Raw genomic sequence first — 205,430 nt, 5'->3', positions numbered from 1 at the left:
TGAGGAAATGGAGCCTCTCCTTCCTCCCCTCCCCTTTTCCCCCTTTTCCCTGAGACCTTTCGAAGACACTCACACCCCCCACAACTGGCGGGGAAGGGTCTGGGCTGAGCGAGGCCACGGTGAGTCGAGTCTGTCTCCGAGAGGCCCCTACTCATCAGCAGTGCTCTCAGCTCTGCGCCCTCACCTAAGGCCCCCTGTAGCACCCGGGACCGTCCAGGGGCGGCGGACTGAGACTACGGTGCCAGCCAGGAGGCCCGGGCAGGGGGCCCAGTGGGGACAAGTGCCAGGGCCCAGCGGCCCAGGAGAGGCTCCGAGCATTGCAGACTTTGAGCGCAGGAGTCCCGGGTTCCGTGCCCGGCCACAGGGTTCCCCAGCACGGCCTGGACTGGCTCCAAAGCACCTCAAAAATTAATACAGGCTGCTCTCATCCAAGGGGAATCGATTCCCCATCCGGGGAGGGTCAGAGAGGGTCCCCAGGAGAGCAGGGTGGGCCCCAAACTGACAGTCACCGACAGCCCTCTCCCCAGCCTGGGGAAACAGGCTCCCCTGGGGTTTGCTGCTGGGGCTCCCTCAGGGCTGAGCCAGGGGGCCGGGCCTGAGTGTTTGATAGGGCAGGGGTGTGGCCATACAGCTGAAGAGGGGAGGAGGGAGGGAGGGAGGGAGGGAGGGAGGGAGGGAGGGAGGGACACCACCAGAGTGACCTTTGTGGGTCCTCCCGTTGAGTGAAGCTGCTGTACCCTGGTACACAGGTTCTCGTGTGGATGGAAGATCAGCCCCTGCACCATCCCCAGGTCAGACTGTTTCATCAGACACCGTCAGGCTGTCCTCTGAGCCCACACATCGCGGTGGCTCCAAGCCAAGCTCCTGCTTTTCCCTGGGTCCTCTCTGGCAGCTGTCACCTGCTCCATTTCTGCTCCATTTCTTCCCCTCCCCTCCCCTCCCCCCCCTCCCCTCCCCTCCCCTCCCCTCCCCTCCCCTCCTCTCCTCTCCCCTCCTCTCCTCTCCCCTCCTCTCCTCTCCCCTCCCCTCCCCTCCCTTCCCCTCCCCTCCCCTCCCCTCCCCTCCCCTCCCCTCCTCTCCTCTCCTCTCCTCTCCTCTCCTCTCCTCTCCTACCCTCTCCTACCCTCTCTTCTCCTCCCCTCCCCTCCCCTTCCCTCCCCTCCTCCCCCAGTCCCTAATAACAAACGGGCTTGAGCCCCAAATCTCTTCTTCTCAGTCACCCTCTGGGGTGGACGTGGCCATTCTGACCAACTCAGCCCCGTAACTGCGCCCATTCTGAATTGACCGACTGAAGGGAACCCTTCGCTGCTGGTCAGGCAGCACTGCTGTGAGCTGGCCGACCAATACTGCATCTGTTTAGGCTTCCAAGTGAGAGGCTGGAGAAATAGTATCGAAGGGCCTTGCATGCCGCTGACCCAGGTTCGATTCCCGGCATCCCATAGGGTCTCCCCAGCACCGCCAGGAATAATTCCTGATGGAGAAACAGGAGTTAGCCCTGAGCACAGCTGGGTGTGGCCCCCAAGTCTAAATAAGTAAAAATTCCAAACTAAAACTGCTTAATATACCTAAGAACTTTGCGGCTTCTTTCAACTGATTCATTTCCAAAGCTGCTGATGGTTCTTTTTCCCCCATGGCGATTCTAGGGCTCTAACCCAGGGCCTCACACACAAGGCAAGTGCTCTCCTGCTGACCAGGCCCAGCCCAGAGGCTGGGCTCAGTGCCAGGGGGCGTCTCCGGCCACCTCCATGCAGGGAATGTCACAGCCCCGTCATCACTGCGGTCCCCACCATCCCATCACCACCTCTAAACCATCACTACCGCCCGTCTGGCTACCTCGCTCCTCCCACCTCTCCAACTCTCTGTGGGGGTGGGGGCTCACATGTCTTTAACGAGATCGAAGGCTCCCCCAGGAACTCAGGCAGGGGGGCCAGAACGCTCTCCGGCAGGGCGAACCCTGCACCCACCCCCAGCCCCAGATGCTGGGATGTCCCCACTCAACAGAAGCCCACATTAGACACCTGGGGTATACAGGATTGAGGTGCTGTGTATAAGGGGATCAGTCCACAGGGGGCAGGAGGGCACCGGCCCTGGCCGTCGTCAATATTGGCCTCCCCTGAACTGGGGACCAGGACAGGGCTGGATGGCCAAGTATCAAGAGCGGCAGGAGGGGCTGTGGGCACCGGGGTCCTGATGGGGGCCGGCCTGGTGGCAGGAGGGGGCACCCTTCCTGTCTGTGCCCTCAGAGCGGGCAGGCGGCTAGATGCAGAGACCCAGCCAGTGCATTGCTGGAAGCAGGCAGGGGGCGGCTGGGGCTGCTGTGGGAGGAGGCAGCGGTGACTCACATCTTTGCAGGCTGCGTCTGAAGGCGCTGAGGCGCAAAGGTCACACAGGGGCAGAGCCAGCCCATGGCCAACAGGTCCAGCTCACATTAAAGAGGCTGGGGCTGTCAGAGCGGCCAGAGCCGACAGAGCCCGGAGCAGTGGGTGTGGCAGCCGTGACCCCGCAGCCGTGGCCGCTCTCATGGGCAGGGCTGGAGACCCACGCGTGGCCACACTCCCCCTGTGAGTGCAGGTCAGCTCCGGAGAAAGCCACAGTGCTGAGTGGAGTGTGTGAGGGTCTGAGGCCTGTGACCTCCAAGGAGAATCTGGAAGGTCAAGAACCAGCTACCTGCAGCCCCCTCCATGTCACCATCTCTGGTACCACCATCACTCTGAGACCGGAGACATGAGGTCATGGGGCAATCGGTGCCTACTAAGATTCACTGCTGTCCTGGGACGCAGCTAGGAGGCAGATCACTGGCCTTGCACGTGCTAGGCCCTGGGTTCAACACACTCCCCACCAGCCCCCGTTCCGAAGGGAATGACCTGGCAATGAGTGATGGCTGTGTGGACGCTTATCCCACCAGTGGGGCTCTGGAGCTTACAACTGAGTGACGTGTGGACGAGTCACCAGCCTGGACTGGAAAAAATGACCAATCCGAACCAGGCAAGGCAAACCTGATTTTTCAGTGACATTTAAGATTGCTTCTGAGAACATTAAAAACTCTGGACGTTATACAGAGCCAGGAAACCGTAGTAAATGATATCTTCTCAGCTCACTGGTTCTGACAGCTCGGGCAGGAAGTGTTCCAGCTCTTTTTAAAAAAGTATAATAAAAAGCATAATAAATACCCCTGGGGTCGAGGCGACAGGACAGCAAGGGAGGGTGCTGGCCTTGCATGCAGCCGATCCAGGTTTGATCCCCGGCATCCCACAGGGTCCCCTGAGCACCTCCAGGAGTAATTTCTGGAGGAGAGCCAGGAGTTAGCCCTGAGCACAGCTGGGTGTGCCCCCAAATCTAAATAAATAAAAATTCCCAAAGTAAGCCAGGAGTTAGCCCTGAGCGTCACTGGGTGTGGTCCAAAATAAATGAACAATATCTGACATATAAAAACTATTCACTCCATGATATACATACTACCCAATTTTGCTTCTTTGTTTACTTGGCTGCTGAGTATCACACCCGGGTCTCATACACATGAAGCCACTGCTCTACATCCCGCCTCTCTATCAATGTCTAGAAAGGAAAAAAAAAAACCACAAGGCACTTAAATATCTATGTTTCTACCTTTTTACCCTAACACATTCTATCCAGTAAATCTCTACTGGCTTTTTAATAAAAACTAGCTTCCCAGCATCCACTTCTGGTTTACTCAACCCAACAGCTCAGAGAAGTGATACACGGAAACGCTGAATTTTTCCCTCCCCCACCCCCTTTTCAGCATGAAGGAAGAGGTGGTGTTCTCCTCCTTCCCAGGGCAATCCAGCCTTCAGTGTGTCCAGAACTGGAACACAAATAAAATCCTCCGGTGGAAACTATCCCTGCATTTCTCTCTGGATTAGCCAGGATGCGCAAGAAGAGACGGCAGGAAGTGTGTGAGCAGAGGCGCACAGGCCGTGCACTGCAAGCCAGCGGGGTGTTGGCTGGGCCCAGGGCAGCGCCGGTGGGGCTGGTCTGAAGCCGAGCAAAGCAGGAGAGTGGATCGTGCAGTTTCAGAACAACTCAGCTCACAGAGTCGGAGCTGGCCGTGTCCTTCTTGCCCAGAGGGCACTTCCTCTGAGCAAGAACCTGATTTATACGTTCCTGCTTTTAAATGATTTTGATATGTCAAACCACTAATTTGGGGGAAAAAATGTTGCTCCCCAAAGCCTGCGATGGCCTGTTCTTAACTTGGCACTCTTCTCTCTTTTCCTAGACGTCCAAAAGATTTTCCCCTCTCTTTCAACTCTAGAAGCTTCTGTCCATCTTTATGGCAGTTCTTGCCTTCTTTCCAGATATATACTCTTGTTTCTCTTACTTCAGGGAGATTTTGGAATCACTGCTCCTGATGTATTTTTGGTTTTCTTCTCGAAGAGCACTTATGTGTATATTCAGTATCCATTACTCTCTCCCTTAAATCCTTATCAGGGCGTTTCTTTTTGTAGTTTTCTTTTCTCCCCTTGTATCTGTTTGTCTGCTCTGACCATCACTTTGTCTTCCTTCCAGAGTGAATTCTCGGTTCATCCTGCCTGCCTTCCCGGGTTTTCTCACCTCACTTCCGAGTTTTTCTAATTGATTGATGTCTGTCATTTACTTAATGTCTTCCCTGAATCAGATCCAAAGCCACGGAGGCCTGCCTGATGCACATGTCGGTCTGCAGCTTCTTTCTTCTCCAAGCCGAGCACTTCATCATTCTTTGTTCTTAGACCTTCCTATCAGACCAGCCCTGGTGCTCTTCTGCTGCCTTTTTCCCCCACAGGAGCTCAATCTTTCTGAATTTTTGGAACTAGGAGAGGACCAGGTCCCAAATTTCACAGATTGCCCACTCTGTGTGTGTGTGTGTGTGTAGGTAGGTAGGTAGGTAGATGGGGATGAGATAGAGATATAAAAATGCAGACAAATTTTAGAGAAAATAGAGAAACACAAAGATAAAGAGAGAGGGGGAGAGAGGTGAGAGAGGGGGAAAGAGAGAAGAGAGAGGAGGAGAAAGAGAGGGAGAGAGGAGAGGAAGAGAAGGAGACAGGGTGGATATGGGGGGAAGGGAGAGAGTAGAGAGGGGGATGGAGGGGGAAGGGAGAGAGAAAGGGGGCGCTCTCTGGGGCTGCTCCCCCTTTCTTCCCCCGCCTCATCCTGTCCAGCTCTGAGCCCCTCGTGTTTTCCCAAGTGCAGGGACCTGCCTGAGTCTATTCTTTCTGGGGGTGCTTTGGGGTCATATCCGGGGACCCAAGCAGGGTGGGCCACTGGCTTTGCTCCTATCGTCTCTCTGGTCCTGCTTTGGTCAGTCTCAAGAACTCCAGGCCCGGGTGCTACACGGGCCCCCTCCCCCCAGTTGCTGTAATTTGCTCTGGCTCTGGGGATCTGAGCCCACCTCTGAGGCCTCCGGTGAGTCCTGGTCTCCTGAGCTCAGGCACTGACTTTTCACACCCTCACAGCCACACGTCACGTCGGGGACTTACACCATGACACATGTCATGGATGGAGGAGAGCAGGCTCCCTGAGCCCTTGTCTACAAATGTAAATATCCCTGTTAACCCAGTGTGTGCTTGCCCATTTTAAAAACACCACAACATAAATCACCGCGTACAGATGTCCGTGCTTCCTTCCTTCCTGGTCCGGCGCTAATGCTTCTGGTTATTGATTTTCTCTCGGATCCTCTCCACCGGCAGATGCTTGATCTGTGATGAATCCCTTATGGTTCCTGATTCCTGTCCTTCCCCCATTGTCTGCGGACCCTTCCCATCCTGCTGAACTCCCTGCCTCTGGCTATGGAGCACCCCACCTTTCTGCTGGGGTTTGCTCCCCAAGGATGACCTCTTCCTGTCTCTGCACTCCCTCCTTTTCTCGCTCGGTTATGGTGCCTGCCCGCATCTGGCTCTGCGCGGGGCTGCAGCCCTGCATGTGGCACCAGGAGCCCCCTTGAGGGCAGCAAAGCCTGCTGGAACCTTGCCCTGGCCGAGGGCAGATCAGGCCCTGGCTGGCAAGGCAGCCCTGAGCCAGTCACCCCGCGTCCACATTGCTGACGTTCACTATACAGTCACGTGGATGAAACATAGATGTGAATTAAACATACGTGTGGCTGAAACTTGCCTGTCCAGGGCCAGGGAGCTAGGACAGAGTCTAAGGACTTGTCTTGCCCACAGCCGACCCAGGCTTGATCTCAGGTGCCACAGAGGGTTCTCCCAAGTCCCGTCAGTGGTCAGCCTGGAGCTCAGAGCCAGGAGTCAGCCCTCAGCACCACCAAACCAATAAAACAGCAAAACTTGCCTCTCTGGGCCAGAATAACTGTGGCGGGGGAGGGAAGGGGATGTAGGGAAAGGGAAAAGCCCAGATTGTGGCAGCCACTTACCCAGCCCTGCGCTGCAGAAGCCGCTGAAGACCCCACAGTTTTGAAGATGCTTGGTCCGTGGCCCCACCAGCCAGCTCCTTTGGGGGTGGGCAGAATCTGGTCCCCTCAGTGACCGCGTCTCTCCCTGAACTGCACACAGCAGCGCTGCCGAGCAGGGACCAGAATGTGCCGGGAACTGCAGCGATAGGGCTTCCTCCCTCACCCAAGGGGCCCGGTGTCCTTCTGGAAGGTCAGGGAGCGAGACCCAACAGAGCACAGCTCCCACACGGCCTCTTTCCCTCAGCATGGTGGGCCCGAGGCTCCGCTTTCTTTCATTTTCCCCACAAGCGACAGTGCTCAGGGGTCATTGCCCGTGTTGCCTGCAGGGACCCTAGGCGCTGTCAGGGATCAACAGGGAGCCTCCAGCACGCAGAGCAGCAGCTGAGCCCCGCTGAGCTCTCTGCCCAGCCCGCCTTCTCTTTAGTGAGTGAGAGTGGGATCGTTGTGGTTGTGGTGATCTGGGATCTCGTGCCTGCCTGACACCACTGTTCTTTGAGGGGTGCTCTGGGCGCAGTGCTCGCACATCTGGCTGCAGTGGGGCTAGAAGTTCCCTGAAGCAATGGGCTGCAGACAGCAGAGTTGCTGTGATCATGCCTGGTGAATGTGGGGGCACTGAGGCCAAGACAGGTGCTGAGTCACTGAGCTCCCGAGCTCCCCCCAGGGGCCCCTTAATTCTTTCAGGCCTGGGTGCAGTGCTAGGACCAACCCCTGGGCCTCCACGTTTGATGCATGTGCCACATGCCCAGCCTGAGTTATTCCCGAAGTTGTTGCTATTCACTGCTGTCCATTCCCACTGCTGGACACACTGAACGACATAGGCCCATCTGTTACCGGTGACGTATGAATTGCTTTCAGTCTGAGCCACTACAAACAACGCCATCATCTGCCTTTTGGACATGCATTTGGTGGGGTTCAGCCGTCCAAATGCATGACCTCTTCAAATTAATTGCAAATGTTAAATGATGTACACATTCAATCAGTATTTCTCTGTATTCCTTGCTAACGGCAGTGCAAACACACTCTGTACCACAGCTTTCCTTGATGAGTGTGTGTGTGTGTGTGTGACATATGTGTTGGAAGACAGATCATAGGCCTTGTACCTATGAATGAAGCCCATGCTTTCCTCCTGAGTCACAGCCACACCCTGTTCCACACAGAATTTTATTTCTAAATAGAAATGACATTTAGATCAACTGAAAAACATGGCTGTAGATGCAGTTTTGTTTATGCTTATATGTACGGAATTCTGTGTGTGGAACAAAAATGAACCCCTGTGATTCCAAATGGCCATAAGAATCTACCTGAGGTAGGCGATTAAATGTCCAGAGGAAAAGAATGCTCTATGAGAAAGCACTTTGAATCATGAAATACACATGTGTGCGCGCGCACACACACACACACACACACACACACACCCTTTCAATCATCTGGCCTAATTCGTCACTGAGATTATTCTTTTGAAACCTGATTCTGAATAATAAGGAGCTGTGAGATATGGGCCGTGTGATATGGGCTGCATCGTAGTTTCCTAGGACAGTTAATGAACTATAAAGATATGCACACGTTTACAAGCACGCAAGGCTGTGAGACACAGTCGTAAAGCCATAAAGGACTGATGGCTAATCCAGGTCGCCACCAGCAGACAGAAAAGGTGTTGCCCAATCAGGGGCCCCTTGTCCACCTGGATACAGTGTGAGCGGTGGTCACACTCCTCACCCTTCACCATGTCTGTCTGGGGAAAGGGGCACAGGCTGGAGGTCAAGATCTGCCCTGGCACCAGGGATCCCTTGGGGAAGCTTGGAAGCCTCACCTGGTGTGACCCCCCACGACCCCACCCCGACCAACCCCGCCTCAGATCAGACACCATTTCCCTCCTAACGCAAACACTCGGGCGTGACTGCAACGCCGCCAGCCACTGCTCTGCCTGCGTGTCTCCAGGAGACCCAGAGCACAGAGGAAGGAACAGTGGCCGGGCCTGAGCGCCACCTGCGCCACCTTTCCTACCCGCCCTGTCTTTTCCCGCTGTCTTCTGGTTCAGGCTTTCAGGCGTGAGGGGCCGGGAAAAGAGAGCGCTCAAAAGGGCTGGGGTGAGGTTTGCGCGGGGGAGCCCAGAGCACTGGTCCCAGAGCACTGAGCTGGGAGCAGCCCCAGGCACCTCTGGGTAGGGCTACCCCAAGCGAAAACACGGCACACGATCTAGTCGGTGCAAATTCCCCCAGGCAGACCCCCTTTTGCGGACCCCTCTGCGCGCCGTCTCCAGAGCGCGGACACCTTCCCGACACCCCCCTCCGCCGCGGGCAGCCCCTCGGGGCAGGAGAAAGCCGCCTTCTCAGAGAAGCCCACCGGGCAGCACCCGGGCTCCTCCGGGCACCCCCACGCGGGTCGGGCCTCGCCCCTGGGTGCAGTGGCGCTGCCTGAACGCCCGACCGCAGAGCCTCAGTTCCCCCGGATCCCGGGCCGGGCCGTGAAGCTTCGGGGTCCCCGCGGTGCCCACACCCGCGCGCGCACTGCGGGCACTGGGCACCGCCCCTCGCCGCGTCTGGCACGGACCGCAGGGAGGCCGCACTCCACCCTCACGGGCCGTCTTCCCAGCAGCCCCCGCGGCCCCTGTCCCAGTGGCCCCCGTGACCGCCTTTCCCAGGGGCCCCTGCGACCACCTATCCCAGCAGGCTCAGCGGCTGCTTGTACCAGCCGCCCCCGTGACCTCCTTTCCCAGCGGCCCCTGCACTAACTTTCCCAGAAGCCTCTGCAGCCGTCTTTCCCAGTGGTCCTGGCTGTGGCTTTTTCCAACGGCCGCCTTTCCCAGCAGCCCTTGCAGCTGGCTTTCCAGCGGCCGCCTTTCCCAGCAGCCCTTGCAGCTGGCTTTCCAGCGGCCGCCTTTCCCAGCAGCCCTTGCAGCTGGCTTTCCAGTGACCGCCTTTCCCAGCAGCCCTTACAGCCGGGTGTCGCAGCACTTCCGGCGGCTCCCCTGAAGTTCTCACACGGGGTGAGCCACGTGCTTCCGGGTGTGTCCTGGAGGCTCGCGGGGCTGGGATGAGTCCCCAAATGTGCACGATCTACAAGTTAACCGGCCTCAGCTGCTTTCTCGGTCAGTTCTGGTGGCCCCCTGCCCGCGGGGCTCCCCAGGGGACCCCAGGTCGGGGGTGGGCGTGTGCTCTCTCGGCTCGAGCCCGCGCCCTGCCGCCTTCCGCCAGGCTCTCGTTCTGCATCAGTGAGAATGGCGCACAATGGGGACCTCTAGGTCGCCTGCCTCCCCGCCACCAGCTCTGGCTTTGGGGCTCCGGTTCCGCCTGCGGACTCTCCATCAGTAGGGTCTGCTACGCCCACAGCTGTGACACCTGTGTCGCTGTAGCAAAATGCTGCCGCGCTGGAGGTCTGCAGATGAGAGGCTGAGGTGGGAGCTCCCCGGAGCGGGGCCTCAGGCAGTTCCCCTACAATCTGTGGTCATCACGTGACCTGATGACACCAGAAACTGCTGGAGCACAAGACAACCTTGGTTTTGGCTTAGCTTAACTATCTGTGCCTTTCTTCTGTGCATTTCTTGTCTGTGCATTCGTATTGGAACAGTACGAGCGTTTCCTGGTCAGGATGTTGCCAACACCACAGGCCGGCCAGAATTAGATGACTTAATATCTGAAGCCCCCCTTTCCTTTTGTTCAAGCCCCTGTCTCAGAAGCATAGTAGAATGCTGGAGACGCCTCATTGGGTTTTTTCTAAACAAGGTTGAGGATAAAAAGAGTTGTTCTTGGAAATCAAGGCAACAGACGAAATGAAAGTAAAAACAAAGGTGTTGCAGAAATCACAGCATAGTGAGACAAAAACATTTCCAGAAAGAAGAGTTGGCTAAGATTCCCCGCAGGGACACAATATTTTGTGGGAGAGCGATGGCGGACTTTGCCGCCACGTTGCTCCCCCCTGCAGTAAAAGATTACCTAGATCCACCCCCCTTTTTTACAGGAACTAACGACAACATTGGGAATAGATGGGTAAACTATGAGGGGAAACGACGGTTGTTTTCAGAGCTCCCATTTATGGCTAGATTAGCTAGATGAAGAAAACTCTGGTGTTTATTTAAACCTTTTGCAATATATTATAACAAATTTCTGACGGGAGAAAGGGCTTTAAACACTTAATGCTAAACTGACACGGATGTGATCATTGGCGCGAAACAGACATTTCAAAGAACCTTAGCCTTACCCTAGCCTTACAGGAAAATCACAAGAGGTCACAGAAGCGATATGCGGAATTAGCTCATACTGTATTGTACTTCGTTAATAATTTTTCTGCTGAATTATAATCATCAAAGTAGTGTTCTAATGGTGTATTGTAATCATCAAAGCAGTGGTCTAATGGTGTAACCTGATGTTGTAATCCCCTGCTTATTGCTATTTCCTTGGAGAAACAATATATAAGCACAGCTTTGCAGAATAAAGTTGCAGCAGTTCACCAGCTTATAGTGTGGCTGTCTGTCATTTCCCCGCCGATTCCTGACTTCTCCTGATTCCTTCGACCCTGGTTCCCCGTGGTCGGTGGTCTCCACTGGGTGGCCCGCGGCAGGGTCAGTAGGTGAGACCGTATGTCACAGCTGCGGTGACCCCCTGTGGCCCTTCGGCACAGCCACACGCCCACTGGGCCGCCAGCTCTGAACCGCCGGCCCGCACGGGGCACGGCCCGCACGGGGCACGGCCTTCCAGCCCCTGGCTCTCCGACTGCTGATACCGGAACACCCTCCAGGGACCCAAGCGGGCCATTCCGCGAGAGGAAGTCGGGATGGGGGGTAAAACGTGTCATTGGGGACCCGTTGGAGACCTCCGCTGCCCACCTTCTCCCTCCCTCCAGTCTGACTCAGGGGGCTGGAGGGACTCAGAGGGCGCCAAGGGCTGAGCTCAGGCTCGCAGGAAGGAATAGCCCCCAGCATCTGGCTGGGAGCAGGCTCTTCGCATTACGGGGGTGGCCCCCCAACAGCCCCCTTCTCCCGGGTCTCGATAAAGAAAATAAGAGCCGCGGTGAAGACCGGCTGTTGAATCTGTGGCGCGCGGAGAACACGGGAGTCCTTCACGAACCTGCCGTTCACCCGAGCACCAGAAGAGGGAGCCACTGTCCTGCAAAACCAGTGGCCGCCCAGATGCTCACTCGAGACGCACAGCCCACGGACGCCCCCTGGAGCCAGACCCGGCGCCTTCCCTGCAGACGTGGCCCCTAGCCTTCCACTCGGCGCGGCGCGGCGGGTCGCCTTCATCTCCCCACACTCCACCCTTGCGGCTCCCCCACGAAGCCTTTCTTGGGCCATGGGAGACACCGGCACCGCGGGAGCTTGATCCACTTGAGAAAAACAAGGAAAGAAAAAGCCTCTCTTGGGCTAAGATCATAGGACGACCCATTCGTTTTCCCGATCTGAATATGGGCTTTCGTGCCCGGTGTGCCCCCCAGCCCCCCCCCCCACACACACACACTTCTTGGTAAAGAAGAAAATAGGAAGGGCCAGGGTGAAGACCGACTGTTTGGATCTATGGGTAAGTGAAAAACAGGGGAGCCCTTCAAGAACCTGCTGTCCACGCAAGCACCCCTCCGAGGGGCTCCCGGAGGGGTTCATTCCCCTTGCAGGAAGCATTAGCCTCTCCCATGCTGAACTCTGACTTGTTCATGATGTGTGCGGAATAGGGGCGCATCTCAGCATGTAGGCAGCAGCGCTGGGCACATGGGTGTGGGCGCACACTAGCCCGTGGACACAGGTGATGCAGGTGCACGTGTGTGAAGCGTCGTTTGCAGACCCAGCGTGACTAATGCTTTTCAGTCTGAGTGACAGGAACTGTTGACAGTGAAGACATTTCTGGAGCCTGACAACGGTATCAGCATGGAGCTCTAATACAAAAGGTGGGGTGGAGCCAAGACCCTGGTCCCAGGGGCATGTGGATCAGGAGGTGCTTGCAAAGACTTCCGTGACTGGACATTGAAGGAGAGTGCAGATGGCAGGACACTGGCACCCCACCAGGAACGGGAAGGTGGCACCAGCCCCTAGCCTGGGCAGAGGGCATCGCTAACAGGAGAAAGAGCAAGGACTGTCCGCACACGGGAACTCCTGACACTGGGGCCACATGGTTCCCCCAGCACACCAGGTGACCCTCAAGGGTCCCCAGGAGTGTCCCCAAACCACATATAAAAGGACACAGTTGGACGTGTTGAAACCAGTTAGCTGGGCTGCTTGGCCCTCTGTGCTGGTGACAGGGGGTCTGTGCCATTGCAGCAGTGAATCTGGGGGTTCCTCGAACTGACCTTTCCGCCAGACCCTGCGGAGAGTGTGCATAGGGCGCCTGTCACAGCCCATGGGGGCAGCCCTGGGTCATTCCCAGCCCCAATAAGCAAATGGGGGCTGGAAATCTGGGGCTTGGGGTTGTCCCCAAGGAGCTGGTGGCCTCATCCGGGAATGGGGATCCTTTCTCGGAGCATCACACACAGGCACCTCTGGGGACTGTCACTGGCCACCTGCTGGCTTCTTCCTGGAGCGGGGGCATTGTGGCCCCCTGTGGCCTGGCACCAGGGCCCAAGACCCCTGGGACTGAAGAGGGGGCTGGAGAGCTTCCCTGCCCTCTGTGGAGCTGAGACCTGCTCCTGGACCGCAGTAAGTACAGGGAGAGTGAGGGGGCCCCTCAAGAAGTGCCCCCAGGGCTGTTCCCAGATGAGGCTTCTCCCGCCTCTGCAACAGGAATTCTGATTTTGTTTGATTTTTGGGCCACACCGGGCAATTTTCAGGGGCTACTTCTGGCTCTGCTCTCAGGTCACTCCTGGCGGGCTTGGGAGACCACAGGGGGTACAGGGGGTTGAACTGGGTAAGCGCCCTTCCTGCTGTACTAGTGCTCTGGCCCTAACAGGAATATTTCCTTACAGGGGCCCCACACCCACACCTGGTCATCCACCAACAATGTGGGGGTGGGGTGGGGGGTTAGGTCCCCGCCTGGTCTCGTCACAGTTCCGGTGACAAGAGTGTCCTGGCAGAAGAAAAGGAACATTCCAGAGATACCAGTTGTTCAAACAGTCACCATGTAAACAGGAAGAACACCGCCCAGGTGTAGCCTGGCAGTGCCCATGTGGCCCTGGACAGCAAAGACACCCCAACCTCCCGCAGTGCAGAAAAGTGTATGCAGTACGTCCCGACTGTTCTGTGTTTGACACAGAATGCCTCTGCCTGGCAGCGGGAGTGTGTAGACCCAGGCCCGGGCATGGTCAGTCCCAAAGGCTCCTCACTGTGCATGTAGGACGCCCCCAAACCCATGGGGAACTCTGGAGTTTGGCTCCCTGTGGGCAGTTGGCCCTTCCCCCCATGGGCTCCCCACCTCAGCCCTGGGTGCCCCTGCCCACAGCCACTAATCACCCCACTGTTTCGATGGGTCCAAGGGGCACCTGGAAGAGGGCTGCTATCGCTGTGGCCACCTGACCTTGGACTGTGGGATGTTGGGACACCCGGAACTGAGGGCAGCTGTCGCCGTGGCCACCTGACCTTGGACTGTGGGTTGCTGGGGCTGCTGTCACCTGCCAAAATGGGGGCTGGGCTTGGGAAGGCCTGGAGCTTGCCTGGGGTGGAGGCTGCAGTGGGGGCGAGGCTGAGGACCAGTCTGGGAGGGCTCCAGCCTGAGTTCTGGGAGGCCTGAAAATGGGGAGCAGGAAGGGGAGGGGCACAAGGCTACCTTGTGGCACTCCCACAAGGCTAAAGTCCAGAGCACAGAGGAGCCCCACTCCTCTGAGACAGTATCACGGCCCAGAGGGACGCAGTGCTGATACATTCCCTCAGTCCCCCTCACCACCCTGTGCCCAGGATGAGGCAAGGCCCCCCTAAAGGGCCACTGCTGGGGAGCGGGTGATGATTGTGGGGTCTCATGCGTGCAAGGTGTGTGCTCCCCCATCTGAGCTCCAGGCACGGCAGAATGGGCTCTGAGCATCAGTCCTGCTCTTTGCAGTCTGAGAACTGGGGAGGAGCTGCCTGTGGGAGCCGGGGTCAGCTCCCTGGCACCGCCAGCTCCAAGCGCTTACGTGCCCGGCCCACTGGCCAAGTCTGGCAAGGAGGGGTGCACCCCTCACCTCCACCCTAAGCCTAAGTAATTACCTGAACGTTTATATTCACAAACCAGGGCCTGCCTTGGGACTAGGGGAACCCTCAGTGTTGGGATTTGTACTGGGTTGGTCACATGCAAGGAAGTGCCCACATTCCCCCTAGGCATGGCAGGGCCCCATGAGAGCACCTAACTGACGTGAATCACCTGACAATTTGCACCCACAGCCTACCAAGAGTTCAGCCAGCCAGATTTGAGTAGCACTGTGCAGCACTGCCGTGGTCTCCTTCCCAGACTTTGGCAAAAATGTGCAGTGTGGCCATTAGGTGAAGCTTAAAATCATGCCAGTACTTCTGAAAAACAGGGTAACGATGATGTGGTGGAATATGGTCGTACTCCTGCCACCCGCAGGGAGGTGGCTGGCCAAGGAATGGGAAGATGTGCCACTCCGCAGCCCAGGCTGGAGCCCCTGGATGCTGAGGGACACAGCCTGGCATCTGGCACGCATTACCGCCACACTTAGTGCATCAGCCATTGCCATGGAACCCTTGTGGAACCTAGAAACCAGCCCAGAAGAGTCCCCTCTGTGGGGGCTGACAGGGCAGCCGCAATCTGGGATACGTTTCTGTAAGGACAAGCGCTGAACAGTGCCGGAGCTGTTTTGCTGACAAGTGTTGGCATGGGCTAAGAGAAGGCAGCCAGACATAGGTCCTGGGTGGCCGTGTTCACCTCTGGGTCCCAAAGGAGCAGCTCGATGGGCAGTTCGATGAGGTGGCGAATAAGCAGAATGTGGATTCTGGGCACATGATGCAACTGCTCTCACACATTCTAAGTTGGCGCCCAAATATGGACCACTACAGTGGGTCCTTAAAACTCAGAGACACAAGGGGTTGGAGCAATAGTGCAGCAGGTAGGGCGTTTGCCTTGTATGTGGCCAACCTGGGTTCGATTTCCAGCATCCCAGAGTCCCCTGAGCACCCCAGGAGTAATTCCTGAGTGCAGAGCCAGGATTAACCCAAAAAGCAAACAAAAAACTCAAAAACACGAGCACACAGACTGCAGACCACAGGGCCATCCTGATGAAGTCAATAAAACCTAATTTTTCCCTCTCTGTGGAGGGACAGGAGCACCCCTCGTGCTCCCACAGAACCAGTCGGCAATATTTAGGTAAGAAATTCCCATCTATGATGCAGCAGCGGGGAGGACCTTCTCGAGGGCTCAGGCGCAGCCCATGATAGCAGTGTTGCAGAACTGCGGGCACACGGGGTGGTGGGCAAACAGACCAAACCAGCGCATTATTTTAAAAAGTTTTATTCCGCAGATTTAGAAATTTGAGGTTTTTTCTTTTTAATAACTGCAAAAGAAATTCAGTCACACCTAATGATTAACAGAATGTAGTGCTGTATTATCTCAACAGAAACCGTGCAGATGCGCCATAATAAACTGTCTATTAGTAAAAAAATACACTTTAGGGCGCAGCATTGTATCACAAATTACAGTAGGGAGACTTTGCAAGAGTTTCATCAAACTAGAGAATTCTGAGTAACTGTATCTTTTAAACGCAGCGCTTAAAAATGTAACAACTCTGTGCACTCTTTTTCTTTAAAAAATGACCTTGTGTGTGGCATAGAAATGCTGCTTTATTGCTGCAGAGGTCAAAGTTCAAGGCTCGAGAGGTACAGGAGAGATACAAAGGTAGCCTTAGAAACTTGTTTTTGTTTCTGTATAAAAAAGGTCAAGTTTATAAAAGTTAATTTACAAACCAAGAACTAGAGTGATATGCACGCATATGTACAAGCATCCTGAAAACAGCAAAACTTCTCAAGGCAGAGCCAAAAACAGCAACCACGCCCTCACCCAACCCAAAACTGAAAGGAAAAAGTCCCCAAATCATACCATGATTTTCTTGTGGGTGACTAGACATGTCTGAAACCACCGAACCCACAATTCACTCAGTCTTATCCATGATACAGTATGTGGATGGGCACAGAAGCCATCCCAACTTGGCATCCGCTGGGAGAACGTCAAGAATCAAAGGAGGGTAAGGCATTCCTGCTGGTTAGTAGGGCTGTGGTGAGGGTTAATGTTCAGATCCAAACCGTCCGGAGGCCGTGGAGCTAATCTCACGTTCTTTGGTGTCCTTCCAAAGAAAAACGTGTTTCTGTACACAGTAATTATCTTCTTGGGCCCTGGGGCCTACCCCCTCTGCCCCCCACTCCCCCCCCCCAAAAGCTCTAAATCCCCCTCACTGTACATGTTAATCCCCTAAACTGGTAATATCTATATAGGTGGATCGATAGATCAATCCATCTAGATAGATATATTTCCCGGTGTATTTTAAAAATGTGTGCATATTACCTCATGCATAATCAAATAAACCGTGAGAGCCAGGCCGGGGCCATAAGGAAGTCTGAAACTGCTGACTTTGGAAAGAATAGAACTCAATGTACCCCACTGGTTGGCTGGGATCATAACGGAAATCAAGAAGTGAAGTGAGTGAAGCAGTGCCCATAAAAAAGTACAAAATCATTACAAAGCCCAACGCCGCGGAAGCTGCAGCCCAGACTGAGGTCCCTGGGGCCCTGGCGCGTGCGGGCAGGTGTGCTGCAGGGGCAGGCGCTGGGCAGGGTCACTCCCAAACCCGCCTCAGGTCGAACACAATGCTTGGTGGAGACCAGGTGCAGCATCAGTCCTGAAACAAGTCCATACTTGATAGATGGTTCCAGTGAGATTCAGTAAAAGTCTAACCCAGGTTCACATTATTTAATCAAGTTCCTATATTTAAGAATTAAAAGTGGTCAATCAGGACAGAAACACAATTTGCTCCAACGAGATAGTTCGGATCTCCGGGAAGACACTTGTTTTGCCAGGTTTTCGGGTCACCTAAGAGAGGAGGAGAAGGAGTTCTGTCATCTCGGTATGGTGCACCTGCGCAGAACACAGTGCTCTGGGAGAGCAGCCTCACCCGCCACAGACTGCTCCCCAGCTCCCTGTGCTCTCAGGCCCCTTCAGCCTGCTCCTGGGACCATCTTTCCCCTTCTACTGTGAGCTGCAGGCACTTCACCAACAGACAAAGCCCGAGCACACTGCAGACTGGGCCCATGGCCTCTTCTGCTCAGAGCACACGCCTCCGAGGCTGGGCATGGGACCTGGCAAACCCCGACTTCATGTGTGCACACATGCAGAGCAGTCCTGGGAACCCCGGCTGGGAAAGCCCCAGGCTCTCTGGGCAGGTGCTGAGGGCACGTCCCAGCAGTGCCAGGAGAGACCAGGCGGCCAACTGCTCTCACCCAGGAGAAGGGTACTCAGGACACTGGTTACGGTGAGGCTGCAGGGCTGCACAGGATGGACAGACAGACCTGCTTGACAGGCCATGTCCCCATCAGCCGAGCAGTGTCAGAGCTGGTGGGCTCCCCGAAGGGGAGGAGTCAGGGCAGCTGGCCAGGACTCGAACCTTTCTCTCTGCCTCTGTGGGAGGGAGTCAGCATTGACCAAGATGTGTGCTGGGCATAGCGGACACCCAGGCTGTTGGACAGGTGCCCAGGAGGGCAGTTATCCAGTCTGTTCCATGTCATAATAGGGCACCACTTCAGAAACCACCCTATTCCATGTGCCAACACAAAAGGTTAATAAGTAAATGCTTATTGGGGTCTCTCTGAGGACAGAGCTCTCACCCGCTTAGTGCTCATCTGTGTCCAGAAACAGTGGCTGGGAGCCCACACAGAGTTGACACAGGCAGAGCTGGCCTGTGCACTGTGCTGCCCACCTGCTGCCAGGGGGCTTCTGGGTCAGGGTCAAGGATGCTGCCAACACAGGTGGCTCCAGTGGCCCATGACTCAGAAACCCGGGAAGTGAGAGAAGTGAAAATGGCACCAAGCTGTGGCATGACAAGGGCCAGAGCAAAGTGACCTGCAATGCCCGCGGCGGCAGTGATGAGCTCTGGGCTGTGAACTCGCGGCCAGGTGGGCCCGGAGGTGGGGGTGGGGTGGGGAGGGCAGAGCAGCCTGGTCCTGTTAGCTAGTGGCGGCATGTCTGCACACAGGGCACAGGGCCTGTCCACTAGTCACACATTTCTGATAGGACATAATTTTACCAAAGAAATTATCGACCTGTGGTGGCAGCGCTGCCATTCCCGAGGCGGAAACTCCTCGACCTTGCCATATTCACACTCACTTTCCACAGCACTGCGACAGGCCACAGGGAAGGCACAGAGAGCTGTGACTGAATATGGGGAAGCTCCGGGAGGGAGCCCAGGGGTCACCACCGCCAGCCCCCAAAGCCCCCAAAGGCCAGAGAGAAGACAGCATACCCGACGAGGAGTCGGATGATTTTAGAGCAAAAGACCAACCGTCAGGAGTCATGGACGCACAGTGTGGCAGGCGCAGCTCCACAGGCTTCAGGAATTTGAGGCCGTGAGGCCCACACATCACCAGGGGGCTCAGAAGGGTCTCACCTGCAGGAGGGAGCGAGGGGAGTGAGGTCAGAGGGTGGGCGCCACCCCATGCCTGGTGGGGCTACTTCTCTGAGGCAACATTGACCAAGAACTGGGCAGAATCCACTCTTGCCATTTGAAATGCCAGAGAGGAGCCACATTCGAGAGGAAAAAGCACCCAGTCAAGTGCTGGTACTTTATGAAGCTGACTTCTGACAGCAGGATGGCAAGACGTGCTGCATCTTTGAAATGGGCCCTCTATACTCTGGCACCTCTATTCCCCCAGCTCCATGTGAAGTGCTCAGCGTCCACACATAAGATACATCTGAGAGTAAGACTCTGAACTGCTATCTCCACCCTGCATCTCCCATGCTGTACTGGTAAGAGCTGGTCTGTGGGACTTATGAGGGGCCAGCCCATGCTTAGATTTCGATAGAACCTAAGCAAACAATCTGAAGGAGTGAACTGAAATGCCACTACAGCAAGTCCCAGTCACCCCAACACACATGCCAGGAAGAATTAGAAAGTGGCAGCTTTCCTGGGTGAACCCAGAGGCTCACACACAGCCTAGAAGGAAGGAGGGCCATGACCTGCGGGGCCTGAGGTGGAGAGACGCACGGAAGGGTGAGGGCTCCAATGCAGACTGGGTCAACCCCACCTTTCTCCTTGTCCAGTGGCGGAAGGAGACTGTTGTCCCGGCAGACCTTGAAGTAGATCTCCTGCTCCACGCCCTCGGGGACGGCTCCCTGTGGGATGATGATGCTCACGCCTGTCTCGATGGAGCTCAGCACCCCGCCATTGCTGTTGAAGACGCCCCGGGCTGTGGCCACCACCGTGTGCCCATCCTCATCCTCATCTTCTTCCACAGCAGAAGGACTAGGGTTGAGGAACAGCCAGTGAGGCCTGCAGGACTGTGCTGCCTCTTTCCCGAAGAGCTGCCTCAGGCCAGCAGGAGGTGCTAGTTGAACCCAGGTGGCCCTTCAGCAGCAATACCCGCTGGACGGTGCTGTGGGCTCCCCCACTGGCCACAGCAGACTGGCTGGAGCACTGGATCCCTCTGCCACCCCCACCCCCGGGACATGTACTGCCCACTGTACCCCTCTGGGAACTTGCAAGGCCCTCCCTCATGAGTGTGGACAGGGGCTCTCCAACCTTGCTATCTGGTGCTCTGACAGTGAAGAGCACCAGCATGGCCCCAAATGGTCCTCCCTGCAGAGATCAGAGATCACGGGTGGCAGGGCTGGCTGACAGCCCCGCACAGCACATTGACACCACACACGGTTGCTGCTCATATGACAAGCATGCAGCCCCAACTGGGGCCACCGCTCTGCAAAGACTCTGGGCACGGCAGCATCCGAAGCACACTGCTCGCGTAGTCTGATGGAAAATGCTCCTAAACCCCATCAGTGACCTGGCACAGACCTGGGAACAGCCGCCCATCTCACCTCACAGGAACCGCTTTGGGCACGGCACTGATGTTGTTGAACTGGTATTTGGGCTTCTCAGCATGGAGGGAGAAGGTCTCGACGCCGCTGTCAAACTCGGGCTGCTGTGCAGAGCTAGGGGCCTTGCTCAGAGCCTGGGCCGAGGTGGGTGCCTTGGAGGACAGGTCAGGTTTGTGGGCAGTATCAGCAGGCAAGAGGTTATGGTTGAATTTTGGGCTTTCAAACTTGCGCTCAAAGGGCCGCGCAGAGCTGGTGTAGGGCTTGGCGGTGAAGCGGTTGTATGCGGGTGTCTTCTGCGCAGGTTCCGCCCCATTCACAGGCGCCTTGTCCGAGAAGCTCTTCTGGGAATAGAAGGGGGGCGGAGCAGCATCGTCCCGGGTTGGGGCTCGGAAGATGGCTGGCTTGTTCTGCAGTGGAGGTGGGTCTGGCTTGGACACTAAGGAATTCTGAAAATCCAACGAGACCGAACTACCTGCAAAGCAAACACGAGCATTGGCATCCCTGGTGGGAGGGAAGGCGGCCAGCTATGGCCCTCCCTTGTGCAGGGAGGGAATGTGCACACAAGCTCCCTGTGCGTGTGCTGTGTGTGGACCGAGGGAAGATCACTCCCCAAGTCGCTAGCCTGCCCATCTCCTATGGGTGTGTGTGTTGGGGACGCAGGGAGAAGGGGTGTGCAACAAGGAGCTGTGTACTCGCTCTCGTGAAACCAGCACAGCACCGACCCCCAACAGAGAACAGGATGCTACAAGAACAACACAACACTGAAGAGCATCATGCTGAAACAAGCAGAACTGGCACATGACAGCACTCTCCACAGACCTCCCCAAAGGACTGTGAAGAGAAGAGACACTGAGCCACAATCCCGGGTGTGGGGGCAAACCCTGCAAAGCCACAGCCAGCTGACGCTGGGAAGTGCCAGACTCCCTCCAAGGGGAAGGAGCAGGGCACAGGGAACGGACCACAGGCTCCCTGCACTGTAGGCCATGAGCCCATGAATCTGCTGGGTACATCTGTGGGAAGGAAGAGCTGGCCTGGAGGAGGCAGGAACTAAGATGCACAGGAGAGTGGGCACACTGGGCACAGTGCCAGGGAAACCACCTTGTTCCGGAAAAGGCAGTAAGAAATGAGGTGCTGGCTGCACGGGGGTCGGGGTGAGTAGTGGGGGTTGGGAAAGTTGGAAACAGTGCTGGCCTGGGCTGGCAGGGCAGGTGCCAGGAGGGGCCCTGCTACCCAGGGGAGGCTGGAACGCTTGGAGGCACTCAAGAGCGGCAAGAAGAAAGAATGCTTCTCACCAAAGGGGGTTCCAGAGAAGGCAGGGAGTAGAGCCTGCCTGCCTGGAGAGCTGGGGGGACTCACTCTGGAGGAACTGGCCTGGCATGCAGGGCACGGCTTTTCCTGGTCGCTTGCCTGCCTTGAGGGCCCAGACAATCACTCAGACCCACAGACACAGACATCCTGATAAAGAATAGCCCTACCAGAAATAGAGTACGGTATAGAGACTTCTCGGCCCTAGTGGGCACAGGGACAGGTGCTAGGGTCCCTAGCTGTCCCTACTCCCAGCCTTCTTAGATGAAAGCTCATTTAGCTAAGAAGCAACCAGAAAGCACCATGCAGGTGTCCCTCTAGCATGGCACCTGCTGGACACCCAGACCAGACTCTGGGTCAGGCTCAGAAGCGCCTACCTTCACTGTGGGCACCCTTGGCATGCGTGTGGAAGGTGAGGGCAGAGCTGGGCACGGGTGCAGCAGGCTGTGTGTACTGCGAGGGCAAGGGAGGTGGCGGGGGTGTGGGCTGGAGGGGCTGCGGGGGTTCGGGACGTTTCTCGCCGAATGATCGTTCCACGGCCTCTGCCTCGGGAGACTTGCCCCTGTGGAGAAATGAGACAAGGCCACAATCTGAGAAACGCAGGCACAGTGGGAACAAGTTCTCAGTGCCACTGATATCCAACAAAACCAGAGAAAGTAGAAATCTTCATGACTCACTCTCAGGAGCACAGAAAGCTACTCTACCCGAACGGTCACACCAACCCAATCATAGTCAACACCAGAGATGGGAAGATAGCACAGAGAGTTCTAGAATATGAGTCCCACACCCAAGAGATGGGGGCCGAAAGGCAGATGAGGTTTTGGGTATACTTGTAATACTTTGGAAAATATTAATGGGTTCAATCTGCTCTAGGTTCACATCGAATTCTGTGATGGAGGTTCAAAAGCCTTGGTCCCGGCCAATTCAGACTCACACCAAATGATACCGTAGACCAAGACTTGGCCAGATTGTTTAGAAAAGGCCTGAGTGTGTCCAGCACTGGGCCTAGCGCCACGGCACACAGGCCGTGATGGAGGCGCAGTGGCACCCACGAACAGCATCTTTTCTTTGATATGTGCCCTCCATCGACCAGATCTGGTGCTGGCTAAGAAGCTGCTTGGCTTTTACATATGAGGGCTCACTTAAGTCCATCAACTGTTTCAAATGGTGGGTAGCGACACTGAACTGCTTTATAATTGACCCAAATCACTACAACTGCCACAAAGCCTTGGCAGAGAGAAGCCAGCTTTATGCGCACAGCTGGGAGGGCAGCCGGAAAGTGGCTCTGCCCACTCTTGGCTGGCACAAGAGCTCTGTGTCTGTGCCTTGGGGCACGGAGCCTGGCCATGTGAAGAGGATGTGTTAGCCTGCAAGTGCACACAAAGCCAAGGACACAATGGGGGACCCCTGTGGCCACAGCCTCACATGAATGCCCATCTTACCACGTGGTGCTCCTTTGCAGGCAGCCATAGCTAGTGTAAGAGCCAAGAAATCTAGGGGGTGGCAAAGCAAGCGCAACAGAAAAATGAAAACAGTCAATCTGATGAAGCAAATTCGTAGCCAAGGGAAGTCAGATGTCATTAAAATAATGCAACCACCACATACATGCTTGGCCATAAACCCTGTAGCTCTCATGCAGCCTGGAGAATTCCCAGTGCCCGCAGTGGAGGGCCCTGATGCCCTCTAGCCACTGAGGGGCAGCAAGCCTGAGGTACCCCTTCCCTCTGCCTCTTGTGCTGAGTTAAGACAGGAGCCAAATTAAATAGCAGTGATGAAGAAGAATCAATTGGTGGGATGTTCTCTGGAAAGCAGCAGGTGGGCAGCGCTTGACAGCACACCCCCTACCCCTGGCTGTCCCTGAGGGATGGGTGTGGCCTGCCCCTGGAGCTCAGTTCTGGGGTGGGCAGAGCGTGGCCGCAGCAGTCTTGGCCAGGTCCTGGCTAAGCCATGCCCTCTGTCAGGTCATAAGCACATTGAAACTAGCAAACATCAATCTTAAACTTCCTAGTTCCCAACTTTGTGGTCACAGGTCTCTAAGCTTCAGGTGCATTCACCGAGAAGACAGAGTCTGCAGTAATGCTTTTATGCTTCTGGTGGACAGAATATATCTGCCACCAAACTGCCAGATACCCCACTTTGGTGATGTGCATCTCATGCCACCACCCTCTGACCCCCTTGGCTGCCAGTGGGCAGGTGTGCCCTCACTGCTCCTTCCCCTCAAGAGGGAGTTCCCCTGGCCCCTCCCCTTCCTCCCCACTCCACTCTGCTTTCCATGGCCCCTCAAGATCACTGAGTTTCAGCAACAGGTATGATTTCACCCATAGTTGCATGTAGCCCACTGTGAACAGAGGGCACATGCCAGTCACTGCCATCATGGTCCCCAGATCTTGGGTGTTGTACGTAGCCCTGAATAAACAAAGTCATGCAGATCTTTGCCAACGAATATCTGCCTTGCAGACAGATACCAAGCAATCAACTTTTGGGTCAGATGGAAGTTCCACTTAATTCATGAGGTGCATCCATGCTATTGTCTGTAAGAAACTGGCCCAGAGGACATTGCCCAGCAGCAAGCAGGGGCTCCTGGTTCCCCACAGCCTGCCAGCTCTATTGTTTCTGGCCTCTGTGCAGGCCATTCCTGTCAGTATGACATGGGTCTCTTGGTCATCTGGGCTTGTGTCTCCCTCACCATCAGTGATGCTGAGGATGCTGTGGGCCTGCTGCTAGCCCTGTCTTCTCATAGCAGTATGTGTTTTGTCTCACTCCCCGCCCCCGTCCCCCCGCCTTCTGAGGGGGCTGTTTTCCACTGCGAAGAGCTGGCAGCACATTCTGGGTCTGGGTACTGGCCTTGCCAGAAGAATGCTTTCTCTCACCCTATGGGGGGGCTTCTTTTCAGACCGAGTTTGGGGCAACACAACCAGTCCCAGTGGATTACTTCCGCCTGTTTTGTCAGTGGAAGTGAATTGCTGAAAATGCCTCAGTTCACACTAAGTTGCCGACAAGCTGGCAGTCCCCGAGGCTGACTCTGAGCCCTGAGGTTCTCTCTCCGCGTGAGCTGATTGAGAGGCAGTCCATCTGTTGAGGACAACTTTCTCACTGCCCTGGAGCTGCCTCATGGCCAGCCTGGACCCTTCCAAGAACCATGGAAAACACCTGCCTCGCTGGAGGTGAGCACCTGGGCTGATGTCCACTGCCCCGCTACCCCACTGGGGGGGAACTACAGGACCAAGTGGCTTCCTGGTCCAGTTCCCCAGTGTCAAGGAGCTTTGTTCTGAGACGGGTGTCAAGTGAACTTCTGCTGGAGATGAATAGGGCATGGGGCTCTGCCACCCAACCTCCCTGTTTCTCTGTGACACCTTCACTCTATCTTATCCCTACTCCACAGCAGAGGGGGTTCAGAAGTGGGTTTGCATCCCTTCCAGAACTCCCAACAGAGGGGTCGGATGCCCATTTCCCCAGGGCCCCCCTAAGCCTGGCATGGAGTTACCTGCCAGAACATCCATGGTTACTTCCCAAAAACCCACTGCAGGCTGGGCTTGGTGACCCCAGAAGCATCATCACACCAGACACGGTGTGTGGACCTGTCATGACACACGGCCAGCTTCCACTGAGCTCCATTCTGGCCTGACTCCAAAGGAAGATTCTCCAGCTGTGTCTGCTCCAAGGACATGGAGGCTTTTCCTGAGCATCAGCATCTGACAGCTGGGCCCTTCCTGCCAGACACAGGCGAGTCTGCCAAAAGCCAGTGTCCACTTTTCCCCCAGTGGCATCACTGCGCTGATGGGGAGGCTCAGGGAGCCAGCAGAAGTGGAAGCCCTGGGGCACATGTGAGTCTGGACCCTCCAACAGAAGCAGAGAGATGGCAGAGCTGCATAGAACAGGGTCTGGAGCCAGGAACTGGGGGGCGGAGTCCAATAAGTCCTGCTTTTCTCAGGTGTGGAGACCAGAGAGCTTGTGACAAGCTTTCTTACCTGACTTCCCTCCAACAGTACTGCTGCATGCTCCCCTTAAATGACAAAGCACACCAAAGAGGGGACAGTGGGAGACCCCAAACCTGACCGCTAGGGCTGCAGTGCCTGCTCCTGGCTCACAACCCTTAGCCCCAGACCTGCCACCTGAACAACCTGCTTCCCAACTGTTGCCACAGAAGCACAACGTCTAAGAGAGAGAGATCAATGGGCAAGGAAGACGGGAGGTCAGCTGGCAGCTCTCTGATACCATGGGCTTCTCTACAGACCCCCAGCCACATTGCATTTCCCCTGGTGAGCCCCATTTCAAGCTGCAAAACCTCCCATGTGCTGACCAGCCTGGGTGCTGGGGCTTACTTGGTTGAGTGTGCAGAGAAGCTGGGCTGAGCCTGCGGGTGAGCGGGCTTGGCTGGCTCCGGTGCCTGGCCAGCAGGAACAAGGGCAGGTTTGCTGTCGAAACTCCGGCGGTCAAAGTAGGAGAGCTGCTTCCGGTAATACTCCTCATCCTCCTCAGGATCGTAGTGGTTTGACCGGACAATATCTTCAGGGGGCTTCGCCTGAGGCTTCTGTGGCTCTGGAATCCTGCTGGACCACGAATGAGAACAGAAGCCAAGTCCGGAGATGGTATTGCAAAACGAGCATGTGAATCTTTTATCCTAACCTCTCACTGCATGTGGCCTGGGGTCGCAGACAATCTAACCAAGTCGCCCCCCGGACAGATGCATATGCACATTACAAACTCTCCCGGTGGATATTCTGAGGCAGCTCCTTGTGGCCTGGGAGCACTTCTCCTCACCTAACAGTCTATCAGCTCTGACCAGAAGCCTCCAGGTCAGGGCAGACAATCCAGAAAAGGGAATGTGACCAAGACAAATAACAATGTCAGAAATGGCCACACAGATCTTCAGGACTTTAAAAAGGTTTCTAAGCACTTTCTAATCGAGGATCAACAGATGCTCATAAAGGAAGGAGCTCCAGACAGGCCCAAGCTCCAGAAGCACAGGATGCAGAGGAAACCACTAAACAACTGATACATTCTAATCCACTTTACAGTGCACAAGTGACATTTTAGAAACTTTCAAGAGCAGTGGCTGACTTTAGTTCTGAGCTTACTTTATGCAGACGCACCTTTTGCTAAGGCAGACACCAGCGTTTCCATTCTCATGGAAAACAGCGGAGAGTCAAGGTGAGAGGCAAGGTGGGAGAGCTGGTTCAGGGGGATGGAAGGCCGGCTCTGCAGTGTCAGAGGCCCAGGGTTCACCCTTGCACCCTGAGGCCCCTGAGCACTGGGTCAAGAGTGCAGTTTGTGTGCCCCTCCCCGCTCAGGGAGGTATATGTAGAAGTGGCTCCACCTGACTGGAGGCACGATGGTCAGCTTGGAACAAGGCACAGTCCTGCTCATCCCAGAGGCCCAGTGCTCACCATCACGGCCAGAGTGGCCCTGTGCCCATTCCCCCATGACCTCAGTGTGGCCAATCTGCGTCCACACCCTGAGAAAGACACCCTGAGAAAGACCCTGAGAAAGTGTGCATAACCATACTTGTCACTTCTCATGGGGGTGTGAACACCACCTGGGGATAACCGCGGGCAGGTTTCCTGGCAGGGCTGAACTAGAGCAGGCAGATGACTGAGGAGGGCAATGGTGCCCATTGTGCTCCAGCAAACCCCAACATCAGGTGGCGCACCCACCTGTAGAGGGTCTTGTCATGGTCACTCAGCTGGTTCTGCAAAGCGGCTTTTGGAGCTGTGGCAGGAGCTGCAGAAGGTCTGGATGCCATTTCTGCAGGCTGCAGGGAGAAGGACAGACGTATCCCCAAAGCAGTGCGTGAGTGAGCGACTGCACCCACTAAAGGGGACCCTCCCACACTTCATCTTCCGTCCTCATGGCTTTACCTTCAGACCAGCAAGGTGGTTCTCATCCTTCCTGTGTTCCAACGAGGCGGACCTTTTTTTCTCAAACATCCTCACCCGCGTGAGCACCGACTGTGGCCTCATGGCTGGGTCTTCCTCGTCATCGGCTGCAGCAGGGGGTGGCGGTGGCAGGGGCTTGGTGTTGCTGGGCAGTGCAGCCGGGGCAGGCTCATAGTGGCTGGCTTTTGCGGGCAGCCCTTGGGCAGGGACCTGCTCGTAACTCCGTGGGTACTGCTCCAAGGATGGCTTTGGCTCTGGGACCTTGGGGCCCACAGCTGCATAGGTCTGGGTTTCAGGACGGTACCTGCTGGGCAGCTCATACCCAGCGGGCGGCAGCTCCTCATGGCGGAGGGTGGAGGTTCTGGGTGGCTGCTCGAAGCGTGCTCGACTGTCAAAAGACAGGGGGGTCGGCTCCTCAAAGTGGGGAAAGTACCCCCGTTCTAAGGGTTCATCAGGGTGAGGTCTGGGGTCGAGGTCCCGCGGGTGCTGAGCATCAAAAGGCGGTCGAGGCTGGTGGGGCTGCCTGTCATCGAAATAGGGCCACTGCTCCTCATAGCGCAGACGATGCTCATAGCCACGAGGACCCGGGTCTGCATAACCGGAGGAGTCATATCTGGATACAGGTGGCTCCAGCTCCCTGATGGCCTGCTTCTCTCCGTATGGGGTTTGGGGTTCATAGCTGAGGCCCAGCTCTCTGTCAGGCCTCTGGCCAGGGTGACCCACGGCTGGTTGTTTCATCACATGATTCTGTCTCAGCAGTTCATCAGAATAGGGGTCTTTCCTGTATACCTGCATGGGACAGACATGTGTGAGAACACCGGCGTGCTCCCCATTCTAGCTGACTGGCCAATACCACCAAGATCTGATTGTCTGAAAAGGGACGGCCCCCACAATTGTTCCCCAGATAGGAAGATCAGTGGGGTAAGCTAATTGGTATGAAAGAGCCAAGTTTCTATTGCAAGTTTCAGCATGTGCTGAATGAAAAGTGAGTTGAAAATCAGGGTAGAAGAAAATCAATGGACTGAGTTACTGATTCTACTTGATCTGGCCACTAACAATAAAAATCATGAAGTAAATTTATGGACACCATCATTCACAAAATAACGATTTAATGGTGAGCCTCGATTAAATATCAAAGGGGAGAGTGAGGTTTCCGAGAATACTGAAAACCAAAAAATCAAATGAAGCACAAGTCCCAATCAAAAGGCAGGCTGGTCTCGATCATTGCTGAGCCGCAGAAGCCATGCAAACTGCAAATGGAGACACTCAGTACTGAGTGGAAGCGCCGGATTGTAAAAGCCCACAGGAGAGAAGCAAAGGGAACACCAAAGGGCGAAGCAAAATGATCATCTGCTGGGAGGCCCGGCGAGCAGCGCGCGGCGCGGCCGTGCGGGTACCTGGGCCGGGTCTGCATGCGGCGACACTGGTGGCTCCGGGTCTCTGAGTGCTCCGGGAGCTGCCTCAGCACTGGGCCCTCGGAAAGAAGCAGCTTGTGGGGAGTGAGTGGCGGCAGGAGCCGGGGCTGGCTCCTCCGGGTGGACCCGAGGGAGAGGCACGTTATGAGCAACGGCAGAGGAGGCCGGTGTTGGGTTTGTTTCAGGCGAGAGGCGGGGGGCTGGAGATGAGGGCTCTGCTCTCTGTGAAGTGTTTGAGACATGTGAAATGGAGCGCTTCTGTCTACCTGAACTTCCCACCTCCATTCAACGCTTGGGACATTCTGAAGGGTGCTGACTAGCACGACCATGACCTCATGGCCTGTTACCAAAAACAAGAACCCGCCCACAAATAAAAAGCATCCTGGGGAGTGAGAGGAACCCTCACACTTCAGGATGGAGTCTGGGATGCTAGACTAAAACTCCAAGATACTCCATGCCTGCCGGCCCGCCCCCCGCTGCGCAGCGCTGGTGCGGCCGCTTACCTGTTGCGAGGCTGCTTTAAATCCGGGGCAGTCTAGTCTATGGCTGGGCTGCGGCAGCGCCTGCGGAGCGTAAGGAGGGTAGGGTTGGCTTTCAGGCTGCATTCCAGAGGGGTCCTCTCTGACAGGCTCCGAGGAGCGGGTGATGGCAGACTCCGGGGGAGTCCCCACCTCGTCATTAAGGGTCTCGTCTAGTTCTTGATCAGTGTAGGCCCCGCCTTCTGTGTCTGTGTCTTCATAGTCAGACGTGTGTCTACTGTCCGTGCTATACATTGAGTACTCGCTACCCGGGGCTGACAGGTAGGACAGCCGATCGTCATGCAAATCAAGGTCATCGCTTGTGGCACCGTCCGCCTGGGTCAAATAAAAGTAAATCAGAATTTTATTCAGTAGTTCTTGGAAGAGATGGCCTTTATTTCCCGAGGGAGACCGGAAAGGCTCATTTTCTTGGAAGGAATCGCCCCGTGTTCTCTGAGCTTCCGGTGAGGAAAGATCCGGGAGGTTCTGAGCCCCCACGCAGACACCTGTAGCGCCTGACACGGCAGGGCTGGATGAAGGAGACGACACCAGCAGCAGCACAAGGCCGGAGTCCGGGGGCCCAACCCCACAGGACAAGGACTGTTGTGACACCTCACCAGTCACTCATGTGTCAGCCTGGACAAGGCAAAGAGGAGGCCTGCCACCAACCCCAGCTGACAGCGACAAGACACACCAACAGAATGACGCGCACGAGACTGAAAATGAGCGCCCAGTTCAGACAGGCTGAGCGTGGAGAGGACTGGGAATATACACGGAGGCAACAGCACTTAGAAAACTTCTGACTCGGGCCCTAATGTTCATGTGAACAGTGTCTGAGCACTGGCTGCCTCCTCAATGAAGACTTGCCGTGATTTCTCACAGATGCATGAGCCAAAGGATGGAACAGGAGAAACGCAGCTGAGCTGATCTGGTACCAGAAGAGCTGAGTGCCCCTGGGAAGTCTGCCCTGTTTATCTTTTGGGCAGATGGCAAAGAAAACCAGAAGGGTCTGAGGAAAGGGAAACAGAGTGAATGACCGAGACACTCATTTGAAGAGCACTGGATTCAACTGAAGATCCTGCTGAGATACCAGCCAAAGGGATCTCAGGACTGGAAGACCTGAACTGCAGAATTCAGTTGCTGGAAGGATGGCCCACACTGCCGACTCCACATAGCTCCCTGCCCTGAGCGCAGATGCAGAGATGCCCCAGGGCTCTCTGTTTACCTGCTGGGCCAGAGACAACTAGACCTGCAGGGTGAGGTCCAGGCCTGAAAGGGGAATGGCACACCGAAATCCCTGCGGCTTCTAAACTCCACAAAGGCTCTGCAAGACAGAGACGGCTTTTCCTCTCCACAGTGATCCTGAGCTTGTGAGGGTCCGTCAGAGAACTAACGACATCCTCAGAAGAATGACTTGAATTCAATCACCGGCCTTACTTTAACAGTGGCACATGATGCAGATGAAAGAGCCACGGGCTGCTCGGCCCTGGGAAGTGACAAATCTACATGAAAAGAAGCCTCTGGTATGTCTCATTTGGGTCAGCAGGAACATACAAAGACTGTATCATATCTTGCAAAAAGAAACTCTTCCGAGAAATTAGATGCAAGCAGTTGTTCAGGCAAGTCAACGTGAAATGAAATTGCTTTAGTGTTTAGAGCCTGTCTATTCTGATAGACTGTACTCGAGTAGAAGGAGGGAACAAACCCAGTTTGATTTAAATGGCAACACCCTTCTCTGACTTACAAAATGCAGCCATCAGTCTAGCCTAAGAATCTGATTTTTCCTCCCAGAAAGTGTCGGGGATGTTAGGTCTTATTCCAAAATTGAAGCAAAGATGGGATAGCGTTAAGACAAAGGAGCGAATAAAGATCTGGAGAGCAAAAGCCCTCAGGAAGAGGCAGACACGTACATGGTGTGCACTTACAGAGTCCCACTCGGCCCCGGGACTGTCAACCTGACAGAGCTGTGGCAGGGCTGTGTGGCTGGGTCAGTGCCAAGAGAAATGTATTTGTGTAAAATGCCCATGAGTGACACTTGGTGATAGTGTACTGCTCAAGGTGCTGGGGTGCTTTTCTCCCTCGGTTCCCTCGTGTGCTGGCTGCCAGGGCAGCGCCTCAGGGCGCCTGTGCCCAGCTTCTGAGACCCATGGTTCTGGGCCTTCCTGAGGAGCTATAGGTGCTGCTGGAGCTCTGTGGGCCAAGGTTGTGTGGTTGAGGGCAAAGGTGGGGAGGCACAGACGTCTCAGCATGCAGCATGCACTTCAGAGCACCTGCAGCATAGCCAGGCAGAGCGAGGCAGGAGCCATGCAGAGGCCAACACAAAAATCAAGCCAACAAGGAAACGAGAAACAAAACAAAAACCAGATATTCTCCAACTCCCCTGGCAAGCGGACACGTTACAGACACCAGAATGAGAGCTGCCCCCGCCCCACTTCCAGAATGACTTCCCTGCCAGTAGACCGCCCTCCTATCCAGAAGACAAACAGCAGTAAGGCCCAATTTAAAGGCAGCTGTTTGATGGGGGTCAAAGCAAAAGTCAAAGCCAAAAGGGATGTATTGCTATGTCCAAAATTCTAGGCCGCGGAGTGAAACAACTGAGGATCTGGCAAAATGCTGGAATAAAGGACTCAAGTTCTTACTTTCTGACAGTGAGAGAAACCAGGCAGCTCCTCTAGGGGGTCAGATAGCCTGGCTTACTCCACATTTCTCCTGACATTCAACTGCCTCCTCACCCCAATCCCGGGAGGAGTTTCCGAAGCCCAGGCTCCGTATCCTCCTGAGTCAGAAGGCAGTGCTAGCTTGCCCTCTGCAGCCTGATTTGAAATTATCTGCAAGAGGGGCACAGAGTACAGTGGGAAGGGAGGGTGTTTGCTTTGCACACAGCTGACCATGGTTTGATCCCCAAAACCACAAAGGGTACCCACGCAAGAACTGCTGGGGGTGATTCCTGAGCACAGAGCCAGGAGTAAGCCCTGAGCACCACCAGGTGTGGCCCCCAACTCAAAAACAGTAAGGGAAAAGAGTATCTACAGAAATAGTTCTGAAGTGGTCATTAGAGTTAGGAAGGTCTCAGAATCTCTGGGTATCTGAAATATTTTCATTCTGTACAAACAATAAGCACCCAAGAGTAACTCCTCCCAAATTACTCTGCTGATCCGATTAGAGCCTGCTTGTGACTCAGAGGTATCTCTGCTGCTGGCAGAATTCACAGACTGGGAACACAAAGACCAGGGCCGTTCTTACCTTCCCCTCGGAAACCCATACCAACTGGTTTTGCTGCTGCTGAATTGCCTCTTTCAGTGCACCGTACCAACCATCATTCATGGAATTCAAGTTAATGGTAGCTGCAAATGAATACACAAAATTGTCTTATGGCTTGAACACTGTAAAAGCCTGAATTCATCTACCCTGCTAGAACTTATCAAGTTAGAATAATGCATGAGCCCTTGACCTGTCAATCTCCAAGCTGCACTGTACTTAGTCTGACAGGTACGGGAACAGTAGCGTAAGATTAGATCACCTAAACACTTCAGCAAATGAGAAGCCACTCACTCACTTGTAAAAAGATGGTGGTTGTTCTTGCGAAGTTTATGAGACCGCTCATATAACTTCCTGGCACTTTTCCGAGATTCTGGACACAGCCGCATTCTCATTGTTTTGACGCCTTGCTTTGAGTCAGGGTTAAGGAAGACTACAATTGGGTACCACTGGGCATAATTCAGACGGTCCACTGCATTTGGGGTGACATCTAATAAAGCATGTTTGTCCTGTAAGCACAAAGGAAAAGCAAGGGGAAAAGACACAGTTAGAGAAAAGCCATGGCCCACGGTGTGCTATGGGCAGAAACCTCACTTTTCTTCCCCCCTCCCTCCCTTCTGGGGACATGATGAGTCTCCTACTTGGCCATGGTACTTGCACACTTGGTTGGATGTGAGCTAGGGAGCTACACACTTGGTACTGGAGATCTGTACCGCTAAGATGCATATGGTGTGATGCCAGGGATAAAATCTGTGTCCTCATACTTGCAAGACAGACACTTGACCCCAGCCACACCCCAAGCCCAGTAAGACTCTCGGGGGTAAGACAGTGTGGTGGGAAGCTCAAGGGTGATGTTTGTACCACTACAGTGGCACTCAAGTCACTCCTGGCCGCTGTTCAGGAGGATCACATGGTGTGGGGGACCGAACCAAGGTCAGTGTGTACAAGGGAAGTATCTTAACCCCTGCACAATCTCTCCAGCCAGACACTACTCCCCACCACCCCCGCCACTTTTAACTGTGTTCCAAAGTATTTCAAAGCACACTAAAAAAATTTTCATAACCAGAAGTTAATTCAAGTGACTTCTAGCCTAATTAAAACAAAACAAACTTTTTGTTTTCTTTACTTTTGGGTCATACCTGGCAATGCTCAGGGTTTCTTCCTGGCTATGCATTAAAAGATCACAGCTAGGGGACTGGAGCGATAGCACAGCGGGGAGGAGCACAGTGGGGAGGGCGTTTGCCTTGCATGCGGCCGACCCGGGTTCTATTCCCAGCATCCCATATGGTCCCCTGAGCACTGCCAGGGGTAATTCCTGAGTGCAGAGCCAGGAGTAACCCCGGTGCATCGCCGGGTATGACCCCCCCCCCCAAAAAAAAAAGATCACAGCTGATGAGCTTGGGGAGCAAGTGCCAGGGATACAACTGGGTCAGCCACATACAGGACAAGTGCCCTCCCCACTGCTCCAGTCCACAAAACAAAACTCTGGAACCAGTTCATTCTGAAGAGAGCCTCAATGCTTCAACGCAGCTTTTGGCCACCAAGACACTAAGCAAACGACACCTCACAGAGGGGCACTCCCACTGCCAATATGCCCCAAGAAGCTCAGCCTAAAAGACTCCCACACAGTGAGTTTCTCTGTGACAACAAATGATCACCTCCTGGCACATGATGCTATTCCCTTGGAAGTGATTTATTTTTTTAAAGGAGGTTCTCAAGAATGCCATTAGAAATCATTCTTGAAAGTGATTTTAAGGCCTTTAAGGGCTGAATTCTTTTAGTATCTCCCATGAATTTTAGCAAAATTACTACCCTCGATGTTCTAATCAACTAACACCCACCCTGCATGTGGACCACCATCAGGACAGCTTACTGTGGAACAGGTCAATTCAGAATAACTTACTTGGTCTATGATCTGCTTTATGGTATGCAGGCGGATGATGCCAGAGCTGCGCTGGTCAGTCCCGGCGTCTCGTGGTTCACTTTCTGCTCATGGAATCCAAACAAAAATAAAAGATCACATTCCCTCTGGTTAGATTGGAGTTTTCCAGCCACTGGCACTGTGAGTGGAGCTGTGATACAGCACTGCCCAGGCCCCTAGTAGCCGCCTCCCTTGTGCCTCTGTGACAAGCAGAAATGTCCTGTGCAGTTTCCTCAGAGAAGCAGAATCTCCCTGGCTGAGAATCTTTGGGTTCACACAATGCTTCCCAATGAGACTCACTTCAACTATAAAACATGAAGGCCCCTCACACCTCAAAAATCACGTCAAACTTTGAGGCACTGTGCATTGCTAACAGCACACCGGGATGTAAAAGAGAATCGGAGTAGGACCACAATAAAATGATGACCGCCACTTGGCCAAGAAAAACCGTCAAAATGGCAACTCTCCTAACTGAAAATGCATCCAACTCTTTGCAAGAAGGCACAGCCCTGCTTGGGACTCTGGTCACAAGAGCTGAAAAGGAAAGAAGGCGCCCTGGGACCAAGAGAGACAAGGCAGAGAAGTGTGACATGGGCTTGGACTCAGGAGAGCACAACTGGGGGCTGTGGGGGACACTGGACAAGTCTCCATCTGCCCCTCCCTCAGTGCAGACTGGATTCCAAGAGCATGAGCAAGTGGCAGTGACCCCAATCAACCCCAGCAACTCCTCCTGAGGATTGCTGGGTGGCAGTCAGCTATTCTGAAACTCAAGTGTGTTATGGGGGAGGGGGCCCAAGACTGACGCCCTCCAACCCAGCATGGACGGGTGTAGCCCTGGTGGCTGAGGGCTGTCCACTGCTGACCTACACTGGGATGGACTTTGCTGGAGCCAACTAAGCTTAGCTGCCCAGAGTGGCCCCTAAATAAAATAGAACTACCCCCACGCCCCCCACCCAAAAAAAAAACCCTATGTTTGGCTATGAATGGGAGCAACACAAACATTTCCAGGCAACTCTGTGAACAGTGGCCACAACAATCCCTTCTGAGAAAGCTGATGGCTGAGTGGGGAAGGGGGTGACACTGCCTGCGTTGCCCAAGCTGCACAGTGAACCGTACAATCTCGTGTGTGTGCAAAACTTCCAAGCATCAGAGATACAACCTCACTCAACTCTCCCAGCAACCCAGTAACATTACAGGAACCGGCCATGCTCAGGTGTTTGGTCCTGCCCTGGCCCCAGGGCCATCACTTGGGTATTCCTGGGGGCCCAGGGGCATGAGCTCTAGCAAAGGCACAGTTGCAGTGAGGGCCAGAGTCATCCCTAGATCAGAGAGCTCCACTCCAGGAGGCTGTTATGGGGAGCAAGGCAGAGGACAAGCCGCAGATCAGATCCAGACTGGTTCCCATGTCCTTCGAGGAGCCTGCGTGGACTCCGGCCCAGGGCTCCAGACTAGCCCTTCTCACCCTCACCAAAGCTAAACAGCAGAACAAGGGGGCTGTGGGGAGACACTGGACAAGCCTCCATCTGCCCCTCCCTCAGTGCAAGCTGGATTCCAAGAGCATGAGCAAGTGGCAGTGACCCCAATCAACCCCAGCAACTCCTCCTGAGGAATGCTGGGCCACCCCATGGTCTCTCACAATGAGATCAGGGGTGAATGTTCACTCACGACGTAAGCCAGCAGGCCACATGTCCATCCTTCATAGCTCAGAGTCCCCATCTCACATGCTAACCCCTCCTTCTCAGGAATAACATCGTTCTGCACAGCCCCTCCCTTGCACCAGCGCCTCTGCTCTGCTCCTTCCAGCACCCTCCAGGGAGAGCCATTCCCTGCCTTGGGAAAAGCACCTGAAACACCCTCCTGTCAGCCTTGGTGTGAGCTGATGTTGCTTACTTGCAATCTGGTAAATGTCTGGTTCTTCTCTTGCCAGCTTTTCTCTGGCGACATCTGCTATCGGTCCAAAAATTGTTACAGGCCTCAAAAATCCAGCTGGAGAGAAATACAAATGGAAAGGAGCAATATTTACACCTTCTCCTGGTTCAACAAACTGATGCTAACACAGAGAGTATAAAATGCTCTGAGGGCAGGTGGATGGTGCAGGGGTTTGGGTGCTTGTGGCCAACCCCAGATAACTACACACATACACTGCCTACCTTCCCGAAGGACGACTCTCTCATACGCGGGGAACTTGGTCTGCACTGGCTGAGCCGACAAGTCCTCTCTGCTCTTCCGGAGGTTCCTCTTGGAACTGCGGAGCCCCCGGAACCGCCAGAAGTCGGCACGGTCACCTCCAGCTGTTTTGGGAAGCGTGTACTGCACACTGGCCAGCTGCTCGGCTCTGGAAAGAAATAGCTCCAGGTAACAGACGGTGGAAATACCAGAGACACCCCCTGCCACCCAGTGAGGGTTCAATAGTCAGGGTTCACATAAAGGACCTGCAGAACAAAGGTGCAATGGTTAGCACAGCAGAGACCAATTCCCAGGGGCACCAACTAACAGGGCACAGGAACTCCTCTCTCATCAGCCCTCAGTGAGAAGTAGTACCCCCAACATTCCTACCTGTTTTTGTTAGGGATGATGCCTCGCTCCACTTCCTTATGGTTTTTACCAATCCGAATAGCAAGCCAAGAGCCCAGTTTCCCATTGTACAAGGTATCCACGACACGAAACACCTCTCCTTTGTTAAAGCTAAGTCCGTAGGGAGATTCCTTCTCATATTCAAAATGGGTTCGAATATAGAAAGAATCCCCAACATCTGATTCAACGATGCGACGATAAACTAAAAGGAACCAAAATAAAAAATAGGGATAGGAAATTAACCTCAGAAGAACACACCATACACCAGATACCAGATCAACAGTACCAGAAACAACAGCACCAATTCCTGCCCATGTGCCATAATGTATGGACAGCACTGTTGTCCCGAGAATGGGAGCTCTGAGTAGACCCACAAAAGCCACAATGTGCTTTTTGTTTCAATTATTGGACATGGCCAATATCCGTAGAGAGGTCTGACTGCCAACAAAGATAGGCAGGATGCCAGCACACCCCACCCTTCAGCAGAGGTGATGGGTCCTTGACTACCGATATGGCTTGGGGAAGAGACTGTTCTAAAGAAAGCCAGTGTCCGCCCTGTCAGAGAGAATGAATTCTCTCAGGTCTGGGCGAGCACAGAGCAGGGAGAACTATCAGGGCAAAACCCATATACATCTGAGAGGGTGAGTGTTACTGACCTGGTGGCAAGTCAACAAACAGTATCCCTCTTGCCTCTCTGCCCAGAGCAAGGCTAATGATCACAGCAGAAAACTGTGCACCTGGATGATGGCAAGATAAACTCCCTCTCGGACGAGTACACTAGGCTGTCAACTCAACTTTGAATCATTTTTAAAACATAGAACTGGAAATTCCTACAGAAGCCCTGGTGTCTCGATTCAAAGACGGCGCCTCTCACCGTCCTTCTTCTTTTGGGCCAGGATGGTCACTTCTTCTCCTTTCGGGAGGTCCAGCAGGAAAAGAACAGCTTCCTCTCGGATGATGTTCGTGAAGTCCACGTTGTTTACCTGTCAAATCATTTCACAACATATTCTTAAAACACAGTCTACAATGATCAAAACTTCTCAGAGTTTACTTAGTTTGAAAATTTCAAACAATGGGGACTTTTTAATTTTACTCTGGAGACCAAGACATACATGAACACAAAATTAATAGAACCAAAATCAAGAAGTGAACTAAGGTGGGAAGTCTATTCAGAATGACAAAATAAGTAGAACCAAGTCAAAGAAGTGAACTAGGGTGGGATATCTATTCAGAATCCATAGATCCTGATGCTCAAGATCAGCCCCTGAAAAATCTAGCCAGTTTCAATCAGATGACAAAAATCGAACTACAAATATTCTTTCTATAAAATCTCTTGCTTTAAAACTTGGAATCAGGGGCAAAGTGATAGCACAATGGGTAGAGCATTAGCTTTGCACATTCCACTCCGAGCATCCTATATGGTCTCCTGAGAAACACCAGGAATGATTCCTGAGTTCAGAGCCAGGAGTAACCCCTGAGCACTGCCAGATGTGATTTTTAAGCAAATTATTTTAAATTAAAAAAATAAAACTCAAAAATCACCCACTTTGTGAGTGTACAATAGTCAAACTGGTGACTAGTCTCTGAAGCCGAAACCCAAAGGAATGAGGAGTCTGGAGCAAGAGACACTTGGATAATACAGGGTAACGTTACCAAGGCAATAATTCACTCCTAGCTGAAGTCCCTAAGGACCAAAGTGAAACTTCCCAAAATGTGACCAGTGAGTGTGAAGGTCACAGACAAGATGTTCCTCTATTCACCTTTTGAAATTTTGTTTCCATTAAAGAGGTCACTATGTACTATTTTTATGGTACAAAACCAAAATAAAACTTTTTTTTTGAACCCAGGTTATATGCATACAAAATACTTGCTCTATCACTGAGCTACATATATCCTTGGTCCAACACAAACAATTAAGAAAAAATTTTTAAATGATGCATGCCTGAAGTGCTTCCAGCAAGAAATTGAGGGGTGTGGGAGCATGATTTGAATACTTTAGCATGGTACATGAGCTTGGAAACATAGTGAATAAAATCACCATGATGAAGCCCCAGGACAAGGTCGAATGGGGACCAAAGTGTAGACCTGTTAAAGCCTGGCAGGAAGAGCAGAAACGGCCAGGGCAGCAGGCACAGACTGAGGGGTTCTGTAAAGTTTGGAGAGTCAAGACTAATTACAAAGCTGCCACGGGCATCCAAGTCACAAGGGAGCACTGTACTGCTACTGCTTCCTGAATGCCTGAGTGCAGGAGGGGTCAGGAGAGAACAGAAAGGCTGAGCAGTGGAGCTGTCCACATTGTGCCCCTATGGCACTGTGGAGTGGCCTGAAAAGGAAGACTTGGCCAGTCAGATTCCTTCGGACAACAGGGCAGATGAGGCAAATGTTGGCTCTGGAGGTTCCAATGCAAAAGCAGAGAAGGGGACATAGGTAACCAGCTTGACAGCAGAAGGGACGGAGAAGGGGACATGGAGGAGCTTCAGCTGACAGGAGAGTCCACGAAGAGGAACCAAGAAAGATACCAGCAAATAGGCAAGCGTGGAGACTGAACAGGAAGCAATCGGAGCCATGTGGGAGGCAATGGCAGAAAGACAGGGACTGAGAACCCCGTAGGCTTCCTCTTCTGACTCAACTAGGGCCAAGTATACCTGTATGCAGATTTGGTACTTTCAGAGGGAAAGAGTTGCATGGAGCCGTGGAACCAAGCAGCAATGCAGAGAGTGGCCCCAGTGGGGAGAATGGGGGTATGGGGGGATGTGCTCCTGCCTCACAACTGTCCCTCTCCCTTCAAGAGTGGCCCCAGCTGGGGCAGTGCACACCACACACTGCCCCCTATACAGGCTATCACAGGAGGACTCCAAGGGCCACTGCAGAGTCTCCCAGAGGAAAATGAGCAGACCCGGGCAGCTATGCCCACAGCAGTCAGGCCAGTATGAATGTTTGGCTCAGCTAGGTATCTGGCAGGTTCCAGAAACCCAGTAAAGAAAAGGGAGCAAAGCTTCGCACCATGGAAAAGACAGCAGACGGAGAGCGGGGCAAAGGCAGGAACAGGCAGTAGCAAATCCAGCACAAGCAGGTCCCACAGGAGTCTGGGAGAGAGTCTGTGTCCAATTCTAATGGGAGGGTGCTGTGTCCAAAGCTTCCAGAGACCTACGAACCTCACACCCACTCACGCTGATGGACTCACATACCCTGAGAATCTGGTCACCCTCTTCTAGACCCTCTTTGGCCGCAGGGCTATCTTCCAGAACGCCAGCCACAAATATTCCGACATCATTTCCACCAGCCAGCCGCAAACCCACACTGTCTCCTTTTCTGAATTTTACCAATTTCATGCTGGGCCTGTAAAAACAAATAATTTCATTTGAAACAGTTAGGAGACATTTGGAAAGTGATAGTGAACTGCTATAACAAAAACCATACTCAGAGAGAAATAAAAGACCCCTCATCCAGAAACTCTTCCTTTCCCCCCTATGCCACCAATTTAGTGAGCAAATAGGTATTAGAATTCTAAATCAGATTAAACAGTCCTTTATTTTCTGATTAATAAAAATATATAGGTAGCTTATGAAAAAATAGGATTTTCCCAAATCTCCTTCTTCTGGTGCATTCCCAAAGGCTCATCAAATTTTTCCATTTTCCCATCTCAATTCATATTAAATTGGTTTTTCTAAATAACTGAGTAGCTTTATAAAAATAGAAATCACAGCATAAATTGGTCAATTTCCCTAATAACAGCATCAAAATCAGGCACAGTTCAGTGCTCCTACCTTCCAGCAGCAGATCCAGAGCCACTCGGCTCCCTGGTCTGGCTACCCTCTCTATTCTAAACAGAAATCTCATCCTTCAGTCTTTCTAAACTTGCCCCATGTTCAACCTCTGCCCTTTTTGTTTGGGGCTGGGAGGGGTCATACTGGGCATGCTCAGGGCTCACTCCTGGCAGGGCTCCGGGGACTGACTGTGGTGCTGGGGATGGAATCAGAGTTGGCCATGAGCAAGAATACCTAAGCCCTGTATTCTCTCAAGCCCACTCAGTGCCCCTGAAACAAACACTGAACAAACCCTGGGAACAAAGCTCTGCTGGAGAAGATCCGAGACATGAATAACCCTGGAGGTTCCTACGACTACCACACTCCTCCACACCACTGCACCAGATCTTCTTCCTCCTGACCCAGTCCTGACCCAGTAAGGAACACAGAGGACCTCAGCGGGAGCCACCCAAGAAGGAGCTACAGAGAGAGGAGGAGAGTTCTACAGAGGGAGCAAAGACTGGGGGCGAGCCTCCAAGGCAAGCAGCTGGTGGGTGCCCATCTGCAGGAGTGCCACCCCCTGCATTGCAGCCCAGAGATGCCACTTGTGGCCCAGGCTAGAAGCATTCTTGGTCCAGCCCACACACAAGCCCTCAGCCCCATGGCAGAGTGTCCCCACCTTCCTGGCAAGAACTGGAGCCTTCTCCAGACTCCTCCCACAGTGCTCTCAAACACACCTCCAGGATATCCTTGAGGGGCCCAGGACAGGCCTCTGCTCACCTGACCAGAGGGTCTCAGATCAGCTAGTGGCTTGGAGGACGACAGATGAAAAGTGCAATCTGGCCTTGTAACCAACAAGAAAGCCTGATCTCAGGGAGCGTCATGAGCCACAGGTGGTGTTTTCAACTCTGCCCCATCTGCACAGCCTAAGTCAGTGCTAGAGATGGGCTACTCACACCCCATTAAGAAGACCAAAGCCTAGGACTCGTGTGTGTGTGTGTGTGTGAGAGAGAGAGAGAGAGAGAGAGAGAGAGAGAGAGAGAGAGAGAGAGAGAGAACAGTTGGGGCATGTGTAAACTGTGACTGCCACCTGGTCAGTCAGGTGTGTGTGTGTGTGTGTGTGTGTGTGTGTGTGTGTGTGTGAGAGAGAGAGAGAGAGAGAGAGAGAGAGATCCTGACCAACAGTTTGAGTGACCCAAAGACAATACTGAGAAACGTTAACTACAGGTTTTTTTAATGAAGGCATTAGAAAGTTTGAAAGGTTTTGATGTTGAAGTAGAAAACCATTCTGCTATTTTGTCACTCCTGACCTGAAACTAGGTAGAAGACAATGGTAAGATGTGAACATCACGGAAGTTTCCCTTTTGTTCTCTAGTCTCTGATCCTATCATATAAATTAAAAACAAACAATAAGCCAACTTCCCAGACCCTGAATACAATAGTAAGCAGCATACAATCTGTTATTTAAAGGATACAATGTTGTGCCCCTCTCCCCAAATCCTTTTTCCCTTCTGATTTTGGGCCACATACTCTGGTTCTGTGGTCAGAGATCACTCCTGGTGGGGGCGCAGACAAAATCCAAGTTGGCTATGTGCAAGGCAAGAAAGCATCTACTATGCTTTCTTTCCATCCTGAAAATCTACTTGAAGCAATGCTTACCGCAGAATCCCATCCTCGTGTGCTGAATCAGGTAGGACCCCGTCAGAAGGGCTAACAGGCAAGTCCACATCAGGCTGCCCAACTTGAGCATATACAGGCTTTGGTTCTAAGGGGAGGAAAACAAAAGTTATGCAAATAAGATTCTTTTAACTTTATTTTAAAAGAGGAGCAGGACAGAAAATTAAGCAATCAGTAAAATAACTAAACAATAAAACGTTTGTAAAATATGAACGATTCATCATCAACAACATTTACAGAACTCTGAGGAGTTCAGCCATCCGTCCATGAGTCACACTAACAAGCGCACCTGCTACACGGTGGCTGAGTATCGCTCCAGCGTCCACCCCAGGGTCTGAAATATCTCTTCTCTAGCCAAAAGTAATAGAGGAAGGCTGCAGGGACGAAGGCATTCCTCGGTTCAGATTTAGACCTCCTTCCCTGGGGCCACTTTCACAGGGATATCCACATTGCCACTCAGCAAGCAGAACAGAGAAGACTGGACAGAAGTAAAGGGGGTGTGTAGCAAACACAATATCCAGACTCTCCAAGCAACCAAAGCTCTTACAGAGAGTCAAGTCTTATTCCAGGTGTCACTCGACAAGTACAGGCACATACATAAAAATATTCCAAGAAGCAAAATAACTGAAATAAGGAAAGCACTGAAGCCAATCTGCTGTGCAGTGAGCAGGGCTAACAATACCTGGCTAAGGATGCAAGGCTAGCCAGAAACCCGTTTAACCAGGAACTTCTATGACCCACCAGGAGCCTTCTGCTCCTGCCAAGGGCCCCAGAGGAAAGCTAGATGTTGGCCAAAGGCAGCGAGCATGCAGTGCTACTGTACCCATGATGGTCACTCGGGTCCTCCCGGAGTCCGCTGACCATACCTGGAAGAGTGGGCGCTGGTTTTTCACTTCTTTCGACTCTGACTTCTTCTACTGCTTTAGGGGTCTGATCATCTGCATGCTTTACAGGCGTGGAGATGGCACCAGGTTTAGAAATCCTCTCGTCCTCTCTGCTCCGGTGACTAGATATTAAAAAATAAAATTATTAGAAAAAAAGAATTGCAAAATCTGCTAGAAGAATAGCCAAGTCAACTTAACTGTAAGAACTTGCTCCAAGTTTAAAATATTCTACAGGGGCTGGAGCGATAGCACAGCGGGTAGGGCTTTTGCCTTGCACGTGGCCGACCCGGGTTCTAATCCCAGCATCCCATATGGTCCCCTGAGCACCGCCAGGGGTAATTCCTGAGTGAAGAGCCAGGAGTAACCCCTGTGCATCGCCGGGTGTGACCCAAAAACCAAAAAATAATAATAATAATAAAAAAATAATAAAATATTCTACAGGGGCTGAAACGATAGCACAGCCGGTAGGGCATTTGCCTTGCAAGCAGCCGACTCGGGTTCGATTCCCAGCATCCCATATGGTCCCCCAGCACCGCCAGGAGAAATTCCTGAGTGTAGAGCCAGGAGTAACCCCTGTGCATCGCTGGGTGTGACCCGAAAAGCAAAAAATATATATATATATATATTCTACAAAATTCATAGTTAAAAGTAGAGTGGAGGGGAAGGAGAGGCAGTACAGCGGTCAAGGCGCTTGTCCTGCATGCTGCCAACCTGTATGCCAATCCTTGGCACCACAAAAGGTCCCCCAAGGCCTGCCAGGAGTAACCCTGGTAGCCAAGGCAGAAATAAGGCCTGAGCACAGCCAAATGTGACCCCAAATCTCAAATATATAAGTAAATAAAAGTTGAGTGGTAATTTCCACAGGAAATGACAAACAGGTCAAGGTAACAGAACAGAAGATGGGCAAGGACATATCTGATGGATCAGAGCTGCGCTACTGGGGACACAGAGGTTTAAAAAAAAGTGTGGGCCAGAGAGAGAATAGCAGGATAAGTACTTGCTGTGCAAACAGCAGACCCAAGGTTCAATTTCTGCATCATATATGGTCTCCTGAGCCCCACCAGGAGTGATCTCTGAGCACAAAGCCAAGAGCACTTCCCTGGTCTGGGTACTGTTGGTCATGACCCAAAAAGGCCCCCATAATTTTTTTGTAGCCTCAAAGATAGAGGCTTTGTAAAGTGAGACCTGTGCACAAAAGCCAAATTGTATCAACAAAAGCAAATACATACAAAAGTTCAAAACATACAAATAACTTGTAACACTAAGAGCTGAGCAGTAGCAATTTCATGGAATTTAAACTGACATCTATGTAACCAATATTAATGATCAACAACAATGTAAGATTAATCTGATAACTACAAATGAGTTTAAAAGACACAGGTCAAGAGAAAAAGAATGGCCAGAAGAGGTTATTCACCAAAAGATGTACTAAGAGTAACCCAGAAAACACATTCAACCTCAATAGTAATTAGCAAACTGCAAATTCAAAGATTAGAAAGCATCTTATCACCTAGACAAAAATTCTAGAACCTATCTGTAGTATTATTTTTCTATTAGTATTTCCAATTGCAACAAAACAACAGAAATTAAATGCCCACCAAGTTTCCCCAGAAAACAAGAATGAACAGATAAAGAGAGCCAAGGAAGGAGCTTGGTGGCAATGAATGTGCCCCACACCTGAGGCCTGATGAACCAAGGTTTTATAAAGCTACAGAGATAGATACATATATATATATATATATATATATGATTTTTGTTATCTATTCACACTTAGATAGGTGTGAATATATTATTCACAGTAACCGTAGGTCTCATTCCCCTGACCCTGAAAGAGCCTCCAATTGTTGGGAAAGACGAGTAAAGGAGGCTGCTAAAATCTCAGGGCTGAGTGTAATAGAGACGTTACTGGTGCCCGCTGAGTAAATCAACGAACAATGGGATCACAGTGATACAGTGATTCACACTTAGATACTGTACCTATTTTTAAGGGGCAAAAATACACCTCAAAAAAATACATTTAAATCTACCATCCCTAAAGGCAGTATAGGAGTTTTACACGGACTGAACCTAACCACTAAAAACCAAAATGATTTATTCTTCAATCATTTGGATCATAGAAACTACTGCAAGCGCTCTACGGTAATTAAGAGATTCTTTTGCTATGGAAAATTCCAAGCATACATAGTAATACAAAGAATGGTGTCATAAAATGCCAGCTACATAAATATTATAATGTATCAAAATATTATTATATAATGACCACAAAAGCAGAATTACTTCAAAAAGCAAGGCTGGTTCGACATTAGGAATCATTCATTGTAATAAATTCAAAAATTAATTAAATTCAAATGGTCAAACACACACAAAAAATCATTCCAACAAAAAAACCACACATAACGCAAAGACACAGGCAATACAATTAATTTATGAGACTAGTTAATAAACTAAGGGAAGACACCACATTAAACAGTGAAATGCTGAATGGACAGATGCTACAATCAGTAACAACACAGATACCTGCCAACAGGACTGTTATTTGCTGTGATTTTGAAGACTCAGATAATACAATCACAATAACAAGGCCTGTAATGTTGGGGAAAGTTTTCAATAAGTGCAAAAAATACAAAATTACTTAACATTTTAATTACTGTAAAAAAATTCCACAGGTTTTCCTCAATATCTACAGCAACGAGATGGTAGTGAAAAAAAAAATCCAGGAGATGTCAATTATAGATATTAAGTACCTGCATTTAAACAAAGTCATTTTTAGAAAAAAATTATAAAAGCCAAAATATTTTCTAGTTCAAACCAGAATAAACTATGTTTAACTCATGAAAAATGTCAACCTTTTTAGCCACTCTTGTGTAATGAAATCTTACATATAAAATGACATATAAAAGTATGAATAAAAAGTTAAGCTTTATTTCCAAATAAATGTAGGTGCCTTAGACAGTACAAAAGGGCAGTACAAAACAGTAAACTGCCCCAACCTTCTTTGTATTAGAAGTGCTAATGATAGACTAGAAGGCTGCTAAGCTCACTACTATACCTAGAGTGATACCACAGCAGGTAGGGCGTTTGTCTTGTACGCAGACGACCCGGATTTGACTCCCCCGTCCCTCTCGGAGAGCCTGGCAAGCTACCGAGAGTATCCCACCCGCACGGCAGAGCCTGGCAAGTTACCTGTGTCGTATTCAATATGCCAAAAACAGTAACAACTCTCACAATGGAGACGTTACTGGTGCCCACTCGAACAAATCAACAAACAACGAGACGACAGTGCTACAGTGCAATGGTAGATGGAAAATAAGAACACTTCAAAGAGAATAAAATTCAAGAACTGCCCCAGTCCTGTATTTCTGTAACAGTTCCTTTTCCTGTTGCTTTGCAACATGCAGTCTTTAAACCAATTTACTTAAAATAAAGGAGGCCAGGGAGAGGCCTGGAATGAGAGAACCCCGGGTTCAATCCCCAGCAAAGTCTGTCCCCAGAACAGTGGGAGAAACAGTCCCTGAGTACTGGAACCCCACACCCATACCGAACAAACAACAACAACAAAAAACAGAGATGAGGATTCCCATTTAGTTTCTGGTAACTTAAGGAAAACCTCATCCATTTCAAGTGTGGCTGATGATAATATTAACTACCATCTCAATAATAGAATCAACGATAATATTCAAATGTCTTCACCAATGGTACCCAACAGACCATCATTTCCTGTACAGCAGGCTCTAAGTGTACCTCTTACAAAACTGCTATCATTTTAATCTTTGGCTAATTGTCACATTACGTTATTAATCACCTTTCACCCCATATAATGTATTTACTGTGACAAAACTCCAGACAGACGGAACATATATCTTCCATCAAATTTGTCACACTATTCAGAAAAATCAACACTTTTTAAAAACAGTGCATTTCCATTATCTACCAAAAGATGGAGGCATTACTCAACAACATGACACTCGGGCAATGCTGCGTAAGGATCCTTAGGAAACAAGTCACTCTGGTGAAAGTCAAAAGTGCCCAAAGCCTGTTCAAAAAGATGTAATCAACAAATATATTTTATTTCACCCGAGATGTCCAAAACATTATAAAACCAGTATGTCATCAATGCTTTTAGACACTGTCTCATGAGCCATCAAAGTCCAATTATTTCCCACTCACACGGCTCCCCACGTGGCTCATGGCAAACATAATGATGAAGAGATACCAATCTTGAGTCTGACCACAGAATGATGGACCTTTTCAAGCAAGAGAACGCTCTCTTGTGAGTGTGAGCACTGAAAGCCAATTGCAAGAACACTGAGTTTAGAAGACTCTGGATCCGAGCAATTGCTGTGACTCAGACATGCCACGGCTGTTAACAAGAAAAGCACATTGTCCTCGAAAGCCCTAATGGCTCTCAAAAAAATACTGAAACTTCATTTCAACAAAACCAAGCTCTTGAGCCACTATGAGGAAAGGTGACTTTCTAGGACAACAACTGACTGATGCTCATCTGCCTACATGGCTCTTCCCAGTCTCCAGAACCTCACAAGTGCAACAAGGGCATTTCTGTCTCTCATCTGAAGAGCAACTGATACATTTTTTGTTTCTGACTTTTCACTTGTGCCCAACCATGCACAGTCACATTCCCCTGCTCTCCGGAATAGTGGCAACAACAGGGACAGGTCTTGGCCCAAGGTGGGGACAGAATGCTGCAAGAGAGCTTGCCTTTGTACAGAGGCAGCCTTCTTAGGTCTGCGCCCATCAATGGCAACAGCCAAAAGGTGGATAACCAGATTATACACTCAGTGAAACCAACAAGAAGGAATAGACTACACGTATTTGACGAACACCTTCAGGTGTAGGCCTGGGGAATGGCAGGGTGGCTAGAACAGGACCTGCATTGCAGGTGTGAGACCAAATTCGGCCCTAAGTGCCAGTCTCGGGGCAGGCAGATGCATGGGAAGCACCCAGCAAGCACCACACTCAAGTGTGTGCAACCACAGGCCACTGCAGCCAGGGAGGCGAGACCTACATAGCTTAGGCAGAAGGAAACCAACAGGGACTGATCATACCTAGTGACTTAAAAACCAGCTTCCCCAAACATAAAAGAGGCATTTCAGAGATCTTCCTCACAGGCAAGGAAAGAAACGAAGGTACACTCAAGGCTGACTCATCAGAATCCTGCAATAGCTGCTAATCCTCTAAACTCCGTATGAAACATCCTGATATTTACACAGCACTGCTTCCTTGATAGCAATTAAAATAATTAATGATCTCTCCCTGAATGGCACACAAAGAATTCTAAGAATGAAAAAGGCGGGCAGATTCCATGGCAGGCCTGAGCTGCTCAGCTGCACGCAGAGAAGGCAGCAAGAGTAATTACCTTACACCTACTCTGCTGTATCTGCAGCAATCTGTCTGCTCTGAACAGAGCAAACTCTATTCCCAGCAGTAAGTGTACACATTTCGCAAAAACTTGAGGCTCATGCTGACAAGTGGCTTTGCAGCAATGAGCTAGCTAAGGCTTATTAGACTCACCATCTGTACTAAGCACCCCAACTCTCAGATGCTCATGAACCTGATCTGTCTGAACTAGAAGGAAAATAAATCTGTCATTTAAAAAGTTTGATTGCTAAGTATCTGTGGTTTAGTCAACAATTCACCTTTTTTAAAAAAGAAATTGCCTATTTTTGTAGGACTCAATGATTTTTAGCAAGAACGACTGAGGAAAGACCAAGAAACTTGTGGCTTGACTCTCATTGAGGGGCCGGAATCACCTGCCTTTCACTGGTAGTCTGAAAGTCATTAAGCAGGCTCCAAGCACAGCCTAGAGTGGAATAGCCCCCAGGGCCAGAGCGGCATCCTTATGAGATAGGAGGCAACACTGCAAAGGAAGCACCTACTTCGTTCATCTCACAAAGGCCACATGGGCTCCTTGCTGCCACTGAGTCTGAGACAAAGGATCTGGTAGGCATATCCCACACTTATGGTAGCAGCTAGGAGGACAGTCTTATAAAATCTCATGCTTCATAATTTATGTTGTATATGAATGGGGGGAGTAAAGAGCTTTTACCCTTTGACATGCTGAGTCCAGCTGCTCTTGCTACAGAGCCCAGCCACGTGAGCACCTGTCAGCAGGCACTGAGCACTGGCTGCTCCCGTCGGGGACGGGAACTCGAGAAATGAATAAACTCCTGTCTGCCTGCAGCCCAGCCCCTCAGAGGGCAGCTCAAAAACAAAACCCCAGGCAGAATTCTAATCTGGTAGCCAGAAACTCCCCATGGGCGGCAGCACAGTGGGCTTGCACTGAGGAAACCAGAGCTCAGGGCAGGGTGCTCAACTCTGAAACAGTTGGCTACAGAGCTCCATACACATAATATCCGCAAGTTTTCAATAAGCAATTCCTAAAAGAACATTTCTTATTTTCCCTAAGCAAACAGAGCAGATCACTAGGTCGCCTCCACCTTGCCACACTCTCTCCCCCCACTCTGCGGGTGGCCTCCTGTCCTCTGCCACAGTGCCTGCATCGCCCTCTCCAGATCAGCCCATGTTGTGTGTCCTACTCTGTATTGCTTGTCCTCTAATTGTAGGAGGGAAGCAAAGAGAACTTGTCTCGGCTGGTCCCTTCTTCACATCAAGCATGGGCCATGAAGGGAAAGGACCCTGTCACATTTCACAATGGCTGTCTGCTGGGCTCCCTTGATGCCTCGAGGGTCATTTTAAGCAGACAGGGGCACACACGGAGGGCTTCAGTAACTAAAGGATGAGCCAGAGGCATGAATGATGAAGGCACAGTTGCCCCCATGAGAAGACCCCCCAGTGCTGACCCATCCCCAGGCCCCGCCAGAGTCACAGCCTCCTTGGACTGCAGAGAGAAGGTAACAGCAGAGCACGACCTCACAAGTGACACGCGCAGACCGTGTCCAGACACACACAGCCTATCCAGCACCACTGAGCGGGCGGTGCTGAGATCATTATCACAGAGCCAAAGGCAAAGATCAGGAAACACGAGCTCATGGCTCACATTCACCTGCAACGAAGGTGGCTCCCCCATTCTCACACAGTTAAGCGCTGGAAACATCCTCACAATTTGTTCAGCCTCTGGGCCCCGGCACCCGCTCGTTCCAGAGAAAGAACTAGTTTCCAAGCCCAGCTCTCTGGAAAAGGGTGGAAAGTTACTCACAGCTCCCCAAAAGCAAGGCAGGCGACAGCCAACACATGAGGCGCACCAAGGGGCCACATCCTTCCATGAAGCCAAGACTTCTCTAGGGGCTTTCTGCAGAAACCTCTTTACACCCATGCAGATGGGCTGCCTGGGCCCCAAGAAAATGGCTGGAAAGGCTGGGGGGCTGATCCCCAACATGATGCCAGCTTGGCTTGGCACAGGGTTTAGGCCAGAAACTTCTCCCACTCTAAAATCCCAGGTCACTTCATGTCACATACTATACATGAGCATATCTACAGCAACATGCCAACTTCAGGACTGTGACTATTTCTCACAGGAAAAACAACAAACAGATGCCATTTTCTGGAATATTCAGAAGGAACATGGTTTTTAGAAATGTGTGTCAACTAAAAATTTAGCTTTCCCCCCAGTAATTATAGCTTATTCTTTAAAAACTGAAGACTTCGGTTAGTTTGGGAATGAGTGACTGGAGACCTATGAAATAAATCTCAGCAGTTCCAGGCTCGCCTAGCTCCCCCAGTGCTAGTGACTCACTGTAGCTCAGGCAATAGCTGCAGCCCCAGTCTCCTGTTTAAGTGGGGCAGATGAGAGAAGGTGCGACACATCATTCCTATAGGACAAGCTGAGAAACTGGTCTGTCTTACCAACTGAGAATTCTGAGGTAAGCACAGGAGCAGCCCCTGCCTGCATGCCTATCAGCTCCAACCAGGCTGGGGGAGCCGCAGTGTGCACAGTGAGAGCAAAGAGAGCACAGCAGAGCAGACAAGGGTAGGAAAAGAAAGGGGAGGGGAAGGGAGGAGAAGGAAAGGAGAGCACAGGAGCAGAGCAGGAGGAGAGGAGAGCAGGAGGAGAGGAGGAAGAGGAAGAGAGGAGGGGAGGGATGAAGAGGGGAGGGATGGAGTAGGAAGGAGAGGATAGGAGAGGAGGGGGGGAAGGGAGGGAAGGGGTAGGGAAGGGAAGGGAAGGGAAGGAAGAGAGGAGAGCGGAGGAGAGCAGAGCAAAGGAGAAGAGCAGAGCAGCAGAGCAGAACAGGAACCCAGCAGACCAGGCCACTGTTCAACCACTGGATGAATCCAGAGTCATGGCTCTCGCAATGTTGCTCCCTGAGGAGAGCAGCACACACAGGAGCAAGCAGGTCATGACGACAAGGGAGGTCTTCCTTTTCCTCTGGTCTCTACACCAGGGAGGGCAAGCTCAGTCAGATGGGTGAGTGTGCCTACCCTGGCTGCCAATCTCATGCTGGCCACAGAGTCCTACCCTCCCTACCTTAGGAACGACTATATGCGAGCAGATGGGAAAGCGTGCTTGGAAACCTGAGTTCATGACTCTAACAGCACTAAAGATCACAATGATGACAGCAGTTAACATTTGTGCCAGGTACTACAGAAATGGAAGATTCTCACAACTGTGAGTGTGAAATGCTGACCTTTCAGAGCAGACAGGAAACCAAAGCCCACTATCAAGGACTTGCAGGGTGGGCTCCAAACCCAAAAAAGTGTCAAGAAATCACTATTTTGAATGGCCCTAAGAGAGTGAAGCTGTTGGTGGGGGCTATGATGTAGCAGAGGAGACAAGAGCACACTCTTTGAGGGCAGGAAGAAGCTCATTCTGATCCCGATCCCTGAAGGCCAGGCCTCACTCAGGATGCTGTGACTAGCAGGGAAGTGCATATTGACAAAACTCTTGGAAAGGAATTGAAAGTGGTATTTCACTATGCCATCTCTTTCTATGCTTAAAGAAACAAAGCTATTTTTAAAAACATCTTTTAACTGTAGCACTGTCGTCCCGTTGTTTCATCGGTTTGCTTGAGCGGGCACTAGTAACGTCTCCATTGTGAGACTTGTTACTGTTTTTGGTATATAGAATACGCCATGGGTAGCTTGCCAGGCTCTCCGAGAGGGATGGAGGAATCGAACCTCTGTTGGTCGAGTGCAAGGCAAATGGCCTACCTGCTGTGCTACCGCTCCAGTTCCATTTGTAAAGTATATATATATATTAAAAAAAAAAAAAAAACAGGAAAAGAAAAAAAAAAGAATAGATGGAGGTTTATTTTTAAATATATAAACTTTTCCAAGATGCAGAGTACTCTCCAATCTAATATAACAGTACTTTAAAAGAAAAATGAAACCTTTAATCAACTGTTATTTTGTATCTTACCTGCATGCAGGTTAACAAATTTTCAGAAATTAAATTCACCACGCAAAAAATTGGAAATAAACTCGAGACGTTGGCTTTACTTTGCAAAAGTCTCCACTTAACTGGCATTTCCCCAAGGGGGCTGGAGTGATAGCACAGCAGGTAGGGCGTTTGCCTTGCACGCGGCCAACCCGGGTTCAAATCCCAGAATCCCATATGGTCCCCTGAGCACCGCCAGGAGTAATTCCTAAGTGCAGAGCCAGGAGTAACCCCTGTGCATGGCCAGGTGTGACCCAAAAAGAAAAAAAAAAAAGAATACCTGAGAATCCAAGAGAAGCAAAATGAAGGGCCACACCCTCTGATGCTTGGGGGACCTGTGGTGTTGGGGATCAAGCCTAGGTTGGCCTTCCCTGAACTATCTCTCAGATTGGATAGTTTCATCTTTTTTCCACTTTTAAAGTTACAGACATTGAGAGAAATCTAAATAGAAAAGGCATGGGTAATTCTAAGATTTAGAATCTGTTTACAATGAAAAGCCAAACTTCTGATAATTACTTTTTGAAAAGAAAATCGCATTCTAATCATGTGCAGCCAGCACAATCTTGGTGAGAGGACCGTGCTGGACTGAGGCTGTCCCCTCTTGCTCTGGATGGTGCCAGGGAGTTTTCCCACATCAATGATTTAATCCTGCCAGTGAAAAATAACCACTAGTGGTAAGGAAGTTAGTTTGGCATGTGACTTTTCCTTTTAAAAAACATTCATTAGACCCTTACAAAATGTCAATCAGAGGGAACGTGACTGGTCAGTTGGGAACTGAGCAAGAATCTGTTTCCCAAGTATCCAGACTGTCACTGCATCCCTAAGGTTTGCTGGTAGTCTCCTCACTTCCCTGGACAAATGTGCTGAGCCCAGTCTTTCCATACTGCATCTTGAAGCCAACTCAGGGGCTCGATGGTTTTAGCTAACACCTCCACTCTGATAAGTCCCCAAACAGCATCTCTGTACCTAAACTGCTCAGCCATTGACTTAAACTTTCAAGCTACTCAAAATAGAGCTTTCAACTTTCAGCCATTGACTTAAACTTTCAAGCTACTCAAAAGAGATGGACAAATATCAGGGCCCAGTGAGGGCTGGGCCAGCACTGCCAGCAGTGCTTTCTGAGGAACGCTGCTTTGCATTCGTGTCCTTACCCATGCTTCTGGAGAGAAGAGTCATCATTCCCTTCACATTCTTGAATGTGTTGATAACCCTAAAGACAGTACGAACTTGGGGAAGTGACATACTCCCAGCATTCCAGGTCCTTTGGCACAAATGTTTTTGTTTTGTCCATTAGGCCACATCCAGCGGTGCTCACACAATGCGCTGGATGGACCACAGGGCTCCCAGATGCCAACCCTGAGTCAACTCTGCAACACTACAGTGTGGCTTTATAGGGAGGACAAGACCGAGCTGCTCTGGCTGGTGAAAGACCCCAATGGGCTGGAGCCAAGGCTCAATGGGAAGTGGGCACAGTTTGTGGGCAGAGGGCTCAGGTCCATTCCAGCAATGCATGGCCTCTGGGCACTGCCGGGGGGGGGGGGGGGGGGGAGGGCGGTAGTGGCACACACAGGACACAGAGAACTGGAGTAACTCCGAGCACTGCCAGAGGCGGACCTGAGAAAATTCTACTATGCTAACTTCCCAAGCAGCAGAGCCCAAAGCCTGCTGGCACTTCCCACGCAGTGGACCAGTAAAGCAGAGTGGCAGTACATGAAATGCTGCTGGAGCACAGCCATCCACTTGTTTCTGCCCATGGTTCCTTCCGAGCCATAAGATCGAGTTGCGACACAAGACTGACTACCTGAAACACTTACAGGCATCCCTGCTTGCACCAAGCTTCACAGGTTTGGAGTAAGCCCAAAGACCAAGCAAAAGAATATATTTATCCCCTCAAGGCAAAAAGAATGACAAGCATTTTTAGCAAGACGGTATTTGCATGTTAAAGTAGAGCCAGTTTTCAGTCATGAAACCAGTGCGCCAGATAACAGGCCACAGAACAGGGACTGGAGGGAGAGCCCAAGGGCTGGGCGCAGACGGCCCATAAAAGCCTGGGTTTAATTCCTAAAACATCATATGGTCCTGGAGCACCACCAGGAATGACCCCCCAAGCACAGAGCCAGGTTCAGCGCCCATCCCACCATTGAGTGTGGCCCAAAACAAACCCAAAATAGACTACAGTACAGACATTAACTTAGAGGCAATTCCCCGCCCCCAGCACACCTTCTTGCTGCTGGTGCTGGGAACTGAATTCTGGGCCTCACACTCACAAGGCAGGAGCTTGACTACTGAACCTCCCATTCTGACATGCCAGGGGCTCACCTGCCATTGCTGGGCTGCGGTGGAGAGTGCCGGGAAGGATCGGAAGGCTCTGAGCGCTGGTCAGGAGAACGTGAGCGGCTGTGGCGGGCAGGCCGGTCGTGGGATCGGCCAGAATGGTCTGAGGCCAGGGACTGAATCTCAGAAATGTCTGTGAAACAAGAGGGACTGTTAATGCTCCTAAGAAAGGATCACTGAGACTGGGTAGAAACCGCTGACCCATGTGCAATGTCAGTGCCTGTGCAGACTCCTGATGAACTGTATGCCATCAATCTGAGACCCAGGCCACCTCTCTGACTCTGACTGTCTGGCAAGGGTGACACTCACCATCCCGCTCAGAAGCATTGGCTGAGTGGATGCTGTCTGACAAATCAGGCACGTTCAGCAGGGTTCCTCGCTCGTCTCGCTGGACGACCATCTTCAACTTGCCTCTGGACCTTTCGATCAGTGTTTTTGCGTCTGTCAGTGACATGTTTTCTGTCACAGTTCCATTTATCTGCAAAGGGAAAAAGACTGTAGCTTGAATATACACAATAGATCAAGAGACAAGTGTCAACCTTGGTCTGTCAAGGCTTGTTAACTGCAGGGCTTGTTAACTGCCCCTTGACTTGCTGAAAACCCCAAATATTCCCTTATACTTTAATACATGACCAACAACCCCACCTACACTAACTCAGAACTCTCTACTGCACTGACACTATAAATGCAAATTAATATCCCCTTAGCCCTTCCTTTTTTATTACTGACTACAAGTAATTACAGCTATTATAATAAACATGTCAATATCTGGAATGGTTATACCAAAACCTCGTGCTATATACGGCGAGCCCTGTGTGTACACAAAGCAGTTTGGACTGAGCACAGACAGCATGTACAGAGATGAACTTCCCAGGGGACTCTCTTTCCAGAGAAAGGGACTGGGGTGACAGGGTAAGCAGTGGCGTCCCAAACACTGGCTTTTTACTCTTTATAGCCCAACTGCTCTTTCTGCCCCAAGGAAGCTCCACATCTTAACACTACTGAAATGAATGAGCACAGCCATACCTTCAGCACGACGTCTCCTTCCTGAATGTTGCCATCTCTTGCTGCCAGGCTGTCTTGTGAAATTTCCTTTACAAATATATGGCTGGCCAACCGGAGACCATATTCTGAAACAAGAGAAAGAGTGCAACACATTAAAAAAAAATTTTTTTTCTGAGGGGTTTTTGGACCACACCTGGCTGTGCTCAGGGGTTATTCCTGGCTATGCTCTGGACTCACTCCTAGTGTGCTCAGGAACTGCATGGGAAGCCGGGGATAGAACCCAGTCAATTGTGTGAAAGGCAAACGTCCTCCACGCTGTTCTATTGCTCTGGCCCCAAAATGATTTTTTATGGGGAGACAGGGAGGACACACCCAGCTATGCTCAGGAGTTACTTCTGGCCCTGTGCTCTTCAGTACGAAATTTTAAGATACTACATAGAGCTTTAAAGCATAAGAGTAATAATGCAGACAGCAAGTTTCTAAGCACATTATTAAGAAATCACTCCTGGTCACTTTGCAGACTGACCTCCTCTAAGCTGTCCACCTGTGAGCAAAGGGCCAAGGGCTTCAGACGACAGCACAGAAAGCGTCTCCTGCTGACTCTTATTATACCAATCAACTCACTTCTCTGAAGGCACCCTAGAACAGCCCTGTGAAGGCCAAGATTGTACTGCTGATGTGCATGAATGAGCCCGGCCTGGCTGGTGTTTCCCCCAGAACCAGAGCAGTCCTGACCCTCTGCAACCCAAGATAAGGTGGGCACAGAGGCCTACGAGGAGCCAGGCAGGAGGAGCTGAGGCCCCTTCACCAGGGAAAAGTGTAAGGGGGAACACCAGCTATACCAGTTGGTGGGACCAGGCAAGACTGATGAGGGTCACCAGGAAAATTCAGAAACAGTTGGGGGCCTGTGACCATGTGGGTTATCAACACAAGACCCATGATAGTGAACCCCCAGTTAGTACAATGTCCAGACAAGAAAAACTGCTCCATGTTTGGTCGAGGAAAGGACGAATCAAGAGTCTTACTGCCTTTAATTAATTATGTAAGAGAATGAAAACCATAAAAAATAAGTGCTCAGACTTGCTAGTCAGGCTGCTGAAAGTTGCATCAGAGTTACAGGTTAACCGAAGGTAAACAGATCTAGAGTGCTCTGGAAAGGCAGGAACTGAAGCCGAGTGAAAAAGAAAACGGATTTTTCAAAGACCTAAGTATTCAACTGCTGGCGCATTAGGGGACCCAGGCAGCCAACTGCTAGTATGTTAGGGGACCCAGGAAGTCAACTGCTGGTCCCTGGATTATAGGGACCCAGGTCCAGTGAGCAGATGGTCTCATTCATGGGGCACAAGTCCCAGAGCAATGGTGCAGGGCATACTCACAGCAGCACTATCAATCAATAAGTTCACTTTAGCCAATAGCTCCCGTGAGACATAGGAGCTTGGCAATGAACAAGAGAGAAGCCCAGACTCTGCACTCGATGTCAATGACCAGAAGGGTGGGAAGTTCAGGAAAAACTGAGGGCTCTGGGTCTAGCAGAAGCAGAGGTGTCTTTCCCGACATGAGACTGACATGGCACCGCACACAAGAACTACGGAAGGCAAGGTCACAGTGAGGGTACAGAGAGGGCTGGGCCAGACAGCTCAGAACAAACACACCAGACAGAAAAGATGGCTCTGTAGGGCCTTTCTGAGGGGGTCAGGGCAGGGCAGGTGGGGCTGGGAAGGGCCGAGAGGCTGGGAAGGAACTCCAACTGGGACTAAGTCCTGAGCTGAACAGAAAATCCACCTGCAGAGCAGAAAGGGAAGGAGCCAGACATGCCTTGGTGGTCAGAAGCTACTCCAGAGGTGAGGTGCCTAGTGTGTTATGTGTGGGGGGGAGGGGGGAACGGGCGATGAGGTGCTCCCTTAACTGTGGGCTTCATTTCACAATATACACGAGCCTCACAATATACACAAGCACACTGTATAGCCCTGAATCAACCACCATTCATGGTAACTCAGAGAGTGGGAAGAAGGGAGGGTAGAGCATGGGGAGGGCGGGAGCACTGACAGGGTTGAGGGGCTGCCAGCCTGGCCAAGGAAATGGGGTGAGCAGGAGAGCAGTCAGGGGGATCGTTCCCCACAGACAGACAGAGGGAAGGGGCAGAGCAGGGGGAGGGCACAGCAGACCCAATGTGCACAGGCTGGGCGCAAGAGTAAAGCTGGGTGAGATTACACAATAAGGCTACATAATGGGGCAAACTAAATTGTCCATGGCTCTAGAATAGACCATGGACTGGAACACTGGGGCAAAGGGTGTATTGAGGTAAAGGGCTTTGAGAAGGTAACAAAGACAGGGGATTCTAAGAGACCACAGTATTAGAGAAGCCACCATCAGAGTAGACACGTGTTCCTGCAGACTGGGCCTGAAAAGGCCAGTTTGAGATGGTGGGTTCCTGCTGGACCAGAGAACATGTGGCATGGCAGCTGGCCATGGGGATGCAGGGACATGAGGGAACTGACTGAGACAGTGGGGCCTGCCAGCCGTGGGGGTGCAGAGGCATGAGGGCAGACATTGATAGAGAAGCAAGGAGGAGGGAGTGGGGTAGGCCAGGAGTGGGCAAAGCACCTCAAGGTGTGCCCTCATGAAGCTCTATTAATACAGTCACCAAGGCTTCTGCACATCCCAGAGGCCCACAGCAGGAAAAAGCCAGCCTGATGTGTGTGATTACAAGGGACAAAAGAAAGGAGGCCAATTCAATCAGCTTAATCAATGGCTGAACAAATAGCAGTACTCCTACTTAAAAAAAAAAAAAAAAAAAAAAAAGAAGGGAGGCAGCAGCGTGTCTGTGCCAAAGTTTTAAAGAGGAAAAAAACATATTAAATACACTGACAAGTTGGAAAAATCCCAAAATAGGGGATGCTATTCATCTCTTCACTTAAAAGAACCACCCAAGCACCCAAGGGGTTGGGAAAGATCGTACAGTAGGCAGGGAGCTGGCCTTTCTTATGGCCTATCTGACAGAGATTCCCAGCCCCCCGACAGGGCCCCCTGCACCCTGCCAGGAGTGATCCCTGGGTGCAGAACCAAGAGTAATCCTTGAGCACTGTAAGGTGTGGCGTCCAAACAAAACAGCAATAACAAAAACCTCAAGATTTCTTCCTGATTGAACCTGTAGCTAAGAAAACCTCATGCTGGCCAGATCTGTACTGTGCTACCCAAGCCGCAACATGAAAACTCGAACCCAACAACAGGGCAATGTTTTTAAATGATCTGCTATAACCGAAATATTGTGGGGTGTAGACAGTGATCGCTCATAGGGAGAACGAAGGGACGGTCGGTCTGAAGTTAGTCCTGCAGGGCCCCACACACTTTTCTGAGTGGAACCTTCCCCGCTAGGGAAAACTATCCCTGGTCCCAGCATATTCGTGTGCACAGACAATACCTTCATTCTTCCGGGACTTCACCAGCGTGACTTTGGTGGGTCTGGGAGGCTGGCTGGAGGCCACAGAGCGCCGGTCAGAGCGTGGGGACAAACTCCTGTCTCTGCTAGCGCTTCTGTCTCTTGCCCAACTCTTCTCACTTCTTCTGTTCCCTAGAGTGGCACGGCCACCACGCGGATCATGCACATCTTCCTCGTAGCTATCTTCCTCGTTCTCAGACACGGGCTCAGGCTCAGGACGGCTCACAGGGATCTGAACTTTCTTCTTCCTTCGAATGGTCTACAAATGAAAAGATCACGAAGTCTGCTAGTGGACTTTCCTCTTGTCCTCTCAGGGTCCAACAGAAAGGACAATGAAATTTTCCTGATGGGTCCCCTGCCCGGATTATAATCCTGATCAGAGTTCATTCATAATAATAACTAATCACTAAGGAATGAGTTTCCTGTGAAGTTGTGTTTCTGTTCTCCTGATAAACAGATGTGGCCAAGAACTAAATCTGGAATAAAATGGGTAACAAGGTCCTTAGTCGTGTAAAGGACTTGGACTTGGGTCTAGGTGGAACAATTCAAAGAGAAACAAAGAGATGTTGGCGGGCAGACCAAGGAGGTGACTCTGTGCTCTGACACATCTGTACCCCTACATACTCAGATGTGCACAGAAGCTCCAGCCAGCAACAGGGCCATGCCATGCCTGCTAAAACCAGAGAGAGCAATCTCCTACACCCCCATACTACAAGAAAACTGGGCTTCACAGGAGTTTGCATAAGGCCTGCATATAGAGCCCAGATTTCCTGTGTTCTGACTCTGGCTGGTGAGAAGGGACCTTATGATGTGAGGCAGTGTGTGGTCTAGACGGCAAATGGCAATGAGAGCCATCATGAACTAAGAGCATGATCCCATCCCTGCATTGTAGAAGGCAACTCTTGGCTGGGCCAAGATGGCCTCGAACCTTTCCCACTGGAAAGCATGATCACCAGCATTCCCACCCCGCCCCCTGGACTTGAGCAAACAGCAGAGGCAGCCTTCGAGCTGTCCACTGACAGTTCGGACAACTACTTTCCACAAAACCATCTCTATCGGGAAAACGCAGCCAGTGACTCTCTGGCTGCGTCACTGACCCAGGATACACATGCTGAACAGCTAAGATGGAAAAACGAAATAGCACAACATCATAGCAAAATGGGAAGATCTGAAAAACTGGAGTTAGGCTTGAAGGTAATAACCTCAAGATACTGGCAGAACACTCAAATTTACCATGGAATATGGTAAATAACTCTACAGGTATTAAAAATGGTGTCATTCAATTTAAGCAGCAGCAAAGAAAGCAGAAGCAGTTCAATTTATCCAAAACAACAATTAAAAAAAAAGCCATTTAATCTAGAGAAATAGTTCAGGTAAGGCCCTTGCACACAGTTGACTTGGGTTTGATATACCACACCCCACAGGGTCACACACTAGTATGTGTAGTCCAAAAATATCATTTGTTTTTTAGGTCACAGAAAGAAGTGCTCAGGGCTGATTCCTGGCTCTGCATTCAAAGACAGAGCTAAAACATGCCCATGAAATGTAGCCTAGGACAGGACACGGGGCTTTGTTTTTCTAAACTGCCAACATGCCAAGTCAAGAGTGGGTCTAATGCAAGCCCTGAAAGAAAAGGAAATGGTAGACCATGAAAGAGCAAGCATTCGGCAGCCCCTGTGCCCTCTTCACTTTTGCAATCAGCAAAGTTCCCAGTGTCCACAGCATGATCCCCCAATCCGACATGGAGAAGCTCTTTCTCGTGAGCAGCTAACATTGGTGCTTCAAATCCAGTTTCCCTTGTCTTCGGAGGAAGAAAGAAAAGATTTAAACAAAAAATGAATCAACAATTAATGGGAAGAAGGAACTTACAATTTTTGCGTTTTTCCCGCTTTTTCTTAGTTGCTGAACAGCAAATGCATGCTCGACATTATCCATTGAAACTCCATTAACCATCGCAACTCGGTCATTCTCCCTATGGGAAAATAAGCCACCAAGTAAAATGTTAGAGAAAAATATGAATATTTTTGTGAAAATAGTCTCTAAAATCTATTTCTAAAAACACACGAGCTATAGGCTAATTCATCTGTCTTCAGATCACTGATAAAATGTCCACTGAGTTATTTTCAGAACTCTCCTAAAAATGTTTATTTAGCAAGTCAATTTTTTAAACTATTTTAAAAAACAAAACAATGTTTTAAAAACCATTGTCTGGCTAAATTATTTCCCACTGCAAAGGGCTAACTACGAGCAAGACATACAATGAGTTTTCTATTAAACAACAAAGATTCAACACATTAGCAACACATTAACTGATAGACAAGGAGAGAGAGAGCTTATTCCCTTTATAAGAAGTAAAGCTCTCCTTTTGATTCTTCTTAAACCCTGATCATAAGCTCATGCCTGACTAGTCTGGCCTGGGTCTCTCTCCCTTTCATCGATTTTCTCACTAAACAAAAAGTGCCTGGTGTGCAAAAGGATACTTAAGGCTAGATTCTGGTGAAAACTTAGCAACAGTGTTCTCTTCTCCCTCCCCTCACCCCCATGGTTACCAAGCCTGGTGAGACCAGGGGCACTGGCTCCCAGTCTGTGGCAGAGCCTTAGCATAAACACAGGTCAGAGTCTAAGAGCCTCTGCACGGCCTGCCAGTCCCCAGAGCAGCAGGAAAAGGCACGGATGTACAGGGAAGGACCCTCTTACTGGAGCTGCCCTTCCGCGGGGCCGCCTTTCAGCACGTCGGAAATCACGATGGACGTCTCCCCACTCTGAAAGTGGGGGTTATCTCTTCCCCCAGATATGGCGATTCCAAATCCAAATCCAGGAGCCTGAAGCAACCATTACAGGGAACAAAAAGGGGCAGGGTAAGAAGATCAGAAATATTCATGATGTTGTAACTCTACAGTCTAAAATATATAGCACTTAAGTGTTAACTATATAAATATCAGACCAGAGAGAATGACAATTCTTTCTTATATATGCTGCAAACGCTCACTGCACTCACAACTGTCACACGCTGACACAGATCCATATCCTGGGACACACATGGCTGGAAACACACTGGCCCTCAGAGCCAATTACATGGACATTTGAAAAACACACCAATACATTTAGATTCATTACTAAAATCCTGAAATCAACTTTTTTTAAAAAGGTGAAGCAGTGGCCACATGAAGGATGGGGTGCTGAGGGATGGCGGGATGGAAGGCAGGTCTGTGGTGCTGGACACAGAAGCATGGCCTCCTATGTGCCACCCCTTTGAGCTCTCTCCCTGGCCCTGGATTTCCTTTTGAGTATCAGAAAGCTCCAAAGGGGAGGGACAGAGTATCACCACAATCATCAGGTACTGCAATTAATTGTCAGAATGAAAGAAGTGCTATCTTACACAGAAGAAACATGCAGAGAAATGGCTGGAGTGATAGGGCAGGGCGCTTGTCTTGTAAGTATGTGACCCAGGTTAGAACCCTGGCACCCCACATGGTCCCCCAAGCCTTCCAGGAATGATCCCTGAGCATAGAGCAATAATGAAAGCCCTGAGTACTGCCAGGTGAGGCACAAAATTTAAGAAGAAAGAATCCCAGCTTTTTTCAATTTTAATAAAAAACTCTACTTAAGTAGCACACCATAACGTTCTTACGTACACAAGCACACATACCATTAAGTCTGTACTAATCATACTAATCATGGGTTCTCCAAGCCTGCTCAGATCAGGACTGGGCCTCCTCCATCCAGATTTGTAGCTAGACAGTCACACCCACAAACTGCCCCCAGCAGCCATGTAACCCCTTCAATGGCCAAGATCCAGAGACTATAAAACAAAGCTCCTGGAAGCACTCGTGGCTGCGTGACTTCTTATTGTCTAGTTCTTCCTTTCCGAGAACCCGGCAAGCTATTGAGAGTATCCTGCCCACAGGGCAGAGCCTGGCAAGCTCTCTGTGGCGTATTCAATATGCCAAAAACAGTAACAATGATGGGTCTCATTCCCCTGACCCTGAAAGAGCCTCCAGTGCAGCACCGTTGGGAAGAACAAGTAAAAAGAGGCTGCCAAAATCTCAGGGCTAGGAGGAATGGAGGCGTTACTGGCACCCGCTCGAACAAATCAATGAACAACGGGATGACAGTGATACGTGAATCATACTAAACATAAAGAATTACTTTACCAATTTGTGCAGAGCAGGAAGCAAAACCCAAGGCATCACACAGGTAAAGCAAGTACTCTAATGCTGGGCTACAAACCCCAGAACAATTACTTGTGTTTTTCAGGGAGTAAAGGTACTCAAATCAACACCCCAGGTGTTGTTCCAAGGGCTACACCCAGGCCTACACTTAGGGGTCAACACAGTGCTGGGGACAAACCTGGGCCAGCCACATGCAAGGCAAGAAGCACCTCAGACCCTGTGCTCTCTCCCTCCCTGGTCCCTGTTACTGACTTCTTTGTCACTTATTGTTGTAATGGTTTGATTTAGGCCATACCCAGCAGTGTTCAGGGCTTATATCTAGCTCTGCGCTCAGGGACCACTCCTGCCAGTGCTCATATGGGGTGCCAGAGATCAAACCTGGGTCTGCTGTGTGCAAAAGTGCCCTGTTGTACTACTGCTCTAGTCCCTACTTACTTTTCTTAAAGCATACATTCCATTCATTCAAAATGAACAGAAAATCTATACAATGACTAAGAATAGCCTCAAGTATTTAACTTATTAAAAAGATATCCTAGGGGACCAGAGTGAAAGTACAGTGGGCAGGGCGTTTGCCTTGCATGTGGCTGACCTGGGTGGTTTGATTCCCAGTATTCCATGTGGTTCCCTGAGCACCACCATGAGTAATTCCTGAGTGCAGAGCCAGGAGTAATTCCTGAGCATCGCTGGGTGTGGCCCAAAAATTAAAAACACCTCCAAAAAACCTAATCTCAAAGAATCACCTCCATTTAGCAAGGAAAAGAGCCTTCTGACTAGGCTAAGCTAGGGCACTCAGTCAGGCAGACAGGAGAGCGTGTTGTCATGAGCACTGACTACTCCATGCTTGCTCCATGTCCAGACAGACACAACCTATTGCAGTGGCAGGAGAGAGGGGGAGAAGGAGAAGAGAGGGAGCAAAGAAGATACTTCTTTGAAATATAACCAGAAACTCAACTTGTTGAGAAACACCCATGAGAAACATAAACATCTGTCCCTATAGATTAGCACACAAACATCCCTAAGCACCGCTCATGACAGCCACAAAGCTTGAGCTGAAGCAGTCTCAAATGCGGACCAGAGCACTAGAAGGTGGCAGGGCAGTGCTGCTGGGTAAAAGGAAACAAAGTGCTGGGACCCCATGCCACCAGCCCCACTGAATATGGTCCCTGAAATAGTAAGAAATTAAGTACAGATATGTTCAGTCAAATGGATGAACCCTGAAAACTTGGGTCAAGTAAAAGAAGCCACCCATTCACTGACCCCTTTACAGGAGTGTCTGGACAGAGACATATGTTGGCTAATGTGGAGCCGGGGCAAGGACAGTGCTACTGAAATAGACATTCTTTTCAGGGTGATGAAAACGCTGTATAAGTGGCTCTGGTCATAGCAATCATGACTGAAGATGCAAAAACATCAATAGCACTACTCTGAATGGCCAGAACAGGGTCCCAGTAGGCTATCTGGATGTCTAGCTTCTTTGCAGGCTATACCACACAGAGCAGCTATGTTTGTCCATCTTGTCCGTCCTGTCCTATAATGCACCAGGGCCAGACTACAGGGTCTCACAAACCTTAGACAGCCCACAGGCCACATGTTCCCCACCCCTGCTTTTAAGAATGACTCCAGGGGCTGGAGCGATAGCACAGCGGGTAGGGCGTTTGCCTTGCACATGGCCGACCTGGGTTCAAATCCCAGCATCCCATATGGTCCCCTGAGCACCGCCAGGAGTAATTCCTGAGTGCAGAGCCAGGAGTAACCCCTGTGCATCGCCAGGTGTGACCCAAAAAGCAAAAAAAAAAAAAGGAATGACTCCAGCTCAGTGAATTAAACTTCAATGAAGCAAATATAAGCAAAAGTTAACGTGAAACAAACAAGAAAATATCGGCGTAGCTCAAGACAATGGCGACAGCCCGAAGTCTACACTCCGAGGATCTAGAGCACAGCAGAGTGCTACCTAAAGACATGCACAACCACTGCGACACAGAGGCAGTCTTATTTCTGACTTGCAGTGACTGAAGGATGGGCAGAGGGGCAATCCTGGGGCAATGCTGGGGCACTTCTGCCATGGAGGAATAGTAATTCTGTACAACAAAGTCGTAAACAGTAGCACAACTATTTACGGGAAAAAAAAAAATGGTTTGTTTTCAAACAGAAGCAGGGTTAAAGTTTTTTTTTTTTTGGTTTTGGGGTCACACTCAGCGATGCACAGGGGTTATTCCTGGCTCATGCACTCAGGAATTACTCCTGGCGGTGCTCGGGGGATCATATGGGATGCTGGGATTTGAACCCGGATCGGCTGTGTGCAAGGCAAACGCCCTACCCGTTATGCTATTGCTCCAGCCCCAAATTTCTTAAATAATAAAAAACTGGATAGAATTAAATGACTAAACCATTGATCACTTAACAATCAACATTAAAATTATCTCTGCAAAAAAATAAAAACAAAACACATCTAGATTTGCTATGGAAACACAAATAATGGAACTTGGTCTACTAGAAATAAGAAGCTTAGGGGCCAGAGTGATAGTACAGCAAGTAGGGCATTTCCCTTGCACATAACCAACCCAGGTTCGATCCCCAGCATCCCATATAGCCCTTGGAGGACCGACAGGAGTGATTTCTGAGTGCAGAGCCAGGGGTAACCCCTGAGCATGGCCAGGTGTGGCCTCACCACCCCCCCCCCCCCCGCAAAATAAAAATAAAAAAGCTGAAACCACCTGACTTCCAGAGAAGAGATACACAATGCTGAGGATCTCTTCAGATGACCCATGGGGATCTCCCAATGGTGGGTCAATGCCAAGATAGATCACCGTGGATGCTCAGCCCCCCAACACGCAGAGTGCTTCTACATTCTCTTTATGAAATAGAAAAGACTATTACTACTAAATCTGATCACAGCTATTGATATTAACTCTCCGTTAAAACAATAATTTTTTTCATTTCATCTTTTGCTTTGGGGTTACATACAGCAATGCTCAGTGTCCATGTGGTACCGGGGATCAAACCTGGGCCTGCTACAGACAAAGTACATGCTCCACCCACTAAGCTCTCTAGCTCTCACTATCCACCCAATATTAAAGCCAGACATCACTTTATGTATCTGTGCTAAAACACAACGAAGAACAGCCAACACCACGATTAGAGGACAGGGAGAGAGACGGTGGTGAATGGCATGAGGAGAGCGGCAGGAGAAAGCAATGAACATGCTCCATGTGGCGGTGACAGTGTGGTAACAACCACTGCCACATCTGATCTGTCCACTAAGCCAGACCCCCACTGCATGGGCCAAGGAGAGAGCTCTGCATGCTGGAGGCAGGGCTGGCTTCCACCCCAGACACTGTGTGGGGCCAGGAGATAGGGTCAGAGTTCATGCACCCAGCAGCCCAAAGTACCCGGGTACCCTAGGGTATCCCTGGCACTGTTCAGGGTCACAGGTTGGACACCCAGGTCTCCTGAGTACCATTTGGGCCCCCTTCAAATAACTGAAGTATATACAAAGTATAGACATTGTCTCCTATCGGATAAACACACATTTAGCCTTACTGACAGTTAAGGTCAGAACTATTTAATGTTTTCTCTTTTATTTTTGGCTCCTGGGCCCCACCAGGCAGTGTCCAGAGCTGCTCCCAGTCAATCCTGAGGGGTCACACCAGGGGCGCCAGCATGCAAAGCATCTGCTCCCGACCTCGGAGTCACCTCCCCAATCCTAATGTAATCATTTGATTACTGAAGGGAAAAGAAGGTAAACAAAAAGTTGGCTGTACCTTCTTCTGCAATCATTGGTTTTAGTAATTTATTTACCCATAATTTATTGTGTGTAGATTCAAACATTCATAAGATAATCAGGGACAGAATTCACGAGCACGATTTTCCCCTTTTCCATCTGAGAAAGACCAAGCGCAGCACAAGACCGCAGTCAGCTTGGTTGCAGGGGAAAGATGACAGGGGTCAGGGAAAGTGGGGGCTGTGGTTGGTCCCTTTGGGCAAGCAGTCCCCTGTGTGCAAACACAAAGGCTGGGAGCCTCGTGTCTGTCTCCAAAGGCAGGGTTCGAGGCCAACAGCACTCATTCTACTCTGCCTTCTCCCTTGCTGGGGTGGGAATGACAAAGGCAGCCACCAATTTCAAAATCCACATGGCCCTTTGGACACCGAACACGCCCCCTGTCTCTCAATTCTTCCTCTCTCTCTCTCTCTCTCTCTCACACACACACACACACACACACGCGCGCGCGCGCGCTCTCGCAACCCGTCACATACTAAAGGAACGTTTTCGGTGGACACCATGGCTGTGCAGCCTCTGGGCACGAAAAAATGCTTCAATAAAATCACATTTCAACTATCCCTGACAGACAACAGTCTATTCGTTTCCAGGGCAACACCTTACTTTCCTAAAATGGGAGTAAAACCAGCAACTGCACAAATAATAACCAAAAGGATTCATTGCAAAGTTGTATTCACTCTGATCTTAACAAAGCATTTATTTGTCACATCAGTTTCCAACAAACCCCAGTACAACCCTCCCCCAGCCGTCAGCCCTTCTTCTGGCTTCCCGACATCCTGCTCCCAGTTCAATGTGCAGACACTCACCCTGTGAAGGGTCACCGTGTGCTGTTCCCATATCGCAGTTTCCTCCATGACTGTGCTCTGACAAAGAAACAGAAATGGCATCATAAGAAAATGTCCCTCACACAGGCACTCCTGACACCTGCCCCACAATCCAGCATTAGAGTTCAAGCTTCCTATTCAGACAGTCAGCAACCCTACAAGGGGCTGAATTTTGGGCACTCTCTGGTCTGCTGCTGCTGCTGCTGGAAGGAATGGGAAGCTCCCCATAGGCACAACCCTTGTCTTCTCTTCACTTGGATGGATGCCGCTCCACGTCTGCATCCTGCCAGCTGAAAACAGTACTTAAAGCTGATCCTGCCATTTTAGACTGACCATCAGAGTGTGAGTTGGACAAGTATTCTGAAATGTCTAACGACACATGCCACCTTTGAAAGCATCCCTTATACTGTGTGGAGGAAGTAAGACCCAAATGCCACTGGACTCAGTCATTATCAAGATCCACATTCAGGGAAGCAGATAAGACATCTGGGGGTCTAGCCCAGGGGCTCCTTGTCCATCACTATGATATAATCCAGCTGTACCTCATCTCCCTCTTAATCCAGAACTCTGACCAAGCTCCATTTAGAGCCCAGAGCAGGGAAAGACTGGTCTATTGAAAGTCCCTCACTCAAAGAAAAAGGCAAAAACATAAACCTAACCCGGCCCTATACCACATGGCTCAGGTCCCTCCATCAAAAACCTCTTTGGGGACAAGGAGACAAACCACTGAGGGTGAGCCCCAAAGAACGAAGAAGAAACTTATTAATTGGGTTAACATCTCCCGGAGACTTAGAGGTAACTCAGTCTCTTTTAATGTGACCATCTTAAGGAATTGGTTCCTAAAATATAATATAAATAATATATAAATATATAATAATATGGCAAGCTACCCGTGGTGTACTCGATATGCCAAAAACAGTAACAACGACGATCCTCATCCCCCTGATCCTGAAAGAGCGCCCAATACTCCATCGGCTACACTAGTATGTGGTAGGGACGAATGGAGACATTACTGGAGCCCGCTCGAGCAAACTGATGAACAATGAGATGACAGTGATACAGTGATATGTATATAATTATATATATATATATATACACACACAAGGACTGGAGCGGTAGAAGAGCGGGTAGGGTGTTTGCCTTGTACACAGCAGTCCTGGGTTCGATTCCTCTGTCCCTCTCGGAGAGCCCGGCAAGCTACCAAGAGTATCCCGCCCGCACGGCAAAGCCTGGCAAGCTACCCGTGGCATATTCAATATGCCAAAAACAGTAACAAGTCTCATGATGGAGATGTTACTGGTGCCCACTCGAGCAAATCGATGAACAACGGGAAGACAGTGCTACTGTCTGCACTCACATAAAAAATATATGATATATAATATGTAAAAAGAATATAAACCCTTTATATAAAGCAGGGAGCTTTTTCAGAGTTCTCCAAGGTCAGGCACAAAGAAACAACAGTCCTGTTACCTGTGGCTTGAAACAGCCACCTGGTGAGCAAGTGCACATCAGAAAAACCCCACAGGTCCTCCCATCCCGTTCTCTCCGTCACTCTTGGCCAACTTTCAGCGCACTTTGAAAATGAATCTCTCTGAACACAGCTGCTTCCTTACATTCAAAGCCACCAGGTTCCCTTTCCGGGCACATGAATGGAGCAGGGAGCGCCTGGTTGTGCTCCCCAGCACAGATCAGAACCACCCAGTCCGGAGCCCACATGCTGCCACCGCCTCTCAAGCCAGTGCCGTAGCTCAGACAAGGTGGTTCTGGTCTTGGCTTTGGTGACAAACACTGATCGGGATGGAACATATTTTCAAAATCCTTCAATGTGGGGGTCAGAGTGGTAGTAAAGCAGGCAACATGTTTGCCATGCACACAGCTGACCTGGGTTCCATCCCCAGCATCCCATATGGTCCCCCAAGTAATACCAGGAGTGCCCACCCGAAACATTACATATATGTGTATATATGTTTGTGTGTGTGCGTGTGTTAAGTATTCATTAAAGTTGGGTCCATTTCAGATGTCTCTTCTAGACAAAAGGCGCTGGCGGGCTCTGCACCTCTCCCCAGGAGCACTGCAAAGGAAGGAGCTGCTCAAGGCAGCCTTGAGCACAGTCCTCAGGCCAACAACTGCCCTTCCGCTCTCTGGGCTTTTGTGACCATGGTCTTCCGTTTTGGAACAGAATCTTAATCAAACAGGAATTCATTTTATGTTAAGGGAGGAAAAGTAGGAAAGTAGGTTATGAAACAGCTTGTACACAGTTATTCCAATTCTGTTTAAGCACACATAGAAAAAGAAAGGCTAAAAAGAGATACAGACATTAGCACAGATCCTTAAAACACAGGGACGCTGGGGGTGCTCTTCATCAGACTCGTCTTTTTGCTCTCCTTTCTCCTCTCCCCCTGAGAATAAACTGCCTAAGTATTTAATGTGAACCAACCCCCACTTAAAACTTCAAATATCTGTTTCTGCTTTTGCTTTTAGGAAAATCAAGTAACATTTCAGAAGTTTGATTATGTTACTGCTGATTGTACAAAGTTTTCCTCTAGTCTACAGAAAGTTGGTACATTAAGTCTTAACTGTTCTAAAAAATGTGTTTTGTTTAGGGGGGAAATAAGAATATTAAAACAACTCCCACATGCTCACCAAAATGATGCTTTCTTCCAAGGCAGGGTTAAAAACACAGATTTCAACTACAACCTCCAGAGGCATGCTAGGGCCAGTTTTCTGTCAAGGTCAAACCCAGCCTTGCAAGTTGACGATAGGCAGGAGGCTGAGCACAGAAGCGCCCTGAGTCGATCTGACCCATGACACGTGGTGGCCATCATAATGTGCTCATCCTTCTCATTCAAAAACCACCCAGCAGCTTCCAGGTTTACCCCTCCGACCTGCCACCTTGCTCTGCTCTCCAGCTCCCAGCATCCTTCTGTTAAACAGCAGCAATCCGGCCTGTATGTGAGGTCATTTGAACCAGGCTGACCTCATGGGGAAGGAGGGTCTGCATTGAGGGAGCACCCATTTGTGGCCATGCAGAGAGGAAAAGGCCTGCAGAGGCCTGTATAACTAGTTCTGGGATCCACTGGTTAATTGTCTTTCCCAAAGAACTTAGTCTTGGGGAAAACAAAGGCAAAGGAGCAGAGCTCCTCCGTGCACGACTCCAGCATGTCTGAAGAATTCTGCACAGCAGAGAAAACCAGGGACAAAATCCTGAGGTGTGAGCCCCATCTGCACTGGCAACAGGTATGCTGGGTTTTCTCACCAGACAGTATGGGAATGAGGTAAAACGGTCTCAGGGGCAAAACAGTCCTGCCCTCTCCTCAACTCCTCAAGTGGCCACTATGAATAGTAGGATCCTAGCACTAGACCAATGGTAACTCCAGCACCAGATGGGGGGAACCACCTCTGCCCGCTCCCAGAGCAAGCGCACCTCCCTCTTGCGTGGGCCTGCACCGTGAGGTCAGGCACATTTCGAAGTCAGCATCAACTGACTGGAATCACAATTTCTGAAGAAGCAAAAAGCTGCCTTTCAGAATCTGCCAAGAGTTTGTGTGGTGTCTTTGTTCTCGGCTCCAGCTGGCAGAGCCCCTGCTCGGATCCCCGGCTCGGAAGGGCTTCCTGCCAAGACTCAGCTCAGCCTGGGCCGCTTCCCTGTTCTTCCTTTAGGGTTGATACAGAGCAGGTGGGGGAAGGCAGGATGCGCCTAGAACAGGGAGAAGACCAAATCCCAATGGCGCAAACAGGAGGAGAATGTTAATTCCTTAATATGATCCAGAGACAAGCCAATTAACTCATACCATCCTCAATGCTGCCATTTAAAACACAACCCAGAATGGGGATATGGCTCAGTGGCAGAGCACACGTGTGAGGCCATGGGTTGGATTCCAGGCACAGCAAGTCAATAAAATTCCATTCTATTATTCACCAATTCCTCCAGCAACCATCTATCAGACATGCTACACTAAATGCTATTCCCCTCCCAGGGGTTGGTAGGAGGAGCACAATTCTCCCTGAGCAGCAGACCAAGGAGTCCCAGAAGTCTTCTTCTGCATGAAGAAGAAAGGGCAGCAGAGTCTGCGCAGGACAAGGCCATGTCAGAGAGAAGCTCAGGCCCCATGACAGCCCCTCTGTGACGCGAGGAATCTACTGTCCAGTGTGAAGGAAGACAGCAGGAAGCTCTGTCTAACCACAGAGTGAGAACTCTCTCTAGCCTAGTGGAAGAGGATCTGAGGAGTGAATCCTGAAAAGGTAGAGGGGTGAGGGAGGCATATTACAGTGGTTGTGAGGATTCAAACAGGAAAGGTGAGAGAGAGGCAGTTTTAGACAGCACCAATCTAACATGCCTGTCAGACACCCCCACACCCCACCCAACCTCCAAGATGTGAGTGAAGGAAGCAGCAGGATGTGCAAGTCTGAAGACCAGGATCATGTTTGGGAAGAGGTAAGTCCTAGGAGTAATCACGAGGAGGGCCCACAGGAGAAAAGATCCAATTACCAAGGACTCGGGTAACTCTATGGTCTCACAACAAATGAACGGAGAGTGAGCAGAGGAAACAACGGGGCCCTGAGATCTATTAAAGGAGCTCCGAAGATTCCTGTTCTAAGAAAACCTGGCAGACAGGGAGAAGAGATAAGGGTGCTCCCTCTAGGCACCTGTTAGCAGAGCAGCCACTCTGAACTCTATCACCTTCTCTCTGTCCATTCTGAACTGTGTCACCTTCTCCCCTCTGTGCACTCTCAACTGCTGTGGCCTTCCCCCCTCCATCCACTCTGAACTGTGTGGCCTTCTCCCTTCCATCCACTCTGAACAGTATCACCTTTTCCCCTCCGCCCACTCTGAACTGTGTCGCCTTCTCCCCTCCTTCCACTCTGAACTGTGTCGCCTTCTCCCCTCCGTCCACGCTGAATTGTGTCGCCTTCTCTCCTCCGTCCACTCTAAACTGTCGCTTTCTCCCCTCCATCCACTCTGAACTGTGTCGCTTTCTCCCCTCTGTCCACTCTGAACTGTGTTGCTTTCTCCCTTCCATCCACTCTGAACTGTGTCGCTTTCTTCCCTCTGTCCACGCTGAACTGTATTGCATTCTCCACTCTGTCCACTCTGAACTGTGTCTCCTTCTCCCCTCTGTCCAATCTGAACTGTGTCTCCTTCTCCCCTCTGTCCACTCTGAACTAGATCTGCTTTCTCCCCTCTGCCCAATACTTTATTTCATGCCTAGGCTTTTCCTCCATCCACCCAAGATCTGAGAGATTATCTGGAAAGATGAGGTTAAATGCGGAAGTCAAGACCTGTCCTCATGAATACCTGCCCTCCCTAGCCTGGCTGTGTGGACTTCAAACAGGGCTCATTGCTCTGCCCAAAGCCAAGGGCAGAGACAAGGACACTGCAGTGAAAGGGGAGGGACTGGCCATCGTGTCCATCTAAGACAGAAGGTCCCAGAGGTAGTACAAAAGACAAAAGGATTAAACAGACTAGCAAAGACTGGTAAGAACCCACTGGACAGAACTGCCCAAACAATGACCAAACTGAATATGACCCCAGAAGGTCACAACCTCAAATGTGTGACCATTGGCCACCGACTGTCAGCAGTGCCATTTTCAGGTAATTTTACTGGCAGACGATTTAGGAGACAAACAATGAGAGAGATGCAATGCCGAGAAAGGAGAGCTGTGAGGAAGACAGACTGCATTGAAATGTCCTGCCCTGAACTGGAGCTTTGCCAAGACTGTGAGTCTCACAGGCTGGATGGCTGTCCATGAACATGGAAGAACAGCAGCAAAGATAAGTGATTGCTAGAGCAGGCCCCTAACCCTGAAACTGCAGATCATTCTGAAGAGGATACATGGCTGTGCCTATACATACACATGACAAAGTTTCCTTCCAAAACTAGGTCTGTAAGAGGTGAATAACTATCAATGAGAAGAATTCTAGCACTATGCTGTAATAAAACAAACCTATACGGTCTGTTACTCAAAGCCCATCATACACACTATTTTCCAACTGCAACTGATGTGGATGAGTGAACCACACGGTTATCGGGGCTACAGAGCATTCACTGAGCCCTGAGATATTCCCACCAACGATGGCTAGCCACGATCGAGTGCTTTACAGTTAGCAAAAGCAAGACTCCACATTGATCTGTCAGCTGACATTTTCTACTGGCCAGAGTGGAATAAAAGACCTTTTCAGGGCTGGAGTGATAGCACAGCGGGTAGGGCATTTGCCTTGCACGTGGCTGACCCGGGTTCAATTCCCAGCATCCCATATGGCCCCCTGAGCACAGCCAGGAATAATTCCTGAGTGCAGAGTCAGGTGTAACCCCTGTGCATCGCCGGGTGTGACCCAAAAACCAAAAATGAAAAAAAGAAAAAAAAAAGACCTTTTCAATTCTTTGCAGGTAGAAGTGGGAAGGAGAGTAAGACAGCAGGAATGGCATTTCTGCATGTACATCTGAATTTCAACATCACAGGGCTGTCTGGGATACACACCTCCATGTGTCAAAAATACACGAAACATTAACCCACAAAGATGGGGAAGGGGCTCCAACACAAAGACCAGAACGGAGAAATGAGCCACCATGCACAAAGGAACAATGTGCTCACACTTGGGAAGATGAGGGAGAAGGGAATAGAAGTAGCAATGGAACCTGGACACGACCAGCCCAGGGGCCAAAACTGCCCTGTAGAAACTCTGCAGCCTTGCTGAAGCCAGCCTTTCTCCTGGGACATGGAGGAAATCCTGGCCAAGAATTTTTTTTGTGGATACACTGTGAACAAAGAAGAAAATACACTGCAGGTAATAAGAGCTGGGTTTCTAATGTCTGAGAAATCAGCAGAGGATTAAAAGTGATGTGAGACTGGAATGAGAGGCTCATGTAATGCCCTGGTTCTCTACATAGAGACTAGGGACACAGGTCAACAGCAAAGTGCATGCTTTGGGTGCTTGAGGCCTGAGTTTGAGGCCCAGCAGAAGAACCCACAAACAGAGAGACAGAGTCTAGAGGGTGCATGGGTTAGCACACATATGTGTATTCTCTAACTTTGTCTTTTAAACAAAACTAGAAGGAAAAAATATGAGGGCCCAGGCTCAGCTAGCACACAAATCTAAAAAGAAACAATATTCCTGTATAAATTGTTGGTTGTCCCAGAGCTTAAGCATGGGAAATGCAAGATCAAGCATGTGCTATGATGTGGCAGCAGAAATGGAAGGACTGCTTAAATGTGGTGGTGGGGGGGTGAGGGAGGGGGGCTGGGGCTAGAGAATCCAGGAACTTAGCTGAATGAGCTTCAGTAACAAAAGCAAGTAAGATTTAGCAGCAAGTATGAGAGTGCTAGATCTCAATCCAGAGAGCAAATATGATGCACATGAGTCCAAACTGATAAAAATCAAACTAAACAGGAAAAGGAACAGTTCTTCCTTAGAATGAGATTTCAATTAACGAGTATGGACAGGAAACAGGAAATAATTAGCATCAGGTAAATTCCACAACTTGTTGCAGATAAGATCCAAAAGCACCTGCTAAAATTAGTAGGTGAAAGTTTGAGTAACAGGGGCTGGAGTGATAGCACAGCGGGTAGGGCGTTTGCCTTGCATGCAGCCGACCCGGTTTCGATTCCCAGCATCCCATATGGTCCCCTGAGCACTTCCTGAGTGCAGAGCCAGGAGTGACCCTTGTGCATCGCTGGATGTGACCCCCCCCCAAAAAAAAAAGGCAAAAAAAAAACAGTTGAGTAACAGATTGCCAGTCTGGTCTCCACAATATTTACAGAGTGAAGAAATATCGCCACTAATAACTAGTGATCAAATAAATATAACTAATAAGAAACTTAGCACCACAAACCCCTTGATATGATCCGACAAAAACACAATGATTTTACAGAATTCTTGCCAAGACTAAATGAAAAGAGTAACTTCTGAAAGTAAAAGGGCAGTGTTTCAACTCGAATCCCTTGAACCTGCAAATTTTCACCAAGACTAGTAAGAGAAATAAATTTTTTTTTGTAAGAAAGAAATAAACAGACTAGTTTTTTATGCAAATTTATTAGTTACTTAAAACTTGGGAATTTTTTTGTTTAAAGTAACCCATCACTATCAATCTATCCAACAATGTTTATATCTAGAATATAAAAGAATTCCTGTCAACAAAGACAGTCTAGCAGAAAATGGCCAAGGATGGGGGAGCTTCACAAAAAAAGAATGTCAAAACAGACAAGAGAATGTGAGAAAAGTGCCCAACTGCATTAACTAGCAAGGAAACAGACAAAAATCACAGTGAAGCACTACTACACCCCACAGAGTGAGCCAGGCATAAAAGAAAACTTAGAGTATTAGTGAAAATGCAGCGGGAGGGGATGCTGGTGAAATGACTTTGGAAAACTGGTAGTAAGCAAACAAAACTGGCAATACTCCATCTGATCATTCAACAGAAACATGCATGGCCTAGTTCTTACCACGGAAACACTCAGAAAAATGCTATCCTGAAAAGGCAAGAGTCAAACAATTCAGATAGCTATTGACAAAAAAATGCAAAGTGACAACTACTTTACAAGGCAATCCTGTAACTATTTTTCTTTCTTTGTGTTTGGTCTGGGGGCTATGTCTGATGTCCTCTGATTCCTGGCTCTGCACTCAGGGATCATTTCCTGGCTAGGCCTGAGGGACCCTATGGGGTGCTGGAGATGAAACTCGAGTTGGCCACATTTGAGGTAATAATCTTACCCAATGTCCAATCACTCTGGCCCCATATTCTGTAACTATTTATGGGTAAATTTTACTGACACTCCTCTACAAATGTATCATAAATAATGAGCCAATTCCTCCTGGTGAAAGAAATCAAAGAAGCTAGCAGAATTGGACTCAAGGTGTCTATATAGACTCCTGGTTCTTACTGCAGGTTGCAGATAATTCAATATATAAATAAACACCGACGTGCTTGTCTAGCTCAGGCCACTGACAGTCTAGGGGCAACATCATCCCCAGCACCAAACTGTGGCTCTAAACCGAATTCTTGAGTGAGAGGTTATTGCTCCCATAGTCGTGGCAGGCTCAGTCTGCAATATGGATCAGGACCCTTTGTACCACATGGTAAGTACTCAAAACAGAAGCAACGCCGATGGCCAAGGAACAACAAAGGTAAGCAGCGAAATGACAGTGGCAGATATAATGAAAGCACTACATATGGTCTCACCCTCTCCCCCCCCCCCCGCCACACACACACAGGAGTGACCTCTGAGCACAGCACCAGGAGTAAGCCCTGAACAACAGATTTGGCACCAAACAAAAAATTTGATTGTGACAATTCTAGTATCACAATCTTCCCCTGTCTACCATGATATCAAAACCTACTAGAACTTGTCCTCAAATGCAACTCATCCTTGAGATCTACTAGAACTTTCTGGAATACATTTAAACAAAACTGTAAGTGAATGATAGTTAAAAATTCAACAAGGCAAGCTACTGCTCCAATGACCGGCAGAGCTCTGAGAGTATCCTTCTGGGTACAGGATGGGGCTCCTGAAGAAAGGGCTGAGAGAGGGTGCTAAGGAAGCTCTCCACAGACAAAGCATTATTTCGAAGGGTGGCAGGCAAGCACTTCTCCTAGCCACTCAGATGCAGCTGTGCTCCAGACATATGCACAATGCAGCCAGCCACAAACCCGGCACTTCTGTTCTCAGGGAGCTTACAGTCTTGGGGAGAAGCAAATTCCCAGTGCATTTTCACAGTCACCAGCTTGTTTCAGGCCTCACTGAGAAGGAAAGCCAAGTGTCAGGGGTTATAGGCAGAGAGTCAGAGGAGAGCAAGCAGAAGAACTGGGAGGGGAGAGGCATGTGCAAGGGCCAAATTGCCCCGGAGGAGTCCACTGGCCACTGCAGATCTGGATCTTTTTGAGTGGGGGAGTTAGGGTGCTGGGGTGCTGGGATCAATCCCAGGCAGTCCACATGCAAGGCAAGAGCCCCACCCACTGTACTATTCCTCAGAGTCCCATGGGACTGTGGAAAGGAGGGTGTGTGCTAGCAAACAGACTAATTAAAGCTTACACTGTCAGGAAAAGATGGGCTGCGATTCTAACCAGGAGACAGGGAAAGGTGCTGTGTGCCCTGTGCAGGCCTAGTCACTGAGCAGAGGGAGATTAAGTGGCAGAAGAGACAGGGAAAGAAATGGAAAGGCAGGCGGTACCTGAGGTGAACATGGAACAGAAAGGGCTTGTCAATCATCCCATACCAGATGGAGAACTCACTTGAGTCACATGCACTAGGTCTGAAATAGCTTTAATCTCTAGTCTCTAATCCAGGCTTTCCACACTGGCCACACATATAAAAAGATTGAAACCCCACAAGCCATCACACCACAGACATCATCTCTACCTTCAATGCTCTTCTGGAGTTTTTCCAAGTACCTCAGAAACTGACAGATCTGAGAATAGCACATTTCTGGCTATGCTGGGATTATCCTTATAGGTGACCTAAATTCAATATCAAAGAAATAACAACCCAGATCAATGTGTAAACACACAATCCTATCCCTACATGCCTCTCCTTTGAGAGCAGCCAATGTTGTTCAAGGCTATAGCTTCCTGCATGTTGAACCCTATGCCCAGTGCAAAGCGACCCTGGGAAGTGCGATGACCATCTTCACCCACAGACTGTAAGAAAACTGCGCTTTAACAGGAATCCCAAGATTCAGAGTCTGGAGCCTGACCTCCCACGTGAGATGACCAAGAAGACGTTCAGCTTCTGGTTCCTGACCTCTCTCTGCATGATCTGGCAGGAACTACTCTTGAAACTTTCCTTCCGAGCTGGCCTTTCTCTGTGCCATTGCATCCAGACCATACAAGTTACAAACTTCTACTTATCAGACCATGAAGGAACCCACCAGGCTAGGTATCTAACACACACACACATACACAATAACATAATCAACTGTTGCCTCCATGCCTCCCCCCACAAAGAAAACTGTAAAGCAAATCAGCAAGAAGATGCCAATCCCAGCTGCTGAAACAACAATGAATGTCCAAAATAACTGTATTATGAACAACTTTGTAAACCCTGGTGTTTAAAGTTAAGGAAATCCCAGAAAAAAGTACACACACACACACACACACACACACACACACACACACACACCCCAAACAGGTCCAAGTGTTGCTCACTCTCAGGTAGTCAGAGAAACACAAATGAAAGCCAGAGAGACACTATCCACTACCCCTTCCCCAGGTGCTCCTGAAATCACAGACACACAACTTCAATCCTCACAGCTAAAGAACTGTGAACTGACATACAGCTGGAAAATCAAAGACACAAGAACTAACCAGGAACAATCTCATGCCTCAGTAGATACTTTAGAGAACTGTGGTTACCAGCAGACAACTCCAATTCGGGAACTTTCAGTAAGCAAATTCAGTAAGCAAATAGTAGCCCCCTCCAGGTAAAAACCCAAATGTCCAAGCGCAAAAAAGAGAAGGAAAGCGCAAAAAAGAGAAGTGGGGGTATTCACAGCAGATAATGAGTCATGAAGATAGATGAATTCATAAGCGAGGACAATAAATACTAAAAGCACGAGAATAGAAGAGCAGCAGCTTAGGGAAGTCACAAAACTCATGGATTTAAGGATAGCCACACCTTCACAGCAAATGACAGCAGAAGCACTGACCCGGATAGGGTCTGTCTACCTGGGAGTTCACTCCCTAAGGAGACTTGTGAAGATACATCTGCTACTATCTGCACAGATCTAAGCACTCCAGCTTAGGACCAAGTATATAAAAGATGAAACCAGCAGGCAACACTTAAGCCAAGGTAATTTACATAAAAATCTGGATTTACAGCCTCTTCTGAAAAACTGGAAGATCTGGCCCGCCTTCCTCAAGACAACAATCAGCTGGAGTTGAGCAGCAGCTGCTGGCCTCAGATCAGCTCATCTGCCTTGCCCGGTGCCCTCAGGCACAGCTCTGGAGCCAGGCCACTTCCCTGGCCTCAGACTCACCCAACACCATTCCTCACTGATCCACCACACACCCTGGGAACACATGCATACAAGTGTATCCCTGGACAGCTGTGGCACAAGCACAGGTGCCCCACAGGGTGGTAAGCAGCAGGACTAGAGGAGTCCCTGCACTCTCTGTGTGTGACTGCTGCTCAGCACCATCTTTCTCATACATCAAGGAGACTGTAAATGAACTTCCCAAGGCCATTGTCCTCTGCCTTTACAGCAACATGGCACCACAATACAGGTTGGTATGTTGTTGGTTTAAGGGAATACTCCAACACATTCACGACTCCCATAGTTCCTTTACAAGGTGCCAATGAGAAAACAGACTGGCTTCTACTTACCTGAAAAAGTAGGCCTGTTTTTGTTTTTGTTTTATGTCCAAAGCATCTATTTCTGTTCAAGGCTTTTCTGGGTCTGACCAGAGTTAGGTTTTCCTTAATCATAAAATGCCTTTTCTTTTCAAGACAAGCATCAGAGCCATTTACTTTTTTCTACCTGCTTGTTAGGACTCCAAAATGCACTAGCTAAAATTCTTCCTTAAGAGACTGGAGTGATAACACCATGGGTAGGGCGTTTGCCTTGCACGTGGCTGACCTGGGCTCAATCCCTGGCATCCCATATAGTCCCCCAAACACCGTCAGGAGTAATTCCTGAATGCAGAACCAGGAGAACCCCCTGAGCAACGCTGGATGTGACCAAAAAAGCAAAAAAAAACAAAATAAAAAAATAAAATTCTTCTTTAATTCCTGCCCTGCAGACAGAGGTCTACACTATATCCCCTAGAACACCACTAAAGTCTGATTGCCCCATTGTTAGAGGCAGTAAGTACTCCCACAACACAATCCCAAGGCCCTCAGATGTGAACACAATACTCACAGGTGAAGTCACCACCCTGCAGATTGCAGGAGCAGCCCACAACAAAACCTACTTCCAAGAGTCTGTCTGTGGAAGTTCAGATGCATATATAGGGGTGAACTATGAAGAAACACTAGAAAACAAGTGCCCCAGAAGACAGGTTGCCGCCATGGCTGGGGAGGAGGTTAGGATCCTTTTGGGATGCACCATGTACCTGCAGTGTCTGTCCAAACCACCCACAGGCTCTGGTGCTTTGGTGCACTAATTCAAGGGAGGTACTCAATAAATCCCTTCAGGATATGAGAGTTGAGCATATCCAAACTGTAAATGTTCTGTAAATGTAGCAGTAACAGCCAGCAGGGGTCCACTTACTCTATGAGCAAAGTTCAAGGAATAACGCAGCACATGTAAGTAAATGCTGATTTATAATCTCAATTAACCTGGTTCTCCCACCAGGATACATTTAACAAACATGTGTACATAACCTCATATAGATGCAGACAGATGCAAATAACCATTGGGAAGTGAACATAATGGCACGGCACGAACTCATTTGTTCCACACACCCAAATGCCAGCTGGGCAGTCACTGTCTGTGGTGGTGAGAAACATACCAGCAGGCAGTGCTCTTGTTTATTCTTAAAGAGTAAACAAATGCAAGCTGTCTGGGTCTTTAAAATACATACTTTTCACATCCAGAGCAGATCACAATTGTGTACTTATCACAATCCAGAGCAGGTCACAATCCTAAATTTTGGTAGGACAAGGACCCAAACAAAATGTACTCAATTATCATCTGTTTACATTGAGAAAAAAAAAGGCGATTGTGGATATCCTGAATTTTAGAATCATATGCTCCATTATGAGGTAGTCACAAATTAGGCTTCATCAATCATCAAAAACTGCTACACAAACCCCAAAGATTGCTAAAAACAATCCAGATAGTATGAAAGCCTCGAAGTAACCAAGACAAAAAACTTTCATTCATTGAGGAGTACTTAAAAACACAGTACAGCAAATCCAAAAACCATCATAATTAAGTTAGGTCTATATTCCTAACAAGTATGCACATCATCTTCTGTAAGCTATTGCTTCCATCTTCCTTCCACACACTAAGTGTTGCTCACTAAGGTCATCCTTCACTCTCACTTTCTAGCACTCTAGCAAACACTTAGCTTCCTTGGTGGCTCTAAAATGCATTGACAGCACAAACCAAGAAACAGATCTCTCTAGATGTATCAAAGTTAAGGACCACCAGATCCTTTTTTAAACTATACAGCTAACAAGGTTGTGTTATTAAACTTTAAATGTGGGTTTGAGGATTCAAATTCAACTTTAGTTTCCTCGTGTTCCAAACCAAGGCTCATTCTGAGTCTAACTGTTTTCATCCAGTTTTAGACTCTCAAGTGAAATTTTCCAACCAAGTCCTCATCACACACTTCCATCTCATTATTAAGAATTTATCTGTTTAGAAGGAATGGAAATAAAGCTTCTGGTTAACCCCTGAAGAAGCAACCTGAAACCTCTTGTTGCTGCAATAAATAAATAAAGAAGCTCTCTCGAGGTCAGAGATACCAAAAGGCCTATTTTTATTGCTGGCTTAGACTGCAAAGTACTGTTCTGAGACACTTAGGCCAATCTTAGATTAAATGTGAAACTCAGCGTCTCTCTTCCTACAAGATTCAAGTTGTTAAATAAGGTTTTTCAAGAATACCTTTCAGAATTCAGAGATGTAAAACAAAATCTAAACACTAACAAAGCGTACTGTAGTCCTTTCTCAACTTTATTTAATGCTTGATCAAAAATTCCTAATACAACCAAACTGGATTTCACCCAGCAGTCTTTGGCTATCATGCACGTGCAAGTGCACGTGTGCGTGTGTATGTGCATGCACATGTGTGCATGTGCAAGTATGTGCACTCCTGCCTGGAGGGGCTGAGTGGGACTCAGTCAGGGTGAACACACCGCTTGTGAACCCACAGGTTTCCAGTTTTTCATGTCAAGAAACAAGATGTCAAAAAAAAACAAAAAGAGAAACAAGATGTCCCCCCTTTTTTTGTTTTCCCACCAAAATTATGTTTTCAAACATTTCTCCTAAGCAGCATGATGATGTGATGGCCTGATTTATAGTTTTATTCTTAGAACTGCGCTGCGTTTACATTTGGTCTCTAAATAGAAAAAGATTAAAGAGCAAGTAAAAGTCAGAACCAGTACATTGTTTCCAGGCCTGAAGGAAGGAGCACAAGACTACTATAATCTTTTTCCTTCAAACCAAACAGGAAACAGTGGGCCCAGCTGCTCCCCCTGCTCTACCCCCACTATCAGCAGCCCTGGGAACTCTTGAACTGCAATGGGCTCTTCCACAGAGGAAATCAGAGGGTGCAGTTCCAACATGAGACCTGGCTTGTTCCTTTTAAAGAAGAGAAAGAGAAACGAAAAAAGGGTTTTTTCCTAATGGAAAAACCTGTGCAACCGGTGGTGTAGTTACAAGAGCTAGGAGGTGGAAAAAAAAAAAGAAAAGAAAACACAGAATGCTCTGAAAAGTTACCTTCTTGCCTAGACTCTGTGATAGAGGAAATTGTAGAGTTGTAAAGTGCAGTCGGGATCATCATCAGCTAAATACAGAAAGTACAATTTCAACCACCAGTGTCCACAATGCCGTAAGGCTCAACCTCATACCAAATACTAAAAACAAACAAACAAACAACAAAAAAAAAACCACTGCTAGTGAAAAGTATCATACCCCAAAAATGTATCATGAAAAAAGTAACATACCCCCCAAAAATACAAAATTGACAGGTCCCCCAAAACAATGGACAGCGAAGCCTTTTACTGTTCCTAGATTAGATCCCTCAAGCACTGGGACTATTAGGCTTACCTTTAACACAAAGTGAGGCTGATCAGTAAGTAGCAAAATGAAAACTACATTGTAACAGTCCCTGCTGGACCATCCACAGTCCAACTGTTAATAGTTTTGTGCATTAACCTAGCTATAGTCCCCAACTTTCAAACGTTCAATTATTAAGTCCATTTTGCCTCCCTTAATGACATAACTTGATTCGTAAGTATAAATAATCTTCATAGGTGCTGAACTTGGTGGGGGGGGGAGGGTTAATTGCCCGGGATAAACTGGAAACATTAAGCAACAAAATTTTCTATGAAGCTCAGTAGTTAATAGGATGTTTCCAATAGCCAAGTCTATCATCAAGAAAAATAAAACAGCAAAAAGCGGGAGGGAGAGGCTGGAGTTCATGCAGGAGGCTGGGCTGGATCCCCAATATGGCATAGGGTTCCTGCATCTCTGGGGGGACATTCACCAGCAAAGAGAGCTGCAGAGTAGCCCCAGCACCACATGCAATGGCCCAAACACTTAAACACAAAAGCCCCAACAAGCCAAACAAGAAGACTGAGTCCACAATAATGAGCAGGAGGAACAGCACAGTCTCAAAGGTTATCAGGTCCCCCACAGAGAGCCTGATATTCCAGAAGGGACTGCAACTTCCTTCACTCATCTGTGATTCAACCTGGGGAAACATTCCTAAGTGCGTGCTCATTCGTGTTCTTACATCACAAACGTATGTGGTGAGACAAAAGCCCCACTCAGAAATCCCTATGTTCAGATTCTGAGTAGTTTAACATTGGGGATGCGATGGATTGCTTAAAATTCTGATACAGGGGCTGGAGCGATAGCACAGCGGGTAGGGCGTTTGCCTTGCACGAGGTTGACCCGGGTTTGATTCCCAGCATCCCATATGGTCCCCTGAGCACCGCCAGGGGTAATTCCTGACTGCAAAGCCAGGAGTAACCCCTGTGCATCACCGGATGTGACCCAAAAAGGAAAAAAAAAATTCTGATACAATCAGGACAAACCCTGTTGTTCCTGGATTACCTCAAGAACAGGGCATATAGAAAAACTCTCTCCAACTGTGTGTGTGCGTGGTGTAAAGTACTTCATACTTTCTAAAGATTCCCACCAAATAACCCATCCTTTCTCCAATAATCTGCCACAGGATTTTCATCATATACAACTAATTTTCCTTCTTGCTGGCTGCCTGACTAAAACAAATCACTCGATCTCTCTGGGTTTCATGAACCTCAAGCACAGAAATCAAAGCAGTAGGGGACTCTTTAAGCATTACATTAGTAAGAGCACAGGAAAGTTCTGGAATTTTACACTGGCAACGCGGATAAAGAGATCATGGAGAGCTCATCATGTCAGGCTCAGGATAAGACCCTCTCAATTATTCTGAACTAGACCACATTTGGTTTGTCTGCAAGGACCACCTTCTATTATTAGTCTAAAACTCCATGGCGATCACTCAATGACTTTACCAGATAAGCTTTCTCATCAATATGTCACGTTTCCAACAATGCCACACTGGAAATCTCTTTGAAACTGTATTACATTATACAATAACTTAAAAAAAAAACTGATAGATTGTAGAATATGTACCCTTAACACCCAAAATTTAGGATGTCGTATCTCATTTAAACTGGTTTTATTTTATGTACTTTAAAATTCAGGTAACTTACAATGGTACACATTAGAATTTTAAATACATAATACCATTTGACCCAGAATACCCATTTTTAAGAATGATAAATAGATTGTGCTGGAGCGATAACATAGCAGGTAAGGCGTTCACCTTGCACGCGGCTGACCTGGGTTCCATTCCTCCACCCCTCTCAGAGAGCCCGGCAAGCTACTGAGAGTATCTCGCCCACAAGGCAGAGCCTGGCAAGCTACCCATGCGTATTCGATATGCCAAAAACAGTAACCAGTCTCACAATGGAGATGTTACTGGTGCCCGCTCGAGCAAATCGATGAACAATGAGAAGACAGTGCTACAGTGTTACAGTGATAAATTGATTGTTATTTATGATGAGCAGAACCTTATAAATGCCTATCACTGAAAACAGTGATCTACCATATACTCACAGTATGTAAAACTAACCATGACACAGACCACATAGAATCAAGGATATTAGCTTAGAGAAGAGTTTACAACTTATTACGCTAAAAACAGGAAAACAACTATGTATTTTCTGTTTAACTGAGGAGTTGGGAAAACAAAAGAATCATGTGGTAGTGTGCACATAGCCTGGATTTTAACGAGCACTGTAATCACCTTAATATAAATGTGACCCAAGAAATCAGCTGAACGCTGTATTTCACTGACATTTTATGGCCTACCTTGCTCTACAAACCACTTTGTCATGGTTCCGTAATAGACCATTAAAAAATAAGTTCTCAACTCACATATTCTAATATTTAAGAATATAAATGTCCCTACAGTATAATATTTAACTTACAAATCTTTCCAATATGTCATAAAATCTCAACACTGTACCTCAGGAGGAACAGTAGGGCTCTATAAATCATCTTACCATGGCAATCAAAAGTTTATTTCTCTGCGTACTTGAAATAGCCTTTTTATTGATTCATTTATTATGCAGTGCCAGGAATTGAACCCAGGACCTCACACATAATGGGCAAGATACATTTCAGAAAGACACAGGCTGAGTTATATGGGAAAAAACAAGGCCTCTTCTAGGACAGACAGTTCAAGAAAAAGTAAACAACCAGGACTGACTAAATCAAAGCAAAACCGTGCCATTTATTCTGCATCTTCGGATCAGATTCCATCCTTCTGAGTTCATCAACATGGAGGTCAAAAAGGCCAAGACTAAATCTAGAGTACTACACTCCTGAAAACAATCTATTCACTAATTCCCTGTTCTGGTGTGAGCCACAAACCCAAGTCCAGAAACTTCAAGGACACATTCGACCTGCCCAGGATGCACCGGGAATGAGCATTTCCAACAGAAACACACAAAACCAGGGCTTTTGGGTACTTCCACCCCATTTGAAGCAACTATTTTCTTAAAGGGCGAGATCTCTAGCCCTTACATTTCTGCACAGAACCCTGGAATTGTTTTTAAAAGTTAGGGACAACTTAGATGAAAAACATGAGCCAGTCCGGGTGGGGGATGCCTGAACTCTTTTTTTTTTTTTTTTTTTTTTGGTTAAAGCAACTCCAGTTTTCTAATGGAATGTCGTTAGGGTTGGTTTCTTAAAGGCAAAGAAAAACTGGCGACGGCTTCAAAGCGCAAGGCTAAGGAAAAGTGACCAGGAAAGGGCTCACTTTTGTGCAGGGTTCACGCGTCCTCGCTAATTTTTACCCAATCCGTCTCGCCGCTCATTGGTTGGGGGGCATTTTGGTGTCACTTTTGAAAAGTTCCATTCAAATTCAACCCCCGGGTGTGTGGGGTTCGGCGAACGCGGAGGGTTCGGGGCGACCACGTCGCGGACACCGTCCTTAAAACAAAATAAAAGGCGGCGCGGGGCCGGCGGGGGGGGGGAGGGTTGGGGAGGAGGAGACAGCGGCCGAGCCGGGGCCGCAGCCGCTGCGGGTGTCGCCGCCGCCTCGTCGCCGGGTCGCGCGCATACCATGGCCGGTGACATCAGATCGAAACTGCACGGTTTCGCCGGGCACCGGCCACTCCTCGCCCAAGGCGGCGGCCGCAGGTGACACGGCCAAGCCCCCGAGTCGGCCGGCGCGGGGACCTGTTGCGCTGGCGGGAGCCAGAGCCGGAGCCCGCGGCCGCCGCGATGCACCTGCCCCGGCGGCCCGGCCCGGCCGCCGCCCCCGGTGCGGCTGGCCGCGGCCCGAGCCCCGGTCCCGGTCCCGGTCCCGGTCCCGGTCTCGGCACGCCGAGACGCTCACCTGGACGGCCCCGGTCCCTGACCCTCGCAGGCCCGGCCCGGCCCACGGAGACGCTCACGTCGGCGGCCCCGTCCCGAGCGCAGCCCCGGTCCGGCCCCGGCCCCGCTCACCTCAGCGGCCTCGGCCCCGACCCCGGCCCCGCTCATCTCAGAGGCCCCGGCCCCCGCCCCGCTCACCTCGGCGGCCCCGGCCCCGCTCACTTCGGTCCGGCTCAGCCTCAGCCTCAGCCTCAGCCTCAGCCTCAGCCTCAGCCTCCGCCTCCGCCTCCGCCTCCGCCCCGGCCCCGGCCCCAGCCCCGGCCTCAGCCTCAGCCTCAGCCCCGGCCTCAGCCCCGGCCTCAGCCTCAGCCCCGGCCCCGGCCCGGCCCCGCTCACCTTGGCGGCCGCGGCCCTGGCGGACATCTTGTCTCCCTCCCGCGCCGCGCGCCGCTCCTCGGACCCGACCCTGCGCGCTCGGCGCCCGCCGCTCGCCCTCCTCACGCCACAGCCCCGACCCGCATCGCCCGCGAGCGAGCGCGGCGGGGGGCGGGCGCGGCCGGACAGGCCCGGCCCACGGGGAGGGGACTCAAGTCGGACAAAAGTCCGGTCAGCGGCCGCCCGCCCGCCCCGCCCGGGGCCGCTCGGCGGGGCGCGCCCGGCCGGCGCCTCCCTCCCGCCGCGGCCGCCCGCTCGGCCACGTCGGCCTCGCCCGTTCGCCCACCCCCGGGCGGCGCCTCCCGCGGGCTCCGGTGCCCGCGCGCGGGCTCCGAGGAAGCCGCGGCCCGCGTCGAACTTCCCGGGACGACCCGCAGCTGAGGGGACGCGGCGAAGGAGACGACGGGCTGCGCCGGCACCGGCGACTGCGGGCAGCCACGCAGAGCTGCCGGCCCGGCCCGGCCCTCTGAGCATGCCCGGTCGGGAGGGGCGGGGCCTCCTAGGGGCGGGGTCTCCGCATGGGGCGGGGTCTCGGGTGGGCGGGGTCTGTGGGGCGGGGGTTCTCCGTGGGCGTGGCCTCCGCGGGCCGGGCCGGGCCGGGCCGGGCAGTGCAGTGCGGGCCAGGACCCTGTTTCCTCCCCGGGTGCGACCCCCCAGCCGCGGAAGGAAGAAGCCCGGTTACCCAAGTAACGTGGAGCCCGCGTTTCCGCTGGCGGCCGGGGCATCCTGTTTGTTTTCGGCGAAGGTCCGGCTGCAGTAGAGCGCCGCAACGGAGCCCAGCTGGGGACATTGCCAACGTGTCCTCCTGCAGCTCCCCAAACCCCGCGGGGCAGCCCCAGGCAGGAGGGCTCCCAGCCCGCAAATACCTGCGCATCCTTTTCTGAACTTCTTCCTGCTCTCACCACCCTGTGGCCCTTTGGGAGGCTGTAGGCGGTTTTTACACACACACACACACACACACACACACACACACACACACAAACACGCACCACGCACGCACACAGTCACACACACACACGCAGCCGCGCACACGCACACACCGCCGCGCGCACACGCACACACCGCCGCGCGCACACACACGCGCACAGGCACGCACGCACGCACACAGCCGCACACACACGCAGGCATGCACACACAGCTGCGGAAAGCGCATCTTGGCTTACTTCAGAGAGGTGGATTTTTCATCACCTTGGTTCTTAGCTCGCACAGACCCTGGGATCAGAGAATCTCGGTGGGCTTACCCCATTTAGAACTCAAGATAGCTTCAATCAGAGTCTCCTTACCCTCTTCTTAACAAGGGTCTCCTTAAGTTTATTTAGTGCATCAAAATTGCTGAGGTTCTTAGTGATGGGTGAAGGGAGCAGCCTGCATTGAAATTCTGACCTCAGGACTCAAGTTTATGAAAGGCAGGGATCTGTCCCGGGCAGTCCAGCATGCTCAGTTAACACCCAGGCTTCCAGCACGCTGGGCGCCTTGCTCTACACCAAGGAACGTGCCAGGAGCCATTCCTGGCCTCATTATGAACATGGGGAGACGTCCGGCTCCCCACAAATGTCACGCATTCTCAGTATGTGAAGTTATAACCTTCTTGCAGCTCACAGGGTGCTCACAAGAGGTACTGAGCAATGGAAAAAGTAAAGGATAAAGGGTGTGACCCCTGAACTAAAAAAGAAAGAGATTAAGTTCATCTGAGTGGCCAGAGAGATAGTGCAGTAGGTAGGGCGCTTATCTTGCAGGTGGCTGACTTGTGTTCTATCCCTGGCTGGATGGTATCCAGCCCACCAAGAGTAATCTCTGAGCACAGAGTCACAAGTAAACTCTGAGCACGGCTGGATGTAGCCCCAAAACAATAATAATAATGATAATAGTAAATTCATCTGAAGAAATACCCAATATAGCACATGTCACTGTATCTCCTTCCAAAAAAATTACCATGTCACCAGCAATGCAAAGCTGTTTTGAACTTGAAAACAAGCATTCTGCCAATCAAACCTTATTCTTCTCTTTCCCTTTGTATTTTCTGGCATAAGAATAGCTCAAGTCACTTATTTTAAAGTCTTGTTGTGATTAATTGTTCAGGAGGGAAGTGTGATTTATTCTCCCAGGAACTATAATTGAAAACTTCCTTGACCAAACTTGAAGAGGGCTGAAAAGAGGGTTAGGCAGGTGCTGATGGTTCCCTGAGGATCACCCAAGTGATCCCTCAAACCACTGGGTGTAGCCCCAAAATAAAACTACCTGAAAAAAAACACAAACAAAAAGAGACAACAGCCTTTTACATATTTAAAAAGATTACAGAAGACTTTCATACTCTTTCCACTATTCATCTAAAAAAAAAAAAAAAACATGAGGGACCAGAGAGATAGCTCATTGAGCTAGAGCAGACAGGAGGCCTAGTTTCAATATTCAGCACTACTTGGTCCTCCAAGAGCCACTGGAGAGACACCGACCCCCAAATCCAGCAGTCCCTGAGCACATAAGAAATGGCCCAAAACAAAACAAAATTAAAAAAAAAAGAAAACCTCAGTATAATGAACATTCCCTGCCTGGAACTCAGCTGAGTCTCTCTCATAAACCTCATAATATCCACAAATATACACAAAGCTCATAAACATAATATCCACAAATACACCAGAATGTTACCTTTTTCCTCATGGATAAAATTCAAATGCTAGATGTACAAGAATTTGTGGAAGAGGGGCTGGAGCGATAGCACAGAGGGTAGGGCCTTGCACGCGGCCAACCCGGGTTCGAATCCCAGCATCCCATATGATCCCCTGAGCACTGCCAAGGGTAATTCTTGAGTGCAGAGCCAGGAGTAACCCCTGTGCATTGCCGGGTGTGACCCAAAAAGAAAAAAAAAGAATTTGTGGAAGATCTAAAATAACTGATCATCACGTTAGCTTATTTCAAAATCCTCTCGTGACTTAAAAATTATGCAAAAGGGGGGTTGCTGCCAGATGTGCTAAGTTTAGTGGTATTGTCTTCTTTAACATCATATTTGATCTGAGGAAACTGAGCTCAGATGAGTAGTATAGTCATATAGCCAGGTCTATATGACTTCAACATTGGTGATTTTTCTGTTCCACCACTCAGTCTCTCAATTGCAAATATAAGGAATGTCATCAGTGTGGTGTGAAGTCTCAGAGAAACTATATTATACATTACCAGTGAGCTTGTGAGGTTCCCTGAATTTTAGCTTTTTTTGTACCCCAAAGAAGAAAAAGTCAGAATATATTTAAGAGAGTGAGGAAGGAGCAATGGACTGTGATTTAGTTCTGAGTGTAATAGGAAGTCATTAGGAGTGGCTTTTGATGAGGGGAAAGGCATAAGATGTTCAAGATTTTGATAATGGGGAAATTGGGTTGATAGTTATGAAAGTTGGGTGATCAGAAGGGTTCATTATTATTATTATTATATTGTCACTTTGAATGTTTAAATTTTCTCTGAAAAAATATTTTAAAGAGGGGAAAGATGGGCCTAGAGAAATAGTACAGCAGGTAAGTCACTTGCCTTGCTTGCAGCAGATTCAATCTCAGTCCCCAGCACCCCATATAGTCTCCAGAGTCCCACCAGGAGTGATCCTTGAGCACAGAGCCAGGGGTAGACCCTGAGCACAGCAGGGTGTAGCTCAAACAAAACAAAATAAATAAATAAATGAAAAATAAATTTAAAAAGAATTATGCAAAAGTAGCCAGAGTGATGGTACAGGCCAGAGCAATGGTACAGCAGGTAACACTCTTGCCTTGCATGCAGCAGACCCAGATTCAATCCCTGGAACCCTATATGGTCCCCTAGCACCATCAAGAGTGATCCCTGAGTTGGAAGCCTGCTTCATGAGCAGAGGGGAGAAAGCAGATGGAATAGAGAAGGGATCACTAAGAAAATGATAGCTGGAGGAATCAGTTGGGATGGGAGATGCATGCAGAAAGTAGATAATGGACCAAACATGATGACCTCTCAGTGTCTGTGTTGCAAGCCATAATGCCCAAAAGTAGAGAGAGAGTATGGGAAATATTGTCTGCCATGGAGGCAGGGGGAGGGTGGGAAAGGGGGGTTATACCGGGGATATTGTTGGTGGGGAATGTGCACTGGTGGAGAAATGGGTGCTTGACCATTGTGTGATTGTAACCCAAACATGAAAGCTTGTAACTATCTCACAGTGATTCAATAAATTTTTTTTAAAAAAGAGTGAACCCTGAGTACAGAGCCAGGAGTAAGTCCTAAGCATCACTGGGTGTAGCCAAAAATAAATAAACCTACCTTGCTCACTAAAAAATTTAATTAAAATCATGCAAAAAAGTTTCACCATGAGAATCAGAGGCCTTAAAAATTAGCTAATAAACTATTTTAATGAGTAATACTACCCTTTGAAAAAATTTGATGAGGTTTATAATATCTGATTTAGACTGTAGATTTATTCGATGGAAAGAAGGAAGACAAGCAAATCTGAGGTTTTCATTGAGGGTTACAGCCAAGTTTTGGCCATGAATCTCTTTCGCTTGCACAGTTTAGTTTAGTTTCTGAGAATCTAATATGTGCAGAACAGGAAGTGAAACTACCACACACTTAACAAAGACAACTTCCTGTGGGATTTTTGGTGTCTGCGGCTCAGAATGAAAAAAAAAAAAAAAAGCACTGCATACAATCTAGAAATCTTAGTTAGAACCATTTATTTATTACAACAGCCCCAACCAAATGAACAATTCTATCTGCAACCCGTGTTTTCTGTATGTATATTTATGTTTCCATTGCTCACTCCACCAATTTTTTTCTTTCTTTCTTTCTTAGAAAAGCACATTTATGGTATTAGGATTTGAACTGTGAGTTTTCCAATGAAATGTGCTATGGGAAGTGATGTGTCACTGTGGGGGAACATGAAACAATGTTGATAATATCAGAAGAAAATATATATACAAAACAAGAACTTCAGCCCAGCATGTAACAGCAACAAAGGGCCACCCTAACCTCGCTCCTTATGTGGCTTCAAAAATTCAATAAAGAGCTACAGCCATTTCCCTGTGCATAAAGCCTCTAAATGAAACAGCATTACAAACAAAAGTGCTTTTGAAAACTTACAAAGTTTCCAGACTTCAGGGGGTGGAACTTCAAAGGAACACTTTAGGGGCGCAATCTCAGGATCCAAACTTTCCACCTCATTTTGCAAAGTAAGGACATGTAAAAATAAACATGACAACTTGCACCCCTGAAAGACAAGAGCGATGGTAGAGCAGGAAGGATGCTGACCCAGGTTCGATTTCCGGCACCCTCCCGGAGCACCACAGGAGGGATCACTAAACACAGCCAGGTGTGGTCCGAAAAGCAAACAACAGAAAAAAAATCAATTAGTTAAAAGAAAGACAGAAGACATGGTACCTTTTTTTTCTTTTTGGGGCACACCCAGCGATGCTCAGGGGTTACTCCTGGTTCTGCACTCAGGAATCACTCCTGGCAGTGCTCGAGAGACCATATGGAATGCTGGGAATCGAAACCAGGTTGGCCACGTGCAAGGCAAATGCCCTGCCCTCTGTGCTACTGCTCTAGCCCTGAGACATGGTCCTTTTTTTTTTTTCTTTTTGGGTCACACCCAGTGATGCACAGAGGTTACTCCTGGCTCTGCACTCAGGAATCACTCCTGGCAGTGCTCGAGAGACCATATGGAATGCTGGGAATCGAACCCAGGTTGTTGGCCACGTGCAAGGCAAACACCCTACCCTCTGTGCTATTGCTCTAGCCCCCAAACATGGTACTTTTAAGTACACTATACCACAATTTAAAACAAACCAAAAAATACAGATAAAATGTTCTATGGCCCACTATCTTTCATTTCTCGAAGAGCATAGGAACAGTATGGGCAAGCCATTTTCTGCTCGGCAGACAATCAAGAATAACTTCAAACAGGGGGGCCTCCATCTTCTGGGGTGAGATGGAGCTTTCTCTGTCTAGGGTCCTAACTATTATCAGATCCCATAAACCTCTGACCTCTCTGATTTTGGCCTCATGCAAGTTCTCAGCTCAAAAATTCACCTTCTAGATACCCTGCTTCCTTCAGGGGTTCCCAGCTTACAAACAAGGCAGACTGCAGTAGTGGAAACAGGACAGGGGTTAAGGCGTATAGCCTTGCATGTGCTGACCCCCACAGCCCTGGGCTGGGAGCTGGGAGTCGCCTCCCCCAAATACACGCATGCAGGCCCACACACATGCACACCAAGCAGGGAAAGAGGGGAAGAAATCCTTGTCTCCCCCAGTCTTAGTCAAAGACAGGCAACTCATAGCTCTCCTAAATCCAGCATTCAGAAGAGTCCTGCATCTGCTATGGAAAGTTCCTGGAGTGACAGCCCATCTGGAATCTCCCTACATTCCCTCTCCCCCTCTCCTTCCCCTTCCCCTTCCTCACCGACTTTTCAAGGACTGGGGGTCACACTTCAGGTGGTCACACTGTGAGATCTGCTCCTTTAGTTGTGCTTGAACACATGCTTGCAGAGGGGGAGGGGAGCGGTGCTGTGCCCTTTTTTAGGGTGTATTGGGGCCACACCTGCAGTGCTCAGAGATTACTCCTAGCTCTGTGCTCAGACATCATATGGTACTGGGACTCAAATGGGGTTGGCCTCATGCAAGACAAGTGCCTTGCCCAATGCCCTATGTCTCCAACCTCTGCGGGGGGGGGGAGCGGGCGGGGTGCACCCACATTTTGGTGGTGCTTGCCAGGGCCCTGGGTGATGGCACAATATGCACCCAGGCTGGCATTGCCTGGCTACGACGTTCCACCTACTTTTTAGTCACAATGTGGGGGTGGCACCCTTTGGTCTCAATGCTCCCAGGCTGTGTTGCTGGAAGTTGCTGCAGGCAGGGGGTCACCCACAGAACAGAAATCTAGGCTCAGGGGGTTGGAGTGACAGTACAGCGGATGGGGCACTTGCCTAGCAAGGAACCAGCCTGGGTTTAATCCCCTGCATCCCACAGATGTGACCCCTCAAATGTTTTCATGTGCGAGAGTCAGGCCCTTTGCAATCCTCCCTGCACCTCTGGAAGCCCTGGCAGTCATGTCCACAACCCAAAGGCACCACCCAGTTGCAAACCAAACCATAACGCACAAAAGGGAAGAGAGAGAGAGAGAAAGAGAGAGAGAGAGAGAGAGAGAGGGAGGGAGGGAGGGAGGGAGGGAGGGAGGGAGGGAGAGAGAGAGAGAGAGAGAAAGAGAGAGAGAGAGAGAAGAAAAGTATCTGCCACAGAAACTTCAAAGTAGGGGACGGGGTGGGGTGTGGAAGGGGCGGGAGGGAAACTGGGGACACTGGTGATGGGAAATGTATACTAGTGGAGAGATGGGTGTTGGAACATTGTATGACTAAAACCCCAAAAATAAAAATGAAAAGTGAAAACAAGGAGAGGCAATTAAAAAATGAAAAAGCCAAGTTGAAAGTGAGACAAGCAAACGTTTCTCTGTCCTGATGCCACTGGAGGCATGTGGTGTTACTGTTAAAACACAGCAGCCCCGGAAGGATGCCCCAAGTGAATGGAACCAACCAGGTGAACGTCCACAGACAATCCCAGGATATGGAGGGGGGGCGGGAGGAGCGGACTCCAGAGGAAGGAAACAAAGAGAGAATGTGGCAGGTCCCGCAGAGAAAAGGAGACAGTGCAAGACAGAGCAGCCAGGACCATCTATGCACCCCTCTAGGAAGCCGCCTCCCAAAGACGTGTCTGGGGAAACTGGGGAGACAGGATTAGGGCCCGAGAGGCAGCACAGCTCCCCGGGGAGGCCTCCTTCTCAGAGACACACACGGAAATGGGGGCCGGAAATAGTGCGGTGCTTGGGACTGGCTGGAAAAGAACTTCAGGAAGGGCTGCAGAAAAGTACCGTGCACACAGCCAACCCTGGATCAGTCCCTGGCACCTCAAATGGTCCCCTGAGCACTGCCAGGAGTGATCCATAGTGAGGAGTAAGCCCTGAGCACCACCATGTGCGACCCCCAAAATAAACTAAGAGCTTGGGGAGCACGAGGACATGTGCCTTGAGTGCTCAAAGCCCTAAGATTGATCTCCAAACACCACGTGTCCGTCCCCCATAGCACCACCAGAAGGGGCCCGAGTGGCCCCAGCCCTGCTGGGCCCAACTAAACCATCTGTCTCAGCTGACCAACTGTCACAAGGGATTGCACATCACCACCCCCGGCACCCCGCCATCCCATGAGCACCCTTCAAAATAAAACAACTTAAACAAAAAGGGAAAAAAAATTTTTTGTTTGTTTCTGGGCCATACCCAGCAATGCTCAGCGCTTACTCCTGGCTCTGTTCTCAGGGATCACCCCTGTGAGGGGGCAGAAGCTGGAACCTGGGTTGGCCATGGACAAGGCAAAGGCCTTAGCCACTGTACTATTTCTCAGGTCCAGGGGGAAAAATTTGAAGTAGAAGAACATAAGAGGTAAGGGGTAAGGCATGTGCCTTGCACACGGCAGACCCTGGTTGGATCCCCAGCACCACATTGGATCCCCTGAGCACCTCTGGAGCAACTCCTGAGCACAGTGTTGGAAGAAGACCCCCAAACACCACTGGGCTGTGGTCCAACTCCCCCACCCCAACAAATTTAAAATGTAGCAAAATGCTGAGAACTGTGGAATACTGGCGCAGGAACATTTTCTTGCAATATTTTTCTCCTAGGAGCTATGTTTGAAGGTGGCGGTGTGCGTTTGCAAATTTTTTTATGGTGGAAATCAACCAAAATGATAAAAATAAATATTGCTGCCAGTCAAAATGGGAAATCGCTGTCAGAGATCTATCCTCAGGCCTGTGTGGATAACCCACTCCAAGGGGAACAATAGGGTCTTTTCAGCTGAAGGTGGGATCTTGGGCAGGCTCTCCGAGAGGGATAGAGGAATTGAACCCGGGTTGGCCATATGCAAGGCAAACGCCCTACCGGCTGTGCTATCACTCCAGCCCCTAAACAAACCAACAAAAAATGCAGGAATCTGTTTATCCCTCCCTTGATTTGGGGGTGGCAGTGTGACTTACTTTAGTTAAATAGCAAATAATAGGGCCAAGCTTGCTCCACAGATAAGATCATGACCTCTGTGGCCTGGAAGCATGACCCCTCTTATTAGTCCAGGTGCATCTGCAGGGGCCTGTACAGGCACCACCTCCACTACAGGAGCTGTGGGAGCCCACGGCCACAGGTGAACCTCCGCTCATCACACTGACAGCAACAAGCGAGGGAAGGGGAGGCGTAGGGGGGCCCAGATACACTGCCTGGACATGGTGCCACTGCGGTTCCTGCACAATTGCTGGATGGAGAGTTAAGCATTAATCTGCGAACACTTAGAATGCCACAAGGGTAGGGGAGCCCCAAAATAACACAGAAGTTACAGAAGTACTCCTGAACGTATTTTTTAAACCAAGGTATCTGGAACTAAAGGGAAGAAGCTGAAAGATTTTTTTTTTCATTACAACAGATCAATTTAATTGAAACAGACCTTTAGACTAACCCTCAGAAGGCCCGTGTAACTCATGTTAACATAGCCAGTCAGATACAGTGATGGGAAAGTTTCAAGATAATTCACTTTTCTGCTGCAGTACTTACCATTTCTCAGCATGCAATGGAAAGTTAATTTGACCCTTTAATGTGGGTGGGTGACCCCAGTCATGCTCAGGAGACTCCAGCAGGCCCCTCCCCATCTTTAATTTTTGATGAAAACAGCTATCTGCTAAACATCAGAAGTTCCATCACAAACGCCACCCATATTCAGAAGGGAATTCAGCAGAGCTACTCAGTTTTAAAGGTACACCATCATTTCCTTTGAAGCATATTGTGTGTGTGTGTGTGTGTATGTGTGTGTGTGTAAACCACTAGGGATAGAAAAAACCTAGAGGGTTTGGAGCAATAGCATAGTAGATAGAGCATTTGCCTTACATGTGGCCAACCCGGGCTCGATCCCTGGAATACCATATGGTCCCCAAGCACTGCCAAGAATGATTTCTGAGTGCAGAGACAGTAGTAACCCCTGAGCATTGCCGGGTATGACCCACACACACACACACAAAAAGCCAAAACCCCCCAAAAATAGACCATCACATACATGACTTACATGCTCTAACACTGGGCCACATGCCTGCCCTTCTGGATAAGGCCTTTTATTTATTTATTTTTGGGTCACACCCAGCGGTGTTCAACTGTCACTCCCAGTTATGCACTCAGGAATCACTCCTGGCGGTGCTCAGGGCCATATGGGATATTTGGGATCGAACGCAGGTTGACTGCATGCAAGGCAAGCACTCTCCCCACTGTACTGTCGCTCCAGGCCCCACTTATAAAGCCCTTTAAAAAGGGGATAATAAATTTAGGGGCGGGGTGGGGCCATACCTAATAGTGCTCAGGGGACCGTGCAGAGCCAGGGATCAAAGGGGCCTGGAAAAGGGGCATGGGGGGGTTGGGGGTGTGAGGGGGCGGGGTGGAGCTATACTGGGATTCTTGGTGGTGGAATATGAGCACTGGTGAAGGGATGGGTATTCGAGCATTGTATAACTGAGATTTAAACCTGAAAACTTTGTAACTTTCCACATGGTGACTCAATAAAAAATTTAAAAAAAAAACAAAAAAAACAAAGGGGCCTGGAAAGCGTGTGCTCCATCTCTCCAGCACGAATGAACTGCCTCAATGGAGAGAGGCTAGGCCATACTCCGCCGTGCCAGGGGCCAATGATCAAACCTGGGGAAGTCATGTGCCAGGCAAGTGACTTCTCTGCCGTACTCTCTCCCCAGACCCACGAAATTCATTTTCTAAAGCGCCAGAGTCTTTACAAGCAAAAGAGCAGTGAGCAAACCTTTTGGAGGGAGCAAGCGCTCATGTAGCAAAGGACAGAAATGCCTTGGGACTGAATGTCGTCAACATGCTGTACTGGGGATAGAACCCGGGGCCGACCACCTGCCTGTTCAGCCCCTAGAGCGCCTTCTGCCCTCCGTGCGTTTGAATGACACTTAGAAGGATCGTTAAAGACTCTCTTTGGGGAGAAAGTGCTTTGAAAAGCTAAAAGAAATCGTGGTATCCCAAGGGTATGGGCAACGTGACTTGAAGGGGACAAAGATGGACAGAGCAGAAGCAAGGGCCCAGCCGCCGCTGATGGTGGGGGGGCCCGCTGCTCACCTCTTTCTGACAGCACTGCCTTCTCTTCCGCCACGGGCCACAAGGAGCCGAGGAAAAGCCATCAGCTTCGTTCCCATTAAACCTAACACGAAAACAAATGTTCTCAGAGGTTAACAAAGTGTGGAAGCACATGGGGAAGCCATCAGCTGTGGCCTGGTGGGGCTCCTCTGGGAAAGGCCTTGTGGACATCAGTCTGGTGGAGGCTGGGGTGACGTCAGGGGACTGACCATGCGTGCGTCTCGGAAGAGCTGCAGGAATTTGAGGACCCTCCCGAGCCATAACTGTGGGTGACGTCAATGGCCCCACACTGAAGGTCAGGCGCTGGGGGAGGGAACGAGCTGCAGAGTCTCCAAGTTTGCAGGGTGCGACCCGCAGGCCCTGCGCACAGCCAGAACTCCCCTGGCCAACAGTGAAAGGTGCTCGCAATCCTGTCAGAGAGGGCTGAGGCGAGGAAAGGAGCCTGGTGTTATCAAAGAGGGCAAATCCGATCTTGAAAAAGAACTGCCCCCAGCTCTGCAAGGCGGCGTGAGCTGCGGTATGTTTTCAAAGGGTGGGGTTTCCTGGCCCCGGAGTGTTTGGAAACATTCTGACAAAGGCAAATTCATTTTCTGATATCCTGAACGCAGCAGGAACTGGGGCCTAAAATAGCATTCAAGATGCTCTCCATGGGGGCCACAGAGGAAAGCGAGAAGAGGGAGAAGATGGGGAATGCGAGTGTCTTAGGGGACGGTGATCCCACCCACACTGTACACCTAGGGGTGGCGAGTTACAATGGTGCTCCCCAAAATCAGCATGTCTATGTCATACTCTGCTCTTGTTTTTTCTTGTTTTTCCCTTTAAAAATAACCCCGGAGTGGGCCAGAGAGATAGTACAGAGGTTAAGGGGCTCCTTAACCTGTGGACTAATCATGCAGACCACTTTGGTTTGATTCCCAGCACCTCCAGGAGTGTTCTCTGAGCACAGAACTAGGAGTGATCCCTGAGCACAGAGCCAGGAGGAAGCCCGGTGCACAGCCAAGTGTGGCCCCTAAACCAAACCAAAGACCAAATCAATAAAATCAGCCACTGAGAGGCCAGGCGGAAGAGCACCATGGCTGGGGCCCAGGCCCCGCATGGGTTCGACCCCCAGAGCCACGTGTCACCAAGCACCGCCAAGGGCCAACCTGGGGGGTTCCCACCACACGCCCATGGCTCAGGGATCCCTGGCACACAAGGTTTGAGCAGCATTGCATCCTGGCGCCCCTGGACCCAACCTCCAACTGGGTGAGCCAAGCGGGCAAGTGACACCTCAGGGGCCTCCTGGGCATGATTTCAGGGGATCCCCTGAATCAATGAACGAATGAAATAATCCCTTGAGCTGAAGAGCGTGTTTTGCATGTAGGACCCAGGTTCGAGGGTGACAGGGCAGGGATGCCAGAGTGCTGCCAGTGTACCTTTGTTCAAAAGGAAAAACAAAACAAAACTCAAGGAAACAAAACAACCTCTGAAAGCCAGGCCTTTGAAAACTGTGAGCATCCGGTGCTAACTCCCTGGCACTGGGTCTCCTGCCGCAGGCACAAGAAGGCTTTAGGGAAAACTCCCCCAGGGGCCCCAGAACTCACCCATGATGTCAGGGGGCAATCCCTGCCATCCGGACCCACCTCCAGGGGGACATGGTTCCTCTTGCACGCCCTCCCTCTGAGCCTTGCCCTGCTGTTGAGACTCCTGCTTTGGGACATGACCCTCATTTCTTTTTCTTTTTTAAATTGAATCAGTGAGATACACAGTTACAAAGTTATTCAAGATTGGGTTTCAGTCAAACAATGTTCCAACATCTGTCCCTTCACCAGTGTACATTTCCCACCACCAATGCACCAATGTCCCAGTTTCCCTCCTGCCATATTCCCCCAAGCCTACCTCTATGGCAAATACCTCTCTCTCTCTCTCTCTCTCTCTCTCTCTCTCTCTCTCTCTCTCTCTCTCTCTCTCTCTCTCTCTCTCTCTCTCTCTCTCTCTCTCCTTTTGCTTTGGGCATTATGGTTTGCAATATAGACACTGAAAGATTATTATGTATATCCCTTCACTTACTTTCAACATTCAGTTCTTGTCCAGAGTGATCATTTCCAACTACTGTGATGACCCATTTTTTAGTCACCCCAGAGCAACAGCAAACAGAGAGACATAAGCATATAAGCTATCGCAGGGGACTTGTGGGTCAGTGTGAATGGAAATGACATCATCTGTATGATGTCCCTTTGTCACAGAAATAGTATTTAAGCCAAATGATAACTATTAACCATATGGACCGAACAGATCATAGCTTTTCATCCTGCTTCTCTGTCCTCTGAAATAGTGATTCGTTCATAATTCTCTAAAAATTCCATTTTGGTGTTAAATTTTGCACACACAGTATATATGTATTATGTTAGTTTGGGTGCCATGTCTGACAGTCTCAGAGGGCCATATAATGTTGATAATTAATCTTTGGGTTCCCGCATGCAATGCCTGAGTCATCTTTCCCATACTGCACACTTTATTTTTGGTTTGGGTTTGGGGCCACAACCTGCAGTGCTCGGGGGTTTACTCCTGGCTCTGAGCACTGGAGCAATTCTGGACAGTACTCAGGGGACCCTGTGCTGTGTTGGGAATCAAACCAGATCAGCCACCTGCAAGACAAGCTCCTAACCCTTCTACTGTCTCCCTGGCCCCACCCTTTAGGATTTTAAGATGTATAAAAAAAATAACGAAGGTAGTGGGCACATGTCACGTGTATGAGGTCCTGGGTTTGATCCCCGACACTGCGTATTGACCCTCAAGCCCTGGTAGGAGTGATCCCTGAGCACTGCCTGAGGTGACCCCACAAAAAAGCATGTTTTTCAAAAAGGAAAACATAAATGGTGGCTGGCAGATGGCTCAGGGGCTTCAAGTGCTCATCGAGGAAGCGTAAGACAGAGAGTTTGAGCCTTAGGTCTACCCACATGTGCTAAGATAATCCTGATGCCCTGGCACAGGGGAAAATGGTCCGGTGCCAGCCATGTACCCAGAGGGCCTGAATTCCTCCAGTATCTGGGGTCTAGGGTTCCCAGCAAACAGAAAAAGAAGACCCGAAATATGAGGGCTAAATGAAAGAGATATTCCCTATACTTAACAACAAAAGAGATTCCACGCCCTAGTTTCTCCTGCCACGATGCTCCGGGATACTCGAGCGCTTCCTGTTTCCTTTACTGGTCTCGACCCTCTGCACGGCCCAGACACACGCTGGGCTGTGAATGTGGTGGCAACTCTGCACACAGAGTCATGGGGGAGTCCTAGATGTGCCGCCCTCCCGCCTCATGCCCACGGATGCCTGGTACCAGCCCAAAGCACTCACACCAAGTGAGACACAATCCCCAGGGGACAACCTGCGCCTGCAACACTGGTCTCATCACTAAGTGGAACCCAGTTCTGGTGAGTGAGTGGTAATGTCCCGCACTGGTTTCAACAAGCATTTCTCTGAGCCTGAATAGCAGCTCACCTGTCACTTTCCATATCTCCTTTTGCCCATTTTCTAATAAGATTTTCCACCCTCTCTTTTGGGGGGAGAGGGGTGGTTCGGGTCACACCCAGCCCTGGCTCTGTGCTCAGGAATCACTCTTGGCGCTATTCGGGGACCAAATGTAGTGCTGGAGACTGAACTGAGGTCAGCCATATGCAAGGCCAGCCTCTTAAGCCCTATACTATCTCTTCAGCCCCCTTATTTTTTTTTTCCTGTTGTTTTTTTTTTTGCTTTTTTGCTTTTTTGGGGGGAGGTCACACCTGGCACTGCATAGGGGTCACTCCTGGCTCTACACTCAGGAATTACTCCTGGCAGTGCTCAGGGGACCATATGGGACGCTGGGAATTGAACCTGGGTTGGCCACATGCAAGGCAAATGCCCTACCCACTGTGCTATCACTCCAGCCCCATCCTGTTGGGTTTTAAGTGATCCGAAAGAAGGAAGGTGAGAAGGAGAGAGGGGATAAAAGAAAGGAAGGCGGTGGGAAGGAAGACAAAAGAAAGGGAGGAAAAAGAAAGAAAAGCAGAGAGATGGATGATAGAATCTGGAGCTATTTTCTCCATCCATTGTTAGCCTTTTCACGCTTCCAACAGTCTCCTCCAAGCAAACGTTAATTTCCATGAATTCCAGTTTCTTTATCCTCATATGGATGATCAAATCTAAGAGCTTATGGCCTGGTTCTAAGTTTGAAGGCTTTTTTTCTTAGTCACTTTCTGAAAAGTCCTGTAGCTTCACATTGAAGTTTTTCTACATATTTTAGTACTCCAAATGGATAGCATAAATTAAAGCTCTTCTCATTCTAGGGGGAAATAAAAATAATTCTCTAGCAGGACATATTTGTATCAAAGAACGAGAAAATCCTGAGACTTTGAAAGCCTGCTTAACTTAGAGTCCTTTTTCTGGTGATTAAAAAATTGGAAGCACTCTTTTTTAAAACATGGGTCTTTTTACAGCCCTGCTGAGTTCTGTTACAGCCTAAACACAACACCAGGGGCCAGGGACCTGGCTCAATGGGCTGAAGCAGACTGGGCATGCAGGAGGCCCAGCTTTGATCCCCAGCACCCTGGAGTTCAGTGATGCTGGGATTAACCTCAAGCACTGAGCTGAGCTGAATCCCCAGGCATTTCTGGGCATGAACCCAAACCAAAATAAGTGAATAAAGAAACATAACATCAAACCTCTCTGATACAATGAATCCAAGTGTTTTTCTGTTGTTTTTTTTTTTTTTGGCAAGCTGTTCTTGGGGGTTACTTCTGGTGCAGTCCTGGGGTATTGGGGACTGGTCCCTGGCCTACTGTGTGCATAGCAGAACTCAGTCCTTTCAGCTCCCCAGCCCAATTTTTTTTGGGAGGGATCGAACCCAGAGCCTCAGATTTCCACCGAAAGTGCTCTTGCGCAACTGAACTGAACACAAACAACATCTTGGACCTAATTCTTCCTTTCTCTTTCTTTGGGGACCCTAGTCAGCAGTGCTCAGGGACCCTGTGGTGCTCAGGGGACCAACCAGGTGCCAAGGCTGGAACCCCAACCTCCTGCATGCAAACCTGGAGCTCCGGCCCACTGAGCCCTTCCCTGGTCCCCCCAACTCATTCTTACAAGTTGGGCTTGTTTAAAGGGTCTTGTTTAAAGGGTCTCATTAAAGCCAGTCCCACGGAAGGACATGAAAGGCCTGTCTTCCTCTGCCTCAACCGCAGGGCATTTCGCAGCAGTCAAAGACGGACTTTTTCCACACACTTCCATCACTGTCCATCCACCAAACCAGCACCATGCAGGCCAGCATGTTCATTTGAGCCATTTATCTTGTCTGAGGGCCACACCCAGTGGTGCTCAGGGCTGACTCCTGGCTCGGTGCTCAGGGGTCACTCCTGGCTGGACTCAGGAGACCCTAGGGAGTGCCAGGGATCGACCTGGGTCAGTCATGTGCAAGGTAAGAGCCATACCTGCTGTACTGTCTCTCTGGGTCATGTGCCCATTATTATAAACTCAACCCTCTCATTAGATTTTTACCTGCCTACACAAGGATCAGACCCTAGGCTGGGAGTCTTGCCATCCCGGGAATCACAGGTTCCCGCTGGGACTGCCATTAGCAGGGACTCCACATCTCCATTTCTTTGGGAGGAAGATCGGAGATGGAACCGCAGAGGGCCCAGAGGGCTGAGCACATGCTTTGCATAAGGATGCCCGGGTTCGGTTCCCAGCATCTGCTGTTCCCCACCAGGAGTGTCTCCCATGCACCGAGCAAGGCCATATCCCCCGAGCTCTGCCAGGCGCAACCCCACAAATATACAGGCACAAGACAAAACATGTGCACTGTTGGTCAAATATGGAGAGAGATCAAGAAAAACAAGCTGTCCAAATCTTGATAAATTGTCAACTCTTTAGCCCAGAGATTTCACTGAAATTGTCATAGAGGGGCGCTGGAGTGATAGCACAGCAGGTAGGGCGTTGGCCTCACACGTGGCCGACCTGGGTTCGATTCCCAGCATCCCATATGGTCCACTGAGCACCGCAAGGGGTAATTCCTGAGTAAACCCTGTGCATCACCAGGTGTGACCCAAAAAAGCATAAATAAATAAATAAATAAATAAACTGACCTAGAGGGAAATGAAGATGGTATGGCAGGGAGGACACCTGCTTTATAGACAACCAACCCAAATTCAATCCCCAGCACCCCCAAATGATCTCCTGAACCCGCCAGGAATGATCCCTGCGTGCAAAGCTCTGAGAGCCACTATGTGTAGCCCCCAAACAAAATAACAATAATAACAATAAAATCATGGGCCAGAGTGATAGTACAGTGGGGAGGGTGTTTGCCTTTCATGTAATAGAATGGTAAACCTGGTTCAATCCCCGGCATCCCATAGGGTCCTCTGAGCGACACCAGGAGTAATTCCTGAATGCAGAGCCAGGAGTCACCCCAGAGCATCGCCAGGTGTGACCCCAAAAGCCATAATAATAATAATAATAATAATAATAATAATAATAATATCATCCTAGAAATCAATATCACTTGAAATCTGCAAGTCAAACTAATTGCTGGGAGGCTCTGTGGCAGCTACATTCATTCATGACTTTGTGGTTAAAAAGGTGGCAGGAAGTACAAACACTGAAGGTTTGAATGAACAAACTCCCTGTCCCTTCACCTCCACTGTCCATCTTTATCTCACTCTGTCCGCCTCTTCCTTCCCCTCATCCTGCCCCTTCTTTCTGGTAATCTCACTTCCTGCCCCTCCCCACTTACTATTGCCTGGTATTCCCAGTTTGGGGCCAGAAGGACAAGGGTCTGCCTTTCTACTTGGGGGAATAGCCTCAGGAATACACAATCCACCCCCCTCTGCAGGGACTCGCCCCCAGGCCTCTGGGCTCTGTCCTCTCCTGGCCTGATACCCTCCTGCTCCTCCCTCAAGTCCCTGCAGTTCCTTACAGCTGCATTGTATTCCATGCGTATCTGGGTTGTTTACAGATGGTGCAGGTTGAACTTTCACTTGGCTGCCTTGAAAGCTGGTCAGATCTGACTGAGGGAGTCAGCTCTATCCCTAAGGGCCAACACAGCTGGGATCCAGATTTCCTCTGCTAGGCCCCCTGGGGCTCTTCATGACAAGCCCTGAGGCAGGAAATGTGGTTTCACTGAGCTGCAGAGAGTGTAGGGAAGGAAACCGAATACACATCCAAGCAGTAAGGGTCCTGGGAGCGCCAGGGTCTTTGGGGAGAGGGAAATGCTTCAGAGCTGTTTAGAAGGAATTGGTCTATCTCTACCCCAACAAGAAGAATTCATATGTGCCTCATGTAGCCTTCTTCTCGTACCACACCAACCTCTCTGGTCCTGAACATCCTCCCTCCTGCTCTTACCACACCACATCCACATCAGAGGTGCTCAATAGCTGAGCACGCGCTTAGCATGCATTAAGGCGTGGGTTCCACCTCTAGCACCACACCGTCCCTCAAATTTTGACAGCAGGGCCAGAGCTATCACTGGGTAGGTTTGTTTGCCTGGCATGCAGCTGACCCAGGTTCAATTACGGCATCCCAAAAGGTACCCCCCCCACCGCCCCTACCCCAGCACCACTAGGAGTGATTTCTGAGTACAGAGCCAGGAGTAACCCTTGAGCATCACCAGGTGTGACTCCGCCCCCCTGCCCCCCACTCCCACACCCCTGGCCCAAAAAAATAAAGCAAAGAGGCAAACTCTGACAGCACCACCAGGTGTGGCCAAATTTTTTTGTTGTTGTTAATGTGAAACAAGCAAATAAACAAGTACTACCTCCATTTCGGGGAGGCCTGATCTGCCAGCATGGCTGTCATACCCACTTTACTTGGAATGATCTGGAATTCTCAGCAGGGTGCTGGCGACATCCATGCTGAAATGATCATGGGCTCGAGACCAGCAGGACACTCCACAAGCCAAGGCAAGGCCGCTTCCTAAGTCTTGTGATGACAGGGCCCTTAATTACACAGTGACGTAACTGGGGTGACGGCTCTGAGCACTGCTAATCACGGGGTCAGCGGGTTAAGGGTGAAGCCGGAGGCAGCACCGACTCCAGCTACAGCAAGCGAGCAGGTTTCACGGGACACAAACCGGGGCTCGCTATGTTTGCGCAAACCCAGAACGTCGGCTTTTCAGTGTCAGAATCAGTTAGTTCCCCCGCCACGTGATCTCTGCCCAAAAACCTCCCAGACTGCGCACTGGAAAGAACTTTTCTATGAGCAGCTCAGGGCGCGGGCTTCAGAGGGCCAGAGAGATACTGGCTAGGGGGTAGCGTGCAAGGAATAAAGAGCCTAGAGCTGCTGCTTTCTCCTTCCCTGCCTCTTCCTCACGGCATTTTTCAGTTTGGAAATCACAACGCTAGCCCCTCGTCTTCCTCCTGTTCCAGAAAGGAAGAGACAGGACAATGGTGGGACAAACTCTAACCCAGGAAGGATGCTCTGGGCCGGCTTCCAAACTTCCGGGGGATTTACAGACTGTGTTAGGGAGGAAGAGGCTGGGGCCTTTGTGAATGCCAGAACTACTCTTCATTGTTGCTGGTCCTGTTTGCATGCTCAGGAGTTACTCCAGGCTCAGGGTCTAGGGGACCCCATAGTGTCAGGCCTGGGTTCTGCCCTTTAAGCCATCTCCCGAGCCCTGTGACTCCCCTCCCCCCACACACACCGTTCATTTGTTGTGTCTTGTTTCAAGACCCTGGGTTTGGGATACACCAGCACCCAAAGAACAGAAAGATGATATTTGTCCTCAAAGCATATACTCGCTGGAGCAGGCAACAGAACAGGGGACAAGCACAGGAGGTGCAGGACTGAGGCAGGGGCCGGGGTCAGAGGAGTGAGCAGCTCTGGACATGGTGTCTGGTAGACTCTGGAAGAGCCTCCAGCACAGGACTCTGTCTTCCTTCCAGAATCTTCTAGGACACACCTGTGGCTGGGAAAATATGCCACTCACACCAGCACGCAGGGACGATGCCGATGACCTTCCACGTGGCCTACAAGAATATGGAGCTGCTGTTTGCCGGGTTGGTGATCAACTTGGCCCAAGCCATGGCTGTGGCTTTCGTGGCTGTGTTTTTGTTAGCGATGGGCTATGAAGCACTCAAGAGAGTTCGCAAGGGGCTTCAGCACGTGGCCCAGGAGGGGCTCCGAGTCCAGCCAGTGCCTGTCCCTGGACCCAACAGAACATGCACTTTGGCAGCGCCCCAAAGCGCCCGGCCGCAGACGGCGCTGCACGTGCTCCAGACGGCACTGCGCATGCTCCAGGTGCTCCTCGGCCACCTGCTGATGCTGACAGCCATGACCTACAACGCCTACCTCGGTCTGGCGGTGGTGGCAGGGGCTGGCACAGGACACTGGCTCTTTGGCTGGAAGAAGGCAAAGGGCGTGGATTCACAGAATCTTGGCATGGTGGAGCTGAACGTGATTGGCAGCAGAAATGGCCCCCGCCTGGAAGACGGGGCGCCTGTTCTGGAGCCCCTCCTCCCCACGGCCCGAGCTCTGCCTCCAGACAACCTGCCTGGCCAGAGTCTTGCTCCTTTGGCACCTGGGCTGGTCTCTGACATCCTTCGGGAGAGGATGAGTTCAACGGTCTAAAGTGAAACCGCCCTGACTGGTTTTTTACTGACCCAAAATACTCGCTCCTCTTGATGGAGGCCCGGTCCTTCCTCCAGGTTGCAGGTCCAAGTTCTGGGTCCTGTCTCATTCACCGACTCATCCCTAGTTCCCCAGGGACTGTGTTTCTGCTTTGTTTCACTAGTTGTGGGTATTATGGAGTTTCCCTGCATGAGGCAATGAGAGGCTGAGCCCCTTCAGTTTCAGTGATGGTGGCTGATGGGAAATTGTCCAGTGAACACAGAACCCCAAATCACAATGAAAAGCTTGAGTCTTTGGGCTCAATGAATGGAAATCCCTGAGTACAGTGGTCAGGACGCTTGCCTTGCACGCAGCCAACCAGGGCTGGATCCACAGCACCCCATGTGATCCCTGAGCTCAATCAGGAGTGATTCCTGAGCGCAGAGCCAGGAGTAAGCCGTGGACACCGCAGGGTGTGGTCCAAAAACTAACTAAAATAAATAAAAGCTAGTATCTGTAAGCAAGGAGCCAGCAGGCCGGAAGTGTGGGAAGTATGACTATCTGAGCTCCTTGTCAGTTTCCATGGCAGACCGGAAGTATAAATACCCTTGCTCTTGTCAGTTTCAATGGCAGTCTTTGAGCCTCTGGGACCAGAGCACCTCTGGGCCCTTCCCTGGAGCTGTGAGCAGAATCCAGGGAAGGAAATGAATCTGCCTGCCCAAGCCTGTGGGGGAAGCCCTGGGAGTTCCTTCCAGGTGAAGGTCGAGGAGCTGAGCCCAGCATCCTCTCCCACCCCCCTGCCGACACCCCAAGTCTGGGCCAGGATACGTTGTGTCTGGCTCTCTCCAGAAAGCTTACCAGGCAGGAGGCAGGGCAGTAGGGCGGGGGTCAGGGGGGGAATACTTTCAGCAAAAATATTGAAGCCACTGAAACTAATTTACGCCTGTAGGGCAACCACCCACTGATTACAAATGATGGGCAAGAACTAAAGCCCTCATTAAGGGGGAACCCACCCTGCACCACCTATACTTTCCAGCTCTGCCTTACCTACCATTTAATTGGAGTTAGAGTCTGACCCAGAGAAACTTCTTTTTAAATATATATATATGCAATGAGCTTCCATACTGAATAATTCCACCTTTCTCTGTCTCAATTAGTCACATTGAGTGTTGTTGCTGCTACATTTTTGTTTTTATTTTATTTTTTATTTGTGGCCACGCTTAGCAGTGCTGAGGCATAGGAGGTGGGCACTGGATCCTCGCAGTGATCTTGGGGGCTTATGGGGTACCGGGGCTCCCACATGCTAAGCAGATGCTCCAGCCCTCTGCGCCATCTCCCCAACCCCGGCTACAAGTAGAAGAATTGGTAAATTCTCAAGGCTCTGGAAAGCTGCAAAGCAGAACTCATGTTTTGTGTAACTAGTTCTAGGGTACCATCACCCCTAGCCCATAGTATGTTTTTCTAAGCTACACATTTCTGCATGTGTGAGGGAGAAAGGTGTCCCTTCGAAATGCAGTTTCAGACACACAAAGGTGCACAATGATCCTTCCTAGGCCAGATGCTTGTTGTGTGGATGTGAGCAAACTGTTTTCTTATTTTTTAAAAAATCATAAGAAAAACTGCTGCTTTTAATAAGTGAGTGCCAAGAGGATTCCAAGAACTTATGTAGGAAAGATTACACAGCTGCACAAGAAAAAACTGCGCTAGAGCCAGCGAGATAATACGGTGGGGCGGGGAGGGGGAAGATATGGCATGCCTGGACGGTCCCCTGAGCCCCATCACTAGTGATCTCTGAGCACAAAGTCAGGAGTAAGCCCCAAGCACCCCCAGGTATGGCCCCCAAACAAAGATAAAATAATCAACAACAATCTTCTTTTAAAAATGGAACTTTTTCTTGCTTCCTTTTGGTTTCAGTTTCTGGATTGAATCTGGCAGTGCTGGGGGTTATTCTGGGCTCATTGCTGAGGGGTCATTCTCAAGGGCACTTGGGGAACCAGACGGTGCCAGGTCCCAGCATGCAAAACTCTTTGAACCAGCTCTCTCTGGCCCTTCTTTGCCTCCTTTTGAAATCTGACATGCTCATTGCTCCTGAACGATGTTCTCATTTAAAAAATGTTTTTATTATAATTTTGGAGGTCTCCCAAGCAGTGCTCAGGGGACTGCTGTGGGCGCCCAGCACCATGCAACACCAGGCACTCCCAAACCCTGCCTCTCCAGCCTCTCCCCAGGGGTACCAGAGACATGGGCCGGCAGGGAAGGTGCTTGCCTGGCACGCAGTCAGCACGGGTTTGATCCCTGACACCACATATGGTCCCCCAAGCACTGCCAGGAGTGATCCCTGAGCACAGAATTCTGAGCACTGACAGGAATGGCCAGAAAACTGGAAAGGAGGGGAGGGGAGAGGGGAGGGAAAGGGAGGAGGGGAAGGAGGAGGACAAAAAGGAAAGGGGGGAGGGGAGGAAGGGAGGAAGGGAAGGGAGAGGAGAAGGAGGAGAAAAGGAAAGAAGGAGGGGAGGGGGAAGGGAGGAGGGGAAGGGAAGAGGGGAAGGAGGAGGAGAAGGAAGAGGAGAAGGAGGAGGAGAAGAGGAAAGGAGGAGGGAGGGGAAAGGAGGGAGAGGAGAGAAAGGGAGGAGGGGAGAAAGGGAGGGGAGAGGAGAGAGGAGAGGGAAGGAAAGGAGGCCATATGTTGGATCCCCAGCACTGCACCCCCAGCTCAGTGCCGTGGTGGTCCCCAGATTTCAATCTAAGGTCTGACCATTATAACTGAAAGCTGACACTGGTGTCTCTCCTCTCCCTCGGCACTGAAATGACAGTGAGTCCCAGGCACAAAGGACAAAGAGCTGCTGCGGTCAGGCGGCCCCTTCTTCCTCTCCGTTTCCCCTAAATTCTAAACACAATTTGGACCATGTTCAAAGACGTATTTCCCAGCTGAGGCTGACAGGTCTTTCCAAGAGACTGGAAGCGGTGAGAGTTCTGGAACCACAGCCGACTGGTGAGGAGGTTACAATGGGCCCGGATGACAAGAATAACCAGATTAGGGCGGGGGAAAGGGCCCAGTGGCCGTTGCGTCCGGCCAGCGCTGGAGGTTCCACCCCCCGGCACGGCTGATCCCCTGAGCCCAGAGCAGGAGCAATCCCTGAGCAGCACCAAGAGAAGAAACACAGCCAGGAAAAAGTCAAACAAAAAATTTCATACTACTACGCTGAAATTGTTAGGGTGTCTTGTAAGGGGTTGGGTGCTCAGGGAGTATTCCCAGCTCAGTGCTCTGGGGTTGGGCTAGGCACGGCTGCACATAAAGCCAGAACCTCAATCCCTTCCCTCTCTCCGGACCCACATTTCTTGGTCTCTTTTCACGGTGCAGGGGTCAAACCCAGGGCTTCGCTGTCCATGTCTCCCCGGCGCAGGACACACACGTCCACGGTGGCGAGTTGCAGGCTAAGGCGCTCCCATTCCTGCGGGCCTCGGATAGCTCACACCAGGCATAGGCCGGGCAGCGGGAAGTTACCCACAGACTCCACTCACGTCTCTGCCTCGGCCCACGCCCTCTCGGGGCGCCCCCCCACCACCAGCTTTCCGTCGTACTGAGCAGGCTCGGACCTCATACTCTGCCGCGCCTCTTTCCTGCTTCTTCCATCCCTCAATCCTTCCTCCACCTGCCACCGATCTTGACCTGCCCTCATTTTCCTCGGGCAGCAAATATTTTCACAATAGGCCTCTTCCCTATCCCTGCCATAGGGGTATCCTGCACCATGGACCCTTTCCCCCCTCTTTTCCGACGCCTCCTTCCCACCCACTCTCCCGGATTTCTCCCAGCTCTGCCTCGAGCATGCTGTCCCCCCTGCCCCCCCCCCACCCAGAACATGTCGTTCCCGGCTTTCGGTCAATATCATCAGGTCTATGCACCTGGCCACCTACTATCAGAGGCCTCAGCGAGGGAATCGGGGGTGCAGGGGGGCAGTGGAGCTGGGTAAAGGAAGAAATGAGAAGCCAAGGCTGATCAGTTCTGGTGTGCAGGTGGGAAACCAGGTTGGGTGAGTCTCAGAGATGGGGATCAGCATGCACCACCCCTTGGGGCACTAGTCCAGACTGGGCCACACTCGTGGGGGAGCAGAGGGAACCCCACCACGGAGGCAGAGAAACCCCTGCCAAACTCACCATGCAGGAGCCAAGGGGAGAGCTCAGAGGGCTGAGCCCTGAGTCCTGGGGAACTCATGGGCTCACGCTCTGAACATGGGCAGCAGTGAGCCCTGACGCCAACCCAGGGTGCCCACCCCACAAGCACCAGCAGGTGTGACTCCCAAAATAGAACAAACAAAACCCACCACTGTACACCCGGCCGCTAAGGAGAGGTGATCTAGGGGCCCGAGTGATAGGACAGCGGGAAGGGCGCTGACCCGGGTTTGATCCCTGGCATCCCGTGTGGTCCCACAAGCACCACCAGGAGTGATTCCTGAGTGCAGAGCCAGGAGCAACCCCTGAGCATCACTGGGTGTGGCCCCAAAATAAACAGATGGAAAAGAAGTGGAGATTAAGTAGAACTACAAAGCAAGAAGGTCTGGGAATAAAACACATGGAATGTGGCCAGCAGCTCAGAGGGCTGAAGCCCCAATTTGATTTCTCCCCTCACCCTCCAAGGACAGAGATAATGTATAATGTAACCAAGAAATAGCCAATGAGGTACTCCACCAACACTGTGAAAGACACTAGTCTAAGAATATTAAATATCAGACTAAGTATTAGTCTAACATTTCCCAGGACTCAAGTGATAGCTTCCATGAGCACTTACAGGTGTGGCCCCACACCTAATACTCCCCCAAATTAAAAGTTTCATGCTGAGAACCAGAGAGATAGTGTGGGTAAGGCCCTTGCCTTGCATGTGGCTGACCCGGGTTCGATTCCCAGCATTACATAGTCCCCTGAGCCCTGACAGGAGGAATTTGAGCACAGAGCCAGGAGTAAGCCTGGATCCCCACCAGGAGTGACCCCTGAGCTCAGAGCCAGAAGCCCTGAACACAGTCAGGTGTATCCCCAAACCAAGACAAAACAGGAACGTTCTTTTGTGTGTGGGGGGGGAGGGGGCAGGTCATAACCCCTAACATTCCCCTTCCAGCTTGCCCAAGCCAAAGCCCTCATTTTTGCTAACCCACCAGGTGCCAGAAGCATTTGTTTACAACCCAGATGGCAGCAACAGAGAGGCGGCAGGCCCCGGGGAGACCGCCAGAGCGAGTTCATCCCGGCTTCCCTCTCCCGACCCCAGCCCAGCAACCAAGACAGACAAAGCTCTCGCTGAACTGGCTGCTAGCTCGGTGGGTTCCTGGGCTCAGGGCGATCACACAAACTCATCAGCTCTTTCCTGAGGTTTCAGGATCTTCTTCCTGCGGGAGGTTTAGGACGGGGCAGCTTCGATCAGCAGCTGACCTGTCCAGACGCTGGGAAGCAAAGATTGTGCGCAGAGAAAGGCTGAACACTGCCAAGCACACCAGACACTCCGGGCATGGGGCTGAACATCGTCACCCCCAGAGCAGTGCCAACGCTCCAGGAGAAGGGCTGCAGCAGAGACCTTCCATGCAGGATGCCCGGGTTCCATGGACACAACAATATCCCCCCACCCCCAAACACCAAGCCCCAACAGCCGTGCCCCATTGGTCCCCAAACAAAATTAAACAATGTCCCCAAGTTTCACGATTTTTTTTTGTTGGTTTTGGGGCCACACTAACTGTGCTCAGGGCTGGTTCCTGTTTCTGCACTCAAGGATCAGTCCTGGCAAGCTCAGGTGACCCTCTGGGGTACCAGGGATCAAACCCGGGCCAGCCACGTGCCTTTCCCACTGTGCTATCGCTCTGGCCCCCTATCATAATACTTTTCTGCTGGAATTTACACACCCATGACCTTTCCTCACTCAAGTTCCTTGAGGGTAAAACGGCATGTCCCCCCTCCACACACACACCCCCAGTTTAGTTTAGAAACACGAGAAGTTCCTGTTCGTGAAACATGGGCAGGTCTCCATTATTCCAGGACTTTTTTCCTATAAACTCGTTTGAGGTCTGCTTCCTGCATGGGCCTAGGCCAGCTTCAAGCCTGGTGGGAGAGAGCAAGGGTCTGGGGAACAGCTGGAAGGCCTGCACATACACCTAGAAGCTCTGGGTGTAATCCTTGGCATTACAGAGTCCGCTGGGAGCAAACTCCCTTACCCCAAACACATGGGGTGTGCCCCACAGTACCACTACTGGGTGTGGCCCCGAACAAAACAAAGCCAGCAGACGGTATGCCACGGCTGGAACGGTGCCAAGGCCCCCTGGTTTCCAGCCTGTCTTATCGCTCTCACCACATTTCTTATCAGCCATCTCTCCTCGGCCCCCTGCTACCCGCCCCCCCCCCCAGCTCCCTCCCCTCTCCACTGCCAGACTGGGAGCTCAGGAGGAGCCTTTCTGGGTTTTGTTATAAACAGTAATAAAAACGCAATGATACCTAGTCATTATTCCTTGCAAATGTTTGCTTCACACCTACACTGTGTTGTTAAATCTCCTCTCTAGCAAGGGAACGCCAATGTCCGAGCCGAGCTGGGGAAGCCAGGGAGAGGGGCAGTGGTCGAGCACATGCCTAGTGCGTATGTATGAGGCCCCGGGTTCGATCCCCGGCACCATCCACCCACACAGAGCAAACATGAAGCTCTGTTTAGGAAGTTTAAAAGAAACCCTTATTTCTCCGTTGAGACCATGAGGGGGGCTGTCCCAGAGGCCCGGGAAGCCTTGAGTTCTCACAGGGTCAAGTTTTTTCAGAATTTGCACCAGTGGAATGAACCAAGTCGTTCCAAACAGAATAAATAAAATGGAGCAAGACCAGGAAACTATTCAAGGACGAGATTCAAAGTGGTTTTTATTGGTTTTTACTACACAAGTTTCCACCAAGGGCTGGAGGGATAGTACACTGCCTTGAACACAGCCAGCCTGGGTCCAGTCCTCAGCTACATATAAGGTGCCCTGGCAGAGTCAGGCCTAAGGCCTGAGCACTGCTGGGCGTGGGCCTCAAACCAACCAACCGCCCCAAAGCTGTTCAACTGACTTACAGAAAGAAAAGTAAATGGAGAGAGGGAGGGGCATTATTTGAGGACCACAGAGAAAAGTGAAATGAAGAGTAGTAAAGTGTGGAAAGAAGCAAGTACACAGTCCTTTTATTTATCAATTTTTCTGTTTCTGTTTTGTTTTGATCCATCCCTGGCGTTGCTCAGGGCTTACTCCTGGCTCTATGTGTGTGCAAGGACCATTTCTGGCGGGGCTCAGGGCCCCTATGCAGTGCCAGGCCTGCTGTGTGCAAGGCATGCGTCCTACACGCTGGTGTACCTCTCTGACCCCATAGCCAGTCTTGATTGGATAACTGTGAAGTTCCAGGGACAGCACTCGAAAGGGTGGTGAGGGAAGACACCTATTTCCTATGGGCTGAATGTGCCCCAGACAGTTAAGAAGACAGAGATAAATTTGTGAATAATGATGTAAAAGCCACCTCAGTGCTTGGGCAAAATGCATAAGAGACATAAACGTGGATAAAAATGACCTGGAAACATTCCACCCCCAACCCAACCTCAGGCTGGAGCGATAGCACAGCAGGGAGGGTGTTTACCTTGCACGTGATCTACCCTGGTTCGATCTCCAGCACCCCACATGGTCCCCCGAGTACCACCAGGAGAAATTCCTGAGTACAGAGCCAGGAGTAACCCCTGAGTATTGTTGGGTGTAAGCACTAAGACCCCCGCCGCAAAAAAAAAAAAAAAAAATCCTTCCCTCGTCCTTCAGCCTTCTGCTTTACAAAAATAGCCACTTCTTCCTTCCCTGTTACATCTTTGAAACTTGCCTTCCAGTTTGGCATGATCTTATCCCCAAGCCTCTAAGTCCTGCCCTCACATTCCTGCTCTTTCTGAAAACGCCCACCTGCATTTCCACACATTTTTTCTCACAAATTTAGCATTCACTGAAGTCATCAGCTATATTTAGTGCTTACCTTCAGCCTTCCCGAAATCTGAGGGGTGGCTGTAAAAAAAGGGGCATGTGTGCCGTCTAACCCCCACCCTCTTAAATACATCATTTCTGCTACCAACCGGGCTGATGAGTAGGACGCAGACGCCACCGGGTCAGCAAACAATCAGGGGACATTCTTCACTTTATTATGTGACCTCCCCACGCCTCACCAGGAGGAATCTCTGTGGGGCTTTATTTACCAGGCCACAAGAACTGGCCTCTGTGGGTATTTTGTGCAGGGTGGGGGGAGGGGAAAGAAGAAGGGTGCTCTGATAGAAGTGAAACGTCTCATCAGAAAATTGTTCTCTGGAACGTTTGGAGAGTCTGATGATGTGCTCCACCCACTGAAAAATCATCTGTGGGGGGCCAGAGCAAATAGTACAGTGGGTAGGGTGCTTGCCTTGCACGTGACTAACTTGTGTCCAATCCCCAGGACTCCATATGGTCCCCCAGAGCCCCACAAGAAGTGACCCCTGAGCACAGAGTCAGAAGTAAGCACTGAACAGCTCTGGGTGTAACCTAAAAGCCAAAACAAGAAAAAAATGTTTTGTTTTGTTTTTTAAATGTCATTTGTCTCAGGGGCCAGAGCAAAAGTACAGCAGGAAGGGGGTTTGCTGTGTATGTGGCAAACCAGGGTTCAATTCCCGGCATCCCATATGGTTACCCTGAACCCCACCAGGAGTGATTCCTGAGTGCAGAGTCAGGAGTACATGCTGACTGCGGAGTGTCTTGGAGAGATGCTTCAAGCGCTAGAGCACAGGTCCTACATGTCAGAGCCCCAGTTCCTCCCTGGCAGTACAGAGCCCCCAAAGCACCCTGGAAATAGGCCCTGAGACCTCCAGCTGTGTCCCCACCGAACACAAAACTGAGAGAATTAAAGAATGGACCTTGGAGGTACATTATATGAATGTACCTTGACATCTTTTTGTTGGACTGGAGTGATAGCACAGCAGGTAGGGCATTTGCCTTGCATGCGGCCGACCTAAGTTCGATTCCTCTGTCCCTCTCGAAGAGCCCGACAAGCTACCAAGAGTATCCCACCTGCACAGCAAAGCCTAGCAAGCTACCCGTGGCATATTTGATATGCCAAAAACAGTAATAATAAGTCTCACAAAGAGAGATGTTACTGGTGCCCGCTCAAGCAAATTGATGACCAAGGGGACGACAGTGACAGTGACCTTGGAGGAGCTGAAGCAATAGTACAGCAGTTTGGGTGCTTGCCTTACTTAAGCCAACCCGGGTTCGATCCCCAGCATCCCATATGGTCCCCTAAGCACCACCAGGAGTGATTCCTGAGTGCAGAGCCAGGAGTATCCCTCGATTATCACCAGGCGTGGCCCGAAACCAAAAAACAAACAAACAAGAATGTGCCTTTGAGAACAACAGATTGGCTGGAGAGGTGGTGGGTTCAGGGGAAATAAAGGGTATGGGAGAGGGTCAGTTTAGGAAAAATAAAGATGGAGTTGTGGATGCGGGGGCTGGAACTATGCTGTCTTAAGATAATTCTGGAGCTTTTCCCACCATTTGCTATAATCTAGAAAACCTGGTGACAGCAGCGTGTCAGATACACACGGAACCTGGGACCCCAAGAGAAGCACGCAGAGTCTGCATGAATTCCCATTCAGTCCCCACTTGGCTCTCGCCGTGTCCGAAGGAGCCAGGGAGGGCCAGAGTGATAGTACAACGGAGGTAGCACCCCGACTGCCTTGCACATGACCGACCCAGGCTCGACCCCAAGCATCCCATATGGTCCCCAGAGCACAGCCAGGAGTAAATCCTGAGTATATGTACAGGAATAAGCCCTGAGCATGGCTGGGTGTGACAAGAAAGAAAGAAAGAAAGAAAGAAAGAAAGAAAGAAAGAAAGAAAGAAAGAAAGAAAGAAAGAAAGAAAGAAAGAAAGAAAGAAAGAAAGAAAGAAGGGAGGGAGGGAGGGAGGGAGGGAGGGAGGGAGGGAGGGAGGGAGGGAGGGAGGGAGGGAGGGAGGGAGGGAGGGAGGGAGGGAGGAAAACAAAAGTGCCAGAGAGTGAGTGGACAGGCTGGGCCGCAGATGACGCAGGTTTTGCATGCGGGTGTCAGAGCCCCATTGCTGGCCCTGCGGGGTCTGCCGCACCCTCCCTTAGGAGCCATCCCCCAAGCACAAAGCCAGGGGTGGCCCCAAACAAAAACAAATCAAAGAGGAAAAAAATCCCAAAAACGTGCCTGTGATTCTTGGCACTTTCTGTGGCCCCAAGTACTTTCCGGGAAAACTAAACTAGACTCACTGAGTTAGGAGCAAAAGGATCAGGGACGGGGGGCTGGAGCGATAGCACAGCTGGGGAAGGCGTTTGCCTTGCATGCAGCCAATCCGGGTTCGATTCCCAGCTTCCCATATGGTCTCCTGAGCACCGCCAGGAGTAATTCCTGAGTGCATGAACCAGGAATGAACCAGGAGTAACCCCTGAGCATCGCTGGGCGTAACCCAAAAAGAAAAAAAAAAAGGATCCAGGACATTCTGTATGAAATGGAGAAAGTAGACAGCGGGGACAGTGGGGCTGGAAAGGCCGTGCAGGGCGGCTCACTCTGCTCCAAATCCTGGTGCCCAGAGCCCCGTGGCACAGCTAGGGGTCACTCCTGAGCACAGGGTCTATACTAACCCCGGGACTCTGATGGGGTGGGCCCCAGAGCCCCAAACACACGATACAGTGGAAAACTACATTCATACACAATACAATGGAAAAATACATACACAGACAACACACATACAGTGGAGAAATATGTGCCTGTACAATGGGAAAACGTACACACATGTACACTGAAAATACACACATACACATATACAGGGGGGAAATGACTCCACACACAAACCTGTACAGTGGAAAACATGGGACTGTGTCTGCTTGATTCCAGACCACCACCACCCCCATGCCCCAGAGCCCAGGAAATGTTCTCTCACCACAGATAGGGGCCTGGTCACACCTGCTCTGTTTGTGGCCAGCAGTTAAAGGATGATAGAACCTTCTAGAATGCTTCCAGCAAACCACCAGAGCTCCACCAGGAAGCAAATACAGTGCCTTCCCCAAACACAAAGGGCGGAACAGTCAAGCTATTTGCACCAGTGTTGGGGCAGGTTGCTATGGGGGGCCGCCCACTTGGCCCCCTACTCCCCCGCCTGCCGGTGCCACCCCCGGGGCAAGGCGGGGGCTCAGGGTTTCTCCCAACACCACTGCGGGGCTTTTTGACAGAGCTCTCCCTTCTTCCCACAGCCTTCATGGGTGTGTCTATTCCCCTGAAACTTGTCTCCATGTGTGAAAATATGTTTCTACAAACAATATTCAGAAGAATGAACAAAGGATTCATGCAATCGCCTCAAAATGCCATTCTGTACTTTTCTGGGCAATTCTAAACAATTGCCAGGGGCCAGGGATGGGGCTCAGGGGGAGGGAGCCCATGCCCCATCTGTGCAAGGTCCCGGCACCACCAGGACTGATCCCTGAGCACAGAGCCAGGAGGAAGCCCTGAGTACCAGAAACAAGCAAACAAGACCCTATGGAATACATTCGTATGGATTACATTCGTAGAGGGAAAACTTTCAAGAGAAGAGGCTTCTCAGTAAGTCAGCTTCATGCCCCAAGGTTCCGATCTGGATAAAAGAAAGCCATTACCTCTCATAGAAAAAAAGAGTGTCAAGGGCTGGAGTGATAGCACAGCAGGTAGGGCGTTTGCCTTGCATGCAGCCAACCCAGGTCCAATTCCCAGCATCCCGTATGGTCCCCCAAGCACTGCCAGGAGTAATCCCTGAGCATCGCTGGGTGTGACCCAAAAAGCAAAAAAAAAAAAAAAATCAACAACAACAACATGAAAACAGATAAAAACAAACAAAAAAACAAAAAAGAAAGTTTCTTGACCCAGCGACTGTTTTGCAGTGGCCATCACTTGCTCTGTGTTTGTGAGCACTGAGTTTCCTAACAAACACAAGCAACAAAAAAGAAACTGCTCTAAGAACTTGCATGAGGGAGCCCCAGGTTGAGCCTCAGCACTGCAGGGTCCCTAAAACTCCACTGGAAGTGGCCCCCCAAACACTGAGTCAGCAGTAACCCCTGAGCAACACGGGGTGTGGATCAAAAAAAAAAAAAACAGCAAAGAGCAAGGAAATGCTCGAGTCAATGAATAATAGAAATAGGGCAAAAGAATGGGAAGTGCCTGCAGAAAAGGCACTGGAAAAGAAATGCCGACCCCCAAGACAGGACCAGAAAAAAGAGACGGTTCCATTCAGGCGTCATTCGAGAGGCAGCAGCAAGTCAGCCCAGAGTGTTGCTTGCACCCCCTCCAGTGGCATAACTCCCGGGCGAGTCTGGGTCAGTCTCGAAACTCAGGAGTGGGATGTGGATTCAAAGCAGTAAGCGTTCAGGGGCATGGGGCATGTTTATCACCCTGGGAAAACACAGATCTCAGCAATTACTAAACCACAAAGAATTTTTCCTGTAAATACTCCCCAGGAGCTGAGGGCGCACTCTGAGGTGTGAGGCTGACCGGCACCAAGCTTGCCCCAGGCCCACCCTCATGCCCACAATCGGGCTGGGCACCCCCACCCCAATTCCCACTTACACTCACCCGTGCCCCTTACCCCGGGTGGGGCACAATCCAGGGAGACCACAGAGATGTAAACCGCAAGCTTCAGCTGGGAAAAACAACAAATCCGTTCAGCACACACATGCTTGCTCTGCATGCAGGGCCCTGGGTTCCACCCCCAGCATCACAGGGTGTAGCCCCCCAAAACAAACCAGAAATAATAATAAAATCAAGATCATGATAATCCCACTTCCAGGAGCCCAGCATGTTTCTGGTTTTGTTTTGTTTTTTTTTTTTTTCATTTTTTGGGAAACACCACATGATGCTCAGGGGTTACTCCGGGCTCTGTACTCAGGAATCACTTCTGGTGGTGCTCGGGGACACTATTGAATGCTGGGGATTGATTGAACCCAAGTCAGCTGCGGGCAAGGCAAGTGCCCTTCCCACTGTCCTACCATTCTGGCCCCATGTCCTACCTTCCTAGTGTAATATTCATAGAGTCTTGCCCAGAGCATCAATAAATGAAAGTGGAAATACCATATCAGAACTGCAATTGGAGGCAAATGATTTAAAAGGAGGAACAAACTCACAAATAAATCTCGAAAGAGATCAGCAAGCTGCAGAGATGCCTCCAGACCCCGTGCCAGGCTGAGTCTCAAATCCGGGGCAAACCAGACCAGGGAGGGTGAGCCCTCCACCTGCCCAAACAAAGCCCCAGCAGCTGAAAACCTCCATAACCCAATCACTGTCATGCTCACAGCTGGACTCCACAGGCTCAGGACAAGTGAATCCATGAGTGAATCTGTTGAAAAACTCAGGTAGGTGGGTTTTGTGACCGAAATCTCCAGGCTTGCATGAAGTCGGGGATGGGTGACCTCCCCCATCTCCCTATTATTCTGGAAACCTGGCAGTCATGCTCACAAACTGCCTCTGGTGCCATATAAGCTCATTAACTGGCCATGATCCAGAGACTCATAAATAAATCTCAAAAGAGATCAGCAAGCTGCAGAGATGCTTCTGGAACCCCATGTCACCATCCAGTTAAAAATTTAACTCCAGCTGTATCACCCCATTCAAAATTTTAGAATTCCTGAAGTCATATCATAGTCTACACCACTGATATACCAGGAATAGTACACCACATTGGATGGGATGTAAAGTAGAAGGCAATCAATCTCGATTAAGAGAATATTAACACACAGGCTTAACCTGTAACAACATGTTAGTAATCTCCTATCACTGTAGCACTGTAGCACTGTCATTCTGTTGCTTATCGATTTGTTTGAGTGAGCACCAATAATGTCTCCATTGTGAGACTTGTTGTTACTGTTTTTGGCATATCGAATATGCCACGGGTAGCTTGCCAGGATCTGCTCTACAGGCAAGCTACTCTCGATAGCTTGCCGGGCTCTCCGAGAGGGGTGGAGAAATGGAACCCAGGTCGGCCGCGTGACAGGCAAACGCCCTACCCCCCTACCCGATGTGCTATTGCTCCAGTAAGGGCTTAATGGATCCTGAGTGAGATACAACAATCTTCACACACTTTCTTTCTTTTTTTTTTTTGGCTTTTTGGGTCATACCCAGCAATGCACAGGGGTCATTCCTGGCTCTGCACTCAGGAATTACCCCTGGCAGTGCTCAGAGGACCATAGGGGATGCTAGGAATCAAACCCGGGTCAGCCGTATGCAAGGCAAATGCCCTACCCACTGTGCTATCACTCCAGTCCCCCACACACTTCCTTTTAAGGAAATATTTTTTGATCATTTTTAGTGAATTAATCATAATAAGCAATACAAAATAAATTATTCCGGGCCTGCTATTGGGGCAGGCTTGGGTGGTGGTTGGGGAAATTGGAAATAATGGTGGTGGGAAAGTGTGATGGTGGTGAGATTGGTGTTGGAATATTGAATGTAATAAATCATAGTGAACAACTTCAGAAAAATAAAACAATTTTTTAAAAAAAGGAAGTAGAAGGACCAGAGAGATAGCACAGTGGGTGGGATGCATGCCTTGCACTCCACCAACCCAGATCTGATCCCCGGCTTCCCATCAGGTTCCCCAAGCAGCACCAGGGGTAATTCCTGAGTGCAGAGCCAGGAGCAACCCCTGAGCATCGCTGGGTGTGGCCCCGTCAAATAAATAAATAAATAAATAAAGTTTAAAAAGAGGGAGAGTGGCAGGAACCCAGGAACCACATACAATCCCCAGAGCACTGCCAGGAGTGATCTCTGAGTACAGAGCCAGGAGTAAGTCCTGAGCACAGCCGTGCGTGTGTGTGTGCGTGCGTGTGCATGCGCGTGCGTGTGTGTGCATGCGTGTGTGTGCATGCGTGTGTGTGCATGCGCGTGTGTGTGCGCGTGCGTGTGTGTGTGTGTGTGTGCGCGCGTGCGTGCATGCGTGCGTGTGTGTGTGTGTGTGTGTGTGTGTGAGAGAGAGAGAGAGAGAGAGAGAGAGAGAGAGAGAGAGAGTTCAGAACAGTTCTCTGATAAATTTAACATGCGGCTCACGTCGTCTCCCTCTAGGAAGCCGACAAACGTCTCCTCCAGCATGCATGCGAGCGCACTGTCTCACACATCTAACCCGGGAGCAGGTTGGGTTAGAGGGAGGAGACCAGCGATGCTTTAGCTCTGAGATGGGCTGGCACAATCACCCTTCCCAGTAAACAGGACGGCACAATTCATTCTGCCCCTGGGAAGTGTCTCAGGCGCGAGCACAGAGGAAGCTCACGTGCATTAGCCTGGGAGCTGGTGACACCCCGCCTGCAGGTGGCTGGCTGGCGTGCGCGTTTTACATAATGAGCTAGCGCTGATCAATTCCTGTCTTGGGGGACTGTCCCTCCTGGGGACAGGGGAGGGGGCAGGCGGGATGAAAAAGGTAAGGGCAAAATCGCTGTGGAGGGGTTCTTAGCCAAACAGCCTGTGCTACACCAGAATCTGACGCCAGAGACTCTTTTCTCTTCCAGGGCTGGAAGGGAAAAGACCTGCCTGCGGAGGAGGAGGAGAAGGGGGTGGTGAGGGTCTCCCCAGGAGGAGAAGGGGTTGGGGGGAGGGTCACCCAGGGAGGAGAAGGGGTGTTGGGGTGAGGGTCACCCAGGGAGGAGAATGGGAGTGGAGTGAGGGTCACCCCAGGAGAAGGGGGTGGTGAGGGTCACCCTGGGAGGAGAAGGGGGTTGGGGGAAGGTCACCCCAGGAGGAGAAAGGGGTTGGGGTGAAGGTCACCCCGGAAGGAGAAGGGGTTGGAGTGAGGGTCACCCAGGGAGGAGAAGGGGGTTGGAGTGAGGGTCACCCAGGGAGCAGAAGGGGTATTGGGGTGAGGGTCACCCAGGGAGGAGAAGGGGGTTGGGGGGAGGGTCACCCAGGGAGGAGAAGGGGTATTGGGGTGAGGGTCACCCAGGGAGGAGAATGGGAGTGGAGTGAGGGTCACCCCAGGAGAAGGGGGTGGTGAGGGTCACCCTGGGAGGAGAAGGGGGTTGGGGGAAGGTCACCCCAGGAGGAGAAGGGGTTTGCGGTGTGGGTCACCCCGGGAAGAGAAGGGGTGTTGGGGTGAGGGTCACCCAGGAAGGAGAATGGGGGTGGGGTGAGGGTCACCCCAGGAGAAGGGGGTGGTGAGGGTCACCCCGGGAGGAGAAGGCGGGTGGGGTGAGGGTCATCCCAGGAGAAGGGGGTTGGGTTGAGGGTCGCCCCAGAAGCAGCTCTGTCCACCTTGTACAGGCAAAGAGAGGAAAGCCAGGTGTCTGAGGGGTCACCAGGGAAACGGATGGTGTTGGCACACAGTGGCGAAGGCTTCCTGTTGACAGCTATACCTTTCCAGAACCTTCTCCCCGAGGAGCAGGGAGGCAGCAGTGCCCTGGCAAGTGTCTTCATGGCAGGAAGGAGAGCAGAAACCACGGGCTGAGAATGGGAGAGTCCAACTCTCCCATTGCAAAGGGGTCCAAGGAGCCTGCCTCGCAGAAAAACGAGGCCACCGATGGGGAGACAGTCCGATAGGAAGGTTCTTAACCTGAGGTCCAGACACTCACAATGCGACTGGGGTTGACTCTAGCTCATCTGCCTGGCTGCTTCGTTCACACCCACTTCTCCCAGCCCCACAAGTGTGGACACCTCATCACGACCTTCGTCTCCACCTGCCATGCCCTGCTGTGCCTTCAAAGAAAACTTGGGGGGGGGACAAGGGGAGGGCAGCCTGGAGGGAGGTGTGTAGGCCGCCCAGCCCACCCACACCCAAGGAGCCATTCTGCTTTTGTTAGTTTGAGGGGTGCAGCCAACCAAGCTCGGGGGCAACTCTGGGCTCAGCAGTCAGGGTACTCCTAGAGGTGCTCAGGGAAACATGCGGTGCCAGGGATAGAACCCTGGACCTTGCAAGCAAAGCCCGCAGCCCTTTAAGCTACCTCTGCAGCCAGGATGGCCAGCTGGGCACACACACATCTGGGAAACCCCCACAAAGCAACTCTACAAGAGGGGTTAGTAAAACCTGCCAACTTGGTACTGAGCGAGGGCACATTCAGTTCGGGGGGCCACGGGAGTCTTTTTGGTTTTATTTGAGGGCCATACCCAGTGATGCTCAGGACTTACTCCTGGCTCCATGCTTTAGAGATCACTCCTGGCAGAGCGCGGGGAACAATATATGGTGCTGGGGATCAAACCCGGGTGGGCCACATGCAAGGCAAGCACCCTCCCTGCTGCGCTATCACTCCAATCCGGAGGCAGATTTTTTGCTAGTAAGAAATTGGGAAACTAAGGAAAGGCAATGAACAAGGACAAAGTTACTAGCAGCCAACAGAAGACATTGGCAAGGCGGCTCTCCTGCTTTTTTGAGGTAATATCGGGGGAAAGCAGATTTGGACAGACTCATGCAGTGGTGGGGGGCAGGCCTAGTGGCTGGGGAGACCAATGTTGGGCATGGGGGAGTATCCTGGGGAGCGGGGAGGGGTGGAAATGGTGCATGGGGCAGGGGAGGGGCAGGGTGCTGCCAACTAAGGACTCAGCACCACTTCGCTGGCTATTTGAAACACTCACGCCCAGGCTGGTTCACCGTCCCACGAATAAGCATCAGTGTGGAAGGTCTTGCCCCGTCCTGGATTAAGTGGTGACGTTTTCTGGTCTGCACTTTCTCAATAGCCTGGAGTCTTCTTGTATTTCAATCCGCGGTGATTATGCAGTGCCTTGAACCCCACGTTCAAAACACAAACCCAAGATGAAAGCAGAGACTCCAGCAGAAAATGAAAACAAAACAGAACCAGCTTAGGGAGGGCGTAACAAAAACATAGTTGAGATTCTGGAGGAAGCCGGCGCTCTGAGCAGGACATTGAACACTGCCTCGAGTGGCTCAGTCTGACTGTTTGTTTAGGTTTGGGGTCCAGGAGGGTCACACCTGGCGGTACTCAGGGCCAGCTCCCAGCCCAGTGCTAGGAAGCGGCATGAGGACTGGAGCTCTGCCTCTGCGTGCAGAGCGCATGCTACCGTGTGCTAGGCCATTGTGGCACATGAACAGAACGGCTTTGAAGTTCAAAGAAAGACAAGCATTGCTTGTGGATATCCTCTGTCCCCAATTCACGGGGACAGCCCTCACAGTCAGGTCCTCATCCAGGTGCAGGACCCACATGCGAAAAGGGTGGTGGTCTCAGGCATGGGGCGGGAGGCACCCCAGGGCTCTGGACCACTCTGTGTAAGAGAGATTAGACTGTTCATGGACTCCAGCCCGAAACACAAAAACAGGGGCTTCTGGCAGATGCAAATCTCCAGAAGCCTACCGCTGCCATGCTCACAGCCAATCTTCACACACTCAGGATGAGACCCCACACATGAGAATCTGCCAAAAAACCCAGGTTTTTCTCCAGGTTTGCATGGAGTCAGGAATGGGTGCCCTCCCCCCATCTCCCCGTGCTTCTGGGTTCCTGGCAGTCACTCCCATGAACTGCCTCTGGGCTTTAAAGGCATGATCCAGAGGCTCACAAATAAATCTTGAAAGAGAGCAACATGCTGTAATGATGCCTCTGGACCCTGAAGTCACCATCCAGTTGAAAATCTAACTCCAGCTCTAGCACCCTATTTAAAATTTTAGAATTCCAGGAGCATGCGGCAGCAAAAGCAGCCACACAACATCTCATACTTTATGTCTATGATTTACCAAGAGTAGCACACCACACTTGATGGAGTACAAGGTAGAAGGCAACTAACTGATTTTGACCTCTCTACATATATGTATACACACACGTGTGTATACCTATGCATATATGCACACAAAGTTCAACCTGTAACAAACATGTTAGTGATCTCTCATATAGGGACTTAATGGCTCCTGGTGAGATATAACAATTTTCATACACTTTCCTCTAACGAAACCTTTGTGGGCTATTTTTAGTTGATTACTCACAACAAGGAACACAAAATTATTTAGCATCTGTGTTTGAGGCAGGCTTGGGTGGTGGTGGGAAAATTTGAAGTAATGAAATAATGGTGTTGGAAAGGTGTAATGTTGGTGGGATTAGTGTTGAAATATTGAGTGTAATCAATTATTGTGAACAAAAACTAAAAATAAAATTAAAATAAAGGGGGTTGGAGCAACAGTACAGCGGGGAGAGCACTTGCCTTGCACATAGCCAACCCGAGTTTGATCCCCGGCATCCCATATGGTCCTCTGAGCTCCGCCAGGAGTAATTCCTGAGTGCAGAGCCAGGAGTGACCCCTGAGTACCACCAGGTGTGGAAAAAAAAACACATAAAAATAATCAAAGGAGACAAAGAGATAGTACAGTAAGTACAGCGCTTGCCTTGCATGCAACAGGCCCAGATTTGATCCCTGACATTCCATATGTGGCCCTGAGCACCTGAGCACCACCAGGTGTGGTCACAAAAAAACAAAACAAAAAAGCAAAACATGCTTCCAGTAGCTGAGCGGCGTCATGTAGTCTGGGTTCAGTGCCTGGACAAAGGTGACACTCTCTCAGAGGGTGGCTCTCCAAAGGGTGGCTGTCACTGCCACTGCACTAAGTTAAAGGGAAGGGGGTGTGGGCACGATCATCAGACAGCATGTGGTCCTGTTCAAGCTCCCTCGAAAAGAGGACGAGCCAGGCCCTGGGGGACCACAAAGCCCCAGCGGGTGCTGTCAGCATCCGCCAGGCTCCTGGGCACGTGTTCCCCTCTGTGGCGGGGAGACAAGGGCACGCATGAGCCACTGCGTTGGCAGGCTAGTCTCCCTGGCAACCGGCAGCAGGGCCAGGAGGGCAGAGAGGGAGACCCTGGCCACATTGGCCCATTTCTGCAGAAAACATGGTTTACAAAGATTCGCAAGCTCAGCCCATTGTGGTGTTCTGTATGGGGGGAGGTGGACCCTCAGCATGCCCGCACATGGAATGTTCCAGAGCCAGTGGACACTGGCACAGCCGCCATTGGAACAAGTTTCACATGTCCAGGGTCTGTCTGCTCGAAATCCCCATTATAAGCTTCAACGACAAAAAGGTATTATTACCTGGGTTGAACTCCGGAGACCCCACCCCCACCACAAAAACACACACACACAGACACACACATTCACACACACACACTACACGGAGACACACTCATACACATACACACAAACACACTATACAGAGACACACACATTCACACACTACACAGAGACACACTCACATACACACAAACACACTATACAGAGACACACACAGACACACACTCACATGTACTAACATTCACACTCACACTCACACATACACACACACATGAGTTTGCTTGCAGTCTTGGGGAGGGTTGCTTTATTTTGATTTGGTTTTAGGACCACACCCGGCAATGCTCAGAGGTTACTCCTGACTCTGCACTCAGAAATTACTCCTGATGGTGCCTGAAGAACCCTATGGGATGCTGGAGATTGAGCCCAGTGTTAAAGGTAAATGCCCTCCCTGCTGTACTATCACTCCGGCCCCTTTGCCTAAGTATTATAACAAAACGTTAGGAGTGATAGTACAGTGAATCTTGCATGCGGCCAACCCAGGTTCAATCCCCGGCTTCCCATACAGTCCCCCAAGCACCACCAAGAGTGACTCCTGAGTGCAGAGCCAGGAGTAACCACGGAGCATCACTGGGTGTGCCCCTCTGCAGAAGAGAGGGAGAGGGAGAGAGAGAGAGAGAGAGAGAGAGAGAGAGAGAGTTGAATCCTGGCCATGGCCCCAGTGGCGGGGACCCCAGACACCCCTGATTTCTGGAAATAAGCAAAATGGAAAATAAATGCGTGGAGAGCAAAGGAGTATAAGAATGAATCATGAATGCAGGAGCTGTGAGGTCAGCCGGACCTGTGAAAACAGCCTCTGTGCCCCCTGCGGGGCTCCACCCACACCCAGCTACCCCAAAGGAACCCATGTGCCACGAGTGGCCCTTCACCTGAAACCTCTCTGGCACCCTCCAAACCAACAGCAACCGTCCGAGTGCTGGGGCCGGGGAGGTGGTACGGAGGGCTGGAGCATGAGGTCCCAAGTACAGCCCCCAGACCCACAGTCTCCACCCTCAGCACCACCGGGTGTGGCCCAGCCGAGTCACAAACGTCAGGACTGGCCTCAGGCTTTCTATACATATGGCACCTACATGCATGTGTGCAAACAGAGGTGCACACGTGCACATAGGTATGCATGCATGCATGGTGCACACATTCATATGTGTCTGACATGCATGCATACACAGCTACACACCTGCATCATGTATGTGCACAAGAACAGAGGAACATGCCTAAAGACGAACATGTGGTCATACACACAAACGCCTTCGTAAATGGGGTCTGGTAACACCTGGGGATTCGAGAGACTTTAACACACATTCTAAAAACAACTTCAGGACTTGTGTGCTACACCACGAAGCAGACAACTGACCCACCACAGAGACAGGCCAGGAACTCACCAGGAGGCACATGACAGTGCGCAGAGGGCAGATGATGGGACTAGAGTGAAACCTGGAGCTCGTTTCAGCCCAGACTGCCCCCCTGAGACTGAGGGCCTGGGACAGAGGTGTGGGGACATGAGACAAGCTGCCCGCAGACAGGGGACTGAGAAGCCCAGTTCTGGGTCACCACCCCACCACCCCCCGTCACTGTGGGAGTCACTGATCTGATCCAGGTGGAGACCCCCTGCAGGTTAGCATCACAGCAGACGAAAATGGTGGTGGCCAGAGAGATAGAACAGCAGGGAAAGTGCTGGCCTGCCACGCAGTCCACCTGGGTTCAAGTCCCTGGAACCACACAGGCTCACCTGAGCACCACCAAGAGTGGGTCCTAAACACAGAGCCAGGTGGTGGGACTCAGAGGTGGAGGGCCTGGAAGGTGGCTCAAGGGTTAGAGCACAGGCAGAGCATGTGCCAGGCCTGGAGGTCACTGACTCAGGAACCTCAGCTAAGAGTGCGGCCCCATGGACACACGGGTCTGATGTGGGGGAATGTAAGTAAATAAATCAAACAGCTGGGGAAAGAGGTTTAACAGACAACCACACGCCAGCCTCCTGGGCGTCAGGCCCATCATTCCTGATAAAGCAGAATGGCTTTGAGGGGTAGGGGGCCCTCAACCACCAGTGCTCAGGGCTTGCTCCTGCTCCATGCTCTGTGAGCACTCCTGGTGGGACTCAGAGGGACTCAGACTCCCTCTGTGGTGCCAGGACAGAACCTGGATCAGCCTTGTGCCTGGCAAGTGCCTTCCAGGCTGCCCTGCTCTCCAGTCAGCTGGCACATCCTTGGTGTGATGCCCGCCGGCAGGTGCCCAGCAGGTTGGGGTGCTCGCTCCTCTCTCTGAGGTGCTGGGACAGTGCTCTCGGGGGTTATACTCCTGCCACCGTGCTCCTACATCTTCATGTGTATTTGATTGACTGGTCAGTCACGAATGGAGTGCTCAGGGGATACTCCCCACTCTGTGCTCGGGGGTCAGTCCCGGTGATACCCGGGAGACCATGAGGGAACAGGGATGTAACAGGGGTTGGCCACATGCAAGATCTTCCCCGCCATGGTTTCTCTGTTTGAACTGCGGGCCCACTGAGGGTGGCACCCTTTAACGTGACACTGTGGAGTGGGACGTGGTGACAATCCCAGAACCTTCAGACGAAGAGTCGTCTGTGTTGTGTCTGGTGCATATGGTGGCACCAAGAGTCAAACTCACAGCCGTATGCTTGCCAGGTAGGGGCGCCAGCCACTGAGCCATGTCCTGTCTCCGGCTCTGGGCACTCTTAACTCCAATTTATACTTCCTTAAATATAACTTTCCTCCTCACCTAGAGAGGAACTTTTGCACCATGACTGAGGCTCAGGATGATACAGTAAATAACATCTCACAGACTCCTTCCAGGAACTGCCCCTCCCCCACCCACCCACCCACACTTGACATTTGGGCAGTGGAATGTAATGACCCCCTTTATGTCAAGGGCATGCATTTACCCAATCAATTCCATTTAATGGACTGGCTCCAGGACACAGCAGGGAATGGGAGGTGTCCAGAGAAAGGGCCTCTTTCCTTTCTGGATTTAATCATGAGCTCCTTTTCTCCTTTCTGAGTGAAAAAAAAGTCTCTGGGAATCAAGAGCACTGACTGCGGGTCTATTTCACCCGTGGAAAGTTTATAGCTCACTGTTAGGAGGGACAGACTCAGGATGCCCGGAGCTGGACAATGTCCTGTGTCTGAGGGGGCAAGAGACACAACTGAGACCCGCGGGGTGAAGCTGTCCACCAGCGAAAGAAATTTAGATGGGTGGACTCCTGAGAGGCCCCGGGTCAGGGCAGGGACATGCCTCAAAGGGGGGGGAGAGATTAACTCGTGGGAGGCCTGGATTCCGTCCCTGGCAACACAGGGTCTCCCGAGCCCCGCCAGGAGTGACCCCAGAGCACTGAGCAGAGAGTAGTCCCAGAACAAACAAACAAAAACTTGTTATTTAAAAAAGTCCTAAGGGGGCTGGAGTGATAGCACAGCGGGTAGGGCGTTTGCCTTACACGCGGCCGACCCGGGTTCTAATCCCAGCATCCCATATGGTCCCCTGAGCACCGCCAGGGGTAAATCCTGAGTGAAGAGCCAGGAGTAACCCCTGTGCATCGCCGGGTGTGACCCAAAAACCAAAAAAAATAAAAAATAAAAATAAATAAAATAAAAAAGTCCTAAGGCCAAAAGCTATTCTGGGGTGTGTCCCTGCTAAAACAGGCACCTGGGTTGATAGGTTCCTCCCGGGAGAGAAGCCAGGGTAGATTTTCTCCCCGATGATGTGCTAAGTGCTTGTGGCACACCCCACTGAGTCTCTTAACTAACTACACAGTTAGTTAAGTGTGAAGGGAACATCTTGGCTGGTTTTTTTTTGTTGGCTTCGAGTTTTTTGTTTGGGGGCCACACCCCACGATGCTCAGAGGTTACTTCTGGCTCTGCAATCAGAAATCACACCTGGCACTGTTCAAGGGACCATACGGAATGCCTGGAATCGAACCTGGGTCGGTCGCATGCAAGACCAACGCTCTCCCCATTGTGCTGTTGCTCCAGTCTCAGAATGTAACATCCTTGGAGAAAGCGCAGGGGCCCGGGAGACAGATCAGGAGTCATGACATTTGCTCAAGGATGCAACTTTGATCCCCGTTTCCCCACTCAGACACTCAACCCTCAGCCTGACTGGCCTCTCCCACAAAGAGAACGCCCTGAGCTTCACACCCCTCAGCTCCTCTCTGACAAATGAATGACCAAAAACTCATTCACTAAGGGCTGGCCTGAACAGAGGGGTACCGGGGACTGATAACATCCCTGGAGTCACGTGGTAAGTGGGTGGCAGCTGCCCGCCTTGGATGACGCATTGCCAAGATTCGAGCCTCCTGCCAAGACAGAGTTCTCTGGAAGTTCCAGCTGGAAGGAAAATCTTGGGAGGGAGCTGGGGAATTTGGGGGTGTGGCTCAGTGGTCAGCTACATGCCTGGCAAGCAGGAAATGGGTTCAAACCTCAGCACTGCCAGAAGAAAAACATCAAATGAATAAGCAAGCAAGACTGTCAGGGAGACAACCTCAAACTCTACTACAAAGTGGTTATAATTAAAACAGCATGGTACTGGAACAAAGGCAGAGCCGTAGATCAATGGAACAGGGTTGGATATCCTGACACACACTCTCAAACATATGATCATCTAATCTTTGATAAGGGAGCAATAAGTGTGAAGTGGAGCAAGGAAAGCCTCTTTAACAAATGGTGCTGGCAAAACTGGACAGCTACATGCAAAAAAAAATGGGCTCAGACCTCTACCGATTGCCATGCACAAAAGTCAGATCAAAATGGATTAAAGACCTCAACATCAGACCAGAATCCATCAGGTACATGGAAGACAAGGTCGGCAAAACCCTCCACGACATTGAAGCTAAAGGTATCTTTAAAGGTGACACATCATTGGCCAAGCAAGTGGAAACAGAGATAAATAAATGGGACTACCTTAAACTGAGAAGCTTCTGTACCGCAAAAGATACAGTGACCAGAATATAAAGACAGTCTACAGAATGGGAAAAGATATTCACCCACTATCCATCTGATAAGGGGTTGATATCAAGGACTTACAAGGCACTGGTTGAACTCCACAAAAAGAAAACATCCAACCTCATCAGAAAATGGGGCGATGAAATGAACAGAAACTTTCTCAAAGAAGAAATCTGAATAGCCAAAAGACACATGAAAAAATGCTCATCACTAATCATCAGGGAGATGCAGATCAAAACAACAATAAGATATCATCTCACACCACAGAGACTTGCCCAAATCCAGAAGAACAAAAGCAACCGGTGTTGGCGTGGATGTGGGGAGAAAAGGACTCTCCTTCACTGCTGGTGGGAATGCCGACTGGTTCAGCCCTTTTGGAAAACAGTATGGATGCTTCTCAAAAAAATTAGAAATTGAGTTCCCATTTGACCCAGCAATACCATTTCTGGGAATATATCCCAGGGAGGCAAAAAACTATAGTAGAAATGACATCTGCACTTATAGGTTCATTGCAGCACTGTTTATAATAGCCAGAATCTGGAAAAAACTCAAGTGCCCGAGAACAGATGACTGGTTAAAAAGAAACTTTGATACATCTACACAATTGAATACTATGCAACTGTTAGAAAAGATGAAGTCATGAAATTTGCATATAGGTGGATCAACATGAAAAGTATCATGTTAAGTGAAATGAGTCAGAAAGAGAGGGATAGGGGCTGGAGAGATAGCACAGCGGGTAGGGTGTTTGCCTTGCACGCGGCCGACCCGGGTTCAAATCCCAGCATCCCATATGGTTCCCTGAGCACAGCCAGGGGTAATTGCTGAGTGCAGAGCCAGGACTAACCCCTGTGCATCGCCAGGTGTGACCCAAAAAGCAAAAAAAAAAAAAAAAAAAAAAGAGGGATAGACATAGAAAGATTGCACTCATTTGTGGAATATAAAGTAACAGAATGGGGGACTAACACCCAAGAACAGTAGAGATAAGTACCATGAGGATTACTCCACAGCTTAGAAACCAGCCTCGCATGCTGGGGGGAAAGGCAGCTCAGATAGAGAAGGGACCATGAAGTAAAGGGTGCTAGGAGGGCCCGTTTGGGATGGGAGAGGTGGGCTGTAAGTAGGCTATAGACCGAACATGATAGGCACTTAATACCTCTACTGCAAACCACAACACCCAAAATGAGAGAGAGAGAGAGAAGAGAGAGAGAGAGAGAGAGAGAGAGAGAGAGAGAGAGAGAGAGCAAAAGGGAATGCCCTGCCACAGAGGCAGGGTGAGGTGCGGGGAGGACGGGGTGGGGGTGGTTGGAGGGATGCTGTGACCACTGGTTGTGGAAAATGGGCACTGGTGGAGGGATGAGCACTCGACCATTGTATGACTGAAATACAAGCATGAAAGTTTGTAAGTGTGTAACTGTACCTCACGGTGATTCACTAATAAAAAATTTTTTAAAAAAAGAAATTTTGACATTAAGCCTATTTTACCAATACACATTTCATAAAATTCAAAGGGCTAGAGTGATAGCATAGCGGTAGGGAGTTTGCCTTACATGCAGCCGACCTGGGTTTGATTCCTCCGCTCCTCTCAGAGAGCCCAGCAAGCTACCGAGAGTATCTTGCCCACACAGCAGAGCCTGGCAACCTACCCATGGCATATTCTATATGTCAAAAACAGTAACAACAAGTCTCACAATGGAGATGTTACTGGTGCCCGCTCGAGCAAATTGATGAGCAAAGGGATGACAGTGACAATGAAATTCATAAAAAAAAAAAGACTGTCAGGGAGAGAGTGAGAGTGAGAGCAAGAGGGTGTGCGAGAGAGAGAGAGAAAGAGAGAGAGAGAGAGAGAGAAAGAGAGGGAGAGAGACAGAGACAGAGAGACAGAGAGACAGAGAGAGAGAGGGGTTGCGGGCTGGCACATGCCTTGCATGCTGGGAGCTCTGGCGGTGGGGTACAATCATAGGGTCCTAAATCCTGCCAGGTGTGGCCCCAGAAACAAAGAGAGGAACTGGGGGGAGGCCATGAGGGTGGGGAAGGGCTCCAAGCCTTTGTTCCTGTGCTGTCTCTCCTCTTGCTTTTCCCCTTTCAGTAAATAGTGCAGGGGTGTGTGTGTGTGTGTGTGTGTGTGTGTGTGTGTGTGTGTGTGTGTGTGTGTGTGTGTGTGTGCGCGCGCATGTGTGTATCTATCCACGGGTGTGTGTTTTGGTTTGGGGGCCATGCTTGCTGGAGCTGAGGGGGCTACACTTGGTTTGGTGGCTCCTGGGTGGCCCCTGGCAGTCCTTGGGGGCCTGTGGTGTCAGGACTTAAGTGTGTGGGTGGCGGGGGGCGGCTCCAGCATGCAACTCCCCCTCCAGTCTGAGCACAATCTCCCCAGCCTCTCCCTGTGCTTTTAACCGTTTAGATCCTAAAACTGTTCCTGAAACGTCTGCGCTGGGCCCAGACGTTTAAAATCAGAAGGCAGGGTGTGGTGGAAGGCAGAGAACGTACCTGAACCGCCAACCTCAACTTTGCTTTTTGGGTCACACCCAGCAATGCTCAGGGGTTACTCCTGGCTTTGCACTCAGGAACTACTCCTGGCGGTGCTTGGGGGACCATATGGGATGTCGGGGATCGAACCCGGGTCGGCCACGTGCAAGGCAAACGCCCTACCCGCTGTGCTATCGCTCTGGCCCCACACAAGGTAAGCATCTTAATCTCGGTCCTATCTCTCCAGGCCCCGGATTAGTCTGGCTTTGGTTTGGTTTGGTTTCGGGGCCACACCCGGCGGTGTTCAGGGCTTAACTCCTGGCTTACTCCTGGCTCTGTGCTCAGTGATAACTCTTAGGGCTTGAGGGACCATATGGGATGCAGGGGATCAAATAGGTTTGCCAGGTACAGGGCAATCTCCTTAGCTGTTGTCCTATCACTCCAGCCCCTAGCACAAACTTTTTAGAAGTCAATTTGTTAACACAGAAAACTCACATCTTAAATCATCAGACCCTGACCCAGAAATTGCACTTGTGGGAACCGAGCCTCAGGAAACAATCACAGCCAACAAGTATTCTGAGCACTCAGAGGGTCCCCAACAGTGACAGACAGGGGACAGAATCTAGAAGTGCATGAAAGGTCAGCGAAAGGATCCAAAGGGCAGAGCACAGGGGGCCTGAGAGATAGGCCAGCAGGTACGGTGCTAGCCTTGCATGAAGCCAACCCGGGTTCTAACCTCAGCATCCCACAGGGTTCCACTGAGCCCGGCCAGGAATGATCCCTGAGCACAGAGCCAGGAGTCAGCCCTGAGTACCATTGGGTGTGGGCCCTCCTAAGCAATAATAGAAATAGTAACGGGCTGTTACTATTACTACAGGCTTGCAGTGAGGAGCCTGTGGTTTGGTTCACAGCATTGACCCTGGTCCCTCTGCCAGGTATGGACCCCCAACAAAACTGAATTAAAGTGTAGCAAAGGACAATTAAATGATGTGGCCTCTATGTATGTATGAGGTGAAGCAAAACAGCCACTCTATGAACAGCATTCAAAGAAGAGCATCACTTCAGGAAAAAATCTAGACTTCCGTATCAAAATAGGAAAAATGTTTCATCAAGAGATTCCACTCCTGGGGCTGGCGCAATAGCACAGCGGGTAGGGCATTTGCCTTGCACGCGGCCGACCCAGGTTCAATTCCCAGCATCCCATATGGTCCCCTGAGTACCGCCAGGAGTGATTTCTGAGTCCAGAGCCAGGAGTAACCCCTGTGCAGAGCCAGGTGTGACCCCAAAAAGCAAAAAAAAAAAAAAGAGATTCCACTCCTGCTGGCATGTAGGATTCCTGGAACCTCACAAAGTGACCCCTGAGCACAGAGCACTGAGCCAGGAACAGCCTCTGAGCAACACTGGGTGTGCCTTGTCCCCCCAAAAAAAACCCATAATAAAAACTGGAAGTGTCTGGGCTAGTCCAGAAAGCCTACCATAACCGCCTTCACACCTGCAGCCTGCAGGATGTAGCAGGAGTTTGGTCACGTCCGTGCATAATGCATAATGCTGCCTCAGCCGAGAGACCCTGGTGAGTGCATGTAGATAAGTTCGGTTTATTCACTCTTGTTTTGTTTTATGTTTTGGGGCACACAGTGCTCAGGGCTGACTCCTGGCTCTGCACTCAGGGATCACTCCTGGCGGGGTTCAGGGGACTATATGGGGGGCTGGGGATCAAGGCCAGGACGGCCAAGTGGAAGACAACGCCCTTCCCGCTGCCCTTCATCTCTAGCCCCTATTTGCTCTTGCTTTGAGTTGCTTTAGGATTGCAAATTTTCTTTCTTTTAAATTTTTTTTATTTTATACAGTGGTTCACAATATTTGATTATATTTAATATTCAAACACCAATCCCACCACCATTATACCTCCCTACCACCATATTTCGGATGTTTCCATAGGATTGTAAATTTTCTATGCAAACATCTCCGATGCTAACACAGCCTACATGTGGTTTCCAAGGTTGGGGGGGGGGGTCTGGAGAGAGCGTGCCCTCCACTCTGGTTTAGGCATGGGAAGCTCAGGTCCCATCCCTGCACCACAGGATCCCCTGAGTACTGGTGGGAGGGGCCGTCAGTACCAAGCAAAGGTGGTGTTGCCCTCCACCCCACCCCTCAGCAAATCAAACAAGCAAAAACATTTTAATATTTCTGAGAAATCCAAGTAGCGACACCAAATAGCCTTTTGTTTCATTTTATGCGAAACAAAGTTCTCTATCCCAGAAAAACAGGCAGTGCAGATGAGCAGGAACACGGAGTGGTTATTCGGATTTGGAGTTTGCGCCTTCGCAGTGCTGGGGAGCAAATAAAGTCTCAGGAAAGCAAGACCAGCGAAACCCTGAAGCATGCCCGCCCCGCCGCTGAAAATGAGCTTTGAACAGCGCAACCTCCAGACCCCCAGCGCTCTTCTTCAAAGCAAGCTCCCGAGGCCACAGCACCGGTTGCCTCTCGAAGCCGCACCCAAGGGAGTCAGGGCCTGTGAATGCAGAACAGGCCCTGAGCCCTGCTCACGCTTGCTCCTTCCCTCTCCCCTCCCTCCCTGTCTCTCTCCCTCTCCCCTTCTCTCTGCCTGCCTTTCTCTTCCTCCCTCCCTCTCCCCTACCTCCCTCCCTTTCATTCCTTTCCTCCCTTCCACTCTCTCCCTTCTTCTCTCTCCCTTTTTCTCCTCTCCTTCCTCTCTCTTCCTCTCTCACCCTCTCTCTCTTTCTCGCTCTCCTCTCTCCCTCTCTCCTCTCTCTCTCTCTCTCTCTCTCTCTCTCTCTCTCTCTCTCTCTCTCTCTCTCTCTCTCTCTGGGCTCATATTCAGTCCTGCCATTTCCAGTACTTCAGGACACTCAAGTCTTTGTCTTTTCCCCAAAAGGACTGGCTTCCAGCACTGACCCACAGAGCCAAGCCTCCCACTATCCCCACCCCCCCCCCACTAGATTATCTTCTGTTTCCTTCTCTCTGTTCTTCTCCTCCCTTCACTTTATATATGGTCTGGTTATTGGTTGTGGACCTCACTCAGGGAAGGAAAATCACAGAAAATCTCAGGGGGCACCCCGCCCCACCATCACCCCACACGTTAACAACCCCCAATACGGTGTTCTATCTCCTGGGAGAGGAAGGGAGGCCCTCTCTGCAAGGAAACGACCACCAGGAGGGATCCCTCAGCAGAGAAGCAAGAGTAAGTCCTGAGTACCTATGGTGTGGCCCCCCCAAAACAAACCAAAATCAGTCTATAAATTACATTTCTAGAAAACTCAAGAAAGGAGATTCCTCAGAAAATCTACTTAATTCAACAAGGGAGCTACTGGGAAGAGGCAAAAAATCTCTTCCTTGTAAAAAAAAAAAATGACAGCCTTGGGCCAGGGACAGAGGCCAGGGGAGGGCTCTGCCTTGCCTACAACAGTCTGGGTTCGATCCCCGGCATCCATATGGTTCCCAAAGCACTGCCAGGTGTGATCCCTGAATGCAGAGCCAGGAGTAAGCCCTGAGCATCACTGGGTGTGACCCAGAAACCAAACCTACCAATAAACAAAATAGGGTGCTGGGGACAGTGTGCAAGAAGGCCAGGGTGACAGGCGTCCAGCTGTTGCATGCCAGCACCCCACAGCTGTGACCCCAAACCAGGTCAAGGATGATGACAGAGGAGGGAGACGAGGAGGCTGAGCGTTCGCCAGATCTAATCTCAAAGGGCGTCCGCAGGGAGGCTGGCTGGTGGCTTGGATCCAGGCAACATGAAAGGAAGAAGTCGAGGGTAACCCCAAAGATTCTGGTCTGAGCAAGGAAGGGCAAGGCCGCCCAGAACTAAGATCAAGACGGGGTAAGGAGCAGATTAAGATCTGGCCCAGGGTAATCATAGCAGGTAGATAGGCCAGTGATTCCGGGATTTGAGAACTTAAGAGAATTTTATTTAACTCTATTTATTTACTTTGGTTTCTTGACAGTAATGTATACAGCCTGCATTTTTACCAAAAAGAAAAAAAACACAAAAAAATTTGGCACAGAATGGTCAGAGAGTAAAATGGGTAAAGCGCATCCTGTGGACTGCCCACCGGGTTTGAGTGCTGGCACTCCGTATGCTCACACCCGGCAGTACTTAGGCTTCCTCCTGGCTCTGCGCTCAGGGGTCACACCTGGCAGGCTTGTGGGACCCTAGGGGTGCTGGGATAGACCCTGGGTCAGCTGTCATACCTCTCCAGCCCGAGAGCTTAGCCTCACAGATGGCACCGTAAACCTGGAGGCAAGAGAAGATCACCCAGAGTTCTTGCCGTGTTTAGTCCCTGGCACCCAAAATTAAAAAGAAGAAAAAAAAACCCCACTACAGATGTGTGCACCCTGATCCACACTTATGTGGTGATTCACTATGACTAACAGGTAAATTACAGTATAGGGCAGAGATAGGATGGCAGGGAGGGCACTTGCATTGCACGTGGCTGACCTGGGTTTGGTCCCCAGCACCATATAGGGGCCCCTGAGTCCCACCAGGAGTGACCCCTCGGTGCAGAGTCAGGAGTCAGCGCTGAGAACCTCCAGGTGTGGCCCCAGAAACCAAAAAATAGAAGAGAGGAGGAGGGAGGGGGAGGAAGAAGAGGGAGGAAGGGGGGGAAGAAGAGGAAGAGAAGGAGGAGGAAGAGAAGGAAGAGGAAGAAGAGGAAGAGGAGGAGGAAGAGGAGGAAAAGGTGGAGAAAGATGAGATGGAGGAGGAAGATGAGGAGGAGGAGGGAGAGGAGGAGGAGGAGGAGGGGGAACTAGAGCAAGTGCTTGCAGAGCTGAGCCTGAAATCCTGGGAGAGCCAAAGCATTTGAGAAACAGGATGGGAGGAGACGGCATGGCAGTGTAACCCAGGAGGAGCCTGAGGAGGCGGCCCCTGGGCTCTGCTGGCCAGGGCAGGGCAGGGTGTGGCGGGCGACAGGCCTGATTTCCATCGGCAAGGGCTTCCCTAGAGCCCAGCTCAGGCCAGGAGAGTGAAAGCCTGCGAGGACCACCCCAGGGACCACCCCAAAGACGCTGGGGCTTTGACTGAGGCAAGAGAGCCAGAAAGCGGAGGCAGATGCGGTACCTCTCCCTCTCGATGGAACATCAGAATCCACTCCCAAGTGTTCCCTGAGCAAAGAGCATGAAGAACACTTGGTCTGCGGGCAGCTGAGGGGATAAGGACAGTCAGCCAAGGGCCAAGCAGTGCATAGAGGCCGATCCACCCCTCAGCGTCATGCTATATTTTAAATTTAAAAAATTTTGTCCATTGTTTTGGTTTGGGGGCCACATCCAGAGATGCTCGGGGGTACTTCCCGGCTCTGCACTCTGGGATCACTCCTGGCAGTGCTCGGGGACTCTGATGCCGGGGATCGAATGCTGCTTGGCTGTGTGCAAGACCAGCATCCTTCCCTGCTGTGCTGCGTCGAACCATTTCTTGGGCCTCATTGAACCATTTTTACCGTATTTTCAGGTATCTCCCATGCACCTGACCGCAGCACACAAGTCATTGAGACACTCAAAGTGCTGGCCTGAGTTCTGCACATCGTTCCAGCGAACTGTGGAATCCCAGACCGTGGGGACCCTGGACACAGCCCGCGAGTCAGGAGCAGAGGCGTGCCTGAAGGGCAGTCGGGCCTCTGGGACAGGCCCTTCCGCTTGCTGGGGCTGCCTGAGCTCGGGGCTTACAGTACAGACCAGTGCTCAGTAGGGGCTCTGCTGCGTTCATTCATCCATCCACTCTCATTCATTCACTCAGGGAAACTCAGGGTCACTGATGGCAATGCCTGGCACGGGGGTAGGCGTCTCTACCCCAGCAATGGGGTACGCTCAGGCCCACGCTGGGGGCACCAGGGGGGCCTGCAGTGCTAGGAATTGAACTCAGGGTCTCACATCCCATCCATTCCGCCTCTTGGAGATAGCTCCCACTCCCCAACTCCTGGGGCGGGGGGCGGGGGTCTGGGCTACACCTGGAGGTGCTCCCTGATCTTCGGAATGTGGGGCCCCTGTGGGACCCGGCACTCAGCCGTCCCCGATGCCTGCTCAGCTGCTGCTCCAACTCCCCCCATTCCCTGCAGGCGCTGACCCTCCCCCTCTGACTCACCTTCCTCCACCTCCTCCTCCTCCTCCTCCTCCTCCTCTTCCTCCTCCTTCCTCTCCTCTTCCTAAGTTCATTTATCTTCTTTCCATCCCCAAGCGAAGTGTTTAGAAAGATTCACATTTGGGCCCCACAAAAGACCATGATCTCGCCAAGGAAATCAGCAGCCCCCAGACCCCAGGTTCCTAATGCCCAGGGGAGAGAAAACATTGGGTCTGGAAAACACATTTGAACTCTTCTTCATTTCCCCAAGTCTGATCTGATCTCTAACACCCACTTTCCCTGGAAAAACAATAGCAAGGGGTGGGGACAGAGCCTGCTGGGAAGGAAGGTTAGAATGTCAAGGAAAGCCAGGAAGAATCTCCTTGCCTCACTCTCTCCTCTCCCTTCCAAGCCCGCTGCTGTCTTTGCAAACAAGAAGGAACATTCTGGATGCTTTGGCTTCCAAGCTCCCAACACCAATACCGGACTCCGGGCCAGGGCACTGTCCCCTCACCCGCCCCACCTCCGAACACTCCCTGCCGCTCCCCGAAAGCCTTCCCACTTGGAAAATATTTTCCGATACTGTGTTGACTTCTCTATCTCAATTACTGTTTGTCTCTGCCCTTTCCCAAAGTGGGTGCTACCATCCCCTGGGGCGCTGGAGAAGCCAGGGGCCACTGGGGGTGTTTTCTGTGCTTAAAAAGGGCGGACGGGGAGAGGGAAATGCTGCATGATTGCCCCCACCCCGCCCCGAACACTGGCCTGTGGGCTAAATAAATTTAGGGACTGGGGGCTGGAGCGATAGCACAGCGGGTAGGGTGTTTGCCTTGCACGCGGCTGACTCAGGTTCGATTCCCAGCATCCCATATGGTCCCCTGAGCACCACCAGGGGTAATTTCTGAGTGCAGAGCCAGGAGTGACCCCTGTGCATCATCGGGTGTGACCCAAAAAGCAAAAAATAATCAATTAATTTAGGGACTGCTGATTCAGGTGAAAGAGGCTGTTTGAAGCAGATTCACTGGTGCTCAGGACTGACTCCTGGCTCTGAACTCAGGATCAGGGGACCTTCAGGGGTGCCACACGCAAGGCCAGCGCCTTCCTGCTGCCCTACAGCTCTAGTACAAAGAATTAAATCATGAGTGTGACTTAACAGTGTGTGTGTGTGGGGGGGGGCTGTCTCTAACCCTTGAATCCAGGGAGAGTATTTACATTTTGGTGGAGTTTTAAGAGAGCGACAGCAACAGGAGGACAGGTAGGGGTGGATGTCAATGTGATGGTTCTGCATGAGCCCTCCGGAAGAGCAACAACTGGGGGCCAGAGAGATAGTAGGTAGGGGGTTTTTGCCTTGCACACGGCCGACCCGGGTTCAATCCCAGGCATCCCATATGGCCCCCCGAGTGCTGCCCGGAGTAATTCCTGTGTGCAGAGCTCAGGTGTAGCCCCTGAGCATCGCTGGGGTTAAAAGAAAAATAAAAAAAGAAAATTAAAAAAGGAGTAACAACTGGGACTAGAGCAGCGGCACAGTGGGGAGGGCTCCTGCCTTGCACACGGCCGACCCGAGTCCCATCCCCGGCACCACACAGGAGCCCCACTGGAGGATCCCTGAAACGCTCCAGTTCAGGCCAACATCAAGGGAGCACAGGGAGCCGAGCCAAGCAGAGATTCCTCCCTGGTAAGCGAAAATCATTTGAGTCAGCCTGGTGAGAGGGTCCATGCTTTTGCAAGAGGAGGGGGAGCTGTAAGTGTTCCAGATGCAGGAACCGCCCCAGCGGCAACAGGTGACACAAAATCTCCATCTGCAGAACAGCGAACAGCGGCAGAAAGCTTGGGAAAGCGGTCTCAGCCCCCAGAAAGGGGGATCAGAATTAGCACGTGGTGGGGCCTCCCAGAGCACTTGAGCTCAGAACATTCGAATTCCTGGGGCTGACAAGACAGCTCAAAGGACTGAGCACTTGCATTGGACACATGAGGCTGTGTTTGATCCCCACCATTTCATGGTCCCTTGAGCACTGTGGGAGAGAGCACCCTAAGCACTGAGCTGGGAGCAGTCCCCAAGCAACCATGGGTGTGGTCCCCAAAGCAAGAAAAAAAGAGATGAAAATTTCTACTGTAAGGTCAAGTCAAAAAAAAACAAAAAGGTCAAGTCAGCGAGGTGCTCCGGCAGCACACAGACATTATCATATGTGTTTCTGAGAGATAAGCCGAGTGAAGAGGAATGCGGGGCCACAGAGATAGCACAGTGGCAAGGCACCTGCCTGAAACCAGTTTTGCAAGAAGCACTCAAAGAGCTCCTTTAAAGGGCAGGAGAAACTTCCCGTCACATGGCACGAGTGTGGCACTCAGGAATGGTGCCAACAGTTGTCCCCGACTAGACTAAGAAAGGTTAAAAAATATAGAGCAATTCATCATCACAAATGGACTTTTATTGATTTATTTTCTGATTATGCCATTTGCCATTCCTTTAAGCTTTACTGGACTAAGTAATAGGCAATACATCTGTTATACGCCTGCCACGGGGGCAGGCTGGAGGGTGGGAGGAAGACTGGGGACACTGATGGCAGGAAGGGGACAGTGGTGGTGGGACTGGTGTCGGGACACTGTACACCTGAAACAATTCTATCCTGAATGACTTTGTAAACCACAGTGTCTTAATAAGAATAAAAACAAAGAGAGAATGCCATTGTGGGCTCCAGGATAGGGGAGGGGCTCGCCCTGCACACAGCGCTTGCCTCACACACAGCTGGCCCAGGTTTGATACCCAGTACCACATGTGGTTCCCCATACCCCACCAGGGGGGACCTCTCAGCACAGAGACAGGAGGAAGCCCTGAGCACCTCCGGGTGTGGCCCAACACCTCCCAGAAAAAGAAGGATGCTGTTTCATGCAAGGGGCACCAGAGGTGGGACAGTTGCTGCGATGCAGCTCTCCTTCCCTTTCTGTGCAGGAGAGAGCATACTTGGTGATGCTCCAGGAACTGTGCTGTGCTGGGTTTGAAACTGAGGTGGTACCTGGGATCTGGAATCCTGCATACAGAGTGTGCCCTGAGCCTGTGGTACCCGGGATCCAGGATCCTGCATACGGAGCGTGCCCTGAGCCTGTGGTACCCGGGATCTGGAATCCGGCATACAGAGTGTGCCCTGAGCCTGTGGTACCCGGGATCTGGGATCCGGCATACGGAACGTGCCCTGAGCCTGTGGTACCCAGGATCCGGGATCCTGCATACGGAGTGTGCCCTGAGCCTGTGGTACCCGGGATCCGGGATCCTGCATACGGAGCGTGCCCTGAGCCTGTGGTACCCGGGATCCGGGATCTGGCATACGGAGCGTGCCCTGAGCCTGTGGTACCCGGGATCCGGGATCCTGCATACGGAGCGTGCCCTGAGCCTGTGGTACCCAGGATCCGGGATCCTGCATACGGGATCCTGCATACGGAGCGTGCCCTGAGCCTGTGGTACCCAGGATCCGGGATCCTGCATACGGAGCGTGCCCTGAGCCTGTGGTACCCAGGATCCGGGATCCTGCATACGGGATCCTGCATACGGAGCGTGCCCTGAGCCTGTGGTACCCGGGATCCTGCATACGGAGCATGCTCTGGGCCTGTGGTACCCGGGATCCGGGATCCTGCATACGGAGCGTGCCCTGAGCCTGTGGTACCCAGGATCCGGGATCCTGCATACGGAGCGTGCCCTGAGCCTGTGGTACCCAGGATCCGGGATCCTGCATACGGGATCCTGCATACGGAGCGTGCCCTGAGCCTGTGGTACCCGGGATCCTGCATACGGAGCATGCTCTGGGCCTGTGGTACCAGGGATCTGGGATCCTGCATACAGAGAGTGCCCTGAGCCTGTGGTACCCGGGATCCTGCATACGGGATCCTGCATACGGAGCGTGCCCTGAGCCTGTGGTACCCGGGATCCTGCATACGGAGCATGCTCTGGGCCTGTGGTACCGGGGATCCGGGATCCTGCATACGGAGAGTGCCCTGAGCCTGTGGTACCCGGGATCCGGGATCCTGCATACGGAGCATGCTCTGGGCCCCTGAGCCTTGCGGAGCCCCGATGCAAATTTCCCTTACCCTGGCCCTGCAAAGCTCTCGAAATGATTCCAACAATCACCTACCTGTGTTTGCATGCATGTGTGTGAAAGCATGGGGTGTATGCACACATGTGTGCTTGTACGTGTGTGTGTATGCGTGCATGTGTGTGCATATGTGTGTGTACACGCATTGTCTCAGGAAGAGACCTCAGCTACCCAGAGCTTTCTAACCCTACAAAGGTGAGGAAGGACAGTCGGGCTCTGGGGCTGGCACACTCAGTGTGCAGAAAAAAGACCTTCCAGAGAGGCCCTCGACAGGCTGCAGTGCTCAGCTTGCACTGGACAAGGGAATTGCAGGGAGGGGGCTTTGCAGTTATGGGGAACAGCACGGAAGAGCAAAAGAGGGAGCAGGGTGGGCAAGCACATCCCACCCAGCACAGAACAAAGGGCTTCATTCCATGATCACACCTCCCCCACCTTCCCATTCCCTTGGAGCTGCAGTCACCCTCCATTTGGGGCCCCCCTTCCCCCCCAAGAAGAATTTCTGGCAGAAAACAGAGATAAGGAACACCCCAGAGGCCCCCATTTGCATATACAAATAAAATGCAGATGAGAAAACAATCTTCAAAGTCTTCCTCAGAGGCCCCCTCTCTATGCCGCCTGTTTCCCATGACCTCGGGGAGCAGGGAATCATCGCTGGAGTCAGCTACAGGACTCGAGCCAGATGCATTCTGATGAATTTCTGAGTTGGGCTTTAAGGGTCACACCCGGCGGTGCTCTGGAGGTGCTCCTGGCTCTGTGCTCAGGGTCACTGCCAGCAGTACTCTGGGACACGACCACAAAAGGCTGAGATCAAACAAGTCAGCCACACACAAGACCTGCACCTTACCCCCACGACTCCATCTCCAGCCCCACATGCAGTACTTTGAAAAACAGACAATGTTTTGTTCTTTTTAAATATTTTTGGGGTCCCTCCTGGCTCTGTGCTCAGGGCTCACTCCTCGTAGTGCTCGGGTGACCCTAGGGGTGTCGGGGATGGAACCCAGGTCAGGTGTCTGCCCGACCAGCACCTCACCTGCTGTACCATCTCTCTGCAACCCCCTGCAACAGACAAAAAAAATGTCGGACCTGGTGTGAGATCTTCATGCATCAGGAATTTGTGGGGCTGGCGCCGACAACACGTTCACTGACTAGTTTTCTCTTTCCCCACCCAAAGCCGCCCCACGGGAACAGAGCCTCCAAGCTGAGCCTGCTTGTTTGTTGTCTGGTCTGGGGGCCACACTGGGCCATGCTCAGGGCTCACCCCAGCAGTGCTCCAGAGCTCCTGTGGTGCGAGGGACCGAGCCCAGGCCTCCTGCGTGCGTGCCCTCTGCCTCTGAGCTCTAGCTCCTGGGCTAGTCTACCTGGAAGAGACGGCCCAGGATCCAGATTCCCAGGCGCCCCGCTGAAAGCAGCTCTTACAGAGACAAGCCCTGATGGTTTCCAGCTGCCGGGCTGCCGGCCAGGGGATGCCCAAGCCCCCGGCCTGGGCACCATCAAGAGCAGTTCCACCGCCTCACAAGGCCACACCTGAGTAGGCCAGGACATGGGAACCCGCAGCAAGAGGAGACAAGTGACCCAAAAGAAGCTCTTCCAGGCAGCATGCGGGCCCATGAAACCCTTGGGGAGTACGGGAGGGGGCGAGTACAGGAGGGAAGGTGCTCGCCCTGCATGCACCGACCCTGCATGCAGTTCAATCCCTGGCACCTGAGCCTGCCAGGAATGTTGAGTAAGCCCTGAGCACCCAAGGGTGTAGCACACAGTCCTCCATCAGCACCACACACACACACATGCACACACACACACACACACACACACACACGGGCACACATGTAAAACACGCACATGTGCTCCTCGTGGTGCCAGGGACCAGGAGGTGCTGGGTGGGAATGAACAAGGTTTCCTGGATCAAGCCAGAGCTCTGACCCTTGTGCCACCTTGCCGGGCCCCACAGCTTCCTGGGCTTCCCTGTCCTGGTAGGGGCATCCTGGGAGCACCGCAGGGTGGGAGTGTGTGCGGGTGGCTGCACGCCAGTGCGTGGTCAGCAGCAGCGGGGGTGGGGAGCTCGTGCCAAGCCAGGAACCGTGGGGGTGGCCGGGTCCCCGCCGGGGTCTGGCTCAGCTGCTGGCTGACTCAGGAACTGAATCATCACTGGTGATCTGGAGGCGGCAGAGGGGAACCGGCCTTTCACCTGGGTGTCCCTGCGCCAGAATCACTCCCGGCTGTGGGCCTGGAGACTCGAGACTCGGGCAGGAGAGAAGCGCAGCCCACACCAGGGGCGCTGTTGGGGGTCCGGGGAAGGGATGGAAAACTGGGAAGGGCCTTGCAGCCACAGGGGTGTAGAAATTCACCTCCAAGGACGGCTGTGGGCCTGCAGCTTCCTGACTGCCCCAACCTCAGGGCCCCCCACCAAGTCCCGGCCTTTCTCTGCCCTGATCCCCTCTGCAGGAGCCGCTTGTGCTATCTCTGAGACCAAATTCCTTTCATTCCAGCCCCAGAGGGCGGGGCTCACCCGGGGCAGCTCCCCCCACCCTGCCCCGGCCCGCTGGGGCGGATACCCCAGGGGTGACCCCTGTGCACTGTGAGGAACAGGAGTCCAGGAAACACCCCAAACCTCTAGCACGGTCGGAGGCTCGTCTGAGAAATGGGGGCCATGGGGCCACTTGCCTCTCTGAGCTCCATCACCTCTTTTCCAACCCCCCCGCCCCGGATCTTGCACTATCATTTCCTCTACTTGTAGGGGACTCCTAAGCAGTGCTCAGAAAGCTGGGGGCCCCACTGGCAGTTCCTGGCCTTCGGACCCGAGGTTCCCTGTGAGGGCCCGCGGTGCGGTACTGCTGGGGCTCTGAGGTACTGGGGATGGTCTAGGTCTCCCCAGCGGTGCTGCACCGGCCACACACAGGGGACCAAGCGCTGTTGGGGACCAGACAGTGGCTGGCCAGGGGCCAGGCCCTCTCCCTCCTGTCCTGCCTGTGTTCCTTCTCCACTCTTGTTTCGGGGAGACACACACACTCTCTGAGACACGGGGTCCCACACGGCGTGGTGGCTCGGCTGTGGCAGAGCTCACTCCCACTGCGAACTCAAGTCCTCAGGCCCGCAGGGTGGGCTGGCCCACAGAAACAGCCACACCTCCAGCTACTTGTCCAGGGGTGAAACGCAGCTTCCAGTGGTGCCGAGTTCTCGGGCCTAGCTGCTTTAAACACACTGGCAAGGGGCTTGAGCTGTAACAGCATCGCGGGGCAGGCGCTGGCCCTGCACGTGGCCCAACTGGGTTTGATGTCCGGCATCCCACAGGGTCTCCCGAGCCCAGCCAGGAGTGGTCTCGAAGCACAGATACAAGAGTTAGCCCTGAACATTGCCAGGGGTGGCCCCCAAAATTAAAAATAATAAGCAAATAAATATACTTATAAATAGGACTGTAAAATAAGCCCATTGCCCCCTAGAAACAATGTGGATTTTTTTGAGGGAGCCACACCCAGGGATGCTCAGGAGTTTCTCTGGCTCTGCACTCAGGAATTACTCCTACTGGTGCTCAGGGGGGCCCTATGGGATGCTGGGGATCGAACCTGGGTTGACGGCATGCAAGACAAGTGCCCTGCTTGCACTGCTATTACTCCAGCCCCATAATATAAAGTTATTTTTTTGTTTTTTTTTTATTTGGGGGTCACACCCTACGATTCTCAAGGTTACTCCTGGCTCTGCACTCAGGAATTACTCTTGGCAGTGCTTGGGGGACCCAGTGGGATGCCGGGGATTGAACCCGGGTCAGCAAGGCAAGCACCCTACTTGCTGAATTATCGCTCTGGCCCAATATGGAAATTTCTGACAAATGAGCTTTGTGGTCCATTCACTTCTGTTTTCTGTTCCGTCTCCACCCGAGTGGGTTAAAGGGAAACTCTTGGTTCTCACCAGGCCTCTCGGAACAATGGGGGCTTTTGAAAACATAAGCACAAGGTCATTATCTCACGAAAGGAAATGAACTAAGTCCTTGGTATCATGCACCGCTTGGTTCCCAGTCCAAGTTTCCTGTCAGACATAAATGCCTGAGTGAGGTGGGGGGGTGCTCCCTCGCAGTGCTCAGGGGTCTGGGACCACTTAGGATTCTGATGCTAAGCCAGCCAGGCTAGAGGGTTCAATGCCCAGAGTGGTGAAGTGGCCCCCGCTGTGTGCATAAGAGCATCTGCTGCAGAGGTCTCAACCCGGGTCCGAGTGCTAGGGCTGTGATCCGCCTCTTTGGGACACTTCTCTGGACTAAATAGAGACTTCTGGTTGTTTTGTTTTTGTTTTTGTTTTTTTCAGTGCCAGGGATCAAACCCAGGCCCTCCAGACTGTGCTCCACACAGAGCCACATCCCCGCCCCTACAGCATTTACTTTTCATTTTGGTTTTGGGGCCACACCCGGCAGTGCTCAGGGCTGCCTCTTGGCTCTGCACTCAGGGATCACTCCAGGCAGGCTCAGGGGACCCTATGGGGTGCCGGGGATCGAACCTGGGTTGCAAAAGCCCTCCCCACTGTGCTATGTCTCACCCTAAGGAATTTCTTTAAGCGCCAGAGTTTTGCATAGGTATTTTAGTTTGTTTTTTTGCTCAGGGATGACTCCTGGCCCTTGCTCAGGGATTTAAACACAGGCGGGTTGCATGCAAGACAAGCGCCTTGACCCCTATACTATGCTCCGCCCTTTTCAGACCTTCTTTTCATTTCAGTGACTCACATTTTTATGAGTGTGCGACCCTCCAAACTGCTCTATGTCTGACCTCCGAGAGCCTGTTCCTGGTGGTGACTGTTTTCTGGACACCAACTCCTGGGGCCTTCTCCTAGTCTAGGGCACAGCCAGATGTGCCAGGCTCACCCCAAGGATCTTCCTGGCTCAGACGAAAGCTGTCAGACACCAAAGGTGGGCACTCACTTCATTCATGCTCACATTTTCTTCTCCTTTCTCTGTCACTTCGTCCCTTTCCCTTCTTATAATTTGGTAGTGGGGGGAATTGGGCCACACCTGGTGGTACCTAGGAATACCTCCCACCACTACGCTCATGAATTGGTCCTGGTAGAGCTCAGGGGCCCATGCAGCCCTGGGGATCAAATCTGGGGCTCCTGCATGCAGTTTGCACTCAGCCTTTTGAGTCTCTCCCCTGACCTTTTTTCTTTTTCTCTCTCTCTTTTTTTTTTTTTTTGCCAGCAGTGTTCAGGAGTTAATCCTGGCTCTGCACTCAGGAATTACTCCCGGTGGTGCTCAGGGGACCCTATGGGGTGCTGGGGATCGAAGCAGGATCAGCCATGTGCCTGGCAAGCGCCCTCCCCGCTGTCCATCGCTCTGAGCCCCCTGGGTGCAGTGGTCCCTTTAAATGCTCTGTTCAGTGCCAATGTGCTGACGAAACCCCAGGCACTAGGCTGGGGTTGCACACTTTCGCTGCAGGGCTTGGCCACATGGCCACATTGAGCTGTGGTGTCAGCACACCTTCACACCGTGGTGCGTGGGAGGGCCTATATTCTGTTGTGGGGCCCAGGGACCCACCCACCGCCCAGCCTCTGGGATTGCGCCGAGCAGATGTGGCCGGCTGGGGCTCAAACTTGCCTCTTGCCCTGACCCCTAGGCCACCTTCTGGCCGACTGAGCATTTTCAGATGAACAGGTGTGGCATGCTTGGTGTGTTTCTGGCGTCTAGGAAGCTCATCAAATAATTAATTTTTCCCTTAGATCTGCTATGAAATGATTCATAAACTGCCTTTGAAATTCAGGCTTAGGCTCCACTTGACAGAAGCCCTCTCTGTTCTCACCACAAATGGATATTTTCCAAGACTCTGTTTCTGATTAGAGGCCACACCGGGCAGCGCTCAGGGATCACACCTGACCATGCTCAGGAGGGGCCATACGGGGTGCCAGGGATCAAACCCGGGTCGACCACGTGGAAGGCAAGCACCCGCCCCGCTCTACTGTAGTTCCTGACTTATTTTCCAAGATTTTACTCAATATTTTGCCAGTGATATTAACAGGAATATGGAACTGGTTTTCTCTAAGTTAAAACTTCTTCGGGTTTTCGCACAAATGATTCACTCTTCATTAATTGGGAAATTCCCCTTGGGGACAGCTGGAGCCACTCAGGGACCGTCTGAGCAGGGAGCACTTGATGGGATCACTATGCCAGCCTCTGGCCACTGGGGTCACCAAGCTCTTGGGTAATATTTCCTTCTTTAGGTGTCCTTTGGCGTTTTGAATTCCCCCCACCGCCCTCTCTCTCTCTCTCTCTCCACACATCAGCCAACTGTATTTCCAGAAAAACGTGCCCAATTCACTTCATATTCCAAGCACACTTGCACGGAATGGCACAAAGGGGTCTCATTTTATTTTAAACTTCCTCTGTTTGGGAGGTGATTGTTCTCTTGTGTCATCATATTATTTCGATAGAGAGGATTTTCTTTCTCCTGTGGTTTTCTTGGTTTGTTGGTTTAATTAAGTAAGCCTGTATTCTCTTTGTTTTATCTCAAAAAAGCAAACATGATGCCTTCAATAATTATTCTATTTCTATAAGCCACTACATTTCCACACTTCTGATCCCTTCTTAGGATCCCCTTCTAAGAGGGTCCCATCTCTCCAGCCCCCCAAGTGTTTGATTGGGGGGCCACACCTGGGCATGCTCAGGGCTGACTCCTAGCTCTCCCTCAGAGATCACTCTTGACAGGGCTCAGGGAACCCTGTGAGTTGCTGGGAGTTGAACCTGGGTCAGCAAGGGCCCTCCCTGCTGGATTAGGGCTCCAGCTTCCAGCCTGTTGCTTTTAAAGCTTGTTTTGATTTGAGGCCACCCCTCTAGTGCCTGGGTGTGAATCAAAGCTCCATACATGAGGTCACTCCCAGTGGGTGCTCCAGGGCCCCTGAGGTGTCAGGATTGAACTCAGGGTTCCCACACGCAAAGCTTGTGCTCTAGTCCTTGAAGCCCACCCCCACCCCAACCCCCAACACCATCCAAGAGTTTGGGGATCGAACCTCAAGTAATCAAGGCATAAGTTCTACCACAAAGCCATCTCCTTGGGCTTTTGAATCAAGTATTTTGGATTTGGGGGGGAAGTGGGGTGAGGGCAGAGGACCACTCACGACAGTCATCAGGGATTACTCCTGGCGAGACTCAGGAGACCTGTGCGGTGCCGGGGATCCCACTGGGGCTGGCTGCCATGCAAGGCAAACACCCTCCCCACTGTCATCACTCCAGCCCTTAAATCAAGTGTTCAATGATCTGAGTGAGTCTTTGTTCTTTTTTCTTTTTTTAAGTGAATAAAAGAAACGTCACTTAAGACTTTGCGGTGGGAAAAAAATGAGCATTCTCATGCCACGCGGAAACCCTCAGAAGTTTTGTTTTTATGGGGATGGGCTTGCTTTTTGCCGCGGTCACTGGCCCTCTCCTGGACGCAGGCCGTGGACTTCAAAGCCAGCGGTGCTCCTGGGTCATCTCGGGGCCGCCCAGAACCTCCTCCGCTGACAACATGGGTCTGCTCTGGGGCTCAATTCCACAGCCCTGCATGGAGAACGGCCGCTGCGCTTTCTTCTCAGAATACGCTGGCCCTCGGGGCAACGCTGCCCTCACAAGTGCTGCAGCTCCAAGCCAGAGGGGGCTGGGGAATCTTGGGCCAAGGAGCATCTTTCCCTCTTGAAAGCCGTGTCCGGATCTTGTCTACAGGTCAAGAAAATCAGGACTCCTGGGAAGCCGAGTGAGTAGTTCAGAGCTTGGGGCTATTTTCATGACAGGTAACAGCTGAGGGTAACACAAGATGACCCCTTCTTTCAGTTGGGGTCAAACCCGACAATCCTCGGGGGTCCACTGTGGTTGAACCCAGGGAGGGGTGGGTTCTCCCAGCCCCCTGGACTCACTTCTTTCCAAAACAATTCAGGGCTGGAGAGAGTATGAAAGCTAAGGCGCTTGCCTCGCACACGGCTGACCCAGGTTTGCTCCCTGGCACCCCGTAAGTCCCCTGAATTCCACTCAGGAGTGATTCCTGAGTGCAGAGCCAGGAGTAACACTGAGGCATTGCTGGGTGTGGCCCCAACACAAGACTAAAAAGACAATGATCATTTGGATTCATTCACTCATTGATTCATTCATTCTCCAAAGTGCTAATTCTGGGGGACAGTTGGCTGGAGTGGTTCCTGTCAGCTCAGGGCCAATGTGGGATGTCACAGGGATAGGACACCCTTGGGGACATCAAACACACACACACACATACAGTTACACATGTACAATACACACCACACATATACACACACATATAATCACATACATACATACACACTCATACATTCACATACACACAAACACCCGCACACACTCACACAAATGCACATACATACACACATACAACATTCACACACATTCACTCACACATATACACACACTCACATACACATACATACAGTCATACACACATACAAATAAACTCACACGCACTTACACATACGCACGTACACCCACACGCATACATGCACACACACACATACACACACACACACACTCTCTCTCTCTCTCCCCTATTCTAACTGGGCAAACCACGTACTCCTATGAACCTACATGCATCACTTGGAGTGACGGAGGAAACATGAGTCATAGAGGAAAACCTCAGACTCTGCAACAGGTGCCAACCCCACGTGCACATCAGGTTCGGCCGGAATCCGCCTCTGTGCTCTTGTTTCTCTTGTGGATTCGTAGTGAAATGACTTTGAAGCAAAACACATTCTCCGACGACGGGCCCTGTGGGAACTCGCGGTGGACGGGAAGGGAAGCCACAGGAGCTGATCCTTAGGGAGCTGCTGGCTGGGTCCCTAAGGGAAGAGATTTAACCCTTCCCAGACACGTAGGCCCCGAACTCACACAGGGTCGTGCATTTCCCACTTCTCAGATCAGCAGTGAGCAGTTTCGAGTCTTCTAAAATTAGTTAAAGTAAAAGAGAAATAATGGGTGTGAAAATGCAAGGGTTAGGTGTGTGGGGAAATGTCTAATTGAGGGTTGTACGTTTCTTGTAACTTGCGAAGAATAAATATTTTGAAGAGTAACACGGAAGGTGGCACTTCTTAAAGAAATCAGATGGTTATTACGAGCCGCAGGAAGAGCGGTGGAAAGCGAATGGGAAAAGAACAATAAAAGAAAGGGATAATGGAATAATAAACAGTTTGACGGGAGAATAATGATAATTAGCAGTAATAAAGGATACAGTTAAATTTTAATTAAACTTAAAGCAGAGGAAGGAAATCCTGAAAAGCCAAAAGACTCGACTATATAAGAATTCTCCATTGCTAGGAACCAACATCCAACCCTCTCTATTTTCCAAGAAAGACCATAACTGGCCTAAAAGGGGGGACAGGGAGAGGAAAATGCCCCGCCCCACTGCAAAAGCACCAAGAGATCCAAAAAGCCAGTTGGGGACTATTCCTCACTCATTATCTCAGTCCAGAAAATGACCTTTTCAGGGTGCTCAGGATCCCCCAAATGGGCATTTCCCCTCTACCACTGGCTGGCACATGAACGTCCATCCAGGGACTAACAGAAGGCGGAAATATGAGCTCATGGATTTGCTCAGAGAAAAACATGGCTTCGAAGTGCACCCCAAAAGGGCCATCAGTCATCAAGGCCCCAAGAAGTAGGGGACAAGGAAAACACGCCAGGAACTGCGCTGGGGGATGGCAGGTGGGGGTGGGGGAGGTGGGGTGGGCAAGCAGTGACACCTCAGAAACGTGCACGGGAGACGGTGAGATTCAGTGTGGCGATTTCTCGAGCTCAGGTGCGAGTCAGCTGAGTCTGGGCTTATCTGAGGAGAGTGTGTGTGTGTTTGTGTGTGTGTGTGTGTGTGTGTGTGTGTGTGTGGAGTGGGGGTAGTCTAAGCCCCCACTAAGCAGCTCTGGAGTCCCGTGCTTCCTTCCGAGGCTGGACCCAGCGCAGCCCGAGCTGCTGGCTGCACCCAGGCCCGGGATTCTGGGTCTCTGAGACTCATACTCACAGGCTGGAGGCTGAGCACTGTCCTCAGGCAGCCGTGCCCTCCCCGGCGTCCCTGCACACAGGCTGCCAACCCGCGTTCATCCTCAGAATTGCTTCCCTGTCCTCTCAGCATGACCCGCACTGCCCGCGTGTTGGGGAGTCCCAAGTCCCCCACCCTGGGCTATGCTCCGGGCCCCTCCTAACAGCAGAAGGGGGTCTTGCTCCTTTGGGTCTGTTTGGGGGCCACTCCCAAGGATGCTGGGGGGGCTGCGACTCTTGGTGTTACTCGGGTGCCCAGACAGTGTTGGGGACCTGACCTGGGGTTCCTGTCTGAGGCGCAAGTGCCCCAGCCCTGGTCTCTTGGTTTTGTCTGGGGGCCTCACCTGCTGGTGCTCAGGGCTTACTCTTGGCTCTGGCGAGACCACTCCTGGCAAGGCTCGGGGGACCCACCGGGGGTGCAAGAAATCCAGCCCATGTCAGCTTGTGCAAGGCCGGCCCCCCGGCCCCTGCACCATCTCCAGCCTCACTCCAGGGCCCAGCTCAAGCAGGAGTTCTTGGCTTCCTGGGCCTCTGCTCTCTTAAGAGAGGCTGTGGGGTTCTCGAACAATCTGCCAGCTGTGTCTGAGGGAGCCCGAGAGAGAAGAGGCCGCTGGGGTCCACTCCTGCCCTGTTGCCCATGCTGCTCCCGTCCTGTGACTCACCCCTCCACACCCATCAGCCTCACCCTGCCACCCAGCACCCTTGACCTTGCCGAGGGTATTCAGCACTCCGCTGGCTTCCGCTTCCTCTTTGGTGGAAACGCCTCTTTCATCAGAAATAAGTCTCGCAGTGATTCAGAAAAAATAACAATAATAAATAGTGAAATAAAACAAAACATAACCAGCCGGTAAGACAGTACAGCTGGCAAGGGCTTCAGAACCTGGTCCAAGCCCTGGTCCCCCACAATTCCCTGACTCCTGCCAGAAGTGATCCCTGAGCACAGATCCAGGAGTCAGCCCTGAGCACAGCTGGGTAGGGGCCCCTGATCCCCCCTCCCCCAAACAAATAAATAAAACAAAACTGATTTGCCACTGTGGGTGCGAGCACCAGTTCTCAGTCATGCCCTGTCCCCAGGCCGAGAACCTCGGAAATGTGACTGTATATACACACGCACAGACATACGCATCATAGGCGTGTACACCCACCCACTCATGCACACACGGACACCCAAACACACGTGTGCGCACACACCTGCATGGGCATGCTGTAATACGTGGAAATGCCTGGCGCTCTGAGTCAGGGCCCGCTGACAGGTCGCCCTGCCTTCTTTATGGCTTTATTGACATCTAAGTCACACGCCATAAAACTCCCGGCACCAAGGGGCAAAGTGCAGAGACGTTTATGATGGACAGGCTGGGAGCTTCCCCTGGGCTCGGCCGCATCCGTGTCCCCTCTTGTCTTTTCCTGGGGGCCAAGGGTTCTGGTCCCCAAGCCAGCCAGGTGTGCTCCCCGAGCACTGCCTGGTGTAGGCCCTGCACCAAGGCAGCCAAGAGCATCCAGAGAGCGACCTGAGGCAGGAAACGGAAGAGCTGCAGGAAGCAGGACAATCTCCCTTCTCTCTGGGTTTGCTGTCGTGAAGACTGGCGCGGGCACCCGAGCATGGCTGAGACCGTCCACGCACACGCATGGTGCGGGGCTCACAGCACAAGGCGCCCCCCCCCCCCCCGAGCTGCACGGCCTGTCGGGCCATATGTATGGTGTTGCTTTCGAAGCAAAAGGGGTTCGTTACTCCGGTTCAGAATACGGCACGGAGTAGCCCACAGGCCTGGCACGAGATGGGGCACAGCGGGAAGAGACCAGGAAATTCCACCAGAAATACCCAAGCCGGGCTCTCAGCTATTATTCATTTATTTACGTTTTGTTTGGGGGCCACACCCGGCAGTGCTCAGGAACTCCTCCCAGCTACTCTGGGCTGGGCTCCAGGGACCAAGGGCTGTAGGACAGCACCGAGGCCTGTGCTCCAGCCCACTGAGCCCTCTCCCGGCCAGCAGTCTTGCAGTCATCAGGCTTCTGGGCTGGAGAGGCAGTGCCGCGGTTACGGTGTCGGCCTTGCATGAAGCAGGTCCCGTCGGGGCTCCAGAGCCTGCCAGGAGAGATCCCTGAGCACAGAACTAGGAGGAAATCCCGAGCACTATGGCCCAACAATACCCCCATGCCCCCATAGTCCCAACAAAGTGAATGATTAGATTTTGACGAGACAGAAGCAGGCAGTCTCTTCAAAACTAATTCCCAAGCCAAGTCTCTAAAGAATTCAAATTCAGAGGGGGGTCTGCCATCAAGACACAACTGTCAATGCACATCTTGGAAAACGAGACCGACGGTTCAGGAGTTCTGCCTTTTGTCCTGCACACAGCCAGCCCTGGTTCCAACCCCGGCACAGCACAGAGACCCCGGCACTGCGAAAAGTGAACCCTGAACACTACCAGTGCCTCTCCCCCACCACTGCACCAACCCTCCCAAGTGAAGAAAACAGAGGTCACTTATTAAGAAAAGAACTGTGAACCAAATTGAACAAGTTCCGTGAGATATTTTAGGGAAACCCTTTAAGCTGGCTGAGAAATGGCCCAAGTACAGGAACGCCCGTCAGAAAGATCTAACTCACATCCACTCCCTCTCCACCCACCCGTCGGGACGGTGCTGGCACCGGGGAGGGCTGGCGTGTGCGAACTCTGGGTGCCCAGGAAGATCAAAAGGGTTCACCTAAGCCAGGGGAAGGTACCCGCTCTACCAGTTTCCAGGATTTGTCATTAAGTTATGGTAATGAGGAGTGTGGGTTCAGCGCAGGGAAAGGCAGCAACCACCCACGGGAAGGAGGAGCGGATCACGTGTGAGGGAGATGTTCTCTGACAGGCGACGGTCATGGATGAGATGCCAGGGCCTCGGTCCTCAGCAACCAGCGCCTGCTAGTGGCCATGGTGGTACTATCCACGCCGGGCCCTCTTCAAACAGAGACCTTCAACGCTCTACCTGAAGACTTAAGGGAGAACATCTGTGGGACTTGGGGCAGAAGGGAGGTCTCCTAGGGGCTGCCAAGACAGGATAGCCGGGAGGCATTTGCGTGGCACACAGTCAACTCAGGTTTGATTCTCCGTACCCCACAGGGTCCCCTGAGCCTGCCAGGAGTGATCCCTGAGCAAAAAGCCAGGAGAAAGCCCTGTGCCCTGCCAGGTGTGGCTCGAAAATGAGAGAGAGAGAGAGAGAGAGAGAGAGAGAGAGAGAGAGAGAGAGAGAGAGAGAGAACAGATCTGACAGGGGGAAAAAAACGGAGATTCCGACAGCTCTCCTATACTGAAGGTAAAACAACATAATTCTGTTTAAATCCAGAAGCATCCAGAGTCAGCACCTGCCAGCTTTCTATAACAGTCTTATCCAGAATGAACCGCAAAAAGCCAGGAGAAAGCCCTGTGCCCTGCCAGGTGTGGCTCGAAAATGGAGAGAGAGAGAGAGAGAGAGAGAGAGAGAGAGAGAGAGAGAGAACAGATCTGACAGGGGGAAAAAAACGGAGATTCCGACAGCTCTCCTATACTGAAGGTAAAACAACATAATTCTGTTTAAATCCAGAAGCATCCAGAGTCAGCATCTGCCAGCTTTCTATAACAGTCTTATCCAGAATGAACCGTACACCTCTCCCCGGTCCTGGTACAGGAAGAACCTCGAGTGCAGAGTAACTGACAATTGGGGGTGCTTCCTACTTGCCTGAATAAGGTAGATTTCCAGGGAGACATGGGAATTTTTTTTCCAGAAAAGGGAGTGACAAAGCAAGTAAGTTCAGAGACTTCTGGCTCTATGCTCCCACTCAATCGAGCAGCCTAAAATGTGGCAGAAAGGGGAATTCGGGGGTGGCAGGCATCAGGCCACGCCCAGCAGTGCTCAGGAGTTACTCATGGCTCTGACTGAGCTGAGGGTCACTCCTGGGCGGATAGCACCGGGGCTGGCCCAGCGCCTGGCAGGTGCCTTAGCCTATGCTCGCTCTGTGCAGCCCAGGAAGTGGGGCTCAGCAAGCACCAAGCCCCCAGGCAGAGGCGCTCTGAGTTCCCAGAGAGAAGGTGACACGGATGCCCCGTGCCTGGTCACGGCAGCATGTGGGCCTATGGCTGCCATGGGTAGGATGGAAGACGCAGGACTCAAGGTCAACACAGGGTCAAACCAGGGATCAGACGCTCAGGGGTGCCCAAGGGAAGGCCTGAAGATCACTCCCCATGACAGAGTTGCCGAGGCCGGGGCGTCACCCCCAGCCCTGCCCAGCCCTTCCGCCCCGCCCAGAGGGACGCCCGGCTAAAAGGCTCCAATGGACCATCTCGTGGCCACCCACCCGCAGGACCGGAGAAGCGAGCCTCTCGCTAATGATGCCTTTGAATGGGCCCGAACCGCCTGAGTCAGGAATGTTTAAAGCAAACACGGCCTTCTTGGGGTTGGCCCGGAGAGCAGCACGGGCCCCCTCCCACTCCCGATGCTTTCTGACCTCGGATGCCACCGGGATGCAGGCGAAGGCTGATGCGCAGCCCCCGAGCAGGCGAAGCCGCTGAAGGCTTCTCGCTGGACTCGGGGCCGAGGCTGCCGATCGCTGGGTTGGTGTCTGAGATCGCTGCCACCATCGAGGGCGTCAAACACACCCGTATGGCAAGCGTGGCGTCAAGTGGCCCAGATCAAAGCAGCAGGATCAGAGGGAAACTGAGGACTATGAGTCCAGGACAGATCTGGAACGTGCGGGTCAGAGGAGGGACACGGACGCCGCCAGAGCTCCCTTCTGGCACCTTCTAAGCCCCTTTCATCTGTCAGCTCCCGTGGTCCATTTTCTCTCTGCGCAGGACGCACTCCGGGCGTTTCCAGCATCAGCAATGAGCTCTCTGTTTCATCTCAGAATGACCACAGGGTCGGGGAGACAGCGCCAAGGCGGGGGCACGTCCCTGGCACACGCAAGGCCTCGGGTTGGATCCCCAACACTGACGGGGCGGCCTTCCCGGCCCCAGCACAGCCAGGGCTAAGCACGAAACCATCTGGCCTGGCAGGCCAAGTGGAGCCCAGCTTCTCTGGGCACTGATGGGAGCCCCCACCCCACCACAGTGTTTAAAAATTAGAGGCATGGGAGATGGTCCAAAGGGCAGGGGGGGCGGGGTTTACATGAGGGTTCAATCCTGGGCACCACCTGGTCCCTTGAGCAATGTCAGAAGCAACCCCCAAGAATCACCTGGAGTCACCCCCAAACCAACATATATACCTATGCAGCACACAAGGGGCACGCACACACACACACACACACACACACACACATACACACATACACACGTATCCCTAGCTATGAGAAAGTACCAGGGGAAATCTCTCTCCCTTCCTAAAAAACCATTTTCGCTTCCAGAAGAGTTAAAGTAGGGCCCTGTGGGGCTGAAGTGATAGGACAGCAGCCAGGGCACTTGTCGCCATGCAGCCAACCTAGATTCAATCCCTGGGACCCCATAGGATCCCCGGGCCACCAGGAGTGAGGCCTAAGCACTGAGTCAGGAGTAAGCTCTGAGCACCGCCAGGTATGGCTCCAAAATAAAGAAAAAAATATCTATCTAACATAACAACGTGGAAACACAAAGTAAACCACCAGATTTACTAGCACCTAGGTTCTCTGAAAAGCTGCTCTGGGATTCTTATTCTTTACTCCTTACGAATCTTCAATACACAAAAGAAAAGGGAGAAAGGGAGGGCATTTGCCTTGCATGCAGCTGACCCAAGTTCGATCCCCGCCATCCCACAGGGCTCCCCAAGCTCTGCCAGGAGTGATTCCTGAGTGCAGAGCCCTGAGTACCGCTGATGTGGCCCCCAAACAAAAACAAACACACAAAAGCTCAAAACCTAAAATCACTTGTTGGGGTCTGGGTCTACAGAGAATCAGTCTGACATAAAGCTAGTTTAGAAGCAAAAGCCAACCAAAGCTTGACTTCTTTCTGGCAGCCCTGTACTCCTTACAAAACGCCTTCATTTTCCATCCCAAAGAATAAAAGAGAGGTACTGGGAGAGAGGGGGCTGGGGAGAAGGGGCCAGGGAGATGGGTGCCAGGGAGAGGGGGCAGCGCAGGCTTCACTTGCGGGACCCCCACACCCCGTCTCCAGCACTGCATGTCTCCCCAGGCACCAAGTCAGGAATAGCCCCCTGAGCACCATTGGGTGTGACCCCCAAACAGCACAGGGGTCGAGGCACGGCTCAGATAGCCAGAGCAAAGGCACGCAAGGGCCTGGATTGGATCCCCGCCACTACATGGTCCCCCCGGGAAGTCACAGCTCCTGGCACATAAATCACCCCCCAGGAAACTGGGGGTGCTCAAAGAGAGCTCAACAGCAATCCCTTCCAGAAAGTCCAGTGACTCCGATGACTTCCTGCTGGAAAGACGTTCATTTCCAAGTTCGTGGGTCGGGACAGGCGGCAGTCAAGAGGAAGAGGAAGCCCCAGGCCACAGCCCGGCCAGGCCGCCCAGAGCACGGGCTGGATGGTGCTGCCCCCGTGTGGCCGCTGAGCTGCCCTGAGACTGGGCCAGCCATCCTGGGGGAAATAAAAGACGCAGGTGACGGGCAGGATGAGGACTCCAAGGGCTGGAGTGAAATGTTGCATGGAGGAACCCCAGGTCCAAACCCCAGCACGACATGGTTCCCCGAGCACTGTCGGCGGGTCCCTCCCCACCCCCATAAGAGGATCCCACTGGGGGCGGGGGGATTAAGTCAGAGGTCTGTGCCCCGCCACCCCGCCCCGCAGCCCATCTCTGCAGAGCTCCGAGACCCCCCACAACCGACACAGACCCAACATAATGGGGGAGGCTTCATCTTCCCCCGGACCCCTAATGTCCTAGCTGCAGGACACAGCACAGGGCCGGGCTGCCCAGGTGCAGTTCTCGAGGCGGCTCTCAGTGGGGGCGTGCGAGGCAGAGGTGAGGGCAGAGGGCCCCGTGCTGGCCCTCACAAGAGCCCACACAGGCTGGCTCTGGGCGCACAGCCTGACCTGCACAGAGAACAGCCGAGGGAAGGGCATCTGGGCGAGGAGCGGAGGGAGCACCCTCCAGCCCGGCCCTCGAGAAGGGAGTCTCTGCCCGAGGGAGAAGCCAAGCCAGGCCCTGCGCCCGGTGCCGCTGCAGACGCCGGTGGAGGTGGGAGGCTGCATCTCCATGGGGCCTGGACCCGCTCTTCCGCTCTCAGAAGCCACGTCCCGAAGAGCAGAGGCAGCAAAGGGCCCGGCGAGCACGTGGGAAGAGCCGGAGGGAGCCGGGGCCGGCAGAGGCCCGAGAGGCCCGAGTCTGGGCTGTGAGACCAGCCGCAGGGGCCAGGAGGGAGCGAGAAGGGCAGCAGAGCGAGACCCCGAGCTCCGTCCCAGGTGCCTCGGGGCCTCTGTGCTGCTGGCGGCGGGCGGCAGGGGGGGGTGGGGTGGGGGGTGGGCAGCGCTGGAGGGTCCCAGCCAAGCACCCAGACTCCCAAGCACTGCTTGGATTGTTTCCCAAACTATACAAACACATCCCCTGAATCTGTTACAGACGGAGGCTGGCACTGCCCGGGAGAGGGTCAGGACAGACGCCTCCAACATCGCCAGCACCTGCCACCACCTTCACCACCAGCACCCTGAGACCCACAGTAACCCCCCCCGTCTCCAGTGACCCCCATGCCACCACCAACATCCCTATCTCTACCGCAGCACCACCTCCCAATGCCACTATCCCCCCAATACCTCTACTCCCCCCACCCACCACCTCCACACTCCCTCATGACCACAACCATCCTTACCTCCCCTCTATGACTTCCGGCTCCACCAATGCTGGCTCCATCTCCGGCACGCCACAGCACCATCTCAGCACCAAACTCACCGTCACCATCCCCACCTCCAGCTCCACCAGCTCCACGACCATCCCCAGCGGCAGGATCCTCACCTTCCCATTTCCACCAACGCCCCACGCCCAAACCACCCACCGATCTGACCACCAGCACCACCGCCACCTCGACCACACTTCCAGCCCCACTAACGTCAGCATCAGCTCTTCAGCGTTAAAATCATCAACACCACCACCGCCGCCAGGCGCCCCCTACCAGCACCTTCACTCTCCGACCAACAGCACCGCCCCCACCCCAATATGACCATCTCCACACCGGGACCACTCACACGCCCAGAACTGCCGCTGTGGCCTGGCCAGGGCTGCCCATGCCTGGCTGTGATACCCACGCAGTCGCCTGCAGAGCTTGTCCAGGTGGCACGTCTGCTGTGGCGCCCACACCAGGGCTGCAGAGCGCACACAGGTGGAGATCACGTGATTCGGCTGCGGTGCTCAGCACGGGTGTCTGTGCTGCTCATCCATGTGCCCCAGGGCTCACGGGCACAGCGGACAGGCTCACACATAGCTGGGGGGGGGGGGGGCTTTGCCAGGACATGGCACAGCCACGGCAGTGCCTGCGCACCCAGGCTGTGTGTTGCAGCTCTGTGCACTCTGCAGCTGCTGACCCGGGTCTCAGGGAGCAGAGGCGACCACCACAACCACCTCCAACACCCATAAATCCAACACCACACCCCACTGCCAACACCACCACTAGCAAATCTAACACCAACACCAGCACCCCACTGCCAACACCACCCCCACCAGCTTCTTCGACATCAACACCACCGCCCCCCCTGCCGGCACCCTCTGGCACCCCATATGGTCCCCCAGCACCATCAGGAGTGATCCCGGGGTGCAAAACCAGGAATAAGGGCTGAGCACTGCCAGGTTCAGTCCCCAAACAAAGAAGAATAAAGAACGGAATCGATTCAGCAGATTCTGACCACACTCAGGGAGTTCGATGTTGGGGTCCTCAGGAGCAGATCTGGGGTACAGAGATGGGAGCCTGGGAGCAAACTCGGGATTGGGGCATGCGAGGAATGTGCCCGACCACGCACCGGGCTTTCTCCTTGCTGGGATGGCGTAATCACTTCTATCGGATCAGCCGTCACAGAACAGATCAGGACGGAGCTACGGTCAATTTTAAATCCTATTCAGTACAGTAAACAGATCCTCTGCCAGCTTTTCCTCTCCGTACAGTCTGTCCAGGCCCCGGGTGTACTTTTAAGTCCAATAACTGAGCGACATCACTTCTGTAAAAATTATTGCTAAAATGGAGAACATAAAAAGTGAAAAATACAGACTCTCCCCATCTCCCGAATTTTTGTTTTCAGCCATTGTAGGTAAAAGTTACAGAAGCTGCAGCCTCCAGCGCCTTTGGTTTAATGTTATACAACCTTGCAACTGCAACCATCAATAGGACCGGCCAAATTCAGAGTTTCAGCACGCAAAGGGGAGAAAATAAGACATCAAAACACTGGTGCCTGGGAGCTGGAGTGATAGCACAGCGGGTAGGGCGTTTGCCCTGCATGTGACCGACCCAGGTTCGATTCCCAACATCCCATATGGTCCCCTGAGCACCGCCAGGGGTAATTCCTGAGTGCAGAGCAGGAATAACCCCTGTGCATTGCTGGGTGTGACCCAAAAAAAGCAAAAAAAAAAAAAAAAAACCACTGGTGACTGAGTCCTGTCACAAAACCTCAGCATAAAGAAAATTCAAGAATTTCATTGTGGCCATCAAAGTCTCTCTTCTAGGCAAGGTCAATACAATTGATCAGAAAGACCAGGGAAGGGAGCAGTATTCCTTCCAAAACACAAACAAATGGGCCTCATGCTCATGGACCACGTCCCAGTGGCTGGGAAAAATGTCATTGAGAACACGAATCACTCTAAATCAAAAGATGCAACATTGCCACCAGGGTGAGGGTCTTCCAAGGAGACGTGAGCTACACCCCTTCCTGGTCTACCAGGAAGCTGGGTGCGGGGGTCCTCACATACTCAGGGCTCTACTCACATCGACATGGGGGATTGTTTCCTGTGGCCTATCCAGAGACCCCTGAGCAACCTTGGAAACAAATCTTTGCAGTGGACCATCCTCCCTGCCCCCAATAGCTGTGAAAAGTCACAAGCTCTAGTGGCCGGGGACCACGTGGCACATCAGCCCCCGCTTCAGAACAGGTATGGCTGGAGGCGCTGTGCCAGGCCATGCTCAAGTTCTCTGGCACCAGGAGAACCCACCTCCTTGACCACAGTCAGTGCTGATGAGCCTGAAGTCACAGGCTGACAGCGACTGAAATGAGATGGATGTGGACTCACACACACCCCAGGTTAAGGACCCTTGCCGGTGCCAAATTCCTGAGAGCGTCAGAGTCATTTCCACTCCCAATGAATCCTGCTTCCCATCAGGGGAAAAAATATGTGGATTTGGGCAGATGTTCTAAGATATTGGCATTAATCCTATACTGAACATCAGTCTTCTAACTGAGAAATAACTGACAGAGGGCTGCATTATCAGTCTCAAGTGTACACCATTACGATCTACATTTGCAAACACTGCCAAGCATCACCACTGTGAGTCTAGCAGCCCCACAAAATGACACGTATCCCCTCAGGGACAGGAAGTACGAAGAGGCGCCCTTGGCAACTTGGCACACACCACGTTATTATACCCCACCCACTGCCACTCATTTGCTTTTGGTTGTGGAGTTTAGGCCACATTTCTTTATCTTGGTTTTTTGACCCACATTCTGAACCGTCTATTAGAAATAGCTCACGCAGAGACTGGGAAGAAAACATTCTTTTAGCGGCTGGAGTGATAGTACAGCGGGGAGGGCTCTGTCCTTGCAGACAGCCAAGGCGGGTTTGATCCCAGAAGCCCATTTGAGTCCCCCCAGCACCTCCAGGAGTCATTCCTGAGTGCAGAGCCAGGAGTCAGCCCTGAGCATTACCAGGTATGGCCCCCAAATATAGATTTTTTTAAAAGAGAGAAAAGAAAAAGAAACTGTGCTGGTAGGCACCCATGGGAGAAATGAGCTCTGACCAAAAAGAGATGCTCCTTCTCTGCCCTCAAACAAGTCTGCTGCATCTGCCCAGCGATGACGAAAGAAGGAACGCTCTGTTCAGTCTCAGAGGAACAGGAAAACCCCAACAGCACCGGGCAGGCATGGAGCGCGCGGCTTACCGTGAGTTCACAGAAGTCGATACTATCCAGGCTCTTGCTCCGGTGTAAGCGCCCTTTAATGCGTCGTAAGGAGGGTTTGCCCTGGCTCACACCAGAAGTAGCACCATGAGGATTTTCAGAGGATGGCGTGACCCTAGAAAGGGAGAGGAAATTGTCAAGTGGTGTCTGGGGAGCAGTGTCCTGTGAGCATCCATGAAAGACAGCTTGAGAAATGCCATTATTCCTGGGGCCGGGGCTTAGGACAGCAGAGAGGGCGTTTGCCTGGCCCTCGGCCGACCAGGGTTTGATCCCCGGCACCCTATGGAGTCCCCAGTTCTCTTCCAGGAGTCATTCCTGAGTGCCAAGCCAGGAGTAAGCCCTGAGCATCGCTGGATATGACCCAAAAATGAAAAAGAAAAAAGAAAGCCATTATTCCTAAAATATCCTCTATGGGTTTTTTTTTTAACTTTTTGATCACACCCAGCAATGCTCAAGGGTTACTCCTGGCTCTGACTCGGGAATCACTCCTTGTAATGCTCAGGGGACCCTATGGGATGCTGGGGATTGAACCTGGGTCAACAGTGTGCCAGGCAAATACCCTCCCTGCTGTACTATTGCTTCGGTCCCAAAATGTCCTCAATTCTGGGGCCAGATCAATAGGATGCTGGCCTTGCACGTGACTGATCTGGGTTCCACACCCGGCATCCACAGGGTCCCCTGAGTCATGCCAGGAGTGATCCCTGAGAGCCAGGAGCTAGCCCTGAGCACTGGCAGGTGCCTTCCCTCCAAAAAAAAAAAAAAGTCCTCATTTCTGGGCTTCAGCCAAGGGTAAGAGCAGCTGCAGCTGGCCACATAACCACTTTCCAAGTCCTTCTTAGCCACGCAATGGTTCAGAAACAGCTCTTAATAGAGAACTGATAATCCAACTTTTGGATTCACTGAAATCGGAGTGTGGGGGTGGGGGAGTTAGCCTCGCTCTCGCCTGTTTTCCAGGGGACAGGTCTGTCCAGACCCTGTTGGGCAGCATGAAACTGACCTGAAATTAACAGGGCCACCTGACCCAGCAAACTCAACAAGAAGAGTTGAGAATCCACCTGGCTTCCAGAGCATCCTCGGGGATGGGCCATAAGAGGAACAGACACCACCTGGCACCGCCCCAGGCTCACGCAGGGACACACACTCAAGATACCAGCTTTCTCTTTGGGGTGCCACGGAGCTGGGGAATGCATGGCCACCTCTACTCCAAGCACGACCTCGGACTCTCTGGGTTACAGTTTCGAGTAAGGTGCCCTGGGAATGTAGGATTATCTATATTAAATTACTATCCTAGAATGACAAAGATGATCAAGAAAGAAATTCGTAAGAAAGGCTTGTGAAAATCAGCTGTCCATGGTAAGCTTAAAAACGGGGATGCTTGTCCATCTTTATGGCCCACTTCCTTTGTTACAGATCGAACAATGTCTGAAAGGGATAAAAATCGGTCTCTTGTTATTTACAGAAGAATGCACACAGTGGACGATAAGCAAAATTGATTGAATTTTATATAGTAAAAATAAAGATCATCGAGGCTGGAGCGATAGTCCAGAGGGGAGGGCTCTTTCCTTACATGAGGCCAATCCCCGGTTCGATCCCTAGTATCATATATGCCCCCCCAGTACCCCCAGGAGTAATTCCTGAGCACAGAGCCAAGAGTAACCCCTGAGCATCTCCTGGTGTGGGTCCCCCCACCCCCCTAAAAAAGAGGACGTAAGGGAAAGCAAATCAAGGATTGTAAAGCCGTAACTTCTGTTTCCTCCTGTCCTCTGTTCTGGTCGGTTCTGGTGGTCTGGCCTTGCTGTCGGATTACAGCAGAAGGAAAGAATGCAAACAGTGTGGAACTCTTCCTAATTTGGGGGCATCAGATAGAACAAAACATCCCCATTTTGCCTGTTTCCCAAACCCAAAAAACAAAATTCTAAAAACAGCAAGGACAATTTCTATACTCTCAATTTCAGATATGAGGGGCCAGTGGGCTGGAGCAATAGTACATCGGGTAGGGCATTTGCCTTTCATGCAGCCGACCTGGGTTCGATTCCTCTGTCCCTCTCAGAGAACCCGGCAAGCTACCGAGAGTATCCCGCCTGCACGGCAGAGCCTGGCAAGCTACCCATGGCGTATTTGATATGCCAAATACAGTAACCACAAGTCTCACAATGGAGACGTTACTGGTGCCCGCTCGAGCAAATCAATGAACAATGGGACGACAGTGAGGGACCAGCAAATGTATTAGCCTAAATCCAATACTCTATGGACTTCAGGCCCTGGGGATGCTCCGAGGGCTGAGGTCTAGGCTCTGCATGGGGGAGCCCCTGAGCACCACCAGGTGTGCACACTCCCCCTAAAAAAAACCCTAATGTCATACTAACCCCCATGATAGAATGAAATACAAAAGAAGAATCATAAATAAACTGAGGGGAGCCAGCCCCATCACCCACACCTCCCCCCTCATCATGGGTCACCAGCTTCTCATCCTGTGTGTGGACAGTCCCTGACTGAGGGCATTAAAGAATAAAAGGGAGTGATAGTACAGCAGGGAGGGCTCCTGCCTGGCACACCGCAGACCAGGTTCAACTCCCAGCACCCCATAGGGTCTCTTAAGCTCCGTGAGGAGTGACCCCTGAGTGCAGCGCCAGGAGTCAGCCCTGAGCATCACTGGATGTGGCCCCCAAACCAAAAGTAAATAAAAGGAAATTTGATCTGACATCCCATCTCATCATGCTGCTATCAACTCACCAAACTTCTGCTTGAGGTCCCTGTGGGAGGGAAGACAGTCTGGCTACGTACGGGGCGGGGGAACTTCTGCCACCTTCTGCCAAGTGCCATCTGGACATTTAGAACATCCGCCAGAGAGATGCCTCCAGACACCACGCCAGACTGAACCTCATTTCCAGGGCAACCCAGAGTGGGTCAGGTGAGTCCACCACTGTCCCAACAGAGCCCCGGCAGCCGAAAACCTCCCAAACCCAGTTGCCACCCAGCTCATGGCTGATCTCCACAGGCTCGGGATGAGCCTCATCCATGAGAACGAATCTGCTGAAAAACTCAGGTATGTGGCTTTGGTGACCGAAATCTCCAGGCTCGCACAGAGTTGGGGATGGGCGACCTCCCCGCATTTCCCTGGAGCCTGGCATCACGTCCACAAACTGCCTAAGGTGCTACATAAGCTCATTAGCGACCATGATCCAGAGACTCACAAATAAATCTCAGAAGAGAGCAACAAGCTGCTTAGGTGCCTCCGGGCCCCAGAGTCATCTCCAGTGGTATCACCCAATTTAAAATTTTGGAATTCCTGGAGCACCTGGGCATATTCCAGGCCACCTGAAATTCCATGCTGTACTCCACTGACGTACCAAGAGTAGCTCACCACATTTGATGGGGTATAAACTGCCGCCAGGAGTAATTCCTGAGCACAAGAGCCAAGAGTAACCCCTGTGCATGGCCGGGTGTGACCCAAAAAGCAAACAAAACAAGACAAAACAATAAGGTATAAACTGATCTCCACCAATAAATAAATATTAGCACATAAGGCTCAACACGTAACAACATGCTAGTAATCTCATCTACAATGGCTCCAGGGTGAGATACAGCAATCTTCATACATTTTCCTCCAAAGAAACTTTTTTGGTTCATTTTTAACAGATTATTCATAACAAGCAATACAAAATAAGTTATTTAGGACCTGCTTTGGGGGCAGGGTTGGGTGGTGGTAGGAAAGTTAGAAATAACGGTGGTGAGAAGGTGTAAATGGTGTTGGAATATTGAAAGTAATAAATTATTGTGAAAATTTTATAAAAATAAAATAAAATTGGGGAAAAATTAAAAATTAATTTAAAAATATGTACATGTTTTTGTTTTGTTTTGTTTTGTTTGCTTTTTGGGTCACACCCAGCGATGCACAGGGGTTACTCCTGGCTCTGCACTCAGGAATTACTCCTGGCAGTGCTCAGGGGACCATATGGGGTGCTGGGAATCGAACCCGGGTCGACCGCGTGCAAGGCAAACACCCTACCCGCTGTGCTATTGCTCCAGCCCCCCAAAAATATATACATTTTTTAAAAAAGAAAACGAAAAAGAACACCCGCCAAAAAAGGAACACGCATGTTGCATCATGACCGGGGACAGATGCCCCTGGCTGGACATGCCCCACCCCTGGCTTAGCAACAAGTCTTTACTGGTTTTAATGGGGAGGGGTTGGGTCACTCTTGGTGGTGCTGGGGTGGGGGGGAGCGGGGGACTCTACGCAGTTCTAGGCATAGAACCCAGGGCCGGCCATGAGCAAAGTAAATTCCTCCACCATAGAGTTAGTTCTCTGGCCCCCACAGCAGCGTCCCTGCATGGGACACCACCCAACATGCCAGTGGCCCAAGAGGCCCTAAATGTCTCCCCACGCCCCTAAAGTCCCCAACCTGCTATGTCAGGGACCCTCGGCTAGTTATTGCTCATGACCCCGGGACCTAGTTCCCAGCCTTTTTTTTTTTCTAATTGAATCACAGTGAGATACACAGTTACAAGGTTGCTCAAGGTTAGGTTTCAGTCATACAATGTTCCAACACCTGTCCCTTCACCAGTGTACATTTTTCACTGCCAATGACCCCAGCTTCCCTCCTATCCCACCCCTTCCTGCCTCTGTGACAGGCGCTCTCTCTCTCTCTCTCTCTCTTTCTCTCTCTCTCTCCCTCTGCCTCCCCCTCTCCCTCTTCCCCTCTCTCTCTCTCCCTCTCCCTCTCCCTCTCCCTCCCCCCTCTCTCCTCCCCCTCCCCCCTGTCCTTTGGGCATTATGGTTTGCAATACAGATACTGAAAGGTTATCATGTACATCCTACTTTCAACACTCAGTTCTTGTCCAGAGCCATCATTTCCAACTATTATTGTCACAGTGGTCCCTGTCCTAAATGCCCTTCACCCCCCCCCACACACACACAGGAATTCATGGAAAGCTTCCAACCACTGACCAGTCCTCCTGGCCCAGACATTTTTGACCATGGCTCACTCCAGGCCAATGAGTCCCAACTTCCCCTCCCTGGCCCACTTCTGATTTCCAAGGAAAAAGCAAGTGCTAAAAATAAAGGATCTGGCCCCTGCGTTCTGTGCCCAGCACCACAGATGGCCCTGAGGATCACCACAACTGGCCCCCTGGGCACAGCAGGGGGTGGCCCCTAAAGTGAAGGAAGAAACGGGTGAAGAGAGAACTGGGCCTGAAGAATCTGAGAAGCTGAAAGCCCAGGTTGTTCCACCAGAACCAAGTGACCAGCAAAAGCACCTTCTCACTCGATACTCCTTCCCCCTGCCAGCAGGGGCAGGGCAGGAAAAACACAGGGAGTGAACACCCAGGTGAGAAGCACCCTCCCCCCAAAAGGAAGAGAACCCCAAACCACAGTGTGGAAATGGGCTCCCGAAACCACCCGTGCTCAGACCAGCTGGCATCAGGACACCAGAACCATCTCCAACATGACCTAAGTTCCCTGAGCCCCTCCTGCAGTGCCCAACCCTCCCCCCACCCCGCCCCAGGGAATTCAATATATTTGAATTCTAATTCTAATTCTAATTCTAATCCAGTCTAATTCTGTTGGTGGGAATCGGGCTTCTGGTTGATACCTCACCAGGCAGGGTCACAGGGTCACAGTGGAAGGGCCCCCGTGGTCCTCAGGAAGAAGGACTGAACTGCCCGGTGTCAACATCAAGAAAGAATGCAGGGGAGGGCATGAGCATCCATGAACAAAGAACATTCTAGAAGGTCTTTCCCTGTGTCATGTCCTTGCACCCAGTATTTTTTTCTTAAACCCCAGCCTCTGATGTGTAATTCTGGGGGCCATAGACCTCACTGTAAAACCGGAAGTATGCAGCCCACCCCCTGAAGTGTAAGGTTAGCTCAGAGCACCCCTGGAAAGTCCTTTTTGGCGGCATGAGGTCTCCCCAACAGTGCTGTGCGGGGGTCACCCCCTCCTTCCCATGATACTGGGCCTGCATGAGCTGCTCAGGCTCGGGGGTGCTTGGGACCACCAGGGCCATCCCAGCAAGGCTCAGGGCACAGAGCCGGGGCCAGGGACAGTTGTCAGGGAATTCTGTATCTCCGGGCGCTGGTCGCTTAGAAGCTCAGGGAAAGGCAGCCGAGATGGATTCCAGGTGACCTTACAGGTAACTTCTCCCCGTGAATGAATGACGGGTGCTTCCAGGGCCTTCAGACCCAGCCAGACCAAATGCCCAAGACAGGCCTACTTCCCCTCAAAGTTTTCTGCCTCCAGACCCAGGCCCACATGAACACTCCAAGGAGCCCAGTGGAAGACCCAAGACTTAACACTAATAAAATGATGATGAAAACATTCTTCGCCTTCCACATGAAACAGAACAGGAATAACTATTATTTGGGCCACACACTGGCTGAGTAGTGAGGAATTAGCCCAGGGCCGGGAGGCTGTGGTGAACAGCACCCCCTCTCTCTGCACATCCATGTCCCAGGAAACTGGGCTGGGCCAGGGGCCAGGGAGAGTCCAGGGCTTAGGGAACAGGCCTGGAAAGTGCTCGACTCCCTGAACATCATCAGGGTGGCCCTGCTGGTCCCCAGCCAAATGAGGCACCAGTGGGCATTGCTCTAAGAGCATCCTGGATCCGTCAGCTAGAGGGGCTGGACAGATACTACAGCAAGTAAGAGACGTGCCTTGCACACAGCCGAGCAGGCCCCATACGGTCCCATATGGTCCCCTGAGCCCACCAGGGGTGATCCCTGAGCCCAGAGCCCAGAGTCAAGGGTAGTCCTAAGCACTGCCAGGTTTGTCCCAAAAAGCAATAAGAGTGTGAGAGTGAGAGAGAGAGAGAGAGAGAGAGAGAGAGAGAGAGAGAGAGAGAGAGAGAGAGGAGAGTGTTTACATCTTTGTAGAAAGCCCCAGAGGGCCAGGACCATGTCCACAGTCCACCCTGCCCATCTGGCCCATGACCAGATGGGACCCCCTACTGCTCTGCAGAGAGAACTTCGCTCTCATGCCTTCAACACCCCCCACCCCAAACATGGCTCCCATCTCGAATTCTCCAGGAGCACTGGCTTCCACTGTCTCACCCAAGTGATTCTAGAAAATCAACTGCTGACACAAGGCCCTGAGTTTGATCCCTGACACAACTGTTTACCCATCAGGTTATCTACCAGGCATTGCTACGCGGAGTGGCCCCAGCCCTCCAAGCACTGCCAGGTATGGGCTTCATGATAAAGTGAAATAACTCAAATCAAAGTTACTGCACTTTAAAAAGATCAAATTTTAAAAATTTAGTGACCCCACTTTTGGGGGGTATTGGGGCCATACCCAGCGATACTCAGGGCTTACTCCTGGCTCTGCACTCAGAGAACACTCCTGGCAGTGCTCAGGGGACCATGTGGGATGCCGAGATTGAACCCAGGTCAGCCATATGCAAGGCAGCCGCCTTACCCACTGTCCTGTCACTTCGTCTTCCCGCTTTTATTTCCTGTGTCCGATTTTAATAGACCCCCCCACTGGGGGTTAATTTTCCCAAACAGTTCCTCCAACAGGATTCCCACATCTTAGTTTTTAATTCTAACATCCAGAAAACAGAACTCCTTGACTTCCTCTCCCCAACTCACACTGTGAAGAATTCAGCTACGCAGCACATGTCTTTTGAGAACCCTTGTGGTTTGGGTGCTTGGCTTGGGGGGGGCCACACCTGGCAGTGCTCAGAGATTACTCCAAGCTCTGGGTTCCAGGCTCACTCCTGGAAGTGCTCAGGGGACCCGTTGCAGTGCTGGAGATAGAACCTGGGTTGGCTGTATGCAAGGCAAGCGCTGTAGACCCTGTACTATCTCTTTCAGAATCTATTTGGACCAGACCCTCATCGTAGGACTTAGTCATGAGCTATGTGCAAAAGTCCCGCCCTCATGCAACTGACACTCTAGGTGGGGGGTAAGGGGCTAGACCTAAAAATTCAGTGTGTTATGGAGTGTTACATACTGCTGAGTGCTCAGGAAAAAGGACAAGTAGAGGGGCCAGAGAGATAGTACATTGGGTAGGGCACTTGCCTTCCACATGGCAGGCTCCAGGCTCAATTCCCAGCACCACATTTAGTCCTCTGAGCCTCACCAGGAGCGATTCTTGATGATGAATCAAGAAACAAGAGTAAGCCCACACTGCCAGGTGTGACCCAAAAAGAAAAAAAGAAAAAGAAAAGAAAAGAGGGCATAAGACTCTTGGTGCTGGAGGCCTGAGCGACAGTAAAGTGGGCTGGGCACTTGCCTTGCATGTGGCCAACCCAGGTTTGATTCCCAGGACCCCAAAAGGTGTCCGAGCCCCACCAGGAGTGATCCCTGAGCACAGAGCCAGGAGGAAGACCTGGGCACTGCCAGGTGTGCCCCCAAAACAAACAAAAAGACTTTTGGTGCTGACCTCTTAATATATAGATTTAAAAATATATAAAAATATATGTTTATGGGGTTGGAGCGATAGTACAGTGGGTATGGGTAGGGAGTTTGTCTTGCACGAGGCCGACCCGGGTTTGATTCCCAGCATCCCATATGGTCCCCTGAGCACTGCCAGGAGTAATTCCTGAGTGCAGAGCCAGGAGTAACCCCTGTGCATCGCCGGGTGTGACCCAAAAAGCAATATATGTATATATATTTATATTTTATTTCTATTGTCTACATATGTTTAGTGGTCTGGAGGCCATAGCTCAAGGGCCACTCTCAACAATACTTAGGGGGCCGGAGCGATAGCACAGCGGGTAGGGCGTTTGCCTTGCACACGGCCGACCCGGGTTCGATCCCCGGCATTCCATATGGTCCCCCAAGCACTGCCAGGAGCAATTCCTGAGTGCAAAGCTAGGAGTAACCCCTGAGCATCGCTGGGTATGACCCAAAAAGCAAAAAAAAAAAAAAAAAAAAAACAATACTTAGGAGCCCAGGCAGTGCTGGGGACCAAACCAGGGTCTGCTGCCCACAAGGCAAGAGCCTTAACCCCTGTACCATCTCTGCAGCCCAGACCCCTGTATCTTATCTGAAAAACCCTTCTCTGATGCGCCTGACACCTGATAAGGACCTTTGCCTCCTCCATCTGAAAGAATCCGCTCCCAAGTCCAGCTCCTAACTGGACCGGACGAGTCACTTGCTCCTCATCAAATTTAAAGATCTCCCATTTTATTCACTTTTATCTTCTGGTGTAGAGCCACACTCGGTGATGCTCAGGGATTACTTCTGACTCAACTCAGGGATCACTCCTGACCATGTTCGGGGACCCTATGGATGCCAAGGATCAAACCTAATACACTCCCGTGCAAGGCAAGTGCCCTCCCCTCTGTACTCTCTCTCCAGCCCGGCCTTGTTCTCATTTTTAAGCAAATGGGGGCAGGGTGGGGAGGAAGGAACTGCTACTTGCAAGTGCCAGGTCCAGCTTGGGGACTTCATTATTTCAGCCCATCTGGCCGCTGAGCTCCCTGGCGCTCATTTCACGAAGGAGCAGAAGAGGCCACGGCTGAAATGCCAACTCCACCTCCCCTTCCTTTGACTTTATCCCTCTTCATCTGGGGGATGGAGGGGCTCTGTCTTAACTCCCCATTTCTCCACTATTAATGTATTTTCCTTTGTTTGTTCCCACTTGGCTGCTCCGTCCTTTCAGCCTGTCTTAGAGACTAGAATTCACTTTTCTTAAAATGCCTGACAACCGCCTCAGTGCCCCAAGACGCTGCTGGAACGCGCGGGACCACAGGGGACCACTCACTCCAGAATTCAATCCCGGAATACCAAGAAAGTCCCAAGATTTTCCCTTCCCCACCCCCGCAGACCCACCCCTTCCTTCCTAGCCTCCCCCCCCCCGCCCAATTCTTCTTCCTTGATTATTTGGGAATAATCTTCGTATCCTAGTCTCAAGCATGCCTCGGCCATGGGTTCCATCCCACATATTTCAAATGCCCGCAAAATCCAACGCGACCCCGCCGTGCCCGCACGCAGCGCGCTGGGTCTTGCTAAGTTCCCGGGTGGTGCGGGGGATGGGGGGGCGAGCAGTTAAGTTTGCAGGTCTGGGGAGGGGGGCGCACAGGCCGGGCCCGTCGCACAGGGAGCGTCGCACCTGCGCCTCCAGCCCACCCGCTTCCCGGACCCCCGGCGCAGCAGACACCCCGAGACGTGGTGCGCGCCGGGCCCGGCGCCTCCAGCGCGCGCACGGGGCAAAGGGCGAGTCCGGGGTCGGGGCCCAGCGAGGCGGGCAGCGCGGGAGGCGCGCGGGGCGCTCGGCCCGGGCATCCCCGAAATGGCTGCGGCACGCCCCAGGCCGGGCCTCCGCGGCCTCCTCGCGCGACCCGCGGCCTCCCCGCGCCCCTCGCGCGCCCCGTGCAACCCCGAACCCGATGCACCCCCCGCGGCCTCCCAGCGCGCCCCGTGCAACCCCGTGCCCCGTGCACCCCCCGCGCCCCATGCAACCCCGTGCCCCGTGCACCCCCTGCGGCCTCCCCGCGCCCCCCGCGCGCCCAGTGCAACCCCGCGCCCCCGGCGCCCCGTGCACACCCCGCGCCCCACGGTCTCCCCGCGCACCCCGTGCGCCCCCCGCGCCCCGTGCGCTCCCGCGCGCGCCCGCGGCCTCCCCGCGCCCCCCGCGCTCACCACAGCCGGCGCTTGAGCGGCAGAAGGCTGCCGCGGTTGGACGGGGTGACGCCGATGGCCATCTGCAGCACCGTCAGGTATTTCTGGTACTTCATGGTGTCCCCGCCGCGCTCGCGCCCCGGGCCCCGCCGCCGCCGCCGGCGCCGCAGACACCGCAGCGCCCGCAGCCCCGCCAGGCGCCGCATAGATCAGCCCTGGGCCATCGGCCGCCGCCGCCAGCGCCGCTCCCGCTCCCGCCGCCAACGCCGTGCGTGCCCGGCCGCTCCCCGCCAGCGCGTGCGTGCCCGCCCCGCGCCGCCCCGCCCCGCGCCGCCCGCGCCCGCCTCAGTTTCCCCGGCCGCCGCCCCGCGGCCCCGCGGACAGCGCGAGGAGCGAGCGGCCCGACTCGGGCGGTGGATTTCTCCGCGCGGAGAAGGGCGCCGGCGCCGCCGCCAGATGCTGCGCGCGAGTAAATGATGTCTGAGCGCGGGCCTGCGCGCGGGCGCCTGCTTACACGCACGCTCGTGTGCACGCGACACGCGTGCGCCTGTTTACACGCACGGCTCATGTACACACCACACGTGTATGCTTGTATACATGCACAGTTCAAATACACACGACACATGGGTGTCTATTTACACAGTTCATGAGTATACTACATATGCGTGCCTGCTTACTCGTGTGATTTGTGTACGTACACTATATGCATGTACACTGCGTGTCTACCCATTTATACGCATGATTTATGTATGCACAGGAGGGATAGCACAGTATCAGGGCGTTTGCCTTGCACGCGGCCGACCCGGGTTCGATTCCTCCGCCCCTCTTACAGAGCCGGCAAGCTACCAAGAGTGTCTCACCCATACGGCGTGGCATATCCGATATGCCAAAAACAGCAACAGCAAGTCTCACAATGGAGATGTTACTGGTGCCCACTGGAGCAAATCGATGAGCAATGGGATGACAGTAATGACAGTGATAGTGCGCTTGTACATTTACATGCACGGTTTATGTACACACATCACATTTGCGTGCCTGTGTCCGTTTACTTAGTTTAGGTACGCACATTACATTCGTGTTTGTGCTTATTTAGCATACAAGCACAGTTATGCAAATTTACTTACACAAAGCATGTGCGTGCATTCTGTCTGTACATGTGCACACATTTACACTTCCATACCATTTGTGTGTACATATTGATGTATTGCTTATTATGCAATTGCATATATATGTACACGTATATGCACAGTGCATTTATATTGTGTATATGTATGTAACACACAATGTCACATAAATGCTTTGCAAATGTGTATGTGTTTGCATGCATGATGCAGTGCACAGTCTATATAATGCAAATGCGTATTTCTATGGCATATGGGCATATATGCATATGGTGTGCATACATGCTGGAGCGATAGCACAGTGGATAGGGTGTTTGCCTTGCACGCAGCCGACCCAGGTTTGATTCCTCTGTGCCTCTCAGAGGGCCCGGCAAGCTACAGAGAGTATCTCACCCACGCGGCAGAGCCTGGCAGGCTACCCATGGTGTATTCTATATGCCCAAAACAGTAATGACGAGTCTCATAATTAGAGATGTTACTGGTTCCCGCACGAGCAAATCGATGAGCAACGGGGTGACAGTGACAGTGACATGCTGGAATCGTGTGCATATATTTACATATACAAGTGTCTATATGTAAATACACACTTCAGGTAGTTGTATGCAGTGTGTATGCACAGGCATGCTGCGTGTCCACATATTTACATGCACATATATCATGTGTTTGCATACTTACTATATAGGTGTGTACATACTGCATATGTTCTACACACATCATTGAATCAGCATGTGCTGATTGACATGCACAGTGCATGTTTGTATATGAGCATGTTTACAGGGTGCACTGCATATGTTCATATATTCACACAAAATTCATATGCACATATTTACATAACAATATACTATACATTGAGAATGCATACCTACTAATTTGTACCTATTTACAAACCACGTATATATGTTTAAGTACATATTAGCATGCATGCTGTATATATATGTCTATGCTCACAGTCTGTGTATACGTGTGTGTGTATGTGTGTGGAGAGAGAATGGCATTCTCCCTTGCACCCTGGCTCAGAACTGCCCACAATGAAACAGTAGAATAAACATGAACCAATACAACTATTTAATCTTTTGAAACAATGAAGACTGCTCTGTGACCAAAATTCATCCCAACACTTACAATTCTCTTGCATATTCCAAAACTGTTATAACTGTGTAGAGAAATTAAAAGGTTGTAGCAGTAATTTATTTGATAGAACCACGACCAACATTGAGTGTAGAAGTGTCCCATGTCCTCATTAAAACGTCATAAACTCCTCAAGCTTGAACAGAGTTTGCCTTCTCCCAGTAGAACTGAGTTCCACTGGAAGTATCTCTGGGGGCCTGGGAAATGCTGTCCACTTGGATCCCTTTCAGTGTTTATTTTGAACAGTTTGTCTTCTGCAGTAGAATTGGCCTATCTGAAAAAGCATCTCAGTGGTGCCTGGGAAAAATATCTCCTCTGGATCCCTTTCAACTCATCTCCCTGGTGAGCTCTTAGTGTCCAGCAGCCTGAAACATATCAGAATCCCCTTTAACATGAAACCCCCCGGGGACACCTCATGCTTTTTGGCAGGACTTCTTCCCTCATTCAGCTCCATCCATGAGTTCTCTCCCCGCAGCCCAAGAGCCTCTGGGTGGGTGACAATTTCCACAGGCCCATGTTTTTCTGTTTTTCCAGTCTTCTGACATTTTGTTCCAGCGTCACTTCATCCTGTCTTGTGTTCACAGATGTGTGCCTTAAAACCCCGGAGAGAATCCCATTCCCCACCCCCACTACCCCCTGGCTCCAAGGACGGTGAAATAATGAAATCTGACATAGCTTTGGAAGAGGCAAGGGAGACTGTTTCTCCCCCCAGATTAAGGTTATAGATATTGGGTCAGAGAGCTACGACAGTGGGTAGGACGCTTACACACACACACACACACACACAGAGAGAGAGAGAGAGAGAGAGAGAAAGCGAGAGAGAGCTGGAAGTTTCTGTAAGCAGTAGCACGAGAGTCTCTGTATTATAAAGACAGGGATTTAATGGAGCAGAAGAATCTGGAGAGCCAGAGACACCCTAAAACTCACACCAACCAACTCCACCGACTTCAGTGGACTGGGGAGGGCCGGGGCAGTTCATTCTCACTCTTGCCAGTTCCCCATGTGAAATGTCACCCACCACTCCATGCAGGTAAGAGCTCTCTGAGGGTTTAATAGTTTCCTCCCACTGAGATGAGACAAGATCTCTAACAGGGGGACGCTGGGGACAGGCAGACGCCTGAAGCGTTCTTCAGTTTGGGTGTCGAGTAGTTCTTTCGTTCAAATAAGCCATACTGAAAACAGAAAAGCGGAATTATCGATCCCTCCAGCCTCCCCCTCTCAAAGAGGCAGACTGCTCTCTTCTCTGCGAATGGGCACAGAAATTTGTTTTTCTGCTCTAGTTTCAGACCTGCACGGCTCAGCTTTGGGCAACTGTCCTAAGCCAGGCGTCACTGCCTAACTGCCTCTGACCCATGTCACTTTCTCTCTCATCTCACACATGTAAGGGTACATGTGTGATCGACTTCCTGGTGGGCAGACTTTTATCTACTTGTAAGTTCCCTTCAATGCCTTCCCCAGTGCCTCAAGTGCTTAGTAAGTGCTTAGTAAATGCTGGGCATAAGCGTTCATTGATTTTCTTTTACTTTTTGGAGGGTAGGGGTTGGAGGAGAGACCTCAGTGGTCCTCAGGTGTTGTTCCTGGCTCTGCACTCAGGAATCTCTCCTGGTGGGCTTGGGGGACTATCTGGGATGCTGCAGGTCAAACCAGGGTCGGCCACGTGCAAACCAAGTGCCCAATCTGCTTTGCTATAACTCCAACCCCAAGAACTTATTGATTTTCTGTTCACTATGTAATAAATGTAATAAATATCCACAATCATACAATGTAGCAGAGAGGATTGTTGTTGGTGCAAGTAGTCGAGAAGCTGTTTTCATGACTCATCAACTTAAAACTTATCCCCACTAAGAATCAATACGAGTAAGTTATTATCATGTCAGCCTGGGCTCAGGAAGACAACCTCATAGAGGCTTGAAACACCCAGGCACTTTGGGGGGATCACACCCAGCGGTCCTCAGGGTTACTCCTGTCTCTGCACTCAGGGATCACTCCTGGTGGTGCTCAGGGCACTCTATGGGATGTTGGGGATCAAACCCCAGGTCAGTTACATGTAGGACAAGCATCCTCCTACCTGCTGTGCTATCACTCCAGGCCTGATTTCTTTTTAGTTTTTCAGGAAGCAACAATCAAAGGCTTCTATTTAAGTTTTATTAACTATGTCTTTCACTGCAAGGGAAGGAGGGAAGAGTTTCTGAACAAAAATCCAACCTGTTGCTTAGGAAGAAGACAGGTGAGTAGCCTGTTGGTCGCATCAGATGAGGGTCTGAACCATTCACCACCAATATATATATATATATATATATATATATATATATATATACATACATATATGTGTGTGTATGTATGTATATTTTGCTTTTGCTTTTTGGGTTACACCCAGCGAAGCACAGGGGTTACTCCTGGCTCTGTACTCAGGAATTACTCCTGATGGTGCTCAGGGAACCATATGGGATGCTGGGATTCGAACCCGGGTTGGCCGCAAGCAATGCAAATGCCCTACCCGCTGTGCTATCACTCCAGTCCCATATTTTTTTAACCTGTTACATGTTTTGCAAGATTTTTAAATCGCTCTATACAGTGTACAGGCAATGATAGCCACGTACTTGGGTTCTGGCTTCCATCGCCAAGGTTTCAGTGCCGTATGATCTAGTCTGTACTCTCCCTGCACACATCAAATGAGCTGGATTGTTTTTCCCTGTGTCTCTGAGTAAGGTTGGCACCATCTGGCGCTGTCGCATTTGACCCAGAGCTGCCACTCGCTCCATCAGACTGATCAGGAGGTGGGAACGGCCGGCTCCAGGGTGCACTGTAACACAAAGCACTTGGTAATTAAATAGCCCCTGATTACAGCTGTTGCTCCCCACACGGTAAAATACCCATTGAAGTACTTGAATACAATTCTGTATTCATCACCAACAGGCAGGCAGTTTCATTGTGAGAAGCAAGTCAGGCTGTGATGAAGCTTTAAGGTTTAAAAGACAAGCAAAGAGAGCCGGAGAGCTAGTACGGTGGGGAGGTACTTGCCTTGCACACGGCTGACCCGGATTTGATCCCCAGCATGCCCTGAGTCCCTCCAGGAGTGATCCCTGAATGTAGAGCTAGGACTATGCCCTGAGCATCACCGGGTGTAGTCCCAAAGCAAAACAAAACAAAAGAGCAGGGGGCTAGAGCAATAGCACAGTGGGTAGGGCATTTGCTTTGCATGCGGCCAACCCGGGTTTGATTCCCAGCATCCCATATGGTCCTCTGAGCACCACCAGAAGTAATTCCTGATTGCAGAGCCAGGAATAACTCCTGTGCATCACCAGGTGTGACCCAAAAAGCGAAAAAAAAGGGCAGGGGGGTGGCTAGCAGAGGGCAGGCAAAGAGACCTTTTTGTGTGCTCCTTCTTTCTCTTTTTCTTTTAGTTTTTAGAATACACTGGAGGTATTCCGGGAATGCAACCAGCTCCTTCAGGGGCTCATGCCTGACATTTCCCAAGGATCATGCCATCCTGGGGATTGATCTGGGGGCTGTATGCACAGCAAATGCTATCTCTGGCCCCAATGTGCTCATTCTTGATCTACCTTTCTTTCTTATTTTTTTTCCTTTTTGGGTCACACCCAGCGATGCACAGGGGTTACTCCTGACTCTGCACTCAGGAATTACCCCTGGTGGTGCTCAGGGGACCATATGGGATGCTGGGATTTGAACCTGGGTTGGCCACGTGCAAGGCAAACGCCCTACCCGCTGTGCTATCACTCCAGCCCCTCTTGATCTACCTTTCTCTCTATCTTAAATTCCTCCTAAAAGCTATCAGGAGAGTGAATTACTGAGCGATTTGATCTTCTTTCCCTCAGATGAATCCTTGTTGGACATATTCTCTTTGCCCAGTCTTACGCTAGTTGCTAGACACCTCAGCAGTGGTTTTTCAAATGGAATATATCCAGGGGGGAGCTATTGTGAAGGCTACAGGAACAGCTGGAAGAAGAGAGTTAGCGGACGTCAACTTTCATAAATGAATCATCTGGGGGAAAGGAATAGTAAAGACTAAGTTCGGTCTGTTTGTAATCCTCTCCAGCCACTGAAATTTAACTTAGAAATCTCAGAAAACTCAGACGTGGGTTTCTAATAGGAGATTTTGGCATGTGCAAATCAGACCGTCTTTTTGTTGTGTTTTGTTTTTGCTTTTGGGCCACACCCGGTGGTGCTCAGGGCTTACTCCTGGCTCTGCACTTAGGAACTAACCCTGGTGGTGCTGGGACCCTATGGAATGCTGGGGATGAAACCCAGGTCAGCTGTGTGCAGGACAAATGCCCTACCTGCTCCAGTCCCCAGACACAAACTTTCGCTATGCGATTTTGCCATGTACAAATCAAACCATCTTCACAAACAGAGAAAATAGGAGCAGCTGCTGCTACGGCATCAGATAGAAAGCAGGTTGCTTGAATAGTCTTTTATTTTGCTGGGATGATAGAAAACTGTTTTAATAGGTGATAACCGAGTAAATGACTTAGAGGTCCATCGGGATAATGGAAGCTTTAGGGGCTGGAGAGAAAGTCCAGGAACGGAACCAGGATGCTCTGCGTGTGTCCAACAGCGTGACCCTCTGAGTATTGTCAAGAGAACCGCCAGCCTGGTTGGGTGAGAATTACCAGAAGGGGATCCTGGGTCCCCTTAACACTGCTGGGGATCAGACCCCTCCCAAGATATCAGTGTATAATTATATACCTACATTCTGAAAAAGTTCTGGGGAGATAAAGAGAGTCAAATAAAATGTACGCAAACAGATTTGTTGGGGGTGGAAGAGACGGCGTAGGGGGGAAGGTACTTCCTTGCATGCTGCTGACTCTGGCTCCATCCCTGACACCATGTAGGATCCCCTGAGCACCACCTGGAGTGAGTCCCTGAGTGCAGAGCACTGCTGGGTGTGGGGCCCAGATACAATAAGATAAAAATGTAAAAGATATTAATTGCAATCATTGATTTTTGGGGGGTTCACACTCAGTGATGCACAGAGGTTACTCTTGGCTCTGCACTCAGGAATTACCCCTGGTGGTGCTCAGGGGACCATATGGGATGCTGGGAATCCAACCTGGGTCTGCCGCATGCAAGGCAAATGCCCTACCCACTGTGCTATTGCTCCAGCCCCAATCATTGATTGTTTTAAAAGTGTGAAGTCTGAGCGATACTACAGCAGGGAGGGTGTTTGCCTTCCAGGTTCGATCCCTAGTATTCCTATGGTCCCCCAGGACCACCAGCAGTGATCCCTGAGAGCAGAGGCAGGAGTAAGCCTTGCACACTGCCGGGTTCATTCTTCATAGCCCCCAAACAAAACCAAGCCAAAAAGCAAGAGTCCATGAACCAGGTTACAGGGGCGAGATGGCCAGGTCAAGGGTAAGAGAATTGGCGAGCTTGTTCTTCCCATAGCAAGGCTAAAAGCTGGGCTGGATATGGATTCACACATCCCTAACATGATGGAAAACGCTGCCCGCTTCCACCTTCTCTCCCTTCCCCTGAAAGCTCTCACTTTCTGTTCTCTCTAGAAGTCTGGGCAGTTAGATTTAGGTGCTCAGAAATAGGTGAAGAAGCGGAAAGGGCCTATGTGTCTCTGAGTGGCCACAGTGTAATGAAAAACTTGCAGGACCAAAACAGGTGTTTGCTGATGGGGGGAGGGGTGGGGGCGGGGCGGGGGCCACACCTCCAGGGGAGACTGGGCGGGGACCAGTCCCGGGTCCTCCTGAGATCCTGGCTGAAGATGCACCTCAGAGCTCCCACTCGGCTCTGGCTTCTCAAGCGTGTGCACACAGCTCTGAGCAATGGATCCACTCGCATAATTAATATTGTCTGACAACCCAGTCATTGTAAGGGGAAAAAATATGGAAAAATAACCAGTGGAGGGAAAGTGGCATTCGTGGTATTGCACGTGAATGATAATGAGACAAATTATCTGATGAAGAATGAACAATGAAATGCATCAAGGGCATTATGCTAAGTGAAATAAGCCAGAGACAGACGCCCATCTGAGCTCACCCATGGATGCAGAGAAAACAGACGAGGACTTGAATGAAATAAAGCATGCAAAATTCCTTCTAGACCAGAAGACCAATGAGGCATTATTAGAAGGGATAGGAGTGGGAATTGGGGTGGAAAGAGGAGTGAAGGATGGAACTGAACATTAAGTGATTAACTCTATATACATGTGGAATTCTATTTTTTTTTTTTTTTTTTGCTTTTTGGGTCACACCTGGCGATGCACAGGGGTTACTCCTGGCTCTGCACTCAGGAATTACCCCTGGCCGTGCTCAGGGCACCATATGGGATGCTGGGATTTGAACCCGGGTCGGCTGCGTGCAAGGCAAACGCCCTACCCGCTGTGCTATCTCTCCAGCCCCATACATGTGGAATTCTAATGATGGATGCCTAACACATGCAGGAGGCTATAAATCAATGCTATTTCAATTCAAAATCCCAGGGGCTGGAGAGATAGTAAGCAGATAAGGCACTTAGATGCAGCAGAGCATGTTTGATGCCCAACTCCCCACATGATCCCCGAGCCCGCCAGATGATCTCTGAGCACAAAGCCAGGAGTAAGCTGTGAGCACTGCTGGGTGTGGTCCAAGAAAAAAAAATTTTTTTTTTGCTTTTTTGGCTCCTATCCAGAGGTGCTCAGGGCTTTCTCCTGGCTTGGTGCTCAGGGCTTATTCCTAGCTTGGTGCTCAGTGCTTACTCCTGGCTTGATGCTCGGGGCTTAATGCTGGTCTGGTGCTTGAGGCCCCCTCCCAGCCCTGCTTGGGGGAACCACGTGGTACCACAGATGGATCTTGAAGCTCCCTCAAGCAAAGCCTGTACTCCAGTCCTTTGAGTCACATCCTCACTCCAATACAGGCAGTTTTTAATAGACAAGGCATGCTTGTTTGGGGATTTGAGCAATGGTCAGTTTGTTCCTTCAGTGCCTCCAACTTTACAGGAAGGGCGAGGGCCCAGGAGCGGGGTGGTGATCTGGACTTATTGCTAGCCTTATCATGGAATACTTCACTCTGGGGTTTGGGTTGATTTTTTTTTCGGGCGTGAGGAGCTCCCTGGAGATGCTGCAGTGCTCAGAAGGTCATGTGGTTCCTGGGGTCCAACTGGGGTCCTGAGTTGTCAGGAATGTGCTCTGGCCCCAGGCCCTGCCTCCAGGGCCCCTTCATGATCTTCATTCGCATTTTTCTGTTTGTGTTACTGAGCATTTTCTACTTTGTCTTTTGGTAAATTGCCCATCCTGTGTGGTGTCTTTTTCTTGTGGTGTCTTTTTCTTATTGATACATTGAGTTGGAGTTCAATTATTTCTTCTGGACTTATTATTTCCTATCAATTGCTCCTTATTGATCTATTCCAAATTGCAAAACATGTTTTCTGGATGTCTATCCTAGTAACTTATTACAAATTTTGTGTGTTCTTTTTGTGCTATTTTGGGGACAAACCAGTGATGCTGGGGACCACTTGGCTCAGTGCTTGGAGATGCTCAGGGACCTTGCAGTGAGTTCAAAGGTCAGAAAGCTTGCCACAAGTGTGTGTGGGGAGGGGCGGAAGGCAGTTAGAATAGAGAAAGGACCAGTATGACAATAATAGTTGGAAATGATCACTCTGGACAAGAACTGAATGTTGAAAGTAGGTAAAGGCATATACTTAATAGCCTTTCAGTATCTATATTGCAAAACACAATGCTGAAAGGAGAGTGAGTGAGAGGGGAGAGAGGGAGAGAGATAGAGAAAGAGAGAGAGAGAGAAGAAAAGGGAGGTCAGGGGAGGGAAACTGGGGACATTGATAGTGGGAATTATAAACTGGTAAAGGGATAGGTGTTGAAATATTATAAGACTAAAACCCAATCATGAACAACTCTGTAACTGTATCTCATGGTGATTCCATTATATATATATAAATATATATTTTAAAGATCAGGCCTCTTGGATGAAAAAATGTGCTCAGTCCTTTGAGCTATTCTCCAGCCCCTCTATATGCATAAACACGCATGCACATGCATGCACATACACACGCACACACATGCGCACACACAAACACACATGACCTGAACAAAAGTTGTACATTTTCCTTTTGTCTGTTTCATCTGGGAACCCTGTGAGGGGCGAGGATTCACAGAAGAGTCAGCCACGTAGGAGGCGAGTGCTCCGCCCACTCTGTCTCTCTCCCTGAGCTAGTGCCGTGTTGCCGTGTCGCTCCATCCATCCTCTTCCACTCTCTCATGGAAGTTTCGTTTCTAGAACCCGAAGCACCGTTCAAGCAATGCTTCAATGGCTCTGCCTCTGAGACACAAGGCACTTTACATATAAATGTACAGATAGTTCCAAGTAACAGATATGCCTAAATTACACAGCTCTTTAAATATTGTAATTAAAATTATATAATGAAAATAAATATACCAGCCAATGGTTTCAAAAGAAAAACAAACAGTTTTCCTCCAGTTGGGCATTTATTTCGCTTGACAGCTACTGTAGCAGCTGAGTAAAGCAAGTCTCAGGCTGGTGGGCGGTAACCACGGCCTCCTCTGTCCCCTCCTGTTTGGTCTTTAGTACCAGATATTTATCTCAGCTTTAGATTCTAAAATTTTCTTTAGTGTCAGACTCTAAAAAGATGAAAATAGGACAGAATTTCATGCAGAAGAAAATTCAGCATCTCAGCACCTAATTATCCTTCCTGATCACCTCGCCCAGTGTTCGGGTAATATAAACTTTTGGGTTATACTCTTGGTTCCATTTAGTTCTCTTGAAAAGTAGGGGGGCAGGGGCCAGAGCAATAGGACAGCAGGGAGGGCATTTGCCTTGCATGTGACATAACCGGTTCTATCCCCGAGATTCCGTAGGGTCTCCCAAGCACCTCCAGGAGTAATTTCTGAGTGCAGACCCAGGAGTAACCCCTGAGCATCGCCAAGCATGACCCAAAAAGCCAAGAAAAAAAATCCAAAAGTAAGGGGGAAGTGGAACCCATGTTAGCTAGAGCCACATTTGGCTGCTGAGGAAACAGGTTATTTTTATTTTGTTTTGTTTGTTTTGTTTTGGGGGGCCATATCTGGCAGTACTCAAAGCTTATTCCTGGCTCTGTGCTCAGGAATCACTCCTAGCTGAGCCTAGGGGACCACATGGGGTTCCAGGGTTCAAACCTGGGTCAGCCACATGCAAGGCAAATGCCCTAACCACTGTACTATCCATCTCTTGGACCTTATTCTGCATTTAAAAATGACTTTTTTAATGCAGAAAAATCCTATTAATTTATTATTTAATTTCCAGGTGTTTGACCTTTCTCTGTTTCTTTGTGAATAATTTCCATTTTCAAAGCGTAGCGATCTGAGCATCTTCTCAGAACCACACTCTCCAGGGTCAAACTCATTCCTTTTTGTGTTTGCTTTTTTGTTTTTGGGAGCCACATCCTGTGATGCTCAGGAGTGACTCCTGGCTCTGCTCTCAGGAATCATTCCTGGCAATGTCTGGAGGACCAGCGTGGATGCCAGGAACCGAACCCAGGTCTGCCATGTACAAGACAAGCGCCCTCCGCACTATACCATCACTCCAATCGAAGAGTTTGAGGTCAGGCACTCAAGCTGAAAGTTTCTGGAAGATGTGGGGATAAACCCGAGAAGCTGAGGATGTGGAGTTCTGATTGAGAAGGTTCTCTCAGGGGCCGAGTAACAGCATTCTGTGGGTGATGGAGGCAGGCGCTGTAATCCACAGATCCTGAGAATTGTCTGTGAGATCCGATAGATTTTTTTTTATTTTTTTAATTAATAGTTTATTTTTAATTAGTGAGTCAACGTGAGGGTACAGTTACAGATTTATACATTTTTGTGCTCATGTTTCTCCCTTACAAAGTTTGATAACCCATCCCTTCACCAGTGCCCATTCTCCACCACCAGTAAACCCAACATCCCTCCCCCCCTCCCCAGTCCCGTCTCCCCCCACCCCACACTGCCACTATGGCAGGGTATTCCCTTTTGTTCTCTCTCCCGATAGATTTTTTTTTCCTTTGCCAGATGCAACTCTGGTACTCTGTGGACCAAAATGAAATCCGGGGAGGCGGGCCGAGTCTGGCAGAAGTTTCATTCCTCCCTGAGAGGGATACTTATATAAGAAAGGGTCCCCTCCCACCTCCAAATTAGGGCGAGGCTTTGACTATTGTGGAAGGGGGCTATAAAAAGATGAAAATAAGGGAAAATTCTGACCCATATAAATAATCAGAACATAATTACAGTCTCATCAGCCCACAACAAGAGGTCAGAAACCATATTATACGATTAAAAGAACAACCCCCAATTTTCCTGACAGCAATTTTGGGATGCCAATATTTTGGTCTTTTGCATTGAAGTACCAGCTTCCTAAGAAAGTCCAAAAGTTTTCAGATGTGTGTGTGTGTGTGTATTTGCTTTATAAATAGATCCGTATTCCAAAGGACATAAAAGGAGCAAAGTTTTTATCGCACCACACAGTTTAGGACTTTAAAAATACTCATCGTTGTTTAATGTTTCAAAACATTCAAATAAGTGGGGCAGTTGCTTTGAATTTTCAAAGAATAACACATATATAATTAATGACTTTCGCCTCTGTCTGCGTTCTACTTAGATTTTTTTTCAAGCTTAGTGAAAGGGCTATATATAGGAGCAAACAATGTTCATATGGAATAAAAGAAAGAGAAAATTCTTGGTGACTCGCAGATGATCCTTTGGGAAGCGTTTGGGACATTTGTGAAGGGAAGCAGAGAATGTGGTGCTGGGACTCTCTATGGGTGAGACTCTATCGGTAACAGGGCCAGAAAGATAGTCCAGTGGGTAGGGCGCTTGCCTTGCCCATTCCAGACCCAGATTTGATTCCTGGCACCCCATATAGTCCCCTGAGCCCCACCATGACTGACCCCTCAGCACAGGACTAAGCCATGAGCACCGCTGGTTGTGCACCCCTCCCCCCAAAAAAACAACGAACAAAAAACAATGTAATTCATGGTGCCTCAATCAAAATGGAAGGAAAAAGAAAGAAAACGATCTTATCCTTTGCTTATATTTCATTTGATCATAGTTCCAGATCATTCTATATATTCACCTTTCAGTTTTTTAGAAAATTGCTTTATTTTATTCTTTAAATTTGGGGGGGAGGGATTTGGGCCGTATCTGGCTGTGCTCAGGACTTACTCTTGGCTCTGTGCTCAGGGATCACTCCCGGTGGAGCTTAGGGGGACCATGTGGGGTGCTGAAGATCAGATGCAGGGCATCCATGTTCAAGACCAGTGTCCTACACACTGTACTGTCTCTCCATTCCCTCACCTTTATTTTTAAATGTAAATGACATGAGAAACAGCTCAAAATTAGATGCACCAAGCATGTCTGAATAGAGAAGAAAAAGTGAGTAGCTGTTTACTAAGTATGGAAAGGGAATTATTAAAATGTACATATTATTAAATTAAAATATCAAATTTGGGGAGCTGGGGTGATAGCACAGCGGGTCGGGCATTTGCCTTGCAGGCGGCCGACCCGGGTTCGAGTCCCAGTATCCCATATGGTCCCCTGAGCACCGCCAGGGGTAATTTCTGAGTGCAGAGCCAGGAGTAACCCCTGTGCATCTCCGGGTGTGACCAAAAAATAATAAATAAATTAATTAATTAAAAATATATATCAAAATTTTCAATGAAAATATAAGTCTATAGAGCTCAAATATATCAGCAGAAAGAGAGTCATAAAGAATATATTGCCCAAAAGCCCCACGCTGGCCAACGTGGCGTGGAGTACACCATACTATGAGGCGCAGGAAGGGGGATGAGGGGGAAAAATTAAAAAAAAAAATGGAAAAGGAAAAAGAGAAAAAAAAAAGAGAGAGAGAGAGTTATGTCAACTATAGTGAGTTTTGTGTTGAATTATGGAATGTAATCAAGGTAAAGAAAAAATGAAGTGAAATTCATTAGTTATACAGTAGGGGGTAGGGGGTGGGGGCGGGGGGTAAACTGGGGTTTCTGGTGGTGGAATTTGGGCACTGGTGAAGGGATGGGTGTTTGAATATTGTATAACTGACATATAAACCTGAGAACTTTGTAAAAAAAAAAAAAAAAAAAGAATATATTGCCCAGGGGCCAGAGTACATCAGGGAGAACGTTTACCTTGCATGTGGTCAACGTGGGTTCGAGCCTCGGCATCCCATACAGTTCCCCAAGCACTGCAGGAGTAATTGCTGTGTGCAGAGCCAGGAGTAACCCCTGAGCATCGCCAGGGTGGCTCCCCTCAAAAAAAATAATGCCAAAAAAAAAATAATGCCACAAGAAAAAGAACATATTGTATATAAATTCTCAGCCTTTGGGCTAAGTTCAAATGAAGACTGTATCACAAACATAGCAGCTAGAGATGGTCAGAAGTGCAGAATTCTTTTTCAAAATAATCCTGGAACTAGATGGAGTGATGATTATGTATCAAGGAGAGGGTTCAAGTGCCTTTAAATTTTTCACTTTAAAGTAGTTAAGGGACCAGAGCGGCAGCACAGCGATAGACATTTGCCTTGCACCCAACTGACCTAGGTTCCACTGCTGGCACCCCACAGGGTCCCCTGAGCCACCAGGAGTGATTCCTGTGCACAGAGCCAAGAGTAACTCCTGAGCACCACCAGATGTGACCCCCCACACACACCAAAATATCATAATAATAAATAGTTGAAAGGGCCAGCTTTGTTACAAGTATTTGCCTGTCATAAAGCCCTCCGGCCACTCCACAACTATTCTAAAGAAGCCTGAAAGTAACTTTGTCGCAGGGGTGCAGGGTGGGGGTGGGGGCGGAAGTCGGGCATCTGTAGGCAGCCAGGATAAATCCGGCAGGCTGAGCCCTGCTACATTGCTTGGTAGTGGTCTTCCTGCGGGCGAGGACAGGTTCTGGTCCGGCCAGTGCCGTTAGCGAGGCGGGCACGTGCCTGGGGTGCCGCTGCCTTGAACCAGGGGCTCGGCATGCGTTCCCCACAGAGCCAGCCGCAGACCACAACCGGCAGGTTCAAAAGCTATTGATGCCCGGAGCGTCCAGCTGCTGCAGAGATGAGGCAGCACAGACGGGCTCTTTGTGCGTGCGCCTTGCTGGCCGCAGGCGGATACAGTCCCCTTTATTCCTTCCCTTGGGGGATTTTGTTGTTGCTGCAGATAATTGAAAACTGGGGTGGGGGCAGGGAGATCAGATGGGGGGAGGGGGCATATGCCTAAGTATACCTCACCCAGGTTTGACCCCCAGCACTAACGGGGGTTCCCTGAGCACAGCTGGAGTGACCTGGGTGACCCCCAGGCCCTCAGCCCCGAGCACCACCACAATGATCTATGAGCCCATTTGGCTGAGAATCACCAGTGGGCCCTCCAGCCTCCTGAGCATCACTTGGGAGCCCCTGAAAATGTGGGTGAGTGAATGGGATAGGAGGAAGTCCTTTAGACAGAGAACTACTTAAAAAATCAAATAATAGGGCCCGAAGTGATAGTACAATGGGTAGGGTGTTTGCTTTGCCTATGACCAACCCAGGTCTGATCCCCGGTACCATGCAGAGTCCCCTAAGCTCCACCAGGAGTGAGCCCTGAGCACAGAGCCAAGAGTAAGCCCTAAGCATCGCTGGGTTTAACCCTCCCCCCCCCATTAAATAATAATAATAATAATCTCACAGGGAGGGAAAGTGGTGGACAGACAGACGGTAGCGTTCCAGAGTGAATAATTCCAGCTTTGCCCAGCAATGTGATGTGTTGACCCGGTCACACTCCAGTTACAGCCGCAGATGTTGTCACACCACCCTAAGATGGAGTGTGACTCTCCAGAGTGGGGGGGCGGGACATGGTTTTCCCTGTTTCCATTACGGCAGGTAAGTGGCCCACTGGGGCCAGGGACCAGATCATTTGTGCCACCCACCATGGGGGAAGCATCTGATGATTAAAAAGCCATCACATGGGGGTCAGAGTGATAGTACAGTGGGCAGGGCACTTGCCTTGCACGTGGCCGACCCAGGTTCAATCCCCAGTATCCCATATGGTCCTCCGAGCACTGCCAGGAATAACTCCTGAGTGCAGAGTCAGGAAAAAGCCCTGAGCACTGCTGGGTGTACCAAAAAGGAAAACAAAACAAATACAGCTGTCACAAGATTGTCGAGCCGGTGCTGAAGTGTCTCAATGACAGTGCCAGAGAATGGAGGGTCTGGTGAAAATATGGGGTTTTGATTCAGTCAAGCAGGTATTTATCATACACACCGCTGACTGAGGACCGTGTCCAGGAAGACGGGGGGAAAAGGGGCTCTCAAGAGCAGGACTTGCCTGTTTGCAGAGAACCAATCGGTGTTGGCACTGTTGCTCTTTCGGGGAGGCTGAGTCAGATGGGAGCTTTAGGGTTATTGGCTTTTTTTTTCTTTTTGGGTCACACCCGGCGATGCACAGGGGTTACTCCTGGCTCTGCACTCAGGAACTGAGCACTGGCAGTGCTCAGGGGACCATATGGGATGCTGGGAATCGAACCTGGGTCGGCCGCGTGCAAGGCAAACGCCCAACCCGCTATGCTATTGCTCCAGCCCCTTATTGGCTTTTGACAGTAAAAATGGATCCCCTGCATGAATGTCTAAACAAAAGGCTCAAAGTTCCTCATTTGTGCATCTTAAGCCAGAGACCATGAGTTGCATCTGGAGGGCACCTCCAAGGGGCACTCACAGGAGGGGGTGTTATGGGTTCCCATGACACCAGAGAGATGCCACGCCCGTGGGCACCCACAGTTGGGCACCCAGGGTGCTGTTGGATGACCGCTGGACAAATACCAAGTCAAACCCCTCAAGGCCATTACAACAGTGAAAATAATTCACCAAGCTCACAAAACCTAAATTTCTAGCTTGGCACTGGGGAGTGGGGACACTGAGTCCCACCTGGCTCTCCTGGAGAGACTCGGGGGACCGTATTTGGTGCCAAGGATAGGACCAGGGTGAGCTGTATGCAAGGTAAGTGTCCTCCCTGCTGTGCTGTCTCTGGTCTAGCCTGTGTGTGTGTGTGTGTGTGTGTGTGTGTGGTGTGGTGTGTTTACATGTAATTATTATTGATTTACCTGTGCTTTACCACTGAGTTCACATGCCACTGTCCATGCACTGGTGTGGGCTCACGTGTGGGAGACCAGTGGTCTAGCACGTAGTTCGACTGCCAATCTGTGGAACAGTCTACAGGGAGCTCTAAACTGTTTGAAGAACGCTGGTTTGTACAACCACAGAGCTTTGGGGTATGTGCCTAGTGGCTCCTACCACCAAAACCCTTGTGGCATTCCTATGAGCAGACTCACCCCCTTGACTTCTTCCTCCCCATACCCTTGGAGCTTCCTGATCACTGCCATGTTTTTCTTAGAGTCTGAGAGTTGATTTTATTGTGTGTGTGTGTTTGTTTGCTTCTCTACATTCCACGTGAGTAGAAACAGCCAGTAACTGTCTTTAACTCTGATTTATTCCCATGGCATAAGTCACTATGCCTTCCCTCAATGTTGTGAGATAAGGCAAGAGCCCATCCTTTTTTCATGACTGAGTAGTATTCCTTCAACCATTTAGGTCATAGCTGTCTCATCCATTTGCCTGTGAATAGGTCTTTCAGTCGCTTCCGTGACTTAAGCCTGCCATCAAGATGAAGGGGGCACATCTCTGGCCTCTGTCCCAGGCAATACATCATCATCATCATCATCATCCCTTTGATCATCGATTTTCTTGAGAGGTCTCAGTAATGTCTCCATTTGTCCCAGCCCTGAGTCTTTAGAAACCTCTCTTTACTCATCCTTCCCAACGGTGCCACGTTGGAGGCTCTTTCAGGGTCAAGGGAATGAGACCCATTATTGTTACTGGTTTTGGCATATGAATACGCCACAGGGAGCTTGCCAGGCTCTCCCATGCAGGCAGAAGCTCTCGGTAGCTTGCCAGGTTCTCTGAGAGGAAGAACTAGGCTATAAGATGTTCAAGCTTCTGGAAGCTTGGTTTTATAGTCTCTGGATATTGGCTGTTGATGGGATTGCACAGCACCGGGGGCAGTTTCTGGGTGTGACCACCTAGCTACTGGAAAATGGGGGATCTGGGCGGAAGAGCCCCAGAACCGATCCGAGTAGGCTTGGAGATCTAGCCCCGGGTCCCACACACTGGGTTCCAGCAGAGGAACCCAGGCAATATATACACCTATTTATTCTACTTCCAGATGAGAGGGTTTGACATGAAATGTGGGTTAAGGATAAAATATATTTGTTTTTGTTTTAAGTTGGTTTTCTTTTTGGAGGGGAGGGGTTGGGTTTTCAGGCCACACAAGGTTGTATTCAGGGCTTATTCCTTGCTCTGCATTCAGGGATCACTCCTGACAGGGTACCATGTCTTGAACCCTGGTCAGCCACAGGCAAGGCAAGCACCATATCCCCTTTATTATCTCCCCAGCCCCAAATGCATTGGTCTTATACTTGTCAAATAGTGATTTCAAACAAAGCAGATATATAGGGTGTCATGGGGTGGGGCCCTCAGAGCAAGCAACAACAGCAACAAAAATCTAATTCATTCGCTCTCATGGAGAGAGCCATCATTTAAGCATGGGCTTTCTTGATTACAAATTAATTGTACTTGGGATATGAACTGCATGTCTGTGGTTGCCTTTGTGAGAACATCGGCTGTTTTTTTGTACAAGGTCCAGATCTGCCCACTTCTGTTCTTGCTTCCACCTTCCACAATTGACTTGCGTGGGTCCTCAGGAATGAGAGGGAAGACAGGCACGAGTGGTCGGCCTGCACCTTGTGTTCTAGGATGAACAGAGCCTCCTGAGCGCCAAGTGCAAGCTAATCTCGCCTCCGTATCCATGGAAGCTGTTTACAGCTGTTTACGTCTTTCAGGGTGAAATCTGAGGAAAATGTCCAGAAGGGATTTGTTGCCCTACATCCATATCGGAAAATGCATTAAGGACATTCTGTGGGTTTATAATCCAAAATCAAACACTAAATATACCATCCAAAGAGTTACTATTTCAGGCATGCTTTATCAGAAGTTAGGCAAAATGGCTTAGACGTGGCAAAATGCCTTCAGAGCACATACCTGACACTTTTTAAAGAGGTGTGGGGCTGCAGAGATAGGACAGCCGAAGGGCGTTTGCCTTGTACGCGACTAACCCGGGTTTGATTCCCGGCATCCCATAGGGTTGCAGAGCTTGCAGTAAGTCCTGAGCAGTGCCAGGTGTGGTCCCCAAACCAACAACAACAAAAAGAGGAGGTGCATGAGTTGGGGTGTGGGGTGGCTACTCCCAGCTCTGTGCTCAGGGACCAGGTGGTGCTGGGAGCAGGAACAGAGTCACAGCATGCAAGGCTTTGGTCTGTGCTGTCCCTTCACAGAGATTGAGTGAGGTGTGGTCTGGCCCTGGTAGAGGCTGGGAAAAGTCCCCAATACTATTTGATAGTGGTTATGGGGCAATAATGAAGATGAAAGAATCTTTCAAGATCATCTCATGCGGATCTTTGCTTTGAGCACCTAGTAAAGATGCATGCTGAGATTTCTGGTAGGCGAGGAAAGATGGAAGAGGGGAAGGAAAGGGTTGGGCACGGGCTTGGCATTTGGGACCCCGAGTTCCACCCCCAGCTCTGCATCATTTCCTGAGCATCACCGTAAGTGGCACCTAAGCAGAGCCAGGAGTAGTCCCTGAACACCACTGGGTGCTGCCAAAAAAGTGAAATTAAGTTTTAAATGGCCAAAAAGTGAAAGTTAGTTAAAATGGGTGGAGCGATAGCAGAGTGGTAGGACATTCGCCTTTCACGCGGCCGACCCATGTTTGATTCCTCCTTCCCTCTCGGAGAGCCCGGCAAGCTACCGAGAGTATCGCACCTGCACGGCAGAGCCTGGCAAGTTCCCCGTGGCATATTGGATATGCCAAAAACAGTAACAACAAGTCTCACAATGAGAGATGTTACTGGTGCCCGCTCGAGCAATCAATGAGCAATGGGATGACAGTGACAGTGACAGTATCTAAGTTAAGCTCAGAAATGGCTAACATTTCAAGTAACATCAGGGAAACCATACTTAACTCCATGTTAACTTTCAGCCCAAAAGGAGACAGAGAGCAAAAGGGAAAAAGGGAATGCCCTGCCACAGAGGCAGGGTGGGGTGGGGGGTATGGGGTGGGGGTGGTGGGAGGGATGCTGGGACCATTGGTGGTGGAAAATGGGCACTGGTGGAGGGATCATTGTATGACTCAATCATTGTATGACTGAAACGCAAGCACAAAAGTTTGTAGGTCTGTAACTGTACTTCACAGTGATTCACTAATAACAATTTTTTTAAAAAAAATCCATGTTAACTTTCAGGAAGCCTTCTGAAATAGAGGTAGTGTTCACACTTCATATGAACCCATTTATGTTGGAGAAATCTAATTTATATTTGAGATTATGCATGAGATCAATGAGACTAAAGGTGAGCAACAGACACACCTTTAGTACCATAGTCATTTGTGTCTTCTCTCTCCTGCTCTCTCTTTTTTTGTTTTATTTTTTGTTTGGGGCCACACCCAAAGGTGTTTTGGGGTCACTTCCGGCTCTGTGCTCAGGATTCACTCCTGGTGGGGATCAGGGGACCTGATTTGGTGCTGGGGATCAAATCCAGAACAGCTGCATGCAAGGCAAGTGTCCTGCCTGCTATACTATCGCTCTGTCCCCTCTCTCTTTTTTTCATAGTGACCAACACTAGAGATTTATCGTTTATTAATCTTCCCAAAGGATCAACATTTGACTTTGTTGATCTTTTTCCTATTAATCTTTTGGTTGCCATTTTGTTTGTTTAAGCTTTCCTACTATTATTATTATTATTCATCACTGTCATCACTGTCATCCCTTGCTCATCGATTTGCTCAAACGGGCACCAGTAACATCTCCATTGTGAGACTTGTTGTTACTCTTTTTGGCATATTGAATACGCCACAGGTAGATTGCCAGGCTCTGCAGGGTGGGCGAGATACTCTCGGTAGCTTGCCAGGCTCTCCGAGAGGGGCAGAGGAATCAAACCTGGGTCAGCCACGTGCAAGGCAAAAGCCTTACCTGCTGCGCTATCACTATTATTATTATTGTTGTTGTTGTTGTTGTTGTTATCTGCCTGCTATAAATTTTAATCTGCTCTTGTTTACCAATCTCCTGGTGTAAACTCGAATGATCCTTTTTTTAGGTATTCCTTTATAATAGATGCATTTAATCCTATAGCTTTTTTTAAACTAATTTTTATTTTTATTTTTATTTATTATTATTTATTTTATTAAATAATTATTATTTATTATTTATTTGTTTACTTTTGGCTTTTTGGGTCACACTTGGTGATGCTCAGACTTATTCTTAGCTCTGCATTCAGGAATTACTCCTGGCATTGTTTGGGAAACCATATGGGATCGGACCTGGGTTATAACTTCTCCCTCTAGCACTTTATCAAACTTCCCAAACTCTGGTGAGTTGTATTCTTTTCATTTATTTTTGATCTTTTCTTTATTTTGGGGCCACACGTAGCAGTGCTCAGTGGCTACTCCTGGTTCTGTGCTCAGGAATCTCTCTGGTGGGGCTCTGGGGGCCCTGTGGGATACTGGGGATCGAACCCAGGCGGGCCCATGTGCAAGGCCAACTCCCCCCCTTGCTATACTATGGCTCCAGTTCCATTTGTTTTACATTTAAAGATACTTTTAATTTCTCTCTCATCTTTTCCTTAAGCCATAAGGTATTTATAACTATGCGACTTAATCTTTAAACATTCTGGGATGTTCCACCCCTCATCCGTCATTGAGTTCCAGTTCCATCCTATCACTATCTCTTGCCCTGTACAAGATTCTCCAAGGTGGGGTGCCATCAGGGGACCCCCACATGGCAAATGTTCTCTGAGTTGCTAAGGTCCCTGCCATCAGCTGAACTCTGGAGGCAGATCAGCTGAATAAGCACAAGGGCCCTTCTCCTGCAAAAAAGGTTTTCTTCCTTTTCTTCTTCTAATGCTTCAATTCATCTAAGGAGAAATTCAGAAATTTAGGCCTGGAGAGATAGTACCAGGGTGAGGTGCTTGCCCTGCATGCAGCTAACCCTGGTCTGACTCCCCCTGCACTATCTGTCCCTGGAGCCTAGCTGGGTGCAGCCCTGAATGTCCCTTAGGACTGCTTCGACAGTCCAGGTCATTCCTGGGGTTCTGAAGCCTGAGTAACATCACATTTTGGGGCTTCAGCACTGACCCACTGGCCCTGTTGGCTGAGAATTGCCAGGTGGGGCCCCCTAGCTGCCTGAAAATCACTTAGGAGACTCCCCGCCCCACTCCTGAAAAATAACCAGTGGGCTGATGAGGTCAGTGACCTGCCATAATACCGAGTTGAGAATCAACACCTGTGTTAGCAATAACGCTCTGGCACTGGGGCTTTGACCCTGCATGTTGGCTCTGTTCAGGCCCGTGACCCTGGACGTGCGCTGGCCTTGCAGGCCCCTCTGGTTCCCACAGGAACCCAGGCATGCCACAGTGGGGTGGCACCATCTTGTTTCAAACCCTAGGTTCATTTTTAGAGTCTGGAACACACAACAAAATTTGGCAGGTGTGAATTTACTGGAACCAAACTGAAAAAAGATTTTCTCAGCCTCTGCAGAATTCACAGGAGTTTTAATTATAACACACGGATTAAATACAATAAGCTGCTCTCTGCTCCGAGGCTGAATTCTCTATTTTTATCTCCAAGCAAACTGCAGACGGAAAGGGAAAGTCACTATATTATGAGTGGATGATTGTGTTTGGGTTTGAACAACTTTGATTCTCGGTTGTACCGAGTGCTCAAGAAAATCATTCTGCTGAACTGCAAACTAACCATGCAAAAGAATTTATAGAAGACACTTGCTTCCTGTAGGCAATGAAAGATGGGGTAGGTTAAAGGTATTTGACCAGCAGTGTTCTAATGGCAAAATGGAATATTATTCAGCCTTGAACAAGGAAGGGACTTCTGAGATGTGTTACAACATGGCCCAACCTCCAGGTGCTGTGCTAAGTGACAGAAATCAATCAAAAGTGAATACTTAGTGGTTTCAACTTCTGAGAGGCAGCTCACGGTCAAAATCCCAGTGACCAGAGCTGGAGAGATAGTACAGTGGTTAAGGCGGCCAATCCTGCTTTGGATCCCTGGCACCACATATGGCTCCCCAAGCACCATCAACCATCGCTCCTGAGCACAGAGCCAGGAACAGCCTCTGAGAACCTCTGGTCCCAGAATAACAACAGAGACAAAGGGGCCTCACCCAGCAGTGCTCAGACTTACTCATAGATCTGTGCTCAGGGATCACTCCTAGCGGAGCTCAGGAGACCATATGGGGTACCAGAAATCCAACCCAGGCTGGTCGCATGCAAAGACACCCCTGGCCCTCTATCCTATCTCTCATGCCCCATGCACACAATTTTTAAAAAACAAAATCCCTAAGAGGGAAATTGTAATGGTAGTTACCAGGAGCAGAATGAGGGGAATTAGGGAGTCACTGATCAGTGGAGTGAAGCTAGTCTGAGTCTCACAAGACGAGAGAGTTCTGCAGTGGGTGGGGGTGAAAGTCACACCATCCACAAAAGGACCAGAGAGGTAGCACAAAGCCATGCTTGGCATGCTTGAGACCCCAAATGGGATCCCCAGCACAGCCCCCTACCACCTCTGGGCATGGTTCTGGCAGTCCCTAGCACAGCCCCCCCCCCCCGTTCCGCATCACCCGGCCAAGTACTAAACTGTTGACTATCCCCAGAAATGCCCCCCTAGGTGCTTGAGCCCCACTGGGGAGACCCTCACCCACCAAGAAAGGTTAAGAAGGAGCACCTGGGAGAGACTCATAAGTAAATATCAAAGGAGACCAGCGAGCTGTAGAGATGCCTCCAGACCCCGTGCCAGGCTGAGTCTCATATCCAGGGCGGGGAGGGTGAGCCCTCCTCCACCTGCCCAAACAGAGCCCCAGCAGCCAAGAACCTTCACAACCCAATCTCTGCCATGCTCACGGCCAGACTCCACAGGCTCGGACCAGCCTCATCCAGGAATGAGTCTGTTGTGACCAAAATCTCCAGGATCTCACTGAGTCTGGGATGGGCAACCTCACCCCATCCTCCTGTTCTTCTGGGAGCCTGGCAATCACACCCATGAACTGCCTCTGGCGCCATATAAGCTCATTAGCGCGTTATAATACAGAGACTCATAAAAATCTCAAAAGAGATCAACAAGCTGCAGAGATGCCTCAGACCCCAAAGTCACCATCTAGTTAAAAATTTCATTCCAGGGCTGGAGCGATAGCACAGCGGGTAGGGCATTTACCTTGCACTTGGCTGACCCCGGTTCAACTCCCAGCATCCCATATGGTCCCCTGAGTACTGCCACGAGTAACTCCTGAGTGCAGGACCAGGAGTAACCCCTGTGCATCGCTGGGTGTGACCCAAAAAGCAAAAAAAAAAAAAATTCATTCCAGGTGTATAACCCCATCAAAATTTTAGAATTCCTGGAATCACATCTCATACTCTACACCACTGACACACCAGGAGTAGCACACCACATTGAATGGGATATAAAACAGAAGGCAACCAACCTCAATTAAGAAAATATTAACACACAAGGTTTAACTTGTAACAATATGATGGTAATCTCTTATACAAGGGCTTACTGACTCCAGGGTGAGATGTAACAATCTTTATACATTTTCTTCTAATGAAATCTTTTTTGATCATTTTTAGCAATACAAATTATCATAACACACAATACAAAATAAATTATTTAGGGCCTTCTATTGGGGCAGGCTTGGGTTGTGTCTGGGGAAATTGGGAGTAAAGGTGGTGGGAAGGTGTAATGGTGGTGGGATTGGCATTGGAATATGGAATGTAATAAATTGTCATGAACAACTTTTTTTTTCTGCTTTTTAGGTCACACCTGACAATGCACAGGGGTTACTCCTGGCTCTGCGCTCAGGAATTACTCCTAGAGGTGCTCGGGGAACCATATGGGATGCTGGGAATAGAACCCGGGTCAGCTGCGTGCAAGGCAAATGCCCTACCCACTGTGCTATCGCTCTAGCCCCTCATCATGAACAACTTTATAACAATACATTTAAATTAAACAAAAAGACTGCCTGGGGGAATGGCTAAGTGGTTAGATCCCCTGCCTTGAAAGCTTGAGACTCTGAGTTTGATCCCTGGAGTTGATTTCTGGTGTGCCCAGGGAGGTGAGTAATAACCCTGCAGCTACAGTGAGTGGTAGTGGGGGGGGGGGACTTCCTTGAGTGTGCAAGCATCACAACCAGATGTGCGCCCCAGGCTCTGCCAGCACCACCATCCCAACACTTGTGTGGGTTCTGGTCATAGCAGCAACAATAAAGGGAAGGAGGGAGTGTGGAGGATGGTTAGAATGGTAAACCTCATGCTGTATGTATTTGACTTCAGGGAAAAGAGAGAGAGAGGAGGGAAAAGAGGGGGGGCGCAGAGGAGGAGGAAGAAGGAGGAAGAGGAGGAAGAGGGGAAAGAGACAGAAGGAAAGAAAAATAAAGAAAGGAAGAAGGAAGAAAGGAAGGAAGGAAGGAAGGGAGGGAGGGAGGAAGGAAGAGAGAGAGAAAGAGAGAAGAAGAGAGAGGGAGAGAGGGAGGGAAGAAGGAAGGAAGGAAGCAAGTTCTATGAAAATGTTGAAGCAAGAGTCCCCTCTGATATTGCAGATTTCCTGAGAGAGCAAAGTGCTCCTTTCTCTCCTGGCCACTGTCTCCAGACCACCAAAATAAAGGTCACAGTTATGATTGCAACAGCTGGGCTGGGACAAAGAGTGGAGATCTATGAGTAGAATATTTTAGAAGTAATGGACTGGGGTCCTGGCGTGTGAGGACAGGACCAGGATAGATTCCTTGCTCCTCTCCTAGGATATTCTATCACAAAGGATTTTTGCTGTTGTTTTTGGCCATCACCAGGGCCACACCTGGCAGTGCTCAGGGCTGACTCCTGGCTCGGTGCTCAGAGATCACTCCTGGTGGGGCTCAGGAGATCATGTGCAGAGTCAAGGGGTGGAGCCCGATATAAACATCCCCTGAGTTCACGTGCAAGGCAAGTACCCTCCCCGCCGTCCTGTTGCTCCAACCCCTATCCGAAAGGGTTTTGTCCCTAGCCACTGGCCCGGAATGATGACTCTGGGTGGAATTCTCGCCTTTATTTCTTCCCAATTATGTACCCAACAGGAATGAAGGTCTCCCGGGAGTCCGTTTCAGGTGAGAAACATCCCCTGAGTTCTCGCTGTTTGTGTACGGCTCAGAAATGTCTTAAGGAGCCGATAAATCCATATGTTCTTCCTAGCGAACTAACAGATATCCCTGACCCCAAAGGGCAGCAGCCGGCAACCCTCATCACAGGCAGAACATGGACACCCAAGGGGCTGCTGGGGCTAGGACCCCACCCCCACCCAACCGACGGGCGAGCACATGTCTAGTGAACACTCACTGCCAGGAGTAAAAACAGCCAAATAAAAGCAAGCGACGCCAGGAAAATGGTGCTCCAGGCGGGAAATGAAGCAGCAATGTTAGAAGGGGGGCATTACCCCCTTTCTGCCTACTCGGTTAGGCGCTCTGCCTCCCACTGATTCTGCAGGGAGCATCTAACGGAGTCTAGGATTGTGCAGTGTGACACAGCAGCCGCCAGGCATGTGCCTCTTGGAGCCACAATCATTGAAAGCCGGGCTGGGGAAGCTGTGTTTTCCTACCAAGGGCTGTTTGGAGATGGATAGCATCATTCAGGGGCCATGCAAAATGATCAACTTAAAATTTATAATTCACTCCTTGAAAATTTATGTTGCTGGGGGAAAAAAGCTTGTAGATTTATTGAATGTTGACTCTGGCCCGAGGGGCCTTGGGTTGGACATTCTTTCTTCACGCCTGATTCCCAGTGACAGGGAATGAATGAACCCCCCGGCTCAGGA

The 205,430-nt window shown here is 50.8% G+C and overlaps 1 protein-coding gene across 12 annotated transcripts; it reads right to left on the bottom strand.

Annotated features, from left to right (window-relative positions):
* Nucleotides 1–16,176: 16,176 nt before the first annotated feature.
* TJP1 (tight junction protein 1) lies at nt 16,177–178,549 on the bottom strand. Of its 12 annotated transcripts, XM_055141314.1 has the most exons (30): nt 178,309–178,548; nt 167,704–167,836; nt 68,386–68,442; nt 62,327–62,451; nt 61,499–61,601; nt 59,612–59,888; nt 56,212–56,315; nt 55,495–55,663; nt 55,171–55,318; nt 43,482–43,621; nt 42,598–42,703; nt 40,381–40,531; nt 38,067–38,175; nt 37,175–37,394; nt 36,769–36,953; nt 36,509–36,604; nt 34,601–34,683; nt 32,996–33,206; nt 32,683–32,783; nt 29,593–29,775; nt 29,425–29,484; nt 28,904–29,143; nt 27,489–28,295; nt 27,285–27,382; nt 25,953–26,180; nt 22,008–22,192; nt 20,326–20,797; nt 19,539–19,756; nt 18,758–18,901; nt 16,177–17,331 (listed from the first exon to the last, which is right to left on the bottom strand). In XM_055141314.1, the coding sequence occupies exons 1-30, from the start codon at nt 178,491–178,493 to the stop codon at nt 17,237–17,239; spliced, it is 5,433 nt and encodes a 1,810-aa protein (XP_054997289.1). In that variant the 5' UTR covers nt 178,494–178,548; the 3' UTR covers nt 16,177–17,236. The 12 variants fall into 12 exon arrangements, with proteins under 12 accessions (XP_054997289.1, XP_054997285.1, XP_054997287.1 ...); XM_055141310.1 differs by having other exon boundaries at nt 18,797–18,901; nt 29,425–29,775; nt 178,309–178,549; XM_055141312.1 differs by having other exon boundaries at nt 18,818–18,901; nt 29,425–29,775; nt 178,309–178,549.
* Between the last annotated feature and the right edge of the window lie 26,881 nt (nt 178,550–205,430).

The sequence above is a fragment of the Sorex araneus genome, chromosome 6, assembly GCF_027595985.1.
Source record: "Sorex araneus isolate mSorAra2 chromosome 6, mSorAra2.pri, whole genome shotgun sequence".
NCBI lineage: Eukaryota > Metazoa > Chordata > Mammalia > Eulipotyphla > Soricidae > Sorex > Sorex araneus.
Note: the sequence above shows the minus strand (reverse complement) of the source record. Positions and strands in the feature narration are given on the sequence as shown.

Coding starts and splice junctions, on each gene's coding strand:
- TJP1 (XM_055141308.1), bottom strand. CDS start 178,493: ATGCGGCGCCTGGCGGGGCTGCGGGCGCTGCGGTGTCTGCGGCGCCGG. Junction 43,622..55,170: donor CCGCAGCCCAGCAATGGCAG/GTGAGCCCCTGG, acceptor TTTAATATCTAG/TCACCGGAGCAGAGAGGACG. Junction 27,383..27,488: donor ACCACCTTGCTGGTCTGAAG/GTAAAGCCATGA, acceptor TTCTCCCTGCAG/CCTGCAGAAATGGCATCCAG.